The sequence below is a fragment of the Macrotis lagotis genome, chromosome 2 (genome assembly GCF_037893015.1).
Source record: "Macrotis lagotis isolate mMagLag1 chromosome 2, bilby.v1.9.chrom.fasta, whole genome shotgun sequence".
Taxonomy (NCBI): Eukaryota; Metazoa; Chordata; class Mammalia; order Peramelemorphia; family Peramelidae; genus Macrotis; species Macrotis lagotis.
Genome location: NC_133659.1, coordinates 218042536 through 218330893, shown reverse-complemented (window position 1 = coordinate 218330893; position 288358 = coordinate 218042536). Strand labels below are relative to the sequence as shown.

General features: G+C 36.2%; 2 protein-coding genes across 4 annotated transcripts; both read right to left on the bottom strand.

The window, feature by feature from the left end:
• Nucleotides 1–11624: 11624 nt before the first annotated feature.
• Nucleotides 11625–48234, bottom strand: NOL11 (nucleolar protein 11). The gene is made up of 18 exons (XM_074224759.1): nucleotides 48057–48234; nucleotides 43131–43244; nucleotides 42804–42860; nucleotides 41184–41332; nucleotides 39000–39057; nucleotides 38630–38768; nucleotides 36346–36534; nucleotides 34438–34514; nucleotides 31591–31714; nucleotides 31035–31144; nucleotides 26385–26459; nucleotides 24538–24722; nucleotides 24248–24373; nucleotides 23812–24036; nucleotides 22964–23042; nucleotides 22570–22662; nucleotides 16176–16283; nucleotides 11625–16001 (listed from the first exon to the last, which is right to left on the bottom strand). Exons 1-18 carry the CDS (start codon nucleotides 48195–48197, stop codon nucleotides 15888–15890), a joined length of 2163 nt encoding a protein of 720 aa, XP_074080860.1. The 5' UTR covers nucleotides 48198–48234; the 3' UTR covers nucleotides 11625–15887.
• Nucleotides 48235–64365: 16131 nt separating this feature from the next.
• PITPNC1 (phosphatidylinositol transfer protein cytoplasmic 1) lies at nucleotides 64366–275438 on the bottom strand. 3 transcript variants are annotated; one of them, XM_074224758.1, is made up of 7 exons: nucleotides 275229–275428; nucleotides 231354–231425; nucleotides 144755–144850; nucleotides 108475–108630; nucleotides 103024–103087; nucleotides 83928–84046; nucleotides 70607–70693 (listed from the first exon to the last, which is right to left on the bottom strand). In XM_074224758.1, exons 1-7 carry the CDS (start codon nucleotides 275271–275273, stop codon nucleotides 70688–70690), a joined length of 558 nt encoding a protein of 185 aa, XP_074080859.1. In that variant the 5' UTR covers nucleotides 275274–275428; the 3' UTR covers nucleotides 70607–70687. The 3 variants fall into 3 exon arrangements, with proteins under 3 accessions (XP_074080858.1, XP_074080857.1, XP_074080859.1); XM_074224756.1 differs by lacking the exon at nucleotides 83928–84046 and having other exon boundaries at nucleotides 64367–70693; nucleotides 275229–275426; XM_074224757.1 differs by lacking the exons at nucleotides 83928–84046; nucleotides 108475–108630 and having other exon boundaries at nucleotides 64366–70693; nucleotides 275229–275438.
• Nucleotides 275439–288358: the final 12920 nt, after the last annotated feature.

The following is a 288358-nucleotide window of genomic DNA, read 5'->3' as shown; positions in this document are numbered from 1 at the left end:
AAATAAGTTGTCAGATCATGTAGAAGCAATAAAGGCCTAAGAAAATTTCTTTAAGATAATCAAACTTACAAGTCAGTTAACTGAAAACAAGAATATAACTTTAAAAACAAGAAAGAAAATACAAGTTAGCAAGTGACAATCTTGATCCTTTAACTTAGAACCTCCTCTGTTTAATAGACCAGAGATGGCAGGTAGACCTGATAGCTCAGATCCAAGATTAAAAAAAAAACCCAACTAATTATTTTAGGTAATTCAACAATTAATAAAAGGTTTATTTAATTCTAGTAAGGGGAAGACTAGAGCAGTTAAAAGATGTTTCTAAAGGACATAGCCTTGATTCTCTGGGACAGCTATGACCAAGAGAAGAGATCCAACATGTCTAGATGATAATAATATTAGCTACTATTTGTACAGGGCTATGTGCCAGGGACTATGCTAATAACTCTATAATCATTCTTATTTGATCATTACAAAAGCCTTAAGTGGTAGGTGCTTATTATCTCCATTTTTCAGATGAGTAAGCTTAGGCAAAGAGGTTAACTTTTCCGGGGTTGCAGAGCTGATAAGCATCTGAGGTCACACTTGAACTCAGGTCTTTCTCACTACAGGCTGGGTACTCCATCTACTGCATCCCTTAGTGGCTCACATTAACAAACGAATCCTACTTCTTGGGATAATGTCCTATGGGTCCTCTAAAGAAGAGGTGAGAATGCAGCAAAACCAGATTAAAATATAATTGGGAAATATTCAATAAATATGCAACAGAATATGTTAATATGCAGGTTTCTATGTCAATCATTTGCTTCCAGAGATATGCATGGCTGAGTGGCCTGTTTTGATTTGATTTTTACACTAGTGCTAGCTTCCTGTGGAGATGTCCAATGACCATGGGCTACAAGCTGGTAGAATCATGGAGAGTCCCATCAGTTTGAGATTCTAGTATAAGCTAAGGGTCTGCCTTTCCCATCCTCACTGCTAGTATTCATTTTACTGCCACCAGGGGCTGCGTTTTGCTCCGTGTGCAGGGGGTGAGGGTTGCAATGGGAACCTGGGTCATGAAGATGGCCCTAGGTGATATGATAGCATTGGCCCTGTGCCAATTATTCTTGCTGCTTGGGCCTGAGTAATGCCATAACCATTGCCTTTGTACTATGTCAGAAGTATGAGAGATTCCATGGGCACCACTAATATTAGGGGCCTGAGCACTGCTTCCCCTACATCATTACCCCTTAGTGGGTCACCATTTTGAAGTTAGGAATATTCCCAAAAGATGGCTCAAGAAACTCCAAATAGTTCCGCCCAACTAGTTTAGAGCTTAGGGTCCTCTCCTCACATCAGTGGTCATTCTCTGACAGAGGATCTTCCTACTACTGTAAATCAGTTCTTGGTACTCAAATGCATTGGTGTCACAATTTAAGACTGAGAGTTCTTGAAAATGAAAGAATTCACATACAGCCCTGGAATTTTAAAATCACTCAGGATTTATTATACAAGCCTGCAAAGTATACAGATTAAAATCTTTTCTCCTCTTGGAGAAGCAGCAGGCAGCTTGAGGGCAGGAGAATAATAAAAGGCTAGGCCAGGTTTGAGTGAGAGAGAGAAGGTGACACAACCAGAGTGAGACTAGGTTGACCACCAAGAGGGGAGTCCAGGCCCAGCTTATAAAGCTCTGGGTACAGGAGGGTCAAGAAACTTTGGGCAAAGGGGAAATCCCTCCCCCTCTAGTAATTGATACCAGGTAAGAGGTTGGAAGTTGGAGGGGAACAGTGTGGATATGAGGAGAGGTTATGAATTTAACAATGGAACAAAAGGAGTCAATTTGCATCACAGGCACAGATAACATTCCCTTCCTAGATAAAATTTAACAGTGTAAAAGATTACAAAAATTTGTTTCCAATTAATTACAATGTTCCCTGTGTCCATGATTTCCTGTCTAACTCAAAATCTCTAACCTAGGCTCAAGAAGAGCTCCAAAGCTTATTAGTTAGACTCCTATAGGTCAGTATATGTACTATATTTGCCAGGAATAAACAGTTATCATTTCTGACTGAGTTGGGGAGGACACCTGGGAACTGAACCACCACCCCACTCCCCCATAGACTAGAGAGAGAGTAGGAGTGGCAGGAAAAGACAGGTCTGGAGATCACTATCTCCCCTAAATAAGAAAATTGGGCAAATTTAACAAATCATCAATTATCGCAGTTATCTTCAGAGTATAATCTTAGAGACAGCACATTTGCATTTGTCTTTAGTTGCTGAATAGTCAATCCACTCTCTAGTCTCCCCAGGGGGAATGGGAGAAGGCACATGGTGTGGGGAGGGGGAAAGGTCCTTCATCCATGGGTGTGCTGGAGCCATCAGGTCTTGATTTGTTTGTTGATTGTCTAGATTTTGAAAAATGATGGAGAAAATGTTAATGATGTAGTTAAAACTTAAAAGCTGTCCCAGCTTTCACTTTATTTTTTGATTCTAAACACCAATAATACGTATTTACATACACATGAATGCAACATTTATGAAACTATATCTCCATTTTATACTACTTACTTTTTAAAAAGACCCCAAAGTATAAATACTACACCTTTCTTTCAAAACAGTCTTGCTTGACTGTGCTTCTCTTTTGCACTTCCTTCTGTTCTCTTTTGTGCATTTAAAAAAATGTTTCAATGGTTCTCTTTTTTGGTAGGGAGGGTAGGAAATCATTTTCTGTCCTCCCTTTCCGGTTTTGCTCTATGTATTTTTTTAAAAAAGTCTTGTAACAAACATAGTCAAGCAAAATGAATCTACACAGTAGCCATGTACAGAAATGTGTATCTTAGCATTTTTGAGTTGATCATATCTGTCAAAAGGAAACATTCCATTATAGGTTCTCTGGAGATGTGGTCAGATCACTACATTGATCAGGATCAAGTCTTTCAAAGTGGTTTTTAACTTTACAATATTTTTCTAATATAAATTGTTCTGTTTCTGCTCTATTCTACATTAATTCATATTTACTAGATTTCTCTGAAAACACTTTCTCTTATTTCTTATGGTACAGTAATATTCCACTATATTCATATACCTTTATTTGTTAAACCATCTTTTAATTGATACCTACCTCTTAGATAATGGTGCTTTCCTTTTCCCTTTTAGTCCCTATTTCAAGATCAGGAAACTTTGCTTGTAGTTCTTCCCTCCCCAATATTATTTATTGTTTTTTTTTTCCCCAATTCATGTCCAGATCTTTGTGATCCTATTTGGAGTTTTCTTGGCAAAGATACTGGAGAAGTTTGCTATTTCTTTCTCCAGCTCATTTTACAAATGAGGAAATTGAGGCAAACAGGATTAACTATTTTGTCTAGGGTCACATAGCTACTAAGTGTCTAAGGCCAGATTTGAACTCAGATGGGTCTTCCTGATTCTAGGTAAGGCACTCTCTTATCCAACTGTGCCACTTCATTGCCACTCCCCAATATTGCTCTCATTCTTTAACATCCCCATTTTCACCTGTTAAATACTTTTGTATTGGTGTTCACTCCTTTAGTCTGTTTCAGATAAGAGTAAGATTCATCTGTTGCCCACATCCCCTCTACTCTATTTGTCTATTCTTCAGGACTCAAAAATGGGAAATACCAAGCGCCACCCCCCTTCTTTCTCCTTCCTAAACAAATGTATTCTCTCCTTTTCAAACTTTCAGTACAAAACTAATCTTCCCTCTCCTTTGACCTTTGTTTTTCTTACTGAATTTTAGTATCCTTTGAAGAGTCTAAAAGGATAGGTTGTTAGTATATCATTGTCTAGCCTCTCTCAGTTGCTTAAAAAAATGTACCCATCTAGGTTCTCTTGATTTTTATGTTTGTATTTCAAAGTTCCTGCTCAGCACTGATATTTTCATCAGAAGTGTTTAGAAGTTCTATATTTATTAAAGGTTCATTTTTCTTCCCTACAGAATTATAACCAGTTCAGCAGGCTGTTATTCTGTCTGAAGATTCCATCCTTTGCCTTTTGGAACACTGTATTGCCATCTCTTGTGTGATCTTGATGTGCTTCCTTAGAACTTGAAAGTTCTATTTTTTAAAAAATTAGTTCAATGGTATTTTTCTTTCAGTTTATTAATATCTTATTTGATTTTTTCAGGATTTCCAATTTGGGATTTTCTAATTTTTTTATTTTTTCCCCGATTACATGCAAAAACAAGTTTCAACATTGACTTCCAAAACCTTGAGTTCCAAATTCTCTCCCTTCCTCTCATCCTACTCCCCTTCACTGAGAAAGCAAGTTATTTGATATAGGTTAAAAATGTGTAATCAAGAAAAATATTACAATAGTGACCTTGCAAGAGTAAGCATAATCTCCTTCCTCAAAAAAAGAGAAACCTCAAGAAAAATAAAATGGGAAAAAAAAAAAGCATGCTTCAATCTGTATGCAGACAGCACCAGCTTTATCTTTGGGATGGATAGTATTCTTTATCCTAAGTCCTTCAGAGTTCTCTTGAGTTACAGCATTGCTAAGACAGGTCCTTTACAGCTAATCATCCTACAATATTATTATTAGTTTGTATACAGTACATGCTCATGTAAGGTTTTTCCTAAGTGTATCCTCTGGATTTTAGCTGTCACATTCCAGGGACTTTTCCTTTTGGTGTTCCTTTAAGGAGGTGAACTTTAATTTCTCCTTGGACTCTTCTAACAAATTCAGTTTCATGAGCTACAGTGTCTAAGGAATTCTGATTTTCAGGGACTCCAATGATTCTTCAATGATCTCATTTTATGATCCAGGTTTTCCAGGTCAATTTTTTTTGAGAGGAGATATAAATTTTCTTTTTTTTCAGTCTTTCGATTATTCTAATATTTCTGCCTAATGGTGTCAATAATTTCTAATAATTTCAATAATTCTCCAACTAATGGACAATGTTTATCAATTTCTTTTCCAGGCTGAATATTCTCCTTCCCATTCTTTTCTCCAGAGCTCTTCTTTTATCTTTTATTTCTTTTAGGTTTTTTTTTTTTTGCAAGGCAAATGGGTTAAGTGGCTTGCCCAAGGCCACACAGCTAGGAGACCGAATTTGAACTCAGGTACTCCTGACTCCAGGGCCTGTGCTTTATCCACTGAGACACCTAGCTGCCCCTATCATTTTATCTTTTTAAAAAAACCTATTTATCTCATTTTTTAGGTACTTAGTTTTTGTGGAAAATAAAGCTCCCTCTCCCAACTTTCTGCTTGCAGTTTGGGAGTTCTCTCCTAGGATGTATTTTTGTGCTCTTCTAGATCTACAATAACTTTTTATAGTGTTATAGCATTTGGTTTGCTCTTTTCTTCAGGTTCATTCAGTTCCTTGAATTGGGTATTTTATGTCCTACTGCTTTTATGGGCAGGGTAGTTGGACCTTTTTGGTCCTATCTTGGATGATCTGCATTTCTAAGGTTGGCTTAAGCCCACCCTGAATTTTGTGGGATGTTAAATCTTTAAGGACCTGAAGGGCCTAGATATGGACCAAAGCACTAGAGCTACTTTGAGTAGTTGTCAATTTGTTCAACCCAGGACTTTTTCTTTTTTTTTTTTGCAAGGCAATGGGGTTAAGTGGCTTGCCCGAGGCCACACAGCTAGGTAATTATTAAGTGTCTGAGTCTGGATTTGAACCCAGGTCCTCCTGACTCCAGGGCTGGTGCTCTATCCACTGTGCCACCTAGCCACCCCATAACCCAAAACTTTTTGAAGGAAATCCTCAGGCCTAGATACTGCTGACATGGTGATGTGTCTGTCTCTGGCTAACCTCAATAAGCTGGGTGGTTATCAGCTAGTTTGTTTGCCTGCTCTACTTATGGCTTTACAAATGTTTTCTTTCTGAATGAATATGGATTTCTGAATAACTTTCTGCAATTCTGGGAACAGAAGTCACAGTAGCTTCTCACTGGATTTCTTGATCATCATTAGATTTTGCTCTATTATGTATAAAGGAGCTGGGCTGTGTGCCTTTGTTCAGGAAATCATTGCTAATGAAAGTCCTTTTGCATTTATTTTTTGGCTGCTGTATCAACACAGCTGATTCAGATTGTCTGCAGTTGTTAAAAGCTCTAAGACTTTTTCAGAAAAACTGCTCTCTAACCATGCTTCTCCCATCCTATTTGTGAAAATGCTTTTGTCCTTGCCTCCCCAGGACTGGCACAAATGGTACATGGCAGGTGCTCAATAAATGCTGAGTGACTTGAATTGAACCTCCCTGGATCTGCTACTTCTTTTTTTTTCTTCACTCAAAGGTCATTTTTTTTCTCTTGACTTTGGCCTAATTTGCTTTTTGAAGACAATGTCTGGCTTTCCACAGATGGAAGAGCTCTACTTAAACATTGAAATGTGACCCAGAATAGACTTAAATACAGAAATGGTTGGTAAAAATTAACACAGAAAAGGGGTAAAAGGAAAATAGTGCTTAAAATTAAGCGACAATAGTATCTAGCTGGATCATACTTTCTTCAGAGGAGATAAAGTTCACTGTGGGAAATCCTCTTCTGAGATAGAGAACTGCACTTTAAAAAAATTACCCTCCTAGTACATGGCATCAAATATAAATTTATGATAATTTAGTTCTTTTTTTCTAAAGTATAGATATTTTATTTTTTAAATATTTATTTATTTTCATTTTGTAGAAATAATTTTTTATACATTAATAAAATATTCTTGTTTAAGAGTAAATAGAGGGGGTGGCTAGGTGACTTAGTGGATAGAGCACCGGCCTTGGAGTCAGGAGTACCTGGGTTCAAATCCCGTCTCAGACACTTAATAATTTCCTAGCTGTGTGGCCTCCGGCAAGCCACTTAACTCCATTTGCCTTGCAAAAACCTAAAAAAAAAAAAAAAAAGAGTAAACAGAATACCCCTCCCCCCAAAATATAGACTCACTTGAGCAATAAAGTAAAGGGGAGAGGAAAAAATTACAATTTAAAAAATAGTAATAATTGTAGGTATGTCTCAGTGGCACAGTGGACGGAGCCCCAGCCCTGGGGCCAGGAGCACCCAAGACCATATCCGGCCCCATGCACCCAACAATCACCCAGCCGAGTGACATGCAAGCCACCCCAACCCCACCACCCTGAAAAAACCGAAAAAAGAAAAAAAAAGACCCAAAATAAAATAAAATAGTAATAATAGTAGGGGTGGGCAGGGTGGAGGACAGAGCATTGACCCTTGAGCCAGGAGCACCCAGGTCCAAATCCAGCCTCAGACAACCAACCATCACCCTGCTATGCGTCTCCAGGCAGGCCACCCAGCCCCATTTGCCCTGCACCCCCCCCCCCAAATAATAATAATAAAAAATGTGCTTGAGTCTTTGTTCCAACACCAACAACTCTGTCACAGGTGGATCACATTCTTTATGGTAAGCCCATCGTAAAAGTTACTTCCATATTTTTCCAACATTGCCATTGCTGATCTCAACTCCCTCCATTCATACTTCTCCACTACCATGTACTATATTTTCTCTCTCCTTTCACTCTGACTCTGCTGTAGGGAAGCTGAGTGGCGCAGCAGACATCCCTGGCCCTGGGGCCAAAAGGCTGAGCCCCCATACCACCCCTTAGGCCCAGCATCCACCTGGCCCTATGGTCCTGGGCAAGCCATCCAATCCCAGCCCTTTGCAAGAAGTAAAAAGGAAAATGTGTTATATCTGACCACTCTCCCCCCATGGTCCAACCTCTCCTCCATCACTCACATCATCCCCCTTCCCCCATCCCCCCCTTCTTCTTACTCCAGATGTCTATACTCCATTGAGTATATATGCTGTTGCCTCTCCTAACCACCTCTGATGATAGCGAAGATTCCCTCATTCCCCTTTGCCTTCCCCCCTTCCATATCATTGCAATAGATCATTGTAATAAAGAAAAAAGCTCCCTCTACCTGCTCTATTAACTGAGAAGGTTCATATGAGTATTATCAGTGTCATTTTTCTATGCAGGAATACATGCAGTTCATCATCATCAAGTCCCTCATATTTCCCCCCTCTCCTCCAATCTCCATGCTTCACCTGAGTCCTGTATCTGAACATCAAACCTGTTCAGCTCTGGCCATTCTAAGAGGAACATTTGAAATTCCCCTGGTTCATTGAAAGTCCATCTTTTTCCCTGGAAGAGGACATTCAGCCTTGCTGGGTAGTTCATTCTTGGCTGCATTCTAAGCTCTTTTGCCTTCTGGTGTATTGTATTCCAAGCCCTACGAGCTTCCAATGTAGTTGCTGCTAAGTCCTGTGTGATCCTGACTGCAGCTCCACGATATTTGAACTGTGTCCTTCTGGCTGCTTGTAATATTTTCTTTGACTTGGGAGTTCTGGAACTTGGCTATAATATTCCTAGGGGTTGGTTTTTTGGGATCTCTTTCTCGGGGGGGGATCAGTGGATTCTCTCCATTTCTATTTTGCCTCTGCTTCTAGAATATCAGGGCAATTTTCCTGTAGTAATTCTTTGAAAATAATGTCAAGGCTCTTTTCCAGATCATGACTTTCAGGTATTCCAATAATTTTCAAATTATCTTTTCTAAGTCTGTTTTCCCATATCAGTTGTTTTTTCAATGAGATGTTTCATGTTTTCTTCTAATTTTTCATACTTTTGGTTTTGAAGTATTGATTCCTGATTTCTAGTAAATTCATCAATCTCCCTGAATTCTATTCTTTGTCTGAAGGATTTGTTCTCCTCAGAGTTTTCTTATCTCTTTTTCCATCTGGCCAATTTTGCTTTTTAAACCATTCTTCTCCTCCATAACTTTTTGAACTGTTTTATCCATTTGACCTAAGCTGGTTTTTAGCATGCTATTTTCTTCAGCATTTTTTTGGATTTCCCCAGTGCTGACTTCATTTTCATGTTTTTGCTGCATCTCTCTCCTTTCTTTTCCCAGTTTTCCTTCTAACTCCCTCATTTGATTTTCAAAGTTCTTTTTGAGCTCTGTCATAACCTGAGCCCAATTTCTGCTTTTCTTGGAGTCTTTAGATGCAGGAGCTCGTGCTTCCTCATCTTCAGACTGAGTATTTTGATCCTTCTTGGGCTCATATGCAAACTATTTCTCAATGGTCTTCCTCTTGTTTCTCTGCTTGCTCATTTTCCCAGCCTGAGCCTGGCTTTGGGTGCTTCCTGAGCTTTTGGGACACTTCCACAAGGGTCTCAGTGTGTGAGGCTCTGTCCTCCCTCCTGGTCTGTGAATGACCATAAGCACCCCCCTCTGCCACGGGGCTGAGGTGGGGGGGCCCTGTTGTTCTATGGGGGGGCCTAGACTGGGATCAGGATCTGAATGTGGTCAGAGCCCCAGAGTCCTGTTCCAGGGGTAGAGGACAGAGCTCTGAAGTCTCTCACCTCCCTAGGTTCAATGGGCTCATGCCCTGGGGGCTCCTGCTTTCTGGCTCTGCCTACTTCTGTTTCCTGGATCTGGGCTGCTGAAAGACCACTTTGCTTGCTGTATGCCCTGAGGGCTGGGTTTCATGTGCTTGCTCTGGCAGAGGTCCCCCAGCTGTTCCCCCCAATTTGTGCCTGGTGCTCCCCAGGTTGTAGCTCCTGAGACTCCCCCGCTGTTGTGAGCCGTGGCTCCCAGCGCACTGGGGCTGCCTCCGGGAGGCTGAAGCTCCAACCCCAGGGAGCAGAGCCTTTCTGCTCTTTTCCAGGTTACCTTGAGTAGGAGAACTGCCTCATTGGGTCCCTCTGTGGGTTCTGTCTCTCAAAAGTTTAGTTAGAGTCCTTAGTATCTAAGTTTTATGAGAGAGCTTCTAAGAGCTGTTGCTCTCTTGTCACCATCTTGGCTCCCATGATAATTTAGTTCTGTGGAAAACATCTAACCTTAGTCTTATTCAGCGGTTAAAATCCAAGTTATTTACTCAAAGAAAAACAAACACTGTAGAATTTTAGAAATATGATTATCACACCTGGGAGCATCTCTGAAAATAGCTGCAAAACTTGGGATAGTGTGTCCTCCATTCTGGAAGCAGAGTTCCACCTTAACAAAGAGTTAAAATCAAGGCATAGGGCTAGGTAAGTGAGCAAACATCCAACCACAGACAATTACTTTGGTCACATGGAAGATCACAATACACATTCAGAAGTCAAAGCTTCTGTATCCAAAGTCTCCAAGAAAAATATGAAATTGATCTCAGGCCATGAAAGAGAGCACTCAAATAAGATTTTGAAAATTCAGTAAGGGAGGCAGAGGAAAAATTTGGAAGAGAAATGAGTGATGTGGAAAAATCAAGAAAACTGAGTCAGCAGCAGTCAATGAGAAGAATGCCTTTAAAAGCAGAATTGGCCAAATGGAAAAAGAGATACAAAAGCTAACTGAAGAAAATAATTCCTTGAAATATAGAAGGGAGCAAAGGGAAATTGATGACTTTGTGAGAAACTGAGAAATAATAAAACAAAATCAAAAGAAGGAAAAATTAGAAGAAAATATAAAACATCTCATTGGAAAAACAACTGACTTTGAAAACAGATCCAGGAGATAAATTAAGGAAAATTGCCTTAACATGCTAGAAGCAGGGAGTAAAATAGAAATGGAAATAAGCCACTGATCACCTCCTGAAATCCCCAAATGAAAACTGTTAGGAATATTACAGCCATATTTCAGAAGTCCACAGCCAAGGAGAAAATATTGCAGGCAGCCAGACTGAAATATCATGGAGCCACAGTCAGGTTAACTCAAGATTTAACAGCTTCTACATTAAGGGAGCTACATTAAGCTTCTATATTAATATTCCAGAGAGTGAAAGAGCTTGGCTTACAATCAAGAATCAACTAGCCAGCAAAACTGAACATCCTCTTTCTGGGGAAAAGATGGACATCCAATGAAATAGGGGGCTTTCAAACTTTCCTGATGAAATGAACAGAGTTGAATAGAAAATTTTATCTTCAAATATAAGATTCAAGTGAAGCAGAAAAAAGGAAAACAGGAAAGGGACTTAATGATGTTGAACTGTTTTATATTCCTGTATGGGAAGATGACACTAATAACTCATATGAACCTCCTCATTTATTAGGGCAGTTAGAAAGAGCATAAACAGACAAGGCACAGGTGGGAATTGAATTTGAAGGGATATTAAAAAGATGGAGTAAATGAATGAGGGGAATGTACTGGGAGAAAAGGAGAGGTAGAATGGGGTCAGTTATTTTACATAAAAAGATAAGAAAAAGCTTTTGCAGTGGAGTGGAAGAGAAAGGTAAGGGGTAGTGAGCCTTACTTTCATCAGAATTGACTCCAAAAAGTAATAACATATACACTCAATTGGGTATAGAAATCTATCTTACTACAGAGGAAAGTAATGGGAGAAAGGGGGAAGGGGGGGGGTGAGGGTGGGGATAGATGATAGAAGGGAGGGAATCTTCTAGGAGAGGGTAGTCAGAGGCAAAATAGTTTTGAGGAGAAACAGAAAAGAGAGAGAAAATAGAATTAATATAGGTGAGGAAAATTAGGGTAGAGGGAAACAATAGTAACTGGGAAAAAATATTGAAATTAACTTCCTCTGATAAGGACTTTATTTCTCAAACAGAGAACTGAGTCAAATTCATAAAAAATAAGTTATTTCTCATTTGATAAATGATCAAGAGAAATGAACAGTTTTCAGATGAGGTTATTAAAGCAATCTATTTAAATCATTTTAAAAAATGTTCTCCCTATTGATTGTAAAAATGAAAGTTGAAAGAATTCTGGGATACTACCTTATATCTATTGGTTTGGCTAATAGGAGAAAATAACACGTTGGAAGAAATGTAGGGAAATTGAGACACTAACACACTAGTGAAATGATTCAACAATTCTGTAGTCTGGAACATGCTCAAAGGGCTATAAACCATGCCTACTCTTTGACTTAGTGCCACTGCTAGGTCTATATTTCAGAAGAGACAAAGTAGGGGAAGAAAAGAACCTATATGTATAGGGATAGTTATAGTAGCTCTTTTCTGGTGGTAGGTAGCTAGCTGGGCATTAAGAGGATGCTCATCAGCTGGGGAATGGTTGAACAAATTGTATGTGATTGTGATGAAATGTTTTATTATGGGAAATGATGAACAGGATGCTCTCAATAAAAAATGAGTAGATGCAATGGGAAATATTACAAAGTAACAGCAATACTGCAGGATGATCAGCTGGAAATCTACCTTTTTCTAGCAATGCTATGACCCAAGGAAATTCTGAAGGATTATGATAAACAATATATCCATCCTAATGACAGAGTTGATGGTGCATGAATAGATTGAAGCATGCTTTTTTTTCATGTTTAACTTTTACAATATGATTACTGTGGTAATGCTTTCCATGACTACACATTTTTTTAAGGTTTTTCCAAGGTAAACAGGGTTAAGTAGCTTGCCCAGGGCCACACAGCTAGGTAATTATTAAGTGTCTGAGACCGGATTTGAACCCAGGTACTCCTGACTCCAGGGCCAGTTCCTTTATCCACTATGCCACCTAGCCACCCTGGACTACACGTTTTTAACCTCTACCAAGTAAGTTGCTTTTTTTTAAGGTTTTTGCAAGGCACACAACTAGGTAATTATTAAGTGTCTGTTCTTTTGCAAAGATGATAAAGTTATTAACATGGTTAGAGGTATAAGAAACATTTTACAGATATTTTTTTAGAAATTGAATTTTCCTCTCCTGACCAGTTTTAATTTTGCTAACTGTAAGACAAAAGTTAACCAAAGTGAAGTAGCTTTTTACCTTAGATCACTAAAATTGACAAGAGCAGCATTTATTCTTTTTAAGACAGGAAAACGTATCACTCTTTTAATTTGATAGGATTATAATAACAGACATTGATTTAGGGGGCTCCCAAATGAGTAAACATCAGCCAACTGTTAGAAATCTATTCCCTAGGCTACAAGAAAGGTAGATAAGCTTGCTCCGGGTCACAGAGCTAGGATAAGTCAGACAGTCTAGAATTTGGGTTTTTCTGCCTTTAAGGCCAGCTCTTTCTCCAACAACCGCACTATCTAGTTAACAAGAACAATGAGTTTGAAATACAAAGTTACTAACTGGCCTGAACCCCCAAGTCAACAAGCACATTAATACTTCCTTCACCCTGCCCTACACCCCAAGAGAGGGCTGGCAGTGTCCCAGAGTCTCCTCTTCAGATTCCCATCATTGTTAATTCTCAAAAAGGAGGCTGCACTTTGTGAAGAGATTCCTATGATGTTTTTTTATGCTATACACAGAAATGATGCTCTTGACTACTCTAGAATGGCTTTGCTTAACATTTTGTTTTTAGATTTTTGCCAGGCAAATGGGGTTAAGTAGCTTGCCCAAGGTCACACAGCTAGGTAATTATTAAGTGTCTGAGGCCAAATTTGAACTCAGGTAATCCTGACTCCAGGACTCTATCTGCTGCGCCACCTAGGCACCCCCTCCCCAACCCCAAAGTCATCTTCATGCTTCCAGTCCCATCCTCAGTGATTTTTGTTTTTTGCAAAAGAATGGGATTAAGTGAGTTGCCCAAGATCAAACAGTTAGGTAATTAAGTAATTAAGTGTCTGAGGCTGCATTTGAACTCAGGTCCTTCTGACTGTAGGGCTGGTGTTCTGTCCACTGCACCACCTAGCTGCTCCCAGCTCTATTCTCCTGAAGTACAGTCCTGCACTCCTGGTTGGCGAGTTCTCCAAACCAGACTTAGTCAGACTCCACAATGTTGCTTTCTGGCCAGTTTTATGCCAAGTCCTTCATTTCTGAGGTGGCTTTATAGCAACCTCTTTGCAGGTTCCTGATTGGTTGGTGTTCTCCAAAACTAGCCTAAACAAACCACCATGAAGCAGCTCTTTGGCCAGGTCACGCTGCAGCAATCTCTCTACCATTTCTAACCCCTTCAACTTCTAGCCCAGTGAAAAGTAATCAAGTTAGTGCTACAGTTCTAAGAAAGGACACAGCAGTCTTTGTCATTCACCATTCTGTGACTTTCCCAATCCAAAAAATACCTCCCTAACTTTGACTCTGCTATATGCATTGTCCTTCTCTACAAAACCTTAAGTTAACTGAGGGAAGTGATTATCTTTCTTACTGCATTTTATTATTGTATACAGATTCTGGTATAAAGTATTTCATAAACCTTCTCCCTTGAGCAATCAGCTAATATACTATTTTGAGTTATTTTCCATACCCATATCTTAAAATTTGGCTTTCCACACTGCCACAAATTAAAATGTATTGATCATATAGAATAACTCAAAATTATTGGCTGGAGGGGCCTGACCACAAAAGGGGCATGTGATCAAACTATCAAAGGGTAGGTACATGAATACAATCAACAATCTTCAGAAAATTTTTCTAGGTGTGGAATTTGTCCCCAATGCAATCATATCTACCCTTTTTTTTCCCCCAACACTATACCACCCCATCTCCTCCTCCACACAAGTCCCCAACCTTTCTCTTTCTGAAATATAGTTGCACAAAATGAGCAAGGATGAATAAGTTGGGACAGATGGCAAATTTCATTATATCTTTTTCCTGAACTCATTCTTCTAACAAACTTCCTTATTACCACTGAGGGCTATATCAACTTTCTAGCCAATCAGGTGTGTCACAACCTCAGTGTCACCTTCAGCACCTCAGTTTCCCTCATGCTCATCCCACATCTGATCCATTAACCAAAACACTGTCATTTGTTTCCAAATTTCTTCTCTTCTTTCTAATAACACAATCACCATCCTAGTTCTGGCCCTCATTACCTCTCAATGGGATTAATGCTACAGTCTAATTAGTTTCCTTGACTCAAGTGCCTCTCCAATTTTGCAAAGAGCTTCTAAAGTAATTTTTGTAAAGGTCTGATCATGTCACTCCCTTATTCAAAAAAACTCCACTGGCTCCCTATTGACTCTCAAATCAAATATTATTTAAGTTTTCTAGTGCATAAAATTATCAGTAAGATAGAACACATATACATTCCTTAAATATATATATGTATGTAAAGGAGGAGAATGTACAAAATTTTTTCCCATATTATGTATAAGATCAAAAAGTTTAGATACCACTGATCTAAAGAAATGCAAGTTCTCATTATTCTAAAGTTAATAAATAATTTAAGGTATATTTTCAAGAAGCAGAAATATCCATAATTTCTCTCCACACAATTTTTCATTTATCCAAAGAGTATAATGGTTCCATCAACCATGAAGACAATATTTCACAAGTGTTTCACTTGAAATTTATACAGAACAAATGCTAATTGGCAATTATTTTAACTAGAAGTAAAAAAAAAATTTCTTGCTATTGTATAAAAGATGTTACCTTAGATAAGTATGGAGGAACAGGGACATTTAAAACCTTATAGACATAAAGTAATGGGGTAAAGAATAGGTTGTTGTACAGGGCACTTATTGGGATATGGTTGCCCTTTCTGTACCATGTAGAGAGGAGCAGAGGTAAAATATTTTTCTTGTCTGATTGGAATTTGTTACTTCTAATTTTTGGTGTCTACACACTTTTACATTATTTCAAATAATCAATAAGTATCGATGATGATGAGCTAGAAAATAGTCAAATCCTTTGTTAACTTTGACTCCAAATATCCGGTCTTGAGAACTGTAGAGCTGGGGAAGCTTTCTTATTCAATTTAAATAAATTCTTTTGTTACTTCAAGAAATACTACTCAAAAATTTTTGTAAGAAATTAGTTTTATCCTTACACAAATAAGTTTATGTAAAATCAATCAAGTTGTACTTTAAGTTATTTCCAGAACATGCTTTTCCACTCTTCAATATATAAAATTAGAATAGTTCAATATGAAACCCAGATCTCTCATCAAGTGAGAACTCCTAAATTCTGATCCCTTTGGTCTTTGAAATTTGTCTTGGCATCAAAACAAAGTCACAAAATCAAATTTCCTCTGCTTAAATGGATAGGAGTAGAAAGTCCACCCAAAAAAAGTCTTCATAAAAATTGTGCATATGGATGCTAATCTCAGATGAGTTCAAGCACTTCAATGGAATACAATCCTGTATTTCTTTGCTGGTGCATTTTCTGTAGCTGCTGTAAACTTCCTTCAATTTTGTTGAGCTCTGAATAAACCCATACCTAAAAGAGAAGAATTTAAAAAGTAATATTTTAATATTGCTTATGTGAAAACAAATCCCATCTGGCTAATACTATTCAGCACCCTAATTTTAATTATAATTTGAATTTTTGGTAGTAACAGACACTTCACTGAAGAGAAAAAGAATCTTTGTTATGTATCCAATATTCACATACCTGGGCTTTCACAAACTTATAAAGACTTGCCAATATTCCTTTTGCTTCTGGAATCATTACAATAACAGTAAAATGAGCATCTAGCAGTAGACAGATCCAATCCATAATCTGAAACAAATAGAAAAATAAAGTTGTTGGATTTTGCAGAACACTGTGTTTGACAATTCTAAGAATTTAATGTATAGCTGAATATTTTAGTTTACAGATGAACAGGTCGATGAAACAGATGGCTCCTCTTTTTAAAACTTGGTTTAGATTACAAGAACCATTTTAAGATTATTGAATTATTTGATATGATTACGAACAGTAAAGCTAAAGAAAGTATTCAAGACTCTGAGTTGTGATACTACTGGTGTCTTCTCTGAAATGAACTATTCTGTTCTGTAATTGATTCTGCCCTACTTGGAAAGATGCACAAAGATCATAACCAAGGGATCATGTGGGACTAAAGTTGCCATAATCCCACAACAGTGGTGATTCCTTTGTACTTACAAAACAGTAACATGCAATTTTATATCCTCCAAACTCTACATAGGTCACTTAATAATTTTCATAAAAAAACTCCAATTCCAAAGGCCTGAAGGGGGAGCAACAGATGCCAGAATATGAAACACCTTTATTACTTAAAAAAAACCCTAATATTTAAACTATTAAAAAATGCTAGATCACCACATTTTTATATAACTATATAAAATATTGATTACTCATAGTTGAGTCAATATAATATAAATAAAGATAATTCTACCTAAGCTAAACTATGTATTCACTGTTATCCAAGCTACCAAAAAAATTACTCTAAAGAGCTAGAAAAAATAATACAATTCACCCGGAAGAACAAAAGGTCAAGACTATCAAGGAAATTAAGGGAAAAAATGTGAAGCTAGTTGACTTAGCTGTATCAGATTTCAAACTATATTACAAAGCAGCAATCATCAAAAAAAAAACCTCTGGTACTGGCTAAGAAACAAGAGTGGAATATCAAAGGAATAGATTAGGTACTAGATACACAGTAATAAATGATCACAGCAATCATATGTTTGATAAATATCCAAGTTTTTTTGGGGGAAATTCTCCATTTAACAAAACTTATTGGGAAAACTGGAAAGGAGTTTGGAAGAAACTAGTATAGACCAACATCTCATACCATAAACAAGACAAGGTAAAAATGGATAAATGATCAAGACATAAAGGGTGATACCATAAGCAAATTAGATGAGCTGGGAAAAAAATGTTACTACCTGATAGATCTATGCTTAAGAGATTATGACCAAAGAAGAGATAGAAAGGATTACAAAAAGTAAAATAGATAATTTTGTTTACATGAAATTAAAAAGCTTTTGTACAAACAAAATTAATATAGCCAAAAATTAGAAAATAGGAAACTGGAAAATCTTCTACAGTTAAATTTCTCTGACAAAAGTCTCATTTCTCAAACATACAGACAACTGATCAAATTTATAAAATTCCTAAATGATAAATGGTCAAAGGACTATGAACAAGCAGTTTTCAGAAGATGAAATCAAACTATCAAAATAATCATATGAAAAAAATGTTTGGGGGGGGGGAAGGGGGTGGCAGAGCCAAAATGGCCATGTGAAGGCAGGAATTCCCAGAAACTCGCTCCCCAAAAAACTCCAAAAGCTATCAAATTATGACCTTAGCCAAAATTCAGAGGGGCAGAAACCACAGAAACATTGGGTGATACAATTTCTCAGTCTAAGACAAAAGATCCGTGGGAAAGGTCTGTTTCACTGGGACCAGGGGTTGGAAAAAGCCACTGCAAGCACAGCCCCAACCTCAGCCGCAGAGCAGTGCAGCTGGGCCAGGTACCTAGATCCCTAAGGGCACCTGGGTTCATGGCAGTGGGGGCAGTTTCCAGACCTCCTGGCCCAGGGATCACCAGGAACAGCTTGAGGGGGTGGTGAGAGAACTCTGTCACACTGTGGAATGAGCACGAGCCTCAGAGCAGCCCTGTGGTGAGAACATACAGTGGGAATTGGGGAAGCCAGCCTACACCTCCACAGATGGTAAAGGGGGTCAGGGGAGACTGAAGAGGTCTCTCTGCTCTCCCTAGGACAGGACTCAACTGTTTGGCCACACTAAAATCCAGGTTGCAGTTTGGGCTTCCATACCACCATAGCCGAGAAGGGACTCTCCTCACAACTCCAGGGCAGTGGGGAGGGTCTGTGGTTATCCACATACCAAAGCACAGGCAAGAGAGCCTCTCATAAGACCTTAGAGGAATTAAGGTCCCTAAAGCCTTGGAAGCAGGTAAATCAGTCATAGGCTGAGGAAATGAGAAAACAAAAGAAAAAGAATTATCTGACCACAGAAAATTACTTTGGTCCCAAGGAAGATTCAGATGATGATAAAATTGGAAGCTTCTGTATCCAAAACCTTCAAGAGAAATAGAAAATGGTTCAAGCTATGGATGAGCTCAAAAAAGACTTTGAAAAGCAATTTAAAGGAGGTAGAGGAAAAATTGGATGGAGAAATGAGAGTGATACAGGTAAATCATGAAAACCAAATCAGCAGCTTGGTGAAAGAAATACAAAAAAATCAGTTTAGGTCAAATGTAAAAAGTGACACAATGTTTTAAAAAGAAGAATTGGCCAGCTGGAAAAGGAGATAAAAAACCTCTCTGAAGAAAATAACTTTCAAATGCAGAATGGAACTAAAGGAAGCCGATGATTTTGCGAGAAATCAGGAAGAAATAAAACTATATACCAAAAAAACAAAACCCAAAATTAAAAGAAAATGTGAAATATCTCTTTGGAAAAATAATGGACCTTGAAAACACATCCAGGAGAGATAATTAAAATTTATTGGGTTCCCCCAAAGTCATGACCAGGTAAAGTAATCTAGACTTCATTTTTCAGGAAAAAATACAGCAAAACTGCTCTGAGATCCTAGAAGCAGAGTGTAAAATAGAAATTGAGGGAATTCACCAATCCCCTCCTGAAAGACTGCCCAAAAGAAAAACTTCCAGGAATATTGTAACCAAATTCCAAAACTCCCAAGTCAAAGAGAAAATACTAAAAGCTGCCAGAAACAATTCAACTACCGTGGCTCTATAATTAGGATTACAAAGAATCTGGCAGCAGCTACCTCAAGGAATTGTAGGACTTGGAATAAGATATTCCTAAAAGCTAAAGATCTTGATTTACAACCCAGAATCAACTACCCAGCAAAACTGAACATCCTCTTTTAGGGGGGAAAAAATGGACTTTCAAACTTTCCTACTGAAACAACCAGACCTAAACAGAAAGCTTGATCTCCAAGTACAGGAGTCAGATGAACCACAGAGAAGGAAGATGAGAAGGACTAAATATGAGGAACTTAATACCGACAGGGCACAGGAATGAGCAGAACATAATGGTATACTATAGTAAAAAGATGGAATCAATGGGTGATAAAGGAAAGTACTGGGAGGAAGAGGAAGGAGAAGAAGGGGCTAAGATATTTCACATGAGAGTCAAGAAAAAGCTTACAATGGAGTGGAATGGGTGAAGATGAGGGGGGAATGAGTGAGACTTCATTCTTATCAGAAATGGCTCAGAGAGGAAATAACATATGCACAGGAGGGTATAGAAATCTATCTTACCTGAGAGAAAAATGAAAAGAAAGGGATGGGATAAGGGGGGGAATGGGGGGAGGGAAGGGGGGGAATAGGTGATAGAAAAGAAAGAAGTTTGAACTTTTGAACAGGGACAGGGTGAAAGGAGAGAGAGAGAGTGAGAATAGAATAAAAGAGAGTGAGAAGGAATAGACTAGAGGGAAATACATTTGGTAATAGCAACTGTGGGAAAAATACTGAAGCAACTTCTTTGGTGGACTTAAGATAAAGAAGGCAACTCATCCCAGAGCAGAGACATTGGAATCTGAACACAGACTGAAGTACATTTTTTTCCTCTCTCACTATTTTTGAAGTTTCTCGTTTGTTTTTTTTTGGGGGGGGGAGGGGGAGTTTATGCTTATTCTCACAAGAAGATTATTGTAATAATATAAATAAACCAAAAAATGCTCTAGATCACTAATGATTAGACAAATGCACATTAAATCGACTCTGAAATATCACCTCATATGTTACTGAAAAGGAAAATGATAAATGCTGGAAAGGATGAGTAAATATTAGGACACTAATGGTGGAGATGTGAGCTATGAACAACAGAATGTTCTCCAGAACAACCATTCTGGAGAACAATCTAGAACTATGACTGAATGGCTATAAAATCTAAGTCACTTGGATCATATAAAATGCAAGACAATTCCAAAATACTTAATAATGTAAAATGCTAACCACCTCCAGAGGAAAAAACTTGATAGAAGTCTAAATGCAGAATGAAGCATACTTTTAATACTCTCTTTTTCAAATGTTTTGCATAACACATTATAAAATTTATATCTAATTTCATGCTGTCTTAGAGGAAGAAAATTTGAAACTCAAAATTTTTTTAAAAAATGAAAGTTAAAAATTATTTTGTGATTTGAAATTTTTTTTTTGAAAAACAGAAACAATGTGGTTTCACCAAAAACACTGGAATTTTACATCAATTTTACATAAATGAATTGATGTAAACTGATGTAAAACAACATAAGTAACTTTTCATAGTGGCAAAGAATTGGAAATTGAGGGAATGCTCATCAAATTGTGGTATATGAATGTGATGGAACAGTACTGATCTAAAAAAATTATGGAAAGACTTGCATGAACTAATGCTGAGTACAGTGAGCAGAACCAGAAAAACATTATACACAATAACAACAACTCTGGGTGATAGTCAACTAGGATGGACTTGTTCATTTCAGCAACACAATAATCAAAGAATTCTAAAAGACTTTTGATGGAAAATATCTATATAACAAGAAAAGGAACTGTGGGGTTAAATGCAGACCAAAGCTTACTTTCTTCAATTTTTAAAAGTTGTTATATTTTTTTTTATTTCAATTCTTCTTTCACAATGTGATTAATATGGATCTATGTTTAACATGGTTTTACACATAGAGTCTATGTATAGTTTATATTAAGAGGGAGGAAAATGTAACTCAAAATGTTGCCCCAAAAAATGACTGTTGAAAACTACCATTAAATATAATTGGAAAAAAATAAAATATTTTTTAAAAAAGGATAGATTTTTTTTGGGGGGGGGGGGGGAGATGAGCAGAACCAGGCTATTTATTCCTACAAAGTTTTCTAAAAGATCTCTAATGTATTATCTCCCCAAAATTTCTGAAAAGTAGTTGGATAGGGAATATGTACATCCTCAAAATTAATGATCACACAATATCTATAACAATAATAGAAATTATCAAAAAACACTTACAAAATTAGGGAAAATATAGGTCCTATTACTCCTCAAGGCAGCTTTAGAAAGATTAACAGTGTCTTGCCAACAAAGGAAGATTGATAGGTGTTCCTGGAGCAACTACTAATAAATAAGTTAAAAAAATTCATAGCTGTATTTCTGAGGCCAATAGATGTCACTTCAAGGTACAAAAATAAAAGCCTGACAACAGGTGCATTTGCTGAATATAACTGAAGGTGATTTAATATCAGACAGAGTCTCTGACAGTTTAAATTCAAGCACAGAATCAATGGGACATATCTACATGAACTCAACCAACAATATGACTGCATCATGTGTATTTATTTACAGAAATAGAAAGGTTTATATAAGCTCCTTGAGGGCAGGGACTATAATTTTTTTGTATTTGTATCCTCAGTACAGAGTCGGGGTAACTGTTTGTGGGTAACTACTTTTTACTTATAGTTAAGTTTACCTTCCCCAATTAAAAATCTCAATTAAAAATCATTTTGCTCCTTTGTACCATTGTTCATATTGTATTAAATATCAAACAGGACTAAGTAGCTGTATTTGTTCCCAGTTAGTTTCTCTCCAAATTCTACTGAACAAGAAATAATAATAAATGGCCTTTATGAAGCATTCTAATATTTAAAAAGTGCTGCCAAATTCAATCTCATCTGAGTGTCACTACCCTGTGAGATCTAAATACAATTATTATTCCCTTTTGAAAATGATAAAAGTGAGACTTAAAGAGGTTAAGTAACTTGTGACATAAGACTTATATTGGTTGCAGAAACTGAATCCATGTCTCTCTTGATATAATTATGATATTCTCTCTGCTACTCCATGTGTTCAAAAAGTTAGAGGTGGAAAGTCACCAAAAAATTTGGGTTTTAAAATTAACTGCCAAATGGATATTACTCTTTTTTTTCTTTGTGCCAAGGAAAGAAAAGATGTGCTGTATGAGGACCAAGAGTCCTGTGAAATTCTTCAATGAAATCCCAACATTTGTTCCCCCATGGTTTCCCCTCAAAGCCTGCCAGAATTGTTTAGTTGCTCAAAACAAAGCAAATATACCACTGTCTCACCTGATTCAGGGTTGGAGGACAGGGTCCAGGAAGAGTCATACTAGCACTTTCACTACATTTTTCATAAAGAAAATGCAAATACTGGAGAAAAAGCTAGGGGAAAAAAGTTAGACAAGTTACTCTAATGTAAAAACCTAGGTCATCAAAAGAAGTATTTCAATCCTTCCCCCTGCTTTATTTCTTTTTTTTAGCTCTTTCTAGTGTTCATTTATTTTGGGGTGTGCTCTGAGACTTAACTTAGAGCAATACCACAAGTCCATTCATCCTCCCTCAGTTTCCCATACCCAATTTTAACCAAACATTATGCTATTATTTTCACAAGTAGAGTAGAAGATAACAAAACCTAAAAGAGGAATCTAATGTGAACAAAAGTTCCTTAAGAAAAAATACTTACAATGACATGTTGCACAGTGAGGTCTTTCAAATTGGGCAAAAGAAATGTTTCACTATATGCTGAATGAAGAATTGCATTTCTAATTATGACTAAAGGAAAATAATATGATACATTTAAATGTAGTTTCTTAAATTTGTATAAAGTTTTTTAAGGAAAAAGATTAACCATTATCAAGTATTTCTGTGCTAACCCCTGATACTGCAAATGTTTAACTACTGAATGTATAAATCTTTTATTCAGAACAGTAACAAGATATTTTTATAAGTGCTAATTAGCAAACTAACACTAAGAAAGCAGTTGCTTTTGACTGTCTGATGAAAGTTCTTTGAACTGCCAACTAAATATTAAAATATAAGACATCACATTAAAAACATTGATTATAACACTTAGAAATTAGAACTCTTATTTGGAAAAATTTAGTTTAACTGACTAAAATAACTGGGTTTAGGTAAATAGCCCTTAATATGCCCATTATTACAATTAACTTCACTTAAAAAGAAACAAAAAAAGCAACTATTACAGTCAATACAGAACTATGATTTCATCATTATGAGGAGTTCCTGATGTGTAGACTTCCACTATTTGTAGAGCATCAAGTTCTCTGTAATTTAAAATCTCTGACAGTCATCTGAGACACTGAGAAGTTATGCGGCTTACTCATGATGTCAGAGGCAGAACTTGAACCCACAGTATTCCTGACTCTGAGTCTGGCTTCTTTATCACACAACAGTACCTCTCTACCAACTTAATACTAAGCTAACATTCTAAAATGTGAAATAATTTCCCTAGCTTACTCTAAGATAATTTTTGCAAAGTAAGACAAAAAATATTCAAGTTTCAAAGGATACAGTAAAGCTGCTTTATGGGGAGTTACAGGACACGTTAGAGTAGTATTCATTATGTCATCCGACTTATTTAACTTGTCTTCAAAATTATCATCTTCTAAGGGTACTGGACTGAAACCATTTTGAACAATTTCTGATTTTCCCATTTTCTCATCTTGGAGAAAGTCAATGTAACCAACAACTGACTCCATATTCACATCTGTCCCTTTAAGGAAGTCATCTCCAATGCTACAAGAAAAAAAAAGTCACCAATAAGCATGAAATTAATTCTGATGATTTTAACTGCTTTCTTTCCCTCCTTAATTGATTATTATAACCAAAAATAACAACCTCTTTGCAAATCAGAAAAATATTATAGATTCAATTTCCCAAGCATTCTTAAAATTTCTATAATTAAAAAGTAACAATTATAACACATACCAAGTTGTTTCCTACATACCTTAGAAAAACCTTTAAGCAAGCACAGGTAATCGATTCAGGAATGTCAGGGAACTGCTGTAAACAGAGCTGCAACAAGTATACATCTCTTTTTTCCAAGGCAACTGCCATCAAATCAGGACACAAACTGAAAGAAATAAAAGAAGCTAAATTATCTTAAAAATCCCATACAAATTTCACCTGTAAAACTATTCTAAAAATTTTCCTCTGAATATGGAAGTTGGAATTTTATACAACATATCAAAGAATGTAATGAGTACAAAGTTATCATCAAGCAAGAAAAGCTTTTACCTGTAAGAAAGTACTTGAGTTTGGATGAGTTGTACCAGACTACTGTGAGGATAAAATTCTGGTTCTGTCTTACACCTTCCCACCAGTTCTGTGACTATGTGCCCAACAGTAATTTGAAAGTCAGGTGTGCGTTTATCAGCCAAAAACTTAGTCAACTGTTGTTCAAGTTGTTTTTCAGAAGCATCCTGAAAAGAAAAATGAAATCCCAGACTGTCATGATTACATGCTATTAAATCAAAATTAAAGTATTATGAATATTCTCTCATTTTCACTCAGTTACTAACAGTGGCTTCATTAATGCATGCTTATGAAATGAAAATTGATAAGACTAAGTAAAACTGTACTCAAATAAGGCTGCAGTTTAAAAGTGGATTCTAAGTTAAACTCCTTGGAAGAAAACTAAATTGTTGCTTTTATCTATGTATAATTCAATGATTCATCTAAAATAACCTCTAATCATAAACTAATAAGTTAGAGAAGATTTCAGTATATCATTTAATCCAACCCCCTCTTTCTTTGAGAAGGAAACTGAAGCACAGGAGGTAGGGGTTGAGGGTAGCATGAAGAGCCAAGGAGAAAAGAATCATGAAACTAAAGGGCTAGTCAGAATTTATATATTATTCTTAAATTAGGCGAGATCACAGAGAAATATTTGTGCAAATCTACATACCCTATGCAGAGATAGAGAAAGAGAACAATCAAGAGCATTTCATTCCCAGTTTCTCAGTCAGATTTTATTTTCAATATTCTAATTCTCATTAGTGTTTAAGGACAACTTAGTTCTCCCCTTACCAAAATCTAACTGTCTCAAAAGTAGGTTCTGGGCTCCTTCTGGCAGGTTGGTGATTGAAGTAGAAGGACCTCTACTCAGAATGTTTTTAAATGCAAATAATTAAACACAGAAGGTACAAACAAAATTAAAATGCACTGAAATACAACTTTCAAAATATTAAAAAACAAGATCAAACTACAGGTTAAAAACCCTAACCTAAAACAAGAAAAGGATCACATCCTGTAAAGAACCAGCATTCAAAAGAGAAATGCTAAGAGGCTCCAATTCTCCTGTTAAGAAGATGCTCCAAAATGTACTTTCTTCAGCATCAAGTATTAGATTCAGATTAAGATATAAATCTAGGATCAAAATTAGAATTACTAATTATGCCTCATTTCCAAATATGGAAAAACAAATTAACAAGAATTACCATTACTTTGCAGTCCACTGTTAGGAAAGACAAATCTTCAAGAAAACAAATTATTATCTCCAGTTTATGTTAAAAAGCAACTTCTAAGATATGGCCTGGTAACAGTACAACCTCACTTCAACATCCTATGCCTCTAAATTTACACAATGAAAGTAGATATTGGGAACAATCAGCAAATGAAGATTCAATTGTTATACTATACCAAGCATTACTAAGCACCACTATGTGTCAGGTACTATGCCAAGGAGAACCATGAACTTAAAATTTTCAGGCACAAGATTGTTCCCCAAAAATTCCAATTAATTTTTACTGTATGTCCTCTGCACAAGGCTTGAATAAAAAAAAAATTCAAAAGAGTCAGAGAAACAAAGACTTGGATGTTGAAGTAAACATATATTTAAAAAATTAATCTGTAAAGAATAAAAGTTTATGGCCATAGTTTAACAGTGACAAGCTTATAATAGAGGCTTAAATTGACTGAACAACATAGACAATGATAATTTTTAATTGTTTTTGTTTCTATATTTGAATACTTCTAGAAATAAAAGGGATCTAAAATGAAATTTTAATTGATTTAGAAATAAAAATAATTTCTGATATTTTCCAAATTTACAAATTTTACAAGAGATTATTTTATTTACCTACCTTTATACATGATAAAAACTCTTTGTCTGTAGAATCCTGCAGCTGAGACCTGGTCTCATTTCTTCTTGTCCTTAACTAAAATTAAATAAATTAATTAGGACTTTGGAAGTTTAAACATTACTGTATCCTTATCTCATAAGCAAACAAACTTAGGAGCATCTATTCTAAACTAGTTTGTTATTATGGAATTTTGTCATGATGATCATAATGCTAACAATCCCTAAGAAAATAAACATTCCTATTTTGGAGAGAGGTGCTGCCATACACCTATCCTTCTCATCCTTTTTTCCCCCTTTTAAGTCTCTTCTTCCTAGGGTTTTCCTATATATGTGTTCTTGATGAATTATCTAGAAGCTTAGACTATTTGAGGACAATTTAATAAGCAGTTATTAAATACATACTATATGCCAGGCACTGTGCTAAGTGATGAATGAGAATACAAAGAAAAAAAATGAAAGCCAACCTTCAAGGAGCTTCCATTCTAATGCAGGAAAGCATGTTCAAAAAGAAGTCTATTTAAATTTAACATAAATGCTAACCATGTGGAGGAGTGGAAGGAGTAAGAGGAGAAAATTATTAACAACAGGAATCAGTTGGCCTCCTTTAAGGGGTAGCACTTGAACTGAGTCTTGAAGGGAGCCAAGGATTTCTTAACAGGGAGGAGTAGCATTGCAGACTAGGGAGACAATCCTGGCAAAGGCACCAACGCAAGGGGCCAGAGAAAATATGCCAGTATGGCTGGAATTCATGAGATGAGGTAAGGCTAAATAAATCTATAAAAATGGGTTGAAGATACACTATGAAGGGCTTTAAATGCCAGAAGGAAGTATTTTATTCTAAAACCACTAAAGCTTTTTGAGTAGAGGAGGGAATAGGGCCAGACTTGTGCTGTGCTTTAAGAAGACTACTGCGACAATTATGTGGGAAGACGGATTGGAAGGGGAAGACAGGATGCAGGAAGACCCCTTTTGGGAATCCATTAAAAAAGAGGTGGGGTGGGTCTGAAACAGGTTATGAAAGAGAGCCAGCACAACTTGGTAATTAGGATATGAATATATAGTTTCAATCTAATTAAGTGTCTACCATGTGCAAATACAGTCCCTAAAGAGATGGCACTGTTTGAGCAAGGTGGATATGTATGGAGAAAGGGTAGCATGTCAAATACACAACTCATTTCACAAATGGAAAGACAGACATTTCAAGGACCTGACTGCAGTACAGTCTGGCTGGAACACAAATTATAAGAAAGGGAATCAGTCTGGAAAAAAAGGCTAGAATCAGGCTGATGAGTTCTTAAAATGCCAAGGGATTTTTTTTTTTATTCTAGAGGCAAGATATTTGAGCATCATCAGACTTGCACCTTAGGAGATTATTTCACTCCCACAATGCTCCTGATCCAGGGACACTAGTTTCCTTGCTCTTCAAAAAGGATCCTCCCAACCTCCAGCATTTTCACTGATTGTCTCCAATACCCAGGACTTTCTCCCACCTCATTTCTGCCTCCAGACTTCTCTGGTTTCCTTTAAGTATCACATAAAATATCACCCTCTACAAGAAAAGCCTTTCCCAGCCCTTCTTCATCTATCATTTAAATCAGTTGCATACTGTCTCACTCCAACCCTCATTGAGTTTAACCTCTTTGAGATCCTGGTTTTTAACCTTTGTATCTCCAGGACTGAGCATAATGCTTGGCATTAATAGTTCTTAAAAAATGCTAGGTGAAAGACTGGCATTAAGTACCTGACAATCCAGCATGGGGTGAGGTGTCCTCACCTTCTTTCTGAGGTCTTGATGCTCTAGTCAAATGTTGTCTTCCACTTCTGGATTTTTTGCTATTGTCCTAGCACCCTCATTTCTGGCCAAACTGTAACCTTGGGTTACTCCCAATATCTATTTTAGCTGAAGTGTTACTTTGGTTCAAAACAGATTTGTTATCTAATCTCCATTGTGCTCTCACCTCCACATATCAACCCCGCCCCATTAACTCCCTACTATATAGAGCTAGCTGGGCCCAGACCATACTTCACAACTGGTGCTCATCAAGGTCATCTCTGCTAATTACTTTTTAATTCCTCTCTCCACCCTATAGTCTCTTGTTATGGAAAATAGAAAATATCAAGGCACATGATCATTTTTTTCCTCAAAAGTATACTTCAATTGAATTGCTCATGGCTCTAACTTGCCATTCATTCTAGGACCTCTTAAATCAAAATATTTACCTTTATACAAGTAGTTAACCTCTACTAGAAGTGAAGATCCTTGAAGCATGGGACTGTCTTGTTTTTGTATTTGTTATACCAGCAATTAGCACAGCCTTAATAAATGATTTTAATTCCTTCATTAATTCATTCCACAGAAAATCTATTCCAAACCATCTCCTCTTTCTCCAAGCCATATGAACCTTTCCCTAATACTTCCTCAGCAAAGGGTTTCACATCATACTTTACCAAGAAACTAGGGTAATCCACTTGATAAGAGTTCCCTCTTCTCACCCCTTCTAAATCCCAAATCACTCAAAAAATTCCATTTTTTTTCCTCCTTTGCTGAGGGTGTTGCACAACTCCCCCTTATTTATTATCCAATACTCATACAAGTTAAGACATCATACTTGGGATGCCATTGGTCCTTTCTAAGAACAAAGAATCAACAACTTAGCAGATGGGGTTAAGTGGCTTGCCCAAGGCCACAAAGCTAGGTAATTATTAAGTGTCTGAGATTTGAAACCAGTACTCCTGACTCCAAGTCCTATCTCCTCTCTTTGAAACCAAAATAGGAAAATGGCACTTACATTTCTCACCTGTCACTGACATCTCAACATTTTATTATCTGACTTCCAATCTCACCATTCCAATAAAATTGTTTTAAGGATACTAGTAATTTTTAAATTGAAAATTCTTATAATCTTCTCAATTCTCATTCCCTGACCTCTTTAAAGCTTCTAATATGTCTGTCTATATGGCTGAGCAGGATATTTTTTCTTCTCTTGGTTTTTCTGACACTGCTGCTCTCTGAATTCTTATCCTACCAGTCTCACTATCTGTCTCCCCACTCCTCTCAGTTTCTTTTGATAAGTTCCATTCCCTAAAAAGAGACTTTTCTCCAAGGTCAATGTCTAGAACCTTTAGTCATTTAACCTGATAAATCTCAACTGATCTTATGAGATCAACTGTTGCTATATAAATAAAAAGACAGAGCTGTTAACAGTTAATTTTTTCTGTTTTCTTTTTCCAGGGAGAACAAACTTTGCAAAACAAAAATGGTTAACAGGGAGTTGAGAATTAATTTGTCTGTAGAAGTAAGAAAGAAGTAAGAAAGTCACCTAGTCCAAAACTGAAAGAATTGACAGATGAGACTGCTAAGCCACTGCATGTAATACTTAAAATGCTGGGAAAACAGACTATATCACAGGTCTGGTGAGGGACTGTAAATTCTAGACCAGAGAGCTTGATTTTGATTCAGAATTCTAGGGAAATTTTAGAATAGAACATTAAAGAGTAAAGGAAACAGTGATTAAAGAGCCAGTCTGGTTTCACCAAACAGATCATGTCAGGGTTCTGAAAGAACAAAAAAACTGGTTGAGGGGAATTTTGGCAAAGCTTTTGTTAAAAATTATCTCATATTATTCTTATGAAAGAGATAGATACAAAGAAGTTCAAAACTGGATGGTGGAAAAGAGTTAATTTGTTAATGGTTCAATGTCAATATCTCAGGTGGTTTCCAGTGGAGTAGATGCTTAGACTGTACATTCATTATAATTATAACATTCATTATAATGTTAATAAGTTGGATAAAAATATAAATGGCATGACTATCACAGATAGCACAAAGCTAGAAATAACAGTTAACACACTAGATATGACAGAGTTAGTATACAGAGACTAATGAACTGGAGTACTGAATTGATCCTGGTAAGATGAAATTCAATAATGAGGAGTAAAGTCTTGTGCCTTGGTACAAAAAAAAAAACCCAAACCATCTTCACAGGCATAAGATGAGGAAGGTATATGGTTAAACAGCAATTTGTTGGACTGCAAGCTTAATATGTAAGTTAGCAGTGCAATGTGACAACTAAAAAAGGTAATGTGATCTAGGACTGAATTAAGAAAGTTTCCCAAAATAAGAAGGTGAGAGTTCTACTGTGCTCTTTACCTCTCAGCCTTTATGTGGGCAACTGTGTCTAGCTCCGGGCCCCCAGACATGGTACCCTCTGACATGGTACCACACATACTTTTCTTTCCACTATGTCATACTGCTGTGCAAGATTGTGCTTTAGACCAAATTTCCTAGCACTGATAAGAATCCATTTCAGTTTTGCCTTTGTATACAACACCTAAACAGGTAAGGTACTTGCTAAATGTTTGGTGGACTGATGCATAAAGGATTACTGAATTTTTTTTTAAGGTTTTTGCAAGGCAAATGGGGTTAAGTGGCTTGCCTAAGGCCACACAGCTAGGTAATTATTAAGTGTTTGAGACAGAATTTGAACCCAGGTACTCCTGACTCCAGGGCCAGTGCTTTATCCACTGCGCCACCTAGCCGCCCCAGGATTACTGAATTTTAAAAGAATGCTGAGATAATGATCTTCTGGTTATCTTTCTTCATTGGAATTTTATACTGGACAATGATACTTTAATAAAAACTCTAACTTACACTTCTCCTCGACTGTCCTTTAAGGGGTGCTAAATTATTTGAGTCTTGTGATTCAAGTCCATCTCCTTGAAATGTTCCCCAGTTTACAAAGTGGGACACAGTTTGGGTACCTATGAAGACACAAATCAGTTTTTGTAATAATCCTACCTTCTATTTTCATTTTATATTAATTTATATCTGCAATCCCTTGACAAAACAAAAACCAACAATTTATAGAGACTAACAATTCCTTTTAGTGACTTTGCCCCATAGAATAAGAGCAAATCAAATTATGTACAATGTACAATGAAAGCCCATAAATTTAAGAATATGTATGTATGATTCTGCAACTATGAGGTCCATGAGACAACCACAGAGTCAGTATCAACCTAGACTTGGGAGTTTCCTATTGGCCCTGGTCATGGGCTTTTTTAGGAGCAAAGCTCTTCCTGAAAGTTTCTACTTTTAATAACAAATACCAAAAATAGATGCACGACCTACAGGGAAGCTATGAGAATCAGTATATCAGAGTAGCACCAAGAAAAATGCATATTTACATAGATATAACAACTCATACCTGGAGCTTGAACATGCTTGAGTTTTCCCAGAGAAGCCGCTAATGATGATATTTCACATTTAAATGGAATCACAGTCAAAAACTTTCCATGTAGCATAAACAATTTACCCCCATAACACCAGAGCTATTAAATAAAAAGCAAACAAAATATTTTATGCAATTCCATTAGTATTCTTTTAAAATTTACATCATTAAAGTCTGACAATTTAGCTTGACAAACATTTACCGATATCAAGTATGTGCTCTTGGAAGAGGACAAGGCAAAGCCCATCCAAGACTTACATGAAAGAGCAGTTAGTGCATGTAAGATATCAAACCCTATCCAGAAGAGTGAGAAAGACCTGAGTCTGACTCTTGCACCAGATACACTGTAATTCTCATTTGCAAAATGAGAATAAGGGCCCTTTCTTCATAAAATTGTTGTGAAGATCTAGCATATATAAAGTATAGTGTAAACCTTATTACTGTGCTTTGTAAATGTTAACGATTTACTATGATTTACTATATCTATAGGGTACTACACAATATTTCAGAATACAGGGAAATCTCCCAGACATTGCACTTACCAAGCAATGGCTGAGGTTTTAAGGCAATGCCAACATACAAATGATTCACCTTAAGAATGTACAACACCTTTGACTTGTGCAAAATCTGACTAATGTAAAAATTTCAATTCTTTCTTAAAAATATTTTATTTCCAATTATATATAATTTTTAACATTCTTTTTTTTAAGATTTTGAGTTCCAAATTTTTCTTCCTCTCTCCCCAAGACAGAAAACAAGCTGATATAGATTACACATGTAAATCATGTTAAACATATTTCCATATCAGTTCATATTGTGTATGAAGAATCAAAACAAAAGAAAAAAGGCCTGAGCAAGAAAAAAACAAAAAAATGAGCTGAGTTAATTTTAAGGATAGTTTCAAAATTATATTCACAGAAACTCTGGCCTCATTCTTCAACTACAGTGCTTACTCCCAAGTTACTGTCATCATTCAAATGTTATAATTCTAATATTTTTGATTAGCCCTTTACATGCTTTTGAGAACTTTTAAGTTTATCAGGGAGACAAAGAAAAATGTTTAAGTTCACTAAAGAGTAAAATAACAGTCTTAGATTATAATTTACAATACAAAAGATTGGAAGATCAAATCACAGGTTATGTTCATTTTTTTTAGTTTTTATTTTTTTGCAAGCCAAATGGGGTTAAGTGGCTTGCCCAAGGCCACACAGCTAGGTAATTTTTAAGTGTCTGAGTCGCCCCAGGTTATGTTCATTTAAAAGATAAAATTCTGGTTTTAAAGTCTAGACTTAAACATGTAAATAGCAAATTTGTGTCTTATATTTCTGTTTGGCTTTCTATATCCAAAGATAAATCATGAATGCCTTCTACCATGATTCATACACTTAGTAAATTAAATTCTTTTTAGACATCTTAAATTTTAAGTAATGAGTGAACTCAATCAAAATAAAAGCTTCAACTGGTCTTTAGTTGGGGTGAATATCATCTCAGAGATACCCTACTTAAATTATTGAGACCAGCTATCATATTATTCTATTATACTTTTAAAAGTACATACTGATGGAGCAGCTAGGTGGCACAGTGGATAGAGCACTGGCCCTAGAGTCAGGAGTACCTGAGTTCAAATCTGGCCTCAAGACACTTAATAATTACCTAAGTTGTGTGAGCCTGGGCAAGTCACTTAACTCTACTGCCTAACCCCGCCCCCCCCCCCCCCAAAGCACACAATGAACAACTTTTATCAGACTGTTTACTGCCATGGGGAGGGGGAAGAGAGGGTGAAAGAAAAATAAGGAACTCATAAATGTGCAAATGGATGAATGTTGAAAAACTACCATTGCATGTAATTGGAAAAATAAAATTAAAAAAAAAAAAAAAAAAGAATCCAAACTGCTGGTTGCAGCTCTGAATTTATCACCATTGTTTCTCATCACTGGGACAAATATCATAAAATGCTACACAATCCTATCAAGCAAATGCAAATCTATCCTAATATCTCCTGTTGTATGGAATATAGCTTTTCTTTTCTCCTAATTACTAATAGCTTACAATAAAGACTGATAGTCTTTAATTTTTACTTTTATACTCTATGTATGAAAAGAAAATTGCTTTTATTATCTAGTTGATAAAGGAACTCAGTAGGTCAACTAGAACCTCTCCCTGCCCTAAGCTGTAGAGCTGATTAAAAAAATGTGTCTGACAGACTTTGAAATTTTTCAACCATGTCAAATATTAAGTAATTTACATAAACTGAAAAGCTTTCAGGCAGGAATATTTTTCTAGTTTCTTATTATCAGTAGCTCAAGATTTCCTGGCCACAAGCAAATTTTTACTCTGATGCATCATTGTGTTTGAAGATAAGAGGGAACATTGGAAGAAACTATAAAAGTTTCAAATAGAGTCTGAGAAACTGGTTATTTTGATCTTCCAAGGACCAACCTAATCAAGCTGGAGAAACTTACTACCAGATTACAGGAGATGGATGAACTGTGTGATATATTATTTAAGGAATTACATTAATGAAATTGCAGTATGGAATAAGTAAAGGCGATTTTAAGGAGTCAGATCTGGTTATTTCCAGTGTTGATGAATTCCTGTGTAGAAATTGCATGCATGTAGATTAACAATTTGTCTGCAATTTAAAATCTTAGAGTTGCTTGAGACAGTGACAGGTTAAATAACTTGCCATATGGTCACAAAGCTCTTCCTGACTCTAAGACTGACCCTCTCTATATATTATACCACATTGATTCTTATAGGCATATTATCAAACTAATCTTTTTTTTTCCCCAATAAACCAGAAAAGATTATAAAATAACTTACTTGACCACTGGTCCCCTGTGGTAATTCCTTTGAAGTCTGTAACGTTTGGAATTTTATATTCCAAATAGAAATGCTTTCTATGAAGCAGAAACATGGTATTAGAATAAGAGTAGTTAAGAGTTTTTCATTCACAACATGAGTTAGGAAATCTACTAAATGAGTTAGCAGTCTACTAAATAAAAATACAAATTTTTAGTGCCACTAGACATTATAGTAAAAATACAGAATTATTTTTAATTTTTCTTATAAAATGTTCCAAACTTGTATCAATAATTTTTCTTAATCCCTTATTAGTTTTATATCTATCTGACTATCCACCTATATGTATGAGTTTAGTCACAATAATTCTTAAAATATCAAAGCATTCATGTGCTCATTAAGACTGAGGAGAGATAATATTCCTGACATAGGGAAAGAGAAGATGGGAGATGATGTGTGTTAGGAACAGAAAGTAGGTTTGGATGACTGGAATGTATAATCTGTGAGGGAAATCAAGTATAAAAATGGAAAGATATTGGGGAGATTATAGAGAGCTTTAAATACCAAAAATATCAGTTTTTATTTGATACTAAGTGACCTTTTTGAAGCTACTGGAGTTAACTGAGGAGGGAATGAGAGAAAGGGGATAAAGGGGGAAAAAACCTGCACTTTAGGAAAATCAATTTGGAGGATGAACTAGAATGGAAGAGATTAGAGGCAGACAAGAGTCAAGCAACAGATCATGAGGGCCTCAACAAAAGTGAACAAAGGGAAAGGGAATTACACAAAAGTTGTTGTGTAGATAGAAACAAAATATGGCAGTGGGTTGGATATGTGGGTTAAGTGAGGATCTGAGGATGACATCAGAGTCATCTTAACAACAATGAAAAGGTGTAGCTGAAGGATGGATTTGAGAAGAAGGGCAAATCCTGTTTTGGATATGCTGAGTTACAGACAGTAAAACAACAATAAAAATTAGTGCCTGGATTTTAATCCCAGTTCACTATGTGACTGCAGGCAATTCACAGAATTTCTCTGAGCCTGTTACCTTATTTTAAAAATGAAGGGCTTGGATTAAATGATCTTTGATGTCCTCGAGTTCTAAACGTTTGATTCTATTAAAATGACAAAATAAGTGCTAAAACATGAATATTATATCACAGAAAGAAGGGAATGTAGACAATTGAAAGATAAACTTATTTGTCCTTGAAGAAAAGGTAGTATTTTGGTTTTGGGTGGCAAAATGTGAACAATATACTTTTGTAATAAAAAAGCAAAGAATTATCTTGGGTGAAAAAAAGAGACATGTAGATTAAAAGGAGGTTAAGTTGACTTATGCAGGTTGGGACCAAAATTATACAGAAGACCTACAGAAAAAAATTTCACCCAAATCTCTGAGGACAGCTCTGAAGCAATCTGTTTATCTAGTGTTTGAGACTGAGGGTTGCTAATAAAGAAGCCCTCCTCTCCTCCTAAAATACATGACAAGAAATAATCAAATTTCAAGTTTAAACTAAGTGGTTCTTATCTGCACAAGCCTTTGCCACTGGGAAGACTGTTGGATCCAAAAGCAATGGACCTCACCTCCCTTACAATATATCAACTGCTACAAGGGTTAAAGGAAGGTGGTGGGGGGTGGGGGACGTGGCATGTGTGGGGCAGTACAGAAATATCAGTATCTCAAAGTAAGTAAAGGGAAACTTTAACAAAGATAATGAGGAATTAAGGTTTTGAGCAAGAGAGAGATGTGCTTTGGGTTCTTTTTAATGTTTTATGAAGCCGTATGGAGAAAGATGAATTAGGGAGTCTACTAAAAAACCCATATGTGACATAACCCAAGTAGTAGTGGGGATGTGGTATACTGAGTCCTTTCATTTACAAAAGACATTTTGAATGAACAGAGCTTGATGACAAACAAGGGACAGTTACCTTTAGGAGTCTTGAGTGAAGTTCCCATGATTGCTACATGATCCTTATCAAGGATGGCAAATGAAACACCCTTTAAAACATTGCAAGATATATAAGTCTTGAGTAAGAGGGATGTGACCAATTCTTTTTTCTCTTCAGGTTTATCTTGATTTAATGGTATCATGGTTTCATATATACACCCATTACAGCCTATTGGAAATAAAAAGGGTTTTGTGTTTATTACTGAGGGGAATAGGAGGAAAGTTTCTTCCCTTCTCAAAATTGTAACTACCAGCATACCAATACAATTTAATCAAATGAATAATTCAAAAAAACTGCAGGTCTAGTAACTTGAAATTTTTTTTTAAATCAAACTTTCAGTTGCTTGTCTAGCAAAATTTTTTTAACTCAAAGAGAAGAAAAAAAAGAGGAGGAAGTGCCAAAGAGAAAATGAGAAAGAGAAAAAAGAGAAGAGAAGAAAGAAAGAAAGAAAGAGAAAGAAAAGAAAATGCAAAATATTCTTGCTTTCAACTTGTATAACAGCATTTCACCAGTGGAAATAATGCTAATTCACTAGGGGCTACTTTCGTGGCCAAGAACTCAGTATCAAAGAAATCACAGATAAGATCATTAATGTCATGTATGCAGATAGATATATTAAAAAGAAGCTTTTATAATAACCATTTTAAAAATATCTAAATATGCACCTAAATTACATAAAATGAACTCCAAAGAGGATTCCCTTATAATAAAAAGCATTAACAGATACCAAGTTAGGTAGCAGTAAACTAGGTTTAAAGTCATCTTTCTATGTTCAAATGTGAACTCACTAGCTATGCAACCCTGGGCAAGTCACTTAACCCTGTGCATCTCAGTTTCCTTATCTGTAAAATGAGTTGAAGGAAATGGTAAATCACTCAGTATGTTTGCCAAGAAAATCTCAAATAACAACTGAGCCAACCATTCTGGAGAGCAATTTGGAACCATGCCCAAAGACCAATTAAAGTGATCATACCCTTTGACCCAGCAATACCAACACTAGGCCTATATCCAAAAGAAATCATAAAAAAAAAAAAAAAAGGGAAAAGTCCCTCATGCTAAAAAATATTTATAGTCACTCTTTTTGTAGTGGCAAGAACTGGAGATTGAGGAGATGTCCATCAATTAGGGAATGGCTGAACATGTTATATTATGTTTATGGAGTACTATTGTTCTATAAGAAACCATGAGTGGCCAGCCTTCATAGAAGCCTGAAAAGAATTATATGAACAGATTGTGAGTGAAGGGAGCAGAACCAAGAGAACACCACCCACAGTAACAACAACATTAGGGTTAGTCAACTATGATGGATGTAGCTTGTTTCAGCAGTTCAGAAATCTAGGAGATCTATTATTGACAATGCCATCCACATCCAGAGGGAGAAAAAACCAAAAACACCCATAGAATCTAAATGCATTCTATGTTCAATTTTTTAAAACTTCTCTTATTTTTTCCTTCCTAACTTATAATTTTCTTTCTTTTCCTTAAGACCTAATTCCCCTTACACAAAATGACTAATAAGTAAATGTTAAACACAAATGGACATTGTACAACTTTTACCAGACTGCTTGCTGCCAAGGGGAGGGAGGATGGGAGAAAGAGTGATAGAAAAATGTGTAACTTATAAACCTATACAAATTCCATTATGTCATAAATTTAACTTATTTTGACATGCTAACCAATACTTCTTACAATACTTTGAAATATGGCTAATTTCATTAGTATGCAGATGACAACTGCTCTATGTTTTACAAAATTTCACTGTGTTGCTCTGGTCAGTTTTTTAATAACAAGTTTATTTAGACTTATATAATTGGTTCCTCAGATGACATAAATACAGTGCTCTGACTTTTTAGGCCAATTGTTTCTTACCTAAAGCCTTTCCATTTTAGTATGGTCTACTACTATAATTTGTACCCTATTGGCATAGCTGCTCAGAACCTAAGGAAGACAGAGGGAATACAGAATGTTGCATATACTATTAGGTGGCTAATTTTTGCTGAACTGCTGTTTTTCTCCATTGTGCCTCCCCATAACTTGTGTAAGGAGCAAGGAGCAGGGGAAGAAGAGAAATAAGATAGTTTTTGTTTTCCTATATATAATTCTTAGTATAACATGGAATTTGTTTATTACTTTCTCTTTTTGTCTTTATTGGAAGAAAGGAAGGGATATACATTCAGAGGAGAATATGAAGTAACAACAAAAGGTTTAAATTTTTTTAAATAGAAAAAAGTTCTTATTTTAAAAGTTTAAAAAAATAACTTACTTAAACATAGTAAAGTGATTAATCTTCCATTCACAGATGCAGCAAAACTCAGTGAAACATTCTCTTCTCCAGGTAAAAGGGTATATTTGTATAAATTATGTGGGTTAAATACTTGCATATACACAAAATAATTTCCATGCTACAAAAGAAAGATAGTATTGTTTCATTCATAGAATTATCAAAAGTTTAACAAATTGCATTAATTAAAATTGCATTTGAAAATTTAAGTAGTAGTTAATTCAAGGAATCAAATACAATTATCTTCTGACTTAATCTTCAAAATACATTCTTCTTTTATCAAGTTAAGTCTCTCTATAGGTTTCTCTGCAATTGACAATATAGGCCAAGAATTCATTGAGGACACACTTACCTTTTCTGTAACAAATATTAAAACAGGTTGATTAGAGTCCAAGAAAAGTTTTGTCCATCTGAAAATAAAATGGCAATTTTAAAGAAATACATGCATTCATTAAGGCACAGTAAATTTCCTTGAGCACTTCAAGAATGCTCAAGAAAAACTAGATCCTGATAGAAAGGACTCTAAAAATGCTAAAATACATATTAATATACACTTTAATTTTGTTTTCAATGTTATATCACAGAATTTTAAGAACTAGAAATGAAATCTAATCCTTTTAGGAGTGTTAGAGAAAACTAAGACGAGAAGCTAAATACCTTTCTAATGGAAAAAGTACTGACTTGAGTCAAAGAAGCATCTGTATGATGATGAGTACATAGTTTAAACTGAAATCTAAATTAAGTGAATTCACTTAACCTTTCTGGTTCAATTTCCTCCCCTGTAAAATTAGGGACCTAAGCTAGGATAGACTAGATAGTAGATTCAGAATTTGAAGGGATCTTGGAGATTCTTATGATTTGTTCAGTTCCATTAGTTAGAATATGAGGGACTAGAATCCAAGATAGCTAATTTCTAATTTAATGCTCCTTCTATTGTCTTTTTTTAAATGGTTAAAAAAATCAGCATCAACAAAATTTTAAGAACATTTTGCTTTTACTTTAAATTTTCAATTTATATTAATTATATGTACAATGAAAGCTTTTCTAGGGTCTCTGATTGGGTTCTCTTTTCCTTATCATTCCAACCACAATCTAGATAACACTATCTCTTCAGATCTTGAAAGTGATAGCAAGGGGCACCTAGGTGGTACAGTGGATAGAGCACCAGCCCTGGAGTCAGGAATACCTGAGTTCAAATCCAGCCTCAGGCATTCAATAATTACCTAGACATGTGGCCTTGGGCAAGCCACTTAACCCCATTGCCTTACAAAAAAAAAAAGCTATGGGAAAATATATGGAGTTCCCTCAAAATATATGGAATTCACACATGCAGAATGAAAAATATAGGCAGTCATCTATCTATGCTTTGGCAATTATGTTGAAAGGAACCTTAAAAACCAAACAATCCAATTTCCTTACTTTACTAATGAGGAAATAAGAGGACAGAGAAGTTAAATAGCATGTCCCAGGTCACACAAGTAGTGACAGAGGTGATATCTAAACTCAGTCCTCTGGTTCCCAATGTAATACTTTCTCAATTATACTTCTTTCTATATGAATAGCATGTAGGATCTGAGGTATGACTGAAATAAAGAGATGGGTGTGTGTATGTATATACACATACACATGTACACACACAACATGTTAACTTGGAAGAATAATAGTAACTTGAAGTTCTGGGTATATGCATTTTTAATGTATTGGAAACCGCCTGTCTGTCTAGCAATTTCTATATATCTATTTGCCACTTCTCCAAAACATTTTCATAATCATATGGAATCATCTCCAGAACCTGTTTATAAGTCTAAAAAAATATGCTACCATTAGGAATATTCAAGAGAATTCGTTATAAACTCTGAAGTCAAATTAGTTGCTAGTATTTCTAGTATTTCAGCATTGATTGAAAATCTAGGTGAGGAGACAGAACAAAAAAGGTAGTGGTTTCAATGTTGTATCACTGAATTTAAAGAACTAGAAATGAACTACACTGTTAAATCTTAGGCATAAAGGGAGGTTGTACTCATCATCACAAATCTGTAGAGATAGCAATGTTTTTTCTCCCATCGGAAGTCTCTACTGTATTAGAGGCCTTAGAATCAAGGAATCAAGACAAACTTGAAGCCAGCTCCCCCAGATGCCAACATATGGTAACTTTCCAGCTTGGGTCGAGATTTAAAAAGCCCTCCAGTTTCACCAAATTTCATTTGTAAATAGCCACCAGATGCTGTGGGGCAGAACTCCTTTGAAGAACTTTGAAATTCATGGGAGTTCAGCATTTGAATTAAAAGGCACTAGGAAACTGATGTTTGGATAATATGAATAGCACCAGGTTATCAACCTCTACAAAAGAACCTCTTCTGGTGGCCGCAGGTGTGAAGAAATGGAAGTGTTAAAGGTAACAAAATTAAAGATCTAAAATGATGGCCAATATACTGAGAGAAATAAGACTTAAAAATGGAAAAAAGATGCCTTTCAGAATAGCTGTTGAAGTGTATCTGATTTGATTAAAAATTGTTTGGGATGTGCTACAACTTACTTAATAACTTCTTCATCTGAGATTACAGCTTCAATTTTTTGTTGGGGCTCTGCAAGCAAAACATCTAGACTTCGAACAGCACCTTCTCTGAATAACACAAGTGGTTCAGTATTTTGTAATGAATGAATCCTGTATACATCAGCAGACAGCTGCAGGAAAAACAATGTATTTTAATTTTATTCCAAACAAATTTAAAGTGGAGAATACAAAATTAATTCAGAATTAACCAATATTACTTCCTGAAATTAATATGATTACAAGTAACTTTTGTAAGCTTATAGCTACACTTCAACTATCTCTGAATCACAAATATGTGGCATTATAGTTTCAACCCTATAACCAATAAATGACAACAGGAATTAAATAAGTCACAAGTCATATTCCTTTACAAGGAATGCTTCAGAAAAAAAAAAGACTTGCAAAACTGCAGAAAAGAACACAAAGAATCCCATATTTAGTTTAAAATAAGTGAAACAGCATTGTCTTCTGTGTTCCTTCATTTTATGACTAAATAATCAAAATCAAATGAAGTTTTATAATTTGCCTAAGATTATATTGCTAATTATCAATTAAAAAAAAACTGGGTCCAGAATTATTCTCTGATGAGGAAAAAGTCAACCCATCAACAGTAATGTGATCAGAGATTACAGCAAATATGAATCAATAACTATGTTCATTGACTCAAAAACAATGTTTAACTCAACAGAATACTTGCAAAGAAAGTTAATTCACATAACCTATATAAATGATTAAATTCAGAAATTAATATTTCAAACCAACTAATTTTCAGAGTAAAAATGAACCACAGAGCTCAACCCCTTCATTTTATAGCTGAATAAATAGAAATTAAGTGATTTGCCCAAGAGATTCAATGACAAGACAAACCCTGATTCTTCATCCCCTTGTCTCTTGATATAGTTTGAGACACACACACACACACACACAAAATACATGTATACTTATTTTAATTTTTATGTATTTAAGACAATTGGGGTTAAGCGGCTTGCCCAAAGTTACAGCTAGGCAATTAAGTGTCTGAGGCTGGATTTGAACTCAGGTCCTCCTGACTCCAGGGCTGGTGCTCTACCCACTGCTGCCCCCACACATTCTCTTAAGGTAAAAGTTAAGAAATTTCTACATGAACCAAACCAATGGTCTACCAAGTTCAATACTGGGAGATTTCTCTACCTTTATCTGAATAACATATCATGGATTCACATATTTGAGAGGCAGAGAAGCACAGCACAGAGCTGGCCTAGGGGTAAGAAGACCAGGACTCAAGTCTTGCCTTTGAAACACAGTGAGCAATTCATTCAACCGCTCAAGTGCTCCAGGCAACTTTAATTTACAATAGCTGAGCTACATCAGTAGAGTGGTTCTATACCAGAAGATGCTCATACAGGAATTCAATATGGGTATGTTCTTTGCTCCATCTCAAAACTTTTCTTCAACTCTTTATATTTCTGGTTTCTCTTGAAGTAGAACTGTCTTCTTGTTAACTCATATACAACTGTCCCAAAAGTCTTAGTGGAGTTTTGATATATAAAAGTAGAAATAACAGCAATGCCCAAATTATGTCCAAATAGTCCAATTATATCTGCTATTAATTCTTCAACTTACTGTTGCTTTGAACACTTTATCCAAGTTTACATCTTCATTTTTCCATATTCTTAAAACCTAAAATAGAAAACTTATAATTGAATATCATCCACTAGATAATTATAGCATAAATATATAAATTAACACATTTGAACAATTAAAATGACATAACTCAGCTAGTTATGTCATTAGCATAAGTTCATTAAAATTTAAGAATATAAGGTAATGTTAAAAGAATATTCCTAAAATTGCTTTGAGACATTTTAGTTGTAAGAGAAATTACTGATTTAAATTAGGACTACTTATATGAAGGCTCCACTAACACAAATCAATGGAAAAAAATCCCACCTTATCATCATGGACAACAACATATTCACCAGTTTGAAAGTTGCACACAGCTGGACATGTTATAGTCTGACCTTGCTTCACTGACCAGCAACCCAGTGGTTTCTGATCTGAAACCTATTTAAATCAAAACAAAAATACAATCTTAATATTAATATTCAAAAATTCTAAAGCAAAGATATTTATAATCAAAAAATATATCATAAATTAGCAATAATAATGAAAGATAAGTCTTTTGATCCATACTAGACCAGGTTTAAAGAACACAGTGTAAGTATTCAAAAGAGTACTTACATAGAAGTAATTGGTAGCAAAGTACAGAGTCAGGAAGGCCTGAATTCAAAAGTAGATACCTACTATACTAGCTGTGTACCCTAGCCAAGTCACTGGTTCAGTTTCTTCAACTGAAAAATATGGATAATAACAGTAACTACCACACATGGTTATTTATTAGGATCAAATGAAGTCATAACTACACTGAGTCCAGTGCTAGTACATTATATAGGTGCCATATAGCTAGAGATAGTCATACTATTCCAAAACAGAATTCACTCTGCCTTCCAAATTCCCCAAAGCTCTTAAGCCTCTGGCTAAGTCATCAAAAATATTACTGATGGATATCAAAGACAGAGGGAAAGGTCTCATATAGATAAAACCACTGATCAAAGAATTTAATGAGGCAGTGAAGAAATGAAATGAAAGTGAGTTTTCATTAAAAGAGGATAGCTGAACAACTGCAGCATGTGAATGTATTATTAGAGAGAAATTTGGGGAAGCAAGCACAACAATAATAACTACATATATTATAATAATATAAAAAAATTAAAAGGCTTCTGAACACTTTGCCAATACAATGAATAACCAGTCTTGATTTCAGAGAACTGTCTATGAAACATGCCTCCCAACTCCAAATGAGGTGAATACTTCTGGATGGTCAATCTGTTGGTTGAGTTTTCTTAACTGTACTCATTTAAAGGGGAGAGGAATCAATGGAAAGTGAAAAGGTGTTTTAGACATACCCTCACACCACCCCCCTAGCCCACCTCCCCCAGTAGCTAAGATAAAAAGAAGCTGCAATGGTAAATCCTTCAGGGATAGGCAAGAGATGTTTTTTTTTTTTCTGGTCAAAATATCCTCTAAATCTGCAGAAAACCACTTAAGATGGAATCATTTAAGGCTGGATATGTTCAACATGGTAAACAATATCCCTTTAGGTCTCCAGAATCCAGCTTAGGCTCTCCACTTCCCTTTGAAAAAATATTTTACTATGAACTAAAAAAGTCATCATCAGGCAGCTAGTTGGGGCAGTGGATAGAGCACCTGCCCTGGAGTCAGGAGAACCTGAATTCAAATCCAGTCTCAGACACTTAATAATTACCTAGCTGTGTGACCTTGGGCAAGTCACTTAACTCCACTGCTTTGCAAAAAAAAATCATCATCAAATATGAACATTTCCATATACAATTAAAATCATAAAAGGGGGATTATATATTAAACTATGAATCTATTTTGTAAAAGCATGCTTTAATATATATTTGATGAGCACCAATGGTGACTTTCTATGAACTCTAATTTCTTTCTAGTTTGTGTACTCATAAAATGTTTTATTGACATTTCTCCTTTTTTTTGAAATCTTTTCCCCCCTTCTTCAAAACATCCAATTTTAAACAAATAGTATGCCTGAAAATTTCTCTTTCTGTACTTATAATTTGATTATCTTTGCTTGTTTGCATGTTTCATCACCAGTCTTTAGAGTTGTGATCTGCATCAATCAGATCTTAACTCTCTTCAAGTTGTTTTCCTTTACAATGTTGTGGTCATAAAATAAATTGTTTGCCACACTTCACTCTGTACCTGTTGACTTAAGTCTCACTTTCCTTTCATGTTTAAACTTTTTGTACAATGTCTTTTTAAATACCTTAATAAAATATTAATAAAATATTCTTGTTTAAGAGTAAACAAAATACCCCCTTCCCCAAAAAAATATAGACTCACTTGAGCAATAAAGTAAAGGGAAGAGAAAAAAATTAAAATAAAAAATAGTAATAATTGTAGGTATGGCCAGGTGGAGCAGTGGACGGAGCACCAGCCCTGGAAGCAGGAGCACCTAAGCCCATATTCGGCCCCGAAAAAACCCAACAATCACCCAGCTGTGTGACATGCAAGCCACCCCAACCCCACAGCCCTGCTTAAAGCAAAAAAAAAAAGAAAAAAGAAAAAAAGACCTAAAATAAAATAAATAGTAATAATAGTAGAGGCGGCTGGGTGGCAGAGACAGAGCACTGGCCCTTGAGCCCAGGAGCACCCAGGTCCAACTCCGCTGGCTAAACTTTTTGAAAAAAGAATTAGTGCCTTCAATTCCCTTCTTCTCAGTGGTTTCCAACTTGGAAGTTCACCTGAAATTGTCCTCTCCAAAGTTACCAATGATCTCTTAATTGCCAAACTTAACGCCTTTTTCCTCTATCCTCATCCTTCTTGACTTCACTGAAGCTTTGAAATTGTTGATCTCCCTCTTCTCCTGTATACTCTCTGCTATCCAAGTTTTCATGATAGTCTTCTTTCCTGTTTCTCCTCCAACTTGGCTGACTGCTCCTCCTTAAGCTCCTTTGCTGGATTTTCCTCGAAGTCATGCATGCCCTCTAAACCATGATTATTCCCCCAAACAAAGCTCTACTTTGAAACAACCTCTCCCCCCCCCCCATACTACTTCATTTGAAAATCTCAACAATTCCTTTGGGTTAAAATAAATCATCCCCGTGTAAATGATTCTCAAATTTATCTATCCAAGTCTTAATCTCTAGTCTAACACCACTGTCTTTTAGATATCTCAAACAAGATATCTCACACTCAACAGAACTATCTTGTCTCCAAGTCTCTCTTCTTCCCAATTTCTTTATTACTATGGGAATAAGGAGTGGTCAGCCAAGTTGGAGGAGAAACAGGAAAGAAGACTATCATGAAAACTTAGATAGCAGAGAGTATACAGTATTCAACACCATCTTCCCATTTATTGTGGATCTCAACGTTGGTGTCATCTCTTCATTTGTACTCACCTCACATATTTAATCTATTGTCAAGCCTCTACCCACATAACTCAAATGTATGACCCCTTATTTTCATCCACATAGCTCTAGAGCAGGCCCCATCTCCTCAGGTCAGGCCTACTAACAGTGATCTTCACTCAAGTCTCTCCCACATACAAAGTTCATCCACCATTCAGTTGTCAAAATAATGTTCCTAATGCACTGGGGTCTGACCAGGTCACTCAGTCAAAAAACATGAGTAACTCCCTATCACCTGCAGAAACAAATTTAAAATCTTCTGTTTGGTTTTTAGTTTTTAGTTTTTTTTTTTTAGTTTTTGCAAGGTAAATGGGGTTAAGTGGCTTGCCCAAGGCCACACAGCTAGGTAATTATTAAGTGTCTGGGGCCTGATTTTAACTCAGGTACTCCTGACTCCAGGGCCGGTCCTCTATCCACTGTGCCACCTACCTGCCCCCTTTGTTTGTTTTTTAAAAGCCCTTCATTACCTGGCCATCTTTCTAGTTTTTCTACTCACTTTCATATACTATAAAGACTGACTTCCATTCTTTCCCACTGATTTTCTCCCATATGTATTGCTTTCCTGTCTGACCTCCATCTCCTAGATTACTTCAAAACGGGTCAAACCCTACCATCTAGAAAAGGTCTCTCCTAGCCTTCTCTTCCACCATTGTTAATGTCTTCTCTCTAAAATCATCTTCCGTTTACAGCTGTAAATACTTATCGTATATGTACACAGTTCTTTGAAAGCAGAGCCTGTTTGTGCCAACCTATGCATCCTTATACACACTTAGCACAGCATTTGGCACTAGTGGGGATTTAAATACTTGTTAAATCTTATTTTTTTCTGTTCTAAGAGCCTGGGACTGTACTGAAAGTTGTTATCCAACTACTAAGTAAGACAAAAAAGCATTATTTGCCTTTGAATCCTTTCATCCTGTGAGAAGTGTAGGTTTGCCTAGTTCAAGCAAAACCTATATTCTGGTAACATTTGAAAAATGTCTATCAAATTCTGCACTTTTTTCTTTTTTTAGGTTTTTGCAAGGCAATGGGGTTAAGTGGCTTGCCCAGGGCCACACAGCTAGGTCATTATTAAGTGTCTGAGGTCGGATTTGAACCCAGGCACTCCTGACTCCAGGGCCGGTGCTTTATCCACTGCGCCACCTAGCCGCCACTCAAAAAGGCCACTTAATAAGGTGGCTACTAGATGCCAAGGCACCGGGCTCATCGCCACCGTCGGGGGAATATAAAAAAAGGCAAACACTGCCCCTGTCGCTAAGCAGCTCTCAATCTAACACGGAAGACAGCACGAAAACAACTATGTACAAACAACACACTGATAGGAGAGAGGCGCCGGCGTGGGTGGAGGAATAAGCTTTAGCCAATACTGTCCGAGGGCCAGACACCGCGCTCATCGATTTACAAATATGTCACTGTATTGAGGGCGATGATCAGGGTCAAAGGAGTCGAATAATAACCGCGGGGGGATGTAGGTCCCCGCTGGCTGTTTGGCCTCTTTCAGGGAGACAGCTTCTTTCTGGGGCGGGTATTGGGGGTGGGGTGGGGGTGCGGGAGGAGCGGGACAACCAGGCCCCCGGCGTCCCGTCCCGGGCCGGGGGAAGCGCTTTAGTCGATTCTGGTTGCAAGCACAGTGGCCGGCGCACTCTTGTTTACCGCTCGCCGGGCACGTGGCGTGCTTTGGCCCGAAACCCGGGAGGGAGGGAGGGAGGGAGGCGGCGAGGGCGGAGGCGCACGGGCCCCGCGTGGAGCCCGGCCCGGCCGCGGCTCTTCCCTCCGCTGCCTTCCCAGAAGCCCCCGCGAGGCACGCCAAGTCCGAGGGCCCCGGGCCAGCCCGGCCGCCGCCTCGCCCGCCGCGGGCCTCGCTCACCTTGTAGAGGACGACGGTCCTGCCGTGATCGGTGACCAGGAACAGGTCGGCTTTGTGCCCGCGCTCGACCCCGAGCAGGCCATCGAGGCCGGCGCCCGGCACGAGCCCGCCCAGCGTAAAATCCTCCTCCAGGGCCGCCATTTTAGAGGAAACTGGCTTCGCTCCGCTTCCGTCTCGCGAGAGTTGAGGGACGGGGCAAGGGGGAGGGGCGTGTGGCGAATGGTGCGACCTCTAGTGGATGGGGAAGGAGGCCTGTTTTACTTGAGACGCCCGGTTCCCGGGCCTGCCCCTCCCCCAGCCCCTTCCCATCGCGGCGTGGACCGCGGGTTCTGGGCGGGGGATAGGGCCCCCGAAGGGCCGGAGGACACGCGTGGACCGCGGGTTCTGGGCGGGGGATAGGGCCCCCGAAGGGCCGGGGGACACGCGTGGACCGCGGGTTCTGGGCAGGGGATAGGGTCCCCGAAAGACTTGGGTTCAAATGCAGATTGTGCCGGAAGTACCGTATTTCCGCATAATTTGAGGGCCCTAAGTTTTGAGGGAAAAAAAGAGGTTTTATGGAAAATTGTTGAATTCAGATTTTATTCATTGAAAAATTCATTCAACTCCTCATCACTGTCAAAAATCCCATCCAAGGGGCAGCTAGGTGGGGCGCAGGCCCTGGTGTCAAAAGGACCTAAGTTCAAATCCAGCCTCAGACACCTAATTACCTAGCTGTGTGGCCTTGGTCAAGTCACTTAACCCCATTGCCTTAAATAAATAAAAAAAAATTTAAAAACCTCCCTTCCATTCCTCATCTGTGTTTGATGACAAAGAATCACCCTCTTAGGAGGGGCTCTGCCTGCTCTCCTGCCTGTGCTCTGGTCTGTGGTTGACCACAAGCTCTCCCTGGGCAAGTCTGGCATGAACGTATGAACCTGAAGCATCGTTCTGTCCTCCGTTGAAACCAGTCTCTTCTTTTTCATCAGCCATTCTTCTTGCCTCCTGCTGGACCATCTTTGTGGATACAGGAATTCCAACTGCCCCTTGCTCTTCCAGGCACCTCTTCAACCCCCTCTCTAACTCAGACCATTTGGCTGACTTGCCTTTCATGGCCTCCTTCTGCCCAGGCATTTTCAGGAGGGTTTCTTCTTCCCAAAGCTGATCTTGAGCAAACCACTTAACCCCATTGCCTTAAATAAATGAAAAAAATTAAAAAAAAAACTCCCATCCATTTTTCCTCTGTGGAAGAGGATCAAACTGACATTCATCAGCACGCTTTCCATTCACTTTTGCAAACTGGATCACTTTGCACTGGATAAAAATCTTTTCTGAGCCATTTCTGGGTGAAACTTGGCAAAACATAACCTATTGTACCTCTAACAAATGTAAAACAATGAGCACAAAGACAACAAGTGTGAAAAAGTGGGAAATGCAAATAAAAAAATTACAACCACTGTATAAGATGCTTCCAGTTGTTAGACCCCATATATTTTGGAAAAGGGGTACATCTTATACATGGAGGAAATACGGTAAGCAATGTGCCTAAAGCCAGGAAGACCTAAGTTCAAATATACTCAGATACTTATTAACTATGTGATCCTGGGAAAGACACTTAACCTCTGTTGGCCTCAGTTTCCTCTCCTATAAAAGAGGAATATAAAATTAGCTTCTACCTCCCAGGATTGTTGTAAGGATCAATCAAAATAATATTTGTCACTTTATAAATGTTAGTTATTATTATTTCCTCTATTTATCACTTTCTTCAGCTATAAAATGGGCAGAGTGACTCCTTCCTTATCTGCATCAGAGAGGGGAGGTTGGGAGACTCATATAAGAAATCATGCAAATTTCAACTCTCCAGATGTCTCTCTTTTTAAATTTTTAAAAAATCTTAATATTTTATTTTTTCCAATTTTATATAGATAGGTTTCAACATTAATTTTTTATAAATTTTCTCCCTCCTTCCCTTTCTTTCTTCCCTTTCCCTAAGGCAGTAAGCAATCTGATATAGGTTAGAGATGCACAATAGTGTTTAACATAGTTCCATATTTGTCATGTTGTGAAAGAAGAATCAGAACAAAAGGGAAAACCCACAAGAAAGAAAAACCAAAAAGAAAAATTTTTAATGAAAATAGTATGCTTTGATCTGTATTCAGACTCCCCGGCTCTCTTTCTCTGGATGCAGATGGCATTTGTATTTGATTGTATTTAATCACTATACTGCTGAGAAGGGCTAAGTTCATCATAGCTGATCATCACACAATGTTGCTGTTACTGTGTACCATGTTCTCCTGGTTTTGCTCACTCCAGTTTCTAGGATAAAAACTCATTATATGACAAAAACTACTAGGAAAACTGGAAAATCATATGGCAGAAACAAGATATGTCACCATCTCAAACTCTACACCAAGATAAAGTCAAAACAAGTACATGATTTAGACATAAAAAGTGATACCATAAGCCAATTAGGAAAGCAAGGAATAGTTTACCTGGCAGATGTATATGGAAAAGAGAAGAATTTATGACCAAACAAGACCTAGAGAACATTTTGAAAGACAAAATGGATAGTTTTTATTTCAGTAAGCTAAAAGGTTTTTGCACAAACAAAACCAATGCAACTAAGATTAGACGGAAAGCAGAAAGCTAGGAATCAATTTTTTATAGCTAGTGTGATAAAGGCCTTATTTTTAAAATACATAGGGCCAGCTGGGTGGTATAGTGGATAGAGCACTGTTTCAACCATTTTAGAGATCAATTAGAACTATGCTCAAAGGGCTATAAAACTGTGTATTCCCTTTAATTCAGCAATACTACTACTAAATCTGTATTCTAAAGAGATCATAAAAAAGGAAAAAAAGATCCACATGCACAAATATATATATATATGTATATATATATATATATATATATATATATATATATCAGCTCTTTTTGTAATGACAAAGAATTGAAAATTGAGGGGATGTCCATCAATTGGGGCATGACTGAACAAGTTGTGGTATATGAATGTGATGGAATACTATTATGCTATAAGAAATGATGAGCTGGCAAATTTCAAAAAAAACTTAGAAAGATGTTCATGAACTGATACTTTCTCTATGTTAAAGATTCTACTCCCTCTTTTTTTTTAGGTTTTTGCCAAGGCAAATGGGGTGAAGTGGCTTGCCCAAGGCCACACAGCTAGGTAATTATTAAGTGTCTGAGACCAGATTTGAACCCAGGTACTTCTGACTCCAGGGCCGGTGCTTTATCCACTATGCCACCTAGCTGCCCTACTCCCTCTTTCTTAAAAAGAAAAATCTTTCTTAAAGATTCTACTCCCTCTTTCTTAATAGCATTCAGTTCTTTGAGGGAGGGGCTATGGAAGCTGAGGTTAGACTAGTGTTTTAAAAACTGGTATGAAGAAGGGGTAACAGACATTTTCTGCTCCATCTCAGACAGCAAAGGATAGAAATTGTAGAGAAGGAGATTTAAGTTATGCAATAAAGAAAAAATTCTTAACAATTAGAGCATTCCCAAAGTGAAATGGACCGCCTCAGAGGCAGAAGTGGATTTTATCTAACTGGAAATCATCAAAGGGTGGTTGATCTCTTAGGTATGCGGTAAAAAAGATTTTTGATTCAGGTATGGGTGGAACCAGAGACCCTGAGGTCCCTTCCAAACAAGAGGATGCTACTGTCAGTTTTTTTTTGCAAGGCAAACGGGGTTAAGTGGCTTGCCCAGGGCCACACAGCTCAGTAATTATTAAGTGTCTGAGACTGGATTTGAACCCAGGTACTCCTGACTCCAGGGCCGGTGCTTTATCCCACTACTGTCAGTTCTACTGATTGCTTACTGGATCCTTAAAATTTCAACATGAGCATTCATACCTTGGAAATCAGACAATCTACAAACCAAGGCTTGTTTTGTTGATTGTCTAGATTTATGAAATTGCTAAATGATGGCTATTACACTTAAGTGTGTGCAAGTATTCTTTTCCTTGATTTAATCCAAAGCTCAATTGTTGAATATTTAACAGCATACCCCTGTATTGCTTTAGAAATGATACTTGAGCTCAGCAGGAATTGCAATACAGGCCTTAAGAAATGAAATCGTCCTGTGTGGCCTTGGGGCAAGTCACTTCACCCCTATTGCCTCACCAAAAAAAAAAAAATTTAAATAAAAACAAAGAAAAAAGTTATCACCAGTCAGGAGACCAGGTGATCGGAGATGGATGATAATGATGATGATGGGAACTGATATTTCCATGGTGCTTTAAAGTTTGCAAAGTGCTTTCTATCCATATCTCATCTGATTCTCACAACACCTATTTCTAAATCTGAGATTCTTTAACTCCTATTTACCATTCTTAGCCAGCATTTAGTGTTTTAATGTTTTCCAAGCAGTTTTAAATGTTACCTATCTCATTAGACCTCTCAACAACCCTGTGAGATAATTGCTGTTATCCCCCATTTTACTGAGGCCCAGAAAAATTGTGATTTGCCTAGGATCATAAAACTAGTATCTGGAGAACTGAACTCAAGCCTTCCTGACTCTTAAGTCTCATGCTATACCATCCATCTGCCTAAACAAAATCATGTGTAGCAGAGACAAAAGTGGTATGGTCCCTTTTCACTGCTAGATAAACAGAAATGAATGAACAGAGAAGCAAAGGGAATATGATGGGAAACAACTAACCAGCTAATTAAGGACATTTTGCATGCAAAAATGATTTTTTAAGAAATATTTGTGTGGGTAGCTAGGTGGCCCAGTGGATAGAGCACCGGCCCTGGAATCAGTAGTACCTGAGTTCAAATCTGACTTCAGACACTTAATAATTACTTAGCTGTGTGGCCTTGGGTAAGTCACTTAACCCCATTGCCTTGAAAAAAAATCTAAAATAAAAAAGAATAAGTATTTGTATATTCATTACATAATTAATTTTATTATTATTTAAAGTTAAGTGAATAATAAATTATTTTTTCATTGAAAAGGGAGAAAGATTTTTATCTGGGAGGGACTATCTCAATGTGATCACACAGGACTCAAATTGTCAACTGATTATATCAATTAACAGACATGATTAGGTGTTGGTGGATAAGCAGAGAACATTGATTAGATGTTAACTTGGGTAGTATCCTTTGTGTCATTATAACTAGCTATAATTTTTATTTTGCTTTAAGGTTTTCAAAACATTTACAGTGAAGTGACTTGCCCAAGGCCACACAGGATGATTTCATTTCTTAAGGCCTCTATTGCAACTACAATTATCTCATATTATCCTCACAACAATCTTGATAGATAGGTGCCCTCCCATTTATAAATGAGTTCGCTGAGGCAGGGAAGCTAGGTGACACTATAGTGATTAGAGCCCTGGGTCTGGAATCATAAAAACTACTTTTTCTTTTTTTTTAATTTTAGATTTTTTTACATTTATTTTGAGTTTTACAATTTTTCCCCCAATCTTGCTTCCCTCCCCAACCCCCCCCAAGGCAGTTTGTTAGTCTTTACATTGTTCTCATAGTATGCATTGATCTAAGTTGAATGTGATGAGAAAGAAATCACATCTTTAAGGAAGAAACATATAGTATGAGATTACAGAATTACAGAATTACATAAGATAACTTTTTTTTAAATTAAAGGTAAATAGTCTTTGGTCTTTGTTCAAACTCCACAATTCTTTCTCTGGATAAAGATGGTATTCTCCATTGCAGATATCCCAGAATTGTGCCTGATTGTTGCCCTGTTGGTATGAGCAAGTCCATTAAGGTTGATCATCCCCCCATGTTGCTGTTAGGGTGTATAATGTTCTTCTGGTTCTGCTCATGTCTCTCAAAATCTGTTTATGCAAATCCTTCCAAGCTTCCCTGAATTCTCATCCTTCCTGGTTTCTAATAGAACAATAGTGGATTTGCGTGAGGAGGGACTGTGCAAAGTCACCAGCCTCACTTTCCTCCTCCAGAGCCATCTGGGTCCAGTGACTAGATATGAATCAGGATGATTGGAGATGGCCCTGAATGTGAGGCAATTAGGGTTAAGTGACTTGCCCAAGGTGACCTCAGTTAATAAGTATCATGTGTCTGAGATCAAATTTGAACTCAGGTCTTTCTAATTCCAGGTCTGTTCACCTCAGCACCTAGCTGCCAATTGTTAAACATATTTGACATCAGTGAAACTTGCAGTATATCAGAGTGCAGGAAGTTGAAGGCTAGAGTGAACTGCATTAATTGGATCTCCCATTTCAGAAGTGAGTCTATTCCTGTTTCTACCTGATCCTGTGTGTCTTTTTTTTCCCTTTCAAATAGGTTATATAAGAATTGTAATTAATTGTTCTTTAAATGTTTGGTAGAATTCACTTGTAAATCTTTTTTTTTTTTTTTGGTTTTTGCAAGGCAAATGGGGTTAAGTGGCTTGCCCAAGGCCACACAGCTAGGTAATTATTAAGTGTCTGAGACCGGATTTGAACCCAGGTACTCCTGACTCCAAGGCCGGTGCTTTATCCACTATGCCACCTAGCCACCCCTCACTTGTAAACCTTTCTGGTCCTGGAAACTTTTCTTAGGGAGTTGATTGATGAGTTGTTCAATTTCTTTTTCTGATATGATATTAAGTATTTTATTTCCTCTTCTGTTAATCTGGGTGATTTATATTTTTGTAAATATTAATCCATTTCACTTACATTGTCCAATTTGTTGGAAGTTGAACAAAAAATTATTGCATTGAGCAAATTAGCAGTTGAGCAATTATTACATTGAGTAAAATAGGACCAAATAATTACTTTAATTTCCTTTCCATTGGTAGTGAGTTCACTCTTTTTATTTCTGATACTGATAATTTGGCTTTCTTCTTTCCTTTTTAAAATCAAATTAACTAAAATTTTATTGGAATTTTTTTGTAAAATCAACTCAGTTTTATTTATTAGTTCAATACTTTTTTTACTTTTAATTTTATTCATCTCCTTTGATTTTCAGAATTTTAATTTTAAATTTTTTCTAGGTTTTAGTTGCATACTCAATTCATTGATCTCTTTGTCTATTTTATTCATGTAAGCATTTAGAGATATAAAAATTTCTCCTAATAACTGTTTTGACTGCATCCCACAAGTTTTAGTTTGAAGTGTCATTATTATCATTAATTTGGCTGATATTATTGATTGTTTCTATGATTTGTTGTTTGATCTACTCATTCTTTAAAATTAGGTTATTTAGTTTCCAATTAAGTTTTGTTTGTTTTGTTTTTGCAGGGCAGTGGGGTTAAGTGACTTGCCCAAGGTCACACAACTCGGTAATTATTAAATGTTTGAGGCTAGATTTGAACTCATGTTCTCCTGACTCCAGGACCAGTGCTCTATCCACTGAGCCAACTAACTACCCCTTAGTTTCTACTTAATTTTTGATTATCTTTCCATGGCCCTTTATTACATGTAATTTTTATTGCATCATGACCTGAAAAGAATGCATTTAATATTTCTGTTTTTCTGTATTTGATTTTGAAGTTTTTATGCCCTAATTCATAGTCAATTTTTGTGTTGGTGCCATGTACTACTGAGATAAAGATATATTCCTTTCTATCCCCTTTCAGTTTTCTCCAAAAGTCTGTCATATCTAGCTTTTCTCAAATTCTGTCTTATCTAACTGTCATCTATCTAAGTAATTCTGTCAGATCTAACTTTTCTCAAATTACTCAAAATGGAGTTAGATTTGTCTAATTCTGAGATAGGTAGGTGGAGATACCCCACTAATATAGTGTTATTGCTATGTCTTCCTGTAACTCATTTAGTTTCTTCTCTAATAATCTGGATGTTAAACTATTTGGTATATGTATGTTTAATAATGATGTTACTTCATTGCTTATGGAATCTTTTAGGAATTAGATCTATTTTTGGCTTTTGCTTTGTCTGAGATCAGGATCTCTAACCATGATTTTCTTTTTTTACTTCCGCTGAAGCATAATTTATTCTGCTCTAGGATTTTGACTTTACAATATGTGTATCCCTCTGCCTCAAATGTGTTTCTTGTAAACAACATATTATACAATTCACTCTGCTGTCTGCTTCCATTTTCCATTTACATTCACAGTTATAATTACTGACTCTATATTTCCCTCTTTTGAATTTTCTTCTTGTTTGTTTTTCTCTCATTTCACCTTATCCCTCCTTACTGGTGTTTTGCTTCTGACTTTACCTCTCTCAGTCTGCCTTCCTTTCTATCATCCTCCCTCCCTGTTCTTTCCCCTTTCTTCATTTAGTTTTTCTCTTGCTTATTCCCTCCCTTCTATTTAACCCTTTCTTCCACCTTCTTTCCCTTTTCCCTCCTACTTTCCTATAGGATAGGATAAAGTATTAAACCCAATTGGGAATGTATATCATATAAAACATTCCCTCTTTAAATCAAATCTGTTGAGAGTAATATTCACTCAAGGCTCACACCCTCTCTCCTTTCCTCCCTGGTATAATAGGCCCTTTGTGACTCTTCATATTGCATTATTTATCCTCTAATGCATCTAACTTCTCCCAGTATAACCCTTTTTTCACATCTTAATTGTTTTATACCTCTCTTATACCTACACCCTCTAAGTTGACTCCTTTCAACTATCTTAATAGCAATACAATTTTTGTGTTATTTGTATCATCACATAATAATCAACTTATACCCACTCCCTCTATCCAAATATATTCCTTTCAATTTTTCTAAAAGAAATACAATTCAAGAATTATGTTTCATCACTTTATAATCAATTCATTCCCTTGTCTAAGTATGAACCTTTCAACTGTCCTTATAGAAGATTCTGTATATTCAATAAATATCTCAAGTCTTGCAAGAGTAGATCTTTCTCATGTCATTCCCAGCTCCATGTTGTTCAAACCCAAGCACTGACTGGCTAGTTCACAAAGAAAGTAAATACCATCTGTACCAAAAATTCACATTCCAAAATTAGTGAGGATAACCCTGAAACAAGAATATTTTAAGCCCTTTCCTGCTTTATTTCACTTTACCTCTCAAAACTAGTGAAAGCAGAAGGTCAGGGTCATATAGGTACCTTATACCCAAGTGCATCAACACCAGTGGTTCTCCCTCCTGCAAGCCCCAACACCTGTACATGTTCCACTCTCTCCCCCTCTCCCAGAACTCCGGTCACATACAAGAAGCAGGCCAAAGTGATTAAGTCTCTACATTTCTGAATCTTACCCTGCAACAGCATCCATTTAAGACTGTGAGCTGTATCATTCTTTTCCTAGCTTTTTTAGCTGCATGCCCAATCATTGATTTCCTCTTTCTTTATTTTATTTATGTAAACATTTAGAAAAATAAAATTATTGCTTTGACTTCATCCTACATGTTTTGGTTTAATGTGTCATTATTGTCATCATCTTAGGTGAAATTATTGATTATTTCTATGATTTCTTGTTTGATTCACTCATTCTTTAAAATTAGGTTATTCAGTTTCCAATTAATTCTTAGTTTATCTTTCCATGGCCCTTTATTACATGTAATTTTTATTGCATCATGACCTGAAAAGGGAACTATTGCTCCCATGAAAAATCAACTCACACTACCAATTTCTTTCCCTATTCCAAAAGTATCTCCAGTCCTCTAATCCTACCCAAATCATTGTCCTACTTCCACTATACCCTCTGGAATGCTTTGTATTATCTAATGAATAAAGTTCCCTTCATTATGGATTTTTTTTCTCACACTCTTTCTGTCTACTAATCTTCACTGAAATCTATTTCTTCCTTTACTATAATATAACCCTAATCATCCTCTCCACCACTACCTATACTTAGAAAATCATAAATTAAACTGTATATTATATTTTTGTTTGTTTTGATATATCTTTCCCAATTACATTTTAGCCTAGTTTGAGCCACACTTTGGAATTTTACCAGCTTTGGATTATGAATTCTATACCTCTGCTAATTGACTACAATCTCCTAGCCTTCCATCTCTCCTCATATCTTGCCTCTCTTAACCCTATTGTTCACCTTCATTGAAATCTCCAATCATTCTTCCCTTCTATTTTCTATTTCTGCATATGAGCTGATTTAACTTTTTTTTTTTGTTTCTTATCTCAAGACTATAGCTAATTAAACTCTGTAATACTCTATTCTTGAATCCCCATTTCCCTGGTCCAATTACTGCTCATCCTTTGCCAAATCTCTGCCCTATAGTGTTCCTATTAATTTGCTTACTCAGGAGCCACTAAATGCATCTGGAAGAAGTCATATATGACTGGATACATCATAAATTCATGTTTTCCAACTTTGACTAGACCTTTGCCTCAATGCAATCCCTTTTTATTCCTCCTTAATTCATTCTCCAACTCACTTCCACAGAAGCCATTCCAGACTCTCTCTTCCCTTCTCAAACTTCTTATACCTTCTTTTCTCTCACCTCTCTCTCTTGAAGATTTACTTTACTAAGATACAGAGCACATTTGAAATGAACTTCGTCTTCTCTCCTTTCATCTCAAAAGCTCTTGATAAAACTCCAGCCCCATTCTTCCCTTCTTTTCTTCAAGTTCTGACAATGAAGTAACCTTTCTTTCTATCAAAGCCAACATTTCTACAAGTGCCTGGATCCCATCTCCTCTCATCTTTTGCGCTATATTATAACTTATTGTAACCTCAATCTTCTCCTTCTCTAATCTTCAATTTCTCTCTAGTTTCTGGTTCCTTTCCTACTGCTTTAAAATCTTCCCAAGCCTCCCCTATTTTTCTTTAAATTTTATTTAATGAACATTGTGCATGTACATTTGTGTTTAACATGTAAACTATTTGCCTCTTAGGGGAAGGGGGTGGAAAGGGAGGGTGGAAGAAAATTATGTAGATTATAACTATGTATGTGGATCAATGTTGAAAAACTTTCATAACTTGTAATTGGAAAAATAAAATAAAATATCAATAAGAAAAAAATAAATTTTATTTAATGAAATGGGGTTAAGTGATTTGCCCAAGGTCACACAGCTAGGCAATTATTAAGTGTCTGAGATCACATTTGAACTCAGGTCCTCCTGACTTCAGAGCCAATGCTCTACCTACTTCGCCACCTAGCTGCCCCAGTCTCCCCTATTTTTTTTAAAAGACATTATAAACTTTATTAAATGTCAATAAAATTAGTTAAACTTTCATTATAATTATACGTTAGAAAGAATTTCAACACATCACTACTTGTCAGGCAGTCCTTCTGACTCAACTTCTTTTATTTGTCCATTCATTCCCTTCCCTTTTGCCTTTCATATGATTTCAATTGGTATATATTTAGTTCATCTGTTTTTGCTTCCCCATCCGCCATCAAATTAGGTCTTTTGAGATTTCTTTTTTTCATTGTCTAATTTTTTTATTCTCATTTCGTACAAATGTTTTTTTTATATTAATAAAATATACTTGTTTACAAGTAAACAAAATACCCTTCCCCCCCATGAATATAGATAGACTTGCTTGGGGGAAAAAGTAAAGGGGAGAGAAAAAAATTAAAATAAAAAAAATAATAGTAATAATTGTAGGCATGGCCAGGTGGCGCAATGGACGAAGCACCAGCCCTGGAGCCACGAGCACCCGAGTCCATATCCAGCCTTGTAAGCCCAATAATAATCACCCAGCCATATGACATGCAAGTCACCTGATCCCCACTGCCCTGCAAAAACCAAAAAGAAGAAAAAAAAAGACCCAAAATAAAATAAAATAGTAATAATAGTAAGGGTGGCTGAGTGGCAGACAGAGCATTGGCCCTTGAGCCAGGAGCACCTGGGTCCGAATCTGGCCTCAGACACCCAAAGATCATTCTGCTATGTGGCTCCAGGCAGGCCACCCAGCCCCACTTGCCCTGCACCCTCCCCCAAATAACAATAACAAAAAATGTGCTTCAGTCTTTGTTCCAACACCATCAACTCTGTCGTGAGTGGGTCACATTCTTTATGATAAGTCCATCACAAAAGTTACTTCCATATTTTTCCAACATTTCCATTGCTGATCGCAACTCCCTCCTTTCTTATTTCTCCACTACCATGTACTATATTTTCTCTTTCCTTTCACTCTGACTCTGCTGTAGGGTCGCTGAGTGGTGCAGCAGACAGATCCCTGGTCCTGGGGCCAAGAAGCCCTGAGCCCCCATACCACCCCTTAGGCCCAGAATCCACCTGGCCCTATGGTCCTGGGCAGGCCATCCAATCCCAGCCCCTTGCAAGAAGTAAAAAAGAAAATGTGTTATATCTGAACACTGTCCCCCCATGGTCCATCCTCTCCTCCTTTATTCACATCCCCACCCCTTCCCCCTGCTCCCACCTCCTTCTTACTCCCGATGTCTATACCCCATTGAGTATATTTGCTGTTTCCTCTCCTAGCCATCTCTGATGAGAGCAAAGGTTCCCTCATTCCCCCTTGCCTCCCCCACTTCCATATCATTGCAATAGTTCATTGTAATAAAAAAAAATCTTATTATGTGAAATATCTTGGACTATTCCCCCACTCCTTTTTCTTTCTCCTTTTCCATTTCCCTTTTTTTCCTATTGACTCCATTTTTACACCATATTTTATCTTCAAATTCAGCTTTCTCCTGTGCTTCAACTATAAAAGCTCCCTCTACCTGCTCTATTAACTGAGATGGTTCATATGAATATTATCAGTATCATTTTTCTATACATGCAGTTCATCCTCATTAAGTCCCTCATATTTCCCCCCTCTCCTCCAGTCTCCATGCTTCACCTGAGTCCTGTATCTGAAGATCAAACCTTCTGTTCAGCTCTGGCCATTCCAAAAGGAACCTTTGAAATTCCCCTGGTTCATTGAAAGTCCATCTTTTTCCCTGGAAGAGGACATTCAGCCTTGCTGGGTAGTTCATTCTTGGCTGCATTCTAAGCTCTTTTGCCTTCTGGTATATTGTATTCCAAGCCCTACGAGCTTCCAATGTAGATGCTGCTAAGTCCTGAGTGATCCTGACTGCAGCTCCACGATATTTGAACTGTGTCCTTCTGGCTGCTTGTAATATTTTCTCTTTGACTTGGGAGTTCTGGAACTTGGCTATAATATTCCTAGGGGTTGGTTTTTTGGGATCTCTTTCTCTGGGGGATTGGTGGATTCTCTCCATTTCTATTTTGCCCTCTGCTTCTAGAATATCAAGGCAATTTTCCTGTAGTAATTCTTTGAAAATGATGTCAAGGCTCTTTTCCTGATCATGACTTTCAGGTATTCCAATAATTTTTAAATTATCTTTCCTAAGTCTGTTTTCCATATCAGTTGTTTTTTCAATGAGATATTTCACATTTTCTTCTAATTTTTCATTTTTTGCTTTTGAAGTATTGAGTCCTGGTTTCTCGTAAATTCATCAATCTCCCTGAGTTCTATTCTTTGTCTGAAGGATTTGTTCTCCTCAGAGAGCTTTCTTATCTCTTTTTTCCATCTGGCCATTTTTGCTTTTTAAAACATTCTTCTTCTCCTCAATAACTTTTTGAACTGTTTTATCCATTTGACCTAAGCTGGTTTTTAGCATGCTATTTTCTTCAGCATTTTTTTGGATTTCCTTGACTAGGCTGCTGACTTCATTTTCATGTTTTTCCTGCATCTCTCTCATTTCTTTTCCCAGTTTTTCTTCCAACTCCCTCATTTGATTTTCAAAGTCTTTTTTGAGCTCTGTCATAGCCTGAGCCCAATTTCTGTTTTTCTTGGAGTCTTTAGATGCAGGAGCTTGTACTTCCTCATCTTCAGATTGATTATTTTGATCCTTCTTGGGATCATAGACAATGTATTTCTCAATGGTATTCCTCTTTTTTCTCTGTTTACTCATTTTCCCAGCCTGTGCTTGGTCTTGGGGTGCTCCCCGAGCTTTTGAGTATTATTGGGACCCCCCCCCCCCCACCGCCAAGGATCTCAGTGTGTGAATCTCTGTCTTTCATCCTGGTCTGTGAATGACCATAAGCGCCCCCCTCTGCCATGGGGCTGAGTGGGGAGAGGCCCTGCTGTTCTATGGGGGGGCCTAGACTGGGATCAGGATCTGAATGTGGTCAGAGCCCCAGAGTCCTGTTCCAGGTACAGAGGAAAGACCTTGGAAGTCTCTCTGCATTGCCCTACCTTTGGTAAGCTGAGCACTCAAGGCTCAGTTGCCTGGGGGCTCCTGCTTACTGGCTCCACCTGCTTCCATTTCCTGGATCTGGGCTGCAGCAGCCACCACTGTGGTTTGCTGAGTGCCCTGAGCGCTGGGTTTCACTTGCTCACTGTGGCAGAGGCCCCCTTGCTGATCTTCCAAGTTGTGCCCAGTACTCCCAGGGGTGTAGGTCAGGAACCTGCCCCCCAGTGCCGTGAGCCTCAGCTCCCAGGTACCCTGGGGCTGCCTCCGGGAGGCTGAAGTTCCTTTACTCTGGCAGGCTGCCCCTCTAACCTTGTGGAATGGAGCCTTCCCATTATTTTCCAGGTTACCTTGGTCTGGAGAACTGCCACACTAGATCCCTCTGTGGGTTCTGTCTCTTGAAAATTTAGTTAGCCATAATTTTATGATTTTTGAAATATTATGGCGAGAGCACCTAAGAGAGGTTCTCCTGTCACCATCTTGGCGCCATCTTGAGGTTTTTCTTTCTTGATCTATTTTCCAAATCTGTCTATTTCATCTGCTTTACTTCCCATCCTTTCCCCCCCATTTTTCTGAGCTTTTTCTGTTTCGATCATGCCTCCTTTCATTCTGTTCCCCCTTAAATGAATTCATATTCTCACTGCTTTCATGAATATTTAAAAAATATTTTTACCCTCACAAATTATAAATGAATAGTGTCCCAGAACAGAATGATTGTTTGTCGAGATTTATAGGATGTCCAACCTATAAGGGACATGAATAGGAGCATCTGTTCTGTGGTATCATTAGAAGAGGCTGATCATGCTCAGACATAATTCAAACTTCAAAAGGTTATTTCCTTTAGTTTTAGGATATGTATATGTATATGTATATATATATACATATACATATACACACACATTTATGACTTTTGCTTATGGCTTTTCCTGTTTATGGAAAACTTATTTTTACTTGGGAGTATGATAATAATATATTTGTCTTACATGTGGGACTTCTAAAGGTTATCAGTGCCCACTCTCCCCAGATATTATCTCCTTCCCACTTGCTACTTCATGCCTCAGTCTATGTATGTGGAAGGAGAGTTAAAGCTTCCAATTATCTAAAGGGATCAGAATTTCTTACTGAGTCTCTAACTATATCAGCACCAATCACACAAAGATTTACAAGTGCCAAACTTTCTTTGCTTATAACTGAACATAAGACATAAGTAGCACCCCCTCTGATACTAGTTCCCTAACTCCTAATTGAATCAGAGGGCTTATTCTCTAGAGAGTAGCTGATTACCACTCCCTTCAGAGTTCTGGGATAATTCTAATGACCCAGAGTTTTCAGGTAATGTTGTTCATGAGTCCCCATCAGTGAATTTCACAATGATTATTAGCCAGACTTAATTAGTCTTCAGAATGTTATCTATCAGTAAGTTAGGCAGGGGCAGTTGCAACAAAATCAGTCCTCCCAAAGTAGGGAGAATCTCATACATAGGAAATCCCGGAACACTGGGCTAGCACTTAGAATGATGGTAAGGGACAGGTAAAGACAGAACTTATGGCAAAGGTGGTTTCTAGGAGTCCTTTTCTCCCTTCTTAGCATCCTCCTGATGTTCTCATTTGGGTCCACACAATTCCACATCTATTTGCAGATGCTTTCTTTGTTATTGGGCATGTTGTCCTGGTGGCTACTGTTATTACTTCTAGTCACTTAGGTATAGGAAAGAGGAAAGAGAAATTCTCACCTCTTCCACTAGCAATTTCCTTTCAGGTAGTCTGGAGTTCCATTGCCATTAGATTGAGTAGCTGCTGGAATGGACATTTCTCAACTCGTTTGCTAGAGGTCGACAGGAATGTTGAGTTCTCCCAGTAAATCACAAGATAGCTTTGTCTAATGCATTCTCTGAAACTATTTAGGGGTGGAACATATCTAGTTTATAGTTTTGCTCAATTGATTCTGTAGTTTTTATAGGTACTGGATATACTTATCCCAACTTCCATATAGTATCTAAAGATAAATTTGAACTTAGATTCTCTTGATTTTAGGAGCTCTAGCCCCTGCCCACTGACCTGCCTCTAAGTACTTATTAACTCATTACTTCCTTTGTTAAAGTATAAGTTCATTATAAATAAGGATTGTTCCATTCATTATATTTTCATCTTCTGCATAGAGCACAGAGATAGTTTGTGATTGAATAGACCAGGGTTTCTTAACCTGGTATTTGTGAACATATTTTTAAAACATATATATTTTGACTATTGTATTTTAATATGATTGATTTCTTTGTAAATGCATGTATTTTATTTTGTGTATTTAAAAATATTCAGAGAAGGGGTCTGTGGGCTTCACTAGCCTACCAAATGAGTCCATGACATAGGAATGCTAAGAACCTTTGAATTGGAGACCAGTAAAAATTATGTTTGGTATATAAACAGATTCTAAGAAAATTTCAGAAAGTATTAAAAAAAGGAGAGAGATCTGAATAGTATGGAAGGAAAACCCAATTATTACCTCTAAATGTTCACTCTGAGTATTGAAAAAGACAATTAAAAAAAAAACTAATGACCTGGACATTAACTAACTACAAATTGTAGGTACTAAGTAATAAATGAGATCTCAGAATGGATATTTATCATGCACTGATTACATCCTTTGGGTACTTAAGAGTACAAAATGGATTCCAAGTGTTACTAATAGGCAGCTGGCTCTGCATACTATTGAGCACAAAGAATACTTTGGAGCATATTTTTTTTTTCATTTTGAGTAAGAACGGGGCCAATGATCAGATTTGCCTCTTAAACATTATAGCCCAATTCCCATCATTCTAGTTAATGAAGGAGAACATAAATAATTTTCATTTTTCTTTGGAATGTTTTGTTTGAATATGATTGTAACCTCATGTTCATTCAACCAAATAATATACCATGCTGTATAAAAACTACTTTCAGAGAAGCTAAGAAACTGTTCAGTTCCCCTATTCCTTGGCCACTCCATGCTAAGAATAAATATTTTATTTCATGAACTGATGCAAAGCACCAACCTAGGTAGACCTATTCTGTTTTCAAACTTCACCAAAAGGAAGGAATTTGTATTTCAAAGGGATTCCCTTCTGGGCTTCATGCCATAATTTATTTTTATAAAACTTTTATTCATACTTTTTGGTTTTAACGTCATAGTTATTTCCTAACACATACCTCCAAATCCCCATCCCCAGCAATAGTATATTCCTTATAACAAAGAAAAAGTTAAACATACCTGAATAACAACAACTGCACCTGTCAGAGAATGCAACATTTTCACTGCCCATATTCCATTCCCCCCAGTTGAGAGGAGGGTTTCACCAGTTATCTTCAGGGACCAACAACGTTTAGAGCATTTAATTTGACCTCTATATGTTGTATTATACATAAGAACAAACACCTCTCCTAGAGAGATTGCTTAGTAAGCCAATAACTAAGTCATCTCCGACATACCTAAAAGCAAAGATTTCTTGCTTTGGACAAACCTTAATGAGACAAGTTTACCTTTTCAGGTTGATTGTAATTCTAGGACAGGTAAAAGTCCTAGAATGTGGATAATTTTCAAAATTCACAAATGCTAACTTTTTTGTTATTGTTGAAGAATTGCTCAGGAAGAGAAAGGAATCTACACTTGTAAAGAAGATTGCTTGGTAGTTTATTTACAACAGAATGTAAGAAAAAGCAAGTTATTAACAATAATAAATAATTAGGGAAAATGCATAAGATGACCCAGAAGGATGGCATAGGTGGGGGGAATCAAATTTGTTTGCTCTGCTTTGTATTCTGTAACACTATACATGTCTAAACTTGGTCCTTCAGCAATTGGCAGTAGGATATTGACTAACTTAATCAAAACCCCAAATCTAAAATGTGAACAGCAGATATAAGACATTTGAATTTACAGAGAGTTGTCACTGGTATTTAAAAAAAAAAACAACCAATCTGTTGTTTGGGAGACACACAAACTGGAGACATAATTCAACAAACATGCTTTTCATTTAAAGGAAAAAAAACATTTAAGTTTAGCATAAAGCATCTGTTAACATAAACAGTGAAATTACATTTTAATAATGGCATCTGAGAAGTTAACATTTACTTTCTCTCACCACACTAATTCCTAAAAGCTGATATGCTTGTATTTTAAATGCAAACTTAAAAAAAAATAACTTAGCATGAAGTGACATGATAAATTGGGAAGCAAATCAATTCTTTTTTTACTGTGCAACAATTTAGTTTTAGCAGTGTATGCCAATGGCCTAAAGAATTTACTTTCTTTTCAGATTGCCAGCAATGGACAGCTATTTTTCCTTTAAACTCAAAAGGCTCTTGTTCCAAATAGTATATTATCTCCTCCACCTAGTCTGGAAATCATAAAATGAATCTCGATGTTGGATAATTCCTCTTTTCTAATGGGCTTTGTGAAGTATCCAAATTATAATCTTGTTCTTCTCTTAAACCAGTATGCCAGTGACCTGAACCACTGACTGACTTTGGGCTATGATGAAGAAAATTGGAAGTTCCTTCATTTAATCTGATCTACATTAAAACAGTAAAACTTTTAATTAAAATGAAAAAAATTCTGGGAGTTTCTGCATGAATTGTTATTAACCAATTATTTCAATCTTAAAACCACAGAATTCTCTCAAGTATTGTTAGGGTTTTTAATCTCAGCCTTCTACTTCAATACCATTTTGGTTAGAGTGATTTTTAACAAGAAATGTAGCTGATGAATATTTTAATTAAATGTGTGAAACACTCTTTTCCCCACAAACTGATTCAAAACCACAAAAGAATTTTTTCCAGATTAATTTACCATCAAAAGCACATGAAATTAAATCACTTGTTTGGTCATAGCATAGCTTTTCTTTCACAGGTCACTTTTCTGTCACCATTTCCCCATTTCTTTAGAGATCATTAGAAAAGGGAATGCATAGGGATTTGATGCTAGTTTGAGACTGAGGAGATAGCTGTAGAATTACACAGATATTTTCCCAGGAAAGCAAGGCAAGGAGTAAGATGCCTATACTTAAAGTGGATGGAAAGTTTGGGTGTATCCTGTCTCTGTGATGAGAGATTAAATGACATTTTCATGACCTTCACTAGCATCAAGGATGATGAAAGGGTAAATGTAAATACTTTAATCATGTATCTTTAACCTTAATTCAACTATTAGTTACTTAAAATTGGTAGTGTGGGATTTGGTATACTCTCTCTATATACAAGTATCATACAATTTTGGTGAAAAAGCTGAAGATTACCATTTTGTATACAGAGGCACTGAGTAAAGAATTCTATTTTTTTCCCCCAAACATGCTTAGTGAATTCAAGTTACAGCTTTTTTTTCTTTCTAAATTCCCAACATACAACCATTTAATTTTAGTCTTTATGAGAAATGCAACTGTTTACACATATGTATATGTATATATATATAATATCACACAATCCTATAGCATATAGCAAAATCCTATAGCAAATTCATTTATGGAGTTGGTGAAATGACACACTTTAAGACATAGGTATGTAAAATATTGAAGTTGTTTTATGTCTTATGGTAATGATTTGAGTTATATATTCAAAGCAGCCAAAGGAATATTTGCATTTCCTCTCCCCATTTATTTATAGGTGCCACTCCTAGACAGAAAAAAAAAGTCTGAAGACTTGAAGACCATTAAATCTGTCAGCTAAGTGTTAAACTACTGAAAGATAGATTTGCATTTGATTTCTGGCTGTGGAAGAAATAAAAATCCTGAAAGAAACTCCTAAAATAGCTTCCTAAAACACATAGAATTGTTGATCTTAAGAGTAAAGACTGGTTTGCAAAATTTGAGGATGGTAGTGGTGGGAAAAAATATATACTATGTATGTATGACCAAGATTAAAAGAAATGCTTGTTAAGTCATGTTGAATGATTTATTTCTGCTCTCCTTCACTCCCTCTGACTTCAGCTCTGGTTTTGGCTTGTAAACAACTATGCTCAACGTTTTGTTATCATTTGTCAATGGATTTTGTGTTTCCATTTCTAAAATTACACTAATCAGAATCAGGCATTTGCTTTATCTTCCACAAGAGGTGTGCTGGTAAATGTTTTAACAATCAGCTCTCTGAAATAAAGGAAATTATGGGGACATAAATTTTTTTATTTTTATACTTTTAATTTTAATCTGCATTATTACATTTTTTTAAGTTTAGACAATCAACAAAATGATAAACCAAGTTCTGATTTGTAGTATTTGACAGTTTCTGAGGTATAAATGAAAATTTACTTAAAAGTCTATGTAAATTTAACTATTGGCTAGGGCAGGTATGAACTGGCTCCAGCACACCCCTCCTAGAGAGCTATTCAGAAGTTCCAGGGGTTTGAAAGAAAACTTTCCACAAACAAACATCATGTGATTATACCATGCTGGGAAGATGCTGAATTATAAACATCCTCACTCTGGGAGAAGAGATGATCCAGAGACCAGAACTATTCACAACTGTTTAATTCCTTAAAGTCTGGAGCTTAGGACATTTTGTTCTACCTCCTTTCAATCAACAATTAAAGAAATGAATTTAACATTAATTTGCCTCTATAGGTAACATCTGTACACTGCAAAGATGTAACTATTAGCAAGAGACTACTTAGAATATTGTGGATAAGTGATGGAAGGGAAGAGGTCCTGGACTTTAGGTAAGGCTCATTACAATATCTTCCCTTAGTCTTTTCATCTTGCAAATCCTGGTCTGGGGAAAGGCCCCTTTCCTGAGCTAAAAGGATCATAGTTGGGATGTTTCCCCAGGGAATTGTTGGATCACCCTCATTTAGAGGTCAAATGTAAATTCTGAGATTCTACTTTTTTATTTTCTCCTGAGTTTCAAGGCAGTGAGGTGTGAAATTAAATAGATTGGGTCCAGTGATTCATTAGAATTCTCTTGTTGCCTCTCTTTAATGATTATGTCTTCAATTCTAGCCTCACCTGGTTTCAATCAAGGAAAATTTGACAAACTTTCATCTATTATTATTTCTAGGGAAAGGACAGGGACTAGAGTGAGCATGTAAAAACCTACCATGTGTCAGTAAATTGTAGGTATAATCTCATTTGATTCTATTCTTTAGTTTGCAAATAGGGGTCAGTGATTCCACCCATGCTCTCTATCCCATAAGTAATAATAGAAAACAGCCACCCCTCTCCCACCACTACATCCCTCTTGCTATTATCTTGGCTCCACCAACATATTCTTTTATGACTTCAAGGAAAGATACTGAGAATGACAGTTTTATAAGGTCAGGGAGTAGATAAGAGGCCTCCTGAAGGAATAGCCATTACCAAGTACCCACAATGGAAGAAAATGGGAGACTGAAAACCTCCCAAAAGAGTTTTTAAATTCTCTAAGAACGTTATTGATATATTACCTCACCCTCTATATAATCAGTTCCATTCTACTAATATGGAATTTTGACATCTTCAGTGGGTAACTTGAGTCCATAAGTAGGCGGATGGAGATTTAAGAGAATGAAGAAGTTTGGTCACCTAAACCATCTAATTCCTAAAGCCTACTCAGAGCAGTCAGTTAAGGATTCCCTCATTCAAGCAACAGCTAGAGATGGAGGCCATAAGAGAGCAGAAGGAAAAGTTATTAAAAGGTAGAAACAAGTAGAATTTTTTTTCCATTACAAATTCTGTGTAAGGTATAAATAGGATTAATGGCCATAAAGTCAATTATCAATAATTGCACTTGGAGCCTTGTTATGTTAATACTTTTGTTTTTAAGCTTAAAGAGTTAATTAGGCCCCAAATCCTGAGTCAGATTAAACAAAATATGAACCTGGACAATCAGTATGGGTGTTCAAGTATTGGTGATAATCAGTTCAAAGTTTAACAATTAAGAATGTCAAGCCTGAGACTATTCAATATACATATATTTTTAGAAATTCAGCTTTAATGGGAAGAAGATGGACTTTTGTCCTTTTCACTGAGTATTGGAGTCCTTACCAACTTAATCACATATTGACATCAAAGTTTATTTACTGGCTTATAATTACTAAAACAGAAGATTCCTTTTGTCCTTTGCAATTTATCATCAGACTATTTCCTGACATGTACTATGGATGCTGTAAGGTATACTTTGGAATTCAGATTAAATATGGAATCACATAATCACATGCATGCTCATCAAGAGATCCGAAGGAACAAATCTGAGTAACAAAGCAGTTTTTCTCTATCAGAAGAATCCTAAAAAAACAAAAACCCAACAAAACCCCACCAATAAAGAAAAAACTTAAAAACAAAACAAAAACCATGAAATTTTATTCATTGTTACTCTTGGGGTGGACATGGCTTGTCTGAAGAATGTACACCAGGTAAATCTAGTGTAGATTTTTTCTCAGGATCTGGAAGAGTGAGAGTTTCTGGGGCTGATTTTTTCCGAGGTCGATCTTTGGGAACTGCCAAGAATTCTGGAGGATCTGTGGAGAGAGGTGTTGACGGAGCACTAGAAGGAGCTGTGCGGATTGCAGAAGGCAGCAGGGAAATGCTGGAGATAGAAATTGAAGGTGAGAAAACTCCAATTTTCTTGTTGGTGGCTTCCTGAGTTGCTCTTTCAAACTCTCGGACTTCATCCATTGTCATGTCTTCAATAAAAAAAAAAGAAAGGCAAGCAATTAGTTTTTAAACAACTAGGTTTTAAGATGAACTCCTATTCGTTGTACCCATTTCAAAGGTAAATATGTTACCTCTATTTTAATAGGATCTGTCTAGACCTGAAATCAAACCTTCCCTAAATATCAGCTGCTCAGGTTTTTTTGCACAGCCAGATATCCTGCCAGAGTAGTTTTTCTGAATACTTACTCAGAATTTCCCAGGACACTTCTTAATGTACTTTCTAAACATGAAAAATAAGACTCAGGAAAGCAGAAAAATAACACATTTGTATTTGTGTGTGTGTGTGTGTGTGTGTGTGTGTGTTTTGGAGATGGTCATGTTTTACTAAATGAGAGGTCAAGAATTTGATAGATGTAGCAACTAATTATACTGACAGGAATTTTTTTTGTCCAGTTAGAACAATTATTTACTTAAAAAATTATCACATCATTTTCTTTTATAATGTGTTCTTTTCACACAAAGATTTGGTGTCATTATTAGTCATGTGGAAGAAAATCTGTTCTTTGCCAACACTCTTAGCAGCTATGTGTTAACGGATCCACCTTGCAAAGAAAAGAACTTGCTATCTCCAATACTGGAACACTTTTCAGTAAATCCAAATTTAAAATAAAAGGGGGGGGACCAACACCAGAAAAGGATCATTTGATGGGTATTGAGCTTTTTTGAGAAAAAAAATCAACTCATAACACCACAAAATCATTATTTGGAATTCAAGAAATAAATACAGCCTTGTTAAGGAAGGAAATATTTCACAAATATGAGTTTTCTAGATAAATAAAACATCCATTTAAGCAGCAAGGTTTTTTTTTTAAGTCCTAATTCTTCTTCTTCTTCTTCTTCTGCTCCTCTCTCTCTCTCTCTCTCTCTCTCTCTCTCTCTCTCTCTCTCTCTCTCTCTCTCTCTCTCTCTGTCCTGGTTTTTGCATGGCAATGGGGTTAAGTGATTTCCCCAAGGTCATGTAGCTAGATAATTATTAAGTATCTGAGGCAATATTTGAACTCAGGTCCTCCTGAGTCCAGGGCTGATGCTCTATACACTGTCCCACCCACCTAGCTGCCCCTAAAGTCCTAATTCTTTTTTTTTTTAGGTTTTTGTAAGGCAAACAGGGTTAAGTGGCTTCCCCAAGGCCGAAAATCTAGGTAATTATTAAGTGTCTGAGTCCGGATTTGAATTCAGGTACTCCTGACTCCAGGGCCGGTGCTCTATCCACTACACTACCTAGTTGCCCCTAAAAGTCCCAATTCTTAATATAAACAATTACAAAATATGCACTACTTTCCCTTCTTTCAGAGTATATGATACATTACAATCTTTTCTTTAGGACTTGCCATCATTATGAACATTTATTTATTAGGGTAAAGGTAACAGCAGTGATGTTTGATTTTGGGGGTAGATAGTGTATACGAGTGTATAGTGTTTTTATCCCCTTATAGCAAATGTCCCCAGGCTGCTCAGATTTTTGAGTTAGGTCTCTTATTATTCTTCAATGTCTTCTCATTCTCAAGCATCATTTCTTGGAACTGTTATTAAACATCTTGATCTTTCTCTTCCTTCCAATCATGCTGCCTCTAATTTCCTTTGGACAAGGGAATTCATATAATCTTCCACATTTAGCAAACACCATCACCATCATCACCAGGTACCAAAGTACCTGTCCGGGAAAACACAATGCTAGTCCCTGAAGTCAGTCAGGTTTACAGAAACTTTGTTGAAAAGGAAACCAAGGCCCTTATGAGTTAAGGGGATGGGATCTGTGTCACTGGCTGCCCAGACTGCTTTCTAACTTCCTAGATTCTGACTTGTTTTGTATAGTTAAGGTTGACTAGGCAGGAGTATGCTGAAGTCAGCTTTAATCTATGAACTGATTTATATTTGCAGAAGGAAGATTTACATCTCAGAAATTAGCAACTGTTTCAAAGCAGGGTCTAATTTATTGTTCTATTGTCTGTCTGGATTTAAGATTAAGTGATGGAGAAAATGTTACTAATGTAATATCACTGGGGAGCCAGTTGTTAAACAGTTACCAGCACATTCCTGATAAACTACCTCTGCACAAGCAAAGTATCAAAATATAAAAACAGTAGAATGAACATAAAAATATGGCTACTTTGGAAATACTGCTTAATTTTATATCAGTGAAGCAATGCTGTAGGTTGTTAATTGGGTATCTATATTAAGTCTGACACCAAAATGGCAAATCTCCAGGAGAGATTTGTGAACCAAAAGAGTAGTCAGAGCTGCTCTTGTATTGATCAGTACTGGAATTGGACCTGTGAATGGCTACTGTTCTTATAGCCTGAATAAGATATGAAGACTCAGTCTTTAAAACAACAAAAAACTAAAACTCTGAACATGTCAATTTATTGTTTCCTGTTCGCCCCAGTTTGTTGTTTAATCCAAAAAACAGTTTAGTAGTGCAAGAAATAGAATTAAAGTTAAAAAAAGAGGTAGGTGGGGACAGCTAGGTGGCGCAGTGGATAGATAAAGCACCAGCCCTGGAGTCAGGAGTACCTGGGTTCAAATCCGATCTCAGACATTTGATAATTACCTAGCTGTGTGGCCTTGGGCAAGCCACTTAACCCCATTTGCCTTGCAAAAAACGAAAAAAAAAGAGGTAGGTGCCAGTTCCCCTCAAAGGAATAATTATGTCTCCAGAAAATCAGTTTTAATCAGTCTTAAAGATAATAGCTAGATAAATAGAAATTTCCAAGCCTATCAGTTCTGTATACATATCTCATTTTTATAGATTAAAAAAAAACTCAAAAATGTTGTTGGCATCATTTGCTTTTATTATTGTTCAATTGTTTTCAGTCTTGTCTGACTCTTTGTGACACCATTTGGGCTTTTCTTGGCAAAATTGTTTGCCATTTTCTTCTCCAAATCATTTTACATGAGGAAACTGAGGCAAAAGGGTTAAGTGACTTGACCAGAGGCACATAGCTAATAAGTATCTGAGATCAGATTTGAACTCATAAAGATGAGTCTTCCTGACTTCCAGGTCTGGCATCTACTGTGGGGTTTTTTTTGCTTTTACGTGGGCTCAGTTTTCTCTTGTACCCCACTTTCTTTTCTCAGAAGTCTCTCTTTTTTTTCAGAAAATTGATGTTTAATAAAATCAGATATTGCCCCACCTTGTCCTGACTGAAGAGCTCAACTCACAATTTGTATGAGTTCTTTTTGATTCTCTCTTGACTAACAGTGCTGACACATAATATTGAGTAGTTTCCTCTCTCTCTTTTTTTAGGTTTTTGCAAGGCAATGAATGGGGTTAAGTAGCTTGCCTAACCTAGGTGTCTGAGGCTGGATTTGAACTCAGGTCCTTCTGACACCAGGGCCAGTGCTCTATCCACTGCACCACCTAGCCACCCCTTGATTCATAATATTGAGTTTGCAGTCCACTGAAACTTCCACATTTTTTCAGATAAACTATTGTCCAACCATAGCACTAAGGGTTATGGTATTTTAGTGGTGCTTCAAATGTAGAAGTGGTTATATCAATTCAATAGATCAGTCATTAAAGTCAAATGTTCAATTTCTTTTTTTTCCTTTTTTTTTCTTTAGGCTTTTGCAAGGCAAACTGGGTTAAGTAGCTTGCCCAAGGCCACACAGCTAGGTAATTATTAAGTGTCTGAGACTGGATTTGAACCCAGGTACTCCTGACTCCAGGGCCGGTGCTTTATCCACTACGCCACCTAGCTGCCCCAAATGCTCAATTTCTAATGTGTGTATTTACATCTTGGAAATTGATAAATGCTACAAATCAGGACTTGATTTATTGTTTTGTTGATTAAGAAGAGATAATGATGCAGATTAGACTTAAAAGTATGTCATATCTATACTCTTTTTAAAGAGCTGCTTATTAAACATTTACAATATACTCTTGCAACTATCCACCTCCTGAGACAAGTCATTCCATTTTTGGACAACTCCAATTGTTAGCAAGTTTTTCCTGACATTTAGCTTTAATGTGCTCTTTGACACTGCCATTCATCACTCAGGTTCTACCCACTGGGGGCCTCTATATAAAAGCTTTCCAAATACTTGAACACAGATATCATGTTGCTTTTGAGTCTTCTTTCTGTTAAACATGCTCATATCCTTTAGTCCATTTTCATAAGACATGAATTCAAGGACTTTCATTATCCTGCTTACCCTAATCTTTCCAATTTATCAATGTTTTTAAGACTACTAGAACACAGGATGAAGCCTGATAAGGGTAGAGTACAGAGGGACTATTCCTCTCTCATTCTAGGAAGCTATCCCTTTTGATGTAGCCCAAAATGACATCAAAATTGACTCATATTGAGTCAAATTGCTATCTAGCCATATCCCAAACTTGTGCTTGCAAAGCTGATTTTCTTTGTACCTAAGACTTTATGTTTATTCCTATAAAATGTCAGCTTGTAATAATAAAAATAATTAATATGAATAGGCAGCATTTACAAAATGTTTTAATATTTCAAAATTCTTTTAAAATATTATCTCAGTGGGGCAGCTAGGTGGCGTAGTGGATAAAGCACCGGCCCTGGAGTCAGGAGTACCTGGGTTCAAATCCAACCTCAGACACTTAATAATTACCTAGCTGTGTGGCCTTGGGCAAGCTACTTAACTCTGTTTGCCTTACAAAAAACCAAAAAAAAAATATTATCTCATCCTATCTTCACAATAATTCTGGAAAGTGGAGGTTATAATTATCATCCTCATCTTTACATTTGAGGAAACTGAGGAAGAAAGAAGTTGAATGATTTATCCAGGGTGATAAAGGTAGTAAGTATCATAGGCATGATCAGATTCCAAGTCTAGAGATCTATCCAATATGTCACCTGGTTATTCTAAATACCTTACTAGATTTAGTCCAATGCTTTAGAAGTTAAGATTGAGTGGATTGGGGATGGTGGTGGAAATTTGATTATTATTTTCTGTGTTAACTATACTTCCCAGCTTTATGTTATGTTCCAAATTTGATGAGAGTGCCATCTATGCCTTTATCTAAGTTACTGATAAAAATGCTTAATAGCACAGGGACCAGTACAGAACCTTGAGGTACTCCACTGAAGACTTCCTGTCCTCATGGCAACAAATCATTAACAACTTTCTGAGTTTAACTTTCCAGCAAGTTCTGATCATATTATTGTCTAGTTGTCATCTCTCCATCTTCTCCGAAGAAATTGGTATGAGAGATCTAGCTAAAATCTAGGTAAACTATATCCATTACATTCCCCTCACCCACAAGTTCAGTAATCCTATTTAAAAAAGTAAATGAATTATTTTGACAAGATCTGTTCTTGATGGTTCTTGTTGGTTCTTTGTAATCATAGCTTTCCTTTCTATATGCTTGCAAGGCATCTCTATAATGATCCATCTAAAAATTCCCCAGGAACCAGACTTTCTCACTGGAAATGAGAATGCTTAATTTTTTTTTACTTTTTTTTTGAATGCTTAATTTTTTGAAAAACAACTCAATTTTGCAGAAGCTCTCCCTTTTCCCCATGACTTTTAAGATCTCATTGATAGTAGTTTGGCAATCATAGCTGCCAATTCTTTTAGTATCTAAGGATGTGATCTACTGGGTCCGGTGACTTGAATTCATTAAGAGCAGCTAGTTGCTTTCTTACTGCCTACTCAGTTTTATTAGCCATCAGTTCTTTGTTAATCATCCTGACATATCCTTTGCAAAGGTCATTTTTCTTGACAAAAGAAACAAAAGTAAAAGAAGGTGTGAGATACTTTGCTGTCATTTATAATAATATAATCTGGTCACTTCTATCCCTCATCCTTTATCTACCTTTAAAAAAGTTTTTAATCTTTTTTTAAAATTTTTTTTAAATTTTTAGATTTTTCAAGGCAATGGGGTTAAGTGGCTTGCCCAAGGCCACACGGCTAGGTAATTATTAAGCGTCTGAGGTCAGATTTGAAGCCAGGTATGCCTGACTCCAAGGCGGGTGCTCTATTCACTGCGCCACCTAGCCACCTCAAACAATTTTTTTTTAGGTTTTTGCAAGGCAAATAGGGTTAAGTGGCTTGCCCAAGGCCACACAGCTAGGTAATTATTAAGTGTCTGAGACTGAATTTGAACCCAGGTACGCCTGACTCCAAGGCCAATGCTTTATTCACTGCACCACCTAGCCACCCCCTTTAATCTCTTTTTAAACCTTCCTTTTTTTTTCTCAAAATGACTAAAAGATTCCATCCTTTTTTCTTCCTTTTTTTGGCATTACCTTACTTGGATAGTTTATTCTGAGCTTAAGTATTCCTAATACTATTTTAAAAAATAGAATGTACTATACTCTTATAAAGTTAGTCTCTATTACTTGGTCTTGTTGCCATCTTGAAAAAAAATGAGTTGGTTAGTTCCTAGTCCATCAATAATGTTTTTTCAGATAAAATTCATTTTCCTCATTGGAATTTCCCTTTGTATATTCAGAATTTCATTTTTAAGCATCTTCTATGCCTCCTGACCTGATATTTCCTGTAACATTTTAATCTGCTTGAATACAGTGAAGGGCATCAGTGCTACAATGTCCCAGTCAACATACTAGGAGTCAGGGATGCAAAAGTAAAAAGTAAAAAATGATCGCTGTCCCTAAAAAGCTAACTTTCTCTTGAGGTACAAGACATTTTGAGGAAGAGAAAGAGTACTACCCATTAGGGAGAATTAGGAATGGCTCTCTTGTAGAAGGTGAAATCTGAGCTGATCCTGGAAGGTAGGTGGCTTCCAGTGCATTAAAGTGGGAAATAGAATACTGAGCTGGAAATAGTCAGTAGGTCAGTTTGATTGAAGAGGACAGTGCAAGAAGAGAAATAATTCATGATAAGTCTGGAAATATAGACTGGTGGCAGACTAGAGTTTATATGTTTTTGTCCCAGAGGCAATAAGGAACAGCAGAAATTTAGTGAGGAGAGTGGCACAGTCAGGTCAACACTCTGTATTTAAGGAAAATCACTTTGGTACCTGTGTGGAGGTCAAACTAAGGTGGGGAAGAGGCTGGAAGCAAGGAGATCAATTAGAGGGTCTCTGCAATAGTCCGTGTGAGTTGATAAGAGTTAGAACAAAAGTGCTGATTGCAAGAATACTGAGAAAGGGATAGCTGCAAAATATTTGTGGAGGTAAAAATGGCAAGGTTTGGCAACTGAATGAATACATTGAGGAGGAGGGAAAGAGAAGTCCAGGATATCAAGATATACTGGATGGTAGTGCTCTCAACAGAAATGCTAAGTTTGATAGAGGGGTGGGTTTTGGGAGAAAGATAATGAGTTCTGTTTTAGACATGTTGAGTATGTAATATCTCTGAGACATCAGTGAAGTGTTCAATAGGCAGCGGATAATCTTATGAAAGGACCCTAATACAATGGAAATCATCTCATCTATCATAATCAAAATTGTTTTCACTAATAGGGAAGGAAATATAGAAATTTAAAAAATAGTATTTGAGGAAGCAGTGGAAAAACAATGATTTTGGACTAGGAAGATGTAGGTTCAAATTCTATTTCTTTCACTTCATATCCATGAAAAAAGTAATTGGTGATTTCTGAGATATTAATGTTCACTTAAAAAAAAGGCAGCTGAGATACTAATTCCTCTTAGATCCATAATCCCATGATTCTACCCCATGGTAAATGTATATTTTTCTCTAACGAAAATAACTTCCCAAAGAGGTGGCTTGAATATGTCCCTCTACTGTACTTGTCCAGCAGGGGGCAGAATCTATCAAAAGTACTCAAGGTTTGATTTTTTACATACCGCAGTAAAAAATTATGCAGACTGTTAGAAGTAATGTTCCCTTTGAATACACTGAAACTTATTAAAATGTGTGGGAGCAATTATGTCACCTCCTTCTTGTCACCTCATGGATATTATTAAGGCTTAATTTAAAACTAATTCTGAAATGGTTTTTGATTTGATGACTTAAAATATATTTTCCACCTATACTTGATATAAGGAACAGCCTGTGCTTTGAAACATTTCCTGATTATATGAGGATATGTATAGGAGAGACAATGTAAGAAAATGAACAACCTTCAATTTTATGAAATTTCAAGGGGTACAAAAAGAGTAGTTAAACATTCAGAATTCAACTATTCTGTTGTGGATAGGAATTGACTCTTTTACCATACCTGGTGGACATAAATAACATTATTCATTAATTGATTAATGCAGTTCTTTAATGGAGCAGAGCTTTAATGGAGCATGGCTTCCAGCCTTCTGCTCAATAACCCAGGGTAAAAGCAGCTATGCTGTTGTTTTGTATGGTCAGAGAAGCAATCTAAGGGGGGGAAACAGGCAGTCCCTATAAGTTTCTATGAAAAGATTCTTCCTTTCAGGTGGTTGGCTGCCCTAACAAAGGTCCATATCTATACCTTCTATTGGAGGGGAGAGGGGCAGCAACCCCCCCCCCCCAGGTCAAATTTTGTTCTCCTATAGTCTATTCCTAGATCTTCTGTCCCCACCATCTGAGTGGTCAAGGTCACTACTGCAAATGGTGGTAGGAGTAAGGAAGTAAATACATTTAACATAATTCAACATACAAATATTGGCTGACACAGAAATGATCTATGATGAACCACATAGTTGTTCTGATAAGCCTATGTCTTTTATGTGTGGCTGAAATTAGGGAACTGTTGGTATTTGGGGATCCTTCCCTTAAGGCTACCCACTCAGATCCTGAATCACTTTCTGGTGCTTAAAACGTTTTTTTCTTTGTTGTATGAAATGGGCCTGGGCTAAGGGGGAAAAAACAACAGAAGGCTACCTTTTCCTCACCCTTCTCTTATAAGCATTCTCTTTTACTTAGAATAAGTAGTAATATTCTTATCACATGGAGGGAGTCCATTATTCTACTTAGCATTTACATAAATTTACCTATTATAGGGACAATTTAGAATGGATCTAGATATGTTCAAACCAAGGAGAAGTGAAGTTAAGTCTAAGTTGCATAGGACCTTAGTGGTGTTCCTGGGAAAGACTACTCCTGGGTTGGGTGTCTATATCTATGATTGCTGATCCCAACATTTAAGAATAATTGGGTTGGGACGGCTGGGTGGTACAGTGGATAGAACACTGGCCCTGAAGTCAGGAGTACCTGAATTCAAATCCAGCCTCAGACACTTAATAATTACCTAGCTGTGTGGCCTTGGGCAAGCCACTTAACCCCATTGCCTTGCAAAAAAAACCTCAAAACCTAAAAAATAAAAGAATAATTGGGTTAGAGGTATGCTAAGTAGGATTCTTAAATTTCTAGTATGGGCATTTAATCAGCAAACTACAAACCAGGGTTTTATTTATTACTTTGTTGATTGTCTAACTTAAGAAAGTGATGGAGAGAACATTAATAATACAGATTAAAATTAAAAGTCTTCTGGGAGTACATTCTCCTTTTTTTTGAAGAACTGGTTGCTGAACACTTATCAGCTTTTCCCTAGTCTATGAGGTATCATATCTACTAGAGAATTTTCTTCTATCCCCTCATTCCCATGGGCCTAATGTTAACCCCAGCTTTTAACCAAAAGAAAATTCACAAGTTTAGAGAGATTAACAACAAACCTTTTATTTTACTTTCAAATTTAGAAAATGAAATTAACACAGCCTCAAAAAAGAATTTGACAATACTCCAATCAATAGAGATGGTTTATCCATCCAGTCTCTTTTACCCCAGGACCTAAGTAATGGGGGAGGGGGGGTAGAAGAGAACTGTTCTCTCCCACCTATTTTACTATCCCCCTGGGATGTAATCTCCTCTTCCCTATGAGGGAATGGTATGGCTAAACTCAATCTAGATGTATTTGGTTCTTGCCTTTATATACTTCTCACAGCTTTTTTAGCTCTAGGTAACTGGCATCAATGGAGAGAGAGATATTCAGAGACTCTTATTGCCAAAGGTTGGTTGGTTTCTCTCTCTCTCTCTCTTTCTTTCTTTCTTTTTTCAATTGTGGCAAACCTTTGGATTTCTTTATCCTTTTCTAGCTGCTACCATTACTTGGACATGCTACTCAGCATTTAATCTTCTGCCCCTCAGTTTTAGGAGCAAAAACAGTCATCATGTTCTGAGTTGTGGAGTGGACTTTGGTGTAGACAATATAGGGTTTCAGGTGAGCAGAGTACTTCCTGGGCTTAATCTGACCCTGCAAAGTTAGATATTGTGGAATAGGGTGGGGCTTTGTTATTATTAATAGTTATTTTTTTTTAAAGATCCAACATATCAGGAAGGAAATTCCCACCCAGGAATCAGAATGCTGGCCTAATTTAACTTCCAGAAAAATCCCCTCCTTCTTTGGGGATACTAATTCCTCCTTGATTGTGACCTAAATCAGAATGGTTTGGAGCTGATGATTTAAAATATATTACCCATATACTTTTTTCTCTTGATAAAAGCAATTATCAGTACTTTGAAACACTGGATCGTAGCTGAGAAAGAATGTGGGGGGAGGGGAAGATCCTCAACTTTAAGAAATTCCAAGAAATAGAGCAAAAAAGAATAGTAAGCACTCAGAACTTAACTTCTAATGTGAGTAGGACTCTGGTTGGGCTTTTTTCAACTGGAATATGAAGCAAGTGGTCTATTGTTCATATGTCCTGAACTGTGCATTTCCCCTTTGGTTAACTTTGCATGCCCTAGTCTCAGTCAAAAGATCTAGGAGAGTAAGTTCTCCCACTGGCCTGTGTTGGAATTTATTTCTTAAGCCATCCACATCTTTTGGCTATTTCTTACATTTGCTTGTAGTTAATATTCTTTTCATTACTCAGACGCTATGTGTATGTAGAGGGAAGAGGTTTGCTCTGATCTGAGGCTACAGGCTGCTTTGGCCTGAACTTTCCTCTGAAGATAAAGGTAGAATCTCTCTCTAGCCATCTCTGCACCTATTTCCTTGCGAAGATGGATTATTTGCCTCCTCAATTTTTGTGTGACCATGAACACTATAGAGTGCTGTTCTTCCTAACAGTGCCCTGTCCCTCCATGCATTTAAGGGGCAGGTCCTTAGACTTGATAGGACATATTTCCTGGATTTACCAGGATTCTTCTCCCTTAAGGGGAGCCATGACTCTTGGGTGACTGGATACAGGGGCCTTATGTTGGGTCATTTTGTCACGAAAGGGACCACTTCTTTTTGATTACTATTTCTCACGAATCATGTTGTGGACATGTGGGTAAAGTACCTACTACCATAGCACTTTTTAAATTTGAGGCTCTCCCTTCCCTTTCCCTTTCCCTTCCCTTGAACCGCTCAATAGTTCAGGGCTCTATAATCCTTCACTTGTTGGCGAGGCTCTCTAAGAGGAAGGCAGGATAATCTTAATGTGCTCCCAGGAGAGGCCCCTCTGCTCCCTATCCCTGCTCCCAAGAGAAAGACTGAATCCCAGTAGGTAGAAATCTCCCCACTGTATTGTGCCAGCTAGAAGCTACACTGTTTGTCTATAGCCTCATTGTGGCCTACATGCACTCCATGTGGTCTTTTATTTATAAGCATTTCCTGTGATGAGATGAGCAGCTATGTGTTTTACTTTCTTTTAAGATCTGACATTTATAAAAGTGTCCTGTTTTTGTTCTTGTCCTCTATGACCTGTGGCAAGCACGGTGAGCACTTAAGAAATTTTTGTTGGCTTGGATTGAAAGAAACCTTCCAAACAACAATTTATCTTGCCATAGTGGTTCTGCTTTATGATAACGGTGCTAAAATGAAATAAACAAAACAAAACAAAATCCTTCCATAACCTTAAATTGAGAGAGAAACCGGTTAAGTTTATTTGGTGGTCTTCAGCATCATCAATCAATGTATGATAAAGGGGGACAGATCATCAGGTCTAATCCAATTTTAGGCTCTCTCACATGTATTTTAAGAAAAATGCATGAGTCCAGTGAAGAATAAAGGAGACCTCCCCTGCCCCACCCCTTTGCAAGAAAACACACACACATACACACACACACACACACACACACACAACACAGTCTTATTCAGCAACAATGAAAAGCCAAAGTGCCAACAAAGAGCCCTTTGTAGACCCAAAGTGTTCACTGATGATTAAAGCCAACTCTAAATTATCCCAAAACATATTGTTTATTTTGTGGATTGTTTATGGTAAGTCTAGAATTTGGGGGTAGGGTGGGAGTGAAAATTGGGCTACTAAACAAGGTAATGACTAGGCCAATTTACCTGGCAAGTGATCACACCTGTGGGTCTAGCTAGGCTCTTGGAGACGATTTCAGAGACATATGTTGGAATTTTCCTTTAAAAAAAGATCGTCCCTTTTCTCCTCACCTAAGCATAACTAATTGAGTGAGAATTTGCAACTATGCATTTTAGGGGCTGATACACTGGTGGGTTTATTTGATCTGCTCTTATGATTTCATCGATGTTGGGAATACCTGGTGTGAAAATTCTTTCCACTAAGCCAGATGAGCAAGTCATTTGCAAGTTATACTATTGGAGCATGGTTTGGGAGCAATGAGAGGTTATGTGACCTGTCCATGGTCACACTGCCGATATGTTAGAGATAGGACAGCTCACTACTTCTTGATTCCAAAGCTGCCTCTCTACAAAATATTAAATTAGTCAAGCCTTTACTAAAGTAATTAGTTTTAATTACTAAAAAAATTATTATCTAAAATGTTATCTTAGATAATAATATAGTGATTTATTTCACCACTTAGCATATATCCAAATCACTTTCCCCATCTCTTCTTGGTTAGTGTAGATGTGGAAAAGGCTGATTAATTCCAAGATTAGTCTAAGGGAATTAGCAAAGTCAAACAAGTACAAGAAGTTGCATGGTATAATCAAACAAACCTGAATGATCTCTGGGTCACTTGCTGTACTATTGACCTTGAGATAATCAAAGAGTTCATTGCATTATAAAAACCAATCACCCAGAATAAGATTTTGGAACTGTTGAATGTTAGTTTTTTTCCTTCTCCTGTATTAGTGTAGGATTTTCTACTAATGCTCCAAGATATTTTTACCTTCCATGATCAATACAACTTTATGTTAATGCAATAACTCAAATATTTAAAGCAGTCAAAATGCTAGCAATGTCCCTAAGCTATCATTGCCCAATTGAGATGTGGTTCAAATTCTTTACTAAAAGCAATGAGTTTTTAGTGTATTCTGTGTGTGGGAAGTTAGGAAAGAAGTGTTTTTGTAATCCTTCAGGACATATAATAGGTGTATTTGTTGAAGGGATGGGTGATATGCTGAAAAAAATCTACATACACTTGTTTTGTCAAGGCTGTTTATGTCATCCACAGTAGATGAGTGCTGATTGCAAACTTTAATGTTGGTTTGTTCATGCATATTTTTCTCGTATTCCCGAACATCATCCATTGTCATATCTGAAAGAAGGTCAAGATGGTGGCAACTTCCATTATTAAATGCAAACTTTCAGAAGGAGTGTTTAAGGGAAAGGTGGTAGTGTTGCAGAAGCCAAAGATTTCATAAAGCAGGGGATCCACTAACTTTATGAAATATGAATCATAAAGTTAATTGAACCAGCCGGGGAATAGGGGGAGGGTGGAGTGCAAGGTTAAGTCAAAGGAACTGTGAGAAGAGTGGAAATTGTTTCAAGGTATATCTGTGAAGTGAGCTAGATGGAAAGTGTTGGCTTGTGGGTAGCACCAGAGGCAAAAATCTTCTAAAAAATTTTTTTTAGAAGATCCCCTTAAGAAGAGAGGGTAAGAAATATTTCAGGGTAGTCTTTTTTTTTAAACTTACCTTTCAGAGCCCCTTTGAAAGAAACTTTGATATCATTCTCTTTAATGCAATGCACTTAACAACAAGATGACATTTTTAATGCTAGAGAAGGCATGCTTTATAAGACAGGGAAATTATCTTTGTTCATGAATATCAGGTGGTTTAGTTTAGTTCTTGCTAATTATGGATTTTTGTGTGTGTGTTCAAGTTCTCTGAAAGAATACTTGGCATCACATCATGCAGGCCTATGTTAGTTAGAACCGGCTGATAATAAACTTCATGGCCTCATCTGTTTGAAGATAGTTGGTTATCTCTGTTGTTACATAATTATGATTTTTGAGGTTACTGTTAAACAGCTGATATCAAGTCATCTGATTTCTAACCTAATTGGCAAAACTCCTCTCTGCCTTGTGTATTGTATAAAGGCATCCTACAACCTTCTTGGGATTCTTTTCCATAAATTACCACTAAATCACTAAAGCCACTGATTTAGTAATCATCTGGTTTAACTCAATTCCAAAACTTTAGCTATTCATGTACCCCTTTACAAGGAAGTTGTATCCAACTGATGTTTTGATGGCAACAAAAGACATGATAGTCATCTACTACCCAGATTCCTAAGGAGCTTGAAGATAATTTAGAGTGGGCATTCACGGCTGGAATTTTTCCTTAAATATTTTCTGTATCATGTGGTTTTGTGTCTTTTTATAACATGCCATGTGTCATGTGAACTTCACTTTACTCACCAAGGGCAGATTTGCCAGAAGCTTATGATGTGATTCAATGTGATTCCCAGCTAAGATAAAGTGTGACTATGTGTGCTTCCAGGCACATTTGATTCAGTTTTTTAAACGAATTCTTAAAAATGATTTAATCATTTTTTATTCAGCCTGTGATTCCTCTCTCCCATCCCCCTCCCATTTTATCAATATCTTCAATCAGAGAAGTTATCCACAAGCAATGTAAGTTATCAGGGTGTTAAAAAGCAGTCTGGCCAAGCAAAGAACATGCTCTTTTTGTTAGAAAGTTAAGATAAAAGAAAGAGTAATAAATATTACTTTATGAAAAGTTCATATACATATCATTAATCAATTAAAAACATTCCATCAATGTTAGCACTTTATAGTCTTGGTTTTTTGTTATCAATATTACTTGAACACAAATATATCTTAAAATTACTAAGGAGTCATTAAGTTAAAAAAATTATAATATTAAAATCACCCCCCTCCATGCATCATAAAATTTCAAGGCATTCCATCTTATTCATCTAAGATCTTCCTTACTTTATTTGGAAAATGAGAATATATTTTTAGTTGCGTTCTTCTTCTAAACAGCAATAGAAACCATTTAGGAGAGATTTTTAAAAATACCTTTAATACTATTAAGATCAAGACTGAACTTTGGGAGGATACCTATGCTTGTTCCTGTTGATGTGGGATGGACATAGAGAGGGAGAAGTGAACTAGAGCCTATTCTATATAGGACATCCTAGAAATGAAATTCTGAGCATAAAGAAATCCACATTTTGGGAACACTTCATTTCAGAGAGGGAGAAAATATCAGCCATAAAAAGAGACAATATTTCCATCTGAATGTACTTTGGGCCACTCTCCAAAAGATGATGTATGTTTAATCTCCCTGGTGGTGGACAGCTTGGGTCAAATTCCATTCAAAAACACCCTGACATAACGCAAATGCTCTTACAAATGGGTCTGACTATTTTCATATTCTTCAGCTTAGGCATAGAACACAGAGCACAATAAATCAAGGGCAAACTTATCTATTCAGGCTACTTTATGCTCTGTTTAATACACTTGGTCCCCAAAAAGCCACAAATAAATCAGAAATTTGCAGATAGAATCATACACATTTTTCCACTGACATATTTTCAGGGACTGCTTTTGCTGATGACTGATTTTTCACTTGACAGTGGTTTCTAGTTAACCTTTAAGTTTTTAGGTTTCTCAGCCTCTTATAAACAAATATAGAGGTTTGTTGAAGCCAGTTTGAACTCATCAGCTGACTATAAAAATTTTCAGTGTGAGCAACTTATAATTTGAAAATTGGCAAATGCTACAAATCAGGGCTTGATTTATTATTCTGTTGACTACCTAGACTTAAAAAAGTGATGAAGAAAATGTTATTAATGCAGATTAAATGTAAAAGTGCTGTATGCACTTTTTTTTCCTGGAGGACTGGCTGCTAAAACATTTATCAGGACAACAATGCTTCTGGGTATCCTGAGAGTCCCTCTTTGTTGGAGCCCCTGAGAAAAATTACTTTGCAAAGTAACTCTCAACTAGTCATCCTTGATTTTAACTATTTTGGAGTTTTCTAAAAGAATGGAATTTTTTTGTAATTTCTTGAGATTGTATTCTATCTACCCAAGTCAGGACTTCTTAACCTGAGATTTTGAAACTGCTTCTACATTTTACACTTTAACAGCAACACTGCGTGATGATCAACTGTGATGGACCTACTCTTCTCAACAGTACAATGATCAGAGACAGTTCTAATGGACTGTGATGGGAAACATCACCCACACCCAGAGAAGGATTTATGGAGTCTGAATACAGACCAAAACATACTTTTTTCAATTTTTAAAAATTTATTTCATATTTTATTTTTTCTCATGATTTTTTCCTCTTTTGTTCTTCTTTCACAACATGATTGATATGGAAATATATTTAACATTGTTAAATATGTGAAATCTATATTAAATTACTTGCTGCCAAGGGGAGGGGGGAGGAAAGGAAGGGAGGCAGAAAAATATGGAACTCAACTTACAAAAAGTGAATGTTGAAAACCATCTTTGCATATAGTTAGGAAAATAAATACATTTATTTATTTTTTTAAAAATTGTTTCTAAAAGCTATTTTGATAACTGTATTTCAATATCAATGGTTTTCTTTTCAAGATTATACATTTTATTTTATGAATTATTCTAGGAAGGGAACCAAAGCTTCATTAGACTTCTGAAGGAGTCCAGGCCACAAAAAAAGACTAAAAATTATCTAAATCAAGAGAATTTTTTTTAAGAAATACATTCCAATGAAACTTAAAATTTTTTTTTAGTCATGGTAGAAATAACATAATTAGGCAAAGGGGCATCATTCCTGGGATTTCTTCTACAAGACTGTAAGCTCCTTGAGGACAGGGATCATAGCTAATCCAAACAGTTTATTTTTCTAAATGCTCATCATACAGTAGTCACTTAAGAATGTTGACTGACTGGAAGTAGATTACCTACCTAATTCACTTTGGCAGAATGCTCCACTTTCCTCCCCTCTAGGATAAATGTGCTATAGTGACCTAGGTCCTGTTTGTACATACTTATTCAGTGAATGGTATAATTCTTCTTTGAATGTTCCTGATCCAGGGATAGAAAGGACCAACCTAACCATGGCTCTGACCATGTTTACTCTACTCGCAGGTGACTGAGTCATCCTACTTTTGTAGGGTGCTAAGAGGCTGTGGGAAGATTTGGTCCTGACTTGCCTATGAGAAGCTGATACTTAAATGATACCTATGATTCCCTCATTTTTACTGAACTGTCACTGAGTTGCTGGGGAAATCAGAATTTCACTCCCAAATTCCTTGGCAAGTAGGCTGACTTTTGTGAAAAGAAGCTTGGTTCTAAAATATTTTTTCATCTGGAAATTACTGAATATTTTCCTGCAGTATTTTCAGTATGGCTATTATCAAGTGAAAATGAAAGACTGGAATAAACCACAGGAAATCCAGAAACCAAAGGATTAGGTTTGATGTTATTTCACCTCTTAGAAAATGGCTGCCCCCTTAGATTGATCAAACAAACTGCTAGATAGTGCTGTAGAATCCTGGAATTAGAAGTCTGAGTTTCAGTCTGTCCTCAGACCCTTACTGGTTGTGGACCCTGAAAAAGTCTCTTAATCTCTACTGACTTTCCTCACCCATAAAATGGACTTAATATTTAGCACCTATCTCCCAGAATTGTTATAAGGGCCAAATTTTAAATGTTAGCTATTATTATCTTTATCCTTTACCATTAAGAGAAAATAAGAATATGAAGAAATAATTTTAACACAACAATTACTTTTTAGTATTGCAAGTTAATATCAATATTAAGCACTAATATGAGAATATAATTGATTATAACACTATATACATAAATTACTACTCTATTATTAAGAGGTATTAGTATAATTAATAATAATGGCTAGCATTTATATAGTGCTTTCAGGTTTGCAAAGTGTTTTACAAATATTATCTCATTTGGGGGTATCTAGGTGGCAGTAGCTAGAGTGCCAGGTCTAGAATCAAGAAGACTGATCTTTGTGAGTTCAAATCTGACCTCAGACACATACCAGATGGGTGATCCTAGGCAAGTCATTTAACCCTGCGTGCCTCAGTTTCCTCATCTGTAAAATGGTTAATATTCTTGCCAAGAAAACCCCAAATTGGATCACAAAGAGTTGGGCATAACTAAAAAAATGACTTACCTGAACTTATCCCCATTTTAGAGATAGAGAAATCAGCAATTTGTGGCTGAAATAGTCAGGCTACAAGTATCTATTAAGCATTTATTATGAGCCAGGCATTATGAAATATGACAGGAACCCAATTTCTTTACTCTTTCCATCAGCTTCCTTTCATTAGAACAGTCACTGTTGTTGTTGTTGTTGTTTGCCCTTCGTTCTTGAAAACAACCATGATATCAGAGGTGATGGCCATGACCAAGCACATGAGTTAGATTTGAATGAGGAGATGCTGTGCCAAGTCACCTACCTCACTTTCTCCTCCAGAGCCATCGGCCCAGTGACCAAATATGAATCAGAATGATTAGAGATGGCCCTGGATGTGAGGCAGTTGGGGTTAAGTGACTTGCCCAACGTCAAGTGTCTGAGGCTACATTCGAACTCAGGTCCTCCTGACTCCAAGGCCATTGTTCTATCCACTGTATTGCCTAGCCTCTCCTGTAGAGAGAAGAGGGTACTTTAAGACATGAGAGTTGAAGCCAATAAAAATTACCTGGAAACCAGGACTACAGAAAATAGCTAAATCAAATGGTATTTGCTTACTTCTACCAGAATATTTAAGGAAGCCCCAGACGTTATCTGGAAGGGGGCTGGATAGTATTTCTGGGAATGAACTGACTCATATGTATTACCCTACCTGATTTCAAGAGATCTGCATTCATATTTAGCCTCAGACATTTTAGGGTCACAGCCATTTATGTGATGCTGTTCAAGTCACATAAACCATTTCCTTGTGCCTCAATTTCCTCATTGGTAAAATGAGATATTAGTAACAACTATAAGATAATATTAAAAGCTTTTTTTGCAAAAACTAAAAGTGCTATACTAGTTATTCTTCTTTGAATATGAATTCTAAGACGGCTTGAACAGATTTTCATTTTGTCTTTTCATTCTCCTGTGACTAGCACAGTCTGGTACTTAATAAATGTTTGTTAAACTGGATTGGATTGCAGTAAATTAAGAGTATGTTGTATACAGAGATTGGTTGAGGCTATTAGAAAAATTGTACCTGTTGCAGCTGAGATTTTGGGTCAATCAATTAATAAGCCCTTATTAGATCTGGAAAGGTCCTTGAAGGTCTTATAGCCTACTTTACAAATGAGGGGAACTGAGGCCTGGGAGGGAAGTCACTTGCCTGAGGTAATAGAAAGATAGTAATCGGCACCCCTGGGATTGACACTGTACCACATCACCTCCCTAATGAGTAAGCAAGTATATATAAAATCTCAGTTGATTCCCATAACAACTCTATAAACTACGCATGAAATTCCAGGCACTATGCCAAGCTCTGAGGATACAAATACAATGAATGAACAATCCCAACTCATAAAAAGCTTAAATCTTAATGGAAGAGGGGGAGTCAAGTACATAAATAATTATCAGCAAACACACAAGGAGAAGAAAAATAAATGAATATCAGGAGTGAATTAAAAAGCAGTTTGGAGAAGTGAGCACTAGCAGTTAAGGGAATTGGGGAAAATCATTGAGTAAGGGGTGTGTGTTTGTGTTTGTGTGTGTGTGTGTGTGTGTGTGTGTGTGTGTGTTTTGAAGAAAGGGATTCTATGAGAAAGAAGGCGAGTTCAAAGGCAGCAGATGAAATCTCTGATGTAAGAAGCAGAGAGGTCAGTTTGACTGGATCACCAAGTTTTAAGAATAGGAGTAAAGTATAATGAATCTGGAAAGAGAGGTCAGGGGTGTGTTGTGAACAACTTTAAAAAATGGTGGTGTTGTCAACAAAAACAGGGACGTTTGAAGAAGGATAGATTGGAGGGGGGGAAGGTAATGAGTCCAGTTCTGTTTGTGTTGAGTTTGACGCGTCTCTGGAATATAGGGTTAGAAATGTCCAGCAGGTAATTAGTGATGCTAGTTTAAAGTTCAGAAGGGAGATAGACAATAGATTTTTAGATCTAGGGTCATTAGCATAGAGGTGACAGATCCCTGAATTTTCTTTCCTTGAATCCTCACAGTGAGTGAGGGTTTTCACAACCATCCATAGTCAATTAGGGCTTTTGGCTCTTGTTGTTCTTGAGCCCAAATATAGTATATACCAGACTTCAGGCAATGGATTATAGATTTAGATTTGGAAGTGTCCTTGAAGATCTTTCTAGCTTATCTGTTCACTTTACAAAAAAAGGAACTGAGAAAATATACTTGCCTAAGGTAGTGATTGGCAGCCCTGGGATTGGAACTGTATCACATTACATTCCTAATGAATAAGCAATGATAAAAGCTACAGTCAGAGACAGTAAAGTTTCTTATCTGAAGTTGGCCAGTTTAGATTACTCCTGGTGTCCTAACCCTGATGTGCAGAGGGAATATGTAAAAAAAAAAAAAAAAAAAAAGATAATGCCTGGGAATTACTCAGACAAGAGCAGGAGCTGGATCATTGATTTTTTTTTTTTGAGGCAGTCAGGATTAAGTGACTTGCCTAGGATCACACATCTCTTAAAAGTGTCTGAGATCATATTTGAACTCATAGCCTTCTGATTCCAGTTAAATACTCTAGCCATTGCACCATCTAACTGTTCTGTCATTGAACCTTAAGAACTAAAGTCATACTTTGGAGAGCTTCTATCCCTTCTCTCAAACTACCCAAGCTCTTAATACAGTTAATCACTTTTCTAATCAAGTGAACCTGTCTATATCCTAACACTATAGATTACTAACCCTACTTTTTTATGGGGGGAGGGAACAAATTATTAAAACTTTTTTTGAGGTACCAATCAATCATAGCATAGCATTCTGGCAATCCTTTCAATCAATTCATCAATCAAGTATTAACCTTTTTTTTTTGTCATTTGTTAAGTGCTGTAAAAATGAAACAATTCCTCTTTCAACAAACTTCCATTTTAATGAGAAAGATATACATATGTAGGTATATATAAGAGCCACAAAACAAACACAAGGAAACCTTAGAGGCACTGAATACTGTGTAGGGAGGGAAGCAGAGAAACCAGGAAAGGTCTCCTTCAGAAAGTGGTGCTTGAATGGAGTTTGTTTTGTGTTTTGTGGTTTTTTGGGGTTTTTTTTAGATTTTTCAAGGCAATGGGGTTAAGTGGCTTGCCCAAGGCCACACGGCTAGGTAATTATCAAGTGTCTGAGGTCAGATTTGAACCCAGGTACTACTGACTTCAAGACCGGTGCTCTATTCACTGTGCCATCTAGCCGCCCCTTGAATGGAGTTTAGAAGGAAACTAGAGAAGGCAGGAAGGGGGCAGACAGTTTTCCAGGTACTGGGGGTCAGCAAGTGACTTGGAGAAAAGAAATAGAGTATGGCACATGAAAAATACTAGCAAGGCTAATAGAGGGTATTGTAAATGGAAGGAAATTAAGTGTAAAAACAGTAAAAAAAAAAAGTAGGAAGGGGCCAAGTTGCAAAGAAATGTGAACTCCTCTAAAAGGGAAGTGGTTAGTCAACATCAATAAAGTGTGTTCAAGGAAATAGTTCCATAATACCCCACGTTTTAGTTAAGAAAAAATACACAAGCAATACCTTTAGGGAGAGTGCATCTCACCACAATCTCTCACCTATATTGCCTTTCTTTCATCTATTAAATAAGAGGAGGAAGTTAGGGTGTGGGGCAGGAGAAGTGAAAGACATCTCCAATTATTCCAACTAGAACAGAAAACTTCCTCTTAATTGAAATTGATTCTCTAGCTTCCTTCAAGTCTCAGCTAAAATCCTACTTCTGCAAGAAGCTTTTCCTGATCTCCCTTAATATGAGAGTGCCTTCCCTTGGCTGTCCTGTGTCTTGCTTGTACATAATTAATTTCATGTTGTTTCCTTCCATTAGACTGTGAGCTCCTTGAGAACAGGCACTGATATTTGAATTCCCACCACTTAACACAATAGATAAGCACTTAAATGTTTGTTAATTTGATTTAGCTGTACAAAGGGCTCTTCTTACTCTTGGGAAAAAACCCATATTTACTCATTTTTAAAAAGTCTTTATAGTCTAATCGTCACCTTAACTAGCTTTAAAGCCAAGTAGATCTTGATTCAAATTTCATCTCTGTTTCTTAATAGCTATAGATTCCTTTTTAGTTTAGTCATTTTTCATTCATGTCTGACTCTGACTCCATTTGGGGTTTTCTTGGCAAAGATGGGGGAGTAGTTTCCCATTTCTTCTTCAGCTCATTTTACAGAGGAAACTAAGGAAAATAGGGTTAAGTGATTTATCTGAGGCCAAATTTAAACAGATGATGAGTCTTTCTGACCTGAAGTTCAGCCCTTTATCCACTATGTCAGCTAGCTGTCCCATGTAGATTCCTAGAAGTTATTTAACTTTTTTAAGACTCAACTATCCAGGACTTAGCTACCGATTCATAGATGAGTATGAGTTGCCCAAATCATAGATTTTTCATGTACAGATGTACTTCATGAAGAACTAATCTGAAGTTTGTATTGATAAGCAATAGAAAAGACTTCGGATAATTATAAGTGAATTACTGGGCTGGTGGAAACCCAGTCACAATAAAAAATGACTCAAGTTATTATTAACCTTTCTCAAATGGTTGGAGGGTGGAGCTTCTCAGCAGTTTGGTTTGAAAAGAATAAAGCTGACTGGAACAGGACGTTTATACTTGTCTCTGATTTAGACCTGTACAAAAGATTACTAAAAGAGCTCTAAACATTTTGACAGACTAACTCCTGTGCTCATCTTTTCCTGGTTTCTCTGGTTTTCTTCAAGTATGAGCTAAAGACCTCCATTTAAAAAGGCCAAGGCCAGCCATTGCCTCCTGGGCCATTGCCAGTCATCTTGACCTTAACTCTAGTCTTGTCACAGGACAACAATGGTGCTGGAGGAGATAGTGAGACTGATGACCTTGCCCAGATCTGTCTCATGTGCAAAGCAAGACATCACCCTGGAGAACAAGGGGCCAAGGACAACTAAGTTTTTCTTTCTTTCATCAATTGGGGCTGCCTAGGATTCCATATCACAAGGATGATGGCTCTCAGGTCTCTCGCAGAGCTGTATGTTTGGATGCTCCTAGAGGTGGAGGAGAGATGTAGGATCATACTCTGAAATTCCCACCCGTCATCTTGTAGGTTATTCACTGATGCCAAAACCTAGCAATGAGTTCTAATTAGACCCCTCAGGCAGAGGTATAGAGGACCTTAGATGTCATTTAGTCCAATCACCTTACTGTATAGATGAACAACCAAGAGAGGTGAGAGGATTTGTTTGAAGTCACACAGGTTGGAAGGAAGGGCTAGGATTGAACTAAGGTTACCTGACTCCAAAATTCAGTATTCTTTCAAAAGTCAATGCTCAGGTATTTTAGCCTTAAAAGCTCCAAAAAGATGACTACCTTACATTTTGTTTAGCTTCTTTATCATATTTTTACTTATTCCTATGCATAGCCAAAATCCATGAGGCATCCTGCCCATTTCTCTTGTTCAATTTTAATTTTCCTTTTTATGATTATAATCTTGACAAAAATCAATAAGCATCAACATTTCCCCCTGAAAAGGAGAGAAAAAGAAGTCTCCCAAAGAAATATGATGGACGTTGTTTAAAGTCTGTTCTAAATATAACATATTAACTCCAACATTACTCTACTTGTCTCTGACTGCTTTTGAACTTCCTTCTGTTCTCATAAGCCCAGAGTCACACAAATAGAAAAGAGTCTGAGGCTACATTTTTAACTCAGGTCCTCCTTGACTCCAGGGCTGATATTTTATTTACTGTTTTTATGGTTAATTGATGCTCTTTTTTCCCTTTTTTGTATATCACTATTACTACCCTCTAATCCTTCCATAACTTGTCTTGGCCCAAAACCCTTCCTTGTTGCAAATATAGTAAAGTAGAATAAATTCATATATTGGCTGCATATGAAAATATACATTTCATTCTGTATCTTTAGTCTAGCATTTCTGCCAAGAGAAAGGAAGCATGATTCATTGTAAGTCTTCTGGAGTAGTGATTAGTCACTGCAATGATTATAGTTCTAAGTCTTTCACAATTATTTTCCTTTACAATATGACAGTTGGTCTATAATTTGTTCTGCTAGTTGTCTTAAGTGACATTTTGAGTATAGTTCCAAGTTGCTTTCCAGAATGGTCAGATGGATTCCAGAGTTCCACCAATAGTTGTTGGTTGATGTCCTTTGTTCTTGAAGAAGACCAAAATGATATCATTATGCTGGGATCAAGATACTGTGATTCTGACTTTGGTTAATAAGAGCAATATAAGTTCAGAAGGCTCTACCACAGATTGGGGACAAATAACCCCATAGAACATTTGGAGTAGAGATGTCTTTAGGTTTGCACATCTCACTGTACATGACAACTATTAGATTGATCTCTCACCATCCTCACCATCCCTTCAATAGCTGTCTTTTCTTGGTTATCTTTTCTAATGGATGGATGTGAGGTTAAAACTTAAGAGTAGTTTTAATGTGAAATTATCGTATTAATGATTTAGAATACTTTAATATGGTTGTTGAGCTTTTTTTTGAGCATTATTGTTTATATCTTTTGGTTATAGTTTGCATAAATTTGTATGAAATCCCTATATACCATGGATATCAGACCATTATCAGAGAAAATTGTTGGAAACATTTTTTCCTAGTTAATGCTTTCCCTTCTAATTCTAACTAAATTCATTTTGTCCTTTTTTTTGTCTGTTTGTTTCATTTTTTGCAAGGCAATGAGGTTAAGTGACTTTGCCCAAGGTCACATAGCTAAGTAAGTATTAAGTATCTGAGGTCAAATTTGAACTCAGGTTCTCCCATCTTCAGGGTTCATGTTCTATTCACTGCACTACCTACCTGCCCCCATCTTATTCATTTGTGTAAAACCATTTCAGTTTTATGTAATAAGAAATTAATGACTGATAAGCACTTATTATGCTGGATACTTTAAACATTCTTTAACAATTTAGAATGGAATTCTGTTTTTATCCCCTTCTCTTTCTGTTGTTTTTTGATGATAACATAAAGGTTCATGTTTTATTTTATAACCTGCTAATCTGATGAAGTATTAGTTGTGTGAATTAATTTTTAGCTGTTTAGGATTCAATAGTTTAGGATTCAGTAAATCATTATATCATCTGCAAAAACTGAGTTTTATTTCTTCTTTGTCTATGCTTATTCCTTCAATTTTTTCTTCTTATATTTCTATTGCTAACATTTCTAGAACTATATAAAAAATGTGATGGTAATAGACAACCTTATTTTATCTGGCCTTGGTCTATTTTGAAAGGAGAAGCATTTTTCTTTTAGAGAAAATGCTCGCAATTGGTTTTATAATACTAAGGAACATTCTAATTATGCTTAATGTTTTTTATGTTTTTAGCATCATAGGCTGCTATATTATGTTAACATCTGTATCTAGATACAATGCTGTGATTTTTATAATTTTTGTTATTGATAGGTTCTATCATATTTAAGATTTTTCTAAATTTTGTTTTACTTTGTTTTTGTGAGGCAATGGGGTTAAGTGACTTTGCCCTAGGTCATTATTAAGTATCTGAGGCTGCATTTGAACTGCCTTTGGAGTCAGGTCCTCTGGACTCCACTGTACAACCTATCTGCACCTGATTTTTCTAAAATTAAATCAACTCTTTATTCCTGAGATAAATTCAATCTGGTAATATATGTACCTTTTAATGTGTTGTAGTTCCTTTGCCAGCATTTGTTTTTAAAAATCTGAATCCATATTTATTAGTGACATTGGTTCAGAGTTTTCTTTCTCTACATGGTTTAGGTACCAAAACTATATTGGTGTCCTAGAAGTAGTTTATTAGAATCCTTTCTTTTCTCTATTTTTACAAATAATTTCAACACTGAAATTAATTTTGACTTAAAATGATTTATTCTTTAAAAAATTAATAGGATTGATATGTAAATACATCTATTTCTGGATTTTTTCTTTAACAGCTCATTTATGACGTATCTAATTTCTTTTTTAAATTAGCTTATATAAAATTCCTATTCTCATGTTTTTTGAATCTAGTTATTTCATATTTTTGTAAATATTCATTTATTTTACTAAAGCTATAAGTTTTGTTGGAGTATATTTGTGCAAAATACTTTGAAATTATTTCATTTATATCTACTTAACTTATTGTGAAACATTTTTCTTAATTGTCACCCCTTTTAAAAAAAATCTTTTTTGGAATAAAGGAGAACTTAGTAGCATCCTTGGGTCAAATGGCATGTGAATTCTGGAATATTATTCCAAATGATTTTCCAGGCCAGCTGGACCAGTTCAAAGTTTTCTCAATAATAAGTGTGCCTATTTTCCTGCAGCCTCTCTAACAATTATTTTCCCTTTTTTGGGTAATTTTTGCCAAATTGATTAGAAGGGGAACCTTAGAGTTGTTTAATTTGTGTTTTTTCATTATTAGTAATTTGGGGCACTAATATGTTCTATACGGTATATTGGATTTCTTTTTTTTTGTTTTTGTTTTTTTTTTAGATTTTTGCAAGGCAGATGGGGTTAAGTGGCTTGCCCAAGGCCACACAGCTAGGTAATTATTAAGTGTCTGAGACGGAATTTGAACCCAGGTACTTCTGACTCCAAGCCCAGTGCTTTATCCACTGCGCCACCTAGCTGCCCCTTTGGATTTCTTTTTTGAGAATTACCAGTTCAAATCCTTTGAACACTTATCTAGAATGGGTCTATTTCTTAATAGACTGAATTAATTCATTGAATATTTTGAATATGATGTCTTTATCAGAGAAACTTATTGTAATTTTTTCCTCTGAAAGAAGGAATTAGGGGCGGCTAGGTGGTGCAGTGGATAAAGCACCGACCCTGGAGTCAGGAGTACCTGGGTTCAAATCCGGTCTCAAGACATTTAATAATTACCTAGCTGTGTGGCCTTGGGCAAGCCACTTAACCCCATCTGCCTTGCAAAAACCTAAAAAAAAAAGGAATTAGCTGTTTTAAATTTTTGTGCAAACTCTTTTAAATTTTATGTAATCAAAATGATTCATTTTATTCTCTGTGATGCTCTTTTCTTTAGTCATGAACTCTTCCCCTATCCACAGATCTGAAAGCTAATTGGTTATTTTTTCCCTCTAATTTCTTTATGATATCATTTATTATATTTAAGCTATGCATATATTTGGGATTTACCTTTGCATATAGTATTAAACCTAATTTCTGATGAACTGTCTTCTGGTTTTCCCCAAAAATTTCATAATTAATTTTTCTGGTTCTATAAAATAATTCTTTATAAGTTTGATTGATATGACATTAGAGAATTAAATTATGTTATGTAATATTGTTGGTTTTTATTATATTGGCTTAGTCTACTTATGAGTAAATTACTATTTCTCTAACTAATCCTCTATGTAAAATGTTTTCTTGTAATTGTATTTTTATGGTTCCAATTATTATCTTAGTAAGATTTCCAAATATTTTTTCATTCTGTGGTAATTTTATATGAAATTTATCTTTCTCCTCCTCCTGGGTTTTATTGATAATAAACAAAATTATTTCTGTGATTTTATTTATTTTGCATACTGCTAATTTTCTGAAATTGTCTCACTTAATTTTTAGTTAATTCTCTAGAATTAAATAAATCAATATATCATCTGCAAAAAAGCATTATTTTTGTTTTCTCTTTGCCTATGTTTATACTCTCTATTTTTCTTGTTTTATTTCCAACTAAATTTTGACATTTTCTTCAAATTAGTTAATGCATTTAGTGCTAGATATTTACTGTTATTTACTGAATACTATTTTTATTCTACTGTGGTCACTAGACAATGTACTTTCTATTTCTGCTCTGTTGCCTTTGTGAAATTTTCATGCCCTGGTATATGGTCAACTTTTATAAAGGTTTAAAATATTTTCATTCTTTTGATTTTGTTTCATGAGCTTCCACTTGCCCAATTCTAATTTTTAAGGAATTATTTTCTTCAGTGAGTTTTTGCATCTCTTTTTTCATTTCGCCAATTCTGTTTTAAGATATTATTTTCTTTGGTATTTTTTGTTGTCATGTTTACCAAGATATTAACTATCTTTTCATCACTTTCTTCATTCATTCATTTTCCTTTCTTTACCTAATATTTCCTCTATCATTTTCATTTGATTTTTTTTTGGGGGGTAGGCAATTTGGTTAAGTGACTTGCACAGGGTCACAGAACTAGGAAGTATCTATTCAGGGTCAGTGTTATATCCACTATGTAAAATAACTACCCCCCTCATTTGATTTTTGAAAATAAAATTTTTAACTCTTCCAGGAATTCTAATTAGGATCATTTCCAATGAACATTTTTTTTCACTTTAAGGCATAACTTGTAATTAAATGTAGTTATTTCATTATTTTCTGAATTTGCCTCTTGATCTTCTCTTTCATCACAGTATCTTTTTATGGTCAGGTTTTTTTCTGGTTTTGCTCATTTTTCTATTCTATTTCTTGATTTCGTACTTCATATCTTAAAATTGGGCTCTGTTCTTGGTGGAGGAACACTGTCTTAAAGTGTCAGTTTTTTTTAACTGGTATTTATCAGAGTTGGTTTGAGGGGTTAGGAAGCTTTTGATGCTTTCAAGATGAGCAAAATTGAACTCACTGCTCTCCTGGTCTGTCCCCTCCCTGATCCCTTCCATGATACATTTTTTAAGTTTAATATTCACTATTAACATTTTCTTTGTCACTTTCTAACTCAGTCAACAAAACAATTAAGCCCTGATACTGGGTATAAATGCTTACAATGAAAATTTAACAGTAGCTCTCAAATGCTAATTTGACCTGTGTGTATACACACACACACACACACACACACACACACACACACACACACACACACACACACACTGCCTTCCCTGTTAGAATGGAAATTTCTTGAGGGCAGTAATGATTTCACATTTGTCTTTGAATCTCAGCATGTCTGGCAAATTATAGATAACTAATACATACTACTGGGGCAGTTAGGTGGTGCAGTGGATATAGACAGAGTCAGAAGAATCTGAGTTCAAATCTGACCCCAGACACTTAATAATTACCTAGCTGTGTGACTTTGGGCAAGTCACTTAAACCCATCACCTTGCAAAAAAACCCCAATAAATAAATAAACTGCTAACTGGCTAACACAGTAGATTCATAATAAATACCTGTTGATTGGTGGATAAAGAACAGGTATCATTCATTCTCAATATAATAGTCCTTCCCTCAAAGTTCTTTATACCACTTGCCCCCTCATAAACAACAACAAAAATAATAATTAGCATTTATATAGTGCTTTAAGATTTGCAAAGCACTTCACATATATTATCTCATGTGATCCTCACAACAATCCTGGGAGGCAGGTACTATTATTATCTCCATTTTATAGATGAGGAAACTGAGGCTAAGAGGGGGTTAAATAACCGGTCAAATGACACACATCTAGTATGTGCTTGAAATTAGATTTGAACTCGGATCTTCTCCATTCCAAGACCAAGTTTATACTGAATATGCCACCTAAGCTGTCAATATTCAGAGACAGCTATGTAATACTTGAACTCTTGTAAAGCCCTTATACATACATTGTCTCAATAGGGCCTTATAAGAATCCTATTTACAAGAACCTTATTATTGGATTTGGAGTAGTTTCCCTGATTACCAATTACCAATTCAGATGTTTACTGAAAGGTTCTTCCTTTAATACCTTGGCATTGTGGAGAAATATATCAAGTTGGCTATTTCTTAATCTTAAAAGTGTGCTATTTTGGATTAATTCATATTTCGTCATTGCCAAATCATCAGTTGGAGCCTATGATTTCTTAGTTAGGGGAGGGTCTGGTGGTAAGCAAATCATGTTCTTAGAGGTATATATTAGGCAAGGCTTGGATAGATTGTGGGAAGGACTTTCTGTTCTTGAAAAGAGCTCTCGTAAATAGCCCAGATTTAAGCACATAAAGGTTTTTGTTAAAAACCAGAAAAATCACTCACTAAAGACAGTCCCTAGCCTATTTCTTTGCCTAGGTATGTGAAAAACATCTCTTTATAAAGTAGAGGATTGTCACATTTTGACTGCTCAGAAATCTCAGCTGTGTTATGTGTTGCTGGTCTGGGCCCTAGTGATAAGTAAATACAAAATAGAAAGAGGAAATAGCAAATATTGATCTTTAAGAGAGATTTCTTCTAATGTCTTACACATTTGGGCAAACTCAGGAAGATTACTCCACTTTGTAGCTGAGTCTGAACTAGGACTGCTTATTGAGAGGCAGTACTACTTTTAAATGACTCAAAGTAGTGGCTACATTTGGGACTGTTGAACATCTCTGACCATTTAATCCAATCTATCCCTTTATTTTAAGGTATAGATTAAATAAAGGATGTTTAATAAAGGATAGAAATCAGGTTGAAAGAAGGTAAGCATCACAGAGCTAGTCAATGTCTGAGATAGAATTTGAATTCAGATCTTCCTGCCTCTAATGTCAGCACTTCATCCATTGCATCACCATGTCTAGATTTCATTAAGAAATCAACCTTTGGGCTTCAGTTTCCTCATCAACCAAATGAAGGAACAGGACTAAATGACTTCCAAATTTCCTTCTTACTCTAAATCTATGATCCTAAGATTCTAAGAAATTCAGATCTAACCCAAACTTCTAATAGAATGGATTTATTCCTATTTACAACTGGGAATACTATCAACACTGATGGACTTTTTTTCAGGTCATTTACTTAGCACTTTAACATTTACAAAAAGGCTTTCCCACAACCCTATGAGATTAGTACTTCAACATTTCAGGGTTATGGAACTTCATTTGTCTGGAGTCTCCCTCTGCCAAGAAGAACTCTAATCCCTCTGTAACTTAGAAAAAGAGTCTCTGAGAGATGAAATAGCTTATCACTTTTACCTTGTGGCTAACTTGGTAATATTCCTCTCCAAAATTAGTTATGCTTATATTAGATAATGACATACAATCTATCCCTAAGTCTCTACTGAAAGCTTCCAATTTGGTGGAAACTACCTAAGCTTGCAATCCATGAGCCTGGTGGCACAATGGATAGAGCACTGGACCTAGAGTCAGGAACACCTGACCTCAGACATTTAATAGTTGTGTAACCCTGGGCAAGTAATTTAACTTCTACCTGTTTCAGTTTCCTCAACTGTAAAATAGGGATCACAATAGCACCTTCCTCCCTTGGTTGTTGTGAGGATCAAATGAGATAGTGTTGTGAACCTTAAAAGTGATATATAAATGCTAGCTATTATTAACTTTCATAGAAAAATCCAGCATGATCTCCACTCTATTATGAGGAAGTCAGTATTATCATTTGCTGCCATTTTATAAATGAAGCTGTGAAGACTCAGAGAAGGATGATGACTTTACACAGAGATGCTAAGTACCTAAGTTGGACTTGGGCTCCAAGACCAGTTCTCATTCTCTTACTTAAGAGACTCTCCCTCTTTGAGGGATGATAAACATGATAGAAAGCTGGGGAGAGATGATCCACCAACCAAGCAATAAAATAATAAAGTCTGATCATTTATTAGCAATCATTAAAACTAATTTAACTCTTTCTAAATGCTGCAATCAAATAATGAACCCCAAACTACCAAACTTCACAAATAACTTTGTTTGTTATTTGTATGCACACTTGGAGGTTGTTTCTTTTACCCAAAGACTTTGTAAAATGGTCTTGTTTATGAGAGGGAAAATTAAATGACATACCACAAAGCTCTTTACAAGACTTGAGGCTAAATGCTAGGCTATTATTATTATTATTATTATTATTATTATTATTATTATTATCCTCTAGCTTCTAATCTTAGATAATTTTAAGCACTTCTATTTGATAAAACATTTGCAACTTTTTAAAAAAGCCTCCCACTTAGAATAAACTCTTCCTTCTAGGAATATTTCAAGAGAAGGAGTTTGAAATCTTCCTAAAGAAGTTGGTGTGGGTCATTCCCTGTAAAAACAGGCAAGAATAGGTCTTCCTATGATTCTACTTAGTGATTCTAAAGTTTTTCTCTAGACTATAGTTAATGGTTACATACTTCATTAACATGCTCACTTGGACCACACTCTTTTGAAGACAGGAAATAATACTCCTGATTTTTTCCCCCCAACAAACAAGCAAATCAGATGAAACAGAGCCAGAAAGTTTTAGAATGGTCTAGAAATTAAGGCAAATGGACCGACTTACCATACCACTCGTCAACCCATGCAAAAGCCTGTCTGTGACCAATCAGCAAGATATCTCGGACCACCTGAAAAATGGAAGCAAAATGCCTTGTCACAAAATCTCATAATAAATAATACTGCCTTGATTTCTGGTTATAAATTTATGGACTCTATGAAGCAATAACTACTTTGCTTAGTAAAGTACTTATATATGTGTGCATGTACATGTATATAGTACACATATACATTCACATGTGTATATTTAGAAAATGTGCTAAGCAAAGAACATTTATTTTCATATTAAATTTATTAAATATTAAATTTACATTAAATAACAAACTTAATATATGCATAAAAAGTACAAAGTAGGTGCTTAATAAATGGTTATTTGTTCCTATATTACACCTGCACATATGTACCTTTATGGCAAACTTATTATTCATACATGTACATGCCCACCTCTGTTTTGATGACATGCACAGTGTGTCTTAACATTCTCTCATTATGTACAGTTGCAATCTTTATAATTTGTTAAAAAGGAAGTGTATCTGAGAATCATGGGGTCATTTTCACTGTGTGTGTGTATATATATATCTAGATCTTAAAGGGGGGGGGGTAAAGGAATGACATAGCCCCTTGGCAGCAATTCAACAAGGCAATTAGCTTTTGAGGTTAGTTACCTGATCAAGTCTATCCTCACTTATCTTCAATTAAAACAGCTGATGCTTTTCATGTACAGAGTCTAGGTGGTGTCTCTCATTATTCCAAGAAGGCTAAGGTGTGATTGCTGAAAGAGAACCAATCATGTGCACTCTGGAGTATAGGCTGAGAGTCATTATCTTGTTTAATGATAATAGCTGACTTTATGTAGCCCTTATAAAGTGTTTTGTGTGAATTTGATCTCACTTAATCCTCACAAGGGCCCTGTGAGATGGGTAAAGTAAGGATAATAACACCTTACTTTACAGGATGGTTTGGGAGGATCAAATGGGATGATGTAGGTAAGAAGGCTTTCTAAACCTTAAAACACTATATAATAACCTCAGTCATTAATTCTATATTATGTTATATTTTATTATGTCATGATATACTATGTTATTACATTACATTATATTATATTTCAAATCTTATGCTTGGGTGGGAGGCCTTTCCTGGTCCCTTTTACTGTTAGAAATTTCTCTCTGAAATCACCTGCAATTTGCTCTGTATGTATATTGTTTGTAAATAGTTATTTGCATGGAGTCTCCTCCATTAACATGTGGGCTCCTATCTGAAAAGACTTTTTTGGGGGGTCTGGTAATTGTCCTCTTAACATATCTGGTGCTTAACACAATGTCTGACCCATGGTGGGCATTTAATAAGCCAGTCAATGGACTGGACTTAGCACATTCCCTGGGACATAGCAGGTACATAATAACTGCTAGGTGACTTTGACTTGATTTAACAAGTAAAGAAGGAAGGAGGAACTCACGGTTTGTCATGAAAGAGATTAGATGGTAGGAGAATTTAAAGAGAGAAATATAAGATTACTGGAACCCGATCTTTTTTTTTGTTGCAGGTTAATTATACCTACTCTAAGTAGACCACATCATAAAGTGTACATATGCTGACATCCCCTATTGAGGATTTACATGGTCAATTACAAAGAAATATTTTTACATTTATATATTTAAAAATATATAAATTTATGGACTCTATGAAGCAATAACTACTTTGCTTAGTAAAGTACTTATATATGTGTGCATGTACATGTATATAGTACACATATACATTCACATGTGTATATTTAGAAAATGTGCTAAGCAAAGAACATTTATTTTCATATTAAATTTATTAAATATTAAATTTACATTAAATAACAAACTTAATATATGCATAAAAAGTACAAAGTAGGTGCTTAATAAATGGTTATTTGTTCCTATATTACACCTGCACATATGTACCTTTATGGCAAACTTATTATTCATACATGTACATGCCCACCTCTGTTTTGATGACATGCACAGTGTGTCTTAACATTCCCTCAGTTCTGTCAAACCCATTTAGCAGCTAACAATACCCCTCATTTCATGCATGTTTTGGGAAATGATAGACTTGAATTTTCTGGGTTTTTGTGAAACAGGAAAAAATGCTTATAATGAAGTGTTTATTACTCAGGGCATTTGAGGAGCTAAAGAGGCTTTTATGACATGGAAGGAGGAAAACACATGTAATGAAAATGAGCAGCAACATGCAACAATAGATACTTGAGTGCTGAGTATGTGAAATTGGTAAGACTCAAAGAAAGCCACCGAGGCATCGGGAAATATACCCGTCGCATTAGGCACAACACAGCTGCCTGTCGGAAACCAGGATTCAATAATGCTTTAAGAGTTCACATTTTAATGGTTGTTCTGACTGTGAAGGGATCCTTAAGAAACAAAGGTGTTCAAAGAGAGGCATCCTTGGAATTTGAAACCCACAGAAATGCCATTCCCCAGATACTAATTAGTCCTTTCGATGCCATAGCAGGTGTGTTTTCTGAGCTTTGATAACACTTTATTCTATTTTGGAATGGGCACCAGGGAAAATTCATAATCCTGTACAATGCTGTTAGGTATTTTAAAGAAGAGTATAAAATTCTCAAAGTTAGCGTGAGTTACCCATGGGAAAATTACTGGGTAAGCACCAGGGCTATCTTGTTATTAGTTTCAAGAAAGGGAATGATAATATTCCCTAATTTCAGTGGCACAAGGGAGGGGAGATTATACTGGACTCAAGGGATGCACTGAAGAGATGTCTTGGAAATGATGTCAGAGGGGATTAAAAACCAGAGTTGGAAAGCTGAATTTTTAACTCTGAAAGTAATCTCCCCAGATGTACTCTTCCATTCAGGAACACTGGTCTCCATATTGGTCCTTAAATAAGACATTCTTTCTCCTGACTTCAGAATTTTTCTCTGGTTATCTGCCATGTTGGCTTCCCTGGCTTCCTTCAAGAGCCAGATAAAATCCTACCTTCTACAAGAAGCCCCCTTAAATGACAATGCCTCCCTTCTGTTGATTATTTCCAATTTCTCCTGTGTGTGTGTGTGTGTGTGTATGTGTGTATATATATATATATATATTTATATATTGTTTTCACATTGTCTCCCCTATTGGAGTGTAGGCTCTTTGAGGGCAGGGACTATCCTTTACCTTTCTTTTCACTCAGCATTGGCATATGGGAGATGTTTAATAAATGTTTACTGATATTTTTTGTCCTTCATTATCTTCTTGTTGTTTTTGCATGCAAAAGTGACTTACCCAAGGTCACACAACTAGGTAATTATTAAGTGTTTATTAAGGATTTGAACTTGGGTCCTCCTGACTCCAGGGCAAGTGCTCTATCCACTGTGCCACCTAGCTGCCCCCTGTCCTTCATTATCGAAGAGAAATGTGATATTAGGGAGAAGATGCCATGAGGAGCATGCGAATTGGATCTAAGTGAGGGAGGGCTGTATAAAGTAACCAGCATCATGTTCTCCTCTGAAGCCACCTTGGTCAAGTGCCCAGATATGGATCAGAAAGATTGGAGATGGGCCTGGATGCTGTAGAAGACGTTGGCCTTTTTAAGCTAATAGACTGACCATATAATTGCTAAATGACTGGTGGCAGAAGGGGAGTTAGACCTTTATCTCCATTTGTGCCACACCACACTAACCATTATAGGCTCTGCAGTAGTCTGGTTCCAGAATAAGGCTTGCCATATTTATATACTGGAGGGCAGTCAAATGGTGCAATAGAGGGCTGGCTCTAAATATGTACCTTTTAAGGAAGATCCAAATGTGGCCTCAGATACTAATTGTGTGACCCTGGGCAAGTCACTTAATGCTCTTTGACTCAGTTTTCTCATCTGTAAAATGAGCTGGAGAAGGAAATGGCAAACCACTCCAGAATCTTTGCCAAGAAAATCCAAATAGGGTCACTAAGAGTTAGACACGACTGAAATGACTTAATGAAAACATTATCAACAACAAGTTATTCATTAATTAAGACATTAAGAGTTTTCAAATTCAATCCACATTTAGTTGTTATTTATAACAACAAATTTTCCAAGGGTGAGAAATGTGGAGGCAGATGGAAACTGTTCCTTGAGCATTCAATTCTAGAACCACTTTTTAAGAGCTAATATTTATAGCATTTTGAAGTTTGCAAAGTTCTTTACATACAGATAAGGGAGAGGGGGTAGACCAGTGATTAAACTGGTTAAAGGGAACTCTCAAATGAAAAAAACACTCCACTGATGAAGGTCAGCACCTTTTCTACAAAATATAGAGTTGCGTAAAGCAGTGGTATCAACCTCAAATAGAAACTCAGCATATATTGACTTAGAAAATCATCAGTTAACATCTATGCTATAAGCTTTATTTTGTTAAACATTTCCCAGTTAAAGGACCTCAAGTTTGATACCTCTGGAAGACAATGAAGTTAAATAACTTGTGGTAGGGTTCCATAGACAGTAATATATTAGAGTCAGGACTGGAACCAGGGAGTTCCTGCTTCAAGGTCTGCTCTCTAGTCACTGTACCATACTACCTGCAATGCAAATGCCTTTTAAACATCATTGGATTTGATTAAGAATGTAGTACAACCAAGCCAAAATAACAAACAGACTAACTAGATGGGGGAAAAATGGAAAGAGGATAATTTTTCACTTTCCTGTATAGACTAGAATTACATGCTTATTTCTTAAAAACCTAAGCAACTTGGGGGACATAGATGGTGAAATAGATAGAACACCAGCCTTGAAGTCAGGAGGTTCAGATTTCAAATTCTACTTCAGACACTTAATAGTTGTGTGACCTTGGACAAGTCACTTAATTCTGATTGTCTCCCCCAAACACCAAAAGAAACAATGGTTAAGCAATTGCCTTTAGCAATATGTAAGTTAGAAGGTTGATTATTTCCAATTTATTCTATTTATAATCTACTTGTACTTAGTTTTCCATATGTTGTCTCCTCTATTACACTGGGAGTTCCTTGAAGGCAGGAACTGTCTTTCAACTTTTTTTGTAAGCCCAGTGCTTAGCAGTTGCTGGCATATTCGTTGATGCTCAGTCATATCTGACTCTTCATTATCTCATTTGGAGTTTTCTTGGCAAAGATACTAGAGTGATTTGTCATTTCCTCCTCCAGCTTATTTTACAGATGGGAAAACTAAGGAAAATAGGGTTTAAGTGACTTGCCCAGGGTGACACAGCTAGTATTGAAGCTACATTTGATCTCAGGTATTCCCGACTCCAGGCTTGGTGCTCTAACCACTGTGATAACTAGCTATACATTTTATTATAGTGGGAGCATTTCATGAATGGGGTGCTATGGAATTTCTCAATTTGCCTTGTAGAAGTAATTTATACTTTTGCACATACTCCCATTCATCCCGGCAAAATCTTAAGGAATATGATGACTTTCTTTGGTCTCCTGTTTAAATCCATAGCATAGTTTTCACTCACCTTGTGTACAAATTGTTCTACTCTGGTCTGAAGTCCCCAGACTTCGAATTTCACAGTCACCAGTTTATAGGAGCACATGATCGGTTGGTGACTATCTCTCCAGCCTTCCCTTAAATGTCCTCTCCCTGTTTTCTCTGATTTAAAATGTTTGGGATCCTAAAAAATAAAAAGGGGGGGGGAAATTGTGATTTAGAAGTATAATTAATAAATACTAGTAACTCTATTATGCACTATGGAAACCAGCTATTGGACATTTCATCAGAAACCTATTTTCTAGGAAAGAACACCTCAAGAAGTATGAAATTAAAATGTGGAAAAGACATTATTGCAATCAGAACCACAGCTAAAAATAATTGTACTACAGGGTACATATTAATTTGAGGTGGGGAATGTGACACAGAGCATAATCTGATTGTAAGTATGGTCATGCCAGGAGAGGAGGTCGATCCTCCCTCATACAATCTGGGCTCGGGGAGAAGGTGAAACTCAGGCATCCATATTTTGCATCCTGTTGGTAGCATGGAGGAAGTTCAATATAACTGTCTAGGCTATTTGGAGTAAGATGAAATTTATGGACCAAATCACTCCATGTAGTTATGGCTCTGATCACCATGGCATCGCATACAATGATGCCAAGCACCACTGGAGGCAGGAGATTTACAGATTTTAAATTATCCATATGTTGTCAGTGAGATTCTTTTTAGTGCCCTATAAATAAAGGAGAAGCCCATATGGTCTAAGAATCAAAAATTCTCAATCCTGTTGGGCCATGAGATGGTATAGTAGATGGGCCTTCCTGACTCCAGGCCTCTGAGTTCAGATTCAGTCTCAGATACTAACTGTGGGACAGTGGGCATGTCATTTTAACCTTTGCTTGCCTCAGTTCCCTCATCTGTTAAATGGGGATAATACTAGACCCTACTTCCCAGGGTTTGTTTTGAGGATCAAAGAAGATAATAATTATAAAGGGCTTAGAATAGAGTCAGAACTAAATAAATATTAACTATTATTGCTAAATATTTAGGTGGCTGCTAAAAATGACATGGATACTTCCTTGGCAGAATCCTAGGTTCTGGCTCTGTGGATATTTATATGTAAAAGGAACATAATAACCTCAAGAAAACATTTACTGAGTGCCCCCCACTAGGAGCACAGAGTACTGCATTAGGTCTTACATTATGCTCACCCTCACTGAGTTTAATTTTCTGTGTTATGTGGGAGGTAATTCCCCCAAGTACAATCCTGGAGAGGAGAGAACAAGACTATGCTGCAACCTGCTTTTTAACAATGACTTTCAATTCTTTCCTCCCCAGGGAAACAGTATTATGATGTTACAGCAGATTGTCTTCTAAGATGATCTACTCTAGGGCTGTCCAGGGGCTTCTGTGTCATCAGTGGACACTCAAAAACTACTCTGAGGTCCCGGTGACCTTCTTTTTTATTATGATTATTTTCACAATTCATCAAATCTGGTCAGCAAATCAAAAAAGTTAGATGTTCTGTCTACACCCTTGTTTCTATACTTCTGCAAAGAAGGTAGAAGAGGAAGGATACCTTCTCACAACTCTTCTTTGGGGTTCGGTTTGGTCATTATAATTTCATAACATTGGGTTTCAATTGCTTGTTCTTCACAAGTTCTGTCAGTTTCATCATGACAAAATAACTGCAATATATTCATTTACCTAGATTACTCACTATTGAGGGAAGGAAGGGAGAAAAATGTGGAGCTCAAAACGTTACAAAAAAATGAATGTTGGAATGCATGTAGGTGGAAAAATAAATAAATAAAATATGTGTGTGTGTGTATATATATATACATATATATGTATATATATATATATATATACAAATATATATTCATATATCACAACTTCTTTAGCTATTTCCCAATAGTCTGGGTATCCATTTTGTTTATAGAAAATGCTATTAGAAATATTTGGATATCTGTGGAGCCTTCCTCTTTGTCTTTGATCTCCTTGGGATATGTACTTTAGTCAGAATGTAAGGTGAATAGGTGCCTCAGTGGATAGAGCACTAGGCCTGAGACAAGAATATCCATGTTTGAATTTGTCCTCAGATCATAATTAGCATCCTAGGCAAGTCACTTTACCTTCATCTGTTCGATTATAAAATGGGGATGATGTGCAATAATGATAATAATAGTTTAAGGATCAAATGAGATTATATTTACAAAGTGTTAGGTACATAGAAGGCACTTAATAGAGATTTAGTTTTTTTCCTTCTTACTGGGGATGGACAATGTTTTTTCTTTTCTTTCTTTCTTTTTTTTGATATGGCAATGGAGTTAAGTGACTTCCCCGAGGACACACAGCTAGTATGAAGTATTTGAGGCTGGATTTAAACTCAGGGCCTTCTGACTCCAGGACCAGTGCTCTTTCCATTGAGTCACTTAGTTGTCCTTGGATAGTATTTTTTCAACTAACAGATTCTCTGTTCAGTCACAGGCCAACTGAGAAACCTCTGATTAAAGATTAATTCATAGCTCCCTTTCAAAAAGTAAAACCCCCAAACTTCAATGCTAGTTCTTCCAAAGAAGTACAGATATGAGTTGTAATTTCCTGAGAATAGTTGTGAAGTACAGATGGGAGATGTGGTTTCTTGCCTGTAAGGCAGAGGACATAGGTATTAGGTAGTTGTCAAAAAGGTTCCTGCAACTTGGGAGAATTTAGTAGGAGATTAAGTGCTTCAACCCAACCATGTCCAAGTCTCCCTTCTTTCTCCTTTGCTTCAAAATGCAAGGAAGCAAATGAAAATACTAGTACAACAAAGAATATGATCTTCATAGCATCAAGCAAGAGGAGGATGTGGCTTTGCATTTTTGAGAACACATCACTTCAAATGGCAGCACTGAAAGTTGTAAATTAGGTACCTTTAGTTTTCTAGGTAGCTTTTGGGGGGGTCTGAATAAAGACAGGAACTGAAATGTGTTGGGCAATGCAAAGAACCTATTTTTTTTTAACTTTCATAATTTGTTCTTTGGTAATTTATCTGTGCATACACACATACATACACACACACACACACACACACACACACACACACACACACACACATATTGCTATATCAGCTATTTGAAAGGCACAACAATGCCAGGGGGTTGGGTCAGGTTTTAGGCAATGGTACGTTGAGGGGTTGGGGAACCACGACTGGATAATTACAGGAAACACAGGAGTCAGAGCAACAGTCATTCAATCAATAAATCAACATTTATTAAATTCTTACTCTGTACCAGACACTGTGCTATAGGAAAAATAAAAAATAGCCAGTACTATATTACACTTTAAATTTAGCAAAATACTCCATATATATTATCTCCTCTGATCTTCTTGACAACCTTATGAGATGGGTGCTCCTGTTACTCTATTTTACAGAGGAAGAAACTAAGGTTGAAAAGTATTATAATGACTTAACCTTTCTCCAGCTCAGAAGTGAAGTCAGTAAACAGAAAACAAGACATATTGTAGGGCAAAAAAGGAAGGGAACATGAAGGTGGTCAAAGGACTAGTGACCAAGAACAGAGCGGGGGCTGTCAATAAGAATAATCCTCATTACTGAGAACCCCTACTATTTCAGCTTTATCTGACTTTATTCTTCCCTCATCTTATTTTTTCTTTTTTTATTGTTTTTTGAATTTTACAATTCCTCCCCATCTTCCACAGAAGGCAGTCTGATAGTCTTTACATTGTTTCCATGCTATACATTGATCAAAATTGAATGTATTGGGGGAGAGAAATCAAATCCTTAAGGAAAAAATAAAAAATAAGAGATAGCAAAATTACATAATAAGCTACCTTTTTTTTTAAAGTTAAAGGTAGTAGCCTTTGATCTTTGTTTAAATTCCACAATTCTTTCTTTGGATACAGATGGTATTCTCTATCACAGATACCCTAAAATTGTCCCTGACTGCTGCACTGATGAAATGAGCAAGTCCATTAATGTAGATCATTACCCCTCCCATGTTGCTGTTAGGGTGTACAATGTTCTGATTCTGCTCATCTTGCTCAGCATCAGTTCATGCAAATCCTTCCAGACTTCCCTGAATTCCCATCCCTCCTGGTTTCTAATAGAACAATAGTGTTCCATAACATACATATACCACGATTTATTCCACCATTCCCCAATTGATGGACATTCACTCAATTTCCAATTTTTTGCCACCACAAACACTGCTGCTATGAATATTTTTGAACAAGTGATATTTTTACCCTTTTTCATGATCTCTGCAGGGTATAGACCCAGTAGTGGTATTGCTGGATCATAGGGCATGCACATTTTTATTGCCCTTTGGGTATAATTCCAAATAGTTCTCCAGAAAGGTTAGATGACTTCACAGCCCCACCAACAATGCATTAGAGTCCAAGATTTCCCATATCCCTTCCACCATTGACCTTTCTGGTTATATTGGCCAGTCTGAGAGGTGTGAGGCAGTACCTCAGAGATGCTTTAATTTGCATTTCTCTAATAAGTAATGATTTAGAGTAATTTTTCTATATTCTATATTCTTCCCTCATCTTAATGAGAGCTGATGCCAAGACATATTTATTAAGTATTTATTGTATATGAGGTACATGTTAAATGTTGGGAATACAAGGAAATAAAAAAAATCTACTCTGCCCCTTACTTTAGAATGTGAGAGTATAAATTAATGGAGAACATACAAGATGATAAATATAGTGCAAATTGTTGGATATCTCAGAGGGGTGGCAGTGGGAGGGGGAGGCAGAAAGGTCTCTTGCAGAAAGTGAGATCTGAACAAATTTGAAGGAAGTCGAGGAAAGCCAGGAGGCAAGGAAGGAGAGTCTTTAAGCACAAAGGACAATTAGCAAAAAAGGTAAGAAGTCAAGATGAAATGCTATTTTTGATGAATCCAAAGATGGTACTGTGGAATTGTAGGATACTTGGAAGAGAATAAAGGGTAAGAAGATTGGTAAGATAGTAAGGGATTGTGTTATGTTGAACTTTAAAATCCAAAGGGTTTCACTTTTAATCTTGGAGGTCATAAGGATCTACCAAAGTTTATTGAGAAAAGAAATACCAAAATCAGAATTGAACTTTAGAAAGATCATTTCAGCAGTTAATTGGAGCATGGAGTGAAGTGTGGTAGGATTTGAGGTTGCAAAACTAATCAGCAGGCTATTAAAATAGTCTAGACCAGAGGTGCCCAAGATTTCAGCTTTGGGAATGGAAAGAAGAGGACCTATTGTATTTGAGAAAAGGTATGAAGATGATGAAAAGTGAAGGTAAAGAAGGCAACATACACACTTTTTGGAAGGCAGTTTCAGTACAGAGTTAGTACTAAGTTGACCTCTTCAAGATCAATTGAATACAAAAATAGCCAATCCAGAAAGCTCTATTTAAACCTCAGTCAACACGATAAAATAATCAAGACACTGAAATCTATAATTTAAGTTTTAGAAGCTGAGGTAATATCTATAGGTTGTCAGAGACTTCCAGTGATCTAGCACTTTCCAGATAGCCATGAACCAGCTCCTCCTGTGGTCCCTCAACGACCTATGGGTGAAGGGAGAATTGAAATGAGAATAAAAGATAGCATTTGTGAAGCACTTTAAATTGTTCAATGCATTATAAATATTATTTCATTTGAAAAATAAAACAATCCTGTGAAATAGGAGTTCTTATCACATCCATTTTATGTTGAAGAAAATGAACTTGAGATGACTTCACTGGGGTCAACTAACTGGTGACCAATCTGTCAGTCTTTACTTTGTTTCCATGTTGTACATTGATCCAAATTGAGTGTGCTGAGAGAGAAATCATATCCTTAAGGAAGAAACAAAAAGTCTAAGAGATAATAAGATCAAACAATAAGATATCTGTTTTTTCTGCCTAAATTAAAGGGAACAGTCCTTGAACTTTGTTCAAATTCCACAGCTCTTTATCTGGATACAGATGGTATTCTCCATTGCAGACAGTCCCAAATTGTCCCTGATTGTTGCACTGAAGTTGTTTATTTTCAAAAGAGACCCTTCCCCCTCCTCTTTTTTTTTAAAAATAAGATCACATAGTTGTTTTTTATTGTATTGGCTTCTGTGTATATAGGGGAGGTGATAATTACCCAAGGACACATAAAGAAATGGATTGTATTCATTTTTTGTCAGAATCACCAGTTGGACCTTGAGAGCAACCAAAGAGATTTTATTTCCAGAGCTGAGAAAAGATGTAAAAGAAACAGAACAGTCCCAGATTCCCCTGGATAAAGTAAGCTTTGATAGGAGGACGTTTTGGCAAGTAGAAGAAAGACAAAGTCCTCTCCAAGGCAATGTTCTTGGGCTGATTTAATAATGATAACTAAGGGGCAGCTAGGTGGCACAATGGATAGAGCACTGGCCCTGGAGTCAGGAGTACCTGAGTTCAAATGCGGACTCAGACACTTAATAATTACCTAGCTGTGTGGCCTTGGGCAAGCCACTTAACCCCATTTGACTTGCAAAAACTAAAAAAAAATAATGATAGCTAAAATATACTTCATAATTATTATCATATTTGATCTTTAAAACAACCCTAGCAGGTAGGAACTATTATTATTCCCATTTTACTGATGAGGGATTGGTGGTAGAATATAAGTGACTTGCCCAGGGTCCATAGTTAATAAGTGTCTGAGACCCGGTTTGAACTCAGGTCCGATGTTCCATCCATCCATGCTTTATTTTTTCCTCTCTATTTTCCCCAATCCAAGCAGGTTAAAGTGTCCTATTCTCCCCCAGAGGATGGAATGAGGGCAGTGCCTAAGGGAAGAAGGGTGTGCCTAAGAGGATGCCCAAAAGAAGAAGAAGCTGGGAAAGAAGGACTCCAACAACACTTGCGTGGGTACCACTCCTATTCCCCTCACTCTTAGGTAAACATTGAACTATCTGGATTCTAAGGAAGACAGTAATGATGGCTGATATAAGATGATGATTCATCTTAAAAATCCCAGTTGTGAAGAATTAGGAATTCAAACATCAAAGTAAAAAGAATGAGTGATGGGGTGGGGTGGGGTGGGGCAGTTAAGATCTTTCTCTATCCAGAGGCAAGACCTTGGCAGCTCTTTGGTGAATCAACAATACAAATAGAGAATTTAATAAAGAGAAAAATGAATGCAAAGCACAGGAAGAATAACAGGTAAGATAAATGGAAAAGAAATCAACAGAACAAAAGAAATCTAAACATTTTGTATTGTGGACCCTTTCTTAGTCTGCTGAAGTTGATGGATGCCTTCTCACAAGAATATATTTTAATGTTTAAAATAACATGCATAGGATTACAAATGAAAAAAGCATATTTAAATAATTATTAAAATATTATAAAATAAAGACATGTTCACCAACCTTAGCTAAAGAACTTCTACCTAAGGTAAATGGGCAAAAAAAATTGCCCCTAATTGTTGCACTGATGGAATGAGCAGGTCCATCAAGGTTGATCATCACCCCCATGTTGCTGTTAGGGTGTACAGTGTTTTTCTGGTTCTGCTCATCTCACTCAGCATCAGCTCATGCAAATCCCTCCAGGCTTCCCTGAATTCCCATCCCTCCTGGTTTCTAATAGAACAATAGTGTTCCATGACATACATATACCAGTTTGCTAAGCCATTCCCCAATTGCAGGATATTTACTTGATTTCCAATTCTTTGCCACCACAAACAGGGCTGCTATGAATATTTTTGTACAAGTGATGTTTTTACCCTTTTTCATCATCTCTTCAGGGTATAGACCCAGTAGTGGTATTGCTGGGTCAGAGGGTATGCTCATTTTTGTTGCCCTTTGGGCGTAGTTCCACATTTCTCTCCAGAAAGATTGGATGAGTTCGCAGCTCAACCAACAGTGTAACAAGCGTCCCAGATTTCCCATAACCCTTCCAACAATGATCATTATACTTTCTGGTCATATTGGCCAGTCTAAGAGGTGTGAGGTGGTACCTCAGAGAAGCTTTAATTTGCATTTCTCTAATAATTAATGATTTAGAGCAATTTTTCATATGGCTATGGATTGCTTTGATCTCATCTGTAAATTGCCTTTGCAGCAAGTTTCTTTCACAAAATTCTAATTTCTAAAATAAATAGGGAACTGATTCAGATTTGCAAAATTAAGAGCCATTCCCCTATGGCAAAGAACTGTGGGAGTACTCCTCAACTGGGAAATGTTGAACAAATTATAGTATATGTATGTGATGGAATATTATTAAACCATAAAGAAATGATGAAGGGGGTAGTTTTAGAAAAACCTAGAAAGACTTGTATGACCTGATATAGAATGAAGTGAACAGAACTAGGAGAACAATTTATATAATTATAATGATATTATAAAGATAAACAACTCTAAAGGACTTGAGAACTCTGATCAACACAATAACTGACCACAATTTCAGTGGATTCCAGATGAATATGCTACCCAACACTAGATAGAGAGCTGATGGACAGTATATTGAGACTTTTTTTTGAATGAAGTAATGTGAGAATGTGTTTGCCTGATAATACATGTTTATAATAGTTGTTTTATTTTTCTTGTTTTATCAACTGGATGTGAGAATGGAAAGTAGAAGGGAGGAGGAAGAAAAAGCAGATCTGAAAAGAAAAAAAGGCAATTTACAAGAACTCTTGTAAGCAGATCCTAAGGGCCACCAGGAAGGCTAAGTAATTGACTCTTTTTTGTTTTTTTAAAGTTAATTGGGGGACAGCTAGGTGGCATAGTGGATAGAGCACTGGCCCTAGAGTCAATAGTACCTGAGTTCAAATCTGACCTCAGACATTTAATAATTACCTAGCTGTGTGGCCTTGGGCAAGCGAATTAACCCCATTGCCTTGCAAAAAAAAAACAACTAAAAATAAATAAAAAAAAATAAAATAAAGTTAATCAGGGCTAAGTGTCATCCAGGGTCACCCTGCTAGTGTCTAAGGCTAAATTTCAACTCAGTCCTCCTGACTTCTGGATTTGTGATCCAGATGATCTATCCTTTGCCCTAAATAGATTCTTGACAGGCCTAAAACAAGCAAAGGAAAAGAAAACAGAAAAGAGAGAAGAAATAAGGTAAGGGAGGGTGGGGAAGCCCTGTAGAAGTCCCAGACAAATATTATCTTCTTGAATACAATAAAGGGATGAGGGACCCAGAAAAAGTATCATTTTCTTTTCTATTTATGATGCATCATTCAGATCCTACTTCTAAATGGTCTTGATGTGACTTAATGGTTAAAACATAGCAAACAAAAATGAGAAATGGATATTAGAGCAAGGCATGTTTTGCTTTTTTTTAATTTATCCTCAGCACTTAATAAAGTATCTGGCACACAAATGCTTGCTAGTGGATTAAAGAGCTTAATAAATTTCTGTGGCTTGATTGAGAAGACAGAAAAAAAGGCCACCCAAAGGAAACAGATGTCATTAGGTCTTGGAAATGGTTAGGTAAAGGCAAATGAATTTGCTTCTAAGTTTTCTGGAATCTAATGTAAAATGAGAAAACACGTGAGGTAACATTTTAAATTTTTAACAAGAGAAAGTATACAGATTCATTTTTGAAGACAGGATTTTTTTTTCTTTGAGACTAAACCTTATAAATTGATTTGTGTTCATCTCTGTTTCTCTATATGCATGTCTTTGTCCCCTGCCAATACCCCCACTAGCACCCCAGCCAATACCACCACTGCATTCATAGGGTTCAGTCCCACTCTGATCAGCATGGGAGCTCTGACCTGTTTTATTCCCCACAGATTGATGGGGCCTGATCATATTAATGCTGAACTAAGTGGGGATGCCTAAAACTGGCTTAGCCTACTTTCCTGTAGCTCAGAAATCAGAGAGCCACTAGCCTCAGGTCACTAGAACATCCAGCTATTTCTAAAGAGCTACTCCTAAAGACTTACCTTCATACACATACACATACATACATTTTACAGTTTGGACCCAGTTTATAAGACTTGGAGCAAAATGCTTTTATTTTAAGTCTGCAGAAATTTTTAGCTATAGCTTTGCTATCAAAACATATTATTGATGGTAGTTACCATTTGAAAAAGTAAATGTTATACAATGATTAAAGTTTACACTTATAGAATACTTAAAATCATCAAATGAGGTAAGTAGCACAAATATTATTATCCCTACTTTATATATATAAGGAAATAGGCTGGGCAAAACAAGATATGTCTTTGGTCAAAGAGCCAGAGAGTAGGGTGGTACAATGGAGATAATGATTTAAGAATAAGGAAGACCTGAGTTCAAATTCAATCTCAAATATTAACTAGCAAGTCACTTAACCTCTCTCTCTCTCTATCTCAGATTTCATATCTGTATAAAGGTAGGTATAGTAGTATTTACTTGAAAGGATTATTATGATAATTAAATGATATGTTATTTGTAACTCACTCTGTAAACCTCAAATTATTATATAAATTCCAGCTATTATTATATTTCTATTGTTACTAAATTCCAGTGATAAGAACCCAAGTCCATAGACAGAAAGTCTGACAGTAATTTCACTATGTCATGAAATAAATGAATTAACCTGCTGACTGGGATTTTTTTCAATTTAGTGTTTCTTGTTGTTCAACTGTTTTAAGTCCTATCTGACTCATGATGACCCCATTTGGGGTTTTCTTGGTAAAGATATTGGAATGGTTTGCCATTTTCTTCTACAGATCATTTGATAGATGAGGAACTAAGGCAAAAAGGGTTAAGTGATTTATCCAGGGTAATGAAGTCAGAAGCTCCTGAGGTCAGATTTGAATTCAGGAAGGCTAGTCTTCCTGATTCGGAGTCTGGACTTCTCTACTATACCACCAATTTGCCCCATTAAACTACTAGTTGGTATTACATGCCTACAAACTACAATTTTAGTTTCAGGAAAGATAGTTTTCAACAATCATTTTTTTTGTAAGGTTTAAGTTTCACAGTTTTTTCCCCTCCCTCTCCCACTGACAGAATTCAATTTAGGTTATATATGTATAACTACATTAAACATATATCCATATTAATCATATTGTAAAAGAAGAATCAAATCAAAAAAGGGAAAAAACATTGGGGGGGGGGGGAACCCAATACATAAGACAACTTTTAAAAATTGAAGATAGTAAGCTTTAGTTACATTTAAACTCCCTAGTTCCTTCTCTGGATATGGATGTTATTTTCCATAACAAATCTTTTAGAATTGTTTTTGATTATTGTATTGCTGAAACGAGCAAGTCCATCATAGGTGATCATAATACTATGTTGCTGTTCGTTAAAGCTTCTCTTTCAATAATAAATCATCCATATAAAATACTGTTTCCTAAGCCAGCTCCTGGTAAGGGTTATATGATTTTTATCAAGGAGAACTGCCTATTTGCAAAGTGAAATGTTGCACTTTCAAATCACATAATAAGTTTAGAGAAAGCTCTCAAAGAAAGATGCTTAGAGTCATAGTCCTGTAGGCATTATTTCAAGGTGAGATTTCATCCACCATAGAACAGATGTTGCAAACTGTGTTTTCAACAGCAGTATTGATAGTTTCCAAATCAGTACACACAGAACACAGATTTGGAGCTGGAAAGGACAGCAGGGACATCATTTTATAGAGGAGGAATCTAAGATCCAGAGTAATAATCTAGGCTCACATCTATCTCTTTTTTACTCAATGACAATGTCTAATAAATAATGACAGATCATCAAATTCTTACACAATACAATTGATCATTCAGCAAGTATTAAGTTGTTTCTATATGTGCCAGACACTGTGGACACAGAAGTAAAGAATGAAATGATTGATACTTTGAAGGAATTTACATTGAAGAAAGGAGATATGTAAATATAGGATAAGTATAAGGGAATAATTAGAGGGTAGGGAGGAAAGAAACATGAAGAAAAAGGGGAATGAACAATGAAAAGTCACAATTTAGTGCATGTGAGAAAAAACAGAAAAAAAGCTAGTTCGGTTATATCACCAAATGTGAGATGGTGGTAATAAACAACAGGTTGAGGTCAGGTTGTGAAAGGTTTCAAAGATAAACAGAGGAATTCATGTGATTCTATAAGCAGTAGGTGACACTAGAATTTATTGAGAGGGGAGTGACAGGATCATATCTATGTTTAAGGAATATAATTCTCACAGATGGATGCAGAATGAGAGTGGGGAGAGATGAGGCAGGAGACTATTCAGGAAGATGCTGAAATAATCTAGGTAACAGGTGGTGAAGTCCCTAACTAAGGGGGTAACTATATGAGTAGAGAGAAGGGGATGGGAAGGAGAGATGTTGTGAGGATAGAAAAGGTAAAAATTGGAAAATGACTGGCTATGATGTTTGAGGGAGACTGAGGTGTCAAAGATGAAGTTGTGAACTTGGGAGAGTGGGAAAATTGGTGCTGTTTTTTTGACAGAAAGAGGGAAGTTTGAGAGAGGCTTGAGTTTTTTTTTGGGGGGGGGAAGAAAATTACTTCTGTTTTGGACTGTCAAGTTTGAGATGTCTCTAGGACATCAGTTTGAAATATCCAATAGGTAGCAAGAGTTGCTACTGAAGCTCAGGGGAAATATTAACTTCTGTGTCTTATATATAGAGAAGATAATTAAACCAATGGGCACTGAGGAGGATGAGGAAGGGGAAGAAGAGGAGGAAGAAGAAAAAGGAGGAAGAGGAAGAGAAATATAGAGGAAAGAGACCAAGTAATTATACTCTCTAGGAATAATCAGTGAGATGGCATAATATAAATGATGATCCAGAAAAGGAATCTGAGAAGAAAAGTCAGTCAGAGAGAAAAGATCTAGGAGAAAGTAGTGTCAGGAAAATTCTTCTACAAGAAACCTTACCTAGTTCTCTCTAATCTTAGTGCCTTCCTCCTGAGAAAACTCACAGTTTATCCTGCAAATATTTTGTTTGAATGTAGTGTTTGTATGATGTCTACTCCCTAGAAAGTGAACTTCTCGAGAGCAGGCATTGATTGGGCTTTGTAGAGAGTCTGGCATGTTTGTTTTTGTTGTTCAGTCATGTTTTCATTATGTCCAATTCTTTGTGATCCTATTCGGAATTTTCTTGGCAAAGTTACTGGAGTGGTTTGCTATTTCCTTCATGTGCCATTTCCTATACACTTGATATGGTGCTAGGTGACTGACAGGTTTGGCTTAGATGAAAGAGTATCTACTCAGAAAGGATGATCTACCATGTCAATGCAGCATGACAGTCGTAAAGAAGAAGACCAGGAAAAGATTATCAATTTGGAAATTAAGACATAGTTGCATAAAGTGTAGTTTCAGTTGAGTGATGAGATCAGAAACCAGAATGCAGAGAAGTCTAATAATTTTCTCAATAATATGAAACCAGAGGCAATGGATAAGAGTGGAAAGAACATAATGGAACTTAGTCTCAGACTTAAAAGGAAAAAAGGTACTTTATGTAACAAAATATTCATAGAAACATTATTCTTCATAACAAAAATTGAAAACAACATGGATGCCCACTCTGTTTAGGGGATGACTGAAACTATAAGAGATTTGATTGCACTATTAAAAGAAAACTACAAATATGAGAAAGTCAGAAAAAGATGAGAGTACTTGTATAATACAAAGTGAAAAAAGTCAAACAATGACATCAATTAAATGATTACAATATTAAGTCCTTTGAGTAGAGAGTATTGAGATCACAGCTATGGAATAGTGCCAAACCACTGACAGTCTGATTGGTTCATATGTTTTTTGTTTGTTTTGTTACAAGGAAGGGTTTAATTTTGGGAGAAGTAGGGCGGTGGCATAATAATTTATAGCAATGTTAAAACTATTATTTTGAAAGAGCATGCTAGACTAGAATTAAGGAAACTAGAGTTCAGATCCTGATTCTTGATATTCATAATTTACATGAATAAGGGAAAGTCAATCCAATTTGAGCTTCAGTTCCTTCTGTCAAATGGAGATGATGATAATAAAACTTGCAGTTATCTGTCTCGCAACATTATTATTGAAAAGGCACTCTGGAAGCTTACTACATCAATGTGAGTTATCCCTGTCATTGGTATCAGTGGTGGATTAATAAATCTGGCTTTATATAGGAGCAAGGTTTTATAGAACCAGAAGGGAAAAACTAGAGCCCCACAGAAGTTAAGAATTTGCCCCAGGTCATATAGGTTCAAAGTGGTAAAGGTAAAGCTGGTGCTTTTGCCACTTTGGTACCATAAGGCCCCTACAAATTGTGGTACCATGATTTGTTAAAGGGAAAACTAGTCCACTTGAGAACTTAGTCAACAATTTATTGGTGTTCCAAATATGTAATGTAGAATGAATTTGGATAAATGTCTTGAGAAGGCCTTAGATTTAATACTCAAAACTGATTCTAAATAGTTCTCCTGGGGCCTTTTTCAATTTTATGTATTTGTTCAAATAGAGAGAGCTCTCTGGGGCATGCAAAATTTGGAAAACTTGCAAAACTATATGTGTGCATGTCAATTTTATATAAATATGTGTATACTCACACATATATTTGCTATATAGTCTCAAAGAATATCAGCCCACAAAATTTTAGAACAGCCTTATAAATTATCTAGTCTAACTCCCTAGTTTTATAGATAAGTAAATTCAAGAGGCAGAGAGTAAAACACACAGAGTCTAGAACCCAGTGCTCAGTTCTCAAACTTTTATATGAATGTTTATTGGATAACAGGCAGCTTTCAATCTTCTCTGCTTCTCAATTCATTATTTCACTGATTTATTTTTGCCCAATTAACCCTCAAATTTCTTATTGATATTTTTAGCATCTCTTAAAGGTTATTAAGTTCCTTCTTTACAAGTCTATGCTAATGACCAAGTAATTATACTTATAGCTTTCCAAAGAAGTGTCAAGTTTTCTGATTTCATATCAAAGAGGTGTTAAACAGGCTTTAAGGTAGGGAAGGACTTGGGGGAGGGGGAATTGGAGGGGAGAAGGAAGAAAGGGACTTAACCTACTTAACTAGTTCCTAGTTTCAGGCCTGGGGACTGCTTGTGAATAAAATTGGAAGGTAAGACAAAATGAAGAAGAGGAAAGAAAAGTAAGTTGTTGCTTTAAAAAAGTACTTTTTAGTGGGACAAATACTGATATTATTAAAAAGAAAATAAAAACCTGTTTTTTAAGCTTCTAGGTAGTGTAGAGGATAGAATGCTATCTATCCATCTCTAGCATCAAGAACACCTAAATTCATAAAAGACACTGGTAGAATATCTATGAACAGGTCACTGACTTGGATCCATTAAACCAGGATAACAACAGCACTCTTCCTTACAAGTTAAGTTGTTAGTATGGAGGTCAATGGAAGTCACCTTTCACCCAGAAGACCAGGGTTCAATTCCCTGATGTGGGGAAAATGGAAGTTACTTTTAGGTATCTAGGGGGCACAGTGGTTAGAGTACAGAAACTAGAGTAGAAAAGACTCATTTTTATCATTTCAAATCTGGCCTCAGATACTAGCTGTGTGACCCTGGACAAGTCACTTAATCCTGATTGCCTCAGTTTCCTCATCTGTAAAAGGAGTTGGAGAAGGAAATGGCAAACCATTTCAACATCATTACTAAGAAAATCCCAAAGGGGGTCATGAAAAGTCAGACATGACTGGAATGACTGACAACTTAAAAGTTCTTGTTAAGATAAATTGAGATTATATGGACAGCCTTGAAAACTTTAAATCAATACATAAATGTCAGTTATTATTAATTTAGCAACATCCTTTGAGTTTGCCAGCCACTGAGTCCTAAAAGCTGAGAGCATGTCAATTAATCAACAATCATTTATAAAGCACTCTGTTCCAGGTCCTTCACTGGAACATTAGAGTTAGAAGTAACCTTGGGTAGTATTAAACATTTTGATTATGCAAAACTAGAAAATTTTTCCACAAATAAAACCAATGCCATATAAAGTTAGAAGAAAAGATGGTAAATGGGAAAATCTGTGCAAGTTTCTTTGCTAAATACCTTATTAATACCTATAAATCTAAGATTGATAGGCAACTGATAAAATAAGACAAAGATGTTAAAGAGCCATTCTCCAAATTAAAAGATCAAAAGATATGAATAGTTTTCAGTTAAAGAAATTCAAATTAATAATAACCACATAAAAATGTTGTAAATCACTAATAATTACAAATTCAAATTAAAACAGCTCTGAAGTCCCATCCCACAATCAGTTTGGTAAAGTTGACCCCCCCCAAAGGAAAATAATAGTGGGGAGGCTATGGGAAAATAGGTATATTAATGCACTCTTGAAACTATTGAACTGATCTAGCCACTTTAGAAATCAATTTGGAACAATGCCCCCAAACATATTAAACTTTCCATACCTTTTGACCAAGTCATTTCTACTAAGTCTGTATTCCAAAAAGATCAAAGAAAGAGGAAAAGGAGTCTTGTGTGTAAAATCATATTCACAGTAGCAGTTTTTGTGGTGAAAAAGAACTGGAAATTAACAGGGTACTCATTAGTTATGGAATGATATACAAATATATATATATATATATACATATATTATGTATGTACATATCTAACAGTATAAAAATACATTTACAAGTTATGGTATATGTGCATGATGGAATACTACTGTGTCATGAGAAATGTTGTCTTCAGAAAGACTTGAATGATAGAGTGAAGGGAACAATTCATGAAATACTGTTGAAACAAACAACTCTAAAAGACTCAAGAACTCTTATCAACACAAAAACCAATTGCAGTTCCAGGACTCAACCTGCTACCCATGTTAGAGAAGTGATGGACTTAGAGAGCAGATTGAAAGCTTTTTTTTGGTGGAGGAGAGAGGATATGGTCAATGAAAGTATTTGTTTTGCATTAATACATGCTTTTAAAAAAGTGTTTTCCTTTTCCTTGCTTTCTTAATTAAGTAGAGGAAGGTGTGGACAAATGGCAGGGGATCCAAATCAGAAAATGAAATAGAATTTAATTAAAATTTTTAATAAGAACAACTCTCTCATTTTATATTATTGCATAGTGGAAAGATCATTAGTTCTGAAGTCAAAGGGTCTGAATTCAAATCCCATTTATGTCATTTACTCCATGCTGTAATCTGGGGCAAGTTCATTTACCTCTCTTGATTTCAATTATTTACCTGCAAAATGAGCAATACTTAAAGAAATTAATTCAGGCTATTCACTGGAAGGTCAAAAACTGAAGCTGAAGCTTAGATACTTTGGTCTCATATTACTCAATGGAAAAGATTGATGCTGGGAAAGAGTGAAGGCAAATAAAAAAGATGAATATTTAGTGTCATGGAAATAAAGAACATGAACTTGGACAGATGTCAAGAGATAGGGGAGGACAGAAGAATCTTGCATGCTATATAGTCCATGGAAATCAGACACTACTGAACAGCAACAAAAGTAGGGGACGGCTAATGTTGATCCTGGAGTCAGGAAGACTCATCTTTCTGAGTTCAACTCTGGCTTCAGGCATTTATTGGCTATGTGATCCTGGAAAGTCACTTAACTCTTCTGACCTCGGTTCCCACATCTGTAAAATAAACTGAAGAAGGAAATGGCAAACCACTCCAGTTTGTTTGCTAAGAAAACCCCAGAGTCACAACTGAACAACAACAAAAATAAGCAGAATCAATCAATCAATCAATCAATAAATAAATCTAAAGTCCCTTCTATTTCTGAATCCTTTGATCCTATCTACTATTGCCTCTGGAGTTTTGTTATTATACTACAGTAATGCTATTGATTTTTTAGTGGTTATTTTGTAGCCTGAAATGCTTTCTCAAAGGGAAGCCTAATATCCAATGGGATAAAAGTGTGGTTTCATGATTAATTAAAAAATATCTGTCAAAATCTTTTGAATTTAATGACAAATCACTTAAAAGAAGTGATTTCATAGCAGAACACACTAAAATTAATTTTTTAAAGTTATAAAAGTTTGTAAAGTTTAATGTATAAGTCAACATATCTATTATTTATATCACTGTGACCCAATAAATTCACAGACAATTATGAATCCTGACTTTGACCATTACCAAGTTCACAGATGGAATAGACATTTTGTTTAACCCTTCTGTATTCCTGATGTCACTGCCATTGCAATTCTTGATGAGTTAGTTGACTGGGACTAGGCTTCATCATTCTCTGCTATAATCCCTGGCATCTGCCTTCTTTCTTGGTGGACCAATTCTGGTCTTGGAAAACATTTTCTTTCTCCTTCTTGTAGATTTCTTTCTTTTGGTTTTTGCAAGGCAATGGAATTAAGTGACTTTCCCAAGGTCACAAAGCTAGGCAATTATTGTGTCTGAGACTGGATTTGAATTCAGTTCCTACCAACTCCACTTAGCTGCCCCTCCTTGTAGATTTATTAATTAAGATATAGGTCTGTCTCCCATTGTGGCCACATTTGGACGTTGAAGATCATGCAAGATCTTCAGAAAGGATTACCTTTTTTTGAGCTTTCCTTTCACCCAGCTTCAAGAGCCATAAGTTATGCATTGTCCCTCCCAACTCTTTCTCCTAAGGACTGGTTCTGTTAAGGACTGCTGTTCCAACAGGGCAGGGTCAAGATCCTATTGGCTTCCAGTGTTGATAACCACATCTTCTGCCTCTGTTGGCATTTGTGATTAAATACTTTCACATTTCGGTCCCAGTGAGGTTGGACTTGGATCAGGGCCTTCTGTCAACCCCACTTCAAGAGCAGGCTGAGTTTTTGTTTCAGTAGAACATTCCTGACTCAGTTCACCTGTTTAGGACCTTCACCTGAACTGAGGCAGACTCCAGGCTTCCTGTTGGATCCCTTTCCCAATGCCTACTTTGTCTTCCTATACAGTCTTGGACTGGATATAGATTATTGGTTTTTATCTTTTGATTTCTTGATCATACCAGGACTCTTTGAAATCTTTACCAAAATCTTTATGGAAAACCTGGGCTATGAGAAGTTGTTGGGTTTTTTTTTTGTTTTTTGTTTTTAGATTTTTGTGAGGCAATGGGGTTAAGTGGCTTGCCCAAGGCCACAAAGATAGGTAATTATAAAGTGTCTGAGAACAGATTTGAACTCAGGTACTCCTGAATCCAGTGCCGGTGCCCTATCCACTGTGCCACCCAGCTGCCCCTATGGTAAGAGTTTTCATAGTTGTCCTCTTAAAGGAACATTGAAATAAAGTTTCCAGGAAGTAACTGCATCAAATAGCTCTGCGATTCATTTGTTCAAGTGCAGGAGAAAAGAATTCACTCTTACCATATTACTGATTTTTGGGCAACATCTGTGACTTCATTGATTGGGGGACTTTACCTCAACCAATGCCAACTGGCAATTTCTCTGTAATTTATAGTCTAGGAAATTTACCTGAGCATTTAGAAGTTTTTACTCAATGCCAGACTTGAATGTTTCTTGCCTGGAAGTCAGGGCTCTTTCACAGCATCTTTGTGACTAATAACTCAGCTAGCTGATATTCTAATGAAGATGAAGCTTGAGAGGTTCAATTCAATTCAACAAGGATTTATTATAGGACTCTAAACTACTCTCAGAGGTGTTACAGTAGAGAGAATGCTTGGGACTGGACATTTACTAACTGTGTGACACTGAGAAACTCAATCTCTGTTTGCCTTAATTTCTTCAATTATAAAAAAGGGAAAATACATTGCAGGGTTTTTTGTGAAGATTGAATAAGATATCTGTAAAGAGCTTAGCACAATGTTTAGAATATAGTAGGCATTCTATAAATGTCTATTCTCTTTTCCTCCTTCCCCCTTCTTTCATCCTAATTTAATTGTCAGTTGACTTAATGCAAGTAGCATCTTTTGTTGGACCACAGGAAATCTTCAAGGCTACTAACCCTCACCATATACTGTCATTTCCTATGGGTCATTTATAGAAACCAACAACAACACAACAAAAGCTCCTTGGTTAACATTCGTTAAAGCATAACAATTTTAGAATCGGAAATGATTTTAGAGGTTATCCATAATTCAACTTCTCATTTTATACAGGAAAAAAATGAATCCCAGAAGGGTCTGGCCACTTGCTTATTATTTTTCTCTTTCTTTCCTTCCATCTCTTTCTCAATCTACCTCTTTTTCCCTTCCTCTCTCTCCCCCTAAGATTGGTTCTTATTTCATATAGGTTAAAAGTGCAATAGACTCTTACAGTCAGACTTCACTTCAGATGGGCATGGAAACTTATCTACTCCATTTCTAACCCTCGCTAATTCACTTTTTCTTAGGCAGCGCCCCATTCCCTGGGGTTTACTATATTATGACAAACTTTGTGTGGATACCCTATTGGCTTTGGTCCTCATGCAGCTCAGAACATTCAAGACTCTCAAGCTCAAGAGGTCTACCAGCCTCAGTCTTCCCAAAGGCAAATACTTCATAGATGACCATTTCTGAAAGCAAAATGTTCATTTCTGGTTAAACTACAGGGTAGGGAAAGTGTGGTAGTGAAAACCAGATGAGTATAATAGCTTTCTGTTTTCAGACACTGTGTAAAAAACATTTATTAAGAACTTGTCCTAGGGTAGTTAGGTGGCGCACTGGATAGAGTCCTGGCCCTGAGTTTAAATTTAACCTTCAGATATTTAATAATGCCCTAGCTATGTGATTGGGCAAGTCACTTGACCTTATTGCCTTAAATAAATAAAAATTTTAAAAAATAAAAAGAGAACTTGCCCTATGTCATATGCTGAGTTAAGAACTGGGGATACAAAGAGAAAAATGAAGACATTGCTCAAAAATTCACTTTCTAATTTGGGGAGACAACCTATAAAGAGGCAATCCATTTTATAGCAGATGGAAAAGTCAGGTGGTATTGAGGGTCTAATAGACAAAGGAGATGATGAGGTTCCATGGTTCTTGGGGTTAAATGGAAGAGTAGATGATCCCTTATTAATGACTATTGGGAAGAGGTGGGGCTCCTGTATGCTGAAAGACCTATAATAGTGTTGTTATTTGTAGAATTCAATTCAACAAACATTTATTAAATACCTACTATGTGTGAGGTGAGAGGGACTGGTAACAAAGAGCATAGAGTATTGACCTTAGGTCAGGAAGACCTGGGTTTAAAACTGTTGTCTCAAATACAGGTTGTGTGACCAGGTATGACTCACTTAACCTCTCAGGACTCCACAGAATTCCCTAAGATAAAGGAAAGTTGCTGATTTGCAAGGAAGAATAGAAACCAATGTAGTCACAAGCTTAGATGGCCACATGCAAGGCACTATGGTAGGTGCTACAGAGAAAAAAAATTAAGTAGTTCCTTGCCATCAAATAACTTATATTCTTCTTATGTCTAAAAAAATCCTTTTTTTTCTGACTAAACTTTTCATAGTAGTTGATCCATAAAGACTTTCTGTTTCAATTGAGTCACCCCATCACTCCATCCTTGAGTTTCAATGCAGAGAGAAATATAGTTTGAGAGAAAAAGACCTACACACCATTCTTTCATCTTATGTAGCTTCTAGCAAAATAGGAATAGGAGAGAATACTGTAAATATTAATTAGTGATGATAAAGCTACAATAACTTCTGGTCACCTTGTACAAGAAAAGAATTCTCATGTGAGACAAGGATGAAGATACCAGAGTATATAAGAGACAAATATTAACGCTAATTAGTAAATAGTAATTAGTGATGATAAAGTTAGTGTAGCTATTGCTCATCTTGTACATAATTGTACAAATTTGCCTGAGAGACACAATCTCATGTGTGACAAAGATGAAAACACCAGAGTAAAGAAGAGACAAATATTAGTACAAATTAGTGACGATGATGAAGTTAGAATAGCTGTTGGACATTTTGTACAAGATTGTATAAACTTGTGTATGAGAAGCAAACCCTTATGTAACAAAAATAAAGACATCTCAGTACATGAAAGACAAATGTTAATATTTTATTATTTGTAAAATATTAATAAGTGATGGTTAAGTTAAATAGCTGTTGGTCATCTTGTGTATAATTGTACAATCTTGTATATGATACACAAACAAGATCTTGTGGGGAAAAGAGAAGACCAGAGTATGTAAGAGAAAATTACTAATATTAATTAGTAAAAATGAATTAAATATGATGAAGTTAAGTAGCTGCTGGTCACTTTGTATATAATTGTGCAAACCTGTTCATAAGAGACAAACTCTTAAGTGTAGCAAAGATGAGGAGAGCAGAGTTTGTGAGGGACAAATTTTAGTATTAATTTGTAAATATCAATTAGTTATGATGAAGTCAAATAGCTGCTGGTCAAACTCATGTGTGACAAAGATAATACCACGGTACACAAGGAAAAATATGAATACTATATTTATATTTGCTAAAACATTTTTAGTGATGATGAAGTTAGAGCAGATGTTAATCATTGACTGCACAATTATACAAACATGCACATGAGAGGTAAACTCTCACATGGGACAAAAATGAGGACACCAGAGTTAGGTCCTCTAGTGATCTTTGGCCTTAAAATATTCAGAAATACATGGTGTTGGTGGGTCATTTAGCCCACTACACTCTCTCCTTTTCATGAGAGGTGAATTCAAAGGTGAATTCACCATTTGTTTCTTTGCAATTTGTGCCATTATCCCACTACCATTCAGATCCTTAGTACTTCATTTGCCTAAACTCCAGACTAAAACTTCTTTCTGGATAAAGCTCAAACCAACTAGTTTTGAGCTGCTTTTTAGAAATTCATGTGTTTTTTTTGACCTGCTGGATTTGGCATTTTAGTCCTAAGTCAGGTGAGAAATTCCAATTTCTCTTCTGGAGATCTCATAAAGAAATATAACTACATGTTGCTGGAAAACTGGTGTTTGCTGGCAATCATGGGTTGCCATTATTTAATCTACAAGGAACTTAGAAAACTTAGCTCTTCCCATTTCAAAAGAAGAAAGAGAGAAGGTGATGGGAGGAGTCCTAGAGGTATAATGTTGGGGAGAGGAAGAGGGAGAGGGAGGGTGACAGACAGTCAGACAGCTTTGGGAGGGTGGAGTTTGGGGGGTAAAAAGGAAAATGGAGCTGTCACTATTGACATCTGTGCTGGCCATTGGTAATCAAGAGAAGGAAAGGAAAGGAACAAACATTTATTAAGCTAATAAGAACCAGACATCAGGCTAAGGATTTTGCAATTATTATCTCATCTGATGAGGATGGAGACCAGGGAAGCAGCAACAGAAAACATGGGAGTAGAGGCTTATGGAAGTGAGAGTAGTCACAGTGATGAGGTAGCATCAGACTCTGGGTCAAGGGTCAAGAAATATGTCTAAGTAGATCCTAGTTTGCTAAACTCACCCAGAGGGGTGAAACTCCCTTTTTCCCTTTCCCCTCACTATTTCTGTTTTATAAAACCTTTATGATCCAAACCTCTCTTTTTCTTCAGAGTCTTTTTAACTTCATTCAGTTATTTCAGCCAGCATTAATAAAAAATGGCTAACCATTTGAAATACTTACTGGCATGTTCCATTGCTCAAATGATGTTAAAGAAGATAGATTCTTGGTCTCATTGCTAGGGTCCTCCTAGTTGGGGCACAGACTTATATAGAAGAGAGATTTTTTTGACATGTTTCTATAGTCTCCCACTGCAGGGAAATATGGATCTAGATTCTCCCAGACCAGGGGTGGGGGGAATGGGAACCTTTTTTGTTGCCTTGATTTCCTTATCTGTCAAATGGAGAGGTTGCTCTAAAAGACTTTAAAAGGAATCTTCTAGCTCTAGTATTATGGCTCTATGAAAAATATTTTCCTTAGGTGTTTTTTTTCCTATATCCAGGAGATGTTGAATTTCCTTTGTGGCAAAAGTGGATAGGTAAAATGTGGAAATTAGAATATTAGAGGTGGAATAAATCTTAAGAAAAAGAACCTAATTCAACCTCCTCATTTTATAGACAAGAAAACTGAGGCTCAGAGATGAAACAGATATGTTAGCAAACAGCAGAGTTAGGAATCTGAGTTGTTTTCTTACAAATTCAATGTTCTTTACATGTCTACTTCACTGTTTTTCCCTCCTATTTTTCCTCCCCATTTGCCACAAAAGGGGGCAACTGAGTGGTTCAATGGATTCTAAGCACTGAGCTTGGAATCAGGAGAACTCATCTCCATGAGGTCAAATCTGGTTCTCAGATACTTATTAGCTATGTGATCCTGGGCAAGTCCCTTGACCTTGTTTGCCTCAGTTTCCTCAAGAAATGGCAAACTACTCCAGTTATTACTATTATTATTTTCTTTTGCAAGGCAATGGGGTTAAGTGGCTTGCCCAAGGCCACACAGCTGAGGCCAGATTTGAACTCAGGTACTCCTGACTCCAGGGCCAGTGCTCTATCCACTGTGCCACCTAGCTGCCCCTACTCAAATTATTTTTGCCAAGAAAACCCCAAATGGGATCACAAAGAGACAGACATGACAAAACAATAAAACCAACCAACCACCCCATCCCTGCCATCTCCAACAACAAACTATAACCAGAGACCCAGGCCACTGCAGGTATCTTTTCTACAGACATCTTCAAGTCTTTACCCCCGATACCCCTGAAAGTAGAGAGATCTCAAAGGAAAATATCATCAGGGTTCTTGTGCTATCTCCTGGATGAACTGGGAAGAGCATTTACCTGGAATTCTTTGGTTTTTTTCCTTCTTACATTGTTTTATCTACAAGTTACAGCTTCTCTGACTGATCCAGTTCCAGGGAATGCTATAAATGCCTCCTCCCCCCACCCCCACCCCGGGCCTTTTTTGTTTTGCCTCATCCCTTCTAATAGCACTAGCGTTCAGGATCTGCTTCATTCTGAACTTCCTGGTCAGAGCTTGGAGAGGCAGAGATCATTGAAGGGTAACCTTCACCAGAGGCTGTTATCTTTCATAGTTTTCTATGCTGTCTTTGGGGGAATGGCAGCAGCTGTGTTCTTTCTCCACACAAGAGTTATAATTGGTCATCATCAAGGTGGGGGATGTAGGGGACAGGATAACAAGTTGAAATATCACAAAACAACCTAGTAAAATGGGGAGAATGCTTATCACCTAGGGTGGCTGTGAGGATAAAATATTCAGAAAGACAGACAAACTGGGAGTTCATCTTAAGGGAGATAAACAATAGAAGCAATGTAAGAAATTGATTAGAACAGAGGATTGATTAGAAGCAGAGGCTTGGATTTGGATCCTATTTCACTACTCAGAACTTTAATGTTGTCATTTGTAAAGTTGAGAGAGATGGACTCCATGTTCTCTAGGGTTCCTTCCAGCTCTTCCTGCTTGGAGACTATAAATCTGATGACTTGGAGAAAACTGCAAACTGTGCCCACTTTCATCCACTTAGGACAGAAAATAAAAACACTTTTAATGAGACTGGAGATATGGTTTGTATAAAGCACTTTGTGCTGATGGATACAGTTAAGAATGACAGAATATACTGTTCCCTTTTGCTTGGCTTTCTTGGGCAGCTAGATGGCACAGGAGTTTTAGATGTGGACTCCAGAGAGCCTGAACTGAAATTCAGCCTCATACTAGCTATATGATCCTGCCAAATCATTTAACTTCTATTTGCCCAGGAATGTGGGGCTAAGAAGAGCACCTATCTCCAAAGGTGACTGTGAGGATAAAATATGAATGTACCCATTTTAAAGTGATCTATAAATGTGAAACATTAAAGTCAGAATAAAAAAGAAAAAATTTAAAAACAAACCCATACTAATATATATATTAAAAACTATTTACTATGATTTTCTTATGGTCATACCCTCTTGAAAGTGTGAGGGATAAGATGACAAAAAAGGCCAATCCTGCTCTCAGGGTCATGTTTCAGATGAGATGATGGCATATGCCTATCACCAAAGAGCCAGAAGACTAATAGCATTTGTTCCCTAACAGAAGCCAAAATGATGGACTTTACAAATAGTTGTGGTAGATGCTGGGGAATTAGTTGAAATAGAGAGCCTATGGAAAGACCTCCATGAACTCATGCTGAATTAACTGAGCAGAATCAGAACACTGTACACAGTAATAGCAACATTGTGAGATGATCAGCTATGATGGATTTAGCTCTTCTCAGCAATACAGTGATCAAAGAGAGTTTCAAAAGACTTGTGATGGAAAATGTCACCCATATCCAAATAAAGACTATGGAGTCTGAATGCAGATCAAAGCATATGGTTTTCACTTAATTTTTTTCCTTGTGCTTTTTCTTTTTTTCTGATTCTTTTAAAAAATACTTTATTTCTTTATTTTTCCAACTACATGCAACAGGAATTTTTACCAATTCTGATTCTTCTTTTGCAACATAACTAATATAGAAATAAGTTTAACATGATTGTGCATGTATAACATATCAGAATGCCTACTATCTCAGGAAATGAAGGGAGGGAGGAAGAAAATTTTACAAAAATGAAGATTGAAAACTACCTCTATATGTAACTTAAAAAAACAAAATGCCATATTTTAAAAAAGAAACAAAGAGGTTAAACATTTTTGTGGCTCTGGTTGGAGCTATCCTTTCAGAATTTCTCTAAAGAAAAAAGCAGTATATGGATTTATTCTGCTATGAGTTTTCATGGTCATTACAATATCCAAACTATACTCATTAAACTTTATAATCATTTATTTCCAAAGATGGGCTTACTGCTACTGAACATGGCAAAACATATCTTAAAGGGTACCCACCCTTGGGCTGAAACATGAATGGCACAAGAATAGAGGGGTGGAGTTAAATTTTGGCCAATCAGTACAAGAATTTACTTCCCAAACATGTAACAAGTACAACTTATTTATTCTTTGTTTATTGCTCTATTTTACTGCATTTGTGGCTTATTACAACCTCTCTCACCTCTTCTCCTCTCCCTCCCACCATGTGACTCAGGGGCAAAGAGAGCAGATCTCTGATGCAAACACTGGAGGATAGGGCTTTGTAGTTGGCAACATGCTGAGATTAACAGATAATGTCTTTGCCTGAGAGATCATATATTTTATTTCTGACTGTGATGCCCTGTGGGTTCCCATGCCAAAATGAGAATAGAACTTGGGAACTGGAGTTGGGGCATTTGATTTTGATACAAAAACATTATTTTTACAAAATTAAAATATGGTGAAAGGATTTTATTTTAAGATATTAACTTCTGATTTCCTCCAAGATTACTTCCCCAATCCTGGTTGGTTATGGCATCACATGGAGAAATAAGAAGTTTCTGGTGGAAAATTACTCATTCTAGTCACCTTCATGAAAAGGATGATTTGAAAACCTATGGTCTTGTTGTTTCTGGAGATATTGCTACTTCTCTTGGGGAAAAGAAGAAAAAAGAGATGAGAAAGCTCTTCAAATTCTCTCCTTCTGCCTAAGATGACAATGTGTGGAAAGAAGTGCCTGTAAGTGAGTGACCCAGATAGTCTAACCTTGGATTTATAAGCACTCAGAGATCTAAAAATGAACAAATTCTAAATGTGGTTTAGCTTTTCCTATCTTTGGTATTTATAAAAACTTTATCTAAAGAAAAAAACTCCTAAAGTCAGAAGTCTCAAAGAGAAAGAGTTGATTGGCAAATGTTATCCTAAAGACAGCAATGAAATAATTTTCTTTGTTAGATGGCATAGACTCTGGAGCTACTTACCCTAAACCCCCAAACACATTACTAATTAGACTGGGTTCCTAAGGGGCAGCTGGCAATACCCCCCCAATACGAGATGTGTTATTTTCCCAGTATACCACTGATGCAGTTCCCCCCATTGACAACTGACCAGCAAGAGTCAATCAACTTTAAGAAATAGTTACTTACAAAAATGGCATGGTAAAATTAGGTAGTGCAAAGTACTCCCCCAGATCAGGGACTCTCCCATAAGTTCATACAAACTCCAAGGGAAAGTGGGTTCAACCTTAAAAAGCACATGTGACAAAGTGGGGAATATTTGGCACACAAGGATAAACACACACATACACACAAATATTCTAGGACCTCAGACTACTACCCACCCATACCTAGGTGGTACAGTAGATAGGACACTAACTTGGGCTTCAGGAGGAGTGGAGTTCAAATCTAGCCTCAGACATTTGACTTAGGCAAGTCAATTAACACTGAATGTCTCATATCCAGGGCCATCTCTAGTCCTGAATCATATTTGACCACTGGGCCCAGATGACTTTGGATGATAAAGTAAAGCAGCTGACTTAGCAAAGAAGCCCCCTTAGTCAAATCCAATTCATCTCCCTTGATGTCATGGTCTTCTTTGGGAACAAAGGACAAACATCATCACCTCAACAGAAGTTGAACTTGATTCCTTCCCTCTTTTCACTTGTACTTAAGATCACAGGATCATAGATATTAGAACTAGAAAAGACAGACATATGAGAGTTAACTCAAAGCCCTCATTTTGTAGAAGAAACTAAACCTCAAATGGGGAAGTCAAGTTCATCTGGCTGACAAATGGAAGAGCCAGAAGTTGAACTCAGTTCTTCTGATGGTATGGTAAGGGATAGTCTCAAATATACCAGGATTGATGTTCTTTAATAAAATAAACAATACAGAATAAAATGACTGCATTTTATTTACTATTTAAAGCACCTTGGTTCTACATAGCTCTTGTACATGCAGAAATGGTACTCTGCTCTTCTAGAGTAAAAGCCATATTTGATCCTTTCCAGTTCCCTTGCATGATTTAATTGTTTTGAGTTCCTTGTCCTGCTAACAAAAATTCCTTGGTTTTGGGTTTGAGACATGGATTTGGTTCTCCTTTAAGAAAACTCTAATCTCTCAGAAGCTATTTCTGGAAAGTGTTAGATCTTCTTCCTTATTTTGTCATATATGTATGTTTGGCCCATCTTATGTGTATAGCCTAAGTTTGGACTGGTATTATGGGATTTGCTATCTTAAGGTGGGTTCTGCAGATGAGGAAATTGGAATATGACTGCAACAATCAGAATGGATTGAAAAAGAAGCAGCTGAAGTAGAAGACCATCAGATGGAGATTGAGATAAGTTTGGAGGGGCTAAAAGCTTTTGTTCATTCCTCTGCTTACTAAGCAAGAATCTGAGAAAAATCCAAGTGACTGTGAAAAATCTCTTTTCTCTCTTTCCCTCTTCCTTTCAGAAAGGATGGAAGCTCAAAAGAACTGCAGGTATATGAAACAAGAACTCCACCTTTCTCTACCACCTGAGAGAAGGGAGGCAGGAATGAAAAGAGGAGGTGCCCGAAGGGAAAGTTGTACCCAGAGCCAAGCCCTATGGGCAAAGATGCATATGGTTTGGATAAATCAATCTGCTGGGAGGTTTGAAAGGCCTCCTCAGCAAGACTGCTCCACAGAGTCAAGCATCTGTTGGTGCCTGATGTTGTCCTAGTTCAAAGCCTGGATTTATTATAGTGCAAAGCCATAGAGCTAATAACATAGTACTTAGTTTTCTCCTTGACTCTTTTTATCTTCATTTCTGAATGAACCTGAAATACTGTTTTTATTTTCTGTACCAGAAGATACTAGGATTCATCAAATGCTCTTACCTTTTCCAACCACCCTGTTCTTTTTTATTTTATTAGGAGTGATGGTAAAGTCAGTTTTCAAGTTGACTAATTATATATGGTTAATGTTTTATTATTGGCTGCTGAAGGACCTTGGATGACCCGCTCATAAATAATGCTCCATTACTAAAGCTAAAACAGATGCATGGCTATTTTTGTTATTGAGCAAACATTCAACCAATCACTATATGTCTGGAATCAGGGACCCAGATTTGTCCTTGAGATGCAACACATGGACCTGGAAACTCTTCTCTCGGTACCACTAAAGCTGATTTATGGTATAATAAATAAATGTATTAAAGAATTTGATTGCCATAGAAGCAAAGTGGCTTACCAGTGGTGTTTGGATTTTTCCTTTTATATTAAATAAAGTCATGAAAAAGATTTTTTAACTGCACAAAAGAAACCAAAAAAAGAATAGAAGTGACACAAATAGTTTTGTTTACTGTTATTTTATATTTTTTGTTATTTATGTAATATATATTACATATAAATATATAAACAAATTACATAACAGAGGCTGTTTCTTAAACATGTCTTCCTTGTTTTGCATATTGAAATGCTTATGTTTGTTGGTGATAACTGTTAAGTTCAAAATAAAAAAAAAGAAACTTTAATATAAAAAAACTAACTCTATTTTGTCAAATGTTTAGTTATTTAAATGCAGCATCAGTTCTGCAGCTGCTATCCCTAAATGGAATGGGAAGATACAGGGAGAAAAAGAAAGTTAGGTTGGAATGAATCACTTCCTTGTATTTCACAAAGTATCCCAAAGGAAGGGATTCATAATAACATCTATTTATCCTACAGTCAACCACACCTTTCCTGTCCTAAATTGACTGTACAGTATGCAGAACTCTGGATTTTAGGTCAGGAAGGTCTAGTTCAAATCTTACCTATGACCCTTCATAATAGTACAACTCTGGAAAAGTCACTTCCCCTTTGAGTGTCAGTTTCTTCATATATAAGATGAGGGAAATAAAGTAATTAGCATCTACCTCCTAGAGCCATTGGGAGGCTCAAATGTAATTATGTGTGGAAAGTATTGTATAAATGCAAGCCATCTTGTTTATTATACAGTTACATAAAGATAAGGGCAGGTTGGTGACAGTGCATAGAGTGCTGGGCCTGGAGATAGGAAGATTTGAATTTAAATCCAGGCTCAGATTCTTAGTAGCTGTGTGACCCTGGGCAAGTCATTTAATTCTGCTTGCCCCAGTTTTCTCAGCTTTAAAAATGATCGGGGCGGGGGGGGCAGCTAGATAGCTCAGTGGATAGAGCACTGGCCTTGGAGTCAGGAGGATCTGATTCAAATTCAGCCTCACACACCTAGCTGTGTGACCTTGGACAAGTCATTTAACCCCACTGCCTTAAATAAATAAAATTGAAAAAATGAGCTGGAGAAGGAAATGGCAAACCACTCCAGTCTCTTCGACAAGAAAACCACAAAAGGAATCATGAAGAATCCAACAAGAATGAAAAACAGCTACACAAACATATTGACAGACCCTAAATGTGGCATATTGAACTTGTTAAGATCCTCCAAATTCAATCAACATATATAAATCTATTATTTGATGACTTCAAATTAAAGCTGAAAAAATGTGAAGATGGGGGAAAATGTGAGAAAATATATGTTCGGGGATAAGAAATGGGACAAAGGCTTGGAGATTATATTAGAAGCTTCATGGTCCTTTGTGATGAATAATTTCTTTAAAAATGAAAAAGAAAACTGACAGGCACTGGATATAACAAATCCCTGGAGAGAATGAAATAGATTTTAACAGAGAGAAAAAGACTTGCTATTCATATGGAAGTTATCCCTGGATGAGTTGCATATATGTAGTTGGACTATGAGAACTAAGATCAGAATTTGTAAAACAAACTAACACCAGAATAATGGAAATAAGATGCCTGGGCTATTAAACAAAAGAATCCTCAATTATGTAGACAAATAACAGGAAATCAAAAATGGGAAACAGACAATAGACAGGATATTGACAACAACTATAATAATTTCAAGCTAAAGTTTAACCACTGCAAAAGTGTTTTATGACTATCATCTCACTTTAATTTCACAACAATCCTGGGAAGAGTTAGGTGCTATTACTATTGGTTTTCTAGATGAAAAAACCCAAGACAGATAGGAATTATCTGCTGAGGATCAGACAGTTAATAAATATCTGATGTTGGATTTGATCTCATCTTCCTGTTTCTTAAGTCCAATGTGCTATCCACTATGGCACCTAAGCTGCCTCTAAGAAAGAATAACTGTCACAACAAGGAGATGAAAGGACCCCAGAAAGGACCTTAGTTTGTAAGCACAAGATTTACTTGCTACAGAGAGCTGGCTGACAAAGGCAACAATGGGTTAGAACATAAACTTGTTTGTAAAATCTTATGAAAGATAATAAGAGTGTGAACAATATTGTTTCATAAAACAGAGGTCTTTTGCAAAAAATTATCTTCCAGTTGTATATCAAGATGATTCAGGATTTCTCAAAAGATGTAAAAGTAGAAATAACCCTATTCAATGGACCTCAGGAATTAGGTAGGGCAAAAAATGGAGTGATATAAGGTCAAATATGATTTTGACTACTGTGATAGAAGGATACAGCTCAGAGTAACAGCTGAGTAGGGATTCTTTTGGTGGATTCTTTTCCAGTGGGATCACTGGATGCTTCTGCTTGCTGATGGGATTGTGCTGATTGCATTAAGCCCCAGATCTTTTCAGAGCTTCTGAAAGAGACCTGGGAATATTCAAAGGAGTTTATCCTGTTCATTCACACAACAAAGATTAAATAGATGAAAAATATCAGATTTCAACATTCATTTTGATGGATACCTTGTTCAAAGGTGTGTTTATATATATAGCTATATAGATATTCACACACATATACATATATACAGACTCATATATATGCATATATATACATTATATATACACAGACTCAAAAATATGTATATATATATATATACATATAATAGTGTGTGTGTGTGTGTGTGTGTGTGTGTGTGTGTGTGTGTGTATGTGTATGTGTGTATGTGTGTATCTGGGTCAGAGATAAGGACATTGAGATGGGCCCAAAATTGAAAAGGAGAGGGCTGGATTGCTCTCAGAAAATTGCAAAGCACTTTTACTCATGCCCTGTTTCACATAAAAGCAAAGAGAAGGGAAGGGAATAAGAATTTATTATATAATAGACAATGTGCTAAGTGTTCTACCAAGTTTTCACTACTATTTTATTACCGTTACTGTGTGGCAGTGAGATGTGGAACATAAGGACCTACAAAAAACTAAAAATGAGAGGCAGAACCAAAGTGGTGGAGTATAGGATGGAACCCAGCTAAATTTTCCCAACATTCCCTTTCAGAGAAATTTAAAGTGTCTTGAATACAATACTGGCGCAGCAGAACCCACAAAAGTTCAGAGCGAGACATTTTTCTAGCCTACGGAGGTCTTCAGAGAGGTCTATAACACTGTGGGTAGTATTAGAACTAAGCTCTAGGAACATGAACAGTGAGACTTGAAGGCAACTTGGAGGCAGCAGCAGTTTTGTGAGATCTCAGACCAGAGACATTCTGAGTCACAGCTCCAGAGCAAAGAGGAATTCCTGAGCACAGACTAGGAGAGCATTAACCATATTTCCTGGATCACACCTCCTTAGAAACACCAAAAGCTTGCAGGGATAAGCTGTGAAAACAGCAGTAGGAAAAAGCTTGGCAGAATGCCTCCCCACCCCAAGATGAGCAAAGTCCAACTTTAACATGAGGCTTAAAATAAAAAAAAGAGGCTGAAAAATTAGCAAAAAACAACAAAAAGAATTTGGCCATAAAAAACTACAATAGTGGAAGGAAATACCAAGATATAAACTTAGAAGAAGACAATAATGTGAAAACAGCTACAAATAAAGCCTTAAAGAAAAATACTAACTAGAATCAAAATGAACAAGAATTCCTGGAAGTTGTTTTAAAAAAAGAGAAAAAAGAGGAAAAACTAAAAAGAAATGAGAGTAATGAAAGAAAATTATGAAAACATAATAAATAACTTGTAAAAGGGGTAGTTAGGTGATATGGGGACAGCTAGGTGGTACAGAAGATAGAATGTCAGGCCTGTAGTTAGGAAAACTCATCTTCAGTTTACATCTGCCTAGCTTTGAAACTCTAAGCAAGTCACAACTCTATTTGGCTCAATTTCTTCATCTGTCAAATGAGCTAGAGAAGGAAATGGCAAACCACTCCAGTATCTTTGCCAAAAAAAACCCCACATGGGGATCATGAAGAGTCAAATACAACTGATATGAGCTCACAACAAAAACAAATACAAAAGTGAAGAAAATGACATTTTTAAAAACCAGAATTGACCTAATGGTGAGTCACACAAACACAAAGAAATCACTGAGGAAAAGAACTCCTTTAAAAGCAGAATAGTCCAGATAGAAAGGGAGGTATAAAACTTCACTGAAGAAAATAAATCCTTAAAAACAGAATTGGTCCAAGAGAAAAATGGCATAAAAGGTCACTGAAGAAAACAATTCTTTGAAAATTACAATTGAGCAAGTAAAAACTAATGATTCTGTGAGACTTAATAAACAGCAAAACAAAGTCAAAAGAATGAGAAAATAGAAGAAAATGTGAAATATCTCATTAAAAACTGACTTAGAAAATACATTGAAAGGGCAGCTAGGTGGAATAGTGGATAAAGCACCGGCCTTGGAGTCAGGAGTACCTGGGTTCAAATCCGGTCTCAGACACTTAATAATTACCTAGCCGTGTGGCCTTGGGCAAGCCACTTAACCCCATTTGCCTTGCAAAAACCTAAAAAAAATACATTGAAAAATAATTTTAGAATTATTAGACTACCTGAAAGCCATGATTAGAAACAGCCTAAAAGTTTACTTCAAAAAATTATTAAGGAAAACTAGTCTGTTATCTTAGATCAAAGAAGTAAAATGGAAATTGAAAGAATCCACTAATCACTTCCTGAAAGTTATCTCAATAAGAAAACTACCAGAAATATTATAGCCAAATTCCAGAGCTCCCAGGTCAGGGAAAATATTACAAGAAGCCGGAGAGAAACAATTCACGTAGTCAGGATCACATAAACAGCTTCCACATAAAAGAAACAGAGGACCAGGAATAGGATATTTCAGAAGACAAAGAAGTCAGAATTACAATAAAAAATAATATATCCAGCAAAACTGAGTCTAATCCTTCAGGGGGGAAAAATGGAAATTTAATGAAATAGAGGACTTTCAAGCATTCTGATAAAAAGATCAAAGCTGAATTGAAAATTTGACATTTAAATAGAAGACTCAAGAGAAGTATAAAAAGATAAATATAAAAGAGAAGTTATAAGGGATCTAATTAAAGTTAAACTTTATATTCTTATATGGGAAGATTATACATTTAACTCCTAAGAACTATATTATTATTAAGGCAGTTAAGAGGAGTTTAAATAGATAGAGGGTATGGGTGTGCATTGATTATGTTGGAATTATCTCAAAAAAAAAAGGTGAAAAAGAGGTTTACACTGGGAGAAGGGGGAAGGGAAAAGTGAAATATGGTAAAATTTCTCTCAAAAAAAGAGGCATGCAAGGAAGAACTTTTATAGTGGAGTGGGCAATACTTGAACCTCACTCTCATCAGACTTGGATCAAAGGGAAGAATACACACACATACCCCTACGCCTGGGTATCTATTTTACCCAGTAGGAAATAGGAAAGGAAGGGGATAATAAGAGCTATGGAGGCAGAGGGAGGTGGAAAGGATAAAAGTGAAGTAAGAATTGGGAGATTATTGTGCACAGTAATAGTAATGTAATGATTTCAACTGTGAAAAGACTTGGCTACTTTGATCACTACAAAAGGACTTCCAAAGGATTCATGATGAAAAATTGCTATCCACCACCAGACAAAGAACTGAGAAACACTGATACAGACTGAAATGATTTTCTTGTCTTTTTTTTTTTTTGCTTTGTTTTACAACATGGCTAATATGGAAATATCTTCTGCATAATTTCATATATATATATAATATTGATATCATTTTGCTTGCCTTCTCTGTGAATGGGAAGGGATGGGGAAAGAGAGTTTGGAACTCAAAATTTAAAAAAAAAAGAGGAAAAATTAAAGTTGAATATTATATACCCAGGAATAGAGAGGTAGGCAGGCTATATCACATAATCAAGAAGAAATACTGAAGAACAGAACTTAAAAGGATTTCAACAAGAAACTGTATGACAGAAGAGAAGATATAATAGTCACATAACAAAAGTGAAGATGATTGGTGGAAGGGAGTAAGCATTTATACAGTATCTTTTATAGGACAAGTGCTTTTTATAATTATCATCTCATTTGATCCTTACAACCATAGAATTAGATTCTGTTATTATTTCCATTTTGCAGAAACTGAGGCAGAGTATACGTGATTTGCCTAGGGTGACATGGCTAGAAAATGTTTCCAGATTTGAATTCAGGTCCTCCAGGCCCATTGACCATGCCATTACGCTATCCAGTCAGATAGTTAGAATACTCTGCTGGTACCTCACAATGTTGAGAGAAAGGAAGGCCTCGAGGATGCTGAGGGAACCAGACTCCATTATGGCTAACTTTTCAGAAAACAAGGACAGAAATTACACATGGAGATGAGGGAGGGAACTCCCAAGTCAATGAGATCTCAGATCTATTTGGGTAATTCTCAAATATATTAGGAGATCTCATTCCTTGGTTTTTCTTCGTTTCTATGATGAGTAGGCAGTCCCAAATCAACAAATGTTTACTCAACAACTGCTATATTCAGATTATCAAATCATTTAAAAAACTGCATGTGAGATTTCCCAGACCCCTCTAAGATAGCATCCATTTGCGGTTTAGTCACCATCTGTTGCTTACCTCAGATTCCTTATAGTAACGCTCTGGGATTTCATCGCAGGCAATATCAATAAAACAAACTTCTCGTTCAACATCTTTGGCTTCACTGTCAAAAATCTGAAAGAATAGAGGGACGTTTCAAAAGTTAGTCAGGCCAGGTAACGTCCTTCAAGAAGAAAGATGGTAAACATGCACCAACTACTAAGTCCTGAGGCAGGGTTACAAGCCCAAAGTTTCTCATATGGAGCCTTCTGCCTCTTTATGGACAGGTTGTAAAAATCATAAATGACTTTCACCTAGTTATTAGTTTTTCTCAAAGTAGAAACAGATAACCTTCAGTGAGTGAGAGGTGGGAGAAAACAGTCCATGTTAAAACACAACAATCAAGGGAACAAGTTTCTTCTAAGATACTTGACTACATCTTTAGCAATTCATTTTCAGAGGGAGCTATGAAAATGGGAGAAACTGGAAAGGGAATAGCAGGAAATGGAGCAAAAAAAAAAAGTCCCAATGGGATGGACCCAACCACATGTGGAAAACACTCACTCTTGACCTGAAAAAAGTACATTTCCTTAATACACTGTAGCTGGAAGAGAAGTGCTAGAATGACCTACTGATCAGTTATCTTTGAATTTTAAACCTTTTTTAGTATTCCAAATCAAACCAACTATTCTTTCCAAAAACTGTACAGAAAATTCTAAATAGCAATTAGGATCTTAAATAGTGTCTACTCTATATCCTGTGTTTTCTTCATATGTTTTTCCTGAGATTATTGTCTTCGGATGTGTATATTTTACCCCCCCCCCCCCATTTAATAAGTAGTGAGTATGTTTCTTTGTTTTTCTTCTTTTTTTGTTGTTAGTACATTTCTTAATTTAAAGACTGATTCTGGACATGACTAGCACTTAAAATAAAATACTTCAGGCCACTCCTAAAGCCAACATAGGAGTAGCAGCTGGCTCGTTTTGCATGTTCAATAAGAGGAAAAATATTTTTCAAGTTTGAGAGCAGAAAAGGAAGTCCACAAAATGAAACATAAGGCTCCCAGTCTGTGAGTGTTTCACAGATATACACAAAGAAACCAGAGAGGGATTTGTGTTGTCAGTGAGACCATTAAGAAACCAAGTGGGAGGTTTGACAATATTATGGATCATAAGAGAAGTTAAGGAGGGTTTTCATTTGGAAATTGAAAATAAGACAAATCAAAATTCACAGGAGACAAAGACCAAGTTAATGTTGGACCTGAAGTGGGGAAAACCTAGGTTCAAATGCTAGCATTCCTGGCAGAGTTATTCACTAGGTGGTCTATTGTTAAGATAAGTCATTTAACCTTTATGCTTCTCAGGTAACCTTCTAGGACTTCTCTCAGAGTTTGATCTTCATTGAATATGGAACAAAATAAAGTATTTATTAATTATTTACTAATCAGTCAACTCGCATTGACTAAAGTTCCTATTATGGGCCAGTCACTGTGCTTGGGGACACAAGTAGAAAAGCCAGAGCATCTCTGATCTCAAGTAGTCTTATGTTCTAACAGGGGAGATAGGACATATGGAAAGTTTCCACTGCAAGTCAGATGGAAAGGTCCTGTGGTCCTCAGGGTGCAGTGGCAAAACAGATGGTGATGCCTCTCCTTTAATGTCATTCCCACTGATCAAATCCTAACAGTTGTGGATGTTGAATCATTTGACTTTGGTAAGAACTTTCTTTCCTGAGGCTTTCATAGCTATGGCTATAGCACCTGGAGGATCCATTGCCAGGCTGCTTCCCTGGAGGGTGACTCTGCAAGCTGGGCTGGAAGCATTGCTATTTGCAAGGCTCTTGGATTTAGGCTCAAGAAGACAGATTTAGGCTCTCATGGAAGAGAAAAATCAGAGGCAGAAACAACTGATAAGAGAGCACAAGTGTTTTTTTTTAGGGGTAGGTTCTTGATGAATGAAGGAAAAATGGAAAAATAAATGACACAAGTTCAAATAAACTCACTAGGTGACAATTCCACTTAAAAGTGAATGGGGAGGCACACTAATTTGTTCGCACAATATTAAAATGAGAATTTTCCCTTGGTACTCATCAGTAGCTCCAGAAATATTGAAGTAGCTGGGTCAGAGCCAAAAGGAAGCTCAGTTGCAGATGTGCTGTGACAAAAGAAACAGTCCGATACTGTAAAGATCAATACAGTATCTACCAAACATTAAAGGAATAATTAATTCTAATATTATATAAACTATTTGGAAAAATTGGCAAAGAAGGAATCTTGCCAAATTCCTTTTACAACACAAATATTCTGATACCTAAACCAGCAAGAGCAAAAGTAGAGAAAGAAAATTATAGACCAATTTCCCTAATGAATATTGATGTAAAAATTTTAAATAAAATACTAGCAAGGAGATTACAGCAAGTTATTACTAGGATAATATACTATGATCAGATAGGATTTTCACTAAAATAAGTTTTTATCAGATTGGCTCAATATTAGGATATTTGCTAATAGCATAATTGATTATGTCAGTAACAAAACCAACAGAAATCAAATGATTATCTCAATAGACGAAGAAAACGTTTTTGAAAAAATACAGTACCTATTCCTATTAAAATCATAAGAGAGCATTGGAATAATTGAAGTTTTCCTTAAAATGATCTTTAAGCACTATCTGTAACAGGATAACCTAGAAGCATTCCCAATAAGAAGGGGAGAAGCAAAGATGTCCATCGTCACTACTATTATTTAATGCTGTTCTAGAAATACTAGCTATGACAAAAGAGAAGAAAAAGAGATCAAAGGAATTAGAATAGACAATAAGGAAACAAAATTATTATTCTTTGCAGATGATATGATGGCATACTTAGGGAATCTTAGAGGATCAACTAAAAAACTAGCTGAAACAATTAACAATTTTAGCAGAGTTGCAGAATTTAAATAAGCCCACACAAATCATCAATATTTCTAAAAATTACTAACAAAGTCCAGCAGCAAGATATTGAAAAAGAAATTTCATTTAGTAACTATAGAAAATGTAAAATACCTGGTTGCCAAGACAAAACCAAGAACTATCTGCACCCAATTACAAAACACTTTTCACACAAACAAAATGTCACTTGCTTATGAGTAGGCCAAGCAAATATAATAAAAATGACAATTCTACTTAATTTGCTGATTCTGTGCCATACCAATCAAACTACCAAAAATTATTTTATAGAGCTAGAAAAAATAATAACAAAATTAATCTGGAAGAACAGAAAGTCAAGAATATCAAGGAAATTGATGGGGGAAAAAAGGAAGGAAGGTAGCCTAGCCATATAGTAACCATTTTATAAAGCAGTAATCATCAAAACAATCTGTTACTGGCTAAGAAATAGAGTGGTCCATGTATAAAAATTCTTTATAGTGGCAAAAAATTGAAAACTGAGGGTATGCCCATCAACTGGGAAATGGCTGAACAAACTATGGTATATGAATCAAATGGAAATCTATTGTTCTGTAAGAAATCATGAACAAGCAGACTTCAGATAAACCTGGAAAGACTTACATGAAGTGATGCTGAGAAAAGTGAGAACCACCAGGGAAACACTTATACACATTAACAGCAACACTGTGTGATGACCAACTATGATGGACTCAGTTCTCCTCAGAAGTACAATAATCAAAGAAAATATTTTCCATATCCAGAGAAAGAACAATGGAGTCTAAATGCAGACCAAAGCTTATTATTTTCCAAAAAAAGATTCTGTTTCATGATTTTTTTTGCTCTTATAGTTTTTTGATTCCTTGATGTTCTTATTCTTCTTTCATAATGTGACTACTATGGAAATATGTTTAACATAGTTACATATGTATAAATTATATCAGATTACTCCTTGTCAAGGGAAAAGGGGAGGGAAAGAGGAAAAAATTTGGAACTCAAAATTTCACAAAAAAAAGAATGCTGAAAATTATTTTTGCATGTTGTTGGAATAATAAATAAATAAATTTTTAAAAATAAAAAAGAAATAAATAAAAAGAAATAGAGTGGTGGATAAGTGGGATGGATTAGGTAAACAATACATGATCATAGTAACCTAGTGTTTGATAAACCCAAAATATAAAATTTTGGGACAAGTATTCACTATCTGACAAAAACTGCTGGGAAAACTGGAAAACAGTATGGCACTATTTCATACTGCATTACAAGATAAGGTCAAAATGAACAAATGATTTAGACAAATTAGGGGAGTATGGGATAGTTGAACTGTAAGATCTACAGAATTTATGAGCAAATGAGATATGGAGATTATAAGATGGAAATTGATAATTTTGATTATATTAAATTTAAAAGTTTTGTACAAATAAAACTAGGAAACACTTTTTTTACAGCAATGTCTCTGATAACGTCCTCATTTCTCAAATATATAGATAACTTTTTAATCAATTTATAAGAATACAAGTCATTCCCCAATTGATAAATAGTAAAAGGATGTGACCAGGCAGTTTTCAGATGAAAAAAATTAAAACTATCTATACACATATGAAAAAATACTCTAGATCTCTATTAATTAAAGTTATTCAAATTAAAACAACTCTGAGGAACCTCCTTACAACTATAAGGTCAGTGAATATGACATGAAAGGAAAATGATAAATGTTGGAAGGGAAAATTGCAACCCTTATGCAACTTTTGGTAGAGTTATGAACTAATCCAACCATTCTGGAGAGCAATTTGGAATTCTGCCCAAAGGACTATAAAATTCTATATATCCTTTGATCCAGGGTTGCAACTATTAGATCTTTATCTCAAAGAAATTTTTTAAAAAAGGACCATTTGTACAAATATCTCTTTTTGTACAACTCTTTCTGTGATGGCAAAGAATTAGAAATTGACAGGATATCCATAAATTGAGAATGACTGAACAAGGTCTCATACATGATTGTAATGAAATACTATTATTATATAAGAAATAATGAGCAGGATGCTTTCAGAAAAATTTGGAAATACTTCTCTGGACTAAAGCATAGTAAACTGAGAAGAACCAGAAAAATATTGTACGCAGTAAAAGCAATTGTAAGATGATGTAAGATGTAAGATGATCAATTGTAAGATGAAAGTCTTACCTATTCTTAGTAATACAATGATCCAAGATAATTCATAATAAAAACTGGTATTCATCTCCAAAGAAATAACTGTAGTCCAAATGCAGATTGAAGTATAATGTATTTCACTTTATATTTTCATGGTTTTTTTTTCTTTCTGGGGGGAAGGAGGGTCAGTTTGTGTTTTCTTCTACAACTTGACTAATATGGAAATATGTTTTGCATGCCTGGTCATATATAATCTATACCAATTGCTTACCTTCTCAGGTAAGAGTGAGAGGAGAGAGATAGTAGCAAGAGATTTGGTAATACAAAACTTTAAAAAAGTCAACCTAATGTTAAAAATTATTTTTACATGCAATAGAGAAAAATAAAATATTGTTTTTTAAAAAGATAAATACTGCATAGGAACTTTATGTATTAAAGCAAGGTAAACTGGATATAGTCAAGCAGGAGGTTGAAAGATTTAACATTAACATCTTGGTTGTCAGTGAATTTAAATGGACATGAATGGTGAATTTAAATTCAGTGGATCATCATATTTGCTACTGTTAGCTGTTACAGTCAATAAAAAGGTGAGAAAGCAGTACTGAGGTATAATCTCAAAAAGAACAGAATGATATCCATTTGAATCCAAGGAAAATCATACAAGATCTTAATAATACAAATCTATGTTCCAGCCACTGATGATAGAGGCCCAGGTTGATTAGTTCCATGAAGACCAACAATATCTTCTAGAAATAACACTAAATCAGACTGATTATATATTTTGCAGTCAAAGGTGGAGAAGCTTGGTCTATATAATCAGTTAAAACAAGACCTGGAGCAGACTGTTACTCAAATCATGAGCTTCTTTTTGCAAAATTTAGACTTAAATCGAAGAAAGTATGGAAAACCATCAGATGATATGGGTTTGATCTAAATAATATCCCTAGTGAATATGGAGTGAAAGTGGTGAACAGACTGAAAGGATTAGATCTAGGAAACACAGTACCTGCAAAATTATATATAGGAGGCAGAAACAAAAAACATTTCAAAGAAAAAGAAGAGCAAGAAAGCAAAATGGTTATCTGATGAAGCTTTACAAATAGATGGAAAGAAGAAAAGTGACAGGCAAAGGAGAAAGTAAAGATCTATGCAAATGAAAATAGAATTACAGAGATATCAAGGAAAGATAAGACTATCCGAAATGAGCAATACAAAAATTAGAAGAAAACAACAGAATGGGAAAGACAAAATATTTCTTCAAGAAAATCAGAGTTTTCTTGGGACTGCTTCATGTAAAAATGGGCACAATAAAGAACAAAAATGGTAGGGAGTTATCAGAAATAGAAGAAATTAAGAAGAGGTGGCAGAAAATTATAAGAATTATAAGTAATATAAATATAAGAATATAAATTATAAGAAAGAGCTTGACATCACATAACCATGATGGTGTGGTTACTTAACTACCAGACATCTTGGAAAATGAAGTCAAGTACTGGAGATAATGGAATTCCAGTTGAGCTATATAAAATCTAGAAGATGAGGCTGTTAAAATGTTGCATCTAATATAATGGTAAAGTTGGAAAACTCAGAAGTGGTCATTGGATTGGAAAAGATCAGTTAATGCCTCAATCTTAAAGGAAGGCAATGCACTCATCTCAAATGCTATTCAGTTATACTTAAGATTGGGCAAGGTTTCAACAATATGTGAACCAAGAATGACTAAGGTGGGATTTTGAATAGGCAGGGGAACTAAAGATCAAACTGCCAACACTCTGGATTATGGAGAAAAGCAAGAGAGTTCCAGGAAAAAAAAAACATCTACTTCTGCCTCATTGATGATACTAAAGCTTTTGATTGTGTGAATCACAAGAAAATGTGACAGGTCCTCAAAGAGATGGGAGCAGCTGACCTTGTTATTTGAGTCATGAATAATCTATATGGAGGTCAAGAAGCAATAGAGTATAGAACAATTAATTAGTTTAATATTGGGAAAGGAGTATGACAAGGATGTTTATTGTCACCTTATTTATTTAGCTTTCATGCAAAGTACATTATGTGAAATGACAGACTAGATAAATCAAAAGCCAGAATTAAGGTTGCTGGGATAAATAACAAACTCAAATATATAGATGATACCACTCTGATGACATAAAGTGAAGAGTTATGAAGTCTCTTGATGAGGGTTAAAGAGAAGGTAAAAGCTAGCTTTGAAGCTTAACATTAAAAAAAAAACTAAGATCTTGGCAATTTAATTCCTAGCAAATAAAAGGAGAAGAAATGGAAGCAGTTTCAGATTTTATATTCATGGGCTCAAAGATCACTACAGATGGTGACTGCAGTCATGAAATTAAAATACATTTGCCCTTTGTAAGGAAAGCTATGACAAATCTGGACAGTATTCTAAAAAGAAGAGACATCACTTGGCTGACACAGATCCATATAGTCAAAGTTACAGATTTTCCATTTGCAATGTATGACTGTGAGAATTGAACTCTAAGGAAAGCTGAGCTCTACAGAATTGACACTTTTGAATTGTGGTGCTAGGAAAGACTTTTGAGAATCCCTTGGATAGTAGGGAAATCAAGTCAGTCAATATCTAATAAATTAATTCAAACTCATTGGAGGGATGAATACTGAAGCTGGGGCTTAAATTCTTTGGCTTTATAATAAGAAGACAGAACTCACTGGAAAAGATTCTGATTTTGAGAAGGATTCAAGACAAGAGGAGAAGAGGATGTTAGCAGATCAGATGTATAGACAGCATCATAGAAGCAACCAATATGAGCTTGAGCAGACTTCAGGAAATAGTAGAGAACAATAACAGCTCATCAAATTGATAAGCCATTTGTTATATATCATAAATGTTCTCACACTCCCTCCTACCCACAGGATGTTCAGTTGGAAAGATGAATTTCAACCGAGATTTTCTCCACGTAAGTGTAAAGCAAGATGACCCTTTCACTGATAATTCACCAAATAAATGTCATCACTAGATGTTATCATGCCACAGCATAAAATAAATAGTGATGGAATAGAGTTGACATATATGGTTTTTATGAAAAGTCTTGGTTTGGGTCTCCTATTATATTCTTTGGAATATTCTTGGCAGGGGAATAATTCATTTTTATGTTTGTTCTTCTAGCACATAGCACAATGGTCTGTATACAAATGCTTAGTAAATTGAATTCCGTTTCCCAAATTGTAAACTGGGGTAGCTTTGATGGCTTATTGGAATGAGCACTGGGTCTGGAATCATGAAGACCTAAGTTCTCAGACATTTACTAGTTATGTGAACTTGGACAAGTCATTTAACCTCTGTTTGCCTAAAAGCAGATAGCTGGTCCTAGAATCAGGAAGGTTAGAATTCAAATATAGCTTTAGTTAATTACTAGCTTTGTGATACCAGGCAAAGTCACTTAATCTCTATCTTAATCCACTGAAGCAAGAAATGGCAAACCACTCTTGTGTCTTTGCCAAAAAAATCCAGGATGTCCAATCTTTTTAGCTCTTCTGGATCACATGACCCAACAAAAACCCTTCAAGGGCTACATACAGAATTCAGTACACATTCATGAATATAATGTAATCCACACCACTTAAGGGGCCTCTGCTAGTCACTATAGGTTGGACACACCTGCCATAGACAATATGGTCCACATAGTCATGAAGGGTCAAACACAACTAAATGACTGAACAACAAATTGTAAATTTCCCCAAATCAAAGACCTTGTTTTTTTTCTCCCTTACCATTCCATAGTTACTATTACTAATAACAGCTAAAATTTATATAGCGTTTTAATGTTTTTGAGGCCCTTCAAATATATTATCTCATGTGTTATCTTCACAACAACCTTGTGAGGTAAGTACTACTATATTACAGATGAGGAATCTAAAGCAGAGAGAAGTAACCTGTCCATGACATTTCAATTAGTGAGAATCTGTGGTCATATCTGAACTCAGGTTTTTCTGACTTCAGGTCCAATGCTCTATCTGCTGAGCCACCTGGCCATAATAGCTAACATAAAGTCTGTAAAGTATTTTACACCCAATATCTCAATTAGTCTTCATTAATAACTGGAGGAGGTAGGTGTTATTATTATCATTACATAGTTGGAAAAGCTGAGGCACAGAATAGTTAAATGATTTTTCCATGGACCCACAGCTGGTAAATGTCTAAGGCAGGTTTTGAACTCTGGTCATTAGGAAGTCAGGTCTAAGACTATCCACTATGCCACTCAGGCACCTTTAGGTTTCTAAATGGAGAACCATATGTAGGGCAAAGAAAGCTAATAGTGTTAAATGCCTTCTAGGTCTTTTTAGCCAGCACACCTTAGTGACTTGGTTGGCTCCTCCTCTGCTAGATTCTCTGCATAACTTTCATGACAACTGCTTAGTCCCCTCAGGGCAGGTAGACCTTAGCAGAGGGTCTATCCAGTATATTCCCATTTCCATCCACAATCATTTCTTCAAGGAGAAAAAAACAGTCTCTCCCAATAATATGATAGGAACAGATGGGACCATTAGAATGAAAGAAACAGTATCCTGGGCATAATTTAGATTTATGCCAAACACACTAAACCAGAAGGTCTAACCTTGCAACACAGGAGAACATTCAAGAAAGAGTAACTAATCATATGCACATTCCAAATAGCTGCCAGAAGTCTGATTCACTCATCAGTTCCTTTCAGGTTTAGGGAAACACTTGCTGAGATAGACTCCTGGAAAAAATGTATCATGTCATCACATAAACTTGAGGCTTTGACAAGAATCACACCTGGCATTGAAGTCTTATACAGGTGCAGGGCTCTTCAGACACTAGGACAGAAGTTCTCTCCTTCTGAGCTGTCTTGAGGCTCAAATTTAGAAGTCATCCTTTCCCTGTCTGCTTACACAACACTAATTTTTCAGTATTTGCATCTGTATCTATGGCTGTCTTTCTATTTTATCGATATCTATCACCTATCAACTATATTTATCTTCTCTATCTCTCATCTATAACTATTATCTATATTTATCATCAATATTATTCTCTATCACCTCTATTAATCATTTCTCATCTATAGCCATTATCTACATTCATCTCTATCTAATAATCATATATCAATTACATCTATCAATCAATTGTGATTATCCTTTGTCTCTGTGTCTTTCTTTCACAGTAGGAATCAGGGTATGTGGAGAACAGGGAGAAATCAGACCCTTTCTCTTTTCTCCTCTCTCATGTCCTTTTCCTTTTCTACTCCTTCAATATCTACATGTTTGCCACTTTGTTCAGTATCTGCTGGAGTCATACTCCAGCTTCTCTGGCCACTCAAATGCTTTTTGGTTGCCTCATCCCATTACTATGTTAGGGAAAACAAAGTCATGAAATATGAGCTTGAGCTATGCAATAATTAACAACAGACATTTACTGCTGCTGTTATTCAGTCATTTCAGTTGTGTCTGACTTTTTGTGACCCTATTTGGGGTTTTCATGGCAAAAGATACTGAACTGTTTACCATTTCTTCTCCAGCTCATTTTACAGATGAGGAAATTGAGGTAAACAAGGTCAAACGATGTGCCAAGGATCACATAACTACTAAGAGTCTGAGGCCAGATTTGAACTCAATAAGATGAGTCTCCCTGACTTCTAGCCTGGCTCTCAGTACACTGTGCCACCAAGCTGCCCTCAATGTACATCTGATAGTGCCTTAAAGTTTACAGAGTGATGCATTTATGTAATCTCATTTAAGTGTTGTAACAATCTTGTAAAACAGATATTCTAGGATTATCATGATCATCATATGACTCACAGTCATAGGCTGTGGGGGCAAGGAGATATCTTGAAGGTCATGAAATTCAACTATCCCCCCCATTTATTTTAGGATTAAAGAAATTGAGACTCAGCGTATGGTCATATGTAACATAAATATGATGCTAAAGTTTCTGAAAAAATATCAACTTATATTCTGCAAGGTATTGTGGTTTTTAAATAGTTTTGATATTATCTGGTGCTTTGAATGGCCTGGGCCACTATTCTCTTCTATGACAGCAGATATTATAGTTGAAAGGTGATTAAAACTTTTCTTGGATAAGAAGTTCTCTAAAATCATCTACCCTAAGAAAGCCACATAAGATTTTGTGATCAGAACAATGGAAATGATGTGGGTGACTTACTCTGATCTCCTCTGTTGAATGATGCAATGCATTCATCACACCTTTTACATGAAGACCTTCCCCATTCCCACTGGTGTTAGCTCCTTCCCTCTGTTATCTCCAATTTTTCTCATTCCTATTTTGTTTATACATAGCTGTCTACACTCTGTCTCCCCTATTAGAATGTGGGTTCCTTGAGAAAAAAGGACTATTTTTGGCCTTTCTTTGTATCCCCCCCCCAACACTTGGCACAGTATCTAGCACAAAGTAGCCACTTAATACTGGTTATGTAAGTTATATAATTTTAGAAGGTACATTTTGGGGAAAACTTTCCAAACTAAAACAGCTATTCTCTGTGCCTTCTGAGAACAGTAGCAGAAGAAAGATGAAGCTAAGAAGGGGACATGGAGCTGGATCAATTTGTGACCTGTGTGAATGGGTAGGGAAATATTTTAGTAAACTGTCAATTTTGTCCTCTAGCTGATCACTTCATCTATAATGGCCCTAGTTGACCTCAGTGTTGCTATCTTCAGAGAAGAGACTGGGCTTAAGTATGGAAGAGCAAAGTCAAGACCTTTCCAATGTCTTCAGATGGAAGTGCATGTGAACAACTATATACAACCTGCTCTCAAGAAGTTACATTCTACTGGTAATATCTTATAAACAAAAAAATACAGTTATCATTAAAGAAGGCAGAGGGTACTCATTAGGATTAGAAATAAGTTTCCAATAGGAGTTGCCATCTGATTTGAGCCTTAAGGAAAATTAAGAATTTGAGGGTAAGGATGGGCATTGCAAGAAACCTGGAAAGTCTTCAAGCTTCTTCAGTAAATCTGGACCATGAAGGCTTGTAGCAGGTTAGTATATGAAGAAATGTTCTCTCCACCTTTTTTCTAAAGTTTTTTTTCTTGATCCCTCTTTTTCCTTTTATATGTGGCTACCCTTCCTTTATCCTCCAGTAGTACTGGTAGGAAACTAGGGTCATCTGAACTCAGTAGTCATGTCTAGGGGAAAACATTCCCACAAACAACCCCCCCCCACCAATCTCTTAGCTTCAATCCTAGGTCACTTAACTGTGCATTTGTATATAATGCACTAGAGACAACTTAAACTCTACATGCCTAACCCCCCCCCCAAAAAAAAAAAAAACTCTCCTCTTTCCAAGTTTCCAATTTTTGTCAAAGACACACCCATCCTTTCAAATTCAACACTATCCTGGACTCCTCACCCACTCCTCCTCACCCTATATAACCAATCAGATGCTCAATCTTACCATATTGAGCTTACAGCATCTCTAGTATCTGATCCTATCTCTTCACTGACATAGTTAAATGCACCTCATCTCTCCATATGCCAGTCCTTCTGACACTGTCAAAATAATTTCTTTAAGTACCTTTATGACCACATGACTTCCCTATTTAACTAAATTTAGTGGTTTCCCTATTGCTACTAGGACACAACATAAACTTCTCAGTTTAGCTTCTAAAGCCTTACACAACCTAACCCCAATCTACCTTCACTAAACATCACTCTATCTTCCACACTTTGTAATTCAGCTAAACTGTTTTCTCTCTGTTCCTGATGCACAATATCCCATTTCCTATATCTATGCCAGAAGGCACCCCCTTCTTTCCAACCATCTCAGAGTCAGTCTCTCTCTCTCTCTCTCTCTCTCCCTTGAAGATGGAGACTTTACTGATTCCCCCCACAACTGCTAGTGCCCTCCTAGTCAAACTGGCTTATATTTAATTACTTTGTATACACATCGATTCATTAACTTTATACTTTTATTATACATACAATTATATGTTCTTATTGATACCTTCATTGGAATATAAGCTCTTTTTAAGTAGACTAGCACATAATAGATACTTAAATACAAAAGTATTTTTGGTAGTTCATCCTTGTAGAGCTTATTTGTATTGAAGGAGCAAATTATTAGTCTTTTTTTTTTTAGGTTTTTGCAAAGCAGATGGGGTTAAGTGGCTTGCCCAAGGCCACACAGCTAGGTAAGTTATTAAGTGTCTGAGACTGGATTTGAACCCAGGTAATCCTGACTCCAGGGCCGGTGCTTTATCCACTACACCACCTAGCCACCCCTATATTAGTCTTAAATGTGTAAGTCTTTAATATTGCAATTATAGTAACTATAGTCAGTGTAATTGGATAATGCAATGGGACATGTATTCAAGAAGACTCATCTTTCTTAGTTCAAATCTAGTCTCAGATACTTACTAGTTGTGTGATCCCGGGCAAGTCACTTAGCCCTGTTTGCCTCAAATTCCTCATCTGTAAAATGAACTAGAGAAAGAAATGACAAAACTACTCCAGTATCTTTGCCAAAAAAATCCAAAATAGGGTCATGAAGAGTTAGAATGAATGAAAAATGATTGAACAACAGTTTAATAACTAGATATTGATCACAAAACTAATTGTCTCTCTTCCAAATGACTAGAGCATTAGGATATATTCTAGTAATATTATAAATACAAATAGATCCTGTTTAAATAACTTTGCAATTGTTTATATTTCTAATTTGTAACACTTTTATCTTATTAGGTAGTCCTTGAGGCTTTATATGACTAACTGGTCATCATTTAATGCCATCAATAAGTCTTTGACTTGTTTTTTAAATACTTTATTCTTGAGTTCTACTAAGAAGCAAAATGACATAGTTGGAGATAATCACTAAGAATTCTTTAAAAGCCCCTTGGATAGGAATAGCTAGTGCTTACACAATATTTTAAGGTTTGCAAAATGCTGAGCACATGCAATTTATTTTGGGTCTCAAAATAATCCTGTATGTTGTTGTTAATCTGATTTTACAGACAGGGAAACTGAGGTACAGAGAGATTTAAGTGATTTGCACAAGGTCATGTAACTAGAAAGGTGTCTAAGGCAATATTTGAGCTAAGGCCTTCCTTTAGTATTTAGTTTAGTATTTTGCCACCTTGATGTCTCAGTTATTAAAAATCTTAAGACTTCCTTTGACAGTGGGATCCTTGAATAGAGAAAAGTACCTGAAAAGGAACTTTGCTATTGCTTGACAAACGAATAAATCTGTATTTCTATTAGATCCCAAACAGAATGCAATGTGACTCAGTTTATTTGTCTTGCCTATATGTGGCTATGACTGTTTCCAGTAAAAGCTAGTTTTGTACAGACTTCTTCACTGAAACTCCAGACACCAATAATAGAGAAAAGAAGCTCTTTAAATTTCTATAAGGTTTTGGTAAGGAAATTTCCTCTCTCTGAGATTTTCTTTGTGTTTATGTTGAACTAGGGAAGGTAGGTGGTGCAATGGATAGAATGCTGGGTCTGGAATCAGGAAGACTCATCTTCTAGAGTTCATATCTGGCCTCAACAGACACTAGCTGAGTCCCTCTGGGAAAGTGATTTAAACCCTGTTTTCCTCAGTTTCCTTATCCGTAAAATGAGTTGGAGAAGGAAATGGCAAACCACTACAGTATTTTTGGCAAGAAAAACTCAAATGGGGTCTTAGAGAGTTGGACATGACTGAGAACAACTGAACTTGTTGATCTAACTTTTAAATAATGGTTGGTTAGAATTATTCCTTAGGTAAGAAGTTTTTGTTATGTTAAATTTTTATTTCACTGGGTAAAGTTAAAGATCAGGGAATATATGAGTGCGTTTTCTGCTTCCTATCAATTACCAATGCTGAATGAGTTCATTGAAAATGGTATAGCTCCCCACTTTATTTTCCCCTATATGAATTGAGATAAATTGACCTAGGGAGTGGATGAAATTTCCCTGGCTGATTTGGGACTGAGCATGTCTTCCTGAAAAACAATGCCTAAAGTACAGCTTTCTTTGGTCTGTGAGTCTTTTACCCAAGTGTAAGAATTAAACTAATGTTAGTTCTGTCAAATAAACTGAATCTGGCATTCCAATGTGCTTTAATGTCAAGAATATTCATGGATACTTATGATGCTTTAGGAAATAAATCCTTCCATTTTCCATTTCCTTAGTTTTATAAGAGAATGATTCCTAGAATAAGACTGAGTGATTTGGGGTTAACTCTGTTCTACAAGTCATCCTGAGGAGGGTACAGGGGTGGCACTTACCAAGTGAGTCAAACTACTGCTACCAATTTCACTCCTCCCACAGCCAGAACACTGGCCCTCTTGATAGTCCAACCCCCTGTAGCCACCAAATGGGAAAAACTCCCAAGAAGAATGAATCTTTTCATCCTTACCAACATCACCAACTACTAACCTCTGACCAACTGCCATTGCCGGGAAAGTAAATTCAAGAGCTCTGACAATATCCTATCCACAATGAATGACTGAAAAAAAAGCATTTATTTGAATGCTTACTAATGGGTGGTTAGGTGGTACAGTAATAAAGAGTACCAGGCTTGGAGAGAGGAAGACTCATCTTCCTGGGTTCAAATCTGGCCTCAGACATTTACAAGCTGTATGACCCTGGACAAGTCACTGTTTGCCTTAGTTTCCTCATCTGTAAAATGAGCTTGAGGAGGAAATGGCAAATCACCCCAGTCCCTTTACCAAGAAAACCCAAATTGGATCACAAAGATTCAGTTACTGAAAAAACTGACTGAACAACAACCACTTACTACAAACAGAAAAACAAGACAGTCCCTGAGCTCAGGCAGCTGCCATTCTAAAAGGAGCTAACATATAATAGGCGTGAGCTACAAGTCATATGGAAAGATCCCATGATCTTTGAGTTGTAACAGCAAAGTAAATAGTAATATATATTCCTTAAATGTTACTTTCATCAATAAGACCATATCAATTTCTGATGTTGAATCATTTGATAGTACCCAGTATCAGCCCATGCAGCACCCCCCCCCCCCCCCCAGACATCATACAGGGGAGCAACCACCAATTGTCCCATTACCTCCTGACCATAGGGGCAGGCAAGCCAGCCTACTTGAAGCAGTTAAGGATAGACTGGAGGCACCATCAATAAGGCAAGTTGAGCCAGTGCATTACCTTGACCTCTACCTTCTCCTCTCAGGTCCTGATGGAGAAAGTCTAGAACCTTAAACCCAAGTGTTTAGCACTGCCTCCTGTCCCCCATACCACGAAGCCTGTCTCTTCGGCCATTATCCTTTGTGAGGAAGGGCCTAGGCAACTACAAGTCCAGTGTTCAATCTACTCAGTCACCTAGATGCTTCCCTTTGTTAGTTGGAATTCTTGAGTAGCAATGAAGAATCTATGTCCACAAAGAAACTTTCTTTCCTTTGCTTAATAAATCAATCAATCTGTCTTTATAGTAGATCTAACTCCCAAACTATTGCTGCAGGTGATTCATTTTCTAACTCTTAGCAGTCACAGATTCTGAAGACCCCCAAAAGAAAGTTCTTATCACCATAATCCTTGGCACTGCCTAAGTAGTTTGGCATGAAAAATAGATAGGGTTCTATGGATGGAAATAATATTAAAGAAGATGGACTATTCTTTGTTTTGCTCTTACAAATTAAGGACTATTGGACCTTTCCATATGACTTGCAGCTTACATCCATATTTGTTAGCTCCTCCCATTAGAATTTAAGCTTCCCTGTCATAGAAGATGCCATTCATGGAAAATACCAAAGAAAAAAAAATGGAGTCTTAATACAGAGCAAAGCATATTATTTTAACTTTTTAAAACTTATTTTATGTTTTTTATCTTTTTCTTTTGTTGGTTTCTCCTTTAGTTCTGATTCTTTTTTCTCAACATGATTAATATGGAAAAATGTTAAATGTAATTGTATGTGTACAACCTATGTCAGATGACTCATCATGGGGAGAGGGGAGGGAAAGGAAAAAGGTAGAAAAATATGGCACTTAAAAGCTTACCATAAAAAAATGAATGTTGGGGGGTGGCTAGGTAGTGCAGTGGATAGAGCACCAGCCCTGGAGTCAGGAGTAGCTGAGTTCAAATCCAACCACAGACACTCAATAATTACCTAGTTGTGTGACTTTGGGCAAGCCACTTAACCCCATTGCCTTGCAAAAACTAAAAAAAAAATGAATGTTGAAAATTATTTTTGCATGTAACTGGAAAAAGTAAAATACAATAGCATTAAAAAAAAGAATTTGAGCTTCCCGAAGGCAGGGACTGTCTGGTTTTCTATTTGTATACCTAAGCACTTAGCACAGTGTTTTGCTCCTAGGAAGTACCAAATAAATGCTTCCTCATTCATTTATTCATGGGACCATGTGACATTCTTTCTATAATGGCTCTCTTAAACTTTCCCATGTTCTTAATTTCTGAAAGTGAAGCTGCTAGAGCTTTCAAGTATGAGTACCAGAGAGTTGGAGACTTTAATGGTCCCAAATAAAGTACTCTTTCCTGGTTTATGTTTGTACCATCACACTTGAGGACAGGGACTGTCTTTTGGAGGCAAACTTGCCCCCCCAAACCATTCATCTTCCAAAATTCCCTAGTTCTGTTTCAGGACCATTCCCTTCTGAATATTATAGCTGATATTTCTAATTTCTAACTCAATATGTAATTGGAAGGAATGTATCCCCCCCTTTGGTCTCTCTCCTGATATTTTATGTTTAGTGGCTCAATTCAATTTGAATTTAACAGGAGTGTTAATTTAACTAAGAGATGAAGCATCTGAGTCATTCAGTAAGTGTCTGAGGAAGGAAGGGGACTCAGATTTTCCTGACCCAGTTCTAGAGGTCAGTTTTCTTTTACCCTACGTCACATTGCCTCTCAGAAGTTTTATTTCAAAGTGTTTTACTTCAGAAAATCCACACTTTTGTTTCTTTTTTTAAAGATATAGCTGCATATGTAAACTGCATATGTCACCTGGGCAGAAATTTTGAATGTTATAATCTGAAATGCCTAAGCTATAATTTCAAAATTGGAAGGCAAGCAGTTTTGGGAAACAAATTATCTTCATTCTGTGTATCCCCTAATAGAGGAAAAAGAACAATCTTGATATTTAGAGATGTCATTCACATTACAATGTGAATTTAATTTCCTCAAATAATACTTTTATATCTATTTGGGAATATGATATTTAAGAAAAATCAAAGCCTAAAGATTTAAATTGTATATACTTTGATATACTAACGATTAACCTAGTTTTGGTAAACAGTATAAGAAAAATTTGTTAACAAAAAAAAGCCTTCATTGATTCTAGGAAGTATCCTCTAAACAAACATTAAATGTTTTTAAATTAGAAAATAACTGAAATCTGAAATATAATTATGCACACATATATGTAAATTTAACAGACATTTGCTAGTCCTCTGACCATCATGATAAAAGAAACTGGCTCTTGGATTTTAAATTGTATCTAAAATGCTAACTTAGATTTTATAAATGTATAAATGTATATTTTTGAATTTGTCTGAATAATTTACCTTTATACTAATGACATCTGATTCTCTTTCTACATAACAATGGGAGATCATAATTCTATAAAATACAAGTTTATTGGGACTTGATTTGATCAAAAATTCATTCAGATTGGGGCGACTAGGTGGCACAGTGGATAGAGCAACAAACCGGGAGTCAGGAGGGCCTGAGTTCTGACTTCAGACATTTAATAATTACCTAGCTGTGTGGCCTTTGGACAAGCCATTGCCTTGCAAAAAAAGCCTAAAGAAAATTCATTCAGATCCTAACTCACATCAATTAGTAGAGTTCACACATGCAACCTCTTTCCCTCAAAAAACAACTCAAGACAATTTGTATTTATAAAAACAATACCCTCTTTTCTCACTATGAACTCTACACTAACTATCCTTTCCCAAAACCCAACCCAAGGAGAGGAAAGAGTCACAAATTTGGCACAAAATGTAAAATATTTATAGTATTAGTTTTGTTGCTACTTTATTCAAAACATCTCCTTTCTGAGTTAAAAAATTTTGTACATGAACAGCAGGTTCCTAAAAATTGGTTGCAATTTTCCATTAAGATTTTGTACCTATAAAGAGCTATAACTCCTGCCAGAAAACTGTTTGTACAATGTGAAATATGATAAAATTTTGTTACTTGTCCACAACGTCACTGTTTCATTTTTGTAACTGTTCATTTGGATCATCAATATTTATTTTGGCATGTATAATGAAAAGATGTGGTATGTGGATATGAAGAAATGCGTCAGTTGAAAGCTTAGAAAAGGAAGAAAAAGTGAACTGGAAGCTTTTAGAAGGATCTTTTATGAACTCACTAGAAGCAATGAATCAGTCAGCACTTATTAAGCAACTACTCTAAGACAGGCACTAGGGATTCAAAAAGAGGCAAAAGACAGTCCCTGCCCTCAAGGAACTTACAATCTACTGGTATAAAAGATGGATAATTTAATGATTATCATCATATATTATATCACAAATTCAAGCCAATACTTGCTAATACTGACATTTTAAAGGATATGTGCACTTTGCTTCCATTATAAGCATTTGAACTTGCCATGTGAAGTAAATTCTCAAGAAAAACTCAAATGGGGTCTTAGAGAGTTGGACATGACTGAGAACAACTGAACTTGTTGATCTAACTTTTAAATAATGGTTGGTTAGAATTATTCCTTAGGTAAGAAGTTTTTGTTATGTTAAATTTTTATTTCACTGGGTAAAGTTAAAGATCAGGGAATATATGAGTGCGTTTTCTGCTTCCTATCAATTACCAATGCTGAATGAGTTCATTGAAAATGGTATAGCTCCCCACTTTATTTTCCCCTATATGAATTGAGATAAATTGACCTAGGGAGTGGATGAAATTTCCCTGGCTGATTTGGGACTGAGCATGTCTTCCTGAAAAACAATGCCTAAAGTACAGCTTTCTTTGGTCTGTGAGTCTTTTACCCAAGTGTAAGAATTAAACTAATGTTAGTTCTGTCAAATAAACTGAATCTGGCATTCCAATGTGCTTTAATGTCAAGAATATTCATGGATACTTATGATGCTTTAGGAAATAAATCCTTCCATTTTCCATTTCCTTAGTTTTATAAGAGAATGATTCCTAGAATAAGACTGAGTGATTTGGGGTTAACTCTGTTCTACAAGTCATCCTGAGGAGGGTACAGGGGTGGCACTTACCAAGTGAGTCAAACTACTGCTACCAATTTCACTCCTCCCACAGCCAGAACACTGGCCCTCTTGATAGTCCAACCCCCTGTAGCCACCAAATGGGAAAAACTCCCAAGAAGAATGAATCTTTTCATCCTTACCAACATCACCAACTACTAACCTCTGACCAACTGCCATTGCCGGGAAAGTAAATTCAAGAGCTCTGACAATATCCTATCCACAATGAATGACTGAAAAAAAGCATTTATTTGAATGCTTACTAATGGGTGGTTAGGTGGTACAGTAATAAAGAGTACCAGGCTTGGAGAGAGGAAGACTCATCTTCCTGGGTTCAAATCTGGCCTCAGACATTTACAAGCTGTATGACCCTGGACAAGTCACTGTTTGCCTTAGTTTCCTCATCTGTAAAATGAGCTTGAGGAGGAAATGGCAAATCACCCCAGTCCCTTTACCAAGAAAACCCAAATTGGATCACAAAGATTCAGTTACTGAAAAAACTGACTGAACAACAACCACTTACTACAAACAGAAAAACAAGACAGTCCCTGAGCTCAGGCAGCTGCCATTCTAAAAGGAGCTAACATATAATAGGCGTGAGCTACAAGTCATATGGAAAGATCCCATGATCTTTGAGTTGTAACAGCAAAGTAAATAGTAATATATATTCCTTAAATGTTACTTTCATCAATAAGACCATATCAATTTCTGATGTTGAATCATTTGATAGTACCCAGTATCAGCCCATGCAGCACCCCCCCCCCCCCCCAGACATCATACAGGGGAGCAACCACCAATTGTCCCATTACCTCCTGACCATAGGGGCAGGCAAGCCAGCCTACTTGAAGCAGTTAAGGATAGACTGGAGGCACCATCAATAAGGCAAGTTGAGCCAGTGCATTACCTTGACCTCTACCTTCTCCTCTCAGGTCCTGATGGAGAAAGTCTAGAACCTTAAACCCAAGTGTTTAGCACTGCCTCCTGTCCCCCATACCACGAAGCCTGTCTCTTCGGCCATTATCCTTTGTGAGGAAGGGCCTAGGCAACTACAAGTCCAGTGTTCAATCTACTCAGTCACCTAGATGCTTCCCTTTGTTAGTTGGAATTCTTGAGTAGCAATGAAGAATCTATGTCCACAAAGAAACTTTCTTTCCTTTGCTTAATAAATCAATCAATCTGTCTTTATAGTAGATCTAACTCCCAAACTATTGCTGCAGGTGATTCATTTTCTAACTCTTAGCAGTCACAGATTCTGAAGACCCCCAAAAGAAAGTTCTTATCACCATAATCCTTGGCACTGCCTAAGTAGTTTGGCATGAAAAATAGATAGGGTTCTATGGATGGAAATAATATTAAAGAAGATGGACTATTCTTTGTTTTGCTCTTACAAATTAAGGACTATTGGACCTTTCCATATGACTTGCAGCTTACATCCATATTTGTTAGCTCCTCCCATTAGAATTTAAGCTTCCCTGTCATAGAAGATGCCATTCATGGAAAATACCAAAGAAAAAAAAATGGAGTCTTAATACAGAGCAAAGCATATTATTTTAACTTTTTAAAACTTATTTTATGTTTTTTATCTTTTTCTTTTGTTGGTTTCTCCTTTAGTTCTGATTCTTTTTTCTCAACATGATTAATATGGAAAAATGTTAAATGTAATTGTATGTGTACAACCTATGTCAGATGACTCATCATGGGGAGAGGGGAGGGAAAGGAAAAAGGTAGAAAAATATGGCACTTAAAAGCTTACCATAAAAAAATGAGTTATCATTAAAGAAGGCAGAGGGAAGGCAGAGGGTACTCATTAGGATTAGAAATAAGTTTCCAATAGGAGTTGCCATCTGATTTGAGCCTTAAGGAAAATTAAGAATTTGAGGGTAAGGATGGGCATTGCAAGAAACCTGGAAAGTCTTCAAGCTTCTTCAGTAAATCTGGACCATGAAGGCTTGTAGCAGGTTAGTATATGAAGAAATGTTCTCTCCACCTTTTTTCTAAAGTTTTTTTTCTTGATCCCTCTTTTTCCTTTTATATGTGGCTACCCTTCCTTTATCCTCCAGTAGTACTGGTAGGAAACTAGGGTCATCTGAACTCAGTAGTCATGTCTAGGGGAAAACATTCCCACAAACAACCCCCCCCCCCACCAATCTCTTAGCTTCAATCCTAGGTCACCTAACTGTGCATTTGTATATAATGCACTAGAGACAACTTAAACTCTACATGCCTAACCCCCCCCCCAAAAAAAAAAAAAACTCTCCTCTTTCCAAGTTTCCAATTTTTGTCAAAGACACACCCATCCTTTCAAATTCAACACTATCCTGGACTCCTCACCCACTCCTCCTCACCCTATATAACCAATCAGATGCTCAATCTTACCATATTGAGCTTACAGCATCTCTAGTATCTGATCCTATCTCTTCACTGACATAGTTAAATGCACCTCATCTCTCCATATGCCAGTCCTTCTGACACTGTCAAAATAATTTCTTTAAGTACCTTTATGACCACATGACTTCCCTATTTAACTAAATTTAGTGGTTTCCCTATTGCTACTAGGACACAACATAAACTTCTCAGTTTAGCTTCTAAAGCCTTACACAACCTAACCCCAATCTACCTTCACTAAACATCACTCTATCTTCCACACTTTGTAATTCAGCTAAACTGTTTTCTCTCTGTTCCTGATGCACAATATCCCATTTCCTATATCTATGCCAGAAGGCACCCCCTTCTTTCCATCCATCTCAGAGTCAGTCTCTCTCTCTCTCTCTCTCCCTTGAAGATGGAGACTTTACTGATTCCCCCCACAACTGCTAGTGCCCTCCTAGTCAAACTGGCTTATATTTAATTACTTTGTATACACATCGATTCATTAACTTTATACTTTTATTATACATACAATTATATGTTCTTATTGATACCTTCATTGGAATATAAGCTCTTTTTAAGTAGACTAGCACATAATAGATACTTAAATACAAAAGTATTTTTGGTAGTTCATCCTTGTAGAGCTTATTTGTATTGAAGGAGCAAATTATTAGTCTTTTTTTTTTTTAGGTTTTTGCAAAGCAGATGGGGTTAAGTGGCTTGCCCAAGGCCACACAGCTAGGTAAGTTATTAAGTGTCTGAGACTGGATTTGAACCCAGGTAATCCTGACTCCAGGGCCGGTGCTTTATCCACTACACCACCTAGCCACCCCTATATTAGTCTTAAATGTGTAAGTCTTTAATATTGCAATTATAGTAACTATAGTCAGTGTAATTGGATAATGCAATGGGACATGTATTCAAGAAGACTCATCTTTCTTAGTTCAAATCTAGTCTCAGATACTTACTAGTTGTGTGATCCCGGGCAAGTCACTTAGCCCTGTTTGCCTCAAATTCCTCATCTGTAAAATGAACTAGAGAAAGAAATGACAAAACTACTCCAGTATCTTTGCCAAAAAAATCCAAAATAGGGTCATGAAGAGTTAGAATGAATGAAAAATGATTGAACAACAGTTTAATAACTAGATATTGATCACAAAACTAATTGTCTCTCTTCCAAATGACTAGAGCATTAGGATATATTCTAGTAATATTATAAATACAAATAGATCCTGTTTAAATAACTTTGCAATTGTTTATATTTCTAATTTGTAACACTTTTATCTTATTAGGTAGTCCTTGAGGCTTTATATGACTAACTGGTCATCATTTAATGCCATCAATAAGTCTTTGACTTGTTTTTTAAATACTTTATTCTTGAGTTCTACTAAGAAGCAAAATGACATAGTTGGAGATAATCACTAAGAATTCTTTAAAAGCCCCTTGGATAGGAATAGCTAGTGCTTACACAATATTTTAAGGTTTGCAAAATGCTGAGCACATGCAATTTATTTTGGGTCTCAAAATAATCCTGTATGTTGTTGTTAATCTGATTTTACAGACAGGGAAACTGAGGTACAGAGAGATTTAAGTGATTTGCACAAGGTCATGTAACTAGAAAGGTGTCTAAGGCAATATTTGAGCTAAGGCCTTCCTTTAGTATTTAGTTTAGTATTTTGCCACCTTGATGTCTCAGTTATTAAAAATCTTAAGACTTCCTTTGACAGTGGGATCCTTGAATAGAGAAAAGTACCTGAAAAGGAACTTTGCTATTGCTTGACAAACGAATAAATCTGTATTTCTATTAGATCCCAAACAGAATGCAATGTGACTCAGTTTATTTGTCTTGCCTATATGTGGCTATGACTGTTTCCAGTAAAAGCTAGTTTTGTACAGACTTCTTCACTGAAACTCCAGACACCAATAATAGAGAAAAGAAGCTCTTTAAATTTCTATAAGGTTTTGGTAAGGAAATTTCCTCTCTCTGAGATTTTCTTTGTGTTTATGTTGAACTAGGGAAGGTAGGTGGTGCAATGGATAGAATGCTGGGTCTGGAATCAGGAAGACTCATCTTCTAGAGTTCATATCTGGCCTCAACAGACACTAGCTGAGTCCCTCTGGGAAAGTGATTTAAACCCTGTTTTCCTCAGTTTCCTTATCCGTAAAATGAGTTGGAGAAGGAAATGGCAAACCACTACAGTATTTTTGGCAAGAAAAACTCAAATGGGGTCTTAGAGAGTTGGACATGACTGAGAACAACTGAACTTGTTGATCTAACTTTTAAATAATGGTTGGTTAGAATTATTCCTTAGGTAAGAAGTTTTTGTTATGTTAAATTTTTATTTCACTGGGTAAAGTTAAAGATCAGGGAATATATGAGTGCGTTTTCTGCTTCCTATCAATTACCAATGCTGAATGAGTTCATTGAAAATGGTATAGCTCCCCACTTTATTTTCCCCTATATGAATTGAGATAAATTGACCTAGGGAGTGGATGAAATTTCCCTGGCTGATTTGGGACTGAGCATGTCTTCCTGAAAAACAATGCCTAAAGTACAGCTTTCTTTGGTCTGTGAGTCTTTTACCCAAGTGTAAGAATTAAACTAATGTTAGTTCTGTCAAATAAACTGAATCTGGCATTCCAATGTGCTTTAATGTCAAGAATATTCATGGATACTTATGATGCTTTAGGAAATAAATCCTTCCATTTTCCATTTCCTTAGTTTTATAAGAGAATGATTCCTAGAATAAGACTGAGTGATTTGGGGTTAACTCTGTTCTACAAGTCATCCTGAGGAGGGTACAGGGGTGGCACTTACCAAGTGAGTCAAACTACTGCTACCAATTTCACTCCTCCCACAGCCAGAACACTGGCCCTCTTGATAGTCCAACCCCCTGTAGCCACCAAATGGGAAAAACTCCCAAGAAGAATGAATCTTTTCATCCTTACCAACATCACCAACTACTAACCTCTGACCAACTGCCATTGCCGGGAAAGTAAATTCAAGAGCTCTGACAATATCCTATCCACAATGAATGACTGAAAAAAAGCATTTATTTGAATGCTTACTAATGGGTGGTTAGGTGGTACAGTAATAAAGAGTACCAGGCTTGGAGAGAGGAAGACTCATCTTCCTGGGTTCAAATCTGGCCTCAGACATTTACAAGCTGTATGACCCTGGACAAGTCACTGTTTGCCTTAGTTTCCTCATCTGTAAAATGAGCTTGAGGAGGAAATGGCAAATCACCCCAGTCCCTTTACCAAGAAAACCCAAATTGGATCACAAAGATTCAGTTACTGAAAAAACTGACTGAACAACAACCACTTACTACAAACAGAAAAACAAGACAGTCCCTGAGCTCAGGCAGCTGCCATTCTAAAAGGAGCTAACATATAATAGGCGTGAGCTACAAGTCATATGGAAAGATCCCATGATCTTTGAGTTGTAACAGCAAAGTAAATAGTAATATATATTCCTTAAATGTTACTTTCATCAATAAGACCATATCAATTTCTGATGTTGAATCATTTGATAGTACCCAGTATCAGCCCATGCAGCACCCCCCCCCCCCCCCAGACATCATACAGGGGAGCAACCACCAATTGTCCCATTACCTCCTGACCATAGGGGCAGGCAAGCCAGCCTACTTGAAGCAGTTAAGGATAGACTGGAGGCACCATCAATAAGGCAAGTTGAGCCAGTGCATTACCTTGACCTCTACCTTCTCCTCTCAGGTCCTGATGGAGAAAGTCTAGAACCTTAAACCCAAGTGTTTAGCACTGCCTCCTGTCCCCCCATACCACGAAGCCTGTCTCTTCGGCCATTATCCTTTGTGAGGAAGGGCCTAGGCAACTACAAGTCCAGTGTTCAATCTACTCAGTCACCTAGATGCTTCCCTTTGTTAGTTGGAATTCTTGAGTAGCAATGAAGAATCTATGTCCACAAAGAAACTTTCTTTCCTTTGCTTAATAAATCAATCAATCTGTCTTTATAGTAGATCTAACTCCCAAACTATTGCTGCAGGTGATTCATTTTCTAACTCTTAGCAGTCACAGATTCTGAAGACCCCCAAAAGAAAGTTCTTATCACCATAATCCTTGGCACTGCCTAAGTAGTTTGGCATGAAAAATAGATAGGGTTCTATGGATGGAAATAATATTAAAGAAGATGGACTATTCTTTGTTTTGCTCTTACAAATTAAGGACTATTGGACCTTTCCATATGACTTGCAGCTTACATCCATATTTGTTAGCTCCTCCCATTAGAATTTAAGCTTCCCTGTCATAGAAGATACCATTCATGGAAAATACCAAAGAAAAAAAAATGGAGTCTTAATACAGAGCAAAGCATATTATTTTAACTTTTTAAAACTTATTTTATGTTTTTTATCTTTTTTCTTTTGTTGGTTTCTCCTTTAGTTCTGATTCTTTTTTCTCAACATGATTAATATGGAAAAATGTTAAATGTAATTGTATGTGTACAACCTATGTCAGATGACTCATCATGGGGAGAGGGGAGGGAAAGGAAAAAGGTAGAAAAATATGGCACTTAAAAGCTTACCATAAAAAAATGAATGTTGGGGGGTGGCTAGGTAGTGCAGTGGATAGAGCACCAGCCCTGGAGTCAGGAGTAGCTGAGTTCAAATCCAACCACAGACACTCAATAATTACCTAGTTGTGTGACTTTGGGCAAGCCACTTAACCCCATTGCCTTGCAAAAACTAAAAAAAAAATGAATGTTGAAAATTATTTTTGCATGTAACTGGAAAAAGTAAAATACAATAGCATTAAAAAAAAGAATTTGAGCTTCCCGAAGGCAGGGACTGTCTGGTTTTCTATTTGTATACCTAAGCACTTAGCACAGTGTTTTGCTCCTAGGAAGTACCAAATAAATGCTTCCTCATTCATTTATTCATGGGACCATGTGACATTCTTTCTATAATGGCTCTCTTAAACTTTCCCATGTTCTTAATTTCTGAAAGTGAAGCTGCTAGAGCTTTCAAGTATGAGTACCAGAGAGTTGGAGACTTTAATGGTCCCAAATAAAGTACTCTTTCCTGGTTTATGTTTGTACCATCACACTTGAGGACAGGGACTGTCTTTTGGAGGCAAACTTGCCCCCCCAAACCATTCATCTTCCAAAATTCCCTAGTTCTGTTTCAGGACCATTCCCTTCTGAATATTATAGCTGATATTTCTAATTTCTAACTCAATATGTAATTGGAAGGAATGTATCCCCCCCTTTGGTCTCTCTCCTGATATTTTATGTTTAGTGGCTCAATTCAATTTGAATTTAACAGGAGTGTTAATTTAACTAAGAGATGAAGCATCTGAGTCATTCAGTAAGTGTCTGAGGAAGGAAGGGGACTCAGATTTTCCTGACCCAGTTCTAGAGGTCAGTTTTCTTTTACCCTACGTCACATTGCCTCTCAGAAGTTTTATTTCAAAGTGTTTTACTTCAGAAAATCCACACTTTTGTTTCTTTTTTTAAAGATATAGCTGCATATGTAAACTGCATATGTCACCTGGGCAGAAATTTTGAATGTTATAATCTGAAATGCCTAAGCTATAATTTCAAAATTGGAAGGCAAGCAGTTTTGGGAAACAAATTATCTTCATTCTGTGTATCCCCTAATAGAGGAAAAAGAACAATCTTGATATTTAGAGATGTCATTCACATTACAATGTGAATTTAATTTCCTCAAATAATACTTTTATATCTATTTGGGAATATGATATTTAAGAAAAATCAAAGCCTAAAGATTTAAATTGTATATACTTTGATATACTAACGATTAACCTAGTTTTGGTAAACAGTATAAGAAAAATTTGTTAACAAAAAAAAGCCTTCATTGATTCTAGGAAGTATCCTCTAAACAAACATTAAATGTTTTTAAATTAGAAAATAACTGAAATCTGAAATATAATTATGCACACATATATGTAAATTTAACAGACATTTGCTAGTCCTCTGACCATCATGATAAAAGAAACTGGCTCTTGGATTTTAAATTGTATCTAAAATGCTAACTTAGATTTTATAAATGTATAAATGTATATTTTTGAATTTGTCTGAATAATTTACCTTTATACTAATGACATCTGATTCTCTTTCTACATAACAATGGGAGATCATAATTCTATAAAATACAAGTTTATTGGGACTTGATTTGATCAAAAATTCATTCAGATTGGGGCGACTAGGTGGCACAGTGGATAGAGCAACAGACCGGGAGTCAGGAGGGCCTGAGTTCTGACTTCAGACATTTAATAATTACCTAGCTGTGTGGCCTTTGGACAAGCCATTGCCTTGCAAAAAAAGCCTAAAGAAAATTCATTCAGATCCTAACTCACATCAATTAGTAGAGTTCACACATGCAACCTCTTTCCCTCAAAAAACAACTCAAGACAATTTGTATTTATAAAAACAATACCCTCTTTTCTCACTATGAACTCTACACTAACTATCCTTTCCCAAAACCCAACCCAAGGAGAGGAAAGAGTCACAAATTTGGCACAAAATGTAAAATATTTATAGTATTAGTTTTGTTGCTACTTTATTCAAAACATCTCCTTTCTGAGTTAAAAAATTTTGTACATGAACAGCAGGTTCCTAAAAATTGGTTGCAATTTTCCATTAAGATTTTGTACCTATAAAGAGCTATAACTCCTGCCAGAAAACTGTTTGTACAATGTGAAATATGATAAAATTTTGTTACTTGTCCACAACGTCACTGTTTCATTTTTGTAACTGTTCATTTGGATCATCAATATTTATTTTGGCATGTATAATGAAAAGATGTGGTATGTGGATATGAAGAAATGCGTCAGTTGAAAGCTTAGAAAAGGAAGAAAAAGTGAACTGGAAGCTTTTAGAAGGATCTTTTATGAACTCACTAGAAGCAATGAATCAGTCAGCACTTATTAAGCAACTACTCTAAGACAGGCACTAGGGATTCAAAAAGAGGCAAAAGACAGTCCCTGCCCTCAAGGAACTTACAATCTACTGGTATAAAAGATGGATAATTTAATGATTATCATCATATATTATATCACAAATTCAAGCCAATACTTGCTAATACTGACATTTTAAAGGATATGTGCACTTTGCTTCCATTATAAGCATTTGAACTTGCCATGTGAAGTAAATTCTCATAGGATTTTAAATCTGACTAATATGCTACTAATGATCTCACTTGGATCCTGGGGGAAAGTTATTTATGCTGATGAATCAGCAACCTGTCATGTAAGAGGAAGTTGTTAGCAGACACCACGTGGAATGCTGAGTACTAGTATCCAAAATTTCAAATGGCTTTTGTGTGGATGGATTGGATGACTATGAAAAAAGTTAAAGAGAAGGCCCTCTGGTCCCATGAAGGTAGACAGGACCATCTATTTCCTCATGGTTCTGCTTTTAAACAAGAAAGTTTTGAAATCTTGATTAACTATACTCCTATCATAATAATGTTCCAAAACATAGAATGGCTTCTCCAAGAAAAGTATCTGACTTTTATCTGGTATCAAGCAGAGCTGAGAAAATTTTGTCAACAGTGACTCCGATTTTATAAGAAAAATTTCAAGGTTTTACAGATAACAGCATTTTCAAATTCCATTACTTTCATTACCACCCCAAGTCTTTCAGGGCATCGGGATAATGAAATTGAATTTTTAAGAATAAAATGTGTGCCAACACTGGGATTTAAATGGCCAGATTAAATGCCCCAAACTCTCATGAGCATAAAATTTTCTGCAAGCAAAAATATGATTTGCAGACCTTTATGTGGCTCTGTGGTAGCCTTTGTAACTTACAACTAGTTCATAATATGGTTTTGAATAATTATAAGGAATATATGAATTAGTGAAATGTAAGAATTAAGGAATTAAGGAAATGTGAGAAAGCTATTAACCATGATCATGCAAACTGCCTTGCCCAAAGAATGTGAGGAGTCCTGCCATTCTATCCAGTCTAGGGAGCTGCTTTCACATGAAGATACAATAAAAAAAATCTTCTCTAGAATTCACCAGAAATACACATACCAAATTCTTCCCCCCCCACCAGTACTAAAGTGCCAATGTCTTCCAACTTTAAGTTTTCCATCATAAGAAGGCATGAAATCCATGGGACACTAGACAATCACAATTTGTTTCACCAGGATCATTCCTAGCATTAGGAAAATGATCAAGTAGCAAAACCAATGCAGGCAAACAATTCTGTCGTTATCCTGCATGACCAGAGACTGGCAGGACTACTCTGCAACTGGAAGCAGCAAAGTTCATGGTCAGGGATTTGCAGTAGGAATCTTGGAAACTATCAGGAATAGCTACGATCAGTGTGGACAGGACAGCTCTCAGATACTAGGTGTCTTAGGGACTCTGAGGTCTGTCCTGAGATACAATGGAAAGTGCTGGCTGAACCTTAAAGATTCAGTAGGGCTCAGCTCTGGGAGGCAGAGGCTAACAAAGGAACCTGGTGATCAAGAATGAGACCAAGAAGGGTTAACCACCCCCACCCAAAAGCACAGAGAAAGCAGAACTTGAACTTTACTTTGGCACAAATCTCCAATTCAGGACCTAAATCTAAAAAGATAAATTTTAGTCTGAAGACAATGATTAGTTTAAAAAAATTGTCATACACCTAGAGTGGCCAAAAAAAAATTCAGCCTAGAAATAATAATTCTTTAACAGTTATAAGCAGAGACACAAAGAAAAAAAGTTTGCTTTTCCACAAAGACTGCATGAATATCTAAAAGAAATTAAAGCTAGATAACAATGGCAAAAATGAAGAATCATTTATATTTTTAAAAGTCCAAATATCAGCATTCCAAAAAAATCATAAATGAAAATCACTTAGATTTCTTAGAAATAGAGGGCAAAATTAAGATGGAAAGAATCTATTGACCACATCTTAAAAGAAACTCCAAAAGGTAAAGTTCTTGAAATAATGCCAAAATCCAGAGTTTCCGTGTCAAAGAAAAGAAATTCTGCAGGAATCCAGAAAGAAGCAGTTCAGGTATCAAAGAATGAAAGTAAAGATCATGTCAGAATTGGCAGTTTCTACTATAAAGGAGAGATCTTGTTATACAATGTATAAGAAGGCAAAATAGAAACATGTACAATCTTATGGTAAAAAACTAACTAGAATTCTATAGGCAAAAAATGGACCTTCAAAGGATTATAAAACTTTTAAAAATTTCTAATGAAAAGACCAGTGCTGAGTAGGAACTCTGATATACAAACTCAAAAGTCAAAAGAAATCTAGAAAGGAAAATTTATTTGAACAATTGGAAGGGGATGTATAATGACACAGTACTATTATTCTAATGGAAAGATAAGAGTGTTCATTTAGAACCTTGATGTTTTCAAAAGAGTTAAAGTAAATAAATAGAGGATCCAGTTGGGGTGACTGTGAGTATGGATGAGTTTTGTTCTGTGGGTTTAATAACAGGAAAGAAAAGGAAGGGAAATATATTAAAGCAGAAGGACCAAAGAAGGGGAGTATGCTATTTCCCTTAATATAGATCTATAATAAGGGTCCATGAAAAGAAGACTATACAAACATGGAGTAAGAGATAGGAAGTAACTCCATTTTCATCTGAAATAAAAAAGGAAGAATGAACACATACACAGTGGGGTACTAAATAGGTCTGTTTAAGTGGGATTAGAAGGATGAAAAGGGAGGACAAAACTGGTGAGAGGGGGAAAAAAGCAAAACAAACTTCCTTACCCTGAAAGAGGAATTAAAAGGATAAATAAAATAAAAAAACTAAAAATCTAAGTGGAGGGAGGCAGTGCTCATCAATTGGGGAATGGCTGAATAAAATTATGGCATATCAACACAATAGAATATTATTGTGCCAAAAGAAATGATGAAAGAGACAATTTCAGAGAAACCTGGGTAATACAAACTGCTGCTAGAAGAAAAAAGAATCAGAAAATCATTTTAAATAAAAAGGTTGCAAGAAAAATAACAGTGCTGAACAATGGAATAATAAATCTTTTTTCAAGAGGACCTATGATGAAGTATACTACTAATTTCTCTAGTGGTGGGCTCAAGGTGCAGAAAGAGACATGCATTTTTGTATAATTCATTTTGCTTGACTAAAGTTATTTGTTACAGAGGGTTTTGTTTTTCCCTTTGGTTTTTAATCAGAGGGTGGTTTGAGGACAAAAGAAGAGGTTAGACAAAGTGATGCCCAAAAAGAGGGTCATTGAATCAGTTTTTAAAATGCATGTTAAGAGAACAGACACAAATTCAAAAGGGAACAGAGAAGATACAGATTGTTAAATAATATGGAATTATTGTATACTTTTTAAAAGCAAGTTATATGAAGTAAAGATTCATTGTTTCACATAAAATGTGAATTTTTTGTGCTTTGCTGTGTATATAGAAATGGAAATTTTTATGTATAATATTTTGAGTATTATATATATATATATTTAGGTTTTTGCAAGGCAAACGGGGTTAAGTGGCTTGCCCAAGGCCACACAGCTAGGTAATTATTGAGTGTCTGAGACAGGATTTGAACCCAGGTACTCCTGACTCCACTGCAACACCTAGCCGCCCCTAAGAAGTATACTTTAAAAACTTCTAACTGCTGCTATGAAAGAAAAATGCTTGGGGTGGATAGGTGGCGTAGTGGATAAAGCACCGGCCCTGGAGTCAGGAGTACGTGGGTTCAAATCGATCTCAGACACTCAATAATTACCTACCTGTGTGGCCTTGGGCAAGCCACTTAACCCCGTTTGCCTTGCAAAAACCTAAAAGAAAAATACTTGTTGTGTTACTACTGGTAAATGGAAGAAGGGGTGATTTTTTTTTATATTAATGATTTTATCCATTTTTTTCAACTGGAAACTAAAATAAACAACAGTCAAAAAAGTCCAGGTATGTATATAAGAACTAAATATCTTCATCAGACTATAAAATATCCACCTCCTTTAAAATGTATTGGAATTTTGTTAAAATATCTAATTGAATTAGAAATTTTGTCTCTATTGAGGGAATGATGCTCTCTGACAAATATATAAGTATACTGAAAAGCAGAACTTTTCAAGAACTATAGAGATAGCCAAATAGAGATAGAATACTGCAACAAGATCATGAGCCATAATATATCATAAAATGTTAAGACTGTATCTAAGAAGGCAAGTTGTGGTTCTTTATGATGATGAGACTGAGATTGGATCAAGTGAGTCAGCAATTGCCTAAGACAATCAGGTTTCTGCACTAACATAAGATTATGGTGACACTTCACTCCTGGCCCCATTTTCTTTTTGCCCTGGGAATAGGGCCACCAAGCTACCTAAGGTAGGGTCAACTGACTGAGGATGGAAATGGACAGGTCAAGACTTCCATGAAGATCAGTGCTAGGGTTGGTACTGGGAATATATTTCCAGTTTGTTGATAGAAAAATCCAATCTCAAGCAAAACAAAACAAAATGAAGCACCCAAAAAATGTATTCAATTGGACATAAACATGCTGGGGCAATCTGAAAACTTGCTTGATCTCAATGTTACTGAAAACCTATGATTTATAATTTGGACTAGCTAGACTTAGAAAGCTAGACTTGGAATAATGGACAGTTTCTCAAAGGTAAGTTGAATTTTCAATGAAATAGAAGTATAGTTTCATGATGAGAATTTAAAAATATATATCAAAATATTGTGAACTCTGTGACAAGCAATGTAAAATAAATGACTGCATCAAAAATGCACATCAAATATTAAAACTAGTTGGCGATAGTAAACTGACTGTGAAATAGGAAAGACCTGATTTCAAATGTGGTTGGTCACTACTGAGACCCTGAGTAAGTCACTTATTATCTGTCTTCCTCAGTTTCTTCATTTATAAATTGGGAAATAATAGCACCTACCTCCAAGGTTTGCTGTGAGGATCAAACAAGGTATTTGTAAAGAGTTTGTTTAGCACAGTACTGAGCACTTAAGGGAACTAGGTAACACAATGGATTGGGCTTGGAATAAGAAAGACTCATCTTTCTGAATTCAAATCTGGCTTCTGACATTCACTAGGTAAGCAACCCTGGGTAAGCCACTTAACCCTGTTTGTTTAGTTTCCTCATCTGTAAAATGAGCTGGAGAAGGAAATGATAAACTATTCCAGTATCTCTGCCAAGAACACTCTAAATGGGATCATGGAGAGTAAATGTCTGAAAAATGATTTCACAACAAAAATAAGGTAAAAAATAGTTGCTTAATAAGTGATTATTTTCTTCCTTTCAAAGATGTGAAAAAATGCTAAAATTTATAATAATGTCAGTGACTCAAATTATTTTACTTTCAAATATCATTTTACTAGCCAGAAGAGGAAATTCAATAGTGAGTCAAGCACCCACTAATGATGAGTATTTGATTTGTCTCAATATTCCTACTTTTCCCTCTGGGTGAAATAAGATTTTGATTTATCTCCTGTTTCCAAAATGGATATAACTATTTATCTTTTAGTGTTCCTTAGTGGCTTGATGGGGATTATTCTATACTACTTATTGGAATCAAATTAATCATTATTAGAATAAGACAGACCCTAGAAACAACCATCACATCTAAATAAATAGACCTCCAGGTTAAAATAGAGGTGACAAGAGAATCAGTCTCAGGCACTATATCTCATCTCCTGGACCACGAAGTGGTCTCGAATGCACGAAGCCTGCTACTTCTTCCTTGTGAGTCTTCTTTCCTGATCTTAGGTGAATGAATATTAGAGATGTAACAGATTGGATTATGACCTGTGAGCTTTCAAAGATTCTACCATCAGTAGGTTCAGTAAATGGAGTCCATAGTAATTTGTCATAATTGTTACAGTTAAGCCAGGCAAGGAACCAGCCCTAAAATGTGATTTGCTTCACCTAGCTCAGCAGTGCACTAATCCAATAGCCTAGACAACATGTTCTGTCAAGCAACTTAATTGTGCCACTTTCAGAACTAAAGTCAATGGGGAATTTGGGTCCACCTTCTCAAGGAACAAGTGAGTATGCAGACTTTTCCAGTTGAGGGAAGATCCTTTTCTTTTTTGGTTTTTTTTTAGTTATTATTAGTTTTTGCAAGGCAATGGGGTTAAGTAGATTGCCCAAGGCCACACAGCTAGGTAATTATTAAGTGTATGAGGCCAGATTTGAACTCAGGTACTCCTGATTCCAGAGCCACCTAGCTGCCCCGGGAAGATCCTTTTCTAACTCTGTCTTTGCTATACTTTCTCCATAAATCTCTCTCTTTTTTTCCTTAAAGCCAATTAATGTTAATTGATATTGAGGTAAGACTAGCAGGTTGAATTGATATTGAGGTCAGTAATTATTAGGCAATTAATACTGGGGAAATATTGACTGGGTGAATGTTACTGAGGAAACACAAGTGTTAGGGTAAAAGCATCAGAGAAACAATGTTCACCAGCACTCCTAGAACTCAACAGAGAGCAACAAACTTGCTTTGGAAACCCAATCAGTCAGTTGGAGTAGAGAATGGAAGAAGAAGCTATTGAACTTCTATTTACAATGCACACTGTTGCCATTTACCAAAATTCTGAAGGATCATTTGTCTTTTCTCTCTGTTAAAGAGTGTTAGTACTTCATCATTTCAGATACTGAAGAAAAATGTTACTACCTGTTAAATACCTCTGAATAGAAAGATAGAACTTTTATTGAGTAGTATTAACCAATGCAATCATAGAAAAATGCCACTGGAATACCCAATGTGCCTCTGTCTGAATAGATCACTGATGTTTTATGTGTTGCTTGAAAAAGGTAAGTGCCAAAAGGCCACTGTCACTGTAATTATACTCTAATCAGCTCTTAGTTCACTTTCATCACAGTATTTACTCACTTATATTTTAATTATTTTTCAGCACTGATTCTGACCCTTAGAGTATCTATTATATTAGAAGTTTTCAGGTCAACCCACAGCTACCTGTAGATTGGTTAGGAACATGCTAAATGGAGTATTTAATCCTGAAGATTTAAGAGTGATCTCTCACGGGGAATGATTTTAGTAGCATAGTTCTTCCACCATATAAAGTTGTTAGAGTTTTATTTCCCTCTCCCCCCACCCCACTCTCCCTCTCCAGCTTCCTAAAGTAAGTAATTATACATCTGTGTTCCCCTAGATTTATACCAGAAGTGATTTCTTTTGGGACTATAAAACATGGAATAGGATGGCCAGTACTTCATCATCATTTATGGAATTTTTATGGATGATTCAAGATTTCATACTAACTTGTAATTGTGAAGATGATCTTATTAGGAAAAGATATTATAGTTTCCCCCCCCCCCCCCCCTTTAGTGTCCCCAGTCCTTAATATAGTAACTGGTAGTAAGTGTTTAATAAAGGCTTGCTGACTACTGACTATACTGAAATTCCTGAACACATTTATAATTGGTTTGCTCGTATTCAGAATCAGATGATAAAACCATGAGGATAGAAAAGAGATATGAAATTTTGGTTGGGTTCTAGTTTGGATTCCCTTTTACTGTCATACATATAATCAATATTGATTATTGCAATTCTGGCAATTTATATAATAAAAGCAATTATGCAGTGTTGTTTGACATAAAATTTTAGTCTAAAGCAAAATAAAGAAGAATATAGCAGGTCAATAGAATTTGTGATTTATAAAATAATTTTTTAATGAACTTGATAAATAAAAATGTGCACATTTCAAGAAGATTAGAGGAGATTTTATATTGTTTTAAGTACAGTTAGTTTCCTGGTTTATCTCTTTAACCCTATTTACTTTAACATTGCTTTATCTGATTATGAGTAGAAATCTTGTTTTTAAAATCTGCTTGAGGCATGATAAATATTGATCCAACTTCTTATTTTAACTCTGAACATTCATGTTTCAAGGATGTATTTCTTTTAAATAAAATGCTATTAAATTCTGCTTTTTAAGTTCTTTTTTCCTATACTTATCCATTTTCTGGGAGAATGTATTCACATTCTCAGTTATGATTGCTAATTGCTAACATCAAATTCTCATATACTTTTTTTTTTACTGAACCTTCCCTTTCTATTAGAATCAATTCTAATAGTCTTTAAATGCAGAAGTTTTCTTTGTTCCTTCTTCTATTCCTCCAGGCCCAGATCACTGTTCCTTATACTTTATTTCCTTTAATCCCTACTTGATTATCAATCCTGAGAAATTTAACTCGTTTTCCTTACAAGTCTTCCTTCCTGGTTTCTACTTTTCCTCTTAAATCTTTCTTTCCTCATTTCCCTGTCTCTCTTATTTTCCTCTTTAGTTGAATTCATTTCTATACAAAATTCAATCCTCTTTTGGTTAAAATAAGAGCAAAGTTTCTGAAACATCTACTTTTTTATGTTTATATATATATATATTTTTTTTTCATGTGTCCAATTTTGAGAAACAAGTTTCTTCTCCTTTATTCAATTCTTTCTTATTGTTTTCTTTTTCACTTAAAATCAGAGAGAAACAAGAAAATCTCACCCAGGTCCTTTGCTTCTTTCTCCCCCCCCAACTGTTTTTGTGACCTCCCCCCCAAGACCAAAATTCTGAAGGATCGTTTGTCTTTTCTCTCTATTAAAGAGTGCTAGAACTTCATCATTTAGTTCCTTTCAACTGATCAAATGTATTTATCTTTCTAGTTTGCCCTAGTTATCTTGGCAAAGTTTCTACTCAGTTCTTTTTATCAGTCATACTGGAAAATTTTTTAATTAATTAAAAGTTCATCCTTTTCCCCTTATTTCTCTCCAATGATTATACTCCATATTGCAAGGTAAATGATTTATTGTTGGAAGTCTTTTTTGTATTTTGGAATATTATATTCCAAACTTTTCTCCTGAAATATATAGTCCTATATAATCTTGAATATTGTTCCTGAGTGCTAGAAGTCAGCCTGTATGCTTGAAATATTTTCTCTTTTATTTGATAGTTCTGGATTTTGGTCATGGAATTTTTGTGTGCTTTGATTTAAAAGTCTGCTTCAAGAGATGACTGGCACTATTTGACTTTGCTCTTGGGTTCTAAGAGAACTTTTTAAGAGAAGTTTTCTTTTATAATATCATGAAATGTGATATTTAGGTTTTCTATCTGGTCATGGTTTTCAGGGAGTCTGATGATTCTTCAGGAATTTGTGTGTCACCTTTGGCAGTGGTCAGTGTTACTTGACCAAGACAGGAGCCATGTTCATTTCCTTTCTACCTTTCCAGTTTTAGGATATTTGCTGGCAAATCCAGCACTAGTCTGATGATTCTTAAATTCTCTCTTTGACCTATTTTCCAAGGCATTTAAAAAATAATAAGTAATCTTATATTCCAATTTTTCAGTCTGAAGATGTTGAGTTTATTGTTCAAGGAGTCCTTGAGTTGTGTAACATTTTCCACCTTTAGCTCTAAGGTATTTATTGTCCTTCCCAACTTTCTTTTCAAGTATTCTGATTTATCTTTTTGACTTCTTGCTTCATTTCTTCCATTTATTTTTTGGCATCATTGTTGCTAAATTATTATTTTTTCTGTGGTTTTGCTTATACTTATCATGAAAAGATTTTTCCTTTAGACATTAAACCTTGGCATTCACTTAGCCCATAGTATTTCTTCATGATGGTCAGAATTTTCTTGTGCTTATTCTTATTTCCTGCCTTAGTTCCTAAAATAATACTTTACACCAGAACTAGCTCTGGCTCCTTCCATATACTCTTGGATAAAGCAGTCCTGACCCTTTTATCCTCTGGATACCATTACTGCTATAAATTGGGATGGAGTAATCCCATCCTTTCTTACAATCCCTAGCCTCTGCTGGGTGACATAAATCATGTGTTGACCTTGCCTCTTTTTTCTTCTCTTTGAACCATCTCTGGCTGAAAGATGGCATCATATCTAATAATACCTTTTTTTGGTTGTTCAGTCATTTTCAGTGTGTCTGATTCTTCATGACTGCATTTTGCTTTTGCTTTTTTAAATGTAAGGCAACAGGGTTAAGTGACTTGCCCAAGGTCACATAGCTAGGCAATTATTAAGTGTCCGAAGCTGAATTTGAACTCAGGTCCTCCTGACTCCAGGGTCAGTGCCCTATCCATTACACCACTTAGCTGTCCCCATTTTGGTTTTTCTTGACAAAGATACTGGAGTGGTTTGCCATTTCTACTTCCAGATTATTTTATAGAAGAGGAAACTGAATCAAAAAGGGTTAAGTGACATGCCCAGGGTCACACTGCTAGTAAGTGTCTGAAGTTAGATTTTAACTCAGGAAGAAGAGTGTTCCTGATTCCAGGCTGATTCCATTCCTGATTCGATGACTCCAAGTGCTGTAAGTCATTTATTGTCTCATCATATTTCTCTGCTTAACATTCCTTGGAAGCCAGCTCTGCTTATTTCTGTTGCTTTTTTTTTTTTTTTTTTTTTTTTACTGATAAAGTAGTGAATTGGTCCAGTCTTACTGGGGAGAAATTTGGAACTATGCCCATAACTATGTGAACTAAACTGTACACACTTTTGACCCATAAACACCCCTATGAGGCCTATAACTTAAAAGGGATCAAAGAAAAAACCCATCTGTATTCTTTTTTGTCAGAGCAAAGAACTGAAAACTAGGTGGCTGCCCAACAACTGAGGAATGACCGAACAACTTTATGGTTTATTAATATAATGGAATACTATTGTGCCATAAAAATGATGACAAAGATGGTAATATGGGCAAGTCAATTCTCTGATACTTTAGGTTCAACATTTGACAGCCAGCGGTCATTCAATATTTAACAAAAGTAGATTTATTTAGCCAGAGCAGAATGATTTTCAACAATGATAGGTACTGAAAACAACTTGAATTGATTCAGTTGAGGGCTGCTCCACTGGCAAGGTTCAAACATGACTGTCCCCCCTCTCCTACCCAGGTCCTTGTGGCTACTTTGTACTCAAGGAATATCTCAATGTCTTTTTGTTTTTTTGTTTTTGCAAGGCAATGGGGTTAAGTGGCTTGCCCAAGGCCACACAGCTAGGTAATTATTAAGTGTCTGAGGCCGGATTTGAACTCAGGTACTCCTGCCTCCAGGGCCAGTGCTCTATCTACTGTGCTACCTAGCCACCCCCTGCCCCCATCTTAATGTCTTTTAAGGAAAAACTAGCCTAATTTGTATTGGTTGAGTAGTTAAGATATTACTTCTACCACAGATGGAGGTGGACAAAAACGTAGAGACTGGAAAGAGTTCAAAAGATATCTATCTATTATATATTAGTTACTGGCTAATTGTCTTTATAATAGATAGCTAACTGGAACGTCTAGGTGGCACAGTAGATAGACCACTGGCCCTGGAGTCAGGAGTACCTGAGTTCAAATCCGGCCTCAGACACTTAATAATTACCTAGCTGTGTGGCCTTGGGCAAGCCACTTAACCCCATTGCCTTGCAAAAACTAATGATGATGATGATAATAATAATAATAATAATAATAATAATAATAATAATAATAATAATAATAATAATAGATAGCAAACAACCATACACATAGTATGACTCTTCAACCAGGCTTTTCCTGTATGATAATATCTGCCTTTCATCCAATAGTCAAAATTTCTATAATCCTTTTAAATTAAAGTTCTATCTATACATTGTGATGAGGTTATAGGAAAAATTGATTAACTGAGTTAGGAATGGAACCTTCATGAAATAGAGCTGTCTTGGGTCTTCCCTTAAAATGGAGGCCCCAATCTATGAGGAGAAGGGAATCAGCACTGGGAAGGGACTTTCCAGGATGAGAAAGCCCCAGACCCCAAGGGAATTTCTAGGATTAAAAGGTCATGGAGTCATGGTGCAAAAGACCAAAAGAGTCAAAAATACATGCAGGAAGGGAATGAAGCACAGCTAGTCTGGGAACACCCAAAATCGAGGCCTTTATTACCATGGGATTTAGAAGACTCTGGAAGAGAGATTGAGGCTGACAACTTTGCTCAGCTTTGCCTCACCTAAATTCAATTCATGCCCAGGTCCAGATATCATTCTGTGATATCTCTGGTCCTCTTTGAAAACAAAGGTTGAACAACAGCAATGGGTACAGGAAGCCAACAGGGCAGAAGGACACTATACCTAATCTTTATGAAGAAAGTGAGAGGTTCCCCCCCCCCGCCCCCAAATGCATGGTGGCAGGAAGGATCTGAAAACCCAAAAAAAAATAAAGAAATACAGAGTTCAGTCTCATCTTTGGCAGTGACCTTCCTTTCTTTGTTCAAGTACCTAAAGCTATGGAGAATGTTAAAAACAACAGAAGGCAGTGGACAAAGCCATAATAATATACTACAGAGACAAAGGAACACAACTTGGAACAATGTTCCCACTTCTGGGAGATTAAAATATATATAAAAAGCCCTAGATAAATGTAACCTAAGGTTGTACAGTAACAGAGATAAATTAGGAGATTATTATGGAGAAAGTAATAAGGAAGAGAAATTTAGAAGGAAGAGTGAATTACAAAGTGGATATGAATTCACAGTGTGATGCCTTTGACTGAAAGGCCAATTCTATTCTGGGATTGATATCTATAGAGATTTTAGCAAATACCAGAGGTTTGAGAGTCATTTCATATTTCTCTCTAAAGGCCTAAGCAGAGGACTACAAGGAGTTCCACTGGGTGAGATCAAAGAGAGAAAAGTTCAAGGGATAGCAATAGAAATGATACTGTGACCTATGAGAAAAGATATAGCTTAGAGAAATTGTCTTAATAAGAAGTGCTAACTAATTAAGAGAAGTACCCAAAGCCACAGTAAAGCAACACAGAGGATTATCAATATTGGGGTTTAATTAATTTAGTACAGTGGCTTTAAATGCATTAAAGTGTCTAAATTTAAAATTAAGTTTCCCAAGGGAAAAGAAACCTTCCTACATCTCTCGTTTAATTTTCAAATTTAGTACAAAGACTCTAGAATTAGAATCCTTCCTTCAGAATCTAGTCTCTTTTGGAGACAAAGGTCACTATCCAGTGTCTGTTGCAACCTTGGAAAAATAATACATCTTTATATGTATGTACATGTGTATATTTGCACAAAAGGTGGCATATGGCTTATCTGTTGTGCTGAGGGATCAATAATGGTTTCTAAAAATAAACCATAGAAACTGTCTGAACTAAAAATAGTGCTATCTATGCCAAGTTTCCTTTTATTTCAATTTACAGAGGTGTGAGTCTTCAGGTCTGCTAGTTTTCTATAAAATCTTATTTCAGGAGGAACAGTTCTATGCTTTCATTGGTGTAGGTTATTTCCAGTGAGGAAACACCTTCCATTAATATAATCAACAATTCCTCTACAACTTATATAGTTTTATATCAATTTTATGGGGCACAAAGAGTTTAGTGATTTTTCTAGGGCCTCATAACAAGTATGTGACACAAAGAATTAGTTTAAGTTGGGACCAGATCTCAATCGCTTTACTGTCTGACTGCTTCAGATTTGTAGCAATAGAAATATATTCTATATGCTGAAGCAAGTTTACTCATCAATTCTATCTAAACCTTTTTTTTTAGGTTTTTGCAAGGCAAACAGAGTTAAATGGCTTGCCCAAGGCCACATAGCTAGGTAATTGTTAAGTGTCTGAGGCCGGATTTGAACTCAGGTACTCCTGACTCCAGGTGCTGGTGCTCTATCCACTGCACCACCTAGCCGCCCCTATCTAAACCTTTAAAAAAATGTATTTCATTAAACTGAAACAGTGAAGTTCTTTCATTGAATGGTAGCTTAAACAAGTAAAAATTATTCCTATTACTGCCTGAGAAGCTATTACCTGGAAGTTGTGAGAGGAACAAAAATATTAGACAGGTGATTAGCTGAGGTATCTACATATTTGGTACTTAAATAATGCTTTATGGTTTGCAAAGGGATTTCTAGATATCTAGTCCTCATAATACCTTGTGAGGTAGGTTCTATTAAAAATAATTTCTCCTCTGTTTTACAGATGAGAAAGCTAAGGTTCATTAAAGAAAACCAAGAGAAGATAATTGACTTACCCAGAGTCATACAGCAAAGATATATTTGAGATAGGATTCAAATCTAAGTCTTCCTAGCTCCAAGGGCCAGCATGGTATTGACTCTACCATACTGACAATAGGGTAGAAAGGTTCCACCAGGTACCCAAAAGATAAAACTGGATATTGAAAGAACACCTATTTTTAACTGCATTCCTGGGGAAGATTCCACCTCCCCCACCACCACCTTAATTCACAGAATAAGCATCCTGAGATATTTTAGAACCATGTCTTCTATCCAGTTGATTTCTGGCCTGTATCTCCATGTAAGACAAAGAGATAGGCACTAGACCAAAACTTTTCAACAATCACAGGAGATTGCATCTAATGTATTCTCAAAAATAAATGTACAAAGGAAAACACTGTTATGTTGCCTTGGTATAGTTTATTTTGTTTCTTTCCTGTTCATGAATGTGCATTTAATATATTACAAAATGTGACTGCTCTGGTCAAGATCCCTGGTTCATGTTGACTGTACTTACTCAGATATATTTATGAGGGGTGATACAAAGGACATTAGCCTGCTGCATTGTTGGGGAAGAGGTTACAATCCAGCAGTAAGAGTCCAGGTAGAGAAGAATCAGAAGACAGCAATGGCACCAAAACATTGAGAGGTGAAACAATAGTTTCAAAGGTTGATGAATGGTCAAGAAGGGTGGCTGAGAAAAGGCCATTAGATTTGGCAATTAAGAGATGTCTGGTAACTTGGGAGTGAATTGCTTTAATGAGAAAACTATTTTAATTGAATGATATTGGAAGCCAGATTGCAGAAGGTTTAAAAACCAGTGAGAGATCATGAGGTCAAGGCTTTCTAAAGAATATAGTTGAAAATAAAGGGAGAGGCAACTATCCCAGATAGTTGATCAAATGAGAAGGTTTTTTTTAAGAATGTGGGAGACATGAGTGGGTTTGTAGGCTGGAGGGAAGAAGTCAGTTGAGAGGGAGAAATAGAATATTAGAGAGTGGGGAATAAAATCAAAAATGTATGTATGTAAAGAGGGTTTGCCTTAGCAAGAATGCCCATATCGTCAATCAAGACATGGATGAGGGAAGAGATAATGGCAGAAGGTATCTGAGAGGTATGAGAAGAGGATGAGGAGATGACCTAAATTATTTTAATGAAGTATGAGACAAATTCTGTAACTCAGAGGATGGGGTTGGGGGCACAGGTGTGTGTGTGTGTGTGTGTGTGTGTGTGTGTGTGTGTGTTCCCAATACAAAGCTTGAAAGGGAATTAAAAGGGTGGGAATAGTTAATGAATGTGGAGAGTACAAGAGCAAATGGGCTTAGGAAAATTTTAAAAGATTGCCTTCCTGCAGTGAAAGCCCAGCTAAGATTATATGATATAAATTTATAGGAAACTTAGTTAGCAGGGTTTCATGATTTTTTGCAGATTCTTCGTATAAGCATTTGAATAGAAATGAATTTTTTTGAGTGGCCTATTTTGCAGCTTATAAAGGTCCACCCATCCAATGATGTGAGAGAACAGGAGACTGAGAGCTTAAAATGAGTCCAATTGATGGCATTTGTTAAGGAATCAAGCAGAGGAGAATGGTCAGTGGAATTGGTTAGAAGAATAGAAAGTTGGATTCAGTTCCAAGAGGCAGGCCATGGAATTGACCTTGTGGTTTGTGCAAGATTTAAGCTCATTCTGAAAGTTCATGGCAGTGTTCAGTCCAAGATTCTGGCTAAGCTTGAAACTGGAAGCAGTGGTGAAAAAACTAAGTGGTGAAGCAGCATCCATCAGAGACACGAGATTAAGGTTGGCAAGGGTAGTGAGAACATAGGCAGTTCTGCAACCCTGCAATATCTTACTGTAAATCATTCCTTCACTTGTGGCCTCTGTGGGCAGCTCCTCTTTCCATGGATAAATAAATGTACAGAGAGAATATGCCCCCAGGCTTTTGGGTAAAATGTAATGCTGAAATAATTATTATGTAATTTCTTAAAGATTTTATTTATTTTGAGTTTTACAATTTTATCCCTAATCTTATATCTCTCCCTACCCCCCACAGAAGGGAATTTGCCAGTCTTTACATTGTTTCCATGGTATACATTAATCCAATACTATGTAATTTTAATAAATGTCTATTCCTTGAGCTACTTGTGTCCTCTGAATGTCAAGAGTAAATATATATGGTTTTTAGAAATGTAGACCAACAAAGTTTCTTGAACTTGGGGAAACCAACCTGTGGATGGGTGAATTTGGGCTACAAATATTTTTTTTATTTTTATTAAATATATTATTTGAGTTTTACAATTCCCCCCCATCTTACTTCCCCCCCCCCCCACGGACAACCTTTACTTTGTTTCCATGTTGTACCTTGATCCAAATTGAGTGTGATGAGAGAGAAATCGTATCCTTAAAGAAGAGACAAGTACAAATATTTTTTTTCTGAACCTGATGAACATGAGTTTTCCCAAACTAAATATATTCACAGAGAGAATTGAGTTGGTCAAATTTTAATGATTCTCAGCACTAGGTCTTGTTTGATCTTTGCAACTGATGCTTGTCCAGGAGTGAAACTGTGGGCTATTTTTGACTTCTTTTCTGAGTCTCTACTCTAATCCTCCAATATGATAACATACTCAAGTTGTCACTGTTAGGCCCTATTGATAGTTTCTTCAAGATGATTCTCATATATAAATGTATATACATCTAAAATACAAGAACATAATTTGTGTATGTTTATGCACACTATGCATATATATGTATGTATACACCCTATACAAACATAAACATATACACACATATTCCTGCTTCTAACACATACACTTTACATGAACATAATACATATGCACAGATAAATATATATTCACAAACATATATCCCTTCCTCTGCATTCTGTTGACCTCTCTATTTTATATATCCTTATTGGCCTAGGAACAGGGATAGGGAAGAGATAGGCACTGGATCTGTGATTTTATTATTGCAGGGAACTTCCTGATTAAGAAATTCCCATTATCAGTAAAGATTGAGACACTCTTTGATTTATAGTCTTAGAAAATTTTCTAGAGTCCTGGTTAAGTGATTTATCCAGGGTCTTATGGATAGTGTAAGTCAGAAACAAGACTTTGACCTGAGCTTTCTGACTTTTTTTTGTTTGTTTTTTTAGTTTTTGCAAGGCAATGGGGTTAAGTGGCTTGCCCAAGGCCACACAGCTAGGTAGTTATTAAGTGTCTGAGGTCAGATTTGAACTCACTGATTCCAGGGCCGGTGCTCTAGCCACTCAGTCACCTAGCTGCCCCTGCTTTCTGACTTTGAGATTAGTTTTTTATCTATTCTACCATCCTATCTCAAGGATTCCCTTGCCTCTAGTTTCTCCCACTTTCAAATCATGTTATATATGGCTGCCAGATTTATCTTACTAAAGGAACTTTATGTCACTGCCTTAGTAAAAAATGTCAATGCCCTTCCACTATCTAGAAATAAAGTTGAAATTTCCCTGTAAAGCATTCAAGACACCCCACATTCTTTTCTAAAACCACTTAATCCAATCTTGTCTCTCACAATTCCACAATCCAGGCATGCTGGTCTGCTCACTGCCTTCCATAATGTTTGTCCTTTGTTCTAGAAGACCATGACATCAGGGAAGTGGGGCAATGTCACGCACATGAACTGGATTTGAGTGAGGGGGATGCTATTCAAAGTCACCAGCCTCACTTTCTCCTCCAGAGCATCAGGGTCAGATATGAATCAGGACAACTGCCAAAGACCCAGAATGTGAGGCAATCTGGGTTAATTGACTTGCCCAAGGATACATAACTAGAAAGTATCTGAGGCAGATTTGAACTCAGGTCCTCCTGACTTCAGGGCCACACCCTCCATAAAAGCTAATGTAGAAAGAATACTAGTCTTGGAGTCAGACCTGACTATACTCTGTTGCTTTCATTAGCTATATGCTTATAGGCAAGTCATAAAGCTCCTGTTTGAACTTCAATTTCCTCATTTACAAAAAAGAATGATTTAGGGTAGACTAGCTAATTTCAGAGTTCCCATCTTACAATACCCCATCTCTTTCTTAGGTGTATGACCCTGAGAAAGCATTCACTCAATAATCATTTACAAAGCACCTCTGTGCCAGTTACTATAACAGGTACTGTAGAGACACAGACACAAATGAAACAGAGCTTGCCCTCAAAAAGCTTATACTTTAAAGGGAAGCCGTGAGGAGTGAAATAACACAAATAGGTAAGTAAATTTAAAAAAAAATCTGGGGAAATGGGATGGGGTTGTAATGGGAGGGAAGGATTGAGTTTGAGATCAAACTTCCTATTGCAGGGGGCCCTTGAACTTAGCCTTAAAGGAGGCTAGGGATTCTACATATTGCAGGTGGAAAGGGAATGTATCCAGGCCAGAGGGGAAAGAGAACACAACTTGAACAAAGGCAAAGAGACAGGAAATGATGGACATTGTATACAAGAAATAAGCAAGTAGGTTAGTTTGGTGAGAATATATAGTACAGGGAGGAGAATAATGTGCAATAATCCTAGAATAGTAGGTCGAAGTCAGATTGTGATAAGTTTTGGAGGAATTTGTATTTTAATCTAGAGGCAATTAAATGACATGGTAAACTCATTGCTATAGGAATATCAATTTGGCAGCTATGTAGAAGTTAAATTGGAGGGGGAGAAGCTGGAGGGAGATTTCTTTTAGTATCATTTTACTCACCAAGGATGCCAGGATAGTTCAACATGAAAAAAACAAGGAACAGAATCACATTAAAAATATAAACATACTAATAAAACAATTATATCAATAAATGAAGAGTTAGGGGGAATAAGAGGGGAAGAAAGAGAATCCTCTGGTAACATGATAATCATCTATACTAAATATTCTGCAAAGTATAGTTATAGAAGGATCTCTTAAAAATGTTTCTAAAACCAAAGCCTATGATTGTGTGCAATGGAAAAACATGGGAATTTTTTAAAATTACTATAATAATATAAAAAGTCCCCTTTCCCCACTATTATTGGACATTGTTTTGGAAATGCTAGTAATAGCAATGATATAAGAAAATGAAAATTAAAGACTTAAATACAGGGAAAGAACTGCTTTCATTTGATGATGACAGTTTGTTTAGAAAATCCCAGGGAATCAGGAAAGTGATTAATTGAGACAATTAATTACTTCCATCAAGTAGCAGGTTATAAAATAAATCCATAAGCATTTTTATACAGTACTAAAAAATCCAGGAGGGAATAATGGAAAAGAAGTTCCATTCAGAATGACAACCAAAAAAATCGCATAAAATATCTGGAACTCAGTCTACCAAAGCACACTCAATACTTGCATATAATTACAAAATGCTCCTTAAGGAAGTAAAATAAAAACAACTGGGGTGATGCCATAAGAGCAATATCTACTCCATGCAAGCTACTATTTCCTTAAAAGGTATTGAAACCCTTTTTCTCACTAAACTGGCTGAAGGGACTAAGACTAGATTTTTGTTGATGTAACTTCTGATAGCTTAATAATAAATTCCAGGGCAACCAGATACACCAGCACAGTCAACAAAGAGGCAAGAAGGCTGCACCCATTTTGTTCCAATCAAAAACCTTGAGCATCAGACCAACTTGAATCAGTCCTGGGGTATTTGAACAGCACTCCTAGCTCAATTCCTTACTGAGGACTTCTCTATATCCCCAAAAACCTTCTCACCCTAGAGATACCTCTACCTGGTAGCCCTCTCTGATAAGTCCCTGGTTCAGACTACCTTCTCATATCTATTCTTTGGTGCCAAGTTTGTTCTATGTTATTTTGCAGAATTCACTTCCAATTTTATTAGGATGATAGTTCTTTCCAATTGCAGTGTTAGTCACTGTTTATATTTTATTGTTGACTATTCTGTATCAGTTCAGGTGAGTCTCTCCATGATTCTTTCTATTTATCATAGTCACCATTTCTTACAGCAAATATTATATTATATTCAAGCATCAAATTTCTTTAGCCATTTCCATTTGATAAAAATCTACACCCCACCCCAGTTCTTTGTTGCTACCACAAAAACTTTTATCAACAGACCTTATTATTATTCTTCAAATACTGCAGTCTACTTCCCATCTGTGATTTTATACTGGCTTTCCTCAACATATGGAAGAGACTCTTCTCATCTCTACCTCTTTTAATTCCTAGATTAAATCTCAGATCAAATGTGTACTTCCACATGAAGACTTTTCTGTTCACTGTTTCCCCTCATCAAAATGATCTTGGATACAGCTATATATATATATGTATATATACTGTTGCCTCCCCCAAGTAGACTGTAAACTCTTAGAGGACAGGAACTATTTTATTTTTATATTTGTAGCCCCAGGCTTAGTAAATTCCAGCACATTGTAGGTGCTTGGTAAATTTGTGGTGATAGCTTGGGAGTGACCAACATAACAAGGACTCATTTCCTTCTTCATTTGTGTTGCATCTGGCTTCTCATATTACACCAGAACTCCCACCAGAGTTTTCAGCAAAGGAATAAAGAATATTTATGCAGAGAAAACTAGGGTCCTGCAGAGGAAATAGCAAATAGGAACATTCCTGCCATGGGCAGTTTGTGTGCATATATATAGATAAAAAGGCATGTGGGTCCTAGCACAGATTTAGAGCTACAAGGGGGAAACTACAATCTTCAAATCCAGCCCCCTTATTTTCAGAGATCATACTGATTGTAGGTGATGCAGTAGATAGAGCACTGGTCCTGGAGTCAGCAAGTTCTGAGATCAGATTTGACCTCAGATACTTAACTAGCTGTGTGACCCTAGGCAAGTCACTTAATTCTCTTTCCCTCAAATTCCTCATCTATGAAATGAGCCAGAGAAGAAAATGTCAAACTACTCTAGTATGTTTTGTCAAGAAAACCCCAAATGGGGTCATGAAGAGTCAGACACAACTGAAAATGACTGAATAACCTACCCCCTTCTCACTCCCTCTACTGCAGAGATTTCTATATTACATATTAAGTCTTTTATAAAATATTTTTATTGAGTTTGATTCCCCCCTTCTTTTTTCTTTAAAAAAAAAGATGAGATAGTTCTCTGAGAGTGGGGAAAAGAATAGAGGGGTGTAATGTAGGCAACTTATTTAGAAACAAAAGGGTATCAATAAATCTTTTTCTACTTAAAGAATAGTGATGCTCTGAAATCCAAATTCTTACAAATCCAAGTAATGGAAAACTATGGGACAGGGTTTTGCTAGAGGCTTTTGACTTTTACCATTTACTATGCCTTGAGAAAGTCAATTCACCTTGATCTGTGTTCCTTCATCTGTCAAATAAGGGGGAAGGACCAAATGAGGTCACAGGTTCTTTCCAGCAATAGATCTTTGATTCTCTGACCCAAGCACTGTCCTGGTGACAAAGTCTTTTTGGGCACTATATAGAGAAAACTATTACACACATATTGGAGACACCTTACTTTTTTGTAAAGAAAAATGGGAAGGTAGGACCTTTTGTCTATTTTTATCATTTTTTCCCAGTAATGGGAGCTTTTACAAAGAATTTCCTTCAGCTACATCTCTCCTTTCTGAAAGGCAGGATCTACAACATGAAGTTGGGCCAGGAGGAAGAAGAACTAAAACAGCTTCAGCCTGGACTTGAGCCCAGAATCCACTACTTGTAATGCTAGCCTCCTTTTATTGGCTCCATGATACTCACTGAGATTGGTTCTATGCCATTTTAATATCAGAGTGCTGATATTAGTTAGTGCCACCATTATGATGTCTAGCTAAAAATGGATACTGGTTAAGAAAGATGGACATGTAGACTTAGAGGTCTGCATAGGGACCTTTCTTCTATGTCAGCTCACCTCCTTCTGGATATAGGCACCCATATACATGCATATGCTCATGCAGACATATACATATTTTATTATGTCTTTGCATATCTTCTGGGAACTTTTAGAAAAGTTGGCTACAGGTGATACATACTGAAAAGTGTACAGAAGATTGGAATCCTGTGATATTTATTGTGTGACCTTGGTTGAGCTTCAGCTTTCCTCTATGTAAAATAGAGATGATAAAACTTTTACTATCTGCATGACAGGAATATGAGGAAAATATTTTGGAAAACCTTAAGGTTGATATAAATATGAGTTATTAATATTTGAGCTAAAAATTGTGTAGGTATTTCTTTGTATACCTGATTTGGCAGGGGAAAAAAGTCCTTATGTGTTCCTATTACTGCAATGAAAACTCTACTGTAAATTTTTTTTTCCTTCAAAGAAATGTCATTTTGTATATATGAAGGAAACCTTTCTTTTTTTTTTTAAATGTTTGAAAAGGAAATTCCATTCTAAGACTGTGTTTCTTCACTCTCTTGGAGACTTCATCAAGGAAGGAAAGAAATGAGTGTTTATTAAATGCCTACTATGTGATAGATAATTTATAAATATATTATTTCATTTTAACCACACAACCACCCTAGAAGGTTGGCATTATTATTATTATTATTATTATTCTCATTTTAAAGTTGAAGTAGAGGTTCAGCCCAAGGTCACACAGGTAGTATCTGAGGCCAAATTTGAACTCAGGCCTTCCCTGCTTTTAGGAATAGGAATCTATCTGCTGGATCATATACCTGCTTTAATTCATAGTTTTAATTATCATCTCTATACAGTTGAAATCATAGAACTGCAAAGTCAGCCCAGTTCTCTCCGGGGCTATTTCATATCACCAATGACACTGAAGAAGCCAATCACATATCAGACTCAACATGTGCAAAATGCAACCTGTTATCTCCCCCCCCCCTTAACTTTAAACTAAGCTTCAATATTTCCTTTATTTATAAAGGAGAAAACTTAGTAAGATTAAGTGACAGAACCAGGAGCAGGGATCAGGCTTTCTGACTTTTAAGGTCTCAGCACAGAAATTGTCTGCCTCTCTTTCCTTATTTCCTACCTTTTACCATGAGACATTCTTTTTTTATCTCTACTCCTATGGCCAGGCTCTATTACAGTCCCATTGAGCCCAGATGCCAGAATCAAAATGAAATCTGTGGTAGGCTTGGCACCATAGCTGACTGCCATGAGCTGTCTTGAGCATCATATGGATTGGGGACCATCTCTCTGGCAGTTATTATAATTCATATGATTTCTTTATAACATACCTAACAGCCAATAAAATTTACTTAAAAAGTTCATTTAAATTAAAAAAAATTTCAACTCCCCCCAACAACCCTCCCCTCCCACTTTTATCAAAAGTCACAATTGACAGTTTGTTTCCCTAGGATCCCAGTGGGAAAAAGAAGTTATAATGTCTCTCTGCAATCCTTTTCTTGCAACTGGTTTTGAAAAAATGGTGGCTAGCCATATATAGCCTATATCAAATTGCTTACCATCTTAGGAAAGAGAAAGGGGAAAGAAGGGGTGAGCAAATCTGAAACTCAAAATTTTATAAAAAAATTAATATTAAATTAATGTTAAACTATTAACGTTAAAAATTTAATTTAATTAAAAATTAATTTAATTAATTAAAATTTAAATACTACTTAAAAGGAAAAAAAGAAAAATGGCCACTAGGGGATATCTGAGATAGGAGAAGGAAATGAGTAGAGAAGAGAGAATTCCATAGGCTTGAGTTTTGGTCGGTTACTAAGCATTTATTAAATACCTAATGTGTACCAGACACTATGCTAAGAGTTAGGGATGCAAAGAAAAGCAAAAGGCAGTCCCTGACCTCAGAGTACTCACAATCATAAAGGTTCTTCTTGACCCCTATTTCTGTTGTCCTCCCCTAAGTTCTTATCTAAACCCACAAATGGAGATCTCATCTTGATTTAATTCTGATGAAGTCAAGGAAAAGACCACAGGCAGCTGCTGTTGTGGGTCCCCAAGTTCTCCTTTTTGAAGAATGGAATCATGTGGAGACAAAAAATGTAAATAAAGCAACAGATTCTCCTTGCTGCCTGTACTTTGCAAAGGAACCATTAGGTGGGGTGCTGTCCTCATCATCCAATTCAACATTTCTTACTCCTGAATCAGGAACTTATTAATAAAGAGCTAAAGGAAAGGTAAAGAGACTACAGAATTCTGCATTTTTGTCTATTCACAAATGAATCAATTGAGCTGTCTCAGTCAGGAACCTGCCCAAGGACTGCTATAAGCCACATAGTAATTAGCTAATATTTTTTTAAAGGTGGCTACAGCACTGAGGCATTTTTCACTTCTCCTGGGTATTAAAAAAAATAATCCAGGGATTTCAGCTGAGCAGGCAAGAGTCATTCCTTTTATTTTAAAGAACAGACCCCCATTCTTAGATTAAATATACAATAGAAAATGACCGAGAGGATACAGAAAGATCCTAGCCATAGCAACTGGAAAAGGATGTCTGTGGGTAAAGCCAAGAATCAATTAATACAGGAGTTTATTTAGCACCTCCAGTTTACCCTAAACTGGAGATCAAAGAATGAATCCCTGGAGGCAATGAGCTTACATCTAATGGGGGGGAGACAAAAAGTAGATATAAAAATATAAACAACATACATATAAAATGTATATACACACAAAGTAGCTAGATATAAGGTAGTTTGGTAAGGAGGCCACTTGCCATAGTTCCATGGGGACCCAAGTGGAATTGGCCAATGTCTTCCTTCTTTCCTTTCTTTCTCTTTTTTTCCCCCAAAAGAAAGCAAATTTTTTGATCTCTGAACCCTCCTAAGATATCTTGGGGTTTATGGGCTAGATTTCTTTCTTAAAGACCAAACCTAAAACCCAAATCACTTAGACTCTCATAGATTGGCCAACAATAGTCAAACCCCATTTGGTCAAGTTTTGGGCCCAGTTTTGACTCAGAGTGAATATAAATACCAATTGTTTCTGTTTTGGCCAGAAATCCTGAGGTTTGTCCCCTCCTAGATTGATTCTTTTTTGGGGGGACTGGGTAAAAGAGGTTATTCTTTTCCTCATTTCTTACCTAGCAATAATCACTGAATGGATAATGCCTCAGTAAAACTGAGACCAGTTAAAGACCCTAGCTTAAAAAGGCCAAGGTCTCCCACTGCATCGAGGGTAATCAGTGGTCCTGATCTGTATCTTGTTTCTGGACGCAGATGGCTCCAGAGGAAAAAATGAGCACAGCCCTCCCTCACTTAAATCCAATTTACTCGAATGTCATGGCATCATCTCCCTGATGTCGTGGTCCTCTCTTTGAGAATGAAGGACAAAAACAACAAACAAGCATACAGAAGAGGGTGCCAGAGTTATATCTTAGAGGAAGAGAAAGAGAGACCACAGTTATCACAACCAGGAGGTTAAGGGGTGTGACACACCTGCAATCTGGAAAATCTGCAAAAAAATTTTGGCCCTCCCTTTTTACCAGAGAAGAAGTCTGTCTGTCTGTCTGTCTGTCTCTGTCTCTGTCTCTGTCTCTGTCTCTCTCTGTCTCTCTCTCTCTCTCTCTCTCTCTCTCTCTCTCTCTCTCTTTATGGAGTATTTAAAATCATCTTATTGTAAAATTTGGTTTAAGTATTTGGTCATAGGTCATATTATACTATACTATACATACTATTTTATGCATTTCTGAGTTTGAAAACTTTTTCTATATCCTTTGCTGGCCTTCACGTGTCATCTTTAACTTCCATGAAACTCCCCTTAAAATTCCCATTTAATTTCTTATGGCAACCCGTGATATAGTGAAACCAAGATGGGGAAAATCACAATGTGGAAGGAATAAATATATAAGCCAGAGTGAACAAGTATATTTCAGGCATGGGGTATATTCAAGAGCCAGGAAGAAGAAGATGGAGTGTACTGAGTGAAGAACAGAGATAAGTGTGACAGTGAGAATAATTTCCAATGAGGCTGAAAAGATGGGTTGTGTAGGGTTTTAAAAGCTAAGCCCAAAAGTTCATAAAGTGTTTTTCAGTGTAAAAGCAAAAGGAAGTCAGTGAAGTTGGATAAGTAAAGGAATTGTGTAGTCTGTTCTATCCTCAAGAAAAATGACTTTGGCAAGAGTGTAAGATGGAGTGGAGGTGAGAAGAGAAAAAGTAGGAAGGCCAGTTCAGGATAACTAAATGACACTTGATGGTAAGTTCGACCTAAGGTAGTAATTATATAAGTAGAGAGAAGGGATTGAATGTAAAATATGGAAGGTGAAATGACAAAAATTGACAATTGATAGTATACATGGAGAGAGGGGGAGTGAGATAATGCTCAGATTATGAATGTGAGACAATAGAAGCATAGCAGTGTCTTCAACATAAATAAGGTAATATAGAAGAGGAGAGAATTTGGGAGGAAAAAGAAGTTCAATTTGGGACTTGTTGAGTTTTAGATGTCAACAATCCTATACTACCTAATCTCTCAAGTTGACCACTTTTAAGGATGCTATATGCCTATATGCCTCTTATAAACTATAAATGAAGGGAAGAGAGAAGAAATATGCTTAAGTTCCCAAAAGCTAACTGATGAACTACTTCTTGGCATTTTCCACTTTAAACAAATCATTCCTATCTTTGTGGTCTCTGTCTCAGCTTTGTAGGAGACAAAACACATACGGTTGAAAAAATATTTCTGAGTACTTCTATTTGGGCAAATACACATTAACCAGATAATATTCTATTCTTCAAACACTTTATAGTACATAGTTGAAGAGCAGGTACTAGGATAAAATCTTCAGAGCAGATGTTTGTTACAAAATGAAACCCACAAAAGGTCTAAATCCTACTTTATTCATTCTCTTATTTTGTCTTGATCTGTTATTTCTTTGATGTGGGGAACTATTGCTGTGAAGGTCATAAATAACTGGTAAATTGAATGGAAGTACTTCTTCCTAGGCTGGAATAGGCCACCTCATCATAATGTTTAAATGTTCTCCTTTCAAAATTGTTTGAGTTTTGTGATTTGTAAAAAGTTTGTGAAAATAAGCTGTATTTGATTACTCATTGTCATGAGGAAGGAGGAGGGACGGAAAGGAGGTGGAAAAATGTGGAATTCAAAATCTTACAAAAAATGAATGTTGAAAATTAGTTTTACATGTAATTGGGAAAAAATTAAAATTTAAAAAAATAAAGTAAAAACTAGAATCAATTCAATTTTCTTATATTACTTCCTAAACTTAGCTGCTACTGTGTTCTAAATGATATGATAAACAAACCCCAACACTCAAAGAAGAAATGTCTACTATAGTACTTATGAATATTACTGTGGTATATCAAAGGACAGTCTTTCTAGTAATTTTGCTACCAATAGTTAATATATATAAACCTCTTAAAAAGCTTTCAAGTCACTTTATTTTATTATCTTTCTTGAAGCCTTCAGAAGACTAGAGATGAGAAGTCTGTACCTCAAATTGGGTCTCTAACCAGCTATTTAAGCCATATAGTGTCATGTAATCTCAAGTTGGCTAATGGAAAGATGAAAATTCTTTAAATGGCAAGAGAGGAGTTGGTGGCAACTCCTGAGGATTCTGGGAGGGAAGGCCATCAATGGTTTTCCATTAGCTATCTGGGCAGCACTGAGGAATGTGGTTTCAGACTGGCTGGTGAGGTTAGGTGTGGGAGAGGAGGAAGCTACCAGCACCCTAATCAGCCCCAGGAATAATCATTATTGAGTGCCGATATCTTCTAAGCTAGTGGAGATGAATGTGGAGAAAGCAGTACCTCACTTGAAGATGAATTCACAAGCTTTCTTTTTTTATATATATCTAAATTTTGTTTTTCAATCATGACTCTTTTGCTAGGTTTCTTTAGGCTATACATGAGAGAATATGCTAGCCTTAGTTAACACTGAGTCTTTTGAAAATTTCATTTCTTTTTCAATTTATAAGCATTTTTTTCCTCACCTACCTCTCCAATTTATAGGAAAAGAAATAAGCTACATTCCTGCAACTAATAAACATAGTCAAGAAGAACAAAGTTCCAGATGATCCTCTTCCAAAAAAACCATATATCTGATTTTGTATCCCAAATCCACTAACTGTAGATCAGAATATAGGTAGTATAAATTATTATAACATTTTCAGACCTCTAGAAGCATGATTTGTCATTGTATTGATCAGACACTTAAAAGATTTCCAATTTTTTTGTCTTTACAAAAATGTTGATATTATTATAGAAATTGATCCCACTTCATTCTGTAGCTATTCATACATATCCCAGTTTCTTTGAATCCATCCCTTTAAACGTTTATTAAAGCATTATATTCATATACCAAGTCTTTACTAAGTATCTGAAATATTAGATATTGCTTGAACTCTTTTCATAATACTTGAGTGATTTCATGTAGTCTATCAAGTCATCATTTCAATGCTTTTGAAAATACTTAATTCAAACCACATCCATAGTCCATTGACAACTTGGATTATTATGATTACTTCTGCATTAACAAAGGGTAACTCCTCTTGTGACCAATCTGGTTGATGTATTAGCAGTTACCCTTTATATTAAAAATAATTATTTTTAGTTCCTCTTTACATTAAATGATTTACATTGAATTCTAGCTATTCTGGTTCAGGGTTTAATTTAAAAAAGCCATAAAAGACATGACTAATTTATTTGCTCAACCAATTCTATTATTTCCTTCTGATCCAAACAGATACTTTGAAAAGTATCACCAGATACTAACATATTAATACTCCATTCATTAAGTTATTCACTCTGCTTTCTGTGACTACATCAACTGAGTTGGGGAAGGAGGAATCACAATCTCTCCAATGCTCACCATCACTTTTCACAGATACATATCAAAAGTATGATTTGAATCTTTGGCATCCTGACTCCAAGGCAAGGATTCCATCTAGCACTGCCACTAAGCTAAACTAAGCAACTGTATCCAAATGAACAGCAAAGAAGAAAGTGCAGAAGAATGGGAATTATAAATTATTCATTGAGCTAAGCATCAACTCACACTACTGGAAAGAGAGACAAGATGGGGAGAGTGTCATTTCTTTCTGACATCTCAAAAGCAGAAAAGCAGGAAAGCAGGAAAGCAGGAAAGCAGAACATAATAGGCACAGTAGAAGTTAGGAATTCAACACTTCTTCACCTTCTTCAATAGGCCCAGGTGGCCATATTGCAACTTGACCTTGGAGCAGAATATGTGTATCTCTGTGGTTCAAATTTAAATGAACAGGGATATTATCTCTTCCAATATCATCCATTCTCAGATACTTCATTAGTACTATTTCTTTATCTACCAATACTTTAACTGATATGTGGCTACCAAAATGAAACTTCATTAAAACTTAAAAGTCCCAGATAACAATTTCCTATGCCTCTTAAAAATTAAAAAAGAAATCATGACAAACATTCACTTACATGATCATTTCCATAACTTAAAAGTCTCAAATATGTACAACTTTTTTCTTTTTAAAGGTTAGTAAATATCACATGTTAATTTCAAAACTGTCCATGTTATTGTTGTGAATTGTTAAATGTTTAATGAAAACAATTTTTTTTGCATCACTATCAATGTGTCTCAATTCTCAGTATAAATCTATGTCTCTTTCTGCACTGCTTTAGAAGTCATAAAATTCAATCTCCTCATTTCACAGATAAAAAAATAAACAGGGGCATAGAGGGTTAAATGACTTGCCCTTGGTCAGAAAACTAGTATCTAAAACAGGATTTGAACCCATCTCACTAAGTAACAGGATTTCTGATTGTTATTCTTTCTTATAGTATTATTGTCACTGTATAAGTTGTTCTTAAGGTTTGTTTAATTCATTCTGCCTCCTCAATTCGCATAAGTCTTCCCAGGTTTTTCTGGATACATCCTTTTTTTCTTAAAATATCATTATATTCCATTATATTAATATGCCAGAATTAATTCAGCCTCTCCCCAATTGACAGGTTTGCTTCCAGTTCTTTGCTCCAACAGAAAGTGCTTCCACAAACAATTTTTCCATCGTTTTTTATTTTAAAGATCATCATAGGTATAGCCCTAGTAAGTAATGCTGGGTCAAAGGGTATATGTAATTCATAAAGTTTCACCAAGACTGAGGGTTGGAAAAAAAAGCCTTGGCTGTGGCCGTAGTGTAGCCCTGCACAGCCCAGCCCAGCCCAGAGATCAGCAGCAACTGCTTGAAGGGGTGGTGAGAGAACTTTGCTCCACCAGAGTGAGTGTGGAGTGAGGACCACAGGCTGCAGAATCTGCATCAAGAATCTGGTGAAAGCAGCCTGCACCTCCAGAGAAGATAAAGGGTCAGGGAAGTCTGTAGAGATTTCTCTGCTCTCCCTGCGGCAGGACTCTGCTGTTTGCCTACACTCACATATTGCAGTCTGGGCTTCCATACTAAGTAACCAAACGGCATCCCTCCTTATAGCCCTAGGGCAGAGGGCAGTGCTGTGGTCATCTACATATCAAAGCACAGGCAAGAGAGCATAAGACCTTGGAGCAATAAAGGTTCCAGTGGGGTGTCCCCCAAAAAACCCCATCCCCAAAGGCTTGGAAGTGTTGTAAATTAGTCTTGGGCTGAGGAAATGAGCAAACAACTGAAAAAGAAGAATCTGATCATAGAGAATTACTTTAGTACCATGGAAGATCAAAACACATTCTCAGATGATGACAAGATTGAAACTTCCATATCCAAAACCTGAGAGCAATGGAAAAAAAAAATCATGAAAACCAAATCAAAAGCTTGTAGTGAAAGATATACCAAAAAAATACTGAAAAAAAAATATGTTAAAAACCAGTTTAGGCCTAATGGAAAAAGCAAAAGGCAAATGAGGAGAAGAATGCCTTAAAAAGCAGAATTGGCCAGCTGGAAAAGGAGATACAAAAGCTCTCTAAAGAAAATAACTCTTTTCAAATACAGAATGAAACTAAAAGAAGCTGATGACTTTGCAAGAAATCAGGAAGAAATAAAACTTTTCCAAGAAAGCCAAAAATTAGAAGAAAATGTGAAATATCTCAATGGAAAAACAACCGACCTCAAAAACAGATCCAGAAGAAATAATTTAAAAATTATTGGGCTATCTGAAAGTCATGATCAGGAGAAGAGCCTAGACTTCATTTTTCAAAAAATAATACAGCAAAATTGCCCTGAGATCCTAGAAGCTGAGGGTAAAATAGAAATCGAGAGAATTCACCAGTCACCTCCTGAAAGAGATCCCAAAAGAAAAATTTCCAGGAAAATTATAGCCAAATTCCAAAACTCCCAAATCAAAGAGAAAATTCTAAAAGCTGCCAGAAACAAACAATTCAACTACTGAGGCTCCATAGTCAGGATTACACAGGATCTGGAAGCATCTACATTAAGGGCTCGTAGGGATTGGAATATGATATTCTGGAAGGGAAAAGATCTTGGTTTACAACCAAGAATCAACTACCTAGCAAAACCAAACATCCTCTTTCAGGGGAAAAGATGGACTTTCAATGAAACAGGGGACTTTCAAACTTTTCCTATTGAGCTGAACAGAAAGTTTGATCTTCAAGTCAGGACTCAGGTGAACCATAGAGGGAGTGGAAGAGAATGACTAACTATGAGGAACTTAATGATATTGAACTGTTTGTATTCCTACATGGGAAGAAGATACTGATAACTCATAAGAACATTCTCATTTATAAGAGCTGTTAGAAGGAACATATATAAACAGGACATAGGAAGGAGCAGAATATAATGGTATAATATAGTAAAAAGATGGAAGTCAATGGGTGATAAAGGAAAGTACTGGGAGGAAAGAAAAGGAGATGAAGAAGTAGCTAAGAAATTTCACATAAGAGTCAAGAAAAAGCTTTTTCAATGGAGTGGAAAGGGGAAAGGCAAGGGGGAATTAGTGAGCCTTCATTCTCATCAGAAACAGCTCAGAGAGAAAATAATATACACACTTAATAGGGTGAGGAAATCTATCTTACCTTAGAGAAAAATAAGAAGAAAGGGACGACAGGATAAGGGGGAATGGGGGGAGGGAAGGGGAGAATAGGTGATAGAAAAGAGGGAAGATCAAGGAAGAGGGTACTCAGTTTCAACACACTTTTGGACAGGGCCAGGATGAAAGGAGAGAGAGAATAGAATAAATGAGAATGGGTAGGAATAGAGTGGAGGTACAGCTAGTAATAGCAACTGTGGGAAAAATATTGAAGCAACTTCTCTGGTGGACTTACGATAAAGAAAGTAACTCACCCCAGAGACAGAGCCATTGGAGCCAACTGCAAATTTATTATACTAGCATGGCCCAACCATAAGTAATTAATAATTCTCAAATTATTGCCACAATATGCAATTTATATTGCTATGTTTTGAGGTGGTAGTTATGATTTATGTACATATAGGTTCTTGGAAGGTGGACTCCCAAATGTCTCATATATTCTGTATTCATTATGAATAGAGTTTCTATTTCTTTTGCTGAAATCTATTGCTAGTATAAAGATAGATGACTTTGTTGGACTTATTTTATATTCTGTCAATTTGATATTGATTATTTTGATTAATTTTGTTGTTAGATTTACAAGATTCTTAAGGTACAGTACCATAACAGCTGCCAAAAATGAGATTTTAATTTCTTCTCTTCCTTTGTTTACTTTTGTAATTTCTTTCTCTTATCCTATTGCTACCTACTTTTAATTTGCTTATTGTATTTCTGCTCCATTTGCTTTACTCTTAATTTTACTAGAAAAGACACTAATTTCTCCAATTTCATTTACCAGTTGGATAGGTTTTTGCTTTAATTTTGCTCTTTCATTTTTAATTTGTAGAAAATTTACTTTTATGCTGACCAGGGTTTTTAAAAAACTTCTTGCTTCTGTTGTTTTTTTATAATTGTATACCCAGTTCATTGATTTGTTTTTTCTTTTGTAGATGTTTAGAGGTATAAATTCCACCTAAAGACTACTATGGCTGTATCTCAAATGCTTGAATATATTTTCTCAGTGTATTAGTTTTCTTTGATGAAATGATCTATTGTTTCTATGATTTGTTTTTTAATGCACAAGTACTTCAGGACTTAGTTAATTTTTTGAATCATTTTTGAATGCCCTTTATTAAACATAATATTCATTGTCTATTTTACCTTTAGGCAAATATAGTTTCCCTGTTTATCTCTTTTAACCATGTCTATTATTACTGTGGCCTCATCTGACATTGTGATTACTACCTCTTGGTATTTTGAATTTGCCTGAAGCACAATAAATTCTGCTGCAACCCCTCATTTGAACCATATGAATCATTATGTTTCAAATATATATTGCTGGATTTTTCTTAATCACTGCCCTTCTCCATTTTATAGGTGAGTTCATTCCAGTCACAATCATGCTTCTGTCAATTGCTCATTTCTTGTCACTGTATGCTTATAATTTTCTCTCACTTTGTCTACCAACCTTTTCCATTTAGAAAGAATAAGAAAGTGGAAAAATGACCAACAATAGTAATTTATAAGTAATTGAAATGGTCTGCTTCCAAAATTTTAACCTTTGTTTCTTCACCTAACCCAATCCTTTTCTTTTAATGTCCACTCCACTACATGAACCAGTGTTGAAAGTTGAAATTTGTTTAAATTTACCTTCTTGGGGCAACTAGGTGGCACAGTGAATAGAGCACTGGCCCTGGAGTCAGGAGTACCTGAGGTCAAATCTGCCTCAGACACTTAATAATTACCTAGCCGTGTGGCCTTGGGCAAGCCACTTAACCCCATTGCCTTGTGAAAACCCTAAAAAAAAAAAATTCACCTTCTTATGCCCTTACTTTTTACTATATATTTTGACAACAAACTCACTGTGTGTATGTGAGCTTCTATGTGTTCAATACTTCTTTATCTGGTTCAGATAATAATAAGGTTAATTAGATACCTACACTCTCTACCTCTTCATATTTATATATACTTTTCTTTTCACACATCGCAATCATTTTAAAAATAGTAAATGGCTCACCTATCTTCCTCTTTTCTCCCCATGTATTCCTTTTGCTCTGCCTTTCCCTTCCTCTTGAAAACCATCCCAACAGAATTAAATTATCACCAGATTCCAAGTTTATTTTTCTGAACTTTTGTAGTGATCTTTAAAGACAATGGAGGTCTGAAGGAACAATTGTTTCTTGTCACATAATCATTTAGTTTCTTCTAATAGCTCAAATGTATTTATCTTTTTAGGTTTTCCTTAATGCTTACATTTCCATTTAAAAGTTTCTGGTAAACTCACAAATACTTAAAGGTCTTCTATTTTATTAAAGAATTTTTTTTCCTAATTTAAGATTAAACTTAGCCTTGCATGGCAAACTATTTTTGGTTTCAAACCTTTATCTTTTGTCTTGTGGAATATCATATTTCAAGATTTTGTCTCCTTTATTACAATTTCAACATATTTTTAAAAGTACTACCTGTGGTTTCTTAGTATTTAAATTATTTGTAGTTTTCTCTAGGTTTTGGCTATAATACTAATTAATTAATTAATTAATTTATTTATTTGTTTGTTTGCTTATTTTTTATTTTTTGCTAGGCAATGGGGTTAAGTGGCTTGCCCAAGGCCACACGGCTAGGTAAATTATTAAGTGTCTGAGGCCAGATTTGAACTCAGGTACTCCTGACTCCAGGGCCGGTGCTCTGTTCACTGTGCCACCTAGCTGCCCCTGGTTTTAACTATAATATTCCTGAATGTTTAAAAATCTTTTCTTTCAGTAGATAACCAATTAATCCCTTTTATTTTCACTTTATCTTTTGGTTAAAATACATATGGGTAATTTTCTTTTATGAGATCTTGCAATATGGTATCTAGGTTTTTTTGTTTTCTTATGGTTTTCAGGGAGTCAATAATTGCTAATTTATATATTTCTGATCTATAGTCCAGTTACATTTGAAAGAAGATAACTTACATTTCTTCTAATTAAAAAAATCTTTTTTCTTTGTTCTAATATTTTTTCTCTCCTATTGTCACAGAGTTATAGTTGACTCAGTATATTTTATGGAGTCTACTTCTTGGGTAGGATTTTCCACTTTCTATTCTAAACTACTTATTCTCCCCTTCAAATTTGTTTTTCCCCCTCTTGGGGTTTTATTTTTATTTCACTTTTTAATCTCTTGCCTGATTTCTTCCATCCATTCTTAGAATCTTTTTGGACAAGCTATTTTTTCCCCATCTGTTAACCCATAGTAGGACTTTACTGTATCCAATGTTTAAAGAAAAAAATTATTTACTCATATCTCCAATCTTAGATCCTGATTTGGGACTTGGAAGACAGGTTCAGGTTTTTGACTCCTGACTCTGCTCCTGATTCTTCCATTTCTCCAACCATGCTTAGGCTATCTTCTCACCCTAGAGGATTTCTTTGCTCCAGTGGCCCCATCTTCCCATTGGCAAGTTCCTTCCCGAACATCCAGTCCAAGAAAGTGCCCTGCCAATGAGCATTTATTTCCAACTCTCTAGACTTTATCACTATACCTCATCCATCGCATGCTCTTCAGGTCCCTTTAATGCACCTTTCTCCATTAGAAAATACACTCCTTAGGGATAAGGACTGTCTCTTTGGCTTGTATTTTTATTCTCAGCACTTAGCACAATGCTTCACAGATAGTAAGCTTTTATTAAATAGTTGTGAACTTGACTTCTGCCTTTTTCCACACTCTTCTATGGCATGGTTAGACTTGACTTGATCCTGTCCCTGGCTCCTCTTGATGACTTCTCTCTCCCCTGCATGTCTGTGGTCAGGGTACTATTAACTTCCAACTAATTTGTGTGACCCTAGTGAGATTTTCACATTTTAGATGTTTATGGCAGAGTCTTTGGTTAGTTTTATGGATTCCTGGCTCTCAAAGTATACAGGCTTCAGGTCTCCCCTTACGATCCCTATTCATAGTCAGAAGATTAGAAATATACAAATCTATATAACTGAGATCATGCTGGCTTTTGCCAGACCCACAGGATTCCAGTTCTTTTTTTTTTTTTTGTCATCCTATGCTATCAGAGGAAATTTCTATTTCTCCCTGAACTTCTGGATTTCTTAACCTGTTGCTCTTTTTTAAAATCTTTGGGAGAGGGGCGGCTAGGTGGCACAGTGGATAAAGTACCGGCCCTGAAGTCAGGAGTACCTGGGTTCAAATCCGGTCTCAGACACTTAATAATTACCTAGCTGTGTGGCCTTGGGCAAGCCACTTAACCCCATTTGCCTTGAAAAAAAAACAACTAAAAATCTTTGGGAGAGAGCTGAGCTCTGCTACAAACTTGTCGTAGTAATTAGACTTCCCCTATAATTTTTTAAATGTTTCATTTCATTTGAGTTTTAAGTGTGGACCATAAGAAAATATTCTTTTGAGAGATCAATGAAAATGTTTTATTGAAGCAATTTGGGAAAGTCAATTCTTTTTAGAAGCTTTGCAAAGTCTTTGTATTAGTTTACCTAGATATAACACAGTTACTTCAATCATCAAGCAACCATGAAGGGCATATGTCCCAGACAGAGGACCAGGCAATTAAGATATAGAAACAAAAAAATGAAACAATCCTTTCATATTTCTGAGCATCTCTTTAAAGGCCAGTGCAAAAGATGAAATATCCTGTTCTTGAAATTTTGAGATGATCTAAAGAGTGGCTGCAAAATGGTTGACAATCTTTCAAAAAATATTAGAAGGCAAATATGATTTAAGGATTTAATTTTGTTCAAGTATAACTGTTACCATTCTCCTCATTTTCTTCCTACCTATCTGGCTGCTCCACAATTTTCTTTCCTTTGTATCATTCATTCCCTGATACTATGTTCAGGAACTTTATCTTGGGCTTTTTTTCTCTTCTCCCTTTAAAATCTTTCTCTTCATTGTAAAGCTATGGTCCAGAATCCTCCAATAATCACACAACCTAGGCCCCAAATTGAGGGCTTGATCTCAAAGGGTTAATCTCTTTTGTGTTCATGATCCCACTCAGATAATTCCATGAAAACCTCCAAAATGAAGAACTTAAAGATAAATTTTGTCAAGGATGTTCCAAAAATGAGTAGCATGATTCCCAAACCTTCAGAGGCATTTGAAATAGAAGCTTATTACTGGGTATAGGAGAGGGTTTTTTTTTTATTTTACTCCACTAAAATATCATAAAATGCTAATGACTCACAGAGGGCCATGAACAAATATATACAAATAAAACATTCATATAACCCATCAGCTCCCCCCTAAAAGTGAAATGTACTTCAAGTTGCTCTCACAGCAACTCTCTTTAATCATTCCAGGGAGTACCACTTTCCCACAGAGTCCAACATTGTCTTCTTAGGAAACATGTTTTGGAATTTGCTACCATTAAAACTTCTTATGCTGAGACTTCAAGATATTAGACCTAGGAGAGACTGAACATTCTCCTCAACTGCTATCATCAGAGGAATTATTCCCAAGAGCTGATACTATTTGCACTAGTTCCCTAATGATTACTTTACCTTGATCCTCTCTAATCCTAATCTCAATGATACTAAATTGTTTAATGCTGAAGAAACTCCATTTGCTATAGTGTCTGAGGCCTAATTTGAACTCAGGTACTCCTGACTCCAGGGCCAATGCTCAATTCAGTGTGCCACCTAGCTGCCCCTAACTGCCCCTATCCATTCACTTTAATCCTGAGTTCTTTATCTATAGTCCTTCCATCTTTGGCACACTAAGATTTGGCTCCTCCCTAGATAACAATGCAAACCTAGCTTTTCTTTTCAGTATAGGTTGTACCTTCTCATATACTCTCTCAATTCACCTATTCAAAAAATCTAAATACACCTTGCTTCCCTTTATCACTTCCAGACTATTCTTCTGCTTCTACTTCAGCATACTTCCCAACTTTGAGGTTATCCTTTCCAAATTTATCACCTAGTTCAGATACTAATTATCTGAATCAACTGGCTTCTGAATTAAGTGTCTTTGAGTCTCAGAGACTCCTCCATCCCAACTCCTTTCCTAATGCTTAATGCATTTAAACATAAATATTGATGCGTCCCCAAATACCTTAACTTCCAAGTTCCTCAATCTGTTTATTTTTCATAAACTATTTTGCCATTTAACCTCACCTATATACAGGGATGGCCATACCTTTTATCTCTCCACCACTAACAAATGTTCCATTTATATGTTCAAGGCTTAGGGGCTAAAGTATTGGACAGAGTCAGAAAGATGAATTCCAATCCTACCTCTAACTAGATAACTTCCTCTTAACCACATGGAACCACATTTTCCTTATTTATAAAATGTGAGGATTTAAATATGTAAACTGATAGGATCCCTTCCAGTTCTAAATCAAAGATCCTTTGAACCAAGTACTCCCATTTTCATTTGTCCAATCAACATCCTTAATTAATCCATATCTGTCTATCCCTTAATACCCTCAAACCTATTCATCATCACCATGATCTCCAGTCCCTCTAGCACTCAGTTCTTTCTTAGATCATCGGTACTGGATAAACTCCTCTCTTTTGTATATTGACCCTTTTGTGAACCAAGTTTATTCTATACCATCCTCTCCTCTTAGTTTCCTTGACTATTCATAATGTTTTTCCCTTACTAATCTCCAACCATGCATTTCTCCCACTATCTGCCACTTTCCCTCCTATTCATATGTTGTTCATTAGTTTGCAAAGTCATGTGTAGTCCACTAAAATATATATATTATCTAATCCCAACTGTGCCCTTACTATAGCAAGGCAATCATTTCATCCATCATTAAATAAATTTCTGTTCCATTAACAACAGTGGCTCTTTCAAAACTCCTTTCCTAAATACTCCCACAGCACCCTTTACCCCAGACTCAATCTTATATCAAAGGGCCTTAGCTCATACTTCACTGAAAAAATTGAGACCTCTATTCAGACTCCCTCTCTAGTCTTCTCTTCTTCCATTCTGCTAAAATCATTCCCTACTATCTCTTTTTTTCTCTCTAGCCTCTGATGAAGAGATGGCCATTCTCCTTGCTAAGGACCTTCACTAAATAAGTCTGGGTCAGTCTCCTGATCCAGGAGATGTGCTAAAGTCAACTCAAACCAATTACAAGACTAATTATTAAATATCCAAAATGAAGCATTTATGCTTCAAAACTTGGCAAATGCTGAAAATTTAGACTTGATTTATAGTTTGATTGATTGCCTAGACTTAAGAAAATGGTAATAATTCAGATTAAAGTTTTAATGTCATGCATAACTCCTGCCCCTGAGAGCTGGTTGTTAAACATTTACCAGAACTCCACTGATTCCAAACCCTTCCCCCATTTTTCTTTCTAGCAAAATGTTCCCACTATCATCACCTCTAATCTTTCAATTCTTCCTATCTCCTGGTTCCTTCTCTATGACTATATCTCTTCTCCCCATTCAACTAAGTTCCTTAAAAAAGTTTTCTACACTTGATGCTTCCACTTCTACTTATTTCACTTTCTTCTAAACCCTTTGCAATCTGGCTTTTGACTTCATCGTTCAACAGAAACTTCTCTCTCTAAAATAACAAAATGATCTCTTAATTGTGAAATCCACTGGGCTCAATCCCTATACTTCTTGACTTCTCTAGAGCATATGATGCTATTGCCTATTTTTTCTCCTGTATATACTACTCTGAATTTTCATGACACTACTGTCTCCTGGAACTACTCCCACCTCCCTAACCACTCTTCAGACTTTGTAGCTGGATCTTAATCCCTGGCATTGTTGCTCATTGGGTTTAATAGAAAATTCTGCCCTTAATCCTTTATTTTCTCTATATGATCTCACTTAGTGATCTAATATGCTTTTAATTGCTCAATGATCATCTCTCTACAAATTACTCCAAGATCTGTATATCCAACCCTAGTATCTCTCTTTTGAGCTTAAATCTCATATCTCCAACTGCTCATTATATACATTTAAAACTAAATATTCAGTTGGCATCTCAAAATCTTCATGTCCAAAACAGAATGAATTATCTATTTCTCAATTTACCTTTTTTTCTAATTTCCCTATTAATGTCACCATTCCCTATCCATCCGATCACCTGGGTGAACAATCTTAGTGACTTCTTGGACTTGTTACTCTTCCTTTTCCTATATTTGCAATCATTTACCAAATCTGTCATTTATACCGTCTGTCCAACATTTCTTCTATATATTGATACTTCTCCATTCATAAAGACTCTGCTCTATATTTAAGACCCTATTCATTTTTCACCAAGATTAGTGTAATGACCTTTAAATTGGATTCTCTGACTCATCTCTCCCACTCCATTTCTCCACAGACACCAAACTGATTTTTTCTCAAAGTGTAGGTCTGTCTATGTTACCCTATACTAAATAAACTCATATGGCTCCTTATTACATCAAGGATCCAAGATAAACTCCTCTATTTGGTACTAAAAGTTCAAAACCTCTTCCTATCTATCTACTTTTCTTACTCATTAGTCACTGCCACTCATTCTACAATCTAGTCATTTTGTTCTATTGTTCCTCACACAACCTTTCATCTCCTGTGCCAGTTCCTTCTTTCAGACTTCTTTTATGCTGTGGATGGTCTCCTCCTTCCTCATCTTTTGACTCTTTAGAATATTTAGCTTCAGCTCTTTTTGTGGTGGCTAAGAATAGAAAACTGAGAGGATGCACATCAATTGGGGAATAGCAAAACAAACTATGGTATATGATTGTGATGGAATACTATTATGCTATAAGAAATGTTGAGCAGGATGATATCAGGAAAAACCAGGAAAGACTTAAATATGAATTGATGCAAAGTAAAATGAACAGAACCAGAACACTGTGCACAGCAACAGCAAAATATAAATATATAGATATAGATACAGATATAGATATAATTGATTATGAATGACTTAGCTATTCTCAGCAATGATCCAAGGTAATTTCAAAGGACTCATGATGAAGCATGTTATCTGCCTTCAAGAAAGAACTGATACTATCTGGATACAGACTGAAGCATGCTATTTTTCTCTTTCATTCATTTTTTATTTGAGTTTTCCTGTATAAAATGACTAATATGGAAATGCTTTACATGATTGCATATGTGTAATCTAAATTGGATTATTTACCAACTCAGAGAGGGGAAAAGGAAGGAAGGATAGCATTTGAAATTCAAACATTTTTAATTGTTAAAAAAAGTTTTAATATGCAATTAGGGAAAATAACATTTCATATATTTTTTCAAAAAAAAGGAATATCTAGCTTCCTCGAAGATTCAGGTCAAATGTCACTTTTTAAAGAAGGCATTTGTGACAAAGATTACTGTAACTGTGTCTTATGTTGGAGGGTTATCATATGCAAGGGAGATTATTTTGTTTTGGGGGTCTTTTTGTTTGTTTGCTTGCTTTTGATAAGGCAATTGGGTTTAAGTGATTTGCCCACACTCACACAGCTAGCAAGTGTCTAAGGTCCAATTTGAACTCAGATCCTCTGGATTCAAGGACCAATCCACTGTGCCAACAAGCTGCCCAAGAGAAATTAGATTGATTTTGTTCTGTCTGGTTCTATACCTATAGTTTTTTTCCTAGAAAAGGGATAAATTAACCAAAGAATCCTAAGAACATGAATCCTATTGTCATCTGAATTCCCCTACTTTATATGACCTAACTTTCAAGGAACAGAAGCCATGGAGAATAATTGAAAGAAGAAAATCACACACTCTTTAACTATGTGGGAACTTTCAAAATCAAACTTCCTTTCTAGGAGTTCAAGAGCTGGAGGTCAAAGGACAAATCCCTGAATCTTTCCACATTAACCCATAGCTGATTTTAGTATTCTTGTGCTGTAGACAAGTGGTCCACTAAATCATCATTTGGGGCCAATAATGACTAGACTCTTTTTTAGAGAGAGTTAATGAATATAACATAAAACTTTAGCTTTAAAAAATGGGAAGTCATTTAAAGAAGAAATGGGGACAAATAAATAATTTAAAAATAAATGGGAAATTGGGGAGGCTAGGTGGCACAGTGGATAAAGCACTGACCCTGGAGTCAGGAGTACCTGGGTTCAAATCCAGTCTCAGACACTTAATAGTTACCTAGCTGTGTGGCATTGGGCAAGCCACTTAACCCCATTTGCCTTGCAAAAACCTAAAATAAATAAATGAATGAATGAGTGAATGAATGAATAAATAAACGGGAAATTATTTTTTGATTCATTTAAAATACAGTACATATTTCCCCTACAGTAATCAGATCTTTTATAGAAGAAGGAAAAGGCTAAACATTTGGGAATAATAAATTCTGGATGAATACATAAGTGTAAGAAACAGAAGTGCAAAGGCATTTATTGTTTGGAGCAGGAAATAGGTATAGGAAAAGGAAAGTTTCTGATCTATATAACAAAGCAATCTGAACTCAAGCTGTTATTTGTTTTTTCTTCTCCTGGATTGATGAAGAAAGCATACTGATAGGTAATTATATGCACCTGAGGCTCTAATATCATAAAGGGCTTGATAGTGGCTATTATTATCTTCCAAAAGGACATAAGAAATGGTTATGGGAGAGATATGCTAAAAGGAACAAAATTTTTTGCAATTAGTCTGTGGAATCATCATTTTGATATTAAGCTAAGTTTTAGCCATTTGTGAGAAGTCACCAAAAACAGTAAAATATTAAATTAGGTTAGAAATAAGGATCTAACATAAAAAACAATACTATAAGTAAATTAGAAGATCAAGGACTAGTTTACCTGTCAGATCTATGGAAAGGGGAGCAGTTTATGACTAAGGAAGAGTTGGAGAACATCACCAAAAACCAACTAGATGATTTCAATTACATTAAATTAAAAAGCTTTTGCAGGGGTGGCTAGGTGGCGTAGTGGATAAAGCATCAGCCTTGGAGTCAGGAGTACCTGGGTTCAAATCTGGTCTCAGACACTTAATAATTGCTTAGCTGTGTGGCCTTGGGCAAGCCACTTAACCCCATTTGCCTTGCAAAAACTAAAAAAAAAAAAAAAAAAAAAAAAAAGCTTTTGCAGAGATAAAACCACTGTAACCAAGATCAAAAGGAATGTAGTAAATTGGGAAACAATCTTTACAACTAATGATTCTGACAAAGGACTCATTTCTAAAATATACAGAGAACTGAGTCATATTTTTAAAACAAAAAGCCATTCCCCAATTGACAAATGGTCAAAGGATATGCAAAGGCAATTTGCAGATGAGGAGATCAAAGCAATCCATAGCCATATGAAAAATTGCTCTAAATCATTAATTATTAGAGAAATGCAAATTAAAGTTTCTCTGAGGTACCACCTCACACCTCTCAGACTGGCCAATATGACCAGAAAGGATAATGATCATTGTTGGAAGGGTTGTGGGTAATCTGGGACACTATTACACTGTTGGTGGAGCTGTAAACTCATCCAACCTTTCTGGAGAGAAATTTGGAACTATGCCCAAAGGACAACAAAAATGAGCATACCCTTTGACCCAGCAATACCACTACTGGGTCTATACACTGAAGAGATAATGAAAAAGGGTAAAAACATTACTTGTACAAAAATATTTATAGCAGCCCTGTTTGTGGTGGCAAAGAATTGGAAATCAAGTAAATGTCCTTCAATTGGGGAATGGCTTAGCAAACTGTGGTATAGGTATGTCATGGAACACTATTGTTCTATTAGAAACCAGGAGGGACAGGATTTCAGGGAAGCCGGGAGGGATATGCATGAACTGATGCTGAGTGAGATGAGCAGAACCAGAAAAACACTGTACACCCTAACAGCAACATGGGGGTGATGATCAACTTTGATGGACTTGCTCATTCCATCATTACAACAATTGGGAACAATTTTGGGCTGTCTGCAAAGGAGAGTGCCATCTGTATCCAGATAAATAGCCATGGAGTTTGAACAAAGTTCAAGGACTATTCCTGTTAATTTAGGAAAAAAACAGATATCTTATTGTCAGCTCTTGTTATCTCTTAGACTTTTTGTCTCTTCCTTAAGGATGTGATTTCTCTGTCATAACACTTAATCTGGATCAATGTACAATGTACAACATGGAAAGTAAAGACTGACAGATTGCTTTCCGTGGGGGGGGGGGGGAGGAAAGTAAGATGGGGGGGATTGTAAAACTCAAATAATATCTTTAATAAAAATAAAAAAAGAAAGAATCGTGGAGTTTGAACAAAAACAACTTAGGAAAAAACCTGTTATCTTATGTATTTTATGTAATTTTGCTATCTCTTATTTTTCTTCCTTAAGGATATGATTTCTCTGTCATCACATTCAACTGAGATCAATGTATACTATGGAAACAATGTAAAGACTAACAGGCTGCCTTCTGTGGGGGGGATTGTAAAATTCAAAATAAATAAATAAAATTAAAAAAAAAAGAAATAAGGATCTAAGAACATAATAAGGTTATCAGTGAAAGTTAAACTGCTCTCCAGATGATCTTAAAGTCTTACCTGTTGACAGAGGTTGGCCAAAACAACCTCTGCTTGGTGTTTCTTTTTAATCAGTTTAATTCCTTCTATTTGGTGTGATTTCCCCTACTAGTTTCCCATTTCTTCTGTAAACAAAATGTTCATTTATTTTTGTGCCTGAAAGCTGATTGCATTTTAATGGAAGATTTAAAGTAATGTAACCCAGAAGCATGGAATTCTGTGAACACAATCTCTTTTAGGCAGCTTATCCACACAAACTGAAAAACTAAAAAGAAGACAAATTCAATTCTATCTCGTTCCTGGAAGCCTCCCTCAAGTGAGCAAAGATGATACTGACATGGGTCATATATCAATTCCATTGAAATAGAATAATGAAACAGGGCAATCCTGTAGTCTAAAAGTCAAAGAAAGTGAGGGAAAGGACTCAAAATGTCTTTTTCACAACTACAGAAGGAAAATCATGCTAGTCTTGGCTCTACCATTAACTGGTATGTGAGTGACCTTGGGAAAATCATGCAAGGATTTATAGGGTGAAAGATCTCTTGCTTTCCAATTGGAGATATAGCTCCAATTTATCCTCTATATATGTCTTGTGTTGCCTTCCCCATTAGGACTATAAGCAGCTTAAGTACAGGGACTATTTTTTTAAATTTCTTTTTATCCCAACACTAAGCAAACAGCATGTGCTGAATAAATAGTTGTTATTAATACTCAAAATAAAAATTATTTATAGAAAAATAACATAAAGTACTTTAAAATGTAATGATTCCTATAGGTTATTCCCCCAAATCACATTTGTATAAACAGAAAGGTAACTGCTACTCCAAGTTCTAGGAATAACCCTGAGGCTAGCTATTTCTGACATTTTAGTTACTAAGCCTCAACTAGGGTTCCTCCTATTAATAATCAGTAGGCTTAGATTTTAGGAAAGGCATTTTACTTATATGCAATACAGCAAAAAATAATTGGTACAAAACAAAACAAAAGTCAACCCCCAAACTCTAAAACCTGGAGTATACTCTCATAAATACCCAACGATTCATGGGAAGAGTGAACTCAAACTTTTAGTACAATGGTAATAAGGTGTATATATTTAATAGATATATGTAGGAAAGAATAATTCACAATCCTTGGTACTGAAAATCTTTTCTTTGTAGAGTTCTCATGAAGCTTTCTATAGGTGTAGTTCTGTGCTGGATGGACTACTCAACAAGACTAAAGATATATTCCTCAGCTGAGACTACTGTTTCTCTCTCTACAAGTCATCTTGAATCCTGAAACTGCCTCTTTCCTTAGCAGTCTTTTCATATCTGCCTTTCCTTTGTGCATCTGAACTGAAATGAGGCAGGGTTATATTAATCCATGATCCAAGGAAATGATTTCTATAGGCAAATTGTTTCAGACAACACTATCAAAAGACATTATAAAGTATGGCTTTGTTTGCTTATAGGAGTATGAGCTTTGTTGATTCTGGAGAGTATCATCACCAGGGATATGATTTTTTTTGGCAAGCAACACTTGAAGACGAACTGCTAAGTTATAAAGGGGTTATGATCTTTCAGTGGAGGGAGTGCCCAAATGGATGAAATTACAGCTACTTAAAGTATCGTAGTAATAAGAGCAATCATTAAATTTAGAGGAAAGCTGTCTGTTCTAAGAACATAACATTGTCTTTTATGCCAAAGTTCCAGTCTTCATGACACAAAGAAAGCCTTTCTTCCCAGCTACCTGTGACACAGTGTTGATACTGAATCTCTTATCAAGAACAACACCATAAACAGGGAAGGAAATATTCTAAAGATGCCAAGCAATATCAGCTCTTCACTTAACTCTTCTTATCTCCAAAATAAACAGGATTAAAGTTATATCTGAATATGGATCCCTACTTTCCAGTCTTAAAACAAATACTAATGTCCATTACATTTCCTAATTATGTGTTCAATAGTTGGGCTGTGTACAGAGAAAGATAATAGTGATATCTATTGTTTGCAAGCCTTCCATCCTAGCAAATGCTTGGAGGAAATCATGGATTTTTCATGCTTATAACAGTATAAGGTTAAAAATAGGACCAGAAGATTAAGGCTACTGCAAGTCTACCCCTAAAAATAAGTAAGCATACTCTGTAATATTCAATTATAGGTCATTTAGAGAAAGACAATAAAGTTCAGAGACTAATAATTAGGGATGCCTAAAGGCTTTATGAGTTTCCCAGATTTATAAATTAATTTCAATATAGTTTGGAATATATACTATATCTTAGAGTGTATTCCCATAACTATCAGTTATAATATTATTCTGTAACTCCCTGGAATTGATGAGTTTAAAAAGAAATCTTCAATAAATATGATTGACTTAACCATTTGTCATTCAGAGAACCCCAAGAACAGGTTTTGGGGGACCATTTTTCCAAGATAAGTGGTATTTAGTGAATTTAACTCAAATAATATAACACACCTAGAGTATTCTGCTGACCTTAAACTGCTATATAAATTCTGGCTTTTAAAGACCTGTTGATAGGGAAACGATGGGGAGGATTTCCAATTAGTTCAATGACTAAAAATTAATTCAATTCTTAAATAAATTTAAAGTTAATAACCAAATTAGTAATCAAAATGGGGAGGAAAACCATAAAAACTCATTTATAGTAGTATATTCCTTAAGATTGTCAATTTAAACTTAATTCCTGAAAAACTGGTTTCTAGTTTTCTGAGTAGTTCTTGTTAAATAGTGAATTCTTCTGAGAATACATTTGTCTATTAACAACAATTGGGGCAGCTGGGTGGCACAGTGGATAGAGCACCAGCCCTGAAGTAGGAGGACTTGAGGTCAAATCCGGCTTCAGAAACTTAATAATTACCTAGCTGTGTGGCCTTGGGCAAGTCATTTAACCCCATTGCCTTGCAAAAAACAAAAAAAATAAATTAAAAAATATCAATAATCACAAATTTTAACATTTATATACTATTTTAAGATTGTAAAGCACTTCGCAAAACTTAAAGTGCTATATAAAATCTAGCTTTTAAAGTTCTTTGGACAAGAGAAAAGGGGAGGAATGAGAATGGTGGAGATAGCTTTACAAATATCACCCATAGCTAACTTGTGAGATAGGCACCTCTACATGTCATTCCCATTTTACAGAAGGTGAGACTCAGAAAGATTAAATATTTTTTCCATAGTTCTGAAGTTAGAAGGGGTGAGAGGTTGTATTCAGAATCAGCTATCTTTCCAGCTCCAAAATCTTTCCATTACATTATACTGCCTCTTTTCCCAAAAGATAAACTAATCAGACTCCAGGATTTCTATCTCACAGAAGAAAGAGCAAAACTGAAAATACATTCACTGCATTATCAACAGTTAGAAAGAAATTTCTGAATCATAAACAGAATTCCTCCACGGGAGGCTATTCATTAAGCAATTCACCCAAAGGAGAATTCCACATCTTATCCCAACCCAGGTAGCCCAAGAAACCAAATAAATCCCAAATGCTTCTTTTAAGAGAAGAAAAGATGTAGGAAAGATTAACACTGCAGAGGCTCCCTATTCCCATTATAATAAAACATCTATCTTTAGCTTTTAATGCCCTTCACAATTTTGACCCAAACCATCTTTCATCTCATGACACTCTGTACTCTAATCAAATTTCCTTTTTCTCTTTTCCTGACATATGACATTCCATCTCCTATGCTAGGAATGCCCTTCCTCCTCTTCTCCTTTTGAGAGAATACTGCTTGTCTTTTAAGAAACAACTTAAAAAATTTCCTTAAACATGAAGCCTTTCCTGATCTCCCCCAACTGCTAATGCCTTTGATCTCAAACTCCTTGTAGTTTTCTACTTTGTATTTATTCTCCAATTATTTATGCTGCATGTATTTTTATATATAAACTGGTCTCCTTCTTTAGAACACAAACTCTTTGTGAATAGGGATTATTTCATTCTTTATATTTACATCCCCAGTGGCTTAAATGTCCAGATGCAGAGCAGGCACTTAATAAATGTTCATTGGATTAGCTTGATTATTCCCAGAGTTTAGCATATAGCAGATAATTAATAAATAAATACCTGACTGAAAAACAGTTGTCTTAGGAATGTATTTAATCAATTATATCCTAATGAAGAATGATTTGGAAAATATGAGCAATATAAATAATTTGTACATTTAAAAGTTCTTTGATTTGAGGAGTTTAAACAAATATTGTAAATAGTCCCATTTAGTCCTCTATACAGAGGAAACATATGATCATTAAAAATGACTCCTGCCCATCAGTCCCAAAATTTAAAGTTGACTTCCATTAACAATTAAAAATTTGCTTTTACAAGAGGATATGTCATATTTGGAGAAAGAAATAGAGACAAAGGTATCAACCATCAGGCCAATCCAAAACCAAAAATCAAATATCTGCAGCTTCCCTGATGATAAACTTTTCCAAAACAAGTAATCACTCACTTTAAATACCCCCTGACCTTCAAAAACCTAAATTTATGACCTTAGATAAATAATAACATCTAATATTGACATAAAGCCTTCCTTCCTAGGACTCATTGTATCCTTAAAAAGAGCCTTATTAATATTTACATAAGATAAATGACTCTAAATTTTAAAATATTTCCCACTATAGACCAGTTAACATAATTGCTCCTTTGCAGGTTCCCATAATTGCTATGTTAGTATTTTTTTTTTCTTCAAGAGAATCAAGAAGATATTTATATCTAGTCAATACCATAACTATGCTTAATTTTACTAGTAATAATGAGATACCAGGAGCAAAATACAAAACTTAATTTACTCCTATGCTACTTGGAGAATGAAATAAAAGGATGAAAATATTTTAACATTTTTTCCCAGCTACTAATCAATAGAATCACCACTAGTTTTCTGTAATATAATTATTGCTTTTTATCATCCTCAGCATCAATTTCATTAAATCATAGGCAGCTGGAAAAAAGGACAAGATTTCAGATAGTGGTAAAAAGAATGTCATGACTATTGGCGAAGTCTAGATTAGCTGGAACTGCTCTTGCATTATTATTAGACAAATAATATATTCCTCACTGTTATGACATGGTCCGAATTAAAATTGATGAAGCCATCTATTTTACCACACTGGGAGTTGAAAGTAAAAGAAACTCAGTATGTCTAAATACATAATATGATGCTTCTAATTAAAAGCAGTAATACATATTGGGGGGAACTATACCTATAAACCTTTAGGGTGATGGGAGATATGGAAAATAAGAAATAGTAACACTTTGGATTTTGCTGGGATATTGTAACTGATGAGAATGCAAAACATACATTTCCTCCCAAAATAGCCAGAAAGACCCAGCTGGTCATATTGACTACATGTCCTTTTGTTCTTGTGGTTTCATTCAAAAGGAGTGCCACATGGATGATGAAAGCTGCAGAGAGGCAGGGGAGAGGCAGGATAAGAGTAGAGAAAGTCATAACACAAGGGAAGTAAGAAATGACAGGGCTCATAGGGCCACAGATAGGGAATAGCAAGAGATCTTTGATGGGGTCTTCTAGTTTAACATTCACATTTTTTGTTTTTTTTAGAAGGCAGTAGGGTTAAGTGACTTATCCAGGGTCACACAGCTAGGTAATTATTAGTGTCTGAGGCTGGATTTGAACTCAGGTCCTATTGACCCCAAGACTGGTAATCTATCTACTGCATCACCTAGCTGTCCCTAACATCTACATTTTATAAAGAAGCAGGCCCAGAAGTGAAGTGACTTGCCCAAGGTCTCAGGTATTGAGGGGAAGAGTGAGGATTTCAATTCAAATAATCTCTCTCTAAATCGAGAATATTTTCCACAGCACTACAATGTTAAAGGACAAGGGCATTCGAAAAATATTGCATATGTACATTGGCACAACCTCATTTTGTACTAGTGAAAACATTTTAAAGGGCCTCCCATGTTTGCTTAACCTAGGACATGCTCTGATATAAAGAAATACTTTCTTTGAAGGTGATAAACTTGCTGCCTATTGCAACAAAAATTAAACATTCAGAGTGTTCTGTGTATTTTTCACTTTCTGTGAGGGCATTGATTATTCCTGCTCTATTTCCTGCTCTAGGTTATTCCTATTCAGGAAGTTCATAATTAAAGGTAGGCATCCCCAACCTTTTTTTTTTTTAATTTTGGTAAACCAGAGTTACTAGTCATCTATTTTTTTGTCTTTTTCTTTATAAATTTATTTTTTGATCAACAAAAATCTATTTCTTTCCTTACCATCACTTTATCCAGTTTTAAAAAAGAGAGAAATAAAAAAAATTCCTGTAACAAATATGCATAGTCAAGCAAAACAAATTTCCTCATTGCCCATGTCTAAAAACCATACTAGTTCCATTCTAAAGCTTTCCTTTCTCAAGGTAGATAGCATGCGTCATCATCAGTCTTCTAGAATCATAGATGGTCACTGCCTTGATGCTTATGGTTATTTCCCCCAAAATCCTAAGTACCTAAGCATAGAGTAAAAGGTACCCCAGAATGAACATCCTGTTATCAGTTGGGAATCATTCTGCAAACACTGGAAATTGGACAAATAATTGAGAATACAAGACAATAGCTGACACCAAAAATTCCAGAGGAAAAAAAAGTCAAGTTAAAATCTTAGCTAATAAGCAAATGATTGAGTGGACCAGAAAGAGAGAAGGAAGAATGAGTAACACTTCAAATAGAGACCAGACCTCAATAATGTGAGGAAAAATGAAACAAAATGACCTAATGAAAAAGAATCCTATAGGATCCTCAGAGATTGTAGAAGAGCAATTAGCATCTCCAGAATGATTCAAAATAGAAATAAATTTTTTTTAAATTGAAAGTAGAAATGAAATTTGGTTGGAGCTCCCTAAATAGAACTTAATAACACAACAAAGCCAAAATAAAACATGAGTAAGCTCTTCCATTCAGAGTATGGCTATATAAGTAGCCAGTTGGCATAATGCAGGAAATCTGGAAGGACTTTTTCTGGTAAATAGGTAAAATGGTAAACTATGATTTCTGGTAAATAGCCTAAAATCAGCAAGATCATGGTTTATCTCATCAGAGCTTCAGCAATGGACAGTCACATTACTCAGTAGGTGAATATAAGAATGGGGAAAATGAGGGACCAATTTTATATACCTCAGAGGTCTCTAAGATGACAAATCAGAATATACATTCTGATATTCACATGCAGTTCTGCTGTCAGAGTTATCTCTAGGGAGGCAACCGTATATGGAGGAGATAAGGATGGACTATCAAGAGTCGAAAACAGAGGGGTGGTCCTGGTCCCAGGTCTGTACCTATCTCCCTGTCTCAGGTCAGGGTTGAGAAAGAAAGCATGAAGGGGATTAGGACTCTGCCAACCCATCCAGATTGGGAGCCCAACAGCAGTAGAAGCATCCAGACTTCAGTGGGGATAAAACCTGGGTCTAGTCGCCATACCGAGAGAGTGAGAAACCTGACCCTTGTGGGACCCAAGTCCAACAGAGGAACTGAAGCTAACTTGAGACACAAAATAATGAGATTATATTATAATGGGAGACACAAACTATATGGCAGTGACCCAGAGATAAACAGAGAGTATTTATACAAACATATAAATTCAGACTAAATTAATGAGAGCTTTAGAGGGGAAGGAATTTGTAGCTGTGGGGATCAAAAAAGGTCTTATGGAGCAAACAGTACTTGAGTTGAGAGTTAAAAGAAACAAAGGATTTTAGGACTTGGAAGTGAGGAAGAACATTCCAGACCGGGAGGGTGTGTGTGTGTGTGTGTGTGTGTGTGTGTGTGTGTGTGTGTGTGTGTGATTATTCAGTTGTTTTCAGTCATGTTGTCTCTATATGACTCCATTTGGGGTTTTCTTGGCAAAGATACTGGAGTGGTTTGTCATTTCCTTCTCCAGTTCATCTTACAGAAGAAGAAATCAAGGCAAACAAAGTTAAGTGACTTGCTCAAGATCACACAGTTTTTAAGTGTCTGGTCCTGAAAGGTGAGTCTTCCTGATGCTAGTTCCAGTATTCTATCCAACTGGGTCACCTAGCTGACCTAGATGAGAGGGAAATATTGTAAAATGACATGGGAATGGGAAAGGGTGTTCTAGGAGTGAGAAACAACAGTGGGCTCAGTTTGGACCACAGAGTTTGTGAAAGGAATAATCTGTAAGGGAATTGTAAAAGCAGAAAGATATGAAGACCTTTAAGTGCCAAATAGAGGGTTCTAATTCAATTCCTGAGATAATGAGATGTCAGTAGAATTTACTAAGTAGGGGGTAGAGGTGGTCAGACCTGCACTTTACAAAAATCCATCTGGCAGCTATATAAAGGAAGGATTGGCATTTCAAGAGATTTTGAGGCAATTAGTTGAATTAGAAAATCATTACAATGGAACTGGTAAGAGTTGACAAGGGTTCAAACTAGAATTATAGCTATGTGATTGGAGAGGAGATATATAGAAGAGATCTCATAAAGGTAAAAATGACAAGACTTAGTAAGTGATTGAACTTTTGGATATGCAAGAAGTTTAAAAGAGAGAAAATACATAATAATTACAAATTCAAACTCAGGGAGAGGGAAAAAAAAAGAATAGTTTGATCAAAAGAGTTCCAAGAATAGAGAAAGAGGGAGAATTTTTAAAAATGAAATTATACTTCTGAGAAACACATTAGGGGATAAAAATATTAATTAGGTGAAAAAACCTTATCCAACAAGTGAGCACTCTAGAAAAAATATACTAAATATATAACAAAAATCAATGATTCTATTAGACAACAAGAAATGTTCCAAAAATGGGGGGGGGTCAAATATTGAGAAAATCAGAAGAAAATTCAGTATTTATTTATTTATTTATTTTTAATTTAAGGTCATGGGGTTAAGTGACTTGACCAAAGTCACACAGCTAGGTAATTGTTAAATGTCTGAGGTCAGATTTGTACTCAGGTCCTCCTGACTCCAAAAATTCAGTATTTATTAATAAAAATGAGTTACTTAGAAAACAGTTTAAGGAGAGAGAATTTAAGAATTATAGGACTAACTTTAACAAACAGAAAACTTAGATGACATCTTTTAAGAAGTCATTTAATAGAAATGTCTAAAACTATTAGACCAAAAAAGAAAACTTAAAAGTTGAATTCATAGGTCACCATCTGAAAGAAAAATTAAATTGAAAATTCCCAGAAATGTCAGAACCAATGTCCAGAATGTCCATGTTTAAAACAATAACAATAACAGCAGCAACTCCAAGCCCCAAATAATGAACTTAGATCAAATATTCCTAAAGTGTACTGGTGCAAAAATGTTGAATAAAATATTATCCAAAATGCTATCACAACTCATTAAAAAGATTATAGACAATGACCAAATTTTAGCCTTTTTTTTTTTAGGTTTTTGCAAGGCAATGGGTTAAGTGGCTTACCCAAGACCACACAGCTAGGTACTTATTAAGTGTACTTGAACTCATCAGGTACTCCTGACTCCAGGGCCGGTGCTCTATCCACTGTGCCACCTAGCAGCCCCAGCTAGGTGACAGTGACCAAGTTAAACTAAGAATACTGAGTTTGCTCAACATTAAGAAAACTATAAATATATTGGATCATATTACTTTTTAAAAATAAAAATCTCACAAATATTATTAAGATATGAAATAAAATATTTTAAATAAATGTAGTACAAACATTAAAATAACTTTAAAAGTTAGGAATAAATTTACTTCTTAACATGATAAATAGTTTCTATATAAAAGCAAGGACCAACATTTTATGTCATGGAAAAATACTACAGGCCTTTCTAATATGATCAGGGACAAAGCAAGAAGGATGATTATAACTTAATATGGTTCTAGACATGCTAACTATTAAAATAAGACAAGTTAAAGTCATTGGAGAAATAAACATAGGCAAAGAAGGAAAAATTATTGCTATTTGCAGAAGATAAAATGGTTTACATCAAGAATGCTAAAGATTCATTTGCAAATTAACTAAAACAATAATTTCACTAAAGCAACAGGATATAAAATGAAACCATAAAAATAACCAGTCTCTTAATGTATTACCAATAAAATCCAAAAATAAATTAAATAAAAATAAATAAATTAAACTGAAAATTTTAGGTAATCTATCTACTAAAACATTCTGAGGACTTATTCTTATAAGAATATAGAATTATAGAAATAAAGAAAGACTGAATAATAAAAGAGAAAGCAATTGCCCATGTTTGGGCTATGTTAGTATCATAAAATGAAAATAGTATTTATACCATAGTGCTTAATAAACTCAAGGACATCAACTACTATGGAAGTAATTCACTACAGAAAACTAGGAGGCACAGAAGATGGAGTAGCAAGCCTGTAGTGAAGAAGACCTGGATCAAATCTGACCCCAGGCATTTACTAGCTGTGTGAAGAGGAAGTCATTTAACATTTGTTTGTCTCAGTTTCCTCATCTGTAAACTAGGGAATGATCATGGCACCTACTTTCAATCACAATGTTTGATACATAGAAAGCACTATACAAATATTAGATATTACAATTTGACAAAAATTTCTGAAAGAAGTGGAAAGTAGACGGGCAGAAATTATGTTTAGACTAGCTTCTGATATCATAAACCACAATAAGCTACAAATGGACATAAAGAAATTACAAAAGAAGTGGAAAAATACACCACCTAGCAGCCCCCAAAGAGAAGAATTCTTAACTAAATAAAGGGCAGTTGATCACAGAAAATAAAATGGATAATTTTGATTATACAAAATTGAAAAGTTTTTGCAAAATAAAATCGAAGCAATCAGAAAGGCAGCCAGGTGGCAAAAGTAAATAGTGTGCCCAACCTGCTAGGAAGACTCTTCTTCCAGAGCTCATCTGGCATCAGACACTGACTAGCTGTGTGACCCTGGGCAAATCATTTAACCCTACTAGCCTCAGTCTCCTCAAATATAAAGTGGGCTGGAGAAGGAAATGGCAAACCATTCCAATATCTCTGTCAAGAAAATCCCCAATTGTGTAAAAGCATCCACAAACATTTTATTATAGGAAAGTTGACCTTTCCAGTAGGTTTGGCCAATCTGTTCCAAATAACAAGAGTAGGATGCAACTAAAAATGACAAAACGACAAATAATGTTTATAACTTCAAAGTAAATATTTAAGATAACAAATACAGGTTCCAGACTTTCTATGTCCAGGATCCTACATTCAGGCTTTCAAGAAGGAGCCTAAGGGGGAAAAGGAAATTTAGGATTACTTCCTTGAGAATTTTGAGCAACATACCTTGGGTTCTAGTACTGATGCTGCCTGATCAAGTCAAAGAAGCTCTATCAAAATTCTGGTCCTTTTCTTTGTGAAGTTATCACTGCCTGTTTTTGTGCTTTCCAGCTCCACATGATTCTTACAGGTTCCCCTTCTTTAGTTCTAAGTATCCTCTACTTGATCCATCAGGTACTGGGTTTCTCCCTGAATGTGTCCTGGTCTCATTGAAATGACTTTTAAACGTCAACCAGAGAAATGAACTACCACTCTTAACCCTATTGAGTTGTTTCCTTTCTGATTCACTGAAATGCCTAATTCACATCTCATAAAGGGATCATCTCTGGTGTGGCCACATTTTACAGTTAGTTTAATATCTTATTATTTTGTCCCTTTTCCATGAGGAGGCATATAGCAACCTTTTCAACTAGACATAGCATCAAATTTTGCTGAAATAATAATCTCCAAAAGTAAAACTCATTTATTAGACTCTGAGCTATGTACACAGAGTATAAGTAGCATAATTCTGGAGAAAATATAATATTTTATCCTATGATTTTTAAAATTCTAAAAGTAACACATCAAATAAAAGTGGAAAATCCATATACACTATTATTTTCTTAGAAACATTATCAATTGTGATTAAAAAAACTTATTAAGGATATCAGAGACAGAAAGGTTCCACATATGCAAAAAATTTGTTAGAGATCACAAAAAAAGTAGAAACTTATATTGGGGGATTAAGGAACAAGCTGTAATATATAAATGTAATGAGATGATTTTTTGCAGTAAGAAATGACAAAAAAAACCTGAAACCCAGGAAAACTTGTACAAACTGATGAAGAACAAAAAACAAAATAGAATCACAAGAAGAATATAACAACTAATACATCCATCTATTGAAACCAGGACTAAAGGATATTCACATACTAGGCACATATTAAGTGTTTGATAAAGGTTTGTTGACTGATTGCAGGAATTGATATTATGTGAAATCACCAATCTTGATTCTATAGGAGTGAAGAACTCTTTTGATCTCTTGATAGAGTTGGGGTGGAGACTTTAGGTATCGAATGTTGTACGTGTAGTTAAATGTGATTTTGGACAATATTTTCCTTCACTGTGTAGTTTATATATACCAGGGAGGTTTCTAGGGAAGTGATGGTGTAAAAGCATCCATAAACATTTTATTACAGGAAAGCTGATCTTTTATTCCCCTACTTTCCAATAGGTTAGCTGATCTGTTCCAAATAACTGAAAGGGTCAGGAACAGAATCCAGGAGTCCTGGATCCCAATGCCCTTTATCTTTCCCCCAGGAAAACATTCCTCCCTCTAATTCTCAAGAGCTTCCTAAAAAGACAATGACACACAAGTCTTAAAAAATGAAAAGAAACAAATTCACCACAGGGGAATTAATAACTCTAGCAAAAAACAAACCCTAAAAGGGGTAATTCTATAGATAAATCCTGCTCCAAAGGTCATATCCTAAGGCCAGAACCTCTCTGGCTACAAAAAAATAAAAACTGTCAGTAATCTTGTCTCTGGTCCTGTTCTTTTTCTGGCTGCATTGCATTCAGGGTCTGCCCAATTAGGATGGATTAATGTACCCCCTTCCAGGAGGTAACATGTATATAGTCAGATCAAAAAAAAATACTCACGCTATTGTTGCTTCCTTTGTTGTCCTCATACTTGGTTTCTATATGAATGGAGAATTTTGGCAAAAAAGAGCACTGCAGGAGAGAAAATTTTGATTAGTTAAAGACCACCATCCACCTACATGTTTAACACCTATTGGCTACCCACCTAATTATCTGATGTACATCAAGGGCAATAAGATAAATAAATAGCAGCTAAAATTCAAAGCCTTTACAATGACTCACCTCAATTCTAAAGATCTCATGATTAAACATGCTATCCAACTCCAAACAGAGAAACAAATTAAAATGCATTTTTCCCTCTTTCTTGCTTTTTTGAGGAATGGTGGGAAGGAACATAGCTAATGGGGAAAGTTGTTTGGATGACTATATATTTGCAATAGGTTTTATTTTCCTTGCTTTCTTATTGTTTAGGGAGAGGCAGCAAAAGATGAAAAAAAGTGAAGTAAAAAAAATTTTATAAGTTAAGAAATTAAAGTCCAAACAGTTTAAGTTACTGGCTCTTGATCACACAAGTAGTGAAATGAAAGCTCAAGGGTTCAGACACAGGTCTTCTGTACAAAGGAACAAATATGAGAGAGATTTGTCAAACTTTGCAGCTTCTAGAAAAGTTTCAACTTTAGGATAAGTGATCTCATTTAAGCTGAGCATACAAAGATCTACTCATTCAAAGCTAGCACTTGAGACAATTCATGAGAAGAGGTAGAATTTTTTTATCTGAGGAAAATACATTTTCCAAATCAAATATACACACTGCATTTTAGTGATTTTTACAAGTTGACCTACAGAAAATGGAAGTTATTCCTGGGCTGCCTGCCCTTGGATGGCAACTTACAGAGTTCTCCAACTACAGATTCAGTTCTAGTTGTAGGGTTCAATTTATCTCTTGGATAAAATGACATCTTTTTCAATATGCTGAGTTGACAATATAAGGCAACTTGTGTATGTATCTCTTAGGGACAATCCTAGACACTTTCATTCATCTTATTCCACAGCCTTCAGGAGCTAAGGTACCTTGAGAACAATTTCTTAATTCACACTGGTAAAGCCTCTCTCCAACTGGCACTGGGCCTAGTCTTAACTCTCTGGGTCAATGAATTGATACATCTTTACCAAAGATGTGTCTGCAGTTTTCTCAAGGGGAAAAAATGCCCTTAGAAAATGCTGCAGATGCAAAGGAAGGTAGAAAAGAAATGGAATAATTAAAACCAAGAGATTGGGACAATTTTAAGTAAAAGGAGATGAGGCATCTTAAGTGGCTCCCAGTGTGTGAGAAGACATTAACTTCACCTCAATTACTCATGTCTCAGGGATTATCACCTCATTCCCTCCCTTATTATGATGTCAGTGTCCTTGAACATGCTATTAATATTCTTCCTGATACCACATGCGTATGCACATTTCTGCATTCATCTCCCTTAATCTACGTAAAATAAACTGTGCCAAAGAAAACATGAAAACAATTAATCTTAATAATTGTGTTTATGAAGAATGATACACTGTAATTAACCATTAACCTCTTATTTGCTGCCTCCTACCAAAAGTGCTACATATAAGCAGCTGCTTAGCCTAGTTTTGCTTATATACTACTTCATGGAGTTTTGAAGGATAAAATAAAAGACAGGAAATGACTTCTTGGGTCACTGAATTAAAACAGGACATCTCAGAATATTCCATAGTGATGCTTTACTGTTAGAGGAACTCAAGTAGTTACACCTGTTGAGAACCCTGTTAAAAGCTTTTAGAGAGATGGTGTTTTCGTATCTATAATTCATGCCAGAGAGACTTTATGGAATAATGGTTAAAAGACCTGCCTTGCAAGAACTGATCAAGTCTCGTTTATACTCTTTGAGGCTCTTCAAGTTAGAAGAACCAGGCCTAGGACTGTGCTGCAAGAAGCCAATGTCACCCTTGTACCATGACAAGTCATTAGAGGAGATGAAAATAAAGAAATAAACAAAAACTTCAGAGTCCCTGTCCAAGAAGTGTCTTGAATTTTCATAACTAATAAGAAGGAAGGGCAAGGCAAATGATATCAATATACCTCTCTTCCCTTTTGTGGCTAATTTCTTGAGAAGACCATCTACACTTAGGGTCTTTCCTTCCTTTCCCTTTGTTCTTTTAACTCTTCAATCTGGCCTCTGACCCCATCAATCAACTGAAATTTCTCTCTCCAAGGTTACCAACAATCTCTTGATTGCCAAATATGACCTCTTCTCAATCCTCACCTTGCATGGGATCCCTGATGCCTTCAAATATGTCAATCCACCCTCTTCTCCAGGATACTCTTATTTCTAGGTTACTATGACACTGGTGTCTCTGTTTCTTCTCCCATCTGATTGTCATACTCCTTGACTGGATTTTCATTCAGGTCTTCCCAATAACTGCAGGTGTCTTTCAAAGTTTTGTCCTGTACCTTCTCTTATCTTATTAAGCTATTATAAGTAATCTCATCAGGAATGTCTCCTAAGGCTTTGTCTTAGATCTCCTTTTCTCCCTCTATACTATTTCAGTTGATGACCTCACCAGCTCCCACAGATTCAATTATCATCTCTATGCAGATGATTTGTCAAATTTAAGTTATCCAGTCCTATCTTCTTCCTTAACCTCTAGTCTCATATGTGCAACAACTCAAACTGGATGTAGACATCTTTAGCTCAATATGCTCAAAGTGAATTAATTAGCTTTCCCCTCAAGCCCTACCCTCTTCCAACTTGCCTTTTACTGTCAAGGTACCATAATATTTCCAGGAACCAAAGTTCACAATCTAGATATATTCTGATATCTAATCATTTCAATTCCTATCTTATCAACCTTTTCTAACATCTTTCACTTATATGCCCTCTTCTATCCTCTGACCCTATCCTTGTTTTAGCCCTCATTACTTCACACTTACATAATTACAATATCTTTTTGGTTGTCCTCCCTGCCTCCAGTCTCTTCCCAACTCATCCTCTATTTTCAATTAATCATTTTTCTGAAGTGCAGGTGTTATGATATCATATCCTGATTGCCACTCAATAAACTCCATTGGTTGTCCATGTCTTCTAGGATCTAATATAAATTATAAAAGCTATAAAATCTTGTGTTTGGCTTTTAAAGCCCCTCATAACATAGCCAGTGGCTTCCCTTCCAGGGTTCGTGTTCCCCTCCAAACATTCTGAGATCCAGTGACACTGGCCTCCTTACTGCTCCTCATTTCTCAACACTTAATTTGCATGGGCTACCCCCTCATGTCTGGCCTTATCACTACCTCTTCATTTAAGACTCAGCTAAAATCCCATTTTATTCAAGGAATCTTTCTTGTTCTTTCCTAAATGTTAGTGCTTTCTCGCTAAGACTATCTCCAACTGTATCCTGTTTGTACAAAATTGTTTGTGTATTATCTCCTGTGAGCTCCTAGAGACCGGGGACTGTTTTTAAGACTTTTTTTTTGCCTTTGCCTTCAGAACCTACATAGAATCTGGCAAACTGTAAGTGCTTAATGAATGCTTGCAAACTTGACTTAATAGGGTTCTCAGTCAGGTTGACAGTTCTTCTGATACAGCAAAAGGAAAGATTATTGTCATATCATTAAAGAATAATGACAGTGATAAAAATAATAATAATTTGAGGTCAGACCCGGAAAGATAAGTAGAGACTCATCATCAGAAGAATGGCCACTAGGTGATGGATATGGGCTCTTTTGTTTTTGGGTTCTTTGATTTTTTTTTTTTTTGGTCATGGTAACCCATAAAGACCACAATATAATTGACTATGAAGTAGTGAAGGCTCGGTTTCTTTATTATAAATCAAGGGGGTAGAATTGGAAGGCTTCTAAGGTCCTTTCCAGCTCTAAATCTATAATTCTGTGAATGGAGAGATCTAGTCCATTGTTGGCAAGTTGTTTGGAGGCATTTACAAGATGGTCTTGAGGAAGTACAGCATGACTCCTAGCAGCATCAGCTGTAGGCATTAGCAGGAATGACAGGCAAGGGAACCTGACTGGTTCTTTCCAGGGTCCTGGGATAATGGCCAAATCACAGAACAGATTCTAGGCTCCTTCAGACTTGCTTACTCTGATTCATCAATCTGCTTTGCTGGCCGAGAAAATCTGCACAATGTGATGTGCTGGGAGACAAACCTGTTGCTTTTCTCTGTTTTCTAAATGACTTTATTTCCTTATTATGTAAGTTCACTCCTTACTCATTCCCTCTACCTATCCTTCCTGCTTCCCATAGGCCAATAATGTACAAGGAAACCCGAAAATTCTGAGTTTTTGTTCACTTTTCCCCTTTAGGAGTCAAAAATTTTCACTCAGTCTCACTAAAGAAACTGAGGAACAATTTTAGTTATCTGACATCTCAGCAAAATGAGTAGTCAAGTACCCCTTTGCTCCTTTCCCCAATCTGATTTCACCACCATTTTCCTGCAGCCTTCTTGCTCTATAAGACCATTATACTGCCATCTCTCCCCCTTCCCAAAGAAGTCTTTACACCAACCAGATTTATTCCTTTACCCCTCTCCAAGCTCCTCCTTCATTTTCCCTTTTCAGTTGCCTTTATATACTGTCTTCCTTTATTAGAATGTAAACTCCAAGCAATTTGGAACTATTCCCAGGGGGCAACAAAAATGTGCATACCCTTTGATCCAGCAATACCACTGCTGGGTCTATATGTACCCTGAAGAGATGAAGAAGGAGGGTAGAAGCATCACTTGTACAAAAATATTCATGGCAGCCCTGTTTGTGGTGGCAAAGAAATGGAAATCAAATAAATGTCCTTCAATTGGGGAATGGCTTAGCAAACTGTGTTATATGTATATCATGGAACACTATTGTTCTATTAGAAACCAAGAGGGATGGGAATTCAGGGAAACCTGGGAGGGATTTGCATGGACTGATGTTAAGTGGGATGAGCAGAGCCAGAAGGTCATTGTGCACCCTAACAGCAACGTGGGGGGAGATGATCAACCTTGATGGACTCGTCATTCCATCAGTGAAACAATCAGAGACAATTTGAGGCTGTCTGCAATGGAGAATACCATCTGTATCCAGAGAAAGAACTGTAGAGTTTGAACAAAGACCAAGGACTATTACCTTTAATTTAAGGGAAAAAAACTGATATCTTATTGTCTGATCTTGCTATCTCTTATGCTTTATGTTTCTTCCTTAAGGATATGATTTCTCTCTCATCACATTCAATTTGGATCAATGTATACCATGGAAACAGTGTAAAGACTGGCAAATTGCCTTCTGTGGGGGTGGGGGGAGGGAAGCAAGATTGGGGAAAAATTGTAAAACTCAAAATAAATAAAATCTTTATAATTCAAAAAAATATATAAACTCCAAGAGGGCAGAGACCATCTTTATTTTTTTTTGCTCACTTTTGAATTCCTAGAGCTAAACACATTGTTCAATCATTTAGTCTAATCAGACTATTTATGACCCCCATGGATCATAATACATCAACATGTGGTTTTCTTGGCAAAGATATTGAAGTGGTTTACTACTTCCTTCTCCTGTAGATTAAGGCAAAGGATAAATGACTTGCTCAGGATCACACAGCTACTGTCTGAGGCCATATAGTAAGCACTTAATCTAATCAATATACATTTATTAAAAGCCTATATGGTCTCAGGCACAATGCTAAGGGTTGGAGATATAAAAAGAGGCAAAAGAGAATCCCTGCTCTCCAGGAGCTTACAATCTAGTGGGGAAGATAACAAGCAAACAAATAAACACAAATCAAGCTATATATGACAAATAGGAAATAATTAAGAGGCAAAGCTTTGTATCCAAAGAAAGAATTGTGGAGTTTGACAAAGACAACCTTTAATTAAAAAAAAAACCCTGTTATCTTATTATGTAATTTCACTATCTCTTATACTATATTTTTTTTCTTAAGGATGTGATTTCTCTCTCATCACATTTTACTTAGATCAATGCATACCATGAAAACAATGCAAAGATTAATAGACTGCCTTCTGTGGGGGGGGTGGGGGGAAGGAAGTGAGATTAGGGGAAAAATGGTAAAATTCTAAATAAATTAAAAAAATAAAAGAGGCAAAACATTAGAACTTAGAGGAATTAGGGATGGTTTCCCATAGAAGGTGAGGTTTTAATAATATTTCATAAATACATGTTGACTTGGGCTAAACTAATCCACTGATTCACCACAAAGTAGTGATATCTTCCAAAACAAATAGTGGTGGAAGTAGGAAGGTAAAAGAGGTTGGGGTGGGAGTGGTTCTATTTTCTCTAGAGTCCCATGATGGGATGGATAAGTGACTCCAAGCTAATTTGAGAGTTTTCTGGCACAGGCACAGCACTCTACCCTATACTGGACCAGTTCCAGGTGTAAAAATCCTCTTTTAGCTCAGAAGCTTTCTTATCTTTCTAACTCAAAGACCAGATGAGCAGGAAAGCAAAGGGAAAAATATACTTTTCACCTTGTCAGCTCTGGGTGTTTTCTCCTTTGGGACAAGGCTACAGAGAAAAACAATGAGAAAGAATGGAAGAGCCTATTACCAATATCCTTTATCTTATTCACACTGAGCAGTGAACAAAGAGAACTCTTAATACATTTTGGTTGAATTAGGATCCCTTCTTCTTAACTAAGTATACAAAAAGTAAAAAAAACTTTATAATCTTCTCATTAATTTCTGTTGCCATCTGTTTCCCTACCAGCCAAGTTCTTTTCTATCTAACAACTAAGCAAGATGGTTTCTCTAATCTGGAGAATAAACCCAATGAATTTGAGCAAAATCCACTGTAACCTTATCCTATGAAATCCCTGAAACTGAAAACTGAGTGTGCAAAGGGATGGCTCTTGGTCAAAGATTTATCTGTATTTGGTGGTGTCTTTTGAGGATGTGTGCAGGGGGGAGGGGTGTCAGGCAGAATTTGCAGTAGGAAAGAACAATGCCAGGAAAGGCAAGAGAGAGAGATGCCTGGAACTCTCTGAGAATAATTACTCTACCTAAACTCCTGAATCCTCAGTTTCGGGAAATGAAAGCAGCCTATGCAAAATGCACAGGCCTGGTTGGTTTTTTTCAATTCACTACAGACCATCCTTCGGAAAAATGAAAGGCCTATTTTTAGCACAATGATTGATTAGGGTTGCCATGGCAATAAGGAACACTTACCAGAACGCAATTAAATGTAAGCAAGCTAAAGCCTTAAAGTGGAAGGATCAAAAGCATATAAAATTTCATGACTTTTTGGATACTTTCAAAGCAATTTTTGCAGAGATTGTGTATCTGAAGCCAGGAAGGGAGGGATGATAACTGGTAAAGATTATGGGAAATGGAAAGACTGGGAAGTGGGAGACCTACCTATTCAATACTTTAAATTAAAGGAAGCTTCTGAGTTACCAAAGCACTGCAGACTTTACCAGTTGAATAAAAGAACTTCTGATGAATGATTAAGGTTCAATATCATTAGCAACTAAGTGCTGGACATGGAGTCAGGAAGTGTCAGAGTTCAAATCTGACCTCACATACTTTCTAGCTGTGTGACCTTGAACAAGCACTACTGTACCCTCTGTCTCAGTTTTCTGAACTGTGAAATAGTAATATCCCCTACTTCTTGGGCTTGTTATAAGGATCAAATCAGAAAATATTTATAAAATTCTTGACACAAGGTCAGTCCTTAATAAATGCTTATTTTGGGGCAGCTAGGTGGCACAGTGGATAGAGCACCAGCCCTGGAGTTACCTAGCTGTGTGGCCTTGGGCAAGCCACTTAACCCCATTGCTTTGCAAAAAACCTAAAAAATAAAAAAAATAAAAAAATTCTTATTTATTTCATTTCTTCTTAATAGTCTAATAGTATGACTTTTAAAAGATGATTATCAGCAGCATATAACATATAACAGCAGCTAGCTGGTCCAGGGGACAGAACTAGACTTGGAGTTGAAAAGTACTGTGTTCAAATTCTAACTTAGACACTTCTCAGTTATGTGACACTACTCCTTCGGCCTCTGTCAGCCTCAGTTTCATTCTCTGTAAAATGTGGGTAATAATAGGATCTCCCTCCAAGGGATGTGGTAAAGATCAAATGAGATAATATTTGTAAATACTATAAATAATTTGCAAAATTTAAAGTACTATAAAATGCAAACTATTACTAATATTAGCACCATCCAAAATACTGATTAATCTTTCATAGTGGCCTATATATGGTTGCATTGGTAGCTACATATAACTGAACAATTTTAAAGTAGACTGAAGATTTACAAATTTCAAAAGCTCAGATACTACTACATTCAAAAAACATTTAAAAAACCCCCAAAATGCATGCAATCTTATAACCTCTTTCCCCCATGCTCCTTTCAGTAAGCCTAACAACTTTTCAGTCTAATTTCTAAATTACAGAAATAATTAAGGTACTTATTAACTGTTTTATTTATTGGTTTATTAAAATTATTAAATAATTTTTAATTATTAGGATTCTAAACATTATAAATATTCTAAATCATAAATAATTAGTATTCTAAATCTTTTTTTGCATGTCATAGACCCATATGACCATCTGGTGAAGTTTATGGATTCCGTTCTCAGAATGTTTTTTTAAAAAATAAAATAAATAGAAAGTATATTTTAAAAAAGAAAAATTTTTTCCCCATTCAAGTACTTAGACTCCTCAAACTAGGGGTGGGGAACCTCTTTTCTGCCAAGAAAAATATCATTTGGATATTTATGATATCATTTACCATACAAAAGTATCAACTTAAAAATTAGCCTACTATATTAGGTCAAACATTTAATTAATTCACACTTAAAAATGTCCTATATTTATTGAACTTTGAATCCCACCTATGGTTGTCAGGCCAAATGATTTTGCAGGCTTCATACAGGGTTGAATTTTCCCTGAGTCTGCTCTAATTCATCCATGAATCCCCATGGTGTCCATGTATTACAGGATCCTGCTCTTTCATGTAATCATAGTTAAGTCACTTAAATTTAAATCTCTGGGACTAAGTTACTTCATTTTTAAAATAAGGGTATTAAAAACTTTTGCTTTTTTTTTTCCTTCTCATGGTTTTTTTTCCCTTTTGTTCTTTCATATCAGGACTAATATGGAAATAGGTTTAACATACTTGTTGTTAAGGGTAGGGAAAGGAAAGGGAGAAAAATGTTTAACTCAAAAATCTTACAAAAAATGAATGCTGAAAACTATCTTTACATGTAATTGGCAAAAAAAAATTTCAAAGTAAAGAGAAACAAATAAAGAGGTCCAGCCTGTTCAACCCTGTGCTCCTCTCCCCAAGATAAGGGTGTTAGACATGGGGCCCTTCCAAATTGACTTCTATGAGCTCATGATTTCATCAATCTCATGATTCAAACTTTGCTTTTACAAAATCCATGGGCATCTACTGTTATTTTGAAAGATGCCACTAGATTCTAAAATAGCAAAGCAAAATAAAAATAAAACCTCTTCATGTTAATTTACCTTAATTTAAGTAATATATTCTAGGCAGCATTTTACAGAGAAGTATGGGGGCGAGAATGTTGTGAAATTTAACAAAAAGAGTGTTACAATTATCAAAAGGTTGGGAATTACTTCTTAAAACTGTAATGTGAAAGCTGCCAAAAGGCTCATATTGTTATTCATCACATTTAATTATGGCATATCAGAGCCAAAAGCAACCTTGAGGATGATCTAGTCTAGAAGTTCCTGACCTAGTGTCCATGAACCCTTTGTGGATCCATGGATAAATTTCAGGAGATCTATGAACTTGGATAGGGAAAAAAAGTGCATCTTTATATTCACTGATTGCATCTCCTAATATAAAAAAGCATATTTATTAGAAAGGGTTCATAAAAGTGTCTATGATACTTGAAAAAGATTAAAATCCCCTGATCTAGTCTAACCTTTTTGATTTTAAGTAGAGGAAATCAAGGCACAAGGAGTAGAAGTGGCTTCTTCAATGTCACTAGGGAATTAAAGAAATTTCCCTAATGATTCATTGTAAGCAAATGGCAAAGCTAGGACTAAAACTCAAATATTCTGACCCTTGAATTTTCCTTGTCTCATTGGGTAAGGATCATTTTCTCTTGGTCAATAGATCTGACCAAGCAGTTAGTCTAACATTGACCTATTTCAGAAATGGCTGAACTCTGGTAGCCTAACCCAACTAATTCTTTCAGATCTGAAAAACAGCACAACATTTATAAAAGCATCTTGTATGTACAACCAGGGCCTCTCCAGTCATATTTGGCCCATATCTGGTCACTGAACCCAGATGCTCTGGAGGAGAAAGTTAGACTTGATGACTTTGCATAACACCCCCTTCTTTAAATACAATTCACTTGAATATCATGTAATCACCTCCCTGATGTCATAGTCTTCTTCAAGAATGAGGGATGGGGCGGCTAGGTGGCATAGTGGATAAAGCACCGGCCCTGGAGTCAGGAGTACCTGGGTTCAAATCCGATCTCAGACATTTAATAATTACCTAGCTGTGTGGCCTTGGGCAAGCCACTTAACCCTGTTTGCCTTGCAAATACACAAATGAATAAATGAATAAACAAGCGAATAAATAAATAAATAAATAAAAAGAGAAGAATGAAGGATAGTCTCATAAAACTTCTAAACTAAGAACTCTAAATTTGGAAGAGACAGAACCCACAGAGGGACCCAGTGAGGCAGTTCTCCTACTCAAGGTAACCTGAAAAAGAGCAGAAAGGCTCTGCTCCCTGGGGCTGGAGAGGTGGCCTGCCAGAGCAAAAGAACTTCAGCCTCCCAGAGGCAGCCCCAGCGCGCTGGGAGCCACAGCTCACAGCAGCGGCGGCAGTTTCCTGACCTACACCCGGGGGAACGCCAAGCACAAATTGGGGGAACAGCAGGGGAGCTCTATCAGAGCAAGCACATGAAGTCCAGCCCTCAGGGCACACAGCAAGCAGCAAGCAGCAGCCTGGCCAAGGCAGTCCCAGTTCAGGAAACAGAAGCAGGCAGAGCCAGTAAACAGGAGCCCCCAGAGCATGAGCCCATTGAGCTGAGGGAGGGTAGGGAAGAGAGAGACTGCAGAGCTCTGTCCTCTGCCCCTGGAACAGGACTCTGGGGCTCTGAACACATTCAGATCCTGATAGCAGTATAGGCCCCCCATAGAACAGCAGGGACCCCCCCATCTCAGCCCCATGGCAGAGGGGGATGCATATGGTCATTCACAGATCAGGTGGAAGGACAGAGCCTCTCACACTGAGAGCCTTGTGGGAGTGTCCCCAAAACTCAAGAAGTACCCCAAAACCAGGCTAAGGCTGGGAAAATGAGCAAGCAGAGAAACAAGAGGAACACCATTGAGAAATATTTTGCCTGTGAGCCCAAGAAGGATCAAAATACTCAGTCTGAAGATGAGGAAGCACAAGCTCCTGCATCTAAAGACTCCAAGAAAAACAGAAATTGGACTCAGGCTATGACAGAGCTCAAAAAAGACTTTGAAAATCAAATGAGGGAGTTAGAAGAAAAAGTGGGAAAAGAAATGAGAGAGATGCAGGAAAAACATGACAATGAAGTTAGCAGCCTAATCAAGGAAATCTAAAAAAAATGCTGAAGAAAATAGCATGCTAAAAACCAGCTTAGGTCAAATGGATAAAATAGTTCAAAAAGTTATTGAGGAGAAGAATGCTTTAAAAAGCAGAATTGGCCAGATGGAAAAAGAGATAAGAAAACTCTCTGAGGAGAACAAATCCTTCAGACAAAGAATGGAACTCAGGGAGATTGATGAATTTATGAGAAACTGGGACTCAATACTTCAAAACCAAAAAAATGAAAAATTAGAAAAAAATGTGAAACATCTCAATGAAAAAACAACTGATATGGAAAACAGATTGAGGAAAGATAATTTAAAAATTATTGGAATACCTGAAAGTCATGATCAGGAAAAGAGCCTTGACATTATTTTCAAAGTATTACTACAGGAAAACTGCCCTGATATCCTAGAAGCAGAGGGCAAAATAAAAATGGAGAGAACCCACCAATCTCCCTGAGAAAGAGATCCCAAAAAAACCAAACCCCAGGAATATTATAGCCAAGTTCCAGAACTCCCAAGTTAAAGAGAAAATATTACAAGCAGCCAGAAGGACACAATTCAAATATCATGGAGCTGCAGTCAGGATCACACAGGACTTAGCAGCAACTACATTAAAAGCTTGTAGGGCTTGGAATATAATATACCGGAAGGCAAAAGAGCTTAGAATGCAGCCAAGAATCAACTACCCAGCAAAACTCAATGTCCTCTTCCAGGGAAAAAGATGGACTTTCAATGAACCAGGGGAATTTCAAATGTTCTTGTTGGAATGGCCAGAGCTGAACAGGTTTGATCTTCAAATACAGGACTCAGGTGAAGCATAGAGATTGGAGGAGAGGGGGAAAATATGAGGGACTTGATGATGAACTGCATGTATTCCTGTATAGAAAAATGACACTGATAATACTCATATGAACCTTCTCAATTATCAGAGCAGGTAGAAGGAGCTTTTATAGATGAAGTACAGGAGAAAGCTGAATTTGAAGATAAAATGTGGTGTAAAAATGGAGTCAATAGAAAAAAGGGAAATGTAATGGGAGAAAGAAAAAGGAGAGGGGGAATAGGCCAAAGTATTTCATATAATAAGATTTTTCTTTATTACAATGAGTTGTTGCAATGATATGGAGGGGGGGAAGGCAAGGGGGAATGAGGGAATCTTCACTCATTAGAGGTGGCTAGGAGAGGAAACAGCATATATACTCAATGGGGTATAGGCATCTGGAGTAAGAGGGGGGGGGACTGGGGAAGGGGGCGGAGTGTGAGTGATGGAGGAGAGGATGGACCATGGTGGGAGAGTGGTCAGATATAACACATTTTCTTTTTTACTTCTTGCAAGGGGCTGGGATTGGAAGGTCTGTCCAGGACCATGGGGCCAGGTGGATGCTGGGCCTACGGGGTGGTATTGGGGCTTGGGGCCTCTTGGCCCCAGAGCCAGGAATCTGTCTGCTGGGCCACTCAGCTACCCTACAGCAGAGTCAGAGTGAAAGGAGAGAGAGAAAATATAGTACATGTTAGTGGAGAAATACAAAAGGAGGGAGTTGCAATCAGCAATGGCAATAGTGGAAAAATATGGAAATAACTTTTGTGATGGACTTATCATAAAGAATGTGATCTACCCGCGACAGAGTTGGTGGTGCTGGAACACAGATTGAAGCACATTTTTTCATTATTATTACTTTTTGGGGGTGGTGCAGGGCAAATGGGTCTGGGTGCCTGCCTGGGACTGCATAGCAGGGTGATCATTGGATGTCTGAGGCGGATTTGGACCTGGGTACTCCTGGCTCAATGGCCAGTGCTCTGTCTACCACCCAGCCTCCCATAGTATTATTACTATTTTATTTTATTTTTGGTCTTTTTTTTCTTTTCTTTTTTTGGTTTTTGCAGGGCAGTGGGGTTTGGGTGGCTTGCATGTCACACGGCTGGGTGATTGTTGGGTGTACGAGGCTGGATGTGGGCTTGGGTGCTCCTGGCTCTAGGGCTGGTGCTCCGTACACTGTGCCACCTGGCCATACCTACAATTATTACTATTATTTTTTTATTGCTCAAGTGAGTCTAAATTTTTTTGGGGGAGGGGGTACTTTGTTTACTCTTAAACAAGAATATTTTATTAATGTATTAAAAAACATTGTAGAAAATGAGAATAAATAAATATTAAATTAAAAAAATTTAAAAAATGAAGGATAAACATCATAATATATATATATGAGTAAAGGGAGAAACTGGCTCTATAAATACAAAATATTTAAAGGCTTTTTCATTTTTTTTTTTCAGGATTTTCCATTTTGCCTTTAGATGTAACTCAGTATCACCATCCTAGTCCCATGTGGCCCTCTGAAATATCATTTAAGTTTTCAACACTCAATAGATTGGCTAATCCCACAAACTTAACAATATTACTTCGGTACTAAATTTCAAAAACAGAAGCAATTATGATATTAGGTATACTACAAAGTCATAAAGGGACTTTTTTTGTTTGAGATGAAATCATCAATAATAAACAGATTTTCAAATGCTTCAACCTTTCCCACTGTCATGAGATTTGCCTGTGCAGTATATCTCATTGTGCCAGTAAAACCAAGAGAAGAATGGGGGGGTGGTGGTAAGGAAAGAGGGCAGGGGGACATCAAGCACTTTACTCTCAATGTGAAGGTGGGTTGGGGTAGTGGGGAGGGGGGGTTCCATAGCAAAAGTTCTGCTGGGAAAAGTGGACCCTTGAGATGCCAAAGAAAATGAGTTGAAAGAATTAAGAATTATTTGATTTTGAGGAATTACTTTGTTTCATGATGACATAGAAATTTCTCAGCCTCAGTTTCCTCATCTACAAAATGGGGATAATGGAGGCAGCTAGGTGGCACAGTGGGTACAGCACCACTCCTGGAGTCAGGAGGACAAGAGTTCAAATCCAGCCCCAGACACTTGATACTTATCATCTGTGTGATAGAGGGCAAGTCGCTTAACCCCATTGCCTCACAAAAACAACCATCCCCCAAAATGGGAATAGTAACACCACTTGCCTCTCAAAGTTACTGTGAGTATAAAATGAAGTAATATTTCTAAAGTAAGTCTTCTTTGCAAACCATAAAATTCTCTATAAATATCAGTTTTTATGATGCTAGTACAGCAAAAGAGGCTCAGTAGAAAAAGTTTTGGATTTGGGAGTCAGAAAGATCTGAGTTCAAATGTGACTTCACATACTTAAAGTTGTTTGACCATGGGAAAGTCTTCTAATTGCCTTGGTTTCCTCATCTATAAAATGGAGATAATTCAGAAGCAGCTAGGTGATGTAAAGGATAGAGTTCAGGCAGAAGTCAGAAAGACTCATCTTCCTGAGTTCAAATCTGGCCTCTTCTTAGCTGTGTGAACTTGGGCAAGTCATTTAACCTTGTTTGCCTCAATTTCTTCATCTGTAAAATGAGCTGGAAAAGAAAATGGCAAATCACTTCACTTAGAGTGATGGCAAGGCAACTGAAAAGGACTAAGGGAGAACAGGTCAGAGTGAGAAGAGTAAGCAAAATGGGGGGAAAAGTGAAAAAGAAGTAAAGAAAGGGCAAGGTAGATGAAATTTATATGTGTAGACATGAACACACATAAATACACAAACCACACACAGAGAACGGGGTAATGAAGGCAAAAGAGAGGAAAGGAAGGGAATGCATTCAAAGAGAGGAATGCATTGGAAGCAGAGTTGGAGATAAGCTGAAAAAAAAAATAGCTGCTTGTGCACCAGTAAACAGTGAGATGAATGTCAACTACTTAGCTGCCTCTCTCCAGCTTGAAGCCAACATGGATGCTTCTGGTCACTCATTAAATCATCCCCTGATGGAGGTTCTTCTTGTTCTCTGACATACTGAGGAACAGCCATTTATTGAAGAAGGAAGGACAAGAGGGGCAGAGAGCAGAATGTATGAATGAGAGCACGTTGTTTTCTTAATGGGAGGTAGCTTCCTGCTAGAGCCTAGTCTATTAAAACCAAGAGCAGACACAGAAAACAGGCTCATACACAACCCGACTCAGTTTGTCAGAGACAAAAACAAGCTGAGGATGCTTGTGAATTCTGACAACTGTACAAGTCAGGGCAGGAAGCCAATTTAAAAAGACAGAACAACCATTGTTAAATGCAATAGAAGCTCTTCCAGATAGGAAGGCTTTCATTCCAGGTCACTTTCTTTCCTTGTTAGGATAAACCGAAGGAACCACCCTCTTAATCCAATTATATCAATTAATTCATTTAAAAAATAAACTAGACCACAAATATCCTCTAACAATAATTATATAGAATTAATGTTTAAATTGTGAATTCACACAAAGGGGAGAAATTTAAGGAGAAAATCTTATGACAATTAACTAAATGACTGGTTCTATGATTGCTATTATTCAGTTTCTGCCTGATTCTTAGTGATCCCACATTCTAGAGTATCCTCTACTATCTCTCAAAATAGCTCATCATCTGCTGTCATGGATTAGAATCATCTATGCAGCATTTCACTTTTATGAAATTTATGAGTCAATACAATTTTGCAATCTTTGACAGTTGTATGTACTTTAGAATACTCATGCTTATCTGCCCAAATTTTTTTAACTTTCTTCCTTTTCTCTCTATTTTTTTCTTCCTCACCATCCCTCTCTTAATTGTCATTACAAATTTGCATTGATCAAGCCCCTGTTTAGCCTTAAGCAAAAAAAAAATAAAATTTGGATTTCCTATATTATAAATGGAAAACAGAGAAAGAAGAGAGAACTTTTGTCTAATCATCAATCAATCTAAAAGCATTTATTTCATTCCAAAGAAACATTTCCTTAAATACTCTTTTTCCTGATGAATTCATTTTCAAGCAAGTATAAGAGATATGCATTAAAAATTCTAAATTTTTAAATAATCTAAAGTTAAAGAAATATTTTTTCTCTGCTCTACTCACTTAAAAATGGTTGAGTAAGCTTTCTCAGAAGTACAAATAAAGGTTTCAGAAATATCAAAATATTAGAATTTGAATAAGGAGTTAGCCAAAGTTAATACTTCCACCAAAGTTCACTAGATTATTACCAGATGGAGGGGGAGGTAAATTATCCATCAAGCAACAATGAGCTAAAAAGTATACCTCTATGAACAGAGTGAGTTATAGTTGGACAATTGGTTTTCTAAACAAATCAGAATGAAAGGGCTCACTGTCATCTGAATACATTTGTCTGATTTACAAAAGGTACCTGAGTCACTTGATACAACTATGAAACAATAACAGAAGAAAACACATCAACAAAGTTTATTGTGACATCAAACAGTGGTATGGTGACACTAAAAACACTTCAAAGGACAGATTTCTCCTACAAGTCTTCCTAGTTAGGTAAAAGCAAGCAACCTTCATTTGGAGGTTATTAACTATAAAAATATGTTTACAGCAGGAGTTCTTAACGGGGGGGGGGGGTCTATGAATTTTTTTTTTCTAATAGTCTGACCATTGTATTTCAATATTATTGGTTTCCTTTGTGATTCTAAATTTTTATTTTTGCTGTTATTTAATTGTTTCAGTTGTGTCCAACTCTTCAGGACCCTATTTGGAGTTTTCTTGGCAAAGATTCTGGAGGGGCTGCCATTTTCTTCTCTAGCTCACTTTTATAGATGAAAGACTGAAGCAAACAGGGTTATGTGACTTATCAAGAGTCACACAACTCTTAAGTGTTGAGGCCAGATTTGAACTCACCTAGATGAATTTTCCTGAAAAAAGTATTAAAAAAAGGGCCCATAGACTTCACAGGAGTGCCAAGGGTAACTGATGATTTGCAAAAAAAAGAGTAGAGGCATAATTTCAGTCATGCTAAAAAATGCAGCTTTATAGAAAATTATAACAAAAATGTTACTAAATTGTAATTTTAATCCAATTTTGGTGCTAGGTTGGTTGGTTCTTGTCCTATGTTATCAAAAAGAACCAAAATGACATCATCATGGTAGAGATAAGTTCTATTGGGTCTGCCTATGCCTAATAAGGTCAATACAAGCTTGGAATGATCTACCACAGGTTGGACACAAATAGTTCAAGTGAAGACCTGGGGTGGGTTCTCTAAACCTGAGCATGTCATGTTTCTTTGGAGTGGTTTCCATTTGGTTTTGCTCATTAGAACACAGTCCCTTCTGTGATGAGGGCACTCCTTGCTAAGCAGTCCTGTGCCACTGTCTCCCATTCTACACAATTCCAAAGTTCTTAAGAGAGACCTTGAGGGTGTCCTTAAACTGATTTTTCTGACCCTCCTATGAGGGCTTGCTCTGTGTGAGTTCTCCATAAAATAGTCTTTTTGGCAAGTGTATGTTTGGCATTTAAACAATGTGGCCAGCCCAATGTAGCTGCACTCTTGGTAGTAATGTTGAAATGCTAGGCAGTTTAGCTCAAGAAAGGACCTCAGGGACTGGTGTCTTCTGCCAGATGATCTTCAGAATCTTCCTAAGACAATTTAAATGGAAGCAATTCAGTTTGCTGACATGACATTTGTAAGCTGTTCATGTTTCACAGACAATGCAGCAATGAGGTCAGCATAATGGTTCTGTAGACCTTCAGTTTGGTAGTAAGTCTAATACCTCTTCTCTCTCACACTTTCTGTCAGAGCCTCCCAAATACTGAGCTAGTTCTGGCAATCTCATTATCAATGTGTACCTCCCTGAAAGTATATTGTCAGGGTAAATGAACTTATTCACAGCACATGGCCTAAACAACTAACACCAAGAAAACACAGGTGTTCCATCAGTAACACCACACCATCCATATGTGGAACCATTGGTTACAGCAAATTCAATTATAGCACTATTAGATGTCCAAAAAAAGATCAAAAAAAGAACAAACAGTTCTATATGTACAAAAATATTCACAGAAACTCTTTTCATGGTCAAAAACCAAACAAATAAGCAAATACCCTGGAAACTAAAAATGTTTAAAAACTGAAAAATAGTTGGAAAAAGTTCCACGGTTTATTGATAAATAAAAGTATGTTGGGGGGTGGCTCAGTAACACAGTGGATAGAGCACTGGCCCTGGAGACAGGAGTACCTGAGTTCAAATCCAGCCTAAGACACTTAATAATTACCTAGATGTGTGACCTTGGGCAAGCCACTTAACATGATTACCTTGCAAAAAACCCTAAAAAATAAACAATAAAAATAAAAAATAAAAGAATGTCAAAGTGATAGAGTTCTTGTTGTAATTATATTTACTTATTGTAAGAAAAAAGGAAATCAATTTCAAAATCACATGCAAAGATTTTATATGAACTGATGCAAAGTGAGTAGAACCAGAGTAATACCTTATACTAGAATACCAATAATTTAAATTGAGTAATTTTGAAGACTTGTATAAATTGATAAAAAATGAAATGAGGAAAAGTGGGTGAACAACTGATACACTGACAAGAATATAGTAAAAAATAAAGACCTTTGAAAGCAATAGTACCTCTGACCAATAAAATGATCATTCTTGATTGCAGAGGATTGATGAAGCACTCTATCCATTACAGAGAGGTGATAGATTTAGGGTACATGATGAGACATATATTTTTATGTACAGCATTTGGAGAATTTGTTTTGCCTGACTATGCTCATCTTTTATTTTTTTCTCATTTGTAATTTTTTTAATTGAATTTTATTTTTCTTTAATTTCTTTACACATTACTAAAATATTCCTGTTTAAGAGTAAACATAATACCCCTCTCCCACAAAAACATAAAACCTCATGAGAAATAAAGGGAAAGAAAGAGGAAAAAATGTGTTTCAGTCTGTGTTCTGATACCATCAGCTTTGTCTTGGGTAGATCACTTTCTATATCGTAAATCCATCATAATAATTACTTCTATATTTTTCCGTAGTTGTTATTGCTGATTGTAATTCCCTCCATCCATTCCTCCCCACTAGCATCTATTATATATTTCTCTCTCCTTTCACTCTGTCCCTCTTCAAAAATGTGCTGTGGGGCAGCTGAATGGTGCAAGGGACAAAGCACCAGCCCTGGGGCCAAGAGGCCCCAAACCCACATCCCACCCTAGAGACCCAGCAACCACCTGGTCCCATGGTCCCAGATAGACCACCCAATCCCAGCACCTTGCAAAAAAGTAAAAAAAGAAAATGTGTTATATCTGACTATCCTCTCCTATGATCAACCCTCTCCTCTATCACCCACATCCCCCTCTCCTCCCCCATTCCTCTTCTCTCCTTTTTCTTCTGGATGTCTATCCCTTTTGAGTGTGTATGCTATTTCCACTCTGAGCAATTTCCAAAGAGAATGAAGGCTCCCTTATTCCCCCTTGCCTTCCCTCCTTCCATACCATTGCAAAAGCTACATGAAATATCTTTTATATGAAATATCTTAGCCTATTCTACCTCTCCTTTCTGTTACTCCCAAGTATATTTCCCTTTCACCCACTGACTCCATTTTTACCATAAATTATATCTTCAAATTCAGCTCTCTCCTATGCTTCATCTATAAAAGTTTTACCTATTCTATTAAATGAGAAGGTTCATATGAATATTATAAGTATCATCTTCGCATGCAGGAATACATGCAGTTCATCATCATTAAGTCCCTCATAATTTATCCTTCTCATCCACCCTCTCTCTGCTTCACCTGATCAAACTTTCTATTCAGCTCTGGTCATTTCAAAAGGAACATTTGAAATTCCCCTGTTTTACTGAAAGTCATTCTTTTCCCTTGGAAGAGGATGTTCAGTTTAGCTGGGTAGTTGATTCTCGGTTGCATTTCAAGCTCTTTTGCCTTCCAGAATATTATATTCCAAGCCCTTAATGTAGTTGCTGCTAAGTCCTGTGTGATCCTGACTGCAGCTCCATGATATTTGAATTATGTCCTTTTGGCTGCTTGTAACATTTTCTCTTTGACTTGGGAGTTCTGGAACTTGGCTGTAATATTCCTGGGGGTTGTTTGGGGTTTTTTGGATCTCTGTCTGGGGGAGATTGATGGATTCTCTCAATTTTTATTTTGCTCTCTGCTTCTAGAATATCAGGGCAATTTTCCTGTAGAAATTCTTCAAAAATGAGATCAAGGCTCTTTTCCTGATCATGACTTTCAGGTAGCCCAATAATTTTTAAATTATCTTTCTTGTATCTATTTTCCAGATCAGTTGTTTTCTCAATGAGATATTTCACATTTGCTTTTAATATGTCATTCTTTTGGTGTTGAAGTACTGTGTCTTGATTTCTCACAATGTCATCAGCTTCCTTTAGCTCCATTCTACATCTGAAGGATTTGTTTTCCTCAGAGAGCTATCTTATCTCTTTTTCCATCTGGCCACTTCTGCTTTTTAAAGCATTATTCTCCTCAATAACTTTTTGAACTGTTTTATCCATTTGATCTAAGCTGGTTTTTAAGATGTTATTTTCTTCAGCAGTTTTTTGGATCTCCTTGACTAAGCTGATGTCTTTGTTTCAATGTTTTTCCTGCATCTCTCTCATTTCTTTTCCCAATTTTTCTTCTATCTCTCTTACTTGATTTTTAAAATCTTTTTTGTTCTCTGTCATAGCCTGAGCCCAACTTCTATATTTCTTGGAGTCTTTAGAGGCAGAAGTTTGGACTTTCTCATCTTCTGATTTTGATCCTACATGGTACCAAAGTAATTGTCTATGGTCAGGTTCCCTTTTTTTTTGTCTACTCATTTCCCCAGCCTGTGCCTGTTTTGGGGGTGCATCCTGAGCTTTTGAGTTTTATTGAGACACCATCCCCCCACAAGGAACTCAATGTGTGAGGCTCTGACTACTCTCCTTGTCTGTGAATGACCATAAGTTCACCCCTCTGCCCTGGAGGCTGTGGGAGGGGGGGAAGGGTCCCTGCTCTATGTGGGGTCTAGACTATGACCAGGGCCTAAATGTGGTCACAGACCTAAGCAGTCTCCCTTTACTCTCTTACCTTCCCTAGGCTGAGCACACTCAGGGAGCAGCTGCCTGGAGGCTCCTGTTGGATGGCTCCACAGGCCTGCTTCCCTTTCCTGGGATCTGGGCTGCACCGAATGAGCTTGGCTGCTCTGAGGGCCTGGACTTTGCTGTGGCAGAGGTGTCCTGTGGCAGGTCAGGAAACTGCTGCTGTTCCTGGGAGCTGTGTTCCCAGGCACCCTGGGGCTGCTCCTGGGAAGCTGAAGCTCCTTCCCTCTGGTGTGGTGCCACTCCTCCAATTCATGGAATAGAGCTTTCCACTATTTTCCAGGTTACCTTGGGCTGGAGTATTGCCTCAGTGAATCTTTCTGTGGGTTCTGTCTCTGGAAAATTAGTTAGAGTCATAATTTTAAGGTTTTTGAAATATTTTGGAGAGAGCACCTAAGAGAGGCTCTTCTCCTGCCACCATCTTGGCTCTGCCACTTATGCTCATCTTTTACAGGAAATTTTATTTCCCTTTTCCTAAAAAATAAGGCAGGGAGTGAGCAAGGGGGGAAATAGATTTTTGTTTATTTTTTTCAATGGAAAGCTGAGGGAGGGGAATCCTACAGATGTTAAATGTCAAATGCATTTTCAGATGAAAGTATATTATTAGTTTTATTTAACTGTCTTATTTTGTTACAAAAGAACTCTCAAGAAGTGGGAATAATGTATATGTTTATATATTTTAAAAAGAAAATATCAATAAGATAGAAAAGCAACAAAAAAAAGAAAAGGAAAAGACTTATGAAACTTCCTATCCCTACTTACTACTCTGCAGGAAATTAATGTTGGTAAGAAATGTTCTAGGGATGAAGAAAAGCATTTGAAATATATTTATTATAAAATAAGTTTGTTTCTGTAGCTTATGAGAAGGCATTCGATTTACCTTTGCTCTTGCAATTTGACTCCAAATGTCTCTTAATAAAGTCAATCTTAGTTTGGTTTGAGTTTCTGCCCTGATCCTTTGCTTAATTTAAGAGCTAAATTAATTAATCCCTGGAGTTGGAGGGCTCTTTAGACCTCTCTGCTTTAAGGTTCATAAAAATAAGGACTGCTATGATTCATTTAATAATGTCTGAATTTTGGTTTCTACAACTTTTATAATGATTCCATAAGAAAATATATTTGCCTTCTGAAATTTTGTGAATTCAAGAACTATCTTTCTTCTGGAGAATGTAAATGAACTGAAATTGTTTGATAGAAAAATATATAATATGTATGCATACCTTTGAACAGAGTTATAGTAATAATTTAGACCTTTCTTCTCTTTAGAAGATTTTTACCTCCTTTCCTATAAAGTCTGAATTGGTATATACATATATATATATATATATATACATATACATATACATACATACATAATACATATATATCCTCTCAACAAAAAAAGTAATGAAAAACTCCATAGGAGGCCTTGAATTCTCACTTGAAACAACCACCCAGAGTCTTCTTCCTGGCTTAACCAGTGCCTAGCACAATAGGAAGTCCTTAATAAATACTTACTGATTGACAATGGCCAGAAAATTTTAAGGTAGAATTGCCAGGATGATTCAGGTTCATATTAATAGGCTTCTATCCTGTTTATCCATTTACTTGTAACTGATTCTTAATTCTTTTGCTTTTAAACCTTAAATTAACTGAGCTTTCCCTTTGTTTTCCTAATTTAAATTTCACAGGTTACTGTCAACTTGAGCCCAAATGGCCCCTGGGATCATACTCCATATCTCTGTTATTAACTAACTCTCAATAAATTCAGAAACACTGATTAAAGTTTCTAAACAGACATAGAAACCATTCCATTTTTATCTTCATATTGCAACACTTGGCACATATTTGGTACACAAAAGGGGCCTAATAAATCCTTATGAATTGATGAACTTGTTTCAATTCCAGCTTCTCAAACCCTTAAATCAATTAATGCTCGGCCAAGCCTAGACCCAGAATAACAGATAACAGAGAATATTTTGCAGGTCACCAAAGGATATCCTTGAATTTCCAAAAGAAAGGAACATTTCTAATACATATAAGAGATGAGATTACTTCTTGTATTTAAACCAGAAAAGCTGGGAAAACATTGTTTGAGCTTCTATATAACCACTCCAAAAATGGATGCAATTTATAAGACAGCAGCATCACATCCATCACCAGTCAACTGAAAAGAATATTCTGTAATAAATGACATGTAAATTGTATATGGGCTTTCTCTTTGTCTATCTTTAATGAGACACTGAGTTAACAGTCATCTGGAGGAGCCTTTGTTGTCAAATAGAGAAATTCACAAAGAGGATTCTTAGTGGCATTGAGCAAACCTAATTTACCTCTCATTCTAGATAGGCATCCCAATTCAACATTCCTGTTGGGTTGTCAAACAGATCTGTGTTTTCTCCATCCATAAATTATTTTTTATTATTCTTAACTATCCAATACTAAGATAATCTGAAGAATGATCTCAATGTTCCAGGCATCAATGGTAGAGGGAGTTTGATCACTAGGAATTCTCTGTGCCAATGAAATCACAGATCTAGTTTCTTTCCATATACTTAACTATACACATGTGAAGACTCCTAGTCAGAATCCAACACAACTTGCCTTAAACATAATTTTTTTTAACTGAAACAGAATTGAATGAGAATTACCCAGTCTCAAAGATACAAACTCAAGCCTAGATAGGTAAAGAATCAAATCTTCCAAATAAGTTTAAATTAGATTCTGAATATAATAGTTTCAGTTAGGCTTCCAGTAAAAAAAAAAAAAAAGCTAGTCTGCTCTACTGTTTTCTCAGAATAACCCCTCTAACCCAGAGAGTTATCCATGGTACTAGATTGTTTTCTCTGAAATCTATCTGATCCATTAGATAAGAACAGCTTGGCTCTGAGCCTCATGGGCTATTTCCAATTCAAATTTTGCTATCTTCCATTACCTATGATGCAATATACCCTCCCATAATTCATTTCTTACCTGAAAGCCACTACCATTTGTGCCTGCTCCCTACTCTGGCCATATCCCAAACTTGTAGTTAAAGTTTCTGGTATGTTTCAAACATGGTGCTCTTTTATTCCTGATTTTTATTGCTTCATTTCTAGGAAAATAAACTTCCCTAACTACAAATACATCACATGCTCCTTGGATATGCAGTGTTCTTCATGGAGTGGAGGTCATATTGCATTTCTTACTATATGACTCCTAAGATGATTCATCTATACCTTGAGGAATAACAAAAAAGTCTTATTTGCTTAGTGAGCAAAACCAGAATGTCCTATAGCTCCCTTTCAAGTATAATCACAATGTTTTAACATTGGTAGTAGGCATCTATAAATAATACAATCTTAGTTTTGTGAAGAGTCTCAAGAGTTTATCCAGGTTAGCTCATATTTGTACAGAAATTTTCTCTGTAACATCTATGCAATTAGACTGGAAACTTGAGAGTAGGGATTGTCTTTAGAGTATCTGAAACATAATCAATGTGTTAAAAATGTTTCTTGACAACTGACTAGCCTCTGTCTGAAGTTCTCTAGTGATGAAAAATTCAACGTTTACCAAGATATCAAGCCAATTTTTGGACAGTTTTCATTGGTAAGTTTTCATATATAATTTTCTATAGTTGTCCAAAACTGCATAGTCACAAAATAAGTAGAATGACATAGAAAATATATGATTTTGTCTTGTTTAATGCTGTAGATTGTTTAAATGATGCTACAAATCTCAATACTCAATGCTGTAAAAATGAGGCACACTTTTTTTTCTAAAAATATTCTGTCGGGCTCTATACAAAATCCAAATAGAATGAGGATTCCTTATAAATGAGTTTCTCTAGACCTTCTGCTATGGTTGAGGTTGTATTGACTGCACTGAGTCCTAGAGTACTTGGTGCATGGCAGAGCATGAATCAATTCAATTTCAATTCAATCATAATTTTTTAAACAGAGAAGTAAGGGCACTATGCCAGCAGTGGGAATAGAAAGACAAAAATGAAGCAATTCTACTCATATCCTGATAAAGAGATGAAGGACTAAGAGTGCTGAATGAGACAAATTTTGGAGGGATGCAATCTATGGAAGTATGCTGTGATTGATTATATATGTTTCTAATGGGTTTTGTTTTCCCAGTAATCTTAATGGAGAGGAAGGGGTTAAAGTGGGATGATATGAAGGAGAATCCTGATTGAATAAAACAAGTTTTATAAAAGTATATCTATATCGATATATTATATATATACACACTATATATATATACATACATAATAAATATATGTATAAAGATGTTTATATACATATATGTACATATACTTATAAAAGACTAAACTGGCAGTTTAGTGGTCTAAGGCTATAAAGCTTCTTAATACAAAAGCCAGTATACAGGGAATGAGGAGTTCCATTGACAACTACAGAGGCAGAGATGATGTACAGAATTAAATCAATGATGTTTTCTTGTTGACTATTCTTTTCATCCAATAGATAAACTATCTTTTTTTCAGCCATTAAAAAAATTAAGCAATTCCTGCCCTTAATAAACTTATACTCTACTTACGCTTCTAAAGTTTTTTAGGTGGCAGTTCATAATACTGAATGACATTAAGACTACATTCTAAGAACAATTAATTAGAGATGACTCTAACTCTTTGAGGGAAGGAAGATGTCAGTTTCATTCATAAAAATAAGGAAGTCTAAGGAAAACAAAACTTTTGGGGGGGATTGGGAGTATAATAGCTAATATTCATGAGTCTTGGATTTGCAAAGAACTTTGAATAAATATATATATATATATATATGTATATATAAAAAAGACTACATTCTAATAAAGTCCCCCCTTAGTAATTTATTTCCCAAGAACTTTGGTGTAACTATACTTCTCCTCCCTTCTCTAGTCATACAGTATATTAACGTTTCCTATAAATTTTCCTACAAATTTAATTACAATGCTACCTATATCTTTAACTATAACTTTGTATTTTATTCTTGCATTATATCTTTAAATATATCTTTAATTGCAATGGTACATATATCTTTTTCTATAAATTTAATAACTATGCTATCTATATCTTTATCAACTGAGATAATATTTTAAAATTCCCAGGCACATTGCCTGGGACATAGTTGGTCTTAATAAATATGTGTTCCTTTCCTTTCCCCCCCCAAGACAGTGATAAAAATATTACTTAGATCCTGGCTTTTAAAAAAATGAAACCCTAGCATATACTACTATCAATATCTGACTTTAACATTTCAGCGGATCTGTGATCTCTCTCTGATGTACATTCTCCTTCATCAGTGCAGACAAGAATTCTGTCCTTGAGGGCTTCTGATTCTTTTTTTTTTCATAGATTGCCCACAGAAGTTCTATCTAATGTGCTTAAGAGATTTCTTAAGAACTTGCTACATTTTACAGGTAAAGAATAGAAGAAGTTGTACTGTCTTTCTATTATTTCTTCAGGTGGCACTAATGGGCATTTTTAAAGAAAAAATTATCCAAGTAGTTCCAAATTCCTTTAGCTACCTACACTATGTCTCTATATTTTGTCCATTAAGAACAAGAGAGGATTTTTCCAAAAGATTTCCTAACATTCAGATATACAATGTATCATAGGAACAACAACCTCCACACAAACTAGGCTAGCTATCCCTTAAGCGGTAAAGAGATCACTTTACAAAACTTGATAAAATAGTAAGAAAACAAAATATCTAAAATATAAAAGATAGGGATGGAGGGTTTCATATATTATTAAGACCTCATACTTCATTATACAGTCACATTGATTAAAGTCATATGTTACTGAGTAAAAAATAGAAAGGTAAATCAATGAAACAGACTAAAACAAGGGAAAATCAGAAAGAATGGAACTCAATGACTAGGTTTCAATAAACCTGAAAACAAATTATTTAAGAAAGAACTCTCTATTTGATAAAACTGGCTGGGAATAGATAATAGGTTTAGATCAACACCTTATATCATATTCAACAACACAATCTAAAATGAATATGTAATTCAATATTAAGGATCACACTAAACAAATTAGAAGGGAAGGCAATCATACATCTCTGTCAGCTATAGGGAGGAGATAATAGTCTTTACTTAATAAAGGATAGAGGCAATTACAAAAAATGAAACAGATCATTTTGATTCCATGAAACTGAAAGGTTTCTGCATAAGTAAAATTAATCCACCTAGAAAAAGAGAATTATTAGATTAGTATCAAAAATAGATGTACAATTAACATATACTATATATATATAATATGCATGCATATATATACACACACATAGATGTGTGTAAAAGACCAAAAACCATTCCCCAATAAATAAGGATATAAATTTTCAAAAGAATTACAAAATATTAAAACTTTATAAAAAAATGCTCCCAATATTAAGAAGTAGTACTGTGACTTATCATTCTTACAGGAGGCATTCATTAACATTTTTTTAGGTCAAGCTATCCAAGCAGTTTCAAACTCACCTGGCTACACTATATTTCTTGAAGGTACTTGGCAAGTCTCTGTTTTGGCCCTTGTACCAAGATAGGTTACATGCAAGAGAGTAATGACCTCTTAGCTACCTTAGTAGAGAGGAACGTGACCCATGATAAGAATTGTGAGTGTGCCAGGGTTATTATTTATACTATGGCTTTGAAGTTCCTAGTGTTCTTTCTTTGTTCATATCATCATTGTTTTACATTGGGAAACAACCTAGCATCATGTATTGCATGGACTAGTTCATTAAGATGAGGACTTGGTACTTGAAGAGGGGAGCCAAAGGTTGAATTTCTTGTCTTCATTCTCCTCCAAATTCACTCCTTTGGAGGTTTATTACATTGCTTATTTAAGCAATTAAAAAGTTAAATTTTCACAGTCAAGATGATATAAGAGTTAACTTTTTATTACTGTTCAGAGAAACATTTAATTAGAACCAGACAAGGTCAAATAAAAAGTTAAGTTTGAAGTTAGAAAAGAATAAACCAAGACAGCAAAAAAGAGGGGGAAATAAAAGTCCTAACTTAGCAATGACTTAATAAGTTTTATACATATTACTTTGCATACCCCTCATAAAATTAAACTTCATTTACATAATATGGGATGCATGAAGAGGAGAAAGGAATATATTAAGTAAAGGTATATCAGGAAGATTGAAACCCAAAAGAAAGTTAGACCAAACTAACTCTTGAAAGGGAGAGGCTGAAGGAATTGTATCATACTAATACCATAAAAGCTTTCTCACTTCTGAACCCAATGCTCTCACCTCCTTTGAGGAGTGGAGCCCATTTCTGGTCAGAATCATAAGATTTCTCTAAGTTCTTGCTACACAAAACTTCTGATACTTAACTGTGACAAGCATGTTTCTAACACTTCCTTCAGTACCACCCAAGCCAGGTTCTAGCATCCCCAACTGAGAGTTGCCCTCTAAGGCCATTTAAGTGTGAAAGAGTCCATAGGGGATTTTTACAATCTTGCCAAGGGCTGGGATGTGGGGGCTTGCTTTCTCAAGGAGGGAGGATAAAGAGAATATAAAAATAAAAAAATAAACAAAGTTAAAATTTTTGTTTACATGTAATTGAGAAAAAATAAAAATTAAATGTAAAAAAAAAAAGAGAAAATCCAGAGGACAAAATATTTTGCAATTTTTTGAAAGTTTATAACCATCCTTATCTATTAGGGAATGGTTTTTGGTCTTTAACACAAATATGTATGTCTGTATATATGTATATATATTAATTTTATATGTCTTTGATATAAAATGAATTATCAACTGTTGGCATAAATTCTTGCTCATCTAAATACAAAAGGAAAAGGAGTATTTTTTGCTTCAGGCTCTGAGTGGTAGATTACCATGGTCTAAGAGACAAAGACCTTGCATCCAATTAAAAACTAAGCTGAATCTTTGATGAATATCTTTTCTCTGCTATTTTTAAGCCAACTTCTTTTGTCAGTTTTTAGGTGATCTATGAGTATTTCATTTTGATCTAATTCCAATCATAAACTAGCTGAACTGAGTCAGGCCTGGTCTAGGACACTGTGTCTACAACATTTCTTTGATCTTTCAGGCAATGTTAAAATGGAAGAAAAGAAAGGGGGGGGGGGGGAAAGGTGAATGAAAAATTACTTGGATTCATTTCAGCAAGGATAGGAGACTTTCATCATTCCTGAACTTGTTCCAAATTTGCTTTGCTCCTATTTCAATAAGCAAACACTCCCTAGTCTCAACATCAATGTAATAAGAGGGAAAGAGGTAGCCCATCATTTTATATACCTTAGACCTGGATGCTTAGGCTTTTATGATAAAAGCTTGTGGTTAAAAGGATTAAGGTTGACACATCTTATTCTTGGGCTGTAGAAGACGTGATTAATATGGATTTACATTCCATAGCATAATTCAAGTTTGGGCATGGTTATACAGGTTTAGCCTATATTAGATTGCTTTCTGTCAGGGGGAGGGGGGAGAGAAGGGAGGGAAGGAGAAAAATGTAAAACTCAAAACCTTTTAAAAAATGATTTGTTGAAAAAATGTCATTGCATGTAGTTGGAAAAATAAATAAAATAAAATATTAAGGGGAAAAAATAAGAAAGAATCCAAGCTTGGGAAGGAAAGAGTAGAAATGTGCTCACTTACCAATTGGAGAAAGATGCCCAAACTTTGGAACTAAGCATGGAGATAAGTTGGGGCTTTATCACCAAGGTAGTGTCATTTCTTTTATTTTTTCTTAATTTGCTTGTCTTGGAGGAAACTGGTATTAAGTGACTTGCCCAGGGCCAACGTTTCTGAGACCACATTTGAACTTAAATCCTTTTGATTCCTATGTGCCACCTAGATATCCCTCCAAGGCAGTATCATAAATAGGATAATAAGATAATAATAATAACATTTATGTAGCACTTATCATGCATGTGCCAGAGACTGTTGTTCCTAAGCACTTTACAATTATTATCTCATTTGACCCTTAAAACAACCCTGGAATATAGTTTCCATTATCACCCCCTTGAGGAAACAGAAGTGAAGTGACCTGACCAGGGTCACCCAGAAAGTGTCTGAGGCAGAATTTGAACTCAGGTCTTCCTGACACCAGCACCAACACTTCAGTCATTGCATCACCTAGCTTTTCTAACAAAACAGCAAGTTGAAAATTCAAAAATCAGGAGCTGCAGCAAGTACCTTCTGAAGATCAGTCAGAATAAGATCAGAAAATGACATAACTGAGTCCATATATAATAGCATTCAGGTGATGTGGCTTGAGTCAGGACTACTCACTGTCATCTGCTGACCCTAGTAAATGTGTAGAGGGACCTTGGGGGTCCTCTAGTTTAGCCCTTTAGTTTACAGATGAGGAAGCAGAGCTTGAGGAGGCTAAGTTACTTGCTTAGAATCTAAAGGTAGGATTAGAACTCAAGTCAACCTGATTATAAGTCTCTGTATCATGCTGCCATTTGTGGCAACTGCTGCTACTGCCATGTGCCCTCTTGCTCTGAAAAGTATAGCCCAACCAAACCCTGGATCCAGACAAGAAGTTGGGAGTTGGATAACCTAACAATTAACTTCATGGCCACCCCTCCAAAAAGGGCAAAACTCTGTTCCCTGAAATGTGCTCCCAATTTGACCAATTCTTTATATTTGCATCATTAGCCAATAATTTCCCTGTTACTTCAAAGTATGGGTAATGCATTCTTATAGATTTTGTAAACACACATGGGCTTTCATACTCTCACACACATACACATTGTGTCTAATAGTACCCTCTCTTGAGTGGGGTAGGGGAAAAAAGGAAAAAGTATGCTAATATAATATAATAATATACAATATAATAAATAAATAAATTTATATATTATATATTTAAAAGCAATTCGTAACAAATTTTACATAATAGATTTACAGTTTATGTGCAATTTCTTTTTTTTCCTAGTCTACTATGTTATAGAAATGCTTGTTTTATTTAAGTCCAGAATAAAGATTAATCAAAGAATTTTTAAAAGTATAACCTTTCCTTTTGTTAAAGTGCCAGTATTATGTGGAGGAGGACAGAGGAGTGATGACTGACCACTATTATAGATAGTTATGAGTGGGTAGATGAATTTGTGTCATGCTTAACATATATCCAAATTTAATTGACCCTCAGTAGTCCCATTCTTCACTGTGGTTCAATCCATCCTGAAGTTCTCATTAAACAGTAATGTTTCACTATAAATGATTTCACCAGGTTTTTTCTACCACCTCCTCCCTATAAATGATTAAAGTGCTGAATAACATGATGTAGCCCACCAATGACTTCACTTCTTGAGTAACAGCTGTTCACTATTTGACTTCTTTTACTTATAAAACATTTGGGTCTTATTTTGGTGCTTTATGGAAACAGTGATGGGGATTGAACCAGTGATTTAATTGATAAAGGTAAATCCTTGCTGGGGAAGCCTAATGTATTGATACAAATCTTCTTAAATTATGGTTTTGGAGAGTTTCTAAGGGTAAAGAAAGAATTATCAATGGAACACAAGGTTACAACAGCCATTGAGTGTCAGTACTGGGACTTGAACCCAGGTTACCTACTCTCTACTATGCTTTAACACCTCTTGAATATCTAATGATAGCTTATTTCATGTAACTGTCTTTTCTGAGGATGCTCTATTAAAAGCTCATCTGGTGGGTAGAAGGTGATGTAGCAATTATGGGAGATGGATAGTTGGCAATTTTATTTTCTAGGATATTTCTAAATCTACATAATATTGGGTTTTTTTCAAAAAAACTTGTCAGATAAAGAGAGATGAATGTTTCCTTATGGGTATCCAGACTGGTCTGAGCATATTTAATTATCTTTATATGTAAATGTTGATTTTTAATCCTTGAAAGACCACAAGGCTAATGAGAATCCTTCTTTGCTCCTTTGTGATTTTACCACATTCAGAAAGAAACGAAGGTCTTACATTAGGTTGGTTATCTTTTCCAAGGGGGAAAGTTGTTGTGTCATTCATTTTTTTTATTATTAATTGTCCATTGGCCACTTCTACTGAGTATTCCAAACTCAACACATCCAAAACAGAACTCATCTTTCCACACAAAATCACTCTTCCTAACTTCCCTGTTACTGTTGCAGCAGCAGCATCCTTCCAGGTTTACATGATTTACAATCTCAATGTCAATTAACATTCATCACTGACCCACCCCCAAAATGTTATCTCTATATATCTTCCATGGGTCCTCTTCTCTCTACTTGCATAGTGACCACCCAGATAAAACTCTCATCACCTCTCACTTAGACGACTGAAAAAGCTTCTCAGTTGATCTCCCTGACTCAAGTTGCTTCCTATACAATTGACAAAGTGATTTTCCTAAAGTACAGGTCTGACTCACTCTCCTTACTTGATAAAGCCCAATGGCTCCTTATTACCACTAGGTTCAAAGATTCATTTTTCTGTATGGCATTTAAAGCTTCCTGCAATTTGATTCCTTCCTACCTTTATAGCAACACACATTATTTTCCTCATGTCATCCCATGGATTATACAGCCCACACATACTGAACTATTTACTGTTCCTTATTCATGATGCTCTGTCTTTGGCCTCTTCAATTATTGACCCCAATCCTAGAATTATCTCTTTCCTTATCTCCATCTCTTAAAATTCTTGCCTTACTTCAAGACTCACCTCCAGAGTTGCCTTCTATAAGAGGATATTTCCCAGTGTCCAAAAACCAATGCCTTACCTTATATGGTTAGTTTATAAATACATCTTGTGAGAAAAGAAAATATTTATGTGTACATACACATAAATGTATGCATATATATAACATATATTAATATATCTATCATTCTATCTATATATATAGAGATATATGTATGTACATATGCATCTGTATACAATCTTGCCCTTCAGAATACAAGTTCCTAAAATTTAGTGTATAATTTTTTGTATCTCAGTGCTTGTACTTGGCATGTATGCTAGGTAAGGACTTAATAAATGATAAAACATATAATAATTTAATTATTTGATGAAATCAATAAAACTAATAAATATTAATTACTAGAAATTAATAACAAATAGAGCTTAATAAAGAATGAAAAAGGAAAAAGTAAGAGCTTAATAAATGCTTGATGATTGATTAATTCTGATCAATTTCTAGCCCACAATTTTTCCTAAAAAGCTTTGTAAGTATCATTAATCACTTCCCTCTGTTTTGCGAAGAAGTATTATTCCTACATAATGTTCTATAGTGAGAAGAAATGATTTAAGTTTTAAGTAACTCTTTAGACATATAGACCCCTAAACTGAAGGTTCTCCAGGTCAGAATTCCTCTCAAGGGGGCAGCTAGTGGTGCAGTAGAAAAAGCACTGGCCCTAGAGTCAGAAGGATGTTCAAATCTGGCCTCAACACTTGATATTTACTAGTCATGTGATTTTAAACCTATTGCCTCACAAAGACCAAAAAACCAAAAACAACAAACACACAAAAAACAAACCCCCCTAAAAAAAATTCCTCTCAAATGATGGCCAACCTCACCAGAAGGCTGAAAATTGGACCTAAGAAATCAGTGAAATCTTAATTATTTAACTAAGCATCTATTATATTCCAGACATTGTATCAAATGCTAAAGATATAAGGATAAACAACAAATCAATCTTTGTCCTTGAGGAACTTAAATTTTATCAGGGGACACAGATACACACACATATATATTAATATGGTTGTTCAGTCTAGAAAACTTGGGAGTTTTTTAGGTGATGATAGTGGAGTATTTATGATTTCCTTCTCTGATTCATTTTAAAGATGAGAAAACAGAAGGAAACAGGGCAAAGTGACTTGCCCAGGGTCACAAAGCTACTAAATATTTCAGACCAGACTTGAACTTGTGAAGATGAATTTGAATGATTTCTAGCCTGGCACTCTGTCTATGGAACCACCAACTGCCCAAATGTAAATATATGCAGAATAAATGAAAAGTACTCCCTATTGAGTTATTATCTACCCTCTCCCCTCCCAATTTTTATTTCTGGGTTGAATCTCTAGAGGATAGCTATTACTTTGCATATTAAGAGTGCCCTGCTGAGTTTTGTTGTTCAAGTGTGTTCAACATTTTTCTTTAAGGGGCAATGGGGTAGGGACGGCTAGGTGGCTTAGTGGATAAAGCACCGGCCCTGGAGTCAGGAGTACCTGGGTTCAAATCCGGTCTCAGACACTTAATAATTACCTAGCTGTGTGGCCTTGGGCAAGCCACTTAACCCCGTTTGCCTTGCAAAAAGCTAAAAAGAAAACAAAAACAAAGAGGCAATGGGGTTAAATGACTTACTTGCCTAGGCTCACATGGCCAGGACATATCTGAGAAAGGATTTGAAATCAGCTCTTCCTGATAGCAGGGAAGGTGTTTTATCCACTGTACCAGCCAGCCCTATGCCCAACTTTTCACAAGCTTCAAATGGGTTTGCTTGGCAAAATACTGCCATTTCCTTCTCCAGCTCATTTTACAGGTGAGAAAACTGAGACAGGGTTAAATGACTTGCCTAGGATCACAAAGCAGGTTAGGTGTCTGAGGCCAGATTTAAACTAGGGTCTTCTTGATTCCCTGTCTAGAGCTCTATTCACTAGGTGCCACCCTGCAGGCACCCTCTTCAAAAACTATAGATCACAAGTACTCCAAGGTGCTTTCCATTAACAGTCAACCAGTGCATGCAATTAGCTCTTAACAAAATGTATTTACTAAGATGGCCTAGTTTAAAAAATAGCAGTAAAACATTTTCTTCAGAAGTCTTGAGCATTCTTTTCCACAAATACACACAGCATCTGTGAGAAAAGTGGGCTGCAATTTAGAGCTCAATGGTAGTGAGGCATGTAAGTGCACACACACACACACACACACACACACACACAAACATGGATCAACATGTGCCCAAAGCAACTTACAAGTCTGGCCCCACAGGGTCTCAATGTTCTCTCACTCATCACAGAGTCCTCACACTGTTCCTGCCTGGGGTGCAGTATCTGTTCTAAGGGTGTTGTTCAGCTGGGTTCCTAGGGTTTGCAACTCTGCACAGTTCCACTATCCCCTGGAAAGGCTAGCTCTTGAGTTCCTGACTGACTCTTCTTTGTCAACAAAAGTTCAGCTCCCTGAAGCTGCTCCAACCTCAAGGGAATGCCTTTCTGTATCTGTTTCTAGCTAGAAAGTGCCTCTTGGGGCTGCTAGGTGGCATAGTGGATAAAGCACCGGCCCTGGAGTCAGGAGTACCCAGGTTCAAATCCAGTCTCAGACACTTAATAATTACCTAGCTGTGTGGCCTTGGGCAAGCCACTTAACCCCGTTTGCCTTGCAAAAACCTAAAAAAAAGTGCCTCTTTTGCCTCATCTGGGTCTGACACTATCAAACTAACTCTCTAGTTGCTGGATGAGGAAATCTCCTTCTAGGGGAGTCTCCCCAGTACTAGACTCCATTGCAAAGTTGGCAAGGAGAAAAAAAATCACTTCTTCCCCACACCTCTTTAGCTTTTAGTAAAATGTATTTAGTAAGATGGCAAAGTTTAAAAAATAGTAAAACATTCTCTATAGGAATCTTGTGCATTCTCAGTGATCAAACTCCTCAAGGTTAGCCCCAGCCTGTATCTTTTAAGGATGACTTATAGTTGTGGTCTATCATTTTTTAGCCAAAGGAATTCTTCCCTTCCAACTGAATCGTGTGTCTTCATGAGAACTTTTCAGGGGTAAACTTAATAGAAGGGAAGGGACAAGAAGTGGGGGAGGTTATAGTATACAATGTTCTTCTAGATCTGCTCACTTTACTCTTCATAATTTATTCTATTCCATTCCATGCTTTTCTAAGATCACTGAGCTCATCGTTTCTTATAGCACCATAGTATTCCATCACAAAGATACACCCAATAAATTGTATGGAGTAAATTTTCAGTTTTATGTACAATCATCTTTTTTTATTGTAGAGAAATGCTTATTTTCTTCTGTATATTGACAATAAAATAAATTTTAAAAAAAAGAAGTGGGGGGAGGAAGGAAATTATAGGGGTTACCAGGGAAGGGCTCCTACAGAAGGTGGGATTTAAGCAGAATCTTGACAGGGGCAAGGGAAACAAATGGACATGAGAAAGGAAGGGAAGGCATGGGAGACAGCTAGTACCAATGCAAGGTCAGTTTGAAAAAAAGAATATTGAAGTTATTTTTACATATAATTGAAGGAAAAAAATGTTATATTTAAAAAGAAGTAAAAAAACCCCAAATGCACAGTTAGGGGACAGAGGATATTATTTGAGGAACAGCAACAGGCTAGTATAGCTGTAGTTTGTAAAGGAGCAAAGCATAAGACAATTTAAGAGAAGAAAGGTGCTAAGTTATACAGAATCAAAGGATTTTATACTGGATGGTGGAGGTAAGAGAGAACCAGCATACTTTACAAAGGGGAGAGGGAGATGGTGAAATGTCAGATTTATATGTCTAGAAAATAATCTTGGCAAGTAATAGAAAAGGGACTAGAAAAGGGGACAAATTTGAGGAAAGAGGCCTATCTAGAAAGCTTCTGCCATGGTCCAAGTCTAAGTGAATGAAGGGTAAGAGCTGAAGATGAAACCAAAAATACAGGCCATGATGGAAAGGAAGAGAATGGTGGTGCCCTTTATAATAATAAATTAAGATAAGTTCAATTTTGGACAGACTGAGTTTTAGAATCATTTGCATAAAGATACTTGTTGAATTCTAGGGAGCTGATAAAGTTATGAAGTAAAAGAGGCAAGTAACTAGAAAGAAAATGTAGGGAAAAAAAGGGTCCAAGATAGTACTTCAGGGATGACTTACAATTAGTGTGATCTAGTATGCTCTGGATGATGAATTAGTAAAAGAAAGGGAGAATGATAGGTAAGGAGAACCAGGAAAGATCACCTTGATCCTTGAAGTTGAAAACAAACACAGCAGCAGATACAGAATGGAGTGAGTCCTCAAAGTCCAGTTACTACCCCCTATAAAAGAAGGCACCAGGAGGAGTTCAATACTCTGATCTTCAACCCTCCAGCCAGAGGGGAGAGGAGATTGATTGAGGTGGTATCATTCAAGGCTTGAGTTGAGATTAGAGATGATGAGCCTAACCTTGTTCCACAGAGTTGATAGGAGGCAGAACAGAAGATTCAGAGAGAGGAGACAACAATAAAGATGATAGGGGGTTCAAAAGAATCAAAGGTAGCAGTTTGATAAAGAAAAATGAGGGTTGAGGAAATCACTCTCATCTGACAATCAAGGTGTTAATGGTAAGAGACAGAGGGAGACAGTTATAGTTGAGTGTTGAGGTGAGACATCAACTTAGAAAGGATTGAGGAGTGCTTGAGAAGAGATTATAGAGGCAACATGGATAACTCTTTTTAAAAATTTGTCTGAGACCACAAGGCCAGATGCATTCTCTCTCTCTTTTTTTGTTTTTAGGTTTTTGCAAGTCAGTGGGGTTAAGTGGCTTGCCCAAGGCCACACAGCTAGGTAATTATTAAGTGTCTGAGGCTGAATTTGAACTCAGGTACTCCTGCCTGACTCCAGGGCCGGTGCTCTATCCACTGCACCACCTAGCTGCCCCAAGATACATTCTCAAAGACAGAGGAATATGATAGGTTTTAGTGAGGGCCTTTTGGTGGTACAATAAATAGAGCTTTGATCCAATAGGAAGACTTGAGCTCAAATCCAGTCACAGACACTAGTTGTGTAATTGTGGCCAAGTCATTTAAACTTGATGCCATTTGCCTCAATTTTCTCATTTGTAAAATAATCTGGAGAAGGAAAAGGCAAAACAATCTAGGATCTTTACTAAGAAAACTTCAAATAGGGTCACAAAGCCATACACAGTTGAACCACAGGTTTCAGTAAACACATTTGGTTTTTTTTTTAAAGAATAAAGGAAACATGCATTTGAAGGCAGTAAAGAAGAAACCAGTAGATGAAGACAAGATTAAGGAGGGATGGCTGAGATTGCAAGAACACAGGCCTGGGGAAATAAAGAGAGGAGCAGGTTTGGGGTGAAGAGGACTTCACTTACAGAGTGTGGAGGAAAAGAAGACAGAATGAATGATATTGTAAAGGGACATTACAAAGAAAAGAGGAGATGTGTGAGCTCATGGAAAATGGCCTCAATTTTCTTAGCATTGCTAGGGTCAGAATTAGGAGCAAGGTGTGGGAGAGAAGTTTTAGAATTGTTTTCAGAAGTGAAATATGATATAAGGGACTCAAAGAGGGAAGGAAAAAAGGATCAATTATCTCAGGGAGGGTTCAATTTAGGAGGCAGAGGGTAGAAATAATCCAGGGCTGGAGTTTGGCAAATAATGAGGACAAAAGGGTGAAGGGTCTGCAAGTAGATTACAGTATGTAACTAAGTTGGTTAACAACAGATAGAGATTGGGGACAGCTGGATGGTACAGTGGATAGAGCACTGGCCCTGGAGTCAGGAAGACCTGAGTTCAAATCCAGTCTCAGATACTTAATACTTACAAAGCTGTATAACCTTGAACAAGTCACTTAACCCCACTGCCTTGCAAAAATCAAGAAAGAAAGAAATATTCTGGGATAGAGGGACTGGAGGTTTCCTTGGAAGGGATGAAGCATAATGAAAAGGGAATCAATGATAGGAGTACATGGTCAGATAATATCAGAGTTTGAAGGAATATTAACAGGAATATTGACCTCCCATAGTGTAAAGACAGGCATTGGGGAGGAGAAGAATACAGTGAGGAATCCTAAAATATGAGAAACTGAAACATAATTTAATTTTATACAGACACACACACACAAACACACAAAATATTGTTCTAAGTTAAAGTTTCTTACCTTAGAACCTGGAGACTTGCTTAAAAGATATTTTTATAATCTTTGCATAACTTTTTTTTAATTTTGTGACTTTAAAACATCTCTGAGAAGGGACCTATAAGCCTCACCAGACTTCCAAAGAGCAATCTAAAATATTAAAAAGGCTAAGAATACCTATTCTAAGCTAATATCTAAGAAGAGGAGGTGCCATGGAGATGAGAGCTTTGTGAATTGGGCCCCTGAAAAAGAATGAGGTAAGGTAATCCTGGATGAGAGTAGGGACCCCCAGAGAGTTGGATAGTATTTTTGAAGTATGGAAAATAATTGTAAAGGATGCTGATTCTTTTTCCAACATAAAGGGAAAAAGAGGTTGGGAAAGGTCCCAAGATGCTTGAGATTTGAGCAATCAGCACAGTAGGAAAGCATTGAAAGCAGGAACTGATGAGGACATAGCCATGAAAGGCTATGAACAGGCTCTGTGTCCAAAACAGAGGAGAAATCAGGAAATGTTTGTGGGAAGAAGGCAAGATGTAATGCCAAGTCAAAGTATGGGTTGTTTTTAACAAGAGGAGCTTTGACCTGAAGTACACCTGGCAATGAAACATCAGTCAAAGAGGGGCTGGTCTAGATGGTTCTAAAGCTCTTTCCTGCCTCTAATTCTATGAAACTTTTAATAGAGAGAAGGGGGAAAAGGAGGAAACAAAGAGAAGAGAGGACAGCCAGGAAAGACTCTCTTCTAGCACTTTTCTTTTTAAATGATCTTGCTCCTTTCAAGGGGCTGGGCAAGCATAATTATGTCTCATTCAGACATGGAATACTGAAAACTTACAGAACGAAGTTTAAATGATTTGTCTCCACCCCCAGGCCAATGTGGTGGAGAAATTTAGTTCAGAACTCCAATTCAAAACATTTTTTCCTTGCTATTTTATTAAAAATGATGATGATAATAGTCACAGAAATGTTAAAAATAAAATAAAAGCTAGAATTAATATCGAAGTTTATGGTTTGCAAAATGCTTCACGTGTCTCATCCTCACAATAATCTTGGAAGGTAGATGCTACTATGACCACCCCTCACATTTTACAGATGAAGAAACTGAGGTACAGAAAGGTTAAATAATTTGTCCAGAGTCACACAGTAAATGTCTGAGGCAGGATTTGAATTTAGGTCTTCCTGACTCTAGGACCCACTTCTCAAACCACTGAAGCACCTTAGCTGTTCACCTATCTTTTACATATCTAGCCATTTAATAAAACAGATGGTACATCCATGAACTCTAACCTAAGCTTCTGTTTCCAAGTAACAACCACTATTTTAAAAATATCTTTCCAAAAATTGCTTTTCTACTGGAGACAATCGACAATAGACAGCTCATTTTAAATTACAAAAATATGTTAAACAATTTTCTTAAGCAACTTTATAGCACTTTAAATTAACATCAATCCATCTGTACAAATGAGACACTTGAGCTCTAACATTATATATATGTATATATATATATATATGTAAAACTGAATTATTGTCTGAGTTTAAATATTTACTATTCTGATCTACTCTTCTATTTGTCATGAAACTTACAAGAACAGACACAAGAGACATTCTAATTACTTCACTGATCTTAGTTTAAGAATTTGAAAATGATTAAAACTTACTGTGTATTCTGGTCCAAGAATTTCATTTGGAAGAAAGAAATGTGGGGGGGGAAAAAAAGAGAAATGACATGATGATAAATGCCATTACTTGCATTTAATACAAACTATACAAACAATAAATATACCAGTGAACTATTTAATGACAAAAAAAAGATGTAAAGAACACCATCCCCCTCCCAATTAGGTTAAATGAACAGGCCACCAAAATTGCTCTTGGAATGCTTTCACATACAAAATTAATAATGACACCTCTCTTGATTGGGAAGTCAAGGAATCAGATTCAATTAATCTGTGATCAGCTAAACACCAAAAGGACTAACATAAAATCAGAGCTTAGATGCAGTCTTGGTAAAGAAGAGCTGATATTGGAGATATTTTTGTAGTTCAATTTTTAAGTGGAAAAATAACCATTGATTAAGGAAAAGTTTGTTCTACGAATGTAGTCTGGGTTATTTCATAAAGAAAAGAACTGAACCTTCTTCTTTCCTAGTATAGAAACTCCTTTTACCTGTGTTAAAGATTTAAAAAGGCTCATGGGGGGCACTAAGAGATTAAATTACTTGCCTATGGTCACACAGAATGTGTCAGAAGCAGGATTAGAATCCATATTTTGCTGCTTCCAAGGCTAGCCCTCTATTCTCTATCCTAAGAAACTTCTTTCTAACCTCTTGTTTCTTCCACATTTCTGAGAAAATGCTGAATGTGTAACATACATTCAAATTCTTCTAGAATGAATAATCTATGTTACTTCACTTGGAGCAAGAAGTAGAACTTTCTGCTTAATCAGATTACAAGGGAAGTTTTGTGTGTTAGTGACCATTTTGGACTACCAGGGACAATTTCTATGTTTTTGTTTGTGAAAGAAATTTACACTGACGTATTCGAAAAGAGATGAAGATAGAATAATGGTAAGGAAAAAACAATGGATTTTAAGTCAGATAGTCCTGCATTCAAATCACTGCTCTGTTGCTTGCTAGCTGTGGGACCTTGAGCATGTCACTTTGAGTTTTAGGGACTCAGTTTCCTCATTAGTAAAACAAAACATTTGCACTAGATGGTTTTTTTTGGTCTCTTCTAGGTATAGATTCTATGATACTAAGATGAGTTGGTTTAATTTTTTTTTCTTTCCTCTCTTTGGCAACCAAGGCAAATACTATTAAGAAATGACATGATCTAAAAGTTGAAAGGCAATAATTAATAGTAATAATATTAGATGTTATTTGTAAAGCAGAATTTACTGAGTCCTTTAGATATGCTATTTCATTTCATTTTCACAACTTTATAAGACACATGCACATAGACAAACACACACACACACACACACACACACACACACACACACACACAAAACTATAGTGCCAAAACAGGCAAGAAGAAGAAAAGGATTATCTATGAACTAAATAGTTCAATGCCTAGACCAGTGGTCTCCAAACTGTTTTTCATCTTGCACCCCAACAGCAAAAAATGTTTTATGATACACCCCCCCCATTTTTTCCTTTTTTTGTAGTTTAGATCTGTAATTTTTTCACTGTATAAAATTGCTACTAAGAAAACTCCTTCCACCTAGAATTTATAGATTTATAGAGTTTCTGGGGGGCACCAACCAAGAAATAACTTGCCTTTGGTAACACAGACTATGTCAGAAGCAAGATTACAAACCATATCTTCCTGATTCTACAACTAATCCTCTAACTACTACACTCTAGTATATTTCTCCCATAAATTGAGGAAGAAATAAGACTAGAGTTGTATAAATTATATAAATGTGCTACTATGCTAATATATTATAAGACACACAAGAAAAAAAAGTTTATGAGATAAAAATGAAAAAATAATATTTCAAAATATTTTTAATAATGATTACTTTTAGTGAGAACAATGTGATTAAATGTGTGTCATTATTTTAGAAATATCTATATGCATATACTGGAGGATAGGGCAGACTTGTAAATAATAACTGTTCTTTAGTAATTAATGATTCAGTTAATTTGATCAATGTAGCTAGCCAGCCAAACTGATGAATTTCTGTTTTTAGCTACTTTTTTATTAGAAGATACATAATGAAGCAATCTCTGTAACATAAAATATCTTGGGTCATAAACAACTAGAACATAATGACTTTAAAGTACAAATAATTTTTATCTAAGTGTAGCTATTATTATGTACAATGCAAAAACAAGGAAAAATGAACTACCCCTGATTTCAATTCAACAAAAATTTTCCTCATAAATGCATTCTGCTATATATGAACTTCCTTAGTGGATAAGGTCATACTTTAATTTCATATTGTTTAGATACTTTAGTTGTGTTTTTGTGTGAATTTATAGAACAGAAAGAAAGCCATTTTGGCTGACTCTAGAGGGTAAGGAAGGAAAGTGATGACTTAAAAGTTGGAAAGGAGTCAAATTCTGAAAGGTATTAAATGCTAAATATAAGTCTGTATTTTATTCTTAAATCAATAGGGAGACACTGGAGTTTCTTGAGTAGAGGTGACAAGGTCAGGCTTGTGCTTCAGAAAAACTATTTTGTGATGAATCTAGTTTGGATTGGACCTTGAGGCAAGGAGACATTTAGGAAATTGTAGGAGTGATAAATTAGGATGGTGGCTGTGGGAGTTGAGAGAAGGGAAAGAGATGTTGTGTGAATAGAAATGACAAGGTTTGAGGAGGGACCTGATAGAGTCATGACATAATCCAGGGAAAGCTTTTGGAGAGGTGAAAAGGGTGCAGGTTATTTTTGCCATAGGTATTCGTGCACCTATCATGATTAGGTCATAAATATATGAAAAAAACAGGTAGAGGAGGGAAGTTGAGGGCTTTCACAAAGGTGGGATAGGGGTAAGACTGGAGGAGGGCTGGGCAGATAATGGTTAAAGAACAGGTCTGATTGTGCTTAAGACAAACCCTATAATTGGTTTTTGTGGAGAGGTTAGGAAGGGACCCATCTTCTCATCTTGATTTGCTGAACACATATTGTTCTTTATGATCCCTATTTTGGAGACTACTGGCCTAGACAATCACTTTCCTCACATCCTTACATTCACTGCCTGAAGGTCCTTCTAGATTGGTTTAGTGAAGACTTACCTGTGATTGTGTAAGGGTAATAGTTCCAAGCCTTCTCTGTAACATAAAATATCTTGGGAACAACAGCTCTAGCCCAGCTAGGCAATTTGCTGCAAGGAAGAAAAAAAAGTAAATTAGAAATTATATATAGCCATAAAAAGCAATTCCTAGAGGAAATGGGAACATTTTGTCACACAAACAACATACTCACTTGCCTATGATCTTTTTTGCTATAGAAGAACAAATGATCTTTTCATACACACAGATGTATCTTCTCAATACATACAAAAGGGATACAAGTTGGCATAAATTGAGAAAAAAAGAAATGTCTGCACTTGAACTCACTCCTACTTATTTGACAAGGAAACTGATGATGATGCCATATCAAAAACGGTCATGTTGAAGGAAGGTCATCTTGCGACATAGGTTAGGTCCCCTGGGTTAACAGCCTTATGTAATGTTAAATGAATAAGCACAGGTAAGTGAGGACACATTTCAAAAGTCAGACTTTGTTCTTTTATTCTCTTTGAGTATTAAAAGTGGAAAATAGCAATTGAAGGATTTGCAAGAAGGGTCACAATAAATATGAGGCCTGTCTATGTGGGCACTTTACTGAAACCTGAGGCAACCACTTTCAGAAATTCTTAAAAAAACATCAGCTCCAAGGGGCGGCTAGGTGGCGCAGTGGATAAAGCACTGGCCCTGGAGTCATGAGTACCTGGGTTCAAATTCGGTCTCAGACACTTGATAATTACCTAGCTGTGTGGCCTTGGGAAAGCCACTTAACACATTTGCCTTGCAAAAACGTTATAAAAAAAAAGGAACATCAGCCCCAAATTCTTTTGTAAAACAATATTTCAAGTTTTTTTCTTTTCTATTCACTATCATTGCTTAATCCTTTTCCTTGACTCGATTTATATTTCAGACAATTTGGATTATTAGCTGTCTTACATTTTCTTTTTAAAATTATTTTAATTTTTGGTTCTAAACTGTTTCCTCCCCTCCCCTCCTCTTCTCTCTCTCCCTCCCTCTCTCTCCCCACCACACATTAAGAAGATAAGAAACAGATACTCATTATACACATGAAATCATGCAAAACATATTTCTGCATTAGCCATGGCTCTTCTATGGTCCTAATGTGTTTTCTTTCACAGCCATGGATTCCTACAGGCTACCGCTAGGGACTGAAATATATTAACCCTGACTTAGTTCCACTTATTAAGTTTTTTGTTATTCTTCAAGTATCCTGATCACTTCATGGTACTACCTAATCCTGAACACTTTCTGACCAAATAACTGTTGCCCCAAACACACTGTCTATCTTATATTATGTTTGTCCCTTCATAAGAATGGAAACTCTTTGAAGATAAGAGATTGCTTCATTTGTATCTCTCTAAGTCCAGTACCAGCACAGTGTTTGGCACATTGAAAACATATAATAAATGTTTCATGGCTGATGCTGAGTAAAGTGAGCAGAACCAGGAGAACACTGTACACATTAACAGCAACATTGTGAGATGATCAACTTTAATGGACTCAACTCCTCTTAGTTCAGCGGTCAAGGACAATTCTAAAAGATCTGTGATAGAAAATGTCATCCACATTCAGAGGAAAAAAAGTTGGAAGGCAGAGCAAAGCATATTATGTTCACTTTTTAAAACTTTTTTTATGTTTTTTTTCTTTCTCATGTTTTTTCTCCTTTAGTTCTAATTCTTCTTTCACAAGATGACTAATATGGAAATTTTTTAATGCAATTAAATGTGAATCTATATAAGTCTGTCTGCTGCTGTGGGGAGGGGTGAGAGAAGGAATGTTGGTAAAAAATGTGGAACTCAAAAACTTACAAAAAGATGAATGTTGAAAATTATCTTTACATGTAATTGGAAACAGTGAAAAAACATAAGAAAAATGTTTCATGAAATTAAAATTAAAAGTCATGTCTTTTCTGTACTCTTGTGGAATGGGAGTTCTTGGAAGGCAGAGAGGCTGCTCCCATTTTCTTCATTTCTATATTCTTTGCTCACAGTAGGTGCTTAATAAAGGTTTCATTGAATGCTCATAAATTGCACAGAACAGGTACTGAGAATCCTCCATCAAACGCCAACCTGAGGGCTGAGGGAGAAGTCTCCTCTTTTTTTTAATACCATTTCCATTTTGCTATTTTCTCATTCTAACACCTGTAGCCAATTGCTGGTATATTAGATATCTAAATGAAACCTGGAAGGATGTCACAGTCTTTCAATTCCTCAGAACTGCTTGCTGGGAGCAAGGCAGGAAGCAGTTTTGAATTCTAAATAGACATAAACAACAAAAGAGATTTTTAAAAACAAGAACACAAAACCCAACAACTCTTCCTGGATTTAGGATTCAAATGAAACTAGAACTCAGGAAACACAGAGTGTCCCTAGTTGGAGATCTATTCAAATGTCCTGTTTTTCATAAGGCAGAAGCCTGATAGTTATTCCGACCCTATACAGATACCTGGGATCTTTATCAGGATTAAAACAAATGATGAAATTAAAGTTTTCCAAACAGGAGAGAGCATCAAACCAATGCAATTGCTCTCGGGTGGTATGAGAGAAGCCAGGCTGAAGCAGTTTTATAATTCGCCTAGCAATTCTTCTTGCTGATCTAATACAGATTTTCACACTCCTATAAAAATCATCTCAGCAGTAACTGTTCATTTTTCTTACACTCATACTGCTCCAATGGGCAGGTCTGCCTCCTGGACGAGGGGTTATAGCTTCTAATAATGATTGACTCCATAAGTCATTGAGGTTGGAGTACAGTGGGAGTTGGAGCTCATGACTGGGGAAATGAAAACTGAGCTTCAAGGCGAGGTGAGGCCACAACCAAAACCATACGTGAATTTACTCCTGACCATTCCCACGTCATACAGTTTTGCAATATTGGGCTATGTCAGAAGCCATGGATCCTACTCACTGTCAAGTAGTGTTCTCGTGGGTGTAATTTACTGAAACAGGGTTGGACAACTGCCCACCCAATAGACCAGGCAGAGCTCCAGGATTCCAGAGTAACCACAGAGTTTATAGTGGCTTAAGTCACTGTTCTTCACTATCCCACTGGAAAAGTACCAACTCATTTGAATTCTGTAAACATTTATTAAGTGCCTACTGTATGCAAGGATAAAAACCAAAACCAAAACAGGCCCTGCACTCAAAGAGCTTACATTTCAACTGGGAAAGGGAAAAAATCAGAGAAATTAGATTCACCAAGGCAGAGGTTGGCTTGTTCACCCTATGCATAGATTCAGCCTATGCAAAGGTAGAAGATAGAATGCCACCATTCTGGAGAGGAATTTGGAACTATACTCAAAGGGCTACAAAATCATGTTTACCCTTTGTCCAAGCAATATCATTACTAGGTCTGAACCCCAAGAAGATTTTAAAAAGAAAAAAAGAAAATTATCTAAAAGAACAAGAATATTTATAACAACTCTTTTTGTGATATCAAAGAACTGGAAATTGAAGAGATGACATTGAATGGGGAATGGCTGAACAAGGTATAGTAATATAATTGTGATAGAATACTACAATGCTATAGAAATGATAAGTAGAATACTTTCAGGAAAATCTGGAAAGACATATATGAATTGATGCAAAATGAAAGAGGCAGAACCAGGAGAACATTGTACACAGTAACAGCAATATTATACAATGGTCAACTGTGAATTACTCAGCTATTCTTATCAATTTAATATTCAAGACAATTCCAAAGGACTTATGATGAAAAATGCCACCTATTTCCATAGAAAGATTTGTTGGAATCTGAATACAGATCGCAACCTAAAATTTTTTGCTTTCTTTATATTTTCTAGGGGTTTTTAGTCTGTTTTCTTTTACAGCATGACAGATATGGAAATAAGTTTTTGCACGACTACACATTTTTCATCTACATCAAATTACCTTCTCAGGGATGGAGGAGGGGAGGAAAGGAAAAAGTGAATTTGAAATTCAAAATGTATTTAAAATGTTAAAAAAAACTTTTACCACATTGTCGAGTCCGGAGGAGGGAACTCAGTGCCGACATCAATATGATGCATAAGCTGGTTCATTTATTGATCACAGGATACATACTTTTATACTCTACATTTACGTAACCAATTACATAAGCGTTTTAGCAAGCATTTTTTCACATGCATACCTTGTGTATGTCTTAGGTGATTGTTTTGAGAACCAAACAGTGTTCTGCTAAACAGAGAGAAGATTGTTTTGAGAACCAAACAGTGATTTGATAAACAAAGTGCAGAAGGTAATTATTTCAGAATGCGCTATCTATCTGGGCCTGGGAATGTACCTCCTAGCTCACACATGCAGCTACTCCCTTGTCTAAGCTCTGAAGCACATCTTGCTTGTTAAAGCACATAACTATTTCTGTGTTAACCCTTCATAGCTCTTAGCCTGGAATACATATGACACAATACCACATGATTGTAAAAAAATAAAATTTATGAGATGCCTACATTAAGTAAATGAATGAATAAATAATCATTTGGCTATTTCACAAGGAGGAATAAGTGATGAAGAAAGAGGAGAATGAAGGAAAGGAGGAAGAGGAAGAATATTATACAGGGAATGGTAAGCCAGTCAACATAGCTGTAATATGGAAGATGTGAAGGGAGGAACATGAAGTTTATCTGGGGGCTGACTGTCAAAGCCTTTCAATGCCATATTGCATGTTTTATTTTATAGGTAATAGGAAACTACTAAAGCTTCTTGAAGAGAAAGGGAGTGATATTGGTACCTATGCCTTAGGTATATCAATGTGGCAGCTGTTTGCAAAACAGTCGAGGCAGGAGAGAGAGAGATTCAAAGCAGGCCCACTTTGGCAATCGTCCAGATGAGAGGTGATGAAGGCCTGAACCTGGGTGATAGATACATAAATAGAGAAAAGCTGACATATGTCAAAGATATGGTGGAAGCTAAATAAGGAGGACTTGGCAACTGACCAGAAATATGTGGGATGAGTTAGAATAAAGAATCAAGAAAGACTTCTAATCTGTCTAGAACCTGGATGAGTGAGAGGATCTAGAACCATACACTATAAAGTGCCCATCTCCGATTTAGGATTTACTTCATTTTACTAATTAAGAACTGTGACTCAGAGAGGTTCAATGATTGCCCAGAATCACACAGTTGGTAATTCCAAGAAGGAGGCCTTGAATGCAGTGTAGTAGGTTCCAATGAAATGGGTAAATTAGGAAAAGAGAAGAATTTTAGCAAGAAAACAATGAGTGGTGTTTTATATGTGATAATTTTAAATATTTGTGGGATTTCAATTTGGAGATAGCCTATAGATATTTGGTGATGTGACTTTGGAGTTAAGGAGAGAGATAAGAAGTGAATATGAATACAGGAGTCATCTTCATGTTTGTGACAGCTGAACCCATGGGAACTCATGAGATCACTAAAAGAATGCAGAGAGAAAGGTGAGACCAACATAATCAAAACCTTAAAAAATCCAAAGACACTGAGGCACATGCTGCAATGACTTCTAGGAGAATCCTATACCATAGTGGGATTCCATATTCACATTAAGAGGTAAGGAATGGGGGTGGCTAAGTGGTGCAGTGGATAAAGCACCGGCCCTGGAGTCAGGAGTACCTAGGTTCAAATCCAACCTCAGACACTTAATAATTACCTAGCTGTGTGGCCTTGGGCAAGCCACTTAATCCCATTGCCTTGCAAAAACCTAAAAAAAAAAAAAAGGTAATGAATGGGTTGATCTGGAAGAGCAAGAAGGAGTAAGCTATTGCCAATTAGCCCTAAAGAGGGTTATAGTCTCATTCCCACACTGCTGGTAGGTAGTTTATAGAAGAAAAGAGATCAGGCCTCTGTGATAGCATTCATTAAGATGGGTCTGATATCATGATTGTACTTCCTAACAGCAATATAGGGGTGATGATCAGCCTTAATGGACTTGCTCATTTCATCAGTGCAACAATCAGGGACAATGGAGAATACCATCTGTATCCAAAGAAAGAATTGTGGAGTTTAAACAAAGATCAAAGACTATTACCTTTAATTTTTTAAAAAGGGTATCCTGTTATGTAATTTTGCTATCTCTTATATTTTATTTTTTCCTTAAGGATATGATTTCTCTCCCAGCACATTCAATTTTGATCAATGTATACCATGGAAACAATATAAAGACTATCAGACTGCCTTCTGGGGTGGGTGGGGGAAGCGAGATTAGCGGAAAAAATTGTAAAATTCAAAAAACAATTTAAAAAAGGAATGATTGTACTGAAAAACAACCCTACCCCCTAAACCAAGTTCCTTAATAGCAGAGATTGCCTGGAACATAGAATAAATTTAATGAGAAAGGAAGGAAGAAAGAAAGAGAGAAGGAGGGAATAAGGGAGTGAGAAAAGAAAGGAAGGGGGTTAGAGAGAGGAAGGGAGGAGGGAAAGGAGGGAGAGAGAAAGGAGGGAGAAAAATGAAAGAAGGAAAGAAGAAAGTTAGAAGGAAAGGAGGGAGGAGGGAAAGAAGAAAAGAGAAGGAAGAAAGGACAGAAGGGAGGGAGGGAAGAAGGGAGGAAAGAAAAGAAGGGGAGGATGGAGGGAAGGAAGAAGGAAAGAGCAGAATTCCAAAGAGTCTGCCTACTCAGGTGCATTTTCCTGTTTAGGCACAAGAAACCAAGGGACTAGGCTATTCTTAGCTAATCCTTTTAAACCACAAGTTCAAGTTTGCTGAATCTTTGACATCTTCTTAAAGAATCAATGAATGATATTTACAAATCTCAACACAGAACTTTATAAAGCATCTTCTCCAACAATTCCACTGTGCAGAGAAGGAAACATGATCCAGAGAAGTAAAGTAGCTTACCCAAGAACACATAAGGAATAAAGGGCAAATCAAAGCCAAATATTCAGACTTCAAATCCAATAACCTTTCCATTGCAACACACCACCTTCTGTAGTATTCCTTAGCATCTTGGGCACACCAATTTTGTGAGAGGTTTCAAGACTCCTATAATAGAATCTAATATTTCTTTTTTATACTATTTGAAAAAAATTTCTTGGCACTGTTGCATTCCTCATAAAGGAACTCATATCAGTCTTTACAAGGCTTATGATTTACAGAGCATTCTTATCACAACACCTTTGAGGTGGGTAATCCATATACTGTCCCAATTTTATAAAAGAGGAAGTTGAGGAAATCAATGCTCTCAGAGAGAGAGGTCTTCTGACTGTAAGTCCTGAGTTGAAAATAGTGGAATGGTTTATTCATAAAAGGCTATTATTATTCTGGAAAAGGAGAATCTGCATTGAATCTCATCTTTTTTGTAAATGGTCAAACCTCTAGAAATTGTAGCTGCTATATTCAACCGATGTGCCATCAATTTTTCTAGAATTAATGGCTTTTTCTCTATCATTAAGTAATTATTTAATCCCATATTTAGCTGAAATTGACAATAAGACTTTATTTATTCTAATGAGTTTTGGAAAGGAAGCCATTCAGATAGCAGTTATTTACAAGTCCTGGGTCTTGAGGAATTTGCAACAACTTCTATGCTTAAGTCTCCTGTAAATTTTTAAACCTCCTAACAAGCCTCTTCCTAGACATCTAGTTCCCCTTCGAGAGTCATTATTTGCATCTAATTCCCCTGAGAAAGTAGATGTTTTTCTCCTCACATCAAAAACTTATCACTGTCAGTCCAAAAAGGAAAAAGAAATTTAATTAGTTCCCCCGGTTGCTGCCACTTTCATGATCTCAGCTGTCATGTGTCCTACAATTCTAAAGAGTCATCTCTGCCATTCAGATTCCCCATTTAGTATGAAATATATTCCTGTCTCCTAGAGGATTAAATAATGCTTCCTACTTCTCCAAAAAGGAAAGGAAAGGTGGAACAGTAGAACAATCACTGGCTCTGGAACCAGAAAATTTAGTTTCAGCAACTGGTGTGGAAGTGGCAAAATCATAGAACTTAAAATACATAAAGTTCTACATTCTAATTCTGTCTCAAATAGTCTCCAGTTAGGGGATCATGGGCAAATCACATTCTCTCAATCTCAGTTTCCTCATCTGTAAAATGGGAATAGGAATCGAGGAAAGAATGAACAAACTTTTTTAAAGCTATTATAATTATAATAATATTTTAATATCATTTAAGTTTACATATTTTATATTAGAACAAAATATTATTATAATAGTAACTACAACCTGGATTTGTGGTGTTGTTGTGAAGATAAAATGAAATATTATTTTAAAGCGAAGTTACAGTATCTGTAATTATTATTGTTGTTATTAAAGTCATTTAAAAACATTAAAATGTTATTATTAGAAGTAGTTGAGAATCAGTTTTGCCCTTCATCAGATGAATGACCTGACGCTTATCTCAGTATTGTGCTCTGTAAAATGAGATTGTATTTGTACTACACATCCCAAAATTAACATATATTATGTATATCTCAGTGGTATAGATAGATATCAATGAAATGTATACTTTTTAGTCATTAAATTGCTATATACACATACACAAACACACACACACACATATATGTATGCAACTACTTTAATTACTCCTACATTAAAGATCTTTTCTTCAGTGAACCCTGGTTTTCAGAGTAAAAGCAATTCATGAAAAATGTCAAATAATATACTAGAGAGGTAGTATAAAGTCTTGGATCCTTAGAAGTACACTTTCATCTGAGGTTCTCATCCCCTAATTTCAAGGGAATAGAGGCTATCCATCATGAGCTTCTTTTCAACTCTTCATCATTAGACACCCCTTTTGGGTCATCTCACCTTTCTATGCTTTCATGACACCACTATCTCTTGGTTCTCCTCCTTCCTTTCTAACCTCCTCAGTCTCTTTTGCTGGTTTTTCATTCATGTCATGCCTTCAAATGACAGGTTTTGTGCTTAATTGCCTTCTGGTTTTCATTTTATATTATCTCACTTGATGACTTCATCAACTCCCATGGATTCAATGATCATTTTTATACAGATGGAATCCTAGATCTAAATATCCAGTCCTATTCTCTCTGTTATGATACAGTCACATCAGGGCAGTTAGGTAGTGCAGTGGATAGAGCACTGGCCCAGGAGTCAGGAGGACCTGAGTTCAAATCCAGCCTCAAACATTTAATAATTGCTTAGCTATGTGACCTTGGGCAAATCACTTAACCCCATTGCCTTAAATAAAAAAATAAATTTTAAATAAATTTTAAAAAAAGATAGTCACATTCCAACTGGATGTCCCATAGACACCTCAAACAACATTTCCATATCATCTTTTTTTATAATGAAGTCTTTCCTACCTTTTACAAGAAACCTTTCCTGTTCCTACTTAATAATACTGCCTTCTCTCTGAGATTATATCCAATTAATTCCATAGATACCCTGTTTGCAGGAGGCCTCTCCTTCCACCCTCACCAATCAGATTTTGAAGTCCTTGAAGGCAGGATCTCTTTGGTTTTCTTTGTGTCTCTAATGCTTAGCACAAATAGTAGGTGTTCAATAGATTCTTGTTGACTTGGCATGAGTTGGGACCAAGATTGGTCATTATAATTATAAGGGGTTCATTTTCAATTTTTCCATATTGTTGATCCTTCCATTTACATTGTTACAGTCATTCTACATGTTGTTTTCTTGATACTGCTTTGTTTCAATTGCATCAAGTTTATGTTTGTTGTTATTTAGTTGTTTTTCAGTTGTGTCCAATTCTTTATGATGCCAATGGGGCTTTTGGGGCAAAGATAACAAAGTGATTTTGCTATTTCTTTCTCTAGCTCATTTTATAAATGAGGAAACCACAGTAAACAGGGTTAAGTGACTTGCCAAGAGTCACACAGCTAGTAAGTGTTTGAGACTGGATTTGAACTCAGATCCTCCAGACTCCAGGCTGGGTGCTCTTTCTACTATGCCATTTAGCTGGCATAGTACAAATGGGTCTTCCCAAATCTTTCTGTAGTCAACATATCCATCATTTCTTATGAAACAGTAAGGTCGCAATTTATTCACACCAAAATTTGCCTTGTCTTATTCTTGGCTACTGCTAAAAGTGCCACTATAAGTATTTTGGTGTATATTGGATCTTTCTATCTTTTAGGAGGTGTCCATTCTCAAAAGGCAAGGCATTTGGATAATTGGCTTGTTAACAGAAAACCTTAATTCAGTCACATAAGTTGTAGAAGGGAGAGGGAAAGTCCTAAACCTATTAATCAGCTATTATCAAGTGTTGAGAGAAAATTATTCTCCCCACCCCACTACTTCACATAGCTAGAACAATTGTTCTCAAACTCTTTGGTCTGAAGATCCCATTATATGCTTTAAAAAATAATAAGGATGGGGACGGCTAGGTGGCACAGTGAATAGAGCACCAGCCTTGGAGTCAGGAGTACCTGGGTTCAAATCCAACCTCTAGTCATGTGGCCTTGGGCAAACCATTTAACCTCATTACCTTGAAAAATCTAAAACTAAATAAATAAAAATAATAAGGATCCTCTTTGTTTATGTGGGTTATATCTATCAATATTATCATGTTAAAAATTAAAATATCTTGGTAATAGTAAAATAGCTTTGATCTAGCCAACCCATCTGAGTTTCATGGATACCATCCCCCCTTCCCACAAAGAGTACCTGGACCACATTCAGAGAATCACTGAACTCAAAAAAAACCCCTCAATTATCAACTGATAATTTTGATATGTTGAGAATGGCTAGGCAGATAGATAAGAAAATCTTGATTAAAAAATTGAAAAAATTATATCAATAGTAGACATTCCAGTTTCTGAAAATACCTCACTTTTAAAAGGTAATAACAAGACTAGCTAGTACTATATAGTATTTTTAGTTCCACAAATGTGTCTCTAATGCTTAGCATAAATAGTAGGTGTTTAATAGATTCTTGTTGACTTGGCATGAGTTGGGACAAAGATCAGTCATTATAATTATAAGGGGTCATTTACCCATGGTCACATAAGGCAATTAGGTGGTCCAATGGTTAAAGAGCTGAACCTGAGTCACAAAGACTCATCTCTCACAGTTCAAATCAGACCTCAGACACTTACTAGTTGTGCAATCTGAGACAAAGTCACTTGATTCTATTTGCCTAAGTTTTCTCAACTGTAAAATGAACTACAGAAAGAAATGGCAAACCACTTCAGTATCTTTGCCATGAAAACCCCAAGTGAAGTAAATCATAAATAATTAGACACAAATGAAGTATAATAGCAACCGGAACAACAAGATCACATTATGAGCATCTAAGTTGGGATTTGAGTTCAGGTCTTCCTGACTTTAAGTCCAAAGTTCTTACTCTGCCACCAATCACAGAAGTAGCACCAGAAGAAATTGTAGAGTTACTCTAGTCCAACGGCTTCACTTTATGAATGAAGAAATTGAGGCATAAAGAGCTGGAATTACCAGTTGAAAACACTAAAAAAACATAGGAATAAATAATTTTCTAGATCTGATAAGTAACATCTATCTAAAACCAGAAAGGGCTCAGCATATTCTGTAACAGCAATGAACTAAGGGCATACCAAAAGGTATGAGGTAGAGTAAGGATGTCCATTATCTCCATCACTATAAGATATTTTGCTAGAAATGCTTGTTTTAGTGATTAGTCAAGAAAAAAAGGAACAAAGAATGTAGAAAAACTAAACGATCATTTTTTGCAAATGACATCATGATTTACTTAGAAAATCACAGTCAACTAAAAATTGAAATAATTAACAACTTTAGCAAAGTTGCATGATATAAAATAAATCCACATAAATCATCAGCAATTCTGTATATTACCAAAAAGAATTGTTTGCTTTAAAAAATAACAGGGTAAATAAAAAAAGAAATAATTGGGTGGCGCAGTAGATAGAGAACCAGCCCTGGAGTCAGGAGTACCTGAGTTCAAATCCTAGCTCAGACACTTAATAATTACCTAGCTGTGTGACCTTGGGCAAGTCACTTAAACCCACTGCCTTAAATAAATAAAATTTTAAAAAAAAGAAAAAAGTAATATATTTGTAAAACCAACTTAGCTTTTACCTTTCCTTTTGATGTATTATTTTTCCCATCTATCATGTATTTTCCTATTCTTGAACTTTGAAACGTTTTATGTTGCTTTTAAATTTGTACACTAAGAAATATGATGCAGAAAAATATCAAGACAATTCCTTCTGAAATTTTATTATTTCCTGATCAGAAACAATTAAAAAATACTTTCTCACTTTTGTAAACCAAAAAAGAGTTGGAATTAGCAGAGTCAGATTTTTGAATCCAAATCCCAATAATCCAAGTTGTAAATGCTATTTCCTAAATATCTTATCCTAAGTAGCTCACATTTCTTCTCCTGGATCACAAATGCCTTTTGTAGATAATCCCTCTTATAATAAAATTTCACCTAAAATTGGCTTTGTGTCTTAAATTGTTCCCAAGGGCTCTTCTTAAAAGACCTTTAGGGACAAAAATTACAACCTCAACTAATAAGTTTAAAGCTTAGAAATTTATCTTATTCTGAAGTTATATTCAATCTTAGGTTTAACTCCAATTAATCTGGAGATTCCTAACCTCCTAATGCAATTCATGCCATTTGGAGAATTTTGAATTTCAGGCCATAAAAAGAATCAGTCTTAAATGACACTAATTTTAATTCCTAAAGGGGGAGGGGAGAAAGGCATAATTATAACAAATTTCCATAAATTTATAGTGAGTGCTTTAAAGTTTGTCAAAAATTTTCTTGACAGCTTTGAAGAAGGTATTAAAAATATTAACCTGATTTTGCAGAGAAGAAAGCTGAGATTCATTAAGTGACTGCATCAAATATCAGAGATAGAAGAGATAGACTTCAATACAGATATCTTCTAAATTGTACCTGAAAGCTCTTCCCACTAGGCTAGATTGCTTTTCAATTTAAATCTTTTCCAGCAAAGGGATCATTCAAGAAAATGTAGGCTTATCTTGGTCTACTTACTTTGTATGATTAGCTCAAATATATTTTAGAAATGAGTCCTTCAACAGAAACACTAGCTGTGAAATTGTTTCCCAGCTTTCTGTTTTCCTTCTAATCTTGGCAGCACTAGTTTTATTAGTGCAAAACCTTTTTAATTTAATATAGTCAAAATCATCCATTTTGAAATTTATAATGCTCTTTATTTCTTAGTTGGTCCTTTCTCCTTTTCAAAG

Coding starts and splice junctions, on each gene's coding strand:
- PITPNC1 (XM_074224756.1), bottom strand. CDS start 275,273: ATGTTACAGAGAAGGCTTGGAACTATTACCCTTACACAATCACAG. Junction 108,631..144,754: donor GTTACTATAAGGAATCTGAG/GTAAGCAACAGA, acceptor TTTATTTTTTAG/GATCCCAAACATTTTAAATC. Junction 103,088..108,474: donor TAGAACAATTTGTACACAAG/GTGAGTGAAAAC, acceptor TCCATTTTTCAG/GTGGTCCGAGATATCTTGCT.
- NOL11 (XM_074224759.1), bottom strand. CDS start 48,197: ATGGCGGCCCTGGAGGAGGATTTTACGCTGGGCGGGCTCGTGCCGGGC. Junction 36,535..38,629: donor AATCACTTTACTATGTTTAA/GTAAGTTATTTT, acceptor TATTTCCAATAG/GCTGTAATGGGTGTATATAT. Junction 31,145..31,590: donor CAAGCATGTTCAAGCTCCAG/GTATGAGTTGTT, acceptor GTGTCTTCATAG/GTACCCAAACTGTGTCCCAC.